At 39.7% G+C, this 221,799-nt stretch overlaps 6 protein-coding genes and 1 pseudogene across 13 annotated transcripts; 4 read left to right on the top strand and 3 right to left on the bottom strand.

The window, feature by feature from the left end:
* Positions 1 to 4,056: 4,056 nt before the first annotated feature.
* ABCB1 (ATP binding cassette subfamily B member 1) lies at positions 4,057 to 67,267 on the top strand. Of its 7 annotated transcripts, none has more exons than XM_063324769.1 (30): positions 4,057 to 4,154; positions 24,786 to 24,950; positions 25,112 to 25,333; positions 25,747 to 25,868; positions 26,655 to 26,709; positions 28,036 to 28,183; positions 29,511 to 29,556; positions 33,157 to 33,348; positions 34,091 to 34,262; positions 35,244 to 35,368; positions 36,150 to 36,321; positions 37,975 to 38,088; positions 39,084 to 39,194; positions 41,115 to 41,240; positions 41,428 to 41,631; positions 42,013 to 42,183; positions 44,602 to 44,763; positions 46,220 to 46,402; positions 47,210 to 47,356; positions 47,683 to 47,787; positions 49,720 to 49,797; positions 51,242 to 51,325; positions 53,975 to 54,178; positions 57,369 to 57,469; positions 59,293 to 59,433; positions 61,494 to 61,650; positions 62,088 to 62,285; positions 63,771 to 63,977; positions 65,499 to 65,645; positions 67,042 to 67,267. In XM_063324769.1, exons 4-30 carry the CDS (start codon positions 25,771 to 25,773, stop codon positions 67,246 to 67,248), a joined length of 3,855 nt encoding a protein of 1,284 aa, XP_063180839.1. In that variant the 5' UTR covers positions 4,057 to 4,154; positions 24,786 to 24,950; positions 25,112 to 25,333; positions 25,747 to 25,770; the 3' UTR covers positions 67,249 to 67,267. The 7 variants fall into 7 exon arrangements, with proteins under 7 accessions (XP_063180839.1, XP_063180840.1, XP_063180837.1 ...); XM_063324770.1 differs by lacking the exon at positions 4,057 to 4,154 and adding an exon at positions 11,480 to 11,646 and having other exon boundaries at positions 25,301 to 25,333; XM_063324767.1 differs by lacking the exon at positions 4,057 to 4,154 and adding an exon at positions 11,480 to 11,646.
* A 10,731-nt stretch (positions 67,268 to 77,998) lies between these two features.
* Positions 77,999 to 113,187, top strand: LOC134510541 (ATP-dependent translocase ABCB1-like; annotated as a pseudogene).
* CROT (carnitine O-octanoyltransferase) lies at positions 112,872 to 132,346 on the bottom strand. The gene is made up of 17 exons (XM_063324764.1): positions 132,205 to 132,346; positions 131,316 to 131,439; positions 126,836 to 126,960; positions 125,781 to 125,962; positions 125,472 to 125,596; positions 122,730 to 122,838; positions 121,390 to 121,483; positions 121,171 to 121,296; positions 120,641 to 120,742; positions 119,953 to 120,036; positions 119,747 to 119,854; positions 119,343 to 119,473; positions 118,039 to 118,162; positions 116,081 to 116,159; positions 115,167 to 115,260; positions 114,900 to 115,019; positions 112,872 to 113,825 (listed from the first exon to the last, which is right to left on the bottom strand). Exons 2-17 carry the CDS (start codon positions 131,428 to 131,430, stop codon positions 113,705 to 113,707), a joined length of 1,839 nt encoding a protein of 612 aa, XP_063180834.1. The 5' UTR covers positions 131,431 to 131,439; positions 132,205 to 132,346; the 3' UTR covers positions 112,872 to 113,704.
* Positions 132,296 to 164,890, top strand: OLAH (oleoyl-ACP hydrolase). The gene is made up of 9 exons (XM_063324766.1): positions 132,296 to 132,382; positions 147,122 to 150,545; positions 156,954 to 157,168; positions 159,213 to 159,344; positions 160,902 to 161,040; positions 161,662 to 161,761; positions 162,529 to 162,704; positions 164,092 to 164,177; positions 164,427 to 164,890. Exons 4-9 carry the CDS (start codon positions 159,215 to 159,217, stop codon positions 164,558 to 164,560), a joined length of 765 nt encoding a protein of 254 aa, XP_063180836.1. The 5' UTR covers positions 132,296 to 132,382; positions 147,122 to 150,545; positions 156,954 to 157,168; positions 159,213 to 159,214; the 3' UTR covers positions 164,561 to 164,890.
* Positions 164,891 to 164,925: 35 nt separating this feature from the next.
* On the bottom strand, positions 164,926 to 173,178 carry ACBD7 (acyl-CoA binding domain containing 7). Its single transcript, XM_063324763.1, has 5 exons — positions 173,024 to 173,178; positions 172,699 to 172,924; positions 165,475 to 165,592; positions 165,303 to 165,365; positions 164,926 to 165,215 (listed from the first exon to the last, which is right to left on the bottom strand). Exons 2-5 carry the CDS (start codon positions 172,708 to 172,710, stop codon positions 165,142 to 165,144), a joined length of 267 nt encoding a protein of 88 aa, XP_063180833.1. The 5' UTR covers positions 172,711 to 172,924; positions 173,024 to 173,178; the 3' UTR covers positions 164,926 to 165,141.
* A 1,098-nt stretch (positions 173,179 to 174,276) lies between these two features.
* Positions 174,277 to 181,468, top strand: RPP38 (ribonuclease P/MRP subunit p38). The gene is made up of 2 exons (XM_063324762.1): positions 174,277 to 174,401; positions 177,242 to 181,468. The coding sequence occupies exon 2, from the start codon at positions 177,273 to 177,275 to the stop codon at positions 178,122 to 178,124; it is 852 nt and encodes a 283-aa protein (XP_063180832.1). The 5' UTR covers positions 174,277 to 174,401; positions 177,242 to 177,272; the 3' UTR covers positions 178,125 to 181,468.
* A 1,120-nt stretch (positions 181,469 to 182,588) lies between these two features.
* Positions 182,589 to 214,172, bottom strand: NMT2 (N-myristoyltransferase 2). Of its 2 annotated transcripts, none has more exons than XM_063324760.1 (12): positions 213,811 to 214,172; positions 205,449 to 205,584; positions 199,826 to 199,970; positions 195,461 to 195,579; positions 195,274 to 195,365; positions 195,051 to 195,167; positions 194,196 to 194,366; positions 192,951 to 193,059; positions 189,216 to 189,386; positions 187,255 to 187,422; positions 183,043 to 183,180; positions 182,589 to 182,840 (listed from the first exon to the last, which is right to left on the bottom strand). In XM_063324760.1, exons 1-12 carry the CDS (start codon positions 213,918 to 213,920, stop codon positions 182,820 to 182,822), a joined length of 1,497 nt encoding a protein of 498 aa, XP_063180830.1. In that variant the 5' UTR covers positions 213,921 to 214,172; the 3' UTR covers positions 182,589 to 182,819. The 2 variants fall into 2 exon arrangements, with proteins under 2 accessions (XP_063180830.1, XP_063180831.1); XM_063324761.1 differs by lacking the exon at positions 213,811 to 214,172 and adding an exon at positions 207,676 to 207,838.
* Between the last annotated feature and the right edge of the window lie 7,627 nt (positions 214,173 to 221,799).

The raw sequence follows: 221,799 nt of genomic DNA, 5'->3' as shown, positions 1-221,799 counted from the left end.
CTTTTAATTGTTATCAGTTATCTCTCCTCTTAGCAAGTTGCTGGCTAGGATGTGAGAACTTACCTGGTTGTAGCCTGTGGTGGTGTTAGGCTTAGATTTAAAACTGCTCTGAAACACTAGACACTGCTTTATGGCATATGTAACCTTTTGAGGCCATACTTGTGGGAATATGTGAATCATGGAATTGTCTAGGTTGGAAGGGACCTTTAAGATCGAGTCCAATCGTTAACCGAGCACTGCCAAGTCCGCCACTGAACCACGTCCCTAAGTGCCACAATTGCACATCTTTTAAACACCTCCAGGGATGGCAATTCCACCACTTCCCTGGGCAGCCTGTTCCGATGCTTGATAGCTCTTTTGGTGATGAAATTTCTCCTAATCCTAATATCGAATCTAAACCTCCTCTGGCACAACTTGAGGCTGTTTCCTCTCATCCTGTCACCTGTTACTTGGGAAAAGAGACTGACCCCCACCTCACTACAACCTCCTTTCAGGTAGTTGTAGAGAGCCATAAGGTCTCCCCTCCGCCTCCTTTTCTCCAGGCTAAACAACCCCAGCTCCCCCAGCCGCTCCTCATAAGACTTGTGCTCCAGACCCCTCACCAGCCTTACTGCCCTTTTCTGGACTCACTCCAGAATCTCACTGTCTTTCTTGTAGCGAGGGGCCCAAAACTGAATGAAATGGAAATCCACCCTGCAAACAAAGTACAGGTGTCTGTCCTCTCTCTGAACAAAGACGTGATTTCTGGGTGTGCTTTGAACAGCTCTGCGTGTGGGGCTTTGCCTGGTGTCAAGTTGTGCAAGAGGCAGAATGAAATGAAGGACAAGTCACTGGAAGGTGGGATGATTCAGCACTTCTGAAGAAAACCTAGCAGTAAATTAATTGTGTTTTGTAGGGTCTGAAGGAGTAGATTTGTCCGGATAGTGGGGGAGATGTGAAGTTGTATGGATTGTTTTCCTGTCTGGGAGGAAGTTCCCTTTCTGCTTAAGAAAATAGCTATTTGTGTGCAACAAGGATGAATGGTGACATAAATTGTGGCATGACTCTTTATTCTACTGAGTTCTGCATATGATATTCCTAACGGTGTCTGTTAAAGTCTAAGCTATGCATTCCTATTCTCTAAGCTATGCATTCCTATTCATGAAATACAAAAATTTCTACTTATTGACATGCAAGTCCCCATTGGACTGTGGTTTCCTCAGCAAATATTACATGTAGATATGAAGCTATTTCTTAGAGACGCTATCAAACAGGAAACTATGTCCAGTTATTGACTGCCAATTACATTTCTCAAAGAGGAATTGTGTTGATGGAGGAGCTTTAAAAAGTAGTTTTCCATATAGATGGCCATGTTTTTATATGTAGTAACATACAAATGTCTCTCTTTTTTCATCACAAGATCTTTCATAAGTTGTTTGAAGTGTTGTTGCCACTTACCAAAACTGCCAAGATTATCATATATTACTTGATATGCTGTATTCTCACCCCACTCAGCATGTAGCTGAATAAGTTTGAATTAATCTTTATCTTCATTGAACTTTATATCAAATGGTAGGTAAAATGTTCTGCCTTCGCTAAGGTAAAGCTTCATCTTTCTTGGGTGGTTTTTTTCCCAAAGGCATTTTAATTCAAATTCACTATGAGGTAGTTCACCGTTCTGCCTCTTCCTCCCCTCTCCAGAAACAGCATAAAAGAAGTGGGGGCACAGGTAAACCTGGAGGAGGGTATACTTTCTACTCTGAAAGCAAGAGTAACAATTTTTTTTGGATGAAATGGCTCTACTAGAACAAGATTGAAACAAGCTAATGTTCTTTACTCATTCTTTCAGATGATCAAAGGAAAATGCTGACCGTGTTACTTGGTGACTTTCAGAAATGAAGAGCCTACCTTCAGGTTTCTTTCTGCTTCTCAGAGTCCTTGCTGAGACCCATTGTCTCTATGGCTTCTATTAAGAAATTCGTGCAGCTTGAGTAATCTTTCGATTAAATTCAAGCTGAGACTGAAGTAGATTTAATCTCTGCAGATGAGTGATTTCAGCTGCAAGGTCTATTGTTCTTGAACTTAGGATAAACGTACTGGATAATTAACAATACCTTACAAAAACCAATCAACCAACCAAAAAAAACCCAACCAAATAGGAGAACTTTTCTACGTATATCAAAAGCAAAACTATCTTCTCTGTTCATCTCCTCCGCCTTGTTTCCAGAAACTGCAACTTTTTATTTTTATACTTGAAAGAGATTTAAGATGAAATCAGACTTATCTGTTGGATGAAGCTTTAGGTTCAATATTGATAGGTTTTAGTCCTCAAGTAAATGAATTTCCTCAGAGATCGTTGCTTTCTTTTAGATATAATTTACTGTCTTATCAGAGAAAGAACTGTAAAATGTTCCAGAAGACTTCAAAAGATTTTAAAAAATCATAAATTTGAATATCATCAGCTGCCTGAGACTTAAGAAAGTTCAATAAATTTATCAGGAAATTTACTGTGGTAACTCTTGCATTTTTAATGCCTCTTTGTAAGAAAATAGGCTGAGCAAAAATCTTACTGTCTTCAACTATCTAATGGGAGGATTGAGGGAACAGTCAGCTCTTCTGAGGAACTGCATATCAAATGGACAAGGGGCAACTGTCATAAACTGCAACTAGGGATCAATATTAGGAAAAAATCTTGACAGCAAACACTGGAACAGATTGCTCAGAGCAGCTGTAGAATGTTTGTCCCAGAGACATTAAAAACTTAACTGGATGAAGAATCAGAATGCCCTGATCTAACTTCAAAGTTGGCCCTGCTTTGAGCAGGTAGAAAAATTACTTCTCTCTGTCACTTCCAGCCTAAACTGTTTTGATTCACAGCTGACAGTTGTATAATAGAATTATTCCCAGAATTAATTTAATAAGAAAAAGTACGTTCTGCTCTAAAGTTTCTGAATACAGAATGTATAATATAGGTGCACCGTATTAATGACAACACTGCATCTGTTTGAGTTGATGCATGGACTTCAAGTGGTTCCCTTCAACAATGTTGTTAGCTTTAAAACATTAATAAGATACCAACAGCTGTGTGTGTCAGAGTATATGGCTTCACTTAGAAGTCAGTATCTATAAAGCATGGGCATGAGTAATGAGCGATTCTAAAAAAAAGTATACAAAAAAACCCACCCAATCAAAACCAAACCTACTGGGAAGTCACTCCTGTTTGATTTCAACCATGTGAAGCTGGAATGCATTACGTACAGTATTCAGAAACAGTATTACTGAAGTAGGAATTTGAAGTGTCACTGTATGAATACGTACAGCAGCTATGACTGTTATAGCAGCAATGAGGAATATTAATTGGTTAAAATTAGTTTGGATTTATGGATAGCAATATATTTATGAAAATCACTACATCTCAAAGGAAAAAAGACTCAGAAGTGTTTCTCCAGATTCACTGGCTTTCAGTCAATAAGAACATGCCTTTTAAACAGATTGTTTGCCTAACTGAAGTGGCAAAAACTCCATTAAGGATATTCTTAATTAAAAAAGCTGTGACATGCTCCTCTTTCAAATTTGACCGAATTCATTCACTTGAATTATTTTCTGAAGGCATAAGCATATTGGAAAATAAATTCTAGAAGTCAGACCTTTTGTTCCGTTCTCAGTGAGTTTGTTTCTCAGCATAATTTGCAACTTTTAAACTTCGCTTCTGAACAATTTAAATATTTATAAGGTTTAGTTCCACTTGAAAAAACTTCCTATACAAGTTGTGTGCTGAATCTGGCACAGATGGAGTTAATTTTCTTCATAGCATCCAGTATGGTCCTGTGTTTCGGACTTCTTACTAAAACTGTGCTGGTAACACACCAATATTTTAACTATTGCTGAAAAGTGTTTATACAGTGTCAAAGCTTCTCTCTGTTTCTCATACCACCCTGCCAGCAAGTACGCTAAGGGTGTACGAGAAGTTGGGAGGGGTCAGAGCCGGGACATCTGATCTGAACTGACCAAAGGGATATTCCACACAATATGATGTCATGCTCAGTGGTAAAAGCTCAGGGAGAGGAGGAAGCAGAGACTTCTGAGGTTACAGCGTTTGTCTTCCAAAGTAACTGTTACGAATGATGAAGCTCTGCTTCCCTGGAACTGGCTAAACATCTGCCTGTCGATGTGAAGTAGTGATTCCTGATTCCTTATCTTGCTTTGTTTGCATGCGCTGCTTTGCTTCACTTATTAAACTGTCTTTAACTAAATCCACAATTGGTCTCACTTTTACCCTTCCAATTCTCTCTCCCATCCAATTGGAAGAAGTGAGTGAGTGGTAGTGTGGGGGTTAACCCAGAACAAGTTGACACTGTGTTGTGATTTGCAGTAGGAGAAAATGAACTTGATTTCAAGACTTCACATAAGAAGTGAAGTCAGGAGCAAACCACAGTCAGGAGCAAACCACAAAGCAGTTATGTCATGTTTGGTATTAGGTGTGATATATTTTACTATTGCACTTTTGGATAGTTTTTAGTGTATTAATAGTTTGGAGCACATCTCATGGATTTCAGTCAGCTGCTTAGCTTTGTGTTTATGTAGGAGGCATACATGCTTGCTGTTTTAAAAGTTTGTGGTTTTAAGCATTTTCATTTTGTTGTGCCTTTTGGGGTTTTCTGCATGTTGTTTTGGTTTGGTTTGGTTTTGTCAGCATTATCTGCATATCTGTGTATATTTGATTTACCAATATCTTTGTACTGTAACCTGCTAGGTACCGTTTGGAGTTCAAGTTGCACTTTTGCAAATCACTGCTTCCTACATGAATTCTCAGAATCAGTAAATTTTTCAGATTATTTGTAGATCTTGCACTTTGGTGTTATTGCTTATGCTTACATTTTACAAGAAATGTGTACAGAATCCTTTAAAATAAAGGTTTGGGGATGTTTGAGAAGGTGCAATTCCACCCACCTTCTTTTTTGGCATCCTGATTATACTTAATTCTGTGGAAGGAGTGAAAGGAATTGAGAAAAGCATAGTACCATATGCCTTTTTAGAGCATACTTGGGTGACAGTCATGAACAGAAGGAGAATAAGAACAAGACCTGAATTCTACAAAATGACATCATCATAGTAGAATTGTCCAAGAAGAAGTAGACACTGAAATATGAAGCATGTTTGTGATTTAGGACAGGAAGGATGTAAAATTCAGTCTATGAATTTTAAAACGTGTTGCAAGCCATTTTAAGGTTGCTTGCCTGAAATGAGTAGGAAAGTAATATTTGAAGGCATTGTGACTTAAACGCTGGAAGACAGCTTTTGAAAGATATGTTTGCGAACCATAAATGAGATTAGTGCTTTATGTCAAGGCGCATAAAATAAAGTTTAATCTGTGTTCGTTTCTCTTGATTATTCTTTTTGCATATTGTTACGTTATTAAAAGGTATTACACTTTTCCTTTGTGACTAAATATTTACATTGCCACTTGGTGGCCTCATTTGATCAAGTAATAGATGATAAAAATATAAGTTAAGATCATTTTTCTTTGCAGGTGTGCAATTCAAACCTTGATATATAATCTTCCCATACATTCAGGAACAATATATCCCGTTTTGCAATTGAGTTTGTGTATGCTGTGTTGATTGCTGTGGGCCTCAATTGCTGATGTTGAGATGGTCAGACTGGAGATCTCTTCAGTAAGGATAGAAATGAAATGGATGACTTTTCTCCCCATTCTTCCGTGCTCATCCTTGATGTTTTAATGTTCCTTGCCATTTCCCAATCAAAACAAGCAGAGAATCTCATCTGCTACCAACATAGTTTAACTTTTTTTTAGGACTAGAACTTGTTTTGATTTTACCAGGCTTCTTTCTTGCTTATTCTCCATATTTTATTACTTGCAGATGGTTTTCTGTATCCCTTTTGTGAAACTATATCCCATGTCTATTTCCCTTTGTGGTTCCATATTATTAGTATAATTAGCTGTGTTACAAAACACTTGTGTGTTATTGCTGGGTTTGCTGTTTTAGTGTGTTTATGTCTGGGTTCAAGGCAAGCAAATATTGATTATATCGTGCTTAGCATACTTCTACTTGTAAAAGTGTTTTGCCTTGGTATGCTTCCTGTCAATGGTGGAATGCAAACTCAGTTCCCTATGCCTTGATTCTGAACCCACAGTCTCAAGCTCTGCTGGCTCAAGGCTAGCTACTGCCTCAGAGCAAGAAGCTGGAGTGCCACCCTGCTCCAGTCTTGTCTCATGGTTTTCTTGCAAAATCCATGTAGGTCTTTTGCAGTCGTATAGCTCCAGATAGCTCCAGGATCTTCTGTCACACACTAGAAGACATACTGCAAGCTGTAACAAAGACCACTAGTTAATACACGGGTTATTGATGGTTAAAATAACACATAATTCTTGTACAGTACTTGACTGTCCTCTAAGAATATCATGGTAGAATCAGAGTTTCTGCATCCATTCCTGATCTTAGTGGCTGTTTATTTTCTAAAGTGATATGTCCTTTCGCTGGTGCCTATTCATTATTTTTTTAGCTACTTGCTCTATTTGCTGTCATTCCTTAACGTTTTTTTAATAAAGATTCCAAATTAGCCCTAGGTTGGTGATGTTCTGGGTACTGTAATTCTGGTGATGTGGGTGAACATTGCAAATAATTACCCTAAATTAGATAGATGAGAAAAGTTGCACACTTATTTCTCTACACAGAGCACAATTTTCTGGCAATTCCTACTGAAATAGATGCAGAGAAACAATAACATGTTTCCATGTCTGGTGTTGTAGATCCTAAAATCATTAACTGCTAATTAGCTCCACATGCAAGTAGTTACTGCTATTCTAGGAGAAATATTCTGTTTACATTGTGGGGCTTCTTCAGACTCCATTGCAGTAGGACAGGCCCCAGTGTCTATAACCTCATTTCTTAAAGTGCCTTTCCAAACCTGTTAATGCACCATCAGCAATGCTACTTAGCTTCTGTGCAGTGACTAATAGGCCTCTTCAGGAAATAGCAATGCAGGTTGTGCATGTGCCATTTTACAGTCATCTCCATGCCTCCTAGGTAATATCTTGGCCGTTATTTCTCCTAAAATCACAGTTCTGCCCCATTTCAATGGTTGGAACTTAGGCCATCCTAACAATGACTGATCACAGAATCTGCTATGCTATTAGTAGTTTAACAATGTTAATACCACTTTCCAGTTCCAGTACTTTTCTTTCTATAAAACTGATATTTTTGCTACTTCTATCCACATTTTGATTCCCATATGAAATTGTTAAATCTTAGGTAAATAACATTCAAAGGTGTATTTTATATATATTTACTTCATGGGTTTTGAATGTTACATATAATCTGCCCCAATTCTGATAATTTACTAGTCAAAGTTTCTACATCAGTGGCGTCCAAAATTCCAGTTGCAACTTCTGCTCCCTCTAAAATGGTATCCCCAAACTATCTTGGTATGTTGTACTCAATCATATAGAAACCATTTCTGGGTCAATGCTACAAATGTCTCTTTAGTAAAAGCAGTATATCTGTTCTGTCTTGGAAAAGCCAAAGTAAATACTTTGTTCACAGTAATATGCACTCTATTAATTTGCTGCCACTGAGCAGTATCTTATATTCCCAAAATTATGAATTATCTCTGAACTGGAATCTTTGGTTTAAAAAGCAGCAACAACAAAACTCTGTGAACTAAACATGTTTGACCTTTTATTTGTTTGTTTCAGTTTCTACTTCGCTTCTGGCTTTCATACTTGGTTTAACCACTTCTGGTGTTTTCCGCTCCTATCTCAGTTGGTGTGGTTATTCAGGTTCCATCACAATTGTAGGTTATTTCGATTTTTAGCCAAGTAAGTAGAAATAAAATATTGGCGTTAAATTCGTATGCTGCTTCAAGGCCCCATGATACATTCCCTTATAAATCAGAGACATTTGTTAAAATCATAAGATTATTTTTGACATCCTGGAACATAGATGTCAAAAATACACTTTACACTTGTCTCCCATAATTTTAAAGTAGTTGAGACATGTATCCAATGTTCTCATGATCTTTGGTACAAAAGAGCTTTCCATTGCCACTACAGGTAGGGTCTATTATCAACAAAAAGCAGGGAGTTTGCTAGTCCCTTTTAACATAAACAAATATTCACAATTTTGAACCTAACATAATTATTAATATACAATTATTAATAAAAATAAAAACATGTGAACTTCACACAGACAAAGCCTAACAATTCATGCTGCTTCTTTTTATAGCCTTCCCACTAGTGATGATTCTGGTGAGACTTCCCATATGCCTTACTGTTAAATTTTAATAGCAACATTAATAACATAACATCCTTGCTTTTTGCTAACTTATTTACCTTCCCATAATCAAAAATGAAACTGGAACTACTTGAGCATTTTTCCATTCTAGAGTTTTCCTTGATATGTGTAAGGTCATGCTTTGTTTATAATTGGAGCTAGTCCATCCCATTTACAGTTTAGACTGTATATTTGCATGGAAAATATGGAACGTTACTTTCCATCCTCTTTGCCATTCTGCAGAGTAGTGGTTTGTTTTCGTTTGTTTATCCTTACATTGAGCATTCCTTCCCAGTTGAATTGCTAAAACAACATTAATCTCTTTCCAGTGTTTAGATAGATTCTGTATCCATTCTTCAGTTAAAACATTAGTCAGAAAAAAGTCAGTCTTTTTTCTCCCAGGCATAGCTCTAAATCATGTGAACTTGTGAGAAGCTGTTGTGGCTCATAGGTCATTAAAATGATAAGATGATGCGATATCCCAAACTTCTTTGTAATTTTTCACTGTTTTGCCTAGTGTTATTTTTATAGCCCCATTGAACTAGTTCAGTTGACCTAGAACTAAGTGTGAGTTCCCAGCAATGTGGAACCTTTCTTTCCTTCCCAGGGCTCCACATAATTCCTTGATGATTTGCTCTGAAAATATGTTCCTTGCTCCAAATCCTTGACCTGCTACACTGCTTGGATGCACACAAGTCTATGGGACCGGATGGGTTACATCCAAGAGTGCTGAAAGAGTTGGCAGACATGCTCGCCAAGCCACTTTGTGTTATTTACCTGAAGTCATGGCTAACTGGGGAGGTTCCAATGGACTGGAAGGTAGCAAATGTAGCACCCATCTACAAGAAAGGCAGAAAGGAGGATCTGGGAAACTATAGACCTGTCAGTCTGACCTCAGTACCAGGGAAGGTCATGGAGCAGATCATCTTGAGTGCCATTACAGGTCATATAATGGACTACCAGGGGATCAGGCCTAGTCAGCATGGGTTTATGAAAGGCAGGTCCTGCCTGATGAACCTGATCCCCTTCTATGACAAGATGACCCAATTACCGGACGAGGGAAAGGCTGTGGGTATTATCTACCTAGACTTTCGAAAAGCATTTGACACTGTTGCCCACAGAATTCTCATGGAAAAACTGGCTGCTCATGGCCTGGATGAGCATACGATCTGCTGGATCAAGCACTGGCTGGCTGGATGGTCCCAAAGAGTGGTGGTCAACGGAGTTAAATCCAGCTGGCGGCCGGTCACAAGTGGTGTTCCTCAGGGCTCAGTGTTGTGTTGGGACCATTTCTGTTTAACATCTTTATTGATGATCTTGATAAGGACATAGAGTGTATCATCAGCAAGTTTGCAGCTGACACCAAGTTAAGCGGGAGTGTTGATGTGCATGAGGATAGGGACGCTCTACAGAGAGACTTGGATAGATTGGATCGATGGGCCAACGCTAATGGAATGAGCTTCAACAAGGCCAAGTGCCAGGTCGTCCTGCACTTGGGCCACAACAACCCCATGCATCGCTACAGGCTTGGGGAAGTGTGGCTGGAGAGCTGCCTGGCAGAAAAGGACCTGGGGGTTCTAATTGACAAGCGGCTGAACATGAGCCAGCAGTGTGCCCAGGTGGCCAAGAAAGCCAATGGCATCCTGGCTTGTATTAGAAATAGTGTGACCAGCAGAAGGAGGGAGGGGATTGTCCCCCTGTACTCAGCACTGGTGAGGCCACACCTTGAGTATTGTGTCCAGTTCTGGGCACCTCAATACGAGAGAGATATCGAGGTGCTGGAGCAAGTGCAGAGGAGGGCAACGAAGCTGGTGAAGGGCCTGGAGAATAAATCTGATGAGGAGAGATTGAAGGAGCTGGGACTGTTTAGTTTGAGGAAGAGAAGGCTGAGGGGAGACCTCATCACTCTCTACAGATACTTGAAAGGACATTGTAGAGAGGTTGGTGCTGGTCTCTTCTCACAGGTAATTAGCGATAGAACAAGAGGGAATGGGTTCAAGCTGCAGCAGGGTAGGTGTAGGCTGGACATTAGGGAAAAATTCTTCACAGAAAGAGTGGTCAGACACTGGAATGGGCTGCCCAGGGAGGTAGTGGAGTCACCATCCCTGGATGTGTTTGAGACTCATTTAGATGTGGTGTTAGGGGATATGGTGTAGGGGAGACCTTTGTAGAGTGGGGTTGATGGTTGGACTCGATGATCCCAAGGGTCTTTTCCAACCTAAATGATTCTGTTCTATTCTATTCTATTCTATTCTATTCTATTCTATTCTATTCTATTCTATTCTATTATATTCTATAAATCAATTTATTGGTTTAAATCCCATCTGGAAAACACAACATTAAATGCCTTCACTGTGGTAGACTTGGCTGTAGCTTTCTTTACTGTAATTACCTCAACCCATTTTGTCAGTGGGTCTAGTATTAGCAAACAATCCCACTTTGTATGGTAGGCGGGATTAAGGTGAAAGTACAGGTCACCTAGTGTAGTCTGTTTGTATCCTAGCCTGTGGTTTGTGAACTCTCTAATGTTTTGTTATTTCTCTCTTAGTGGGGATATTCACCACAGCATAAGTTAAGCAATTGTGTACCCATCTGTCTTCACATTTGGCCAACCAGCTATCTTCTAATACTCCCTTTTGCATTCAAGCAACCCCTACATGGTCTTGTTTGTGCAGCTATTGAAACAACTCTACTTGAAGGGTATATAGTACTCTCCATCTGCAAGTGTTTGTTATCTGGCCACATTACATTCTTTATGCTTCATCTGTCTACTATCTTCTATAGCAATCACCCCTCAATTTTCTCATTTCCATGTTGTAAAGTGGCTAGGTCTTTAATACCTTCTTTGTATGATTTTCTTTGTTTTGTTTTCAAAATGGGTGCTTCTTCAAATAAGTCTACTGAGACCACCGCAACCTTGGCAAGGGCATCTGCTTGACTATTCCGATACTGCTACTTCTGTATTTTTCCTTTTTGTATGCTTTTACATGACCTGCATATTTTTTCCCTCTCTGCTTTTTTTAAACTATGTTCAGGATTTCCTTTCTGTGATTGATAGGCTACCAGATTTCCATTCTGTGTTTTTAGGTCATCTTTATTCTGTGTTGGTTGCCAAATAGTTAAAAGCCGGATACATCCGGTCTGAAACTATGTACAAAGCCAGATCATTTCCTACAGGTTCCTCTTTTAACATTGTTAGCAGATCTTGTAGCTCTGCTGCTTGTGCAGAGTGAAAGCAGGCAGCTCTTTAATTTTCACAGGGGTTACAGCATATCTAATAGAGGACTTTCCATCCTTTTGGTGAAAAGTGGACCCATCTGTGAACCACACTGAAAATCCTGTGGCACAAAGTCAGCAACGGAGCTTTCATCTGGTAAGAGACACATAAACAGGTAAAGGGCACTTACGTTCTGTTCCAGTGGTTAAAAGCCATATAGGGCTGGTGATAAAATCTTGTCATCTTCTACAGAAAGCTCTTAGTTTATAAAAGCCAATGTCTGTCCAGCTAACCTAGGGTTTGATACGTATCCAGTTTGTACTTTTCGACTGATTAGGTACTTCAGTGGAGTACGTGTGGTATGTACTACTGCAAAACAGCCTCTAGTGATGTATTCCCAAAGCTCGTTGCCTATGTCAATGCTAAACCTGGTTTTTAATATGGAATAGAGTTCTTTCCCAATGATCTTAAGACTCTCAAAGCAAAGGCTGTAACTTGCATCTTGTTTCTGTGTTCTTGAAATAGCACAGTCCCAAGGTCTAGATTGGTTGTGGCCAGCTGAACATGAAACAGCTTACAAGAATCTAATCTAATGGCCAGGGTTTGAACTAGTGCAGTTTTGCTTCTTTCTGGGCTTTTTGTTCTTGTTTGTGAGATTTCTTCACTAATTTGATTAGAGGCTTACTGATTTCTGCAAAAAAGGATATTCTTAGAAAAAATATAAGCAATTCCAAAAGCAAATCTAATACAATTATTACTGTGAGGTCACAGGCTCTCATTGTCAGTTCTACCCTTTGATGATCCCAGCATCCCTCTCCCTTCCTGACCTCAAACTATTTCTGAATATTTAGCTTCAGATTGTACCAACTGAGTTTCATCATGATTAGCTTTAGAGCCTGTGTTTTGAGTAATGCTGATTATTTCTTGGGTATATTCCTGGACTTTCAGTTCCATTTTTCCATGTACCAACACATCATCCACATATGATATGACATAACCCATTTCATGTAATTTCATCCACATTTGATACATTTGATCTAAAAGTCTTGAGGTACATGGATAAAACTATTACTTTCCCTCACAGGTAAATGCTGTTTTTACCATCTTTGCTCTCCTAGGGGAATTTCAAAGAAAGCATTACCTAAGTCAATAACAAAAGATCAGTGAGATATTCTTAGTGCTAAAAGAATTTCAGGCATCCTTCCACCACAAACAACCTGAGACGTGGCTACCTTATTTAAGTGTAAAAAATCCACTTTTAGGCATCTTTCTTTGCTTTTAACCCTGGACAAAATGGGATGTTAAAATTATAGGTCTCTGTAGTAGGATCTTGCTTTCCAGTAAACTTGTTGATGGTGGGTTGACGTCCATCCTCTGCTTCTTGCGGGTGTTGATACTGTTTTTTTGGGAAGGAAGATCTGGACCTTCAATTAATACACAACTTCTATTTTTTCACATTGTAACTTACAGACACACAAAATTTGAGGAAATTCTGTTACCCAAATATCCACTGTTTTGCTTCCTCCGGATTCTTAGTAACAAAGCATCAATGACTTGCAGGAATCACTCCACCCTCACCTCCTACTGGTTAGCCCCAATTCCACAAACATCCGTAGCAAAATCTGCAGCTAATCCATTTTGTTTCAGCAAGGCTGTGCCAATAATTCCCTGGTGTTTATAAGAGGGATCCTCCCATTTCTACATTTAGAAGGAACTCCTGAACTTGGCAGCTATTAAACTGCAGGCAGAGATCTTAGTACAGGCGCTTGAACATCCTTTCATACATATAATACAAGTTTTATAATTTTTCCACTTTCTTGACTTCCAACTGTAGCAAATACTCATTGAAGAGTATTTATTGACACTGTGTTATCAATTAACATCATAGCACTCGTGGTAGTTAATGTTCTTTCCCTGACTACCCAGCAGTAATACTGTTACTGGCCATTTGCATTGGTTATATTGTAATTTTGCCACTAGATCAGGGGCAGGTAGACAGCAGAGTGTCCCTAGTCTTAGTTATTGAGAGGGAGGGATGATGCCTGAGGACTTCACTGAGAGGCACCTGGTAGGTTCTCTAGTTTTCGTTCCTCCTCATCATCTTTTTTCATTAACTTAACAAAAGAAGCCAGTAGGGAACGTATGGATTCTATTCTATTTTCTCATGTCTTTGCCTCTTTTTCTCAAATTTTACCATGTTGCTTTCCTGCAGTCCCATTGGTGTTCCCTAAAGGGAGTTTTTATCATGTTCTCCAAGGATCTTTTGCAGTTACTGTTACCACCTCTTTTTACACAATGAGATAAACCCACACTAGGGACTGTTTTCCTTTTTCTGTTCCTTTTGATCTTTATTTTTAAATGAAGACTGTGGGTCCTTTATGACCATATTTCTGAAAATTACAATATGTACAGACCTTCTCTCAGATCCACAGGACTGAAATTTCCCTGTGTTCCTTCTTACCATCATAACCTTGACCATTGGTTGAAGTTGAATTTGTAGCTCCTCACATTGTATTTCTGCTTGATTCATAGGTTCCAAAAATTACTCTTGCTAACTTAACCTTTGTACCACTGCTACTTTAAAGGCACTCTGGTCTATTAACTCAAGCAGATACTTCTTTGGATGTCAATCCCAACAATTTTTCCAAGATGCATATGATCTCACATTTTTCTCATAGAGTTCTTCTAGGTGGAGTAACCTGCTAGACAAATCTCCTTTCAGTGCTCAGATAACTGTTCTGAGACATCTATCTACTAAATTTCTAAGAGGACATTCTTTCTGCAATGTAGCTGATAGTCATACTCCACTCTAAAGCTGTGTTTAAGAGCTGTGCAGTCTTTACTGGTTGAGGAAAGCTAATCCTCAGTGCCTGCAAGCCCCATTTTACAAATTTCTGAATTCAGTGGCCTCAGGGTTTAAGGAATTATTCTTGCTTGCTCTGCAGTCAGGTCAGTTCCTTTTCTTATAATTTCCCAAGTTTTAGGAGCAACACAACAAAGCAGGAGTAGCCAGAGCTGTGAGTTCTGTTTTTACCACTGTTTTGGTTGTAACTGTGTAACTGGATCATAGAAGCCTATTTTGCTCTCACATTAACGTGATTTTCAGGATAATTGAGGACTGAGTTTCTCATATATCCCTGTTTTATTCTGGATAGAGAAATGTTAACAAATTCATTGTGTATAGTTGACAGTTGTGTCCTGGGTGACTACTATTGAAGTAAAAGGGCTCTATGAGTGTGCAGAAATCCATCTACAGAATAGTTTTCAGGATCAGCCTTCAAGTTAGTAAACAGTTCACTGCAAAAATTGTAAGGTAGACCTATCAACAAGAAAATGAGGACCTACTCTTAAACACCATTAGACTAGTATTGTATACCCAGATCAAGAGAGAGACAAAATTCTGACTTTGTATCATCATCTAGATCAAAGTTGATGCATAACAGAGGGTTTTGATAACATTTGCCATTATTTCTATTCATATTTTACTGGTATTGAAGATATATATATACACACATATATATATACCTATTTCTTTTTTCTGTTGTTCATCCCTTTCTTTTTCCAGATATATCCATATAAATACACATGAAAAAGAAAGGTGATTTTTATAGGTGAACAATGTCATTATTGTTTTCCTCTATCTCATATCATGGTTTAACACTAATATAAAACTCATCTGATATGGCATGACAATCAAATCCTTATCTGTATCCATGTGATCTGTTGGGAGGGGATCAGTTTACTCAGTTTACTATTAACAGAATAAGCCACTACTATGCCAAGATGAATAACCTAGGCAGATATGTTAGGCAGATATGTTAGGCAGATATGTATAAAAAACTGGCTGGATGGCCGTGCCCAGAGAGTGGTGGTAAATGGAGTTAAATCCAGTTGGTGTCCAGTCACAAGTGGTGTCCCCCAGGGTTCGGTGCTGGGGCCGGTTCTCTTTAATATCTTTATCAATGATCTGGATGAAGGGATCGAATGCACCCTCAGTAAGTTCGCAGATGACACTAAACTGGGCGGGCGTGTTGATCTGCTTGAGGGTAGGTTGGCTCTGCAGAGGGATCTGGACAGGCTGGACCGATGGGCTGAGACCAATGGTATGAGGTTCAACAAGGCCAAATGCCGGGTCCTGCACTTGGGTCACAACAACCCCATGCAGCGCTACAGGATTGGGGCAGAGTGGCTTGAAAGCAGCTCAACAGAAAAGGACTTGGGAGCGTTGGTTGACAGCCGGCTGAATATGAGCCAGCAGTGTGCCCAGGTGGCCAAGAAGGCCAACAGCATCCTAGCCTGTATCAGGAATAGTGTGGTGAGCCGGACTAGGGAAGTGATCATCCCCCTGTACTCGGCACTGGTGAGGCCCCACCTCGAGTACTGCGTTCAGTTTTGGGCCCCTCGCTACAAGAGGGACATTGAGGTGTTGGAGCGTGTCCAGAGAAGGGCTACAAAGCTGGTGAGGGGTCTGGAGGACAAACCTTATGAAGAACGACTGACGGAGCTGGGGTTGTTTAGCCTGGAGAAGAGGAGGCTGAGGGGAGACCTCATCACCCTCTACAACTACCTGAAAGGAGGTTGTAGAGAGATGGGGGCTGACCTCTTCTCCCTGGTGACAAGTGATAGGACGAGAGGAAACGGGTTCAAGTTACGTCAGGGGAGGTTTAGATTAGATATTAGGAGACATTTTTTCACTGAAAGGGTTATTAAACATTGGAATAGGCTGCCCAGGGAGGTGGTGGATTCACCATCCCTGGAGGTGTTTAAAAAAAGGGTAGATGGGGCACTTAGGGACATGGTTTAGAAGTGGCTCTTGTCAGGGTAGGCTAAAGGTTGGACTCGATGATCTTAAAGGTCCCTTCCAACCTCAGCAATTCTATGATTCTATGATTCTATGATTCTATGTTCTCTTCCCTCATGGGCGCTATACTGTGGAATCAGTTTTGGGTTTAGAACTTGGCCTTGTTCTGGTAACACCTGCTTGTAACTGCCGACTCAATGGACCTCTTCATGAACTGATTGCCAGCCATAAGTGATCACTGGAGAAATCATCTGTCTTCTTTAGGATGTAGGATAACCCAGCAATGTATCTGTCCCTGGTCATCATGGAAAATGCTATAATGTCTTCTGCAAATGGCCCATGACATGGAATCACTACCAGGTCATTTCCTCTAGTAGTTAGATAAAAAGCTTTTCTTGCATGCCACCAACTCCCAAGATACTCACCAGAGGTAGTTTAAAACAGATGCATTTTCTAAATTCAGGTCTGCATCGTAGTATTGACTACAGAAGGAACCACAGAGGTTGCTTTCATTGAGGAATCCCTGTAGTATTTAGTAAGCATACCTTGCCCACAGGGGCAGCCTGTGGATCCTTAGGATCTCTAGTTTCTACTGGAACAACATTCCTAGTGTGCCAGGTGCAGACACTGAATACAAGGGATAGAAGCCTTTTCTTACAGTAGTGGGTATCTCAGTTTGACTAAGTCCTCAAATGAGCTTATGGGAGTTGCGTCCTTGAACGTTGTTCCATGCTGACAAATTCACGTGCTGTCAGTGAACATGGACTGCTCTGAATACTTTGTTCAGTCAGGATGAGCTCTTAATCATTTATTATTTGTTGCTGACTGTAAGATGAAATCAAGGAACTACATTTAGTGTTGTGACCTTCACACAAGTTCATGTGTTGTGTGCAAGCAGAATGTAAACTGGGCAGAGGTAGTGACTCAGGGTTGAGTCAGAAAGGTGGAAATTCAGAGTGCAAAGGGTGAGGAAATTGGAATATAAGCAGAGATCACTGTGTTTCTTCAATTAGCTCTGATGGTGCTGGAACACTTGTGGTTCAGGGGTCCCTTTGAACATCAACTTTTTGTGGAGCCACCCCCTAGTCCTTCTGGCTCTGACTTACAGCTTTTAACTCCATTCTGTCTGGGAAGTAGACAAGAAATCATGTTGCGATTTCACAGTCCACACAGGGAAGGGGAGAAAGCATTGGGGAAGACCCCTGAGGCTTGGTGATTAGTTAAATACTTTGTATTGGTTCTTTCTGCTGTTTATTGGGCAGGAAGGGCTTTGTTTACTAACATTACTCTATGAGTTTGGCTGTTCTTAGCACTGCTTAAATTTCATTGATCATGTTGCTGTTTAATATGGTATGTCACTTTTATACGAAGTTTATGCTTAGAAATGAGTAAGAAATAATCAAGAAAAAAAAGGGCATTTGGATTTGCAAGGCAGAAGTCTAATAAGTTCAAGTTTCAGTGGGAAATGTATGGGAAAAGGTTGTTTTGCCCTTGATACAAATAATATGTGGAAGTACAGCAATTAACCTTGTTTGAATCAGAATACATTTTAATGATCTTATGATATGCTAGCCTGTCAGAACTGGAGTGAGTTTCGACTGAAAAGAAAGAGAAAAATGGTATTTTGAATACGTGAAAAATTATTTTTAGTCTAGAATACTGGTATAAGTTTAAGTAAAATAATAATATTATTTCAGTATACATATTAATGAAATTTTATCAAACACTATAATACAGTACCCTATAGTGGCTGCTTAATAAATATATGAGGTAGTTGCTGTGAAGATAAAACAGTTAAGAAATGTATTTTAGGAGTTTTTATATAACTGGCACTCATTTAGATTTTTACGTAGCAGAGTTGTGAATGAGAGAGAATGTTTCACTGACTTGGGAAGACAACTTTTCTATCCTTTAAAGAGCCTGAAACGTATAGGATAAAGCAGATCAGCTATCAAAAGTTGACGACTAAAGGCTATGCAGCTGTCCCCCTTTGAGTGATGTTTGGCCAATGATGAGGCAACTTGAGTTGTGCTCACTAGTGACTTGAGAGCCTGTGGCTTGTAGAAGACTCAATCTGTTTGGTAGTGTGAGAATAGATTTATGATAATTCCTGGAGACTAGAAACCAGAATAAGTTACGCGTCTTGGGCATTTCTGTGTCTCTGTAAAGAAAACTTTTTTCTGTATCAAATATAAGCCACACTTTTTTTTTTTCCCCTAAAAGAAATCAAACAAATTATTCTAACAGAGGGAAAATCTTGATATTGTAACTGGAATCTTCCTGGTGGATCTACCTGGATTGTTGTCAGTGATGCGTTGGCATTGTGGCATGTAAAGCAGACAGAGCTGTGGCACGTGGCAGTATGTTTGTGGAAGCAGAAGTGGTTGGTAAGAGGAAACATTATGTCTAGTGTCTATCGATATGGCTATTTAAAAGGTTTGGAGCCTCTGAACAAGTGTATCTGCACTGAATCAAATTGCCTGTGGAACCACATTTACCTTACAGTACACAAACATTTGTTTTACAGTAAACCTCAAAAAGAAACAAAGCAATGTGATGCTGGTCAAAGACTAACATGCAGAAGAACACGGTCATAGTGCCATAACCAATCTCTTATGAGATGAACTGAATGAAGTCATTATTTTTAGTCATTTCACTACAGTGACAAAATCCAATACACAAGATTAAGTAAAAAAATAACTATACTTCCATCCTGCTACAGCACAAAGAAGTCAAATTAGTTAAAGAAATTAAAAATATTTGCCCATTTTTGAAATAAACCCCAGTTTCGGGCTACTTTCCTCAAAAAAAACCCCAAAACAACAAAAAACCCCGTTGAAACAGTTTGAGCCCAGAGGACAGCAATGTCAAAGATCAGTAGCACAAACTCTGTCCAGAGGGGTTATAGGAAGTGGGGTTTTTTTGTTTAGAGAGGACAGACAACACTTGTGAAAGCAGTATTAAAATTTCAAAAGTACTGCAAAGGGGAATGGAAGAAGTCGTTCTTCATATTTGCTCTGTATAGGAAAGGGGTAACAGGTCTAACTTGTATCAAGGGCAATTCAGGTTAGACATCAGAAAAACTTCCTAACAGTTCAGATAATCTGAAAATCTCCATTTTTGATTTTGGAAACTACCCATGGAGTAACAGAACTCAAACATCTGTCAAGAACAGACAGATGGAATAGCCTATCTGATCTGGAGGAAGGAAAATGGATGGGATGATCTTCTGAGGTCTCTTCCACTCCTCATTTTTGTGATTTGTAAGGGATATGATGAACTGTAACTGTAGAATAGAGAAATAAATAAAACTTTGAAATTTAGTATTAGTAGGCAGAAGCTGAATAACATGTTTTTATTCTCAGAATTTCCTGGATAATCTAGACATTTCACAAATTGTATGGAACGGAATGCAAGTATTTATAAAATACATTTTTGAATAGTACTGTAGAAGGGAAAAAGTCTATATGAATAGCTTTGCTTTCTATGTAGGATATAATAGTAATACTTTTCTATATTTAATATGTAGTTACTTGAGTTTGTAAATTCTTTCCCTTCCTCCTCAGGAGTTCAGCTGCCTCTGATCTAAGGCACAACTGCATAACTCTCTCTGAGACTTGTGAGGAAATTGCTAAATTCTGAGCAAGAATTCCAAAAAAGTTGATAGAGTGGAGTTAAGAGAGTTAAAATTGGAAGGAAAGAGAGTTAAAATTGCAGACAGAGGTAAGGGCTTTGAGATGGAGCTAGGCAGCAATTCAAGGGTTCAAGAGGAAAAACTTCATCATGAAAAGGAATAAAATCCTAAGGAAAAAGCAGGGATTTGGAAGACAGCAATTCAGTCACACCGAGGATCCATTCCAGGGACATTACAAACCAGCCCTATCCCACCTCACTGAGAACTTCCTGGCCAGCAAAGACTTATTCTGTTTCTTATTTAGGGCACTGAGCGTACTCAAGCTCAGTTTAGTATTTCATTAATTCAAGTTATCTTTTTTCTGTAGTAACTAATCAGTAACTGCTGAATACTTTTAAGTTGTGTATATTCAGCCTACAAAGGCTCTTTGTGCATGGCAAAAGCTGTCCAATCAAAGTGAGGGAAGGATTAAAATTCATTTAAGTTCCTTGGTTACTTGTACTGTTGCAATGTTACAAGGTGTATCACTGGCTAAAAAAATTATCAGGGAAAAAAAATTGGATGTGTCTGGAATAATACATGCTTTATTCAACTTCAATAGAGAAAAATGTTTTCCACCTGCACAAAAAATTACTTGATTGTTTTTCCATCATTTTTCATATAGCATATTAAATGCAGTAAACTGTGAAGTAAAGTCCTGACCACTTTTAAATCCCTAATGTTCTATACTATATTTATTTGAATTAATATATCTTATTTTTCCAGATTCAAAAGGCATCTGTTTTTCTAGATATGCTGAGGGTGAAAACATCTGCTCATGCTCTAGAAAGATGGAACTTTTTAATCCTGCTTTAAATAGTTCAAGAAATCTTACTAAATCTAAGACAACTGTAAATACCACTCTGATTAAATACATTTTTCTGTTATAACTGTAGTAAGAATCCCATTTAAAATGCAACTATACTACAAGCAGTGATTATGAAAAATATTATCTCCCCACACATCATCAAGTCACTTCAGTGATAAATAAACACCAAGAAGGCCGTTTTCCATATAGAAGAAATATCTCCCAAAGTGAGCTGTAGGTTTGTCTGAATTTTCTGTTGTTGGTTAATTATAATCCAAAAAAAAATTGGAATCTTTCAGAAATGAGACTAAGTTTGTGAAGCTGAAAACTGACACTAATAGGAAGATAGTGACATTTCTTTAGTTTGTAGCGGTCCTCCTTACTAGAATAAATAAATTAACTCCAAATCAAATCACCAGACAATAAAAGTGGACCTTTGTAATATCATTAAAACATTCTTTTCAGAGTAGACTTTCTTTTTAAACACAAACAGAAGCTTGATGCTTGTAATAACTTGGCCTCGTGCTTAGTTCAGCTCAAATAAGTTGTCTAGCAATTCCTATAGATAGTATCTTGAGGCTGAGCATACAGCACAGTTCAAGGAACACAAAACTGTCATTTTCTGACTGTATGATAATTCTTTTCATATAGGACAATTCTTGTTGATAGAATGGTGGCCAAGTTGGCAAATTTCCTGCACAAAGTAGTATTCTTTTCCAGCACTGATTAACAGGAAAGAGGCTGCTAAAATGGAGCAGGAGTTCCCAGACTACCGCAAATCAGACCTTGTTCACAGTTGTTCTAACTTATGTTAGGGCTTAATGTAATTGAGGAATCACTACAGGGTTCCTGGGACCCTCTCCACCATTTTGCCTACCTGGAGTTTACTGGAAGATTCAACTGTCCATCTTCAAACTAAATAAAAGAAAAAAACAGTTTGTGTCCTTTTCTCTGGTTATAATATATAAAGTCTTTGAAGCATTTGCGTCAGTTTCTTGTCTTATTTGCTATTTTCATTGATAAGCTTAAAAAAAAAGGTTGTTTTTTATTGATATTGTTAAAAAATTTTTGAAGGTATCATGCCATCATTTCACAATGTTTTGAGTCTGATGTCAAAGTTAGATTAAACTTTCTGTGTAGCTGTTTATCCTCAAACCAGGACAGATATCATGTGTCAATTGGTCATCCGCTTTGCTGGCCTGTATCAGATAAAAAAAAATAATACATGGAACCAGCGTGTGATTTAGGGGTGAGATTGTCTCAACATGAGTTGGTTAAATCAGTATCTTACCCCCAGCTTTAACCAATCTTTATTTGATGTCATCATTTCTTTTTAATTCTGCAGGCTGAAGCCCTGAGGCATGAAGTTTCATCTAGACATTGTCTGTATCAAATGGACGTTGACTTAATGCAAAGTAAAGATATTCTGAACATCTTGAAAGTGGAGTGTCCTCTATGCTCAAAAGTCCAATAAGAAATAAAACCTTTCTTTTCCTCCTTCTACTTGTCACAAAATTTCCCACAGCAGATGGATTTATACAGAGATGACCAGTCTATGACCTTTGAGTTATTTAAGGCTCATAAACTATTCAAAATTCTCTCCCAAACCAGTTTGTTATCTTATGATCAGAAGCAGGAGGGATCTGCTGATACGGGAGCGGCTGGACAATTCAAATCCCTTGTTGTACAAGCAAGTAAAAAATGGCTGATAAGGTTCATAGGTTCATAGAATCATGGAATCATAGAATCATGTACCTGAATTGTCCAAAAATCTGCTGCACATCCACCTCAGCCCTATCCCACAGTGGATCTGGGGGACTCTATGAACACAATGATAAATAGCTACCTCTATTGAGTTGTATGTTTTAAGAGATTTTAGCCAGTTGAAAATTCTGGAAAGTGGCTCATAGGATCAGGAGAGTTGACCTTGTCTAAATTAAAGCCTATACATGAGGAAAACATCTAGTTTCACTTAAAAAATTGCAATTGCTCACAAGTTCATTGCACCTGTTGGCTATCTGCTTCTATGGTCCATTTCCCTTCATGGAAATTGTTTAATTCAAGACAGAAAATACCTCCTGGATATCATTACTTCTATGAGGACGTTTGTTGTCAGATATCTTTTCTATGTGAAAATATAAATATTCATAAGGCTTACTCGGCCCTCTCTTTATTAAGGTAGTAGCCAGTTGCCTTTTACCTGACATTGTTTCACAGCTACTGGATTATATTCACACATCTTTTTTTACAATTTTGAGCGTAAGAACTCCCTGCATTTTTGAAGGATGACCATTAGGTCCCTTGAAATATTCTGGAGAGACAGTAATGCTGTAGACTAAGGCACAATTAATTCCTTTCTCCTACTTGATGCATGGTCTGAATCCTCTGTCTCGGGCGCTCTGCTGCAATGAGAGATTGTACTGTAACAATCTATGACAAATCTTAAATTGTTCTCTAAGACATTGCTCTTAAAGACCATTCACTCATCAGTATAGCTCTGTTCTTCATAGAAGTGTTTAAGTTGTATTTTGCATGATTATAAAATAATTTTTGGACTGCAGTTAAGTTAGGTAACACAGATCATTCTGTATTGTAACTCACTGTTAATTATCCCAGACTGCTTCCATGCATTTATTTCTCTAAATTTACCCTCTCCTATATGTGCAAATATCTTAATATTTTATGAACTAACTGATCATAACTCAGCTTCTGGAATGGCAGAAAAAGGCATTTGAAAAATAGGGCGCTCATCTTTTGTGGTGAAGTTTCAACTAGTTATGCTTCTAAAGCTGGGGAGAAGCTGTTGATATAACCAAATAACTGATCTGAGGGAAGACAGAAAGTATTTTTTAAACCCTGAGTTTATGACTTTTGTAGGTTACTAAGTAGATGTAAAATTCTGTACTGTCTCAATTTTCCCACTTTTTTAATATCAGTTTAGTTGGTTCAGCTGTAGTATGATAAGACCGGCTATAAAACAGCCTCATTTTCTTTGCACTACTCTATGCAGGCAATAGAAACTCTAGTATAAATTGATATTCTGATTTATTTCTATTTCACTTTATTATCATGATTGTGCTGCAATAGCATTGAGACATTGCAGTGAACTAACAGAACATTGTGACAGATCTTGTAGTTTCATCCATTTTCCCTTTAAGGTGAAACAGTTACGAACAGTCTCATTCAGCTTTATTCATTTCCCACTGAAATAAATTGACGAACAGACTTTACCTGAAATTATAGCAGTCCATTAAGATCTAGTCCAGCAAAACACTTAGGCACACAAGTTAAAACCCAGAAGTATTCCTATTAACTGCTGTGAATGGAAGTCTCTACAAACATCTCAGGATGACTTCTCATAAACAGATAATACTTATACTACTAATCCTTCTTATTTTGCTTGACTGAAAATGGTAAACTACCCTTTCTAAAGTAATCCTCACTCTGATAAGACTTCTTGTATTCTGAAACATCATAAATGTACTCAGTTTTATCAAAATTTTGAGAATACAGGTAAGCATGACTAAAAGGAACAAAAATTCTCTCTTCTGGTTAATTATCAGATTAAGACATTTTTGTTTAAGTAAAGTGATAGAAGACCTACAGAGGAATTCATATAAATCTACTTATCTTCTAGGACAAGGATTTTTATTTAACTTTTCATAAATTTTACCTCTGTAAAGGTGTTGAACTTATCTAGTTTATACATTGAAATGATAGTTAAGAAGTACAAATAATTTATTTTAAATGGTTTAAATATTTGTTATTATTTTAATTGAAGTAATGCCTACAGATAATGATAAAACCAATACATTTCACAATAAAATAAATTCAAACAGTTTAGAATCTGAACATACATTGGAAAAATCAGAAGGATACTAACTGAGCAGATTTCTGCTGACTATAGCTATTTCCAAACCATTTCTGAAATGAGTCTGAAACTAATCTTGCTGTTCTGCAGTTACTCAAATGAGAAACGATATGCACTGTAGTAAAGTCCTGTTTTCTTTCAGGCTAGATGGGTCGTGTTTTTCTGGATTAGACTTAGAAGAAGGGAGAAGCAAAAGAGTAAAACACTCCTTTTGTGTTACTTGGTTTCATTCTCACTGTGTATTCAAGAATGGACTCATCCCTATGTGTAACAGTTACTGCGAGCATTCGGCACGAGCTCTAATAAGGTAAAGAGGAATTACAGGGAGTTTTAAGGGGTGTAATTAAGCCAACAGTAGATAAAGGCAACTTTTCCTGGTGGAAAAATAGTCTATTCAGGCTTGGTTTCCCAAGTGACAATGAAATAAACATTTATTTTAGGACTTTTTTTGGTATATATTCCCTTTAGGAAAAGGGAGGCAGAGTCCAAAGTGCACACGCTTTACTCTCCAAAGTAGGCGAGGCAACGGGAGTGGGAAAAAAAAAACAAAACAAAGAGAAAGCTGCTCATCATCTCTGTTTTACATAAGAACAAAGTCCAATCATGCTGCCTGTCCTTAACCATATTAATTCTGCTGATTTTTGAATAACCTTTCAGAGAACTAGACGTAAACCAAGAACAACCTTCACGGTAAGTCAATACATTTTTTTAAAAATAGATATTTTATAAAATTCACTGATAACTAAAATCAGGAAAATTCAAAATAACTTCTTTTAAATAAACATCTGCTTTCTCATTTATTTTGTATATCTGTGCTGAATTAGAGAAAACATAGTGCGTGTATCATTCAAATAAAATTAAATGAAGGACCCACACTTATCAAACAGGTACAAATACAAAATGTAGGTGTTTGTAAGCAAACATCTGGACTTGTTTTAACATGATTATACTTGCCCATTATGAGGATTCACTTGCAGTATATGACATTAATAATGTTATCTATTTTAATACGTATCTATATTTTTCTTTCAAACAAATGGTCATTGAGATTACTGTCCTTGGCTTAATGGTTGTATATTTCTCAGTCAAATATTATTTTACAGGGAGCTATCTTAAATAAATTTAAAATGCGTTCTGAGGATGAAAACAAGCAAAAGCATGCTGCAGATGGAAATAGTCATGAGATCACTGCATCCAGCCAGGGTCATGAATCCAAAGAAAATCAGTAAGTGTTCTTAAATGTTGTCAACATGTTCTGTATTGAAGCCTAGAAGATTACATTATCTTATTTTAGATGTAATTTTATATTTTGTTTAATTTCATTTTTTATTTTACTTTATTTTATCAGGAAAGCCTAATAACCAAAAGTGTTGTATCAACTTGAATGTAGCATTGATTGACACATTTGTTTGGTGCAGAAGGACCTTTTATCTTTTTCTTTTAAGGACTAAGTGTCTGCAGTATTGACTGCAGTTTATTGAAAAACAGTTCTAAAATATGATAGACGTGATGTTGGAATAGACATTTTGGATACAATTATGTCATCAGCTAAAAATTATCTTAAAATATTTAGTATGGCAAGGAATCAATATTTTACATACGTTGAACATTTTATTTATTCCCCATCCCCCATGTGCAAAAATTTGATTTTATAAGTTATCTTCCTCTTTGCCCTTTTGAAAGCTATATACTGCTTCAGTTCACAGCTTCCCTGATCAGATAGTGGAACCATCAGCCCTTGCTGGTGTTGTTGCACCCTTGAGGGGGATGAACTGGGAAGAGCTTGACTTAAATTTCTAGCAGTCAGGACCTGATGCTATTTATATACCTGAAGTTTTAAAGAAAAACATCCTAAGAAAGCTCAATAAATAATATTCATTTTACACAAAATTGTTTCCTGTAAAATTATTTCATAATTATATTATAATTGAACTTCATTAATACATTGCATTACTATTTCTGTGAAATGTTGTCACTTTTTAAATGCATTAAAACTATCATACCTTTTAAGCAAGGAAAAGAAGAAGAAAGCAGAAAAGGCTAAGATGGTCAGCCCATTTACACTGGTAAGATGTATTCTCTATATATGTGTAAATATATATTCAGACACGCACATTTCAAAACATATGCAAAAAATGGTTGAAATTATGTTACAGTACTGCATATATGGTCTTGTCTCTACCAAATAGTTTGATACTACAGAATATTGGATATAGTATAACAATCAAGCAGTTCTTTTTGTGGATGTACTTTTATTAAAGAAGCTGTCTTATTACTGGATTCTTAGAAGTCTTCCTTTAGTAAATTACCATGCTAAAAACACCTGTACTAGATTTTTGTTTGTGAAAGGTAGGGATTTCCATGTTCTGTCATTTCTTTTGTCACAATGAAAAGGGCGTCCATATATATCTAAGATTATATGTGGTCTTGTACTCTAATTTGCCTGAGTCAGGTACTAATCACACTAGTTAGCCCCATTAATCATTATTCAGTTACCTGAGTCAGCAGTACAGGGCAATGCCATGGCACTGATGAAACTTACAATTAAAAAACGTGTACTAAAACATGCTTTAAATTCCAGAAATTTTTAATTTACTGGGAATTTTAAAACAACACAATCTGTTAATATTTAATCAAAGTAAATCCTAGGTCCTCTTTTAGTAATACTGAAATGTTTTATATTTTGTAGGTTTAGTGTGCATAAAGTACAGCAATGATATGGCAAATAGCAGAAATAAAACTATACCCCATGATGCTGGCCAATGCCCAATTTTTCTGATTTGCTATATCAGCTTGCACTTTTATTGTTACCTCATACCACTACAATTTACAACAGTAAACTTAGTATTTTACAGTACAGAATAAAGCCAATGATTTTGTAACAGATGAGCTCAAACTTTATTAAGTTCAATGGCAAGAGGTATTTAGAATTTCAGTACGTTTTGATAATTTCTATGGTACATTAGGAACAGATTTCTGATTGCATAATAGTGAATTTACAGTAAAAGTAACTATTGCTCTATTTATCACAATGTCATTAAAATTTTTCATAATTTGAACTTTAAATAGAAAACTTTAAGAGGGAAAATTCCTTATGCCTTCTTTTCACATAGCCTGTCTTACACATGCGCAGATATTGATTCATTAAAATAGTACACTTCTCTGGTTTTGAGAGTTTATAGTATAGATGTGCTTATATTAGAATGATTTATTCATTATATGATTATACATTTAAATTGTTTCGTAAACTGAATTTCTAATCAAATAAAGTTGTAGTTTTGTGACACAAGTTGTACAGTTGATGATAGCTCTTTCTTGACTTTCTCTTTGTAGACATAGCGTGTTAGCATTCTAATATCACAGTTAGAATCAATTTCTCTTCTCACTCACAGTTTCGCTACTCCAATTGGTCGGATAAATTACTAATGATACTAGGCACTCTCCTGGCAATAGCCCATGGAAGCAGTCTACCAGTTGCGATGATAATTTTTGGTGATATGACTGATAGCTTTGTTAATTTTGGAGACAAAAATTATACAGGTAAGAATATATCTGCTATGAAGAGGACAATGGCTTGTATTTGGAAAACAGACAGAGAGATTCAAGAATCTTGACATGAGATATTGATGTCAGAAACCCCAACTACCTACTATACTGTTATGCAAATTAGCAGCTCTTGTGTTTGCTGTAATACAGATACACTATGGAATTTTTTTTGCTCCTAATTCTTAGTGTCTGCATGAGTAGACTTCTAATTTTTTCAAATTATCTACTACAATGCACGTTCAACAAGTCATGTTTAAATATGATAAATAGGAAAAAGCATCTCCCACCTCCTCAGCATGAGTTCCTGTTGATTCCCTTGCATCAAGTCTGGCAATTACAGTCCACAAGATGAATCAGATCAGTAGTAGATCAAACAGAAAATTTGCTACCGAAAATAAAAGTAATTATTTTCTCTTGGGTCAATTTGTTGAATAGCCTCATTTGCTAAATCAGAAGTATGAAATCAAACACAAAGGAGGGCAGGCATGCACTGCTGGATACAAGAGGGAGGAGTGATACTGTCACTTTGGTATCAACTCACAGTTAGACCATATTACGTTGTCCTCTGGATTCATACATTCGGTGTTAAACTTGTGAACAGGTTTTTTTGCCTGAAATATTATCTAATAAAATTTTATTAAACATTTTAATAAGTGTCTATAGTGATACAGAAAAAATAACAAATGTGACTGTGTTCTGTCCTGTATCCATTTTTTCTCTTATTATGCTGCTATAAGGCAGGATCATGGGCATGCCGCCTTTATGAGAACAAATAATTTATTATTTACTCCTTCCCAAGTACAATATATTGGTCAGATTTTTATGGTGCAAATGCAAAAAGCTGCAGCTGTAGTCTCAAAACATTTATCACTAAGTTCGCATGTGGGGGAATAAAGTTTTAAGTCTAATACCAACATTATAACCAATGTTTTCATAATGTATTAAACTATCTACAGTACTGATTTGATGTTAATGTCTAGGCCTGTACTATTTATAGGTTTTGACATTATACAAATGCCCTATGTTTTCAGAAAGAAAAGAACCCAACTGAGCATTTAATGAATGCTCAGGAAGACCTTTTAATCTCAAGTTACACTGATGTAGTTTTGTAGTTGGTGGAGTTATGACTACCCTTATATTAGTATAATAGTTGTTTTTGAATAGGTAGAAGCCTGAAATCATCACACTCCTCCTTTCATTAAAATCAACTTGATTCAAAAAGAGTTATAGCAACTCAAAATTTGCTTAACAGCATGCAGGAAAACAAATTTGTTAAAACTTGCTCTGTTAAAAGTATTTACTCTTTTGTTCCTTTGTGCAGGAAATTTCACTTTTGATCTTGTCAAGCTGGAAGAAGATATGACAAGGTAATTAGAAACTAATATTTCTTCTTCTTTTATAATGTAGACACACATTTCTAGTCAAGCCATTTTTCTCCCACAGGTGTTTTGCGTACTTTAAACAACGTAAAAGCAGTGGTTGTTTGAATAATGTATGTAACTAAAGATCTGCTTATGAGATTATTGGAGGCATTGGGAGGATTCTTGAACATCCCCAGCCATTCCCAACAATTTCCCTGTAATCTCTTGCTCTCACAGATCCCACTCCCTTTTCAGGGGTGCTCTGTATCCAAATGCCATCTGCACTTCCTTCCTTCTCCCTCCTCTTCCTCTGAGTTTATAGAAAGTAGTTGTTATGTAAAAAATTATGTTAATTATTATCCATTGATTCCTTGAGCTATGATGATTCACTGATAAAAAGCAGAATTAAAATTGACGGATAGTACCTACTTTCCTGCCAAAGCATCAAGTTCAATCATATTATCTGGACTACAGAAAATACAGAGATAGATTATATGCAACCTTAAATATAGCATTCTAGAGCTGGCAACAGCAGAAGATGATAGCCAGTAGGTGCTTCTGCTACAAAGCTTCATAAAGAAAAGGGCAAATTAGCTGTCAATAGATGTGTTTTGTTAAAGGGCTTTATTAACCACTGTCCATGGACTCGGCTTATGCAGGATTTCTAAAGTTCATGTGCATTTTCTTGTACCACTTCAGCTTCTTTTCTTCAGGTTGAAGTCTGTTCCCCGTTAGGTATTGAAAAACGTATGAAATCTCAGGAATGCCGATGTGGTCTTCAAGGCAATTGTCTTTTCTGAAGAGAAGGAGGAACTCATAGAATCATAGAATGGTTTGGGTTGGAAGGGACCTTAAAGATCACCTAGTTCCAACTCTCCTGCCATGGGCAGGGACACCTTCCACTAGACCAGGTTGCTCAAAGCCCCATCCAACTGCACAGGCCCATCTCTCAAGCCTGTCCAGGTCCCTCTGGATGGCATCCCTTCCCTCCAGAGATAAGGCATTTGCTGTAGTAACTCTTGCTGTTTTATGCTGAAGTGCATTATGATTTCTGGTAACAGTGGACTTCAAACTTATAGATCATTTAGATTAAGTAGTTAAGTTTCTAATTAAAAAAATATCTGTTTACACCCAAAAAAATTTCTTTACCCTAAAATAAATGAGCAAAGGTAGGTAGGAAAATGCCGTTACTTAGAAATTAAGAACTCATACGTAATGAGAATGAACTGGCAGGGAGTTGGCAATGATGTTTTGTAAGATATTATGGACGCACAGAGTGTCTTTCTTCTGCAGCGTTTCTGTCAGTTAGTCTCTGACACGAATGAAAGTAATGCATACACACCTTCAGTAGAATTTACTTGTGCCCAGTGATTTGAAAACAAAATTGAAGGCAAAATTGCAGAACAAAATAGTTTGTGCATGGGTGAAGTTACACAGCTTTTAAATCAACATATTTTCTTTTTTTTTCCCCTACTCAAGCATATCTAGCCTGTATTTTAAGAGCAGGACGTACTAGAATTACACAAGGTATTACTGACGCTTATAGCATGAGTAGTGTGTAAATCAGTGTGTCATTTATAAGTCTTTTAGAGCAACACCCAACCAGAACTACTTTTAATTAATGGTTTGGGATTCTTTTAATCTCTAAACTCATATCACATCATCTCAACTAAAAACAATAGGAATCCTCCCATTGTCCTCAGTGGGCTATTGTCTAGAAGTCACTGCTGCTTACAGTGTACAGGAAAACAGACAAACTGACACAAAGCAAGTGTAAATGTGAATATAGATCTACATCAACATCTAAATGTTGAGAACTGCCTGTTCTCCGGACCCTAAGAGACAGTCTGTTTGAGGGAGATCTTTTATTAACATCATGTATGCTACCTTGTCTTTTAGACATTAACTCTGAAAGTACGAGTATGAGTAAAAAGCAGCCTGAGTTTCTCTTCAGAAACAAATTGCTGAATGAGGAATATAGTACTTATTAGCAGCACAGGAATAGGTTCTCTTTTCCCACACCCTGTTTCTCTAAGAACATCTGCCAGCAGGTCACATAATAATAAAAACTGTTTACAAGGGCAAAGTTCTCACACAGGTATGTTCAAGTACTGAACTATACATGTGAACTTGGTTGTGTTTGTTACTCAGACAACAGTTTGCCTAAAAACCAACTGTTTCTCAAGACAAAAAGAGTCGTTATTTTGCAGTGCAATGAGCATTCACTCTGTTAAGTTTCGGCAGTGTATTTACAGAATATATTTCATCAGCATGGAATCGGGCAGAGAGACCAATCCCTTTTGATACAATTAGTCATGAAACAAAGTCTAAGCATAAAATATTCTTTGAAGTGATGTAACATCATAAAGTAAATGTCTAAAGTAATTACTGCTGAGTTTTGAAGCAGTGCCCTTGGTTTTAGTTTGGTAGTTTCTCTGTAGAGTTTTAATGGAGCTGAAGATGGTCAATGTCAATATTCAACTAACCAGCGTTCAGTTAGGCATTAACGCATTTTTATTAAACAGTTTAGATAAAGTTAATTTCATAACGAGTATAGTTCCAAAGTCTACCATACTAAACTGTATGGTATCTTAGCCACAAAAAAAGACTGGATTAAAATTTGAAAAGTTTCATCTATAAAGCCATTCTCTTCTTTTTTTGAGCGGAGCATTTGCACACAGATTTCTGCAATTTGCTCTTGACAAGTTTCATGCTACAGTTCTAAAGAGTCAGTATGTATAACTTACTGCATGTGAGTGAAAGTCCTAAGAGGTTTAAAGCTTTTTTCTAATTATTTACTTTTATATAGATGAAGTAGTCTTACAATTACATGAAATATACACCACAAATATTTAGCCACTATTTTTGGTCATGTTCATGGTCATGAATGGAATCAGTTCAGTAACATTTTTCTGGTTTAGTTCTGGTTTAAGCTCACCTGTAACTGGTTCTCATGTCAATTCTCAATCAAATCAAATCTGATTTGATTCTGTTTGAATAGTTTAAAACTGTGACTCTAATTCTGTTCCAGTTTGAGAAATATACTGGTTCACACACTTATTGGTTTTGATTTGACACCCTGCTTGTGGCACAAAGCTGAATTAATTTAAAAGTAAAATATCAGTTATGAATAAAATAGAGAGCAGAAGAATTTTTGATCTAATGGCATTTATATATTTATATATTTATATATTTATATAGACAAGCGTGTTGTGTGATGTGTTTGTGAATATAGGTGTATATGGTTAGGTCTGTCTATATGTGTTAAAACAACAATGGTGTAAAGTTTTTTGAAATTACACATTTAAGTGAAAATCTAAAATATAGTTCTAAAATATTCTTATGAGAAAATATATACTATATTGACAAAAAGAAAAAGTAATTCCTGTCTAACAATAGCTCTGTTTAATTTATCGCATATCTTAAAACTGATAATAAATAGTACTTACAGGAAACTTGGCAAGTTGTACAGAGAAGTATAAACTGTAGTATAAACATATAAACTCTGTTTTAGTTCTGAAACTGAAGAAGTAGACATCAAGCTAAATACAGGCTAGTGAGGCAATTAAAACTAATGTCAGAGATTCCTGCTTTTTTTTCTTTCAGATATGCATACTACTATTCTGGAATAGCAGCTGGTGTTCTTCTTGCTGCTTATATCCAAACTTCATTTTGGACCCTAGCAGCAGGCCGTCAAATAAAAAAAATTAGAGAAAAATTTTTTCATGCAATTATGAGACAGGAAATTGGATGGTTTGATGTAAATGATGTGGGAGAACTAAACACTCGTCTTCTAGAGTAAGTATACCATGCCTTTCCCAATGTTATTTTATCTTATTAAACAAGTATGACTTACAAATTTCTTTTTTTTATTTTTAAATATAATTATTTCATTGTGAAATGAAATTTCACTGTGAAATGAAATTGAATTATTTCATTGTGAAATGAAGTTTTCAGGTTTTCTAATGGAGAGTCTCAGAGACTGAACTTCTGATACTTCTGATACTGGACTGTCCCAAGGATATGAGAAAAGCATTTTGATAAGTTCCCTTGAACTCTGAAGATGACTAAAGCCCCGCCTATGAGATTACCCCCATGAAGAGAAAACAGTTCATTTCTGTGCACACTGGGGATTGAACAAAAGTGCCAACTGACCCTGGCGGTGTGAAGAACTTTAACTGCGTGACAAGCTATTCCTTTCGCTTTGCCTACATGAAAGGCTTTAGCTTTTCTTTCCAGATATCCCATAGTTTCCAAACAGATCAAAAATTTGGAATTAAGAAAATGAGAGTAACTTTGCACTGTAAGCAGAATTTCAACCTTTTCAGACAAAAACGGGTTTATAGCATTACATTTTCACAAGAAATACAAAAATTTCCTTGACCGCACTATATAGTACTCTATCTTGAAGCAAACTGTTGTTTGGAAGTAATTGAATAACAAAGATTGTCTTCTACACAGATGCACATGTAATGAACCTGAAAAGTTTTCTTGTGCTTTTTACATTTTCCTACCTGTCTGTATATAATTTGTTTTTCAGTGATGTCTCCAAGATTAATGAAGGAATAGGTGACAAAATTGGATTGCTTGTTCAAGCAGTAACAACATTCGTAACAGGATTTATTGTTGGTCTCATAAGAGGATGGAAATTAACCCTTGTAATACTAGCAGTCAGTCCTGTACTGGGACTTTCAGCAGCCATCTGGGCAAAGGTAGGTTAACATATAGTCAGTGTCAGATTTTATATTAATGAGAGATAATGAAATAAATCTATATATCTGAAATTCTTACTGTTAGAATGTATTGCTTAGAATTGCTTTAGACAACATCTATGTATATGAGCTCTTAGATGAACTGTAAGTATCCTCATGTAATTTGAATACTGTAATTCCCATAAATTGGACAGAATTGTTTGATGTGAAGCTATTTCTGCCAATATAACATATTTTTATATAGAAAAAGAAACAAGATATGTGAGTAGAATCCACGTCTGTAACTTTTAATCTTCATCCGAGTACTTGCTCTGTTGAAAGAAATGATAGCACCTCCTGAAAAACAAGTGAACAAATTAGACCAAGCCTTGGTCTCAAACACAGAGTTTCTTTTCGGAGTTGTTAACAGGTTTGGTAAGACATTTTAGACAGACATAGGTGAGAGAAGTACTCTATTACCATGGGACTGGAGTCACTCACATTTGTAGTTTGGAAGCCTTCAGACTTTTATAGTATTTTACCTCCCTTACATTTCAAATATTATGTAAGCCTTCTCTTTCTTCAATGAGTATGTTGCAGAAGAAGTAGTAGCAGAGAAGCATGTGCTACATATGTCTAGTGGTTAAGAGTCTTCATGGACTGTGGCCAGTTAATGTAAGCTATAGAGCCTTCTGGCTAAGGTAGCTAGAGATGAGAATAAGCTGAGGAGATCTGCCTGAGGAGAACCACACCAGCCCAGTATAAGTAGTCATCTCCTGCACTGGGTGAAAGCAGAGTGGAAAACCCAGCCCTTAGTTGTTGAGAATGGGTAATGTTGAATGATTTGATTGAATTGATGATGTACTTAAGGATTTTGATATTGAACATTCTGCACTCACACATAATATAATCAAAAGGAAGAAAGTAACTGATAAAAGCCATTATGTAGCGCTTGAGCTCATTCTGGTTTTTTTCAAGTCAAAATATTTAATCCTGTATTAGGTTCTCTCTGCTTTCACTGACAAAGAACAAGCTGCATATGCAAAAGCAGGTGCTGTTGCAGAGGAAGTTCTGGCAGCAGTCCGTACTGTAATAGCTTTTGGAGGACAGGAAAAAGAAATTAAAAGGTAAGAAAAATGTTTGCTTCCGTCAGCTGATTTTAAAGTACACGCTTCAGATGGCTTGAAATTTTCTTGCATCTTTGCTGTTGAAAGTCTGTCAAAACAAGTAAGTCTTGTGCTTCCTGTGTTTTTAGGTAATGGGAAATTGTCTGTTACAGGCTATTATGTTTCACTACATGTTGAAAAACAATTAGTTATTCTTCTAGAAAATGACAAAATAAGTTAATATATTATCAAGACAATATATCAACTCTAGAAAGTGTACAAACTACTTTAAACATCACATGGTGAGAGCTTCAGACAAAAAAAAGGCCCTAGCATGAGAAGAGATGATGGTATCCTTGGTAATCTGATTACTCAGTAGTTGTTGTGGAGGTACTAATAAACAATATCTCTATTTCCACTATACTGTACAACATCATTCTTGTGACATATTTTAACCTAACCTTTTATCTTAAGCTAACAATTATAATCTCAAAACTTGTCATGAAGTTCACGATCAAAGTTCACTGGCCTGTGGGTTATTTAAAGGACCTTGAATACCAGTCCCTGACCTGCAATGCCCTTTTTTTTCTATATACCGGGTTGACTAATGTTGACCTTTTTAGAGTTACCTTGAAATCTCCATGCGTGACTGCCAGGCTTACCTTTGTACAGTCTTAGGATTATATATTTTATATATCTTGTACTTTGTGAGTGTTCTTTTTCTGATTAATCCACTGAGGTTTTGGTGCTGTAGGCCATGGTACAAGTCTGAGTCTGCTTTAAACTTCTATCTTTCTTCCAGATACTATAAAAATTTAGAAGATGCTAAAAAGATTGGAATAAAAAAGGCTATTACATCTAATATTTCTATGGGTGCTGCTTTCTTACTGATCTATGCATCATATGCACTGGCCTTCTGGTATGGAACAACCTTGGTCATCGCTGATGATTACACTATTGGCAATGTTCTTACAGTAAGTATTAATGAGTAAATTCCCATCAATAGAGAGAAATACTAAAGGAAATACATCAAAGTGTATATTTGGAACTTATTTGAGTTTAGTAAGAATTATGTGCCAAAATTGGCAAAATAGCATCCCTTCTTCTTAACCAAAAGATTCTCACCACAAAAGTCTACACATTGTTTCTATATTATCTCAAAGTCTACATCAAGCCAAATAAAACATATATTATTTTCAACTGTTTCTACATCTTTTCTGACTTCCATAAGATCAGACTGACATAAAAACAGTTCAATCAAAAACTGAAGTACAGTATCCTTCCTAGTTGATATTTGTTTTCAGATTTGTGGGGCTGAATGTATTTTCAGGATGCGGAGGCAAATGCTTTTTTTTTAGCTGTTGTGTGGTCTAAGTAGATCATATTATCAATACTTTTCTTATATTTTGCTCCATGAGAGCTTGGAATCACTTCTCAGTATTTTTAGAAATCAAGTGGGAGAAAAATGTACTTGTGACTAGGAAATATGTCACCAACTAACCAAAGAAAGAAAACCATAACTCATAAATCATAATGTAAATACTTATCTCAATGTGGCAACCATTCTAGTTTCATATGAGATATCAAACCCATATGGTAAGAAGAATAACTTTGTTAACTGTGATGAAACCCAGACAGGAAACCCTATATATATATTTATATCTTTTTTAAACTATGTTTTATTTATGAATCACTGACGTTTGCGAAAAATGCCTCTGATGTGTGTTATTGGCTAGTTTGAACCTGCCTAATTTTTTTTAAAGGCAGGCTGGCAGATAGAACATCTCAGTGAGGTTCGTGCCCTTCTGTGTAATTTTTTCAGTTCAAAGTATTTGCAGTTTCTGTTGTCTATGTTGTAGTTCATTTGAATGGTCTTTTTGTAATATGAATGGGAGGGTGTTGCCTTATTAGGTATCATGTCTGTGAATAGCCACTGTTGGAGAAAAGGTGATGGACCTTTGCTCTGATGTACTATGGCTCTTATTATGATCTCTGTTTGAACAGTGTGTTTTTATTACTTTTGTTTTGATACTAGCTGAAAGAAACAAACTATGCTTCCCTGAGAAAATAATATATTTTGTCTTTTTCTGTTTTTTTCTTGCTTGCTTGCACTCACTCTCTTTCATTCCAGCAGAGGGACCCTTTATTACTTTGTGAGGGAGAAGTTGGATTTGTATACTTTTATTTCATTGTCACTTTGAAAGCAGAATGATAGTGCTTTGCGTATCTGTCTTCTACTGGAAGGCATGCAATATACTTTCTGGTCTTGGGAACATCTTTTGCCAAACAATGAATTAGTACAATAAATCCTCAGACATCAAGTCTAACTATATATTTTCTGGCATAGATTTCGCAGGTCTTGATCACTTTTTCACTTCTTAACAATATGTTTGCAACATTCACATTGTGCAGGAACTCAGTTCTCAGCTGAACCTTAAAAAGCCCTTTTCTTAATGTTATTCTCTGTTTAAGAGAGACTCTTTCATTTTTTCTTTAATTCCAGATTCCTTAAACGTCTGTTAACAGGCGTGGAGACTCCTGACCCAAAGATATCTAACGTAAACAAATAAATGTAATTCTCTGCTTATATAAGAATTTATGTAAGTCACCACAAACATTTCTTTCAGGTCTTTTTCTCTGTATTGATTGGAGCTTTCAGCATTGGACAGACTGCTCCAAGCATAGAGGCATTTGCTAGCGCAAGAGGAGCTGCCTACACAGTCTTTAATATCATAGACAACGTGAGTATCTTTGCCCTCACTCTCATTTCAAAATTGAGAGACCCTTCTTTTTAAAGTACAGGCACTATTTATGCATATGAAATTAGTAAGAGTAAATAATGGTGTAAAATAAGCAGAATTATAAACATAAAAGCTGGTAGAATGTGTAATTATTGGTCAGTTCCTCTTTGTCTTCTAGAGTTATCAGTTCTTTCTTCAAGGGTATAAGTACTGGATCTCTAAATCACTTGGTGTTGGAGGTATCCTCTAATGTTTGTATCATGAAGGGCACATCTATAGTGCTATATAGATATGTGATTACAGCCAATGTAGGTATATGAGCATAGGTTTCAAGGTATCAGTGGCACCCCCAGTAGCGTGAGTGTTGGCAAATCAATAAAACACAACCTGGTAATCTGGATATGTACTTCAATTGCCAAGAGAGTCTGAAATTAGGGAAGCTGGGATTTTACTCACTAATGAAGCTCTATGAAATACAATTTCATGGTTTGGATTATGGTTAAGACATGCTTCAAGTTCTTGACTGGATAGAAACAAAACCAGTGATAATTAAGAACTCTGTTTCTGCTTAATGGTCACTGGATTAGTTCTTTCTTACACAAATTGTTTCAGCAGAAAGGGCAAAGCTATAAATGAACAAAGTATGAACAGCTTATTGGAGATGATCTGCTCAGGTTAATCAGCAGGCAGTGAAATTGATCTTGAATTATGTCCAGCTGTGGGTACAGTTTTAAAGTCAATGTAATAAATTCACACAAAAGCTTAAATGGAGAAATTATTACAGTATTCTTGCATGAGCAGATCATCAGTGTAGTAATGAAACTGCAAAGCATCATGCAATTTACATGTTTCAGAAATCTCACCTAAATTACTTTAAAATTACATTTAATATCTCCGCAGAATAATGGTGTACTCTAGGGCTTCTTTGTGAAAAAAATAATTAGGAAATAAGTTGTGGGGGGTTATTTATTTATTTCTTTATTTTATTTGCACAGGAACCTCAAATTGATAGTTATTCAGATACAGGTTATAAACCAGACCACATTAAAGGGAACTTGGAATTCCAAAATGTTTACTTCAATTATCCATCCAGACCAGATGTTGAGGTACTGTAAATGAAGCTTTATGCATATTACAGTTAAACATGTGGATCATTTGTTAGGAAAAAAAAGTCAAAAGTTGAAAAGTGCGAATATAACAATTCTAAGTTGTTTGTCTAATTTATATGAATCTACCTTCCCATCATGGTGATTTTAGCTAGAATTATTTACACGTTAGCTAAGCATGTTAAATTTTCTGAATATTTTATGGTCTAAAGCTATAGTCAGTGTGGCTATGCAATAAAACTTAAAGATTTATTGCTATCAGAATCTTAATTTATGCATCTAACCCATGTTTGTGTATAGTAATAATAACTAGATAGTAGGTTTCAAAAGTACCTAATTTATTTGCTGTCCTTACTCTCTCTTCTCTGTTTGATTTAAGTTGTTAGAAGCAGCCTAAATGGATTTAATTACGGATTTTATTTTGGTATAGGAAAAAGGTTCTGATCAATAGTCCACTGAAATCAGTGGTAATCCACAAGTTTTCGATCAGCTTCCATTTTCTCCTTTATTTACATTAGATTTGTTTATTATATATAAGGTCGATAGACTAAATGATCTATATAGCATTATGACCAGAAGATTAAATAAGGCTGCTTCATAATTTTTCAATTGTTATTACTTACATTGGTCTTCTTGCTTTGATCTAAAAATATTATAGCAAAATAAGACATACTAAAAGTTATGATTTTTCTGTGCCTCTTGTTCCTAAACAGTTAGATATATTTCACTTGTAAAGCACACAAATACTGGTACTAAGGGTGAAGAGGCAGCAGTCGCGCTGAGGGTAGAAATTTAGGAAGAAAGAGACAGTGACAAGGACACAGGGCTACAAGGTATTGGGGAGTACATTGGGAGAGTATTGGAACGTACCGGTGCAACGCCGTACATTTAAAATGGAAAAATGCACTTAGCCATGATACAGGTGCTGGCATTCAGGTATGCATAGTTCATTGAAGTCTAGTCCTTCTAGAAGACTAATTAGCAAAAAATATACTTTTCTCATTTCAATATATGTTTCCAACCACAGAAGTTTTGCAGAGTAGCGAAAGCTGTACAGACTCCTGTACACCTTTTGTCAGTGTAAAGCAGAAACAAAACCACTTTATTCCTTTTTTCCTGTATCTTTTTACTAGGTGGGCTAAATTAAGTATACATGGCATGGACATGATAACTGTGTATCTGTTCTCAAGCCTTACTACACAGTCTAATATAGGTTATATTCTTAAAAATAAAATGAAAGAGCAATTACATGGCACCAAAGAGCTACATTTACCCTTTGTAAGAGTCACAAGAAAGGCAAAACTTTGTATCTTCAATGGCTATGAAATGCTGTATTTTATGGTAACTAGTACAAAAAGGTCATATATCGTGCAATGAAATGTCACTGTTGTAAAGAAGTCCCACCAGCAATTCCAATCAAAAGGGGAAAAATTAAGGGTACTTCAAGGTTACTGAAATGGCATTTCCTCCAAAACAATGTAGAGTATATTCTGTCACTTTTAACTGTGACTTTTACTGTACAATAGTTTTTCTGTAGTTAGCATGGTGCATTAAAGAAAAAAAGTGAGGCAACATAATACAGAAATATTGCATCATATTTTTTCTATACTGTATTTTTGTTATGGGTAGTAATCATGTTATTGTTATTTTGTCATATGAATTGGTTCATGATATGGGTAATTGTGAAGTATGTTGTATAGTACATTGATATTGGATCAATTGTGATGTAAATATTAAGAAAATTAAGGTGAAGTAATTAGTTAGCCAAAATTTAATCTCACATGTTTATAAATTTTATTTTTTACCAGATTCTGCTGTAAACACAAAGGACATTTTATTGTAGTCTTTAGGGTGTCTTCAAATCTACACTGACATTTTTACATACTGTTACGTTTTTCACCACCTTTCTTACATGCACAGATACTGAAGGGCTTGAATCTCAAGATTAGCTGTGGCCAGACAGTGGCCCTGGTTGGTGGCAGTGGCTGTGGGAAAAGTACGACTGTTCAGCTCATCCAGAGATTTTATGATCCCAAGGAAGGCACGGTAAGATACCTCAAGCGAGAGGACTGCTCAGTGCGTCACAGTTGTTGCAAGTCTAGTTCCGGTCTCACTGCCCTTGTTCCAATGACATGGGAAAGTCTCCTCTAAAAAGGCTTGGAGAAACCTGGGGAGAGAGGTTCCTTGACCAGAACACTTAACAAACAGTTTTTGTCTGCTTCCTTTTGTTTAGGTGACCATTGACGGGCAGGATATTAAGACCTTAAATGTAAGGTATCTGCGGGAGATTATTGGTGTGGTGAATCAGGAGCCTGTGCTCTTTGCTACTACCATTGCAGAAAACATTCGTTATGGCCGTGAGGATGTGACCATGGAAGAGATTGAAAAAGCTACCAAGGAAGCGAACGCTTATGACTTCATCATGAAGCTACCCAAAGTAAGCAAACCAGTCATCCTGCTGAAATAATTTCTCCTAAAGCTGCTTGTGCCAAATAGTTCCTTAAAAGGGATTCTTGTAAACAGAGGAAGCTGTTTTCCAGAGCTATGAATATGCAGAACTTCCTCATAACTTTTGAGAATAATGTTAATTTTAAGTCTTTAGTTCATGGCTTGATGAGCATTTGAAGAACTATTAGAATTCCAGGGCCACAAACAATTAGGTAGGTATATCCAAGTGGGTGTTTATCCTGTAGTGTTTTAGAAGAAGAAGATGCTGTCAGGGTTCCTAACATTGATGTGCATTTTCTTTACACTGCCTTTCTTTGGTGAAAGGACTGTGCCACAGAATGTTTTGGAAACATGTGTGTTTGTCTTGCAGAAGTTTGAAACCGTGGTTGGAGAAAGAGGGGCACAGCTGAGTGGAGGCCAGAAGCAAAGAATAGCAATTGCCCGAGCTCTGGTTCGCAATCCTAAAATTCTTCTTCTTGATGAGGCAACGTCAGCTTTGGATACTGAGAGTGAATCAGTTGTGCAGGCAGCACTGGACAAGGTCAGTAGTATTTTGAAATGCAGCAGGTAGGCAGGAGCCTAACATTTACCTTTTTTTCAGACATTTGTTGAAAGACCTCCAAGAAATAGACACCCTTAAAACACAAAAGGTAAACTTGGATTTGCCAAGTGTTCTCTGTGCAGAGAATTTTTGAGATCCTGCAGGAATCTTGTTTCAAGTGAGAAGATCAAATTATATTTTCTGCATTATTAAGCTTCAATCAACATTTTCTTGGTGTAAATACCATCCCCTGAAATTATCTGTCTTACAGACATGCATATTGTTGTCAGGCACCTACTTAGTTAACTTGTGTTGAAGCCTGACAGACAAGGTGAGTGCTATCAGCATGTCATAAGTGATTGTAGCAGTAATTTGGCAGGAAACGCTCCAAGGAAGCATTTGCTTCAGTTAACATGAATACCTCTAGGTGCTTGCTTTGTTCTTAGTGTAGAGCTGCATCACTAAGGGACAGCTGATCGCTGGTGCAACTCAGGAGTCTGTAAATTCGTGGTGGGGCTCTACTCACAAATGGTATTCTGAATTTACTCAGTTGGATTCTGCTGGAGTACTGTAATGCTGCCTGCTGCTGTTGGATAGAGAAAGACAGTTTGAGGACAATTATTAATGGAAACACATTTAATAGAGGAGTTGTTTGTCTACCTTTTCTTGGTCACGTTACCTTATAAATTTGGATCCCCATAAACTTTTGGAGAAGAACTAGGGAATCATAGTATCATAGAGTGGTTTGGGTTGGAAGAGATCTTTAAAGATCATCTGGCCAAACCCCTTTGCCACGGACACGGACATCTTTCACAAGATCAGGTTGCTCAAAGCCCTGTCCAACGTAATTTTCAACACTTCCTATGATGGAGACCCACAACTTCTCTGGGCAACCTGTTCCAATGTCTCACCACCTTCATTGTAAAAAATATCTTCCTTGTATCCAGTGGAAATCTTCTCTCTTTCAGTTTAAAACCATCATCCATTCTCCTGCCTCTACAGGCCCTGGTAAAAAGTCTCTCTCCACCCATCTTATAAGCCCCCTTCATATACTGAAAGGCCACAATAAGGTCTCCTCAGAGCTTTCACTATTCCAGACTGAACAACCCCAATTCTCTCAGCCTGTCTTCATAGGAGAGGTCTTTTAGCCCTCTGATCATTTTTGTGGCCCTCCTCTGGACCCACTCTAGCAAGTTCATGTCTTTCTTGTATTGGGGACTCCACAGCTGGACGCAGTACTCCAGGTGGGGTCTCACCAGAGCAAAGTAGAGGGGCAGAATCACCTCCCTCAACTTGCTAGCCATGCTTCTTTTGATGCAGCCCAGGATACGATTGGCTTTCTGAGCTGCAAGTGGAAATAGTTGGCTAATATCCAATTTTTCTTCCACCAGTATTCCCAAATCCTTCTCTGGAGGGCAGCTCTCAATCCCTTCATGCGTCAGTCTGTATTGATATTGAGGATTACCCTGGCTGAGAGGCACGGCCTTGCACTTGACCTTGTTGAACTTTGTGAGGCTCACATGTGCCCACTCCTCAAGTCTGTCAAGGTCCCTCTGGATGCCATCACTTCCCTCAAGCGAATCAACTGCACCACTCATCTTGGTGTCATCTGCAGACGTGCTGAGTGTGCACTCAATCCCATTTATCTATATCAATGATGAAGATATTAAATAGAATAGATCCCAGTATGGACCCTTGAAGCACATCACTGACGATGAAGTCCATCCAGGTTCCAACAAAATTCCAGTACTTGGGATCATTACTTTGATTACTTAAACTAAAAGTTGTTTGATCATTTTAATACAGCCTGGTAATTACAACAGCAAGCTGTGACATTTGATATATTATGTGCAATAGGCTTGTAAGAATCCAAAGATAGATAGTTAGTTGACATGTATTTCACATGAAATTATAGACAATTTTCTTTTCACTGAAGCTACTTGAGTCAGCAATGACTTAAAGCTTAAAACACTGAAATTTTTGAAACATCGGTGTGAAATATTTTCTTACAAATATAAGCTTCCAAATATAAGCTATCCTTCACAGATTTTAAGGCTTAAATGAACAAATATGGACTTAAATATAAAAACTTTTAGCATTGTTAAAATTTTAAGGTTTGTAATATCATTACATTCTAAAATTTTGAATATTGACAATTTTTTTAAATGTCTGTGATCAAAATTTGATGTTTTTATGTGCCACAGTAAAAGATTGTCTCTAATGTTAATTTTCATGCTAAAGATTATATTTCTGCTTTAAGGTACCCATTGAAATATCTTTTTTAATTTTTTTTTGGAAAGTTATATTTTTCTGTGAACAATGTTAATGTTTCCCTTAGGTCTTACTCAGCTCTAAGATGAAAATGAACAATTTTTGAATATACTTAGAAATACTCATATTAAATATTGTTTTTTCTAGGCAAGGGAAGGACGCACCACGGTTGTAGTAGCTCACCGACTGTCAACAGTCAGAAATGCAGACCATATAGCTGTATTTGAAGGTGGAGTGATAACAGAACAAGGGAATCATTTTAAATTGCTCGAGAGAAAGGGAATCTACTACAAACTCGTAAACATGCAGGTACTTTTTTCTTGCTAGCTTTTGCCTAGTTTTCTTTTTTGTATTCCATGTCCAAGGTTATTGTATACTCTCAGAAGTATGGGGAATTCTACAGCCTATTTTGTCAACACCAAAAAAACTGAAATGTATTTTGAAAGCAGAGCAGTAATTTGAGAGAGACCACTAGTTTTGACGCCAGACCTATTTAAACTCAGGATAGTACATTTTTAATCCTCTAGGGATTTAAGCTTAAAAGATTATTCTATATTTTCCTTTCATGCAGTTAATGTAGAGCAGCTGACTACAGTAGTTTGCTATTCCATTGCTTGTTCTTAGCCTATGATCAAAGGTAAAACACAGTAGCTGGTATAGGAGGAATACAGCATGCATATTTTAAACTGTTTAATTATAGTCCTTCATACTGAACTTCTTTCTAAATAAAAAAATATGGAAGAATAGGAGAAAAAGTAAAATACTCCAGCTATACTGAGTGCAAAAATATGTACACTTTTAAAGTTCTTCTACATCTACTAGTGTTCTACTGCATAACCACTACGCCCATTAAAGGAAGTGAAACTGCTATGTCAGTATGTCAGACTGAAAAGAGTAAACTAGGCTGATTAAAACATTTCTTCAGAAAATAACTATGAGGATTCGTTTGGTCACCTTAGATTCAAAGTAACTTTGTATTCAAGCAAACGTGATAATGGGAAAAATTAGGAAATGGAAAGAAAATTTAAAAAAATGGAAAATAACAAGAAAATGAAAAGAAAGCGAAAAGAAAGCAAAAAGAAGTTCTTTTTATTAGAGGTACAAAAAGCAGTAAGAAATAAAAACTTTCTGGGAAAATAAAAAGAAATACAAGTCGAAGGCAACTTGGAATCTGTTGGTATTAAATATCTTAGTGGTGGGTAGACATTTATTTATTCTGTCAAAGAGACTGGCAAAACTACCCCCAAAAGTAGGGCTCTTTTCCAGAGCATTCAAATTTTTCAGTTAAAATCTCTTTTTGACCTGTTCCATCCTGAACTTCCTTATTACTTTTTAAGTCGTTTTTAAACTGTTTTGCAGTAAGGAAGGGTAATTTTGTCTCACTTCATGAATAAACAGTGTATCCACTGAGAACTCATTCAAAAAGATCACAAGATGGTTGCAAATGGTTTACGTTCAATTTAAAAGTCTGTTAGGAGTTAATTCATAAAAAAAAGAGCAGCTACTTCCACTCCCCTGCCTGCCACTTTAAGTATTTTCTTGTGAGTGGGATGCTCTTATATATTAATCAAGCTGTGAAGATAGAGATCTACTCAAATATAATACAGATTTCATATCCGCTTTATAGCATTATATATTGTTTCCCCCATATCTCTTTCCACTGAAACAATACAAAGTTAGTTTTACTTTGATTACCTCACAGTTTTGAAAGTTCAAAGTAATATATGTGTAATTACTTTTAGCATCATGTTCTTTCCTCTATTAGGCAATAGAAGCTGAAGCTCCATCATCAGGAGTATATGAGAATGTACTTAGTGTCAAAAAAAGTGAATCTGAAACAGAATTTGAAGAATCCTTTACAAAGGGATTGAGAAGACGATCAACACGGAGAAGCATGAAAAAGCCAGGAGCAGAAAATGATGATTCTGATGAGAAAACTACTTCACCTGTAAGTGTCTTTGCAAAGGTGTTAGTGAACTTTTATTCCTTTCAATAAACTATGTTAAAATTAAATTCATTATCCTGCTCTACAAAGGTACAAGAAGAAGGAGGCATTTGGTAGGGGTGAATAAAATATGAGAATTTTCTAATTCTAAATAGCCTTTTACTGGTAATATTCATAACTTGGTTTGTTATTCTCACCATGAATGATTATACAAATAAAAGCTCTATAACAGGAAGGAGTTTATTCTTGAAAACCAATTTGCTATAAAAGAAATATACTTACATTTATTTGCATAATACAGACATAGTCTATACAGATTAAACATTCATTTTTGGATCAGAAACAGAACATTTGGCCCAACAAAAAACTCTTAGAGGGAACCTTACCAAAAAAATCATACAACGAATATAATTGCATTCAAATTTGCAGCAAATACTTTGCCATTATAAATTGCTTAACAAACAATTACTTTAATTAATCTAGTCATGGATTACACACATCAATATGCCCAGAATCAATAATTCGGTCACCATTGACCAATACCAAGAGTATTAATCAATGAAAATGATATAGATAAACTAAAATATGATTACAAGAGCTGTGGATATATTCTAACAGCTCTTTTTTCTTTGTATTAAAATAATAAAAAGACGTGTAGAATCAGTTAATTATTGGTGTTATTAAAAAGTATACATTTTTTAATTCCCCTGAGTAGATTCTGGGAGTAGGAAATTGACTATTAATCTCTCTTTTTCTCCGTATTTCTCCAAATACATGCATGTTTGTCCTAACAGAATTCTTATTTTTTAGGGTGAAGAATTACCTCCAGCTTCATTTCTGAAAATTATGAAGTTGAACAAAACTGAATGGCCATACTTTGTAGCTGGAACTTTGTGTGCAATTATCAATGGAGCTTTACAACCTGCATTTGCAATCATATTTTCAGAAATTATAGGGGTAAGTTTGAATAAAATATGCAAAAAACTATAAAGCCCACAAAATGCATCTTTAATTAAACCAATTCTTAAAAAATCACGGCATAATGAAGCTGAGGAGTGGATGAAGCACTATTACAAAAAATATGAAGAATTATATGAGATTTACAAAATCCTAAAAATCTTGGTACAACCTGAAATTTACTTGTTATACCTATAATCACATGTAACATATGCTCAATTTTATGTGAATGCAAATGACTACCAGACATAGTTATTGAGAAATAAGGGAGTATTTTAGATTATTAGTTGATTTTAAAAAATGTTGTTTTAAATATTACTTTATAGATTTTTTCAGAAACCGATGACAACATTTTAAGAGAAAAGAGCAACTTATATTCTCTGCTGTTTTTAGTACTTGGGATCATTTCCTTTTTTACTTTCTTTTTTCAGGTATGTTTTGTTATTTTAGCTTTATTATAATTGTTCATCATGTTTTACAAACCAGATCTGAAATTTACTAAAAATTTTTATCTTCTTAATACATTTCTCCAACTTAAACCAGAACCTGCATTTATGGTTCTAGATGTGCCTTGTGCTAAACTGAATCTTTTTTGACCTAGAGTTTCTCATGTCTTAGAGACCTTCCGACCTATTCTGACTTCTTAACTTCAGAATTTCCCTTCTTCTTCAGCAGTCAAACACATCTCAGCATGAAACTCTGGATTCTCTCACTCTTTTTTCTGTCGCCACCTAACAGCCAACCCCTCCAGCCTTTACATTATACCTTTTCACCCTCAAGCCCTCCTATTTAAATCTGTTAATAATGGCAAATTTACCAATCCCCTGCCTTTTCTCTCCAATTTCTCACTCCCCTAACCCCTTCCCATTCAAGTCTTATGTGAACCCCTCCAAAGATTCTCAGACCCCATTCCTCAAGTAACATCCGTCATGCTGATACTCAGCTCCTCCTGCTTAAATACTAATGGTTGAACAGTATACCCCATCCCCTGCTCTCACTGATCTCTATAGCCATCTCAACTTATACAAAAAAAGTATTTCAACTTTACCCTAATTCTTATATGTATCTGGCTGCTACAACAGTGCCACAGTAAAGAAAAAAGGTAGTAATCATACAGGTGCAAACTTTGGCATTTAAATATTTTCATGTGTAGACTGATTTATAATTTCTGGATATGTTTATATATTTTTATCCATTAAATGAGCCTGCACAGTGAAATAATAAAGTCCACTTGGGACAGCAGCGTAAACAATCTCAAACAAAAACTTTCTGGTTTATTTACGGATTTGTCTTGTTGCACATGCATGCAAGAAATCCTTGAGTATAGAAGACTGAGTTGTAGATGGCTATGACAGGTTTGCTCAATTTATCAATGTTTACATAACATTTTAAATATGAGTGGGAAGAGTTTGTTGAGATATAACACCACCAAATTCGTGAAAATGAAAAAAAATTAAAATATTCCTATAGTCTCTTTATATAGTGCCCATTCCCTGGTGTTCTTTTCTGATTTTTTCTGTCACATATTTGTGCAAATTTACTGACAGTATAGGAGTACAGCAAAGATAATGATCCAAGTTAACTGAGAAATATTTGCTGATTGGAATATGCCATAATAATTTTTCTTAGTATCACATAGTCCAGTTGCATCTGTGGCTTGTATTTTAAGAGTATTCAATTTCACAAATGTAAATTCCAAACAATTAATATTTTTAATTACATAAAGGTGGTAGTGAGCTAAACAAAGCTAATTATGAACACTGAAGTCATACTAAATTGTAGGAAGAGGGTATCTTCCCAAAATTTTAACCAGCTTTTTGTATCTTGTTAAATTGATTCATATATCTGGCTAAAAATATGTTCAATTCATTATAAAATGTCACTTATGTGTTACTGCTGATAGCTGTTTCAGTTCATGTTAGGATGCCAGGAAAGAAATCTTAATTCTGTTGAAGTCAATGGGGAATTAGCATTTGGCTTCCATGAACCCAGATTGCCTTATGAAGTCTTTAACCTAAAACAAGTGGCCTAAAACCCACTTGTTTAAATCTGACTTATGTCAACTCAGATAAAAATGAAGTCAAATGGTTGATTAGTGATCTTTTCCTTGAAGCATGCAAGTGAAACAATGTTAGGAAATATTTTATGCTCTACATAATTTTTTAAAGAAATAATATTTGAATGTCTGTACTGTGAACCTGCTATAATTTATGAATATTAAACCTGGTTTTATATTTGCTTTGTGCAATCAGGACTGCAATATTTTGTACTTTGACATTGTAGAGACAATGTATCTAAAATATTTATTGAATAACCACAAAAAATGTCATAGTATTCTAAGCATTGTACCTTTTCTCAAATAGGGTTTCACATTTGGCAAAGCTGGAGAAATTCTTACAATGAGGCTTCGATTCATGGCATTTAAAGCAATGCTTAGACAGGTAAAGATAACAAATATTTTGATTTCCAGGGTTTTAAAAATAATTAATTGTATAGATATCATAAAATAACTATATTCTACATTATATATTCTTATGACTTGTCTACAGAGGAGATTCTTTAAATCAGTCTAGAAACCAATTTGGTTAGTTACATGTGGTTAAGCAAAGTACCTTAGAGGGAGAGTCTTAAATCAATGCAAATACAATTGCTTTCTATGTACCCCTTGCAAGGACTCAGATTTACAGCCAAGTTACTATGGCCTGACAAGTTGATGTGCACCAGCAGAATCCTAATATTTGTTCATTTGTCTGCTTTGCTTTCTTAGTGCCCTTTCTCCTCTCAAGAAATGCAATGCAATTCAGCTTACATTGTAACTCTTACTTCACATACCTGATTTAAATTGTAATATGTACAGATACATTTTTATTTATTTATTGAAGGTCTCTTTCAAAGAGTTCCCAAATCTATAATTGTTGCCAGTTAATACAATGGTGAAATTGTATACTTAAATCTAAAGCTACTTTCAGCGAATTAAAATATGAATATTTCATAGTGTTTCTAAGTAATTCATGTAGTTTTCTAAATTGGCCTTAATCTTGCATGATTTCAGGATCAATATTTTAGATTTTCAAACATACAGTATAATATTTCTGGGGTTTTATGTCTTGCACATAAAGCTACAAGTAGACACAGAATTTGCTTCATGTGAACATGCCTATTTGTGATGCGGACAGAAAGCTGTTGTGGTCTGAAAAACTATGATTTATAGATCAGCCTCACTGAAAACCTAATGAAAGAGCAATCTTACAATCGAATCTTGAGGTCACAAATGCCTGTACTACATCACCAGTTCTTCATTCAATGCATGTTACACATGAAAGTTTAAATCACATATTTGGTCACATGGTGAATAAATTATAAACTATGTACCTGACCTCAACAATTGAATTTGATCAGGTAGACCAGTTTGTTTTGTTTTTTTTTTTGTCTCATAGCTTCCAAATAACCCTCTTCAATACGGGGAGAAACAAAGCAATGAATTGGAAGTATTTACCTTGAAAATGCTTTACACTTAATTCATCCCCAAACAGCTTCGCAATTGTGAGAGTGTGACTAAAGAGTCAACTTCTCCAAGGAGATGCAGATTCACCAGCAGTGGGGGAGGGGAGATTTTAGTTTTGGGAAGCCCCCAGGTTGCTCTCCTTCCTTCTCAGCAGTGACAGCGTACGCATCATATCATCCACAAGCATACGCTTTTTTTTCTAAAAATATTCCTTGTGCAATGAAGGAATTACACTTAATTAAATATGCAGAACTGATGCACTGCCACAAACACAGTCTTCTGACACTGAACTCAGTTATTTTAGGTAGACATCAGTTTTACTTTGTGATTTATATGAAATGTCCAAAAACTAGTCCTAAGAAAAATGTTTCCTATTGTAGGACATGGGCTGGTTTGATAATCCTAAAAATAGCACTGGAGCATTAACTACAAGACTTGCTAATGATGCCTCACAAGTGAAAGGAGTAAGTAAAATTTTGTTTTGGAATTTTTCATATTTGGTTTAGTACGTAATAAAGTTACAGCTTGGGTTTGACTGGTTGTATAAGTCTTGGCTTTGACAACTAATACTTACTATAAAATGATAGCTGGTATAGAATGGACTGATGTGTTTTATAACAATTATGGTAATATACGTTAACAAGATAATTTCCAAACAAACCTTTTTTTTTACATTTACTACTGTGCTGTATTGTGATCTTCATTATTATACAAATTCATTGGGAATTTCTTTATCTAAGTAGTCTGTTTAGAACTATCTTATTTACCTAAAAATATGCATCTAAATTTGTTCAGTTTATGACCTCTTATTTTGTTTTTGATTGTAGAGATTCCTTATATGAAAAAAAAAAGACATATAGCAATAGACTTCCTTTTCCTTGTTACTTTCAGGAGATTCTTTAGGAGTAATTTGTGGACTTTCAGGGGTCTAACATTAGGCTAAAGAGCACTTAATGTAATTATTTGTGTATGCTTAAGTAAATTTTTACTGCCACATAAAGTTATGTGCTTTTTTTCTGAAATGAGGAAATTCGTAGTATCGTTGGCTTTATAAGTTAAACATTTAATTTTCTTCTCATTGGGCTGCAAGTGACGACTTATAAAGCTAGCTGCATAGAATCATAGAATCATTTAGGTTGGAAAAGACCCTTGGGATCATCGAGTCCAACCATCAACCCCACTCTACAAAGGTCTCCCCTACACCATATCCCCTAACACCACATCTAAACGAGTCTTAAGCACATTCAGGGATGGTGACTCCACCACCTCCCTGGGCAGCCTATTCCAGTGTCTGACCACTCTTTCTGTGAAGAATTTTTCCCTAATGTCCAGCCTACACCTACCCTGCTGCAGCTTGAACCCATTCCCTCTTGTTCTATCGCTAATTACCTGTGAGAAGAGACCAGCACCAACCTCTCTACAATGTCCTTTCAAGTAGCTGTAGAGAGTGATGAGGTCTCCCCTCAGCCTCCTCTTCCTCAAACTAAACAGTCCCAGCTCCTTCAATCTCTCCTCATAAGATTTATTCTGCAGGCCCTTCACCAGCTTCGTTGCCCTCCTCTGCACTCGCTCCAGCACCTCGATATCTCTCTCGTATTGAGGTGCCCAGAACTGGACACAATACTCAAGGTGTGGCCTCACCAGTGCTGAGTACAGGGGGACAATCACCTCCCTCCTTCTGCTGGTCACACTATTTCTAATACAAGCCAGGATGCCATTGGCTTTCTTGGCCACCTGGGCACACTGCTGGCTCATGTTCAGCCGCTTGTCAATTAGAACCCCCAGGTCCTTTTCTGCCAGGCAGCTCTCCAGCCACACTTCCCCAAGCCTGTAGCGATGCATGGGGTTGTTGTGGCCTAAGTGCAGGACGACCTGGCACTTGGCCTTGTTGAAGCTCATTCCATTAGCGTTGGCCCATCGATCCAATCTATCCAAGTCTCTCTGTAGTGCCTCCCTATCCTCATGCACATCAACGCTCCCGCTTAACTTGGTGTCAGCTGCAAACTTGCTGATGATACACTCTATGTCCTTATCAAGATCATCAATAAAGACATTAAACAGAAATGGTCCCAACACTGAGCCCTGAGGAACACCACTTGTGACCGGCCGCCAGCTGGATTTAACTCCGTTGACCACCACTCTTCGGGACCATTCATCCAGCCAGTGCTTGATCCAGCAGATCGTATGCTCATCCAGGCCATGAGCAGCCAGTTTTTCCATGAGAATTCTGTGGGCAACAGTGTCAAATGCTTTTCGAAAGTCTAGGTAGATAATACCCACAGCCTTTCCCTCGTCCGGTAATTGGGTCATCTTGTCATAGAAGGGGATCAGGTTCATCAGGCAGGACCTGCCTTTCATAAACCCATGCTGACTAGGCCTGATCCCCTGGTAGTCCATTATATGACCTGTAATGGCACTCAAGATGATCTGCTCCATGACCTTCCCTGGTACTGAGGTCAGACTGACAGGTCGATAGTTTCCCAGATCCTCCTTTCTGCCTTTCTTGTAGATGGGTGCTACATTTGCTACCTTCCAGTCCATTGGGACCTCCCCAGTTAGCCATGACTTCAGGTAAATAACACAAAGTGGCTTGGCGAGCATGTCTGCCAACTCTTTCAGCACTCTTGGTCCCATCCGGTCCCATAGACCTGTGTGCATCCAAGCGGTGTACCAGGTCACTGATCACTTCCTCTTTAATTGTGATGACCTCGTCCAGCTTCCCCTCCCTGTCTCCTAGCTCATGAGGCTAGGTGCCCAGGGAACAGCTCGCTCCACTGTTAAAGACTGAGGCACGATCTACAAAATGTGACAGATGTTAATGTTTAGCTGTAAATGTAAATATGTGATATGCTTGAAGTCTGTTCATCTTCAAGAGCAGAATTTAGAAATTGCAGTGCAAATTTAAGGAATCAGAATATGGGGAGAGAAGAATTAAATGTGATCTAGATAATGTTTTACAAAATCGTTTAAGAAACTCACATTTTGAAAAATAGCAAAACTGAGTTTAGACTTTCTAAATAGCGCTTTGAGAATCAGGAATATTATAGGTGAAAATGCTTGCCATATTGAGGATGCAGTTACTTCAGCAAGAAATGTCTTTTTTCTTCCTCCAGGCAACTGGTGTCAGACTGGCATTAATTGCCCAAAATATAGCTAACCTGGGGACTGGAATTATTATATCATTAATTTATGGCTGGCAGCTGACCCTGCTACTTTTAGCTGTTGTGCCAATCATTGCAGTGGCAGGAATGATTGAAATGAAGATGTTGGCTGGGCATGCTAAAAAAGATAAAAAAGAGCTGGAAGCTGCAGGAAAGGTGAGTCTAGAGAAGTGTATCTATTTCTGTTTAATGCATGAAGTCACGTTTACCAACACATTGTTGATGGATGTATTACTTCCAAACACAGAACATATCATACTTAAGTTCCAGAGACAGCCAGACTCTATGTAGTTACACTAGTGGACCTGCAAAGCATAACTGAAGACTTACGTTATTCACCGATATTTTATAATCGATAAACCGCAGAATGTGCTAAGCACTATTCAGGCACATTCTTTTCTCCTTCCTGTTCTGATCTTCTCTGTTTTCCTTATTTTGCAGCCCTCTTCATTTTGACATTCTCCTTTTTCTTTTGTCATGCCTTTTTGGCATGTCATCTATCTTATATGTATTATACTGCTTTTTTTTTTCTCTCTTTCATCTTATTAATGTTTGCAGGGGTAATATGTATATATCTACTGGTTTCTGTTTGCCATTCCTTTATTTCTTGAGTGGAAGAGAAAGATGAGAACTGAAAAGCGAGAAGGCTAGACTCTTGTTTAAGAAATTAAATGAAGGCATTTAATGTCACTTCATTCCAAAAATCCTTTTGGAACAGAACAGCTATTCCATCACTTCCCAGATATTGCTTTCTTCAAGGGAAAACTTTTCTAAAATCCCTTCATATGTCCTACTGTTTTTAAAAGTTATTGAGAAGAGAATCGTTTACCTAAGGCCATGCATATAAGGAATGGTATTAATCTTCAGATCTGATGTTCAAATGTATGGGTCTGTGTATGTGCTAGCAGTCTAATGTCCCCTTATAGTTACTGGAGATGCCATAGTGTCTGGGTGGCCTCCAGCTGACATTTCAGAAGGGTATGGGTCTACTTTATGTTCTATGTTGTATCTGCCATGCCTTACCCAAATGTTTTGAGTATCCTAGAGCATCTCCAATGGCACAAGCCACCTGCATGTGGGCATCTGAGTTAGAGTCCTTCCCATGTCAGTTGACAATCATGGAGAAAGAGACTAGGTAGGCACATAGTGCCTAGGCAGCTGAATTGCTTTCTAAGTTCTGTTGAATAGGTATTCATTGACTACACTGGTAGCTGAGACACCTAAATTCGGGTGTCTTAGCCTGAATCTGAACCCCCAACCGGTAACTCCTATATACTAGATGGGTTTTATTTCCTTTATTTCCTTAAAGAACCTTTATTTCCTGGGTTCCTTATTTCCTTTATTTCCTTTCTTTCCTTTCCTTATTTCCTTTATTCCTTCCTTATTTCCTTCCTATTGTGGGTCTGTAGATAAAGTTGCTGAAAAATGTTTTTGTCCCTCCAAGTCCACAATGAATTCTGTGTAATGATCTTTCCATGAGTTTTTTCATAAAAGCCAAAGGATACATTTCCTTTCCTTTTAACTGACTACCTTTCTTCTGCTTCTTCTTTCTGATGGTTACACATTTATTTCATATTGTTTTGTTGTAAGATGTGACAGAAAAAAGTTGACAATTCTTGGAATAGGCACTAGAGACTTTCTTAATGCAGCAGATTGTGAAGAATTCCCAAAAGTGTTACAAAAATTCATCATTTTTTTGCAAAGCTTGAGAAAAACCTTTTCTTTTCTTAGCAATGTGTGAGTTTCCCCTGAGGCCACCTGAGCAAGCGCTACAGTACGGGCATTTTATTCAATTACCAAGTTTTTTAAAATCAATTTTCTTCAATGAAAAGGGGGTTCTACCTGGAAAATTTGCTTTCTGCAAAGGGTTGCTGAACTTACGTTACTAACGAAAAAGAAAGACTATTCCTTTGAGTATTGGTGAGATAATATAACTAACAATAAAATCTATTTAATTTCTTTGTTATCATTAACATTGTGTATTACATTCAAGTCAATAAGTTAGTCAATTATGTGCAAATTTTCAAACAGTGGCACGAGCATTACTGAGACTATGAGATAAATGTATCCCTATATTTTAGAACAAAGATAACAGTACCACAGTGGTACATTATGGACTTGTCTAGCTGTATGCTAGACATTTCGTCCAGAAAGATAGCGTGAGGGACAGTATCAAAAGCTTTGCTAAAATTAAAAAAACCCACATCTACTCACTTCCCTTGGTCAACTAGATGGGTTACCTTGTCATAAAAGGAAATTAAGTCAGTTGAACAGGACTTTCACCTTGTGAACCTATGTTAGCTATGACCAATGACCAGACTTATTACTGTACATTTGTACAGTATCTATGCTCATAAGTGAGCTTTCCTGCTAAATACCTATCCTTAGAAACGAGACTGGTTGGCAACTGAATAGAGCCTAGATATATGTGTTTAATCTATTTGAGATAGATACACTAGGAAATTGAAAACATCCATCCCTATGGGACTGTCAGGTATAATACAGTACATGTGGGAATCCCTGCCCTCCCAGCGGAGCAGCTGAGGCCAACTGGAATAGCCAATATATCACATATTGAACCAGAGGCGATTTGTAGGTCACAAACTCAAGCCCAGTGTTTCAGCCAGAGGTGAACAGAGGGATGTGGCACTAGTTCTGGTGTCTAAAGTGATGTGATTGTTCCAGGTGTTTTCTGTTGGCCATTTCTAAGCCTCATCCTCTTCTACATGCATATGGTCTGAATTGACCATACAGCCTCCTAGCCTCACTGTGTGGTCATTGAGGAAGACTTTATGAGCACTTACATAGACTTAACAGTCTATGTAAAAGCCTTGAATCAGTTGCTTTCACGTAGGAATGCATCTACTGCCTTCAAATGTTACTAGATACCTTCGTGCATGCAAATGACTCAAGTCTAAAGAATCTGCAAGCTTAAAGAAGGTATTATTGATCAGATCAAATATTTGCTGCTGAGATCTAAGTTAGGGTCTCGGCACAAAAGTAACCTGGACATACTGATTATAGTCCAAACTCAGTGGGCTGGAAGCTAAATTGCTCTTTTTCTTATAGAGTATCTTCTCCATAATTGTTATTGCTGTCTAATGTTTTTTCACTACTTATTTGGAGGACATTAAAGAGGCCTTATCAGAAAACTCTGAGCATCGTCAGAAAATCTCACTGTCATAAAAAGAAAAATGTAAAATGCTTCATTTTCATATCAATCAATATTAATAGCAATTATAAAAAATATAAAATTATATTCCAGCAGACTATTTTTATTAGTTTAGAATAAGAAATTGCAACATAACCTTAACTTTTGGTTAAAACATTTGTGTTTCTATTGCAGATTGCCACAGAAGCCATAGAAAATATTAGAACTGTTGTTGGTTTGACCCGAGAAGCAAAATTTGAGTCCATGTATGGAGAACATTTGCATGTACCATACAGGTATAATAAAAATAACTAAGCCAAAAAAAAATCTGTATTTAAACTATAGAATAAATTAAAAACATTTACTTGGACTAACATTGATTTTTTTTGGTGAGTGTGTATGATTTAACATATAATTTAATTACCTCAGAATTAATGTAAACATTTTGCATATTTTTTTATTAACAAATGCAACAACCAGCCAACATTTTTGTCCTTTGATTTAATTAATTTTCTGTGATAATATTGGTATCTTCTATTGCAATGTCACTTGATTTGGAAAAATGTTAGTTTTAAGTGAGCTTTGGAAGTCACCTAATCTAACCTCCCACCTGAAGTGTTTCAGATATTTAATTTAAAACTTTTTAATGTAAATTGAATATTGCATTAAGCCATTTTTGAAAGTATGAATAGGATTGAAAACATTTCAATAATTACTTATTGGCTTGTGACTGAAAAAAAAAAGGAACATAAATCTGCCTGGACTAAATCAAAATTAAAAAGTCTTAAAATAAAAACCTGAAAAGATACCGTCAATTAAAGTTTTATTTGTTCTAGAATGAAATGTTTAATTTTCAGACATCCATGAGAAAAGTAAAGGAAACGACAGCATACGTACAGAGATGATTGGAGGCAAGTAGGGGTGCTGCTAATACATCCACCATAATAATTGAGGGGTGAGAGCACAATGCAGGATGTAAAAGATACTACGTTAGCTTTTTTCTCAGGCTGTTACGTTTTGAGTGCATATCTAACTTGTAGAACAGTGCCTAACCATTCTCAGGATTGACACTGATGGGATTGCTCCAAGGCTTTAATCTGAATATTGTTCTAGTATAAATAAGAATTTATTGCCCTGCGGGTCAGTTTGTCTGGAAGAGAAAGGACATGCATTTTTCAGTTAATGTTTCAGTGCATGTTAAACCATTGATTAGACAAAGAGTTTCTATTTTATAAAAATTGAGTTTAGTCAGTCTGTTATACTGGATTATATATACTGGATATACTTCTTATACACTGGATTAGTACACAAATCAGCTATGTAAAAAAGAAGTCACAACAGCTTCTTAATCAAAAAAAAGCACACTTGTGAATCTGGCTCCCTTTGTTTTGGTTTGGGATTTCTTTCCAGAATGAACCATACAGTTGTGACTTAGTAATAGCATCGGTAACATTAAAATATTTTCTTTTTTTCTTGTAGAATTCATAGTTACAGAAATTTTTTTCTCGCCTTGCTTTTAGTTATAGGTATAGTTTTACCATCCAAAACGTAGTTTCTGCATCATACATGCGGCTTAATTTTATTTGAAAGAGGATTTTTCACTGATAAAATTGAAAAGAAACAGATCATTAAGTGTATAATATTGAACTGTTTAGTATCTTTGTTATTTGGTTAACACGAAATTGCAAGTAAAGAAAAAATGACAGAAAAAATTGGCTTTGGCTGAAGGTGAGCTAACAGTTCTGCTCTTTTTTTTTCTCCTCCTATGTGATGCAGTAGTAAAATTTACATCTTCAAAGTGGTACTCATGGACTGAACTGTAAAGCGTTTTAATGCTCAAACTATGAGATGGTAAGACAATAATTATATATAGCAGCTAAGGTGTCACCCATTTCTGCACCCATATTCCAAGCTGTTCCTGGAAGTAAATAAAATTCTGGAAACAAAACTAACTTTTCTCTTGGACACAGTCTAATAGGAGACAAGGGATTGTGTTGTTTAGGCATGAGTACACTTCCCATTCATAACAGTAACATCTGAAGTCAATTTATTGGTTTTTGCATACTAGGACTTAAGTATGATTGCATATTTTCATGAAAATGTGCATTCTTTCTTCCAGAAATTCTGTGAAGAAGGCACATATATTTGGATTTTGTTTTGCCCTTTCACAAGCAATGATGTTCTTTACCTATGCTGGCTGTTTCCGATTTGGTGCCTATCTAGTGGTAAATGGACACATGAAGTATAAAAGTGTGTTTTTGTAAGTATTTCTTTTGCAATCTTTTTATATGACTGTCCAGAGAAAGCTCTTTGTTTACTGCTAGAGATACCATGAATCCATTGGCTAAGCTATGAGAAAACAGGCAAGTCCTCCTGTACTTAAATATAATGAAAGCATATTACAAAGTGGATTCTCTAGGTGACTACAGAGTCTGAGCTGTTCAAGTAGGTCTGATTTTGGATTTCCTTTTCTCTATTTCTCTGTTTTCCAGAGGTTGACACAGTATCCCACTTACATCATTTTGTTTATTCTCACCAATCTTTTTGTTCGTGTAGCTGTGAGGTCCTCTGCACATTCTGCAAAAAACATAGTTGTACCTGTTTATTGACACATAATAATATTGTAAAAATCTTTTTAAGAATAGGTCATCGTTGTCTTTGTTTTTTCTGTGTCAGGTTTATTCATTGAAATTTGAAATCTTCTCTGAAATACACATTAATTAATTGGAGAACAGGATTCCATAGGGTAGATGCTGTTCACTCTAAGAGAAGGATGACTAAATTATTTCAGATTACATTATGATAAGAAGCTTGTTTACTTCAATGAACCAATTTTGTGTGTGAAATGAAAGCATGAACCCTGAATGTAAGAACAGTGTGTAGAGTACTGTACATACCCATAGTCAGGTGGAGCATTTTATTTTTGATTTAGACAGGTACTGCAAATAAAATATGATTCTAATTTGCAGTATTCTTAGAAGGTGTATCCATTGCAATCTGAAATTATACAAGGAATAGTACAATTATGTACTATTATGCCCTCTAAGGCCACTTTGTAGGCTTTTAAGGACAGAAACTCTACAAAATTTAAAGTAGCTTATGCTTAGCTTTTTACCCTTATATTTTGGGGTTATAATCACTGTTTATCCAATCATTTGCCATAATACCTAAGACCCCCTATCATAACCAAAGTCCTATTCTTCTAGGTCATATATAAACTCGGAAGAAACACAATTTCTAATTTAAGAGGCAATAGCCCAATACAGGTCTATGGAAACAAGTATGAAAAGAATGAGATTCTACCAGTATGGATATCAGTGACCTCAATGCCTCAATCATATCATTTTTTTGTTGGCAACCTGATTAAAGTTAGTTAACACAGCAACACAGCTCTTCTTGACTGGAAGATGTTGGAAAGTGTCTGCATCCCATCTGCTAGCTGAACATCTCTAGCCAGCTCGGGGAGTGAACTTTCAGTGGTTCAGTTAGATTTGGAAGGGTTTGTCTGACCTAAAACTGTGTCAGCCCTTCTAGGCTGTTCAAATGCAGAATAAAACAGATTAGTTTATATAGCTCTGAAGACAAAAGATAAAAAAATCATATAAATTAATTAATTTTACTTTGCCTTAAAACAGGCTAAGAGGTCTCATATGTCAATTACCAATTCTCAGTAAATAATAACTCTACATTGTGCGGCAGTAATTAATAGCTGAGGACAGCAGGCATTCTAATGTAGCCTGTAAAGATATATCTACATTCACCATAAAACAATAATAACACAGTTTTAAACCTTTTGTTGGTGTTGTGAACATTTCAAATTTTTCCAGCAGAATTGTGATACCAAATTAAATCTGTATTGTTACCTTGTTATAGGCTTGATTTCTTATTTTCATTGATGCCTTAAAACTGAATCACCAACTCCCAGAGGTCATTGAACCGTAGAGATGAAACCACAGCAACAGTAGAACAGGATTAGAGTAAGGATTTTACCATCCATTGACCACTTTCCTCCTAGCCCCAGTTGAGACTTCATCTAGTTAACCAGTATTAATAATTAAAGAAATTAGTGCTGATGATTAACAAAAACATTGTATTTGGGATAGAGGCTTGTTTATCTCACTTCATTAAAAGAAGATAAAAGCAAATTTCTGAAGTTAAATGAGTAATTAAAGCAATAATAGTTGGTTACTGCTTTATTCTTTTTAAATTGTCCCCTTTTTTCTCCAAGTAAAAGAAAAAGCTGACTGCAGCCCCATTTCCATTTTCCTTGTCTTCATTGTCTATTTATTGATCTATATTTTTTCGTGATTTCTTTTATAGGGTGTTTTCAGCTGTTGTATTTGGTGCAATGGCATTAGGACAAAGCAGTTCTTTTGCTCCAGACTATGCCAAAGCCAAGATATCAGCTGCCCACTTGTTCATGCTGTTTGAAAGAGTACCCTCCATAGATAGCTACAGCGAGGAAGGAGAGAAGCCTGTAAGTAAGCCATGTGTAATGGGTGGTATTATTGATTGACAATATGGGCAGTGTTCTTCTCACTTCCTTCAAACTGATTTTTCCTCTACTACTGATTACGTTCTTGTCTCAATGTATCCTTGAAACTTTATCCAAACACAACATGGATCAAGCTTTCGCCCACACTATCTAAAGGTTATTTGTTTTGAAAATCTGGTTAAGGTACAACTTGTGTAGAATTCAACCAGCAGAATTATGAGCATTTTCAAAACAGTTCGGTGCTGTACTTTGATTTTATAGCATCACAAAGATTCAGACCACAGAGTTAAAGTCAGCTTTCCAGCAAATGCAAAACTGTTGATTTCAGTGGGGAAGAAAAAGAAAGACTTCTGCAATTCTATTTGAATCATCTGTCAAATTGTCTTAAAGATGTAACAGTGATACTATTTCAATTACAGAAAACATTTGGGGGAAACGTAATGATCAAAGATGTGGCATTTAACTACCCAAACCGACCAGAGGTCAAAATCCTCCAAGGTTTGAATCTGAAAGTAGAAAAGGGACAAACTTTGGCACTTGTTGGTAGCAGTGGCTGTGGAAAGAGCACCGTTGTTCAGCTGCTTGAGAGATTTTATGATCCACTTGATGGAGAAATGGTAAGTATTTTCATAAAAACATGTCAACATGTTAAGTCAGATGGTGCTCATTTGGTTTTATGTGATGTGATAAAGTATAATATATATTTCTAGTTTAATTTTTTTAACATTTTTAATGTTAATGACAAGCAGTGTCTCATCAGAGTTCCTTATTTAAATGCAATTAAACAATATAATGGAAAAAGCCCTGGTTTCCCACATTATAATGAATTAGTGAAACAACATCTTTGTAGTAAAAATATACCTGATCTACAGCCTAGTGATGGCTTTGAATTCAGAGCAAATTTCCTGAGGTTTTTATGTTAAGAACACTTTAAAAGTCATTAAATATACGTATCTACCTCTGTAAAATGTAGTAAGAGAATTTGCCATCTATGTTCTTTCCTAGAACAGTGAACATTGACAAAAATAATTTTTATCATGATTTTTGCTTGTCAGAAACATTTTCCAGAGTATGCCCACTTACCAAGCGATAGATTGTAAATAATTTTACTATTTTACTAATTTTGGTTTAAAATACATCTAGGGTTTCCCACACTACTTATTCAGCAACTTTACATATTTTTTTTTCACATAATGATATCGTTTATTGCCATTTTCTCTTTGATGTGAATGTGCTCAGAGATTTGGTTTGGAAAGGAACCCACACGTTTTGCATTGGATGAGGTGAGAATAAGAAGGATTTCAGAACTTGTCTGTGCAGAGATACTCATAAAAGATGAAACAATACTTAAATAAGGCCTAGATGCAATGGGCAAGATTTTTTTGAAGTTGGAAATGCCCATACAGTGTAGCAAACTGATGTGTAGAAAGAAACAGCATAGGTTCCCCAAAAGTATGCGTAACCAAGTGCAACTTCATCACCCATGTTTTTGACCTTGTGTCCATAAATAACCAACAATGCTCTACTGAAGGGAAAAGCACAGACCTCTATGAAAAGACTTGGGGGAAAAGCACATAGAAACCACAAAAACAGTCGACTACTTTACAAGCTCCATTGCACTGTGAACTAAGTGAAAGGAGTGTATGCTTAAAAGCACTGTCAGAAGAACAGCTGTTCACAGCAGTGAGTCCTACGTTAGTCTGGTAAAGAGAGAAACTGTGCCTAAAAGTTGTGCTATTTGGTATGGTGGATCCAAAATGCGTAATGCTAGATTCTCTAGCTTCATGAGTGATTTTTCACATCAAATAAGGAACAGGAAGCAGACTTTAGCAGCCTGCAAATCCATTGGAATTCTAAGGAAAAAAGATGGCAAATACTTATGTAGTTGAAAGTAATTTCTCCTTTCATGCTTTTTTTTTTTTTTCCCTTTACACCTGCTGGAGGAGCATAGAAGAGAAGGAGGGGAAGGGATTATGTGAGCTTTCAATATGGTATCTCTAAGGAAAGAGCTGCAATTGCACAACTTCTGTCTATGTATTTACAGTAAGTCTCAAATACATATATAGCCATGTGACTGACATTTAAAATGTTTGGTTTCTCAGCTTTTTGATGGCAAAAGTTCAAAGACACTAAATATCCAGTGGCTGAGAGCTCAGATTGGTATTGTCTCACAAGAACCAATGCTGTTTGACTGCACTATTGCTGAAAACATCGCATATGGGGATAACACTCGGCAGGTGTCACATGAGGAAATTGTTAAGGCAGCAAAAGAAGCCAACATTCATTCCTTCATTGACTCTCTGCCAGATGTAAGTTATTTCTTTTTTCTCCTTCTCAGAACTGGAGATGACCTACTGTGGCAGGAGAAAATTGTGTCCATTTCTGATTCCCTGGGGTACAATAACTCCCTGAGATGGAAATAGATCTGAAACTGATTTTTAAATCTTATCCATTCTTAATAATGTTTACTATACTTATTTTCACTCTGGCAGACTCTATTGTCAGGTGGGGAGCTGAAAATTTAAGATACCAGGGAAGAAAATCCACAATTCTATCTAGAGAGCTGTAAGTGTGGGGTGTGTGTTTTTAAATGAGTTAAACACTTCTTTTTAAGGACCTGTTTATCTCAAGCATACATAAAAGACTCTGCTAGACTGACAAGTTTCTTCTTCGAGTTATACTTAATCAGAATTTAAATTTCTAGTATTCCTACAAATTGCTAAGAAAGTCTTTTGTGTATATATATATATGACCAACACATAATAATGTAAGAATTAACATCTTGAGTGAGATGAAAGCCCTGTGATGCATGAAATCATGCAAGACGTATTTACAATTAGGTATTCAAAAAGGCTAAACATCTAATCACATTTCCCTTGAATTCTTGTTTAACTTCAAGTAATTTGTGACTCGGGAACTTCCTAAGGTAGAAATCATGTTTTATTATTTAATAGTTCTGGATGGATTTTTCTTCTGTGGGTTTTACAAATCAAAACTTCCTGAAGCAAGGAGATTGCCAGCTTAGTTGTATGTTGTATATATTCAGCTTAATTTCAGGCTATTAAGCTGCCTTATGCAGTTCTTGAAAAAATACAAAGGCCAAAGCCCATGATTTTTGCAGATCGTGTTCGGTTTCTAATGACTTCTCGAGATCTGCTCTTTCCAAAACTCTGTAGAGAAATCCTGTGATATATAATGATGTCTCATAAAACTTTGGTACTTTTTGCAACCAAATATATAATAACTCAAAGACTATTGTGACCTACACATGAGTTTGTCCAGAGACCTGACCGGTCTGCCTTAACTGACGTATAACTAAATTAAAAGCAAAACTGTCCAAAACTGTAGTACAGCTATAGATAAATATATGTATATATGTCTATGTCTCTGTATAGATATAGTATACAATTTGGCCTGAAACTGATACATCTTATACACAGCTATTTTTTTCTTCAGGATGAATAAATGTGGGTTAGAATAACTGCTTGGTTAGAATGCTAGCTTGGAGTGCTTAAGGTCAGGGTTTGATCCCCAGTATTGTCATAGACACTCACTGAGCTTTGGTTTTCTGTCTCCTGATTAAGAATAATATTTCCTTCCAATCTTAGAGGGGTTGTTGCTTTGAATTTCTGAAATGCTTCGTGCTACAAAGAAGTCTCCTAGTTGAAATCTATAGATCTAAGGCAGATAGCAATTCTGGTCATCTGTTTTCAGAGAGCTATTGGCATGGAATGTGCAGTTTACGGATGGCTGGTGTCACGGTCAATATGCTTAAATATACTTCAGAATCGATTTGCATTCATAATCTGAACATAATATATTGTTTCTAGAAATACAATACCCGTGTAGGAGACAAGGGAACTCAGCTTTCTGGTGGTCAGAAACAACGTATTGCTATTGCCCGAGCTCTTGTACGTCAGCCCCAAATTCTGCTACTGGATGAAGCTACGTCTGCCTTAGATACAGAAAGTGAAAAGGTAACTTGATTGTGATCCAGAAGTCCAGAATCTATATCCATGTTTCTTTGTATAATGATTATTGTTTTCACTTCCACAGATTAAAGCACAAAGATGGAAATATGGTGTTTTATGCAAATTACATATTTGCAATAGTAATAAATACTAAGGTCTTACTCTTCCTTACCAAAAAAAAATAATTTTTTTGCACCTTTATGGCAGTAGGCAGATTGAAGTAGCAATGAAGAAGGCATTTTTTTGCCTGGAATTGTTTATGCTTCCATTGGAAAAGTGCTATCAAATTTGAATCATGAGGCACAAACTTCAGAACCTGAAAAGTTTGAGGATGCTGCCAGAGAACATTTTTTCTGGGACATGACCAAATCTTGTTTTCTTGCTTCTCCCATTGCTCTGCATTCCTTGATGTATGTTCATGGCTAATGTGCAAACTTCTGGTGAACAAATTGCTAGAACACTTACTTCTTTTTTAAGTCCAAAGCTGCAATCTTGGTATAACAGAAGTACAATCTAGCTGTAGAAAATCAACACAGATTCTACAAAAGTACTTAGTCAAATAGGCAAATACTATAAAAAAGTACTATAATCTGAAAAACTCAAACCCTATGGACCAAGTTTTGATCAATTCTAGGCATACATAAGGTTTGACAGGAAAATGCCATTAAATAATTCCAGGATTCTTTGTTTTCTTAATTACGTGCCAGTTAGGTACAGAAATTTAATCTCTTATTTTATTCTGTATTAATAAGAATACATCACAAAGAAAAGAAAGCAGAGATTCATATTAGTATTCTTCTGCCAGTGCTAGCTTTAAAAAAAACATGATTCATGAGACTTCCTGCGAAATCATGAGAACTAGTATGATAGTAGTTGACCCAAGATTACTGACTTAACTCCCGTATATAATTAATTACTCATGGAAGGGACCACTGGAGGTCTATAATGAAACCTCCTCTTCAAACAAGGGCCAATACTGAATTCAAACTAGGTTGCTTAGTGCTGTGTAGGGTCCTTGAAGTAGAGTCCTTGAAAATCTCCAAGGAGATTCAACAAGCTCTCTTTTGTCCCTATTCCAGTGCTTAATTACCTTTGCAGTAAATATTTCTTATATCCAGTCAGAACTCCCCTGTTACAATTTATGAACATTTTCTCTTGTTCTCCTGCCATGCGTCTCAGTAATGAGCCTGGTTCCATCTCATCCTTTTAGCTATCATGGCATCATCTGCTCTGACAGTTTTGACTCCTTGCCAACACAAGCTAATTCTAAAACAGGAAGCTAAAGCCACAGATACTCCCTTTCCCTCACTGTCATATTACAGTTTACCTCACAGATGGCAATTGAGGTATATCTCACAACAGCTGCCAGAATAGTTCACCTTTTGGTTTGTTCATTGCACAGATTGTCCAGGAAGCTCTGGATAAAGCCAGAGAAGGTCGCACCTGCATCGTGATAGCTCACCGCCTCTCCACCATCCAAAATGCTGACAAGATTGCCGTGATCCAGAATGGAAAGGTCGTAGAGCAAGGGACCCATCAGCAGCTCCTGGCTGAAAAAGGCATCTACTATTCTCTGGTCAATGTTCAAAGTGGGTCATGCAACATGTAAATTAAAGGCCATACTTATCTCTGAACTGTCACTGTAATTATTTCAATACTGCTATTTTTGTCACTGTAATTATTTCAATATCAATAGCCAGTTTTGTTACTTTTGGTTTTCCTCCTTCCTTTCATAAGTCCTACAAAATCAAAAAATACTAAGCAAATATGTACCGGTTTCTCACTACTAGTTTTCATTATTTGAACCACTCTACTATGTGGTCAAAGCACGTGCACTCATAAAAGTAGAAGCATACAAAGCCAAATGTAATTAATATTAGCTTGCTTTGAATTCTGTCAAAATCACACTCATCAAGCATGTTTGGTAAACAACCTGTGAACGTTTTCATGCTCAGTAAAAATATTTTTTATTTTGCTATTGCCAGAAACAAACTTCAAGCCTGATCCTTACCGTGCCTGTGTCAGGCACAGTCAGTCCTGGCCTATTAGGCTTGTTGTCAACTTGTTATGAAAACTTGCAGGCTATCTGGAGCTTGATGCTAGATGTCTCTTGTTATGGTGCGGAGTTTTAGCCTGGAATGACAGCAAAGGTCTTGGAAATATGGGCGCAGGCTGAAAATAAAGGTCCCAGAACTGTAAGTACCTCACTGGTGGTCAGTTACTGATCACTGAAGAGGTGCAACCTTGAGACCTGTGAAAAGATAGCTTTAAGTATAATGCAGAAAAGAAGCAGCAAATAAGAAAAACTCCACAACTGATGGGCAAGGCAAGGCAAGGCACCTGCTGCAGCCTGGGAAAGTAGTATCTGCGTGTCTCCCAAACTCCTAGGAGTCAGAGGCTAAGAACTCTCTAAAGACTGCAATATTTTATAAAAGGTGAAAATCTTGAATTTGGGCTTGGAGGAGGGGGAAGGAAGGACACCTTTTTTAGTGTTAGCTTCCTTCATTTAAGAGCTTTTGAACCTGGTCACCCTGATGACTGAGACTCTCAAGGACTGTAACCAACAGTGCTAATTATATGGCATTGGCTCTGTGATATTGTATATTAGTTGCTAATTTAGGGTGACTGTTAAGGACTAACTGCTGTAAGAGTGATTAATAATTATTAAGAACTAACCATTAGCAATGTATATTGTTGATGAATGCAGTAAAGTTTATTTTTAAGTTTAAAACTGGCCTCATTAATCAGTCTTCCACACTTCCATGACAGCAATTTCTGATTCCCTGAGATTTATACATATGATCTGTCATATCTACATCTAGATATTTATACACACACAACCTAACTGATAGGCAATTAGGCTCATCGATGTAATAATAACACTCTCCAGATTGTTGATTGATGCAGTCTTCCTTTTGAATCACTTACCTGTTTTCTTCTGTTCCTGTTTTCAATGGAAAACCAATTTGACTAGCAAATTTGTTTGTTTCTTATTTATGTATTACTTGATGCAATAAGGTTTTTGTCCATAAGTAAGGCTATTAGTCTGCATCATAATATAAATAAGTTCTACTTGCAGTTGCAAGAACTGAATTGATATTATTTCACATTATAGTCTGAAGATTCAAGTGAGAACCTATTTATGTTGATTTTTTAAGTAAATTCTGGATTTTAGTCTTTTATTTTTAAACCTAGGTTTTTTAATTTTTGATGATACAATTTCTAATGATTGGATTAGTAATGATTGGATTGTTTCCCCAGCTTTTATCATTTCAAAGATGCTTGATTTACCAGACAAATTTAGCTCTTTCTGAAAATCAGGCAAGCACTGTAAATGTTTTGCCAAAGACATCTGAAAATCAATTTTGAAATTTTTGACCAAGTAGCTTAAAATTTGTTTCAGAAGTTCATGTCAAATGTAGAAACTTTCCAAAACAATCTATTTTTCTCTATACTTTTCTTCCACATTTCTAAAGAAGTATTTCCCCTTTGTTGAGATTTATGCAAAATTTTGCATAATAATTGCTGAACACTTCACGTTTGGTTGAAAGGCCCTATAAGGAAAGTAAGGACTTTCCTTGAAGGATAGTGGATCTGTGTTTCAAAATCCACCATAAATGCTTAAATAACTGTACTGCTGCTCACAATTGCTTTCCTTTCAGAATTTCCTTTTGGAAGACCACAACAACCATATTACTGCTCTTGTGCTACCACCAGGTGCCTCATCATGTAATTTTTAGTCACAAAGACAAAAGGACAGACAGAGACACCTCCAAAAATGTGTACTTGTCCATATTCTATTCATACACTTTTACATTATAATGCTTGACCCAAAGGAAGGGTTGACTGACCTAGGACAATTCTGCTTTAAGGACTATTATTTTACTGCGTCTTTCTACAGCACATAAGAGATCTTACTTCCTAGCTCTGCCTTTTCAGTTAGGCTCTGAGACATTTTGGTTCACCTTGATATCATAAGATACTTATCTGAGCTCTGAGTCCTCCTTGTTGGAATAGTCAGCAATCATCTTTGACCACGAGCACTCTAAGCGCTTGATGATATCTAAGTGGTGTTATTCTGAAGTAATAGGCCTTTTTTTCTCTGTCTTGTTCTTGTTATGAGAATAGAATCATAGAATCATAGAATTGCTGAGGTTGGAAGGGACCTTTAAGATCATCAAGTCCAACCTTTAACCTACCCTGACAAAAGCCACTTCTAAACCATGTCCCTAAGTGCCCCATCTACCCTTTTTTTAAACACCTCCAGGGATGGTGAATCCACCACCTCCCTGGGCAGCCTATTCCAATGTTTAATAACCCTTTCAGTGAAAAAATGTTTCCTAATATCCAACCTAAACCTCCCCTGACGTAACTTGAACCCATTTCCTCTCGTCCTATCACTTGTCACCAGGGAGAAGAGGTCAGCCCCCATCTCTCTACAACCTCCTTTCAGGTAGTTGTAGAGGGTGATAAGGTCTCCCCTCAGCCTCCTCTTCTCCAGGCTAAACAACCCCAGCTCCGTCAGTCATTCTTCATAAGGTTTGTCCTCCAGGCCCCTCACCAGCTTTGTAGCCCTTCTCTGGACACGCTCCAACACCTCAATGTCCCTCTTGTAGTGAGGGGCCCAAAACTGAACGCAGTACTGCGAAAGCCTGCACCAGTTTCAAGCTGAGTTTACCGTTCTGGAAGAAGGTAATACAGCAGTGTTTTTCACACATTTCTTGTGCCTCTTGCTTCATTACCTTTGGAACAAGTCTTTAGAGGGATGTCAGCATCGACATGACCTTGTCAATCCGAACCACTTTCCAAGCATAGGCCACCAACTGTGGGAATAAGGAAACAAGAAGCACTTAAGCTCAACAGTCTGATAGCACTCCTGCTGAAACAACTAATCAAAACAGAAGTCTCAGAAGAAAATCAGGGTTTAAGTCTAGAAAGCCTTTCTTACTGCAGATTCTTTCCAGGGTGTTGAATACGACAGTGTCCTATAGCCCAACATTCTCCAACATACTTACCCCTACAAGGGCATTTTGCTGTTCCTTATGCAACAAATACCTCACTACTATGCCCTTCTATAATTTCTGACATAGAGGAAGAGCATAAATAAACTCCAGCATTCTCCCTCCCCTCAAAAGATTCTGAAGGACTATTTCTCACCAATACCATAGACCATGTGCCATCTCCAAATGAAGACTGTAAATCAGTTCTGGATCTCCACTAGTCTTTTCTTCAGGCATTCCCTCAAAGTTCTTCCAGAACTACCCCATATGTCTGGAGATGTTCAACAATATTCTACCCTGACATTGACTCCCCATCAATCTAGCTTTAATGGAACCAGTTCTCCTTCCTTATGAGTAAGTAAGTCCTTTGAACCTGCTTTCTTGCTGCTGTACTTGTCTAGGAAAATGACCTTCCTGGTAGCATTCATTTCTGCAATAGACTAAAGATCTCCTTGAAATATTTGTTAATGACTAATTCCTGTAATCATAGTACGAATAGAGATACAGTTAATCTCTTCCTCAAGATGTATTGTTTATTTGTACATTTATAACTCTTCCTCCTATTCGTCTCCCTCAAAATTCAATCTACTTTGTAGGCCTGGTCATTGAAAGGGAAGAAGATGACAACTTGGAGGAGAGGAAAAACATGGCACATGACCTATGAATACAGGGTAAAAACACTCAACTAGCAATTTTTATGCAGAAAATGCCACATTATAAATGTATCTATAAACAGTCTCAATAACTGTTACTGTCAAGTACCCAGTCTTGTAGATAGATTATTTCGAACAATGTAGTTTATCCATACATTCAGTCTGTATTTCTAAGACAGGATGGTATCTTTATTCTAGTTATTTTAATGCAGTAAACTGAAAACAGAAAGTAAGAAACAGGACCAGCGGCCACTTCAAATCCTTTACTGTGAATTGCATGGAGTGTAGAGATGTAGAGATTCTCAAAAGTAGAGAACAGGAAGGAAAAGAGCAGAACACACAAGGACAACTATCTTTAGCAATCCCTGTTATTGTGAGTACATTTCCTTTTGTCTTTGTATGCCTATTCCTGCGTACATTTCATTACAGCTGTACTCTGTTAACTAAGGAGATCAGTATACTAACGCTGTTGCTGTAGAGGTCTAGGACAGGACTGCAACTAACAGAAAGTGAACATTCATGCCTAAGCTCGTTTCCCTAAGCAAGCCCATCTCCTGCAGGGTTAACAAAGGTCTGGCCAATGAAGTCTAGGGCACAGTTCATCCCATTCTAGAGTTGCTGTCACTAGCTGACCCCATTAATAACAACCTCTTATTGTATCTCTTCACAAAAGTATATGAGCATGACTATCATAAATACCTACATTGTCAATGCCTTAGTGTAGTGAAAATGGGTCTTAGAACCAGTGCTACAAAATGTTTCAAAAAAGTAGATGTATAAACACTAGCTGCAGCTTTGTATTCACCAAGACAGAGACATTTTTTATGGAAATACTACAAATTGTATGGGGATGTTTTAAAATGCCCAAATATTTAAATTTATCGATATTCTAGATAACCTAAAAGACTGTGTCTGCATATATAATGTCTGTATAATCTGTGTTTTAATAGATTCACTTGAAGTGTCTGTGGGTAGAAATGATACCATTCATTTGCTTAGTAAAGTAGACAAACATGTTAACAATTTTTTTGAATACAACAGTTGTTCTAATATAAAATAGCATGGTCCTTACATCATCTACCAAACAGGAATAGTTTTATGTCCATGTTACTTCTGATTTGGTTCTCAAATCACATGAAAATAGAGTAAGTGAATAATGTGATTAATGTGGAATCTAAGAAAAAAATTAAGTTCAGGATATGTAAGATGTTAAAATGATGTTGAGGTAGAAGGAATGCATACCTATCTGACATAGTAACTCCTAGTTCCTACCTATTTTTCAAGTGTCCTTAATTAGGTCAGCTTTGTTTACAGCAATATATACAGAGTCAGGGCAGAATGCAGAAAGAATTAAGTTACTGTGGGTGTAAGGTGACTAGCAAGTCAGAATTATCTATTCTCCATTTACCACTGAGGCTCTGACAAGCTGTTTGGTTAACATTGGCCTCACACTTTTTTCTTCCTAGGCATTCTTGACTTTCCCCAATATTAATTTATTCTTACCTTCACTTGTATGTATACCACATTTTGTACAGCTTTTGTTTGGGATTAATCAATGTGTTTGTTGTACAAACTCTTCAGTCATTCCTTGACATGCACATAGTTCATAGTGATATAAAACAATATGGCATTTCCATGTTGTTCAAAAGATAAACAAACAAAATTTATGCACACATTCCAAGGGATGAGTTGAAGAAGTCACTATGGAATTATGATGTTTCCCATCCACAAAGTGAATTCAGCATAGAAACTCCTAATCTAATTTAAGGTTTCCTAAGATTTTCTGTTGGGTAGCTCTATAGAAGATTTATCTCCATGTACCTGTCTATTCTTCAGTGTAAAAGAAGATGAGAAATTAAAGATGGGAGTTATTTACATATCTGCTAAACCAGAAACAACTCAGACATTACTCTTCTTGCATGCTACAGTTGAGAATTACAGTTCAACATGCTAATGTTTCAAGGTTCAGCTCATTAACAGTACATTCAATGAAGCATACATCAATCTAGTTTTGCAGATCTTTATAATTTAATTTCCTGCAGTTTCCTGAGGAGCTCAATAAATCATCACAAACTTAGTTGCTCATTTGGCTCTCATTTGAAATTTTTCTTTTGAAGACGTGGTTATTCCTTCTAACTCCCATTCTCTCATTATTACCTATGAGACTTTAAAGATAGAAAACATGTATGTGCTTTCCACCTAAGAATCTTTCATTGATAAAGTATTTCTAAACCATCCTTCAGAATTTCTCTAGAATTCCTCATGAAAAAATGAAAAGCTAGGAGAAATTTCTGTGTCTGAACTTTCACACCGGTTTTCTCTGCGTTCATGATGGAAGGTGTATATTTTCTTCATTATCACCAAAAGCTATTAATGGATCATTTTTTTTTCTGTGGCCATGTCTTTAATTTGCCACATGATGGCCTCATTTGTTCAGACAATAGTAAAGTTAATGTGCATTTTCTTTGAGAAATTTCTTTTTCTTTTCTTCTTCATGTATATCTTGTTCAGCTCGATATATACAGTGTTCTGTCTAATCCAAAAAGCAATATTCTTATGAGCTTTTGGTCACTGTCCGGGGTCCCCACTCTCTTTTCTGCCCAAGGGAATAGTATTAATGCACAGTCCTGACAGCATTGCTACCATGTCTTCTGAAGTCCGAGGTCTTAAGACCTAGAAAAGGGCAGTAGACATTAACTGCTCTTCCCAGCTTGTACTACATTAAGCAGTCCTACTGGAGGCAATCAGTGATGGTAGATAATGTTTATCTTAGCATTTAAATCAAAGGCCTTTCATTTATTTCTTCCTAATTCAACCTTATTTGTCACAAAATATATTAAGATAAAGGCGAAAGTTAAAGAAAAGTCTTCCCATGTATTAAAAATATTTCTGTGTATTACAGGAGCGAAGAGGTTTTCATTTAGTCTGGATAATTTGATTCCAGATAGAGAGTTTGAAGGCCATTTTCCTGAGTGAATTACTTCTTTAAGAGATATTACATTCAACACCACTATCATTCTACATTGAATTTCAGCTGTCCTATAATTTTTAAAGAACACATATAGAAATTTACAAAATAGGGTATTAAAATGCTACAGTTACGTTAAAGTGAAACTTTTCACTTGCAAGTCGACAAGCGTTTTACCACCAACATCAGTATTTTTTACTAGGCGAATTTAGTATTTCCTGCTAATAGAAGATAAAAGCATTCCATAATTGCTTGATTTTGCAGCTGTGGACAGGAAATTCAATGTTTGGTTCAATTTAATACACCACAGACTTTAAAACAGATGTACAATGCACTTTTATGTCACCTAAATTAAAATATTAATCTTAAAATAAGTTAATTATATAATTGGAAAAACTGGCTGCCGTGGGGATACAGAGATGGTTTATCACTCTACACTGAGGAAAAATCTTTTTCTAGGATGAGATTGCTTCACAAGAAGAGATGTCTGGTGAGTATATTCACGATTATCATAAAGGAAAACTGTTCTGAGAATGTGATCTCTACACAGTTTAAAACTTTCAGCTCCCAGCTGTAGAGGGAACGTACATCCATCCAATCAGATGTTAAGAGTTCAGTGCTTGAGACACAAAACCAGTGTTGACATTTCTGAGAAGCCTCATGGAACGTTAACCCAACCTTCTCTGGCTGCTGCTGCTCATCCAGCTTTAGGAGTTTATGTGTGTGCAGCTGTTAGTGCAGTTGAGCAATGGCCAGGACTACAATTTTTGTGCTATCACCTCAAGTACTGCCGTGGTTGTCTCCTCTCCTGCCTCTCCTGATGAGGGAGGGGGCTGCAGCAGCTCTCCCCTTCCCCTCTGCCACCTCTGCCTGCCGCTGCATTGCTGTATGGCCCTCGAAGGCCACCCTGAGAACTCATAATGGAAGGAAAACACTTGAGTTCCTCTCACATCACCAAACCTCATTCTGACTGTCCAAACATTTTTTGATTTTATTTTGTTTTTTCAAGCTTTCCGTTCCTTCTCAACCAACACTACCAAGCTATCAAAAGACAGCACTGGTTTTCCAGATATAAACACAACTATCCATAAAACTTTGAGGTGAGTTAATTCAAGAGATAAAATATGGCATAGTTTAAATCCTATTATAAAACTTATGTGTGTTATCTGTTACGTATTATAAGAGCAGGGCTAAAGAATCTTTATGATCATTTGTCATTAAGGAAAGTATATGATTTTCTGCAAATGACCTCCATCTTCTGGGCACAAGATATACAAAAGGGACCACACTGACTCCCATTCAGCTTGATCATGGATGGCTGAACAGTGATAACAAGAGCACTTTCCCTTGAACAGTTTGTGGTGGGTTCACAGGCCAGTGTAAAGGTCTGCTCCAGGAAATGGTGCTTTTTCAGTCATCCTGATTACTTGTGAACCCGTTCACTGTTTTCCATATTATGCAGTAAAAGATACCTAATCCCCATGTACCTTTACGGGAGAGGGTTTAGGATGGTTTGAATGGGATTTCCAGGCACCAAAAACTGCCCCGTGTGCATAGTAGAAGTGGAAACAGTGACTCATCCCCGTTAGGATTAATTAAGAGTTTATGAAGCTGTTGACTGGCGCAGTGCTTTGTGTCCTTTAAAATGACTTGCGCTGGTGACAGCAGGAGAAATACTAGTATTTAATCTGACACTGAACTTCTTAGAGCTGAGAGAAGCTCCATTGCAAAACCATGGAAAGAGTTTGACATTTTACCTACATCTTTAAAATGTGCTAGATGTGTTTAATTTTAACTGGAGAGCACGGGCTGGTCAGAGGGAGAGCTCAGTTTATTCAGATAACAGCCTTCTCATGCCTCCTTTCTGATGGTTTATAGGTCAAGGGACCTTGTTAAAGCTCATGTTTCCTCCTTTTTCATGCCAAAAAGGAGATATTGAATTCTGATTTAGACAAAAAGTTTTAAAACATTAACAAATTATCCTGAATTTGTCCATGGAGGGAAGTATAGTAATTTATCGGTTTAGTGTTCGTCAACTTACAGTCTCTGGCATGTCAGAATAAAGCTTACTGTTACCACTGCTAATTATACCATACCAAAAAGCTGTGAAAATGTCAGGTAAAAATAAAATATCTCATGTTTTCTCTTTGAGTTCGTTAAAAAAAAAACACCTACAACCAAAACCTTTATTTCCCTCTGCAAACAAGACAGACTTTAACAACATTCTCAGAGCCTGGCATATTTCAGAAGAAGGCAAATGAATACAAAACTGTGTCATATTTTAGAGTGAACAGTGAAAGTCTGGTGCAGTACTAATTGAATAAGATGCCTATTTTCATTGAAGATTGCACTGCTCATTTTACTGAGCGTGTTGCCTTCCAGTCATTGCTGGGAGTGCCCAAGCTAGAGAAATACAGTTAAATCCCAAAGTGGCAACTATGAATAGAACAGTTTATTTTATCTCTGTGTAGGCAAAGACTGACTATTGTCACTTTTTAATCTAAACCCAGTACTGCTTATAATGGCAATGCGATGAATAGCACCAAAAAACCCCAATCCCCAAACCCCCAGGTTTTCCCTACAATAGAGTCAGATAAAGAGTAGTGGTTTAACTAACCTTTTTTCAAGAGGAAACCTTCAGTATGAACCTTCAAATTTCCCAAGCAGAAGCAAAACTCCTAAATCATTTTAGCACTGTCTGTTTGACATAGATCATCTTCCAGCCCCTTAAGCCACGTTAATAACTCACAGGGTATCGCGTGACAGGACAGGACACTGCCCTGCAAACTCACAGTAATTTTTCTGAAATTCCACCTGTTCATTTTTTCTTTCTAGTACAAGCCTTCTGACCATCACAAAGCATTGCATTCTTTCTGCCACCACATCCACCTTCTCCAAGTTTGTTTCATTTTCCCCTCTTTGCAGTCCACTTCTCATTTTAATAGCCTAGTTTCTTCCAAGTTCAGTTCTGTAGGTTGAATCTTATGATTAGAGGGACCAGCCTGCCCGACTGCGGTCTAATCATCCAAAATCAAAGTACTCAGCTATGAGAGGTCTTTGACAGACAATTGGCAGTAATGTCAGATTAGCCCACCCACCTAATTTTCCAAAGCTACGTATAAATTTGGTCAACAGCTACCACTAGGCAAAGTTTGCAAGAGGACTTCTGCTGCATTATTAAAATCCCACAGTAGATTTAGCTATAGCCATTCTTAATACTTTTTCATAGGAGCTGCAATTTTAAATAAGTCTTACATAGGTAGCTTGTAACCTACAGCAAGACTGTACGGTTGGTTTTTTTCTAAATAGGCTCTGAATTAACACAATACCAAACCAGAAGGCTTCTTGGAAGTATTTTTGACAGTGTTCAGAGAAATGCACTCAGATTACATTAAAAGTTCTTATTTTACATTCCTGTATCTCCTTCTTGCATTTGAACACAATTAAGAGACAGTAGGTGTATTCATAATGCATTAAGCTTGCTTTGATGTTTTAAGTGCTCTTCCTACTTTAAATAGAATCATAATTTTTTATCAGTAGGGACGAGAAGAAACCTGAGAAACTGAATATGCTCAGCCTGTTTACAGTGGTATGCTTCATGCTATTTGTGTGTTTAGCAATCACAGTCTATCATAATGTTTAAAATCTATTATTTTTATATATGTATCTCTACTCATGTTGCAAAGCTATACGAGAGGCACTTGGCTGTTTACGGTATAGAGTACTCAGAGATCTGCGATGGGAAGGGAAAATGGAGGGGAAAGGAAAGAAAAGGCAGACACAGGAGATAGAGTAAGGTAGCTTAAAACGTTGGAGGTTTTTACTGCGCCAACTATGTCCAACAGATGCTGACATAGATCTATTAACAGATGGGTGGAAAGGGGGATATAACATGGACCTGAAATGTATTTGCAGACACAGAAAGAAAGAAAAGGGAAAGAAAATCCCCAGCATAAGGGTAGCGTAGGGCAGAAAATTTATCTCCTACACTAGCTATACTTTCATAAGCACCTGGCATCACTGCCTAATGGAATACTCTTTAAAAGGCATTGTCAGAAACAAGGGAATCTTAGCTTCCATTTTCAAGTTATTCTTTTGCAATTGATTCTATCTTATCAGTACTATACTAATTGCTAACTAGTCTCTTCTCAGCCACTCTCCCACTCAAATCCATATCCAGGAAACAATAGGGAAGAATCACAACAGATTTTACAATACAATTGCATTCATTTTTCAACAGGTGATTTGGAAGCACGCAGTTTGAATTTTCTTCTTTCATGTGTAGGCCACAATATTTTTACCTTTTACATAGAGCAATCATCAATAAAGGGGACCTCAGGAGGTCATCTGGCCCAATGTCCTTCTCAAAGTCAGGCTGAACAACAAAGTTAGAGCAGGTTGCCCAGGCAAGTTTGGAAAATCTGCAGCAGCTGCAGTTCTACAGCCTCTCTAGGCACCTGCTTGACCACAACCATCTGAAGAAGTTTTCATAACATACCATAAGAATTTCTCTCTTTACATCTTTAGTTACCTGCCCCTCTTGAGGACTTCAAATGAAACTGCATATGAGATATTTGAGTTATCCTGGAAAGGAAATGACACGGCAACTTCTGTACTATTTCACTCCCATTGCTAAATGTATGACGATTTAACAGATTAATTCAATTTCATGCTCAACTAGTAGCAGACTTGGGATTTATTCAGGTTTAAGTCTTCATCTAACAGAATCTGAGGTAGCTTTAGGAAAAAAAGTTTTCTTTTGTAAATGAAAAGATTTTCCAAGTCTCCCAAATACCTACAGAAAACTAATGCCCATTTACCTCCTGACAGATAATTCCAGCATTTAAAACAAACCTTCTTCCTGCAGAAGATGGAAAAGAAAACCACTACTGCACAATATAGGAGTGATGACAGCAAACATCACACTCTCCACATTCCCAGTGCTTGCACTGCATTCAGCAGAGCTCCCATCTTTCTTCCCATTTTCTGAAAACCTGCAGGAAACTAGAGGCAAGAATTCACACATAGGAGAAAACAACAACGCACATAGGTCCTGGGCTGCATAGGGAAGAGTGTGGCCAGTAGGTCAAGGGAGGTCATTCTCCCCCTCTACTCTGCACTGGTGAGGCCACAACTGGAATACCGCGTCCAGTTTTGGGCTCCCCAATTCAAGAGGGACAGGGAACTACTGGAGCGGGTCCAGCGTACGACAACTAAGATGATTGAGGGACTGGAGCATCTCCATTATGAGGAAAGGCTGAGAGAGCTGGGACTCTTTAGCCTGGAGAAGAGAAGGCTGAGGGGAGACCTTATTATGGCATACAAGTATCTAAAGGGTGGGTTGAAGGAGGATGGTGCCAGGCTCTTTTCAATGGTTCCCAGTGACAGGACAAGGGGCAATGGGCACAAGTTAGAACATAGGAAGTTCCGTTCAAGTACACGGAAAAACTTCTTTACAGTGAGGGTGACAGAGCACTGGCACAGGCTGCCCAGGGAGGTTGTGGAGTCCCCTACTCTGGAGATTTTCAAGACCCACCTGGATGCAGTCCTGAGGGATGTACTCTAAGCAATCCTGCTTTAGCAGGGGAGTTGGACTAGATGATCTCTAGAGGTCCCTTCCAACTCAGAAGTTTCTGTGATTCTGTGATTCTGTAATTGCTGCTTCCCCGTACAGAGGACAAGAAACACTAACTGCTTTGATTCACCAGAAAGACCAGGGCAACTCCATTCAGTTAACAGCCACAGAAAGACCCAAAGGTGCCGAAGGTGTACCCTGTGGCCCCTACCTACGTGCCAAAAAAGCCAGCTTCCTTCACTGAAGGGATTATTTCACAGCCATGGGTTTCAGACCATCACTACGGACTAGGGGAGGAAAACCTGCTGATCTTTTATCCCTGGTTTGAGTGCCTCTGGAAATCACGTCCCCAGACTGGTTTGAGCACTCACACCTATTTTCTGGCAGCGGGGCCAGACATGTCACGCTCAGACTGGTGTCTCCAAGGAGTACCCCAGGCTGGCACAGTGACACGGGTGCCTTGTAAGAGCCAGAGGATGCTGAATGCAATCACTCCATTACACATCCACAGATACAATTTTAATCAAGGATTCATACTTGTTATTATGCAACAAGAAAGAGGTTTTTGCCCATTTTTCTCTTTCTGTTCTTCCTCATTTGGAGCATAGGTAGAGGGTCAACCTGCTCCGAGCTAACCGTTCCTCAGCACTACCCTTCCAGGGCCTGAGAGGTGATTTAGCACCCCCGTACAAGGAGGATAAGGTATCCCACAGTTAGTATGGACTGAGAGCCTGTTTAGAGGTCACTGTGGTGATGTGGCAGCACATGGCACCTGCCTCCATGCATGTCCAGTAACTGAATTTAAGAATTTTTTTGGCTTCAGCAAGATGATGAAACCCCAGGGTGATTATTTTCCCTGTATTTGTATACTTGTGTACAATAAAATGTATGACGAAACTCTTACTCCCCTTAGTACGTAATCATATTTCATTTCTTTATGACCATTGTTTCATGAGAAGTATTAATAAAGTAAAGCTAGAAAGAGTAGACATCATTTTTGTACAGCTTTAAATACATTGGTCTTGAAGCTGCTTACTGTGGTAAAGACCCACCAGCCCCAAGTGTAGACCTATCTAAGATACTGTAAAAGTAAAGGAATTGTTATAGATATTCTTAGAATTTATTTTTTAAATTTCAGTTATAAATTTAAATTCCAATTGCACACAGTTAAATTCAATGCAAAATTTGTTTTAAAATATTTTTTTAACATTTAATATTTCTTCATATTTTATGAAAACCATTATTTTATTCTTAAAACAATTATTAAGAAGTTACTGGTTTATGTTGCGATTTTACAATTTTATGTATTAAAATTGTCTTGATTTACTTTTTACTGCCTCCTCCTGCACTGTTAACACTATGTTGCCACTCAGATGCATTTGCTGTAATTAGAGGAGTTTTCAGCACAGTTCTGTTTCCACTTTCAGTTTCGAGACTCCAACTGGCAGGATAAAATTCTGATGGTGGTGGGCACTGCCATGGCAATACTCCACGGAGCCCGTCTCCCCCTTGTGATGATCATCTTTGGTGTCATGACAGATAGCTTTATTACTTCAGAAAGCATGACTTACCCAGGTAAGAACTGTTGTAGCTCCTAGTTGATGTCACTGAAATATGGCTTTCATGCAATAAAAAATTATTATTATTTGGAAAAAATAAAGAGCAAAATAGCAGCTCACTTCAAGCTATTTATTCCCAGGGAAGTAGTTTGCTCCTGTGCTGTGGGCCAGATGTGTCACTGGTCCACTCACTACCATAAGAAGCGACAGGGTTTTAATTTGACCATTTCTGTATTTACTCCAACCAGTCTCCTGTGCTGTTACAAGTAGTTCACTAATTAACTGAAATGCTAGTCTTGAAGGAAACTCTTTAAGGAATTATAAGTGGGATTAAGGAATTAGATAAACGGATGAATGAGAAATGGTAGAAGAAACAAAGGTAAAATGTGTCATGCTATGCCTTGAAATCGGAAGCTGTTTTTAAACAAAACTATATAGGTAATAAAGTTCGAGTTATAAAAAAAACAAAGTAAAAAATCAGGTGCAATAAATATATAACCCAGCACAAAAGTTATTAGATATTTCAATATATCAATATCTAGATTTCAATAATAAAGAGGCTCCTAGTACAAACCTACTTCTGCCATTTGAACAACAAATCTTATCATTTAAACATGAGTTTTCTCTCCTTAAACAAAGCTTTCTCTTCTTCCCCCTAGATTTGAGAAAGTTCTTCCAAGTTTATTCCACTTGTGCGACTTAAATGTAAAATTCTAACCTCAAATTATAAAAAAAGAGTTGGTTTTAGAGTTCAGGGTTTCTACAGAGATTCCCCGTTTCCTGCTCTTTGGCTTTCTCATTTTCATCGAAATCAGAAACATTTTGACTGATGCCTAACAAATTTCCTAAAGTGTTAGAACTGATCACACGCAAAGCCCCAAAACTACTTTTTGTTCTCCATAATTAAATGGCACCAAATCATTTAGCAAAGTCAACTAATTACTTACAATCTCTGAACCACATTTTTTTCTATTAGTTTACAAACTTTTTAACAGACAGTACCTAGGAGACCCTAGTAGCTGTATGAAAACTATGGAAACAGATTTTACATAACTCCATCCGCTAGTGAAGTTTGGATCCAGTGTTATGAACGTGAAATGAAGTTTCTTGTAACTCAGACCATCTACTGCCTTTCTTCCTCCCCTATGCAAAACCCTCAACATCAAAAGCTCATGATAACTTCTTAGGCAAGCCATTTATTCACTCCATGTTCTTACTGCACAGGATCACACGTTAAAAATTTGTGGATAATAAGTGAAATTCTGAAAGACATCCCTTAAAGACAAACACCTTGTACTCTACCAGAAATAAAAGAAAATGAGATGATTATTAAGTCATGCATGATGGAGTTTCCATTAGATTTCCAGGTTTTCAGTTTTCATTTAGTCTTTGCCACTACAAACACAGAAGATCAACCACCTAAAGGTCGCCCAATTAGTAATTGCCTTTGGGAAGGTAAATCAAGTACACTTTAGTACCCTTCTCTTCTATAAGAACAGACAGTGAAGCTGAGAGACACCAAATTTAAAGCTAATAAAAGAAATACTTCTTGTATGCCCAACAAATCTGCAGGGGTCATAATTAAAAATATATAAATTAGGCCAAGAACTTACTATGGTCGTATATTTTTAACATTTTCTGACTGGACAAAATCGAAATAGGGACTGAGATGCAATGATTGGTCTGATTACACTGTATCTCTGATAAGCTGTTTCACATTCGTTTAATAATGTTTTTTCACAGACTTCTAAAGTGTTAAGCACCAGTAATTTCCAGAGACAGGCTGTGGGGACATGTGGTGTCATTGTCTGAGCAGTTTGCAGGTTTACGGCTGGAGGGGGGTTGTTCCTTTTTCTCTCTCTGTCTGCCTATACCCTACCTCTTCTTTTGTCATCCTTTGCCTTTGTCAGGTTTTCTTTCTGTTTCCACTTTTTTTTTTTTTAAGTCCGAGCTCCTCTTTCTTCATGCCCCTTTCTAAAATGGAAAGAAAACCCTAGTCTTTTTGTTCAACCTCAGAGAAGGGCATTTGTTTTGTAAGCAAGCAGGGATGGCCTGCTCCTTGGAGGGAGTATGAAATCACAGATGGCAAATTCTACACTTGTTGCACAAAACCCACGGCATAAGATAAAAATTAAGAATTATTGATATACAAATTATATGTCTCAATTTTGGAACTGGAATCTAAACATAAACTTTGGGTATATTTTTCATGCAAAAAAGCTGGCAAAATCAGAGCTATACTTTTCTTAACAGTTGTCATCGAACAAATATTCACTTTGTCATATATTTTTATTTTCCAATTAATTTTTACTAATCATATTATAAAATAGCTATAACTAGTAGGGATTTTGAACCAAAATTAAATTTGTTCCATTGTATTTTAGCATAAACTATATGTTTGTAAAATGCATAAATTCTGTTTTTTCCCAGGTTTTGGTGCTTTTTATAGATTTTCTATTATGCAGACAATGATTAAGAACACATTCAGCTACTCATTTAATTTTAAATTATTCATTAATGTACTAATATTTTTTTCAATTTAAATATGATATATTTTGTTTATGACATGAGTAAGACATCTTTTGGCATTCATTTGTAACAAAAGTACTTAGAATAACTTTCCTTATCGCTTTTTCTTTTTTTTGTATGTGTTGAGCTTTGTTTTGTTGCAATTATATGAACAGTACCTAAACATTATTTTTTTTATTTTTCCCTAGGAAAATTTTTAAAAATAAAACTAACATTTCTCAAAGACAGCTATACAAAACAATTAGTATGATAGCATGAGAACAACTAAAATTCAATGTCTCTATTAAACTAAAGTGAATATCCTGAAATATAACTTAGTTTTGTTTTTACATCATTTAGGTATTTTTAAAATTCCTGTCTTAAATTTTGTTCACCGTATAAAGTATTTCTAAGAGTAAATGTGTCATTATAAGCCTGTCTTTTTTAATCTCTGTCTTCATGGATTTTGAGCCATTACTTTCTAAATTAAAAATGTTGTATTACTTTGTGGAACTTTTATAGTAAATTAGCAAAAGACAACAACTGAAATTTGACTCTGGAAGAACTTTAAAAATATTCATTGGACACTGAAGAAAGAGAAATGGCAGCTAGCCCTGTTTGGAGTAGAATTAATTCAGTTTCCAATCGTTTTGTTTCCTTCAAGAATATATTATTACACTGGAATAGGAGCTGGTGTTCTTTTTGCTGCCTACATTCAAGTTTCATTTTGAACACTGGCTTCTTGCTGGCAACTAAAAAGAATCAGACAATAATTTTTTTCATGCCGTAATGAGACAGGAGATTAGGCGATTTGATGTAAATGCTGTGGGCAAAGTCCACACTAGGCTGGTGGAGTAAGCATTAAATATTAGTTAATTGCCAACTGAGTATTAATTCTAATGATTGAAAATAAGTTGTAATACTTCCCTCAGAGCAATGTTATTTTATGTTATTAAACCCCTCTGTAAGTTATGCTGTTGTTTATCCGGATCCTGAGATGTGTGCGCATCACTGAAATGGAGCCTGAGGAACAGAGATGTGGGGGAATGTAGCCCCCACATGGCTGCAAACTTGTAGCTGTGTTGAATTGCAGGTGTTAGAAACATGATGGAGCACTGACAAAGTGTACTGTATCCAAAGAGTTAATTTCTGTCTTTTCCATACTTTCTTATTTGTTTGGATACAACTTGGGTTTTTTTTTCAGCGATATCTCCAAGATTAATGAAGGAATAGGTGAAAAAATGGCAATGTTCTTTCAGGCAGTGGCTGCCTTTTTCGCTGGATTTATAGTTGATTTTACAAAAGGTTGGAACTTAACACTTGCAATCCTGGCACTCAATCCTGTTCTGGGATTCTCATCAGCTCTCCAGGCAAAGGTAGGCAAAAAGCACGAGTTTTCAGTATCCTGGTAATCCATATCTTCTTATAATCCCGTTTACTGTTTGTAAAACGAAAATTCAACCTGGCTATTAGTGAATTTAGACCTCGCTCGCTTGCAGACAGGTGAGAATAGGTGCATGACAACGCTGGTACAGCTGACGAAGTGCAGTGCCCCCCCTCCATACCCAGCTATCCTGCTGCAAAGTTTATGTAAGTAGAACACGCCGTCAAACGAAAGGGTAAATAAGTGGTACCTTTGTCTTCTTTGCTGGACTCCATGACAAATACACCAAAATTAGGGAGTACTGTCAATAAAAATAAATAAATACAGAAATGAAGTAAAATGGCACAGCTGAGCTCATGGCAGTAGCTGGCAGTAAGTTCTGGCATGAACCTGCAGTGAATCTGGTTTCCTGTGATAAGGCCCGTCTGTGTGCCCTGACCCCAAGGGCAGGGGGCCATTACCCCCGGGGACAGCACAAGGACACGGACAGCCGCAGCCAGCACACCATGAACTCTGCTCCAGATCCTCCCTTTGCCATTTGATCAGCTCCCAATAACTTACTGAAAACAGCACGTGAGAAGTGGATTGCAGACCTCTCTGAGAGAGAAGAAGACTTCATCTGTAGAAATATAATCTCTTTTGTCTAGGACTTGCAAAGGGGCATCAGGGTGTCAAGTACCAACTGGCTACTGAATTTCAGAGACACCGGCCAGCCTTGCCCTTTTGGCAAAGATGAAAATCCCAACCCTATTTAACACATGCAGTCCCTAATACTTCACAGCACGAGTGCTCTGCTATAGCTTCATCTGCAGTGTGTCGGGAGCATGAACGTTCCCGTGCTTCTTGGGCAATGGATTGTCCTGACACAAACCAGAACTGTCTGACGGTGGTGGTACAAGTATTTCTAAGTGTAAGGGATCTTAGTCAGCTCCTCCAACTTTCTGTAATGATGAAAGTACAGAAGAACTGAAAATCCGACCTCATTTTTTGGCAGCAGATAACATGCATGTTTCTAGTTTTATCATTTTACGTGATCCAGGCATTGTCATGATGCCCTTCATCAAATTTCTGCCTTGTCAGTTAAATGTGGAGTCTTTTATAAGACTTTTTAAATAAAACAAAGCAGATAGATGGGAAATTCAGTACAATAAATTAAGAATTCGTAGGCATCAGAACAAAGCTCATTCAGGTATTGATTGAATGGTAGTGTTAAAATATTTTTCTTCTACACAGATAATTTCTGCATTCACTAACAAAGAGTTACTGCATATCCAAGAGCAGGAGCTGTTGCAGAGGAAGTTCCGGCAGCAGTTTGAACTGTGGTAGCATTTGGAGGACAGAGAAATGGAAAGGTGAGAATAAAGCTTCCATATGCTGGCTGTTTTTATAGTAGTGACTAAAGAGGTTTTAAGTTTTTTTATGTCTTTGCTACTGATTTTTTTCTTTTTCTCTTCTTTTTTATTCATGTCAAAAAGCATCACAAAACATGCAGCGATGCAGCCCCTTTTGAAAAGAGTATATGGTTTTACAGGCCTCGTAAATCCAGTGAGAGCTGTAAGCAAAAAAAGCAGGCACATGAAAAAAAAGACAAGTATAGCATTAAGGTCACAAACCAAGGTCATGCACATGTATTTATTTGTATTCTGCTATGGAACATCATTCTTGCTATCTTTTTGATCTTTTGTCTGAAGATAACCAGCATGACACAGTTTATTTACCTATAGTCTTTATCTACGCTGATAGCAGGTTGAACATTTTGTTGGAGAGCTTGGAGTATGACAGTGTGATTGAAGGTTTGATTCCCTTGTTAGCCTGTCTGCTAATGAGTTCACACCTGTGATAGGTCAGCAGCTCCTGAAGCCATCCCCTCCGTTACTCTCAGGTGCCGGGGTCTCAAGCTAACACCTAAGGGTCTTTGAGGAGCAGGCCATTCAATCGGTCCCACTTGTGACGAAGTGTGTAAATCCATTTTATCCGCTCCAGGGCAAAGCCAAGCAGGTGAGTTTATATTACCAACACACTGCAGAAAGCAGCTGAGAAGGAGCTTTGCTCTCATCTGCTCAGTGAAAGCGACTGGTGGAGCAGGGACAGCAGGAGCACCTGCAGCCAGGCTTCTGCAGCACATAAGTGCAGAGCAAGGGTTATCGCTGGTCCCTGCAGCAGTCCGCATTCACTGTCACAGCCTCTGGGACACTAGCAATTTACACTGTACTGTAAGCTTGGTTTAATACTTAAGTATGATTAGGATAAAATGCAAACAAGCCTTCATTTCCAACACCTGAAATGAGTGGCAGAGTTGCATATGTTCAGAAAAAACACCCCCACACACAAATAGTCAGACCCAAGGCTGAAAAAATTAATCAGGAATTAGAGTCTTCTTCTGGTGTGACAAATTTAGTTTCACACAAAAAAATTTCCTGTTTCCTTAAACATTTCGTTCTGTTCTACTATCCAATCTAAACCTCCCCTGGTGCAACTTGAGGCCATTTTCTCTTGTCCTAAAGGAAGGGGCGTAATCATGAACACAAATTTCTGTTAGTATGCAGTGGCTGGATGTGAATGTGTAGGTTACCCCTTCCTTTTGCAGATGTTTTAGATTATTTCCTCTATTCCTTAATGTATGCCAGTGAAGACTTAAGGCCCTGAGCATTTGCATTGGTTACCCACCCCTAACAGCAGGTCTCCCACTGGCCTGGACTGGCATCTTCATGCATCTATGAGTAGTTGCAGCTACTTTGCAATGAGACCTGTTAATGCCTCTTTATATGGTAACATTAATGTCTAAGATTTCTTAGCCCTGTATCATGTTAAAATTTCATTAGAAATCTAAACAATGCGATTTTTCTCCTTTTCTTGACATGTTGTTCTGCACAGGAACCTCAAATTGACAGTGCGTCCAATGCTGGCTATAAACCAAACCATGTTAAGGGTAATTTGGAATTGCAAAATGTTTAATTCAGTAATACTGCTAGGCCAGATATTAAGGTATTATGCATGGAGGTGATACAAATTCCTTTTAAGATAACTTGATTGCCTTAGAGAAAATCAGTTGCTATAATTAAAAAAAAAAAAAGTAGTCCTAGAAATAATGGAAACCTTTGCTTTTATCTAGAACTGATAACATGTTTTAGCCAGAACTGGTTATTTAACTAAATTAAGAGTCTGCCTTCGAAAATAAAATGTAACTATAAGAAATCTTCACTGAAAGCTAAAAGATTGGAGGTCCTTATAAGTCAATCTCTAATTGTTGTAATATTCATTTTAACCCAGTAAAATGTTATAGCAGTATACTGAGCTCCCAAACTGTCCACACTGTAAATCTGGTAAAGTATTTCTCTGAGAAACTGGCAGCAGATCCAACATCTACTTTATTGCATTTACAATGGAAAACTTGCCCTTCGAAGGAAGAGATTGTTTTGTTGGAGGGCTCTCACTAAGGTAAGTCTAACTGGGGAAGAAGTCTCAATGCTTTCTGAAAAGGCGTTTATTAAGAATGTCTTGCAAAATCTTCTTTTCCAGTGTGAAGGAAGTCTGCTTTCACTTATCTATAAAAGGGGATCGGGATCTGTTCCCATTTTGTTCAGGTAGAATATGAAGACAGAGAAGGGCAGGGCTTTCTTAAGCAACTTTTAAAGAAATAGACAAAGAACATATTCCAGTTTACCAGTTTCTAAAGAGATCAGTTGAAATCATTTGGCACTTATTATCAGTAGCCACTGGAATCAATACAAAGACTACGAAGACTACTATTCTCAGTGAATTCAGCATCAGGTTTCTAAAATGTTTATCAGATTATCTAGTATTAGAGAAGAGTTTTGGTTTTTACGTCTTCCTCTAGCTATTACAGGAGTTGCCTTTTGGCACTTAATCCAGTTGAGTGGAGGCCAGAAGCAAAGAATAGCAATTGCCCAAGCTCTGGTTTGCAATCCTAAAATTCTTCTGCTTGATGAGGCAACGTCAGCTTTGGATACTGAGAGTGAATCAGTTGTGCAGGCAGCACTGGACAAAGTCAGTATTGATCAATGGTGAAGCGTTTTTGTAAGTGCCTATGAAATTAATTTAGTGGCATTATGGATAGGACTGAATTGTAGCAGGCTTTCCTAAACCAGTTTTAGTCCTCAGAGCAGTGGAGAGCTCAACATGGGCTAAGAGCTAAATATTCCCAAGCAGTTTTGGGATATGTTCTTATTAACACCCAGCAAAGTAATTCAAAACCAAGTTGTGGGTGTCTTCAAGAGCAGCTGCTACATGTTGACTGCTGCCTAGACCTAACTTATAAACCACATAGACAATTGAAAAAAAAACAGCCAATCCTGTATTTCTTGTTGTGTGCCCTAAGCAAGTGTACGAACCTTTCACAAAATAGTTACACCTGTTCCTCAGGCTGAATCAATCACATTCGTTGGTTATTTCCCTCCCTCTGTTTCTCTCTCCCACTGTGCATTATGCTTATGCTCTGGGCGAACACAAATTCCCACCATTGCATAAACATTTTCAGCAATGATCACAGTTTATCTATGGACAATATCTTTAGAAAACATTTTTCCACCATACACTGTTCTGCCTCAGGAGAAGTACCTTACTCTACCCACTGTGCTGCAAGACTCAGACAACAGAATCTATTTTCTCATCCTCAAAGATATTTTAGTCCCTAATGCTTAATTGGACACCTAATTGCTGCTAATTTCAGCAAGAGTTAGACTCTTAATTCCTGATAATTTACACTACTCTCTGAAACTACTGAGCCGGCACTCAGGGATCTTTCTCCCAACCCATGCCCTGTAAAGTGAATCCCAGGGACAGGAGGGCAGGGAACTGCTGACTGAGACGTATTTGGTGAGATTCCAACTCACTGCTGCAATATAAAACTTATACAGCTAGTTTAAACAAGTTACTTAGCCTCTCACCTCCCCCACCTATCTTTGAAATATGTCGTACGGTGAGATGAATCTCCCTGTTGATGTTTCTGGCAGAGCGCGCCAGAACGACTTGCTCAGACTGGACTAGCTCTGTTGATCTTAAGCAAGACAAAGCTAAGCTGCTGTGTGCCAGGCATTCATTTGTCCTCCTCTTGCCTACTTTTTCTCTTCCTCACTGTGCTGAGCGTGTACCTCTATAGAAGGTTTACATCAGATCTAGAGTAGACCCCTTTTCCCTGCAGGCTTTACCAAACCTCTGCTGAATCTCTGTTCGCTCTTTCTGTGGATGGGGTGTTAAGAAAATGGCTTGAATGGCTGTTATTTCCAGTTCTTAAAATCACGTGACAATATTAGGCTATCAGATTTAGCTGGAAATTCATTGAGAATATCCCACACGTTACAGCTTTGTCTTTTATTTTTTAATTGTAAAACACTTATTAAGCCATTATTCTAGCAGTTCAAAATGTTAAGATTTTTAAACTGAATTATATAAAGCTTGGATTCACTCTTTGGGTCATTGGATATTAATACCGATTTATCCCAGTGCACACTCACAACGTGCCTGTAAAAATAACTTTGTCATGTCAGAGTACATACTTCTAGGATTTATTTTATTATTCACAAGTAATTAAAAAGATGGAAAAACACTGTAACAGAAGTATGACATTAAATACAATTTCAGATAAATATTTTCAGCTAAGTTAAATGAGTTATAGCAAGTAAAATTGCTAAGTGATTAATTTTTAATATTTGTGAAATGCTCTGAAATAGAATTGTCACTGACATGCTTAATGGTAGATAGTATTTTTTCAGTGGAAACTGGATACATAAACTGGGAAGATATTGAAGGGGCATTTTCAAAAAAAGAACCTTTAGATTTTTGTGTTTAGAAAGTACTAGTCTGACATGAAAAAAACAGAGTACCTTAATTTATATTTTCAAATAAAGTATGTTTTGCAGTATTAGATTTAAGCTACATTTTTGCTTTAGTTTACCTCGGAGGAACTGAGAAATATTGTCAAATTCAAAATTTCTTGGTTGAGAATTCTGATCTTTACTAGAACATCATTTACAAAGAAAATTTTTCAGTTAAAATATTTTGTTCAACTCTAATATGAAGACGGGAAATATTATCTCTACCTGACAATACTAATATGAAGTCATTGTTACTCTGTTTCCAGGTCAGGAAAGGCTGCACTACACTTGTTATTGCTCACCGTTTCTCAATGGTTCAAAATGCGGATCTTATAGCTGCACTTGAAAATGGTGTTATCACATATCGAGGGACTCATAATGAATTAATAGAACAGAATGGAATTTACTACAAGTTTGTTAATATGTAGGTAGCTTTTTCACAAAAAGTTTTTCATAACTTTTATCATATTGTGTGCTATTGACCTAACTGGATTGAGTTGCTCCCAAAGGTACCTCCAGTTCTGCAGTGTATTCTCAGTAGAGAAACTCTGGGGGAAAAAAAATCTTCCCTGAAGAGTGCTAAACTTCATATTAAGAAAACTTCAAATTAAGTAAAATATGCAAGTTTAATTTAAAGTTGTGAATTACAGGAATTCTAAGCAAGAAAGTTTCTTTATAAGTACGACATTAAAAACAAAGTGTGTGAGAAGGTAAAAATTAAGATTGTGGGGAAAAAATCAAGTTCTGGAGCTGATCGCTTCTCAGACTACTTTTCCAAATCATAGAATTATAAAACAGCTGAGGTTGGAGGGGGCCTCGGTGGCTCATCTAGTCCAACCCCCGCTGAACATGGGGCAGACTCTGAGGTCCGAGTGGGTTGCTTAAGGCCATGTCCTGTTAGGTTTGGAATACCTCCAAGGATGGAGACTCCACACCCTCCTCAAGTCATCTGCTTCAGTGCCTCCCACCTCATTGTGAAAACTCAAACTCTTTTATGCAAGTACTTTTGCAAATCCCCAGCACCTTATTGACTCAGGCTCCTGAAGTTTTGTCATTCAGACATAGTCTATCTTGAATATTTTTATTATCTCTTGAGCTGTCTCCTGAACTTCTCAAGCAGTTTCTCTCAGGCCTTAACTTTGAAGCGACTGGAAGTCTTGTTTCTATTCTTCAAGGCTCCCTCATGTTGAAAGTCCCTTTTACTGACTTTCTGATTCATTTTACAGAGGGTTTCTGGTGGATCTCTTCAGTTACCTTAGTTAACTCCCCTGTATGTTTTCAGAACAGTTTAATGTGACAAAAAATTAGAAAAAAAATCTCTGTGTCTAAAAGTGTGTAATCCCCTCCCTTCTAAGTATTACGTATTGGCAAGTTTTTCACTGAGTATAGAGTGGACTTAATGAAACTTCAATACTTGATCGGGCTTTGTAAAATTACTCAATATTTATCAATCTTTCATTTACTTAACAAGAATTGTTGTTGTTTTTCTTTTTAAGTCATCATCATTTGAAAATACAGGACAATATGGAATCGTAGAATTGCTTGGGTTGGAAGGGACCTTAAAGATCATCTAGTTCCAACCCCCCTGCCATGGACAGGGACACCTCCCACTAGACCACGTTGCTCAAAGCCCCATCCAGCCTGGCCTTGAACACTTCCAGGGATGGGGCATCCACAACGTCCCTGGGCAACCTGTTCCAGTGCCTCACCACCCTCACAGTAAAGAATTTCTTCCTAATATCTCATCTAAATTCACCCTCTTTCAGTTTAAAACCGTTACCCCTCGTCCCATCACTGCAGTCCCTGATAAAGAGTCCCTCCCAATCTCTCCACTAGGCCCCCTTTAGGTACTGGAAGGCCGCAATAAGGTCTCCCTGGAAACTTCTCTTCTCCAGGCTGAACAACCCCAGCTCTCTCGGCCTGTCGTCACAGGGGATGTGCTCCAGCCCCCTGATCATCCTCGTGGCCCTCCTTTGGTCCTGCTCAAGCAGGTCCATGTCTTTCTTGTGCTGGGGGCCCCAGAGCTGGACACAGTACTCCAGGTGGGGTCTCATGAGGGTGGAGTAGAGGGGCAGAATCACCTTCCTTGATCTGCTGGCCATGCTTCTTTTGATGCAGCCCAGGATCCAATGTCTCCCTCATGTCATTCCTGTGTAGTCTGACCCTACATGGCCCTGGCCCAGGACTAACAGATTCACTAGTACATCTTTGTGCACGCTGAATTGTGTTGTAGTCAGTGAGTATCTGTGCAGGTTCAGAGGCCTCCTCTAGAAAATAACCATTAGCACTGCAGCTTTTTGATTGAAAGCTCTTAGAGAAAGAGGGAAATCCCCGGTATTTCTACAATGCCTAAAACGAGCATAGGATCTTACTTGTGAGTACTTGAGGCACCCAGCATCTTACTTTGAAGTGACTGGTTTCTGTTTGAGATCAGATGTGATTAAAAAAATAAAAATCCCACAATTAAAATGTTGTTTGGTGGACCCTAAAGACTATTACATGGTATACACTTGTTTCTTAAAAAACAATGTCTCATTCTTTGCTCTACCCTTACACGTGCTGAATTTAGCTTTTAAAAACTTATATTACCTCGGTTACAGCTAGAATATTTTTTATTTAGTAATTTGCTTTTTAATATTATATGCAGACAGTCACTCAAGTATTTATCTGAAAAAGACAAAAACTGTGATTAGGTAATAAAAAAGATATTTATTTTTTTTTCTCAAACAGGGTTTCACATTTGTCAAAGCTGGAGAAATCCTTACAATGAGGCTTCAATCCATGGATTTTAGAGCAATTCTGAGTCAGGTAAAAGCATTATATATTTAGCTTTCTGGAGCTTTAGAAATGCTTGCTTGTTTACATGCCATAAATTGTCTTTGTATTTATTTAAGTGCTCATGCTGGGATCATATCCATAAAGATACCATACTGATTTCATTAGCTCAGTTTAGAAACTGACTGGACTAAATCTTTATAACAGGTTCAGATAGATATTTTAAATGGTTTTAAAACCTTTTTATTGATATAACTGTAGGTCGAGTGTAAGAAAGCTCAAAGGTAATGGTAGTGTTTATTTAGCTTATTTAATAAAATCAAAGCACCTTTGGACTGAGGACCAGAGAAAGTAGGCTGTACTCTAAGAGACAATATCTGAAATTCAGGTCTGCCTTCATGGTCAGGTAACTCCATGTACAGGCAATGATCCACAAATATTTACTGATGAAGGTTATAGGACCTGGCTATCTGACCAGCTGCACTCACTGAACAGGAGGCTGCTCTTACATAGCAGGCACAGAGCCAAAGACAGCCACAGGAGGGGCCAGCGGTAGGAGAGCATTGAGCAGCAGAGTGAAAACCTGCTGAAATAATCAGTCTGGAATCCAAGCACAGCAGTCTCCAGTTGCTAAGCAGTGAGTAGGACGGCAAGGATCCTAGCTGCATGTGTAACCAGCCTTATCGCCATCGTTTGATGGTTGGCATTAGCTGCTTCCTGGAGCTGGGGCAGTGGCGAGCTGCTCAGCATCCCTACTCCGCTGCACTGTGTGTAATGTACCAGTGCAAACTGGTAAGCCCTACCTGGGTGGCACAGCCTGTGCTGGTACCTGCCCTGCAGGCTTGCCAGCACTTCCAGTTCATATTTCAGCACAGCTAGAACTAAGGTATTTTTGCCCCTCTTTTGCTGCCATTCCTACCAGTTGATTTCCTACCCAGTATTTTTTTTTTCAATTCATCAAGTATTTCAAGGAAGTGTTGGTATTCAGCATTTTATTATTGATCCACAGCCTAAATGCATTCCTTCCCTGAATTTCTATCAAATTTTACTCCCAGCTGACCCAGCTGTAGCTATGTGCATGATCCCTGAGGTAGTAGAAAGCAGCGCGGTGTGAGACTAGACACATCGCTCCCTTGCCTTTCACTCACTACAGACGGTGGTCAATCCCAACCATTCTAGTCTGATACATCAGCAAGTCTGGGACCAAAGAGGAGGTTTCCAAGCAGGCAGAAGCCCACCACTTCTTCAGCCCATACAACTGAGTGAAGTTTACCCGGTGTCCACAGAGGGGTCTTCCATCCTAGACAAGTTCCCAAAACCAACCTGACTTGCATCAGCTTCCCTTCTGCTAACCCCTTTCACTGGGCACCCAGATGCCCCTTCTTTCTGGTTTATTATGGGGATGGATTATAGGTCGCCTCCTTGGAAGTTATGTCCCATGAGACTTTTTTGACTAGCCCAGGAGGAAAGTGAAGTCTCTGGCGTGAAAAGAGTGCCCACCTGGCATCATGTTCAAGTATCAGGCACTACAGCAGTGGGACTTGGGAGGGTTTTGTGTATTAGCACTGACACATGTAGTGTGTTCTCCATATCATGGAAGGCCAAAGCAGCCATCTGGCTATGTAAGCCTACAGTCAGATTGAAACTCTTTGTTTTCCATCTTTTTTTCTTACTGTATTTATAAATACAATACTTTACTGCACTTTAAAATAATCCCTCACCCTCAGTAAACTCCCAAGAAATCAAACTATAACATGTTCGTTGATTTATACACTAATGGTAGGAAATATAAAAGCTCTTACAGTAATCTTATGAACAGTTATTACACAAAAATACCATACTGCTGCTAATAATTATGTATTCATAAAGTAATACAAATACTTAGATTGTTTCATGGTAATGACCTTTTGGGTTTGATATTTGGCAAATCTGGAAGAAAGATAGAGTGAAAAATTTATTTTTATTTCCTGGGTTTGAATAATACAAATATTTTGCGTTGAATTTGGATGGTTTTTTTTTTCAAATAAGTGCTTCAGAGTCACTGATCCCTCTGACCAATTTATCTGAATTGATAATGAGATACAAAAGTATATGACTGACAAGATTTTCTTCCCTGATAATAGTGTCTTCCAGATGAGGAAGAGGTAGTCTTGAGTAACGTCCCAGCACTGCATATCATTTTACATATGTCTTCTCAGAAATTTTGCAGCAACACTCAGACTTTTGGAACACTTCACAGCAGACTTACAGATTTCACAGTACTTGTAACTGACAGAGAACGAAGATGTATTTTTAGCTTTATAACAGGAGAAAGTATATTGTTTAGTTAGTAGTCTTTGCAGATGCATGTTATACGTCCAAGTAATTGTCCCTAAATGGGAGATTTCTTGGTGTTGTTATTTAGTGAGTGTCCGATCATCAAAACCACATCAAATTCACAAGCAAAATTTATTGTAAAGCTACACATGATAAGAAATAATGTGGTGGTGTCTGTGCTTTTGCGAAAAGGATATACAGATTGTTAACACAACTTAGGTTTGAGGTTTGTTTTCCCATATCTTCATTAAACTTCTAGGTCTATTGTATTTATGGTTACATGTAAAGATCACCATATCGTGTGTGTCATCCCATTGTGATCTGAAGTGATTAAGTTCTCTTATGTACGTAGCCTAACTAGGTGAAGTGCAAATTAAAGTTTTTAAGATTGCAATAACTCTATTTCATGTTGTAGGAGATCAGCTGGTTTGATGATCCTAAAATTAGCACTGGAGCATTAATTACAAGATTTGCTAATGATGCCTCACAAGTGAAAGGAGTGAGTAATAAGCACTGGCATTTTTCACATCTGGTTTAGCATGGAGTAAGTTACAGACTGGATTTAATAGGTAGAAATCCTGTACACACAGTCATCTGGAAGCTGTTATTTATTGAATACTATAATATAAAATTATTTATTAAATAACTATTTATTAAGTAATATTTATTTTTGTGTCACACAAAATTTTAATGCCATAATAGTAGGTAAGATATGTATTTACATATATATATATATGTTTGCTTTTAGTTCATTCTAATATTCAGTCCTCTTACACTAGTATAAATGAGTCATCCAAGGAGTCCATTTATTTATTTATCCAACTTGCTTAGATGTCTAAACAGCATTGTGTTTCTATGCTAAACATTACAAATATTAACAAACTGAGAGGCGTGTGCCTCACAGTGAGGATTGCTTTCATTGCAGCACTGTGTTTGTTCACATTCTTAAAGTTAAAAGTGGTCAGAGAGAAAAAATAGTTATCTCAGATTCCAAGTTAGGAAATGCCATGTTTCAGGAGACCTGGCAAGTTTGAAGTCACAGTTCTATGTATAAAAAATACGAGATTTATGAAATGTCATTGTGTTTTCTTGTGCAAAACCTGAAAACAAGGACTGTAAGTCCTTGGACTTACACAGAATCACAAAATTACAGTTCAGGTTGGAAGGGACCATAAAGGTCATCTAGTTCCAAGTCCCCTGCCCTGGGCAGGGACACCTCCCACTAGACCAGGCTGCTCAAAGCCTCACTTTTAAGGACTATTAGCACTTTCAGATATCCTCTGCTGAATAAATCTCAATTGTCTAGGTAACAAGTATTTCCCGTCTACTTGTGAAATAAAACAGTCATTTGCGTTAGTTTCATTCTTTTCCAGGCTGCAGGTTCCAGACTGGCACTAATCGCCCAAAATGTAGCTAATCTTGGGACTGTGATTGTTTTGTCATTGCTCTGTGGCTGGCAGCTGACTCCTCTGTTTTTAACTGTTGTGACAATTATTGCTGCAATGGGAATGATTCTAATGAAGATACTCGCTGACATGCAAAAACAAGATAAGAAGGAACTGGAAATCGCAGGAAAGGTGGGTTCAGTGACATTTTTGTTGTACTACATCTAATGTTGTACTACACAGAGTTGCTTAATAGACAGGGACATTGGTGATGTATAAATAATATACTCCTCAAAGAAGTAAAAGTCTGCCTTACTGTATTGTTCTGGCAAAATGATGATATAGTAAATATGAAGCTGAAAATTAAAAAGGTGAGTTGTTAATTTATATTCTCAAATAGTTTGTAGCATTCAGAGCATACGCCTGTTCTGAGTCTGCATTTGTGGTCCCTATCCTTTCCCAGCACTCTGCCTTTTTGCCTTTTCTTCATTTCTTTCCAGCTCTTTCCTTTCAGAGCCCCTCTCTTCTACCTCTCACCTACCGTCTCTTTCTCTCACTTTGCAGTTTTCTGAGGGTTTAGTATAAAAAGGCACAGTCTAGAAACCAGCAGTAACAAAGATGCATGAAAAAATCACGGTGACAGTGTGGCTGACCATGCCCTGCAATCTCTTGCTCTGATTTTCATTCCCTCCCCTCTCAGCATGGAAGGAAAGCAGGAGCCTGGGAATCTGCGTCAAAGGAAAATGTGAGTGTGGGAGCAAAGAGGGAGGGTGTTACTTCGTTTCATAACTTTGAGAACTGTTTCCCCACTTGCCAAGACGTCCTGTCTCAGGACAGACTGACGTTTGTGGGGACTGGGTTTTGACACACTCCGAGCAACACAGCACCTGTGTGATCTTCTCTTCTGCCCTTTCCTTCCCTCCCATTGCACCGCAGTCAGTTGTGCAGAGGAGTCTGGGCACAGCAAATCTTATACTCTCTTTCCATGATCTGTATTAGGAAAGTTTGTCGGAGGCATTTCTATACCTCCAGACTGATTAGAAAATAGTTTGGAGTGTTTGCTCCTAGTCCTTTTCATACTAAAACAAAACTTCACTTATTGTGTAGAAGTAATGATGTAGAAGGAAAGGTCTGCTAAGTACATGCATACAGTTAAGTTTTTGGAGGTTAGCTCTCATGTTCCGAGCTGCTAGGCTTTTCCTTTTTCTTACTGACTTGAAGGCTGAAAGTGAAGTTTGCTTCCAAGTACCATTCCAGTACAGGCTGATGTTTCACAAGCTTAGAGGTGTTTTGTTATACCTTAATACACATTAATATAAGAACCTAAAAGAGGTTTGTTTTTAAATAAAGAGCTAAAGCTAAAAGAGGTTTATTTTTAAAAGAATATATGCATTGAGAAAAAGAAACCTGTTTGTCTTTACATAGAATCATAGAATCATTTAGGTTGGAAAAGACCCTTGGGATCATCGAGTCCAACCATCAACCCCACTCTACAAAGGTCTCCCCTACACCATATCCCCTAACACCACATCTAAACGAGTCTCAAACACATCCAGGGATGGTGACTCCACCACCTCCCTGGGCAGCCACTCTTTCTGTGAAGAATTTTTTCCTAATGTCCAGCCTAAACCTACCCTGCTGCAGCTTGAACCCATTCCCTCTTGTTCTATCGCTAATTACCTGTGAGAAGAGACCAGCACCAACCTCTCTACAATGTCCTTTCAAGTAGCTGTAGAGAGTGATGAGGTCTCCCCTCAGCCTCCTCTTCCTCAAACTAAACAGTCCCAGCTCCTTCAATCTCTCCTCATCAGATTTATTCTCCAGGCCCTTCACCAGCTTCGTGGCCCTCCTCTGCACTCGCTCCAGCACCTCGATATCTCTCTCGTATTGAGGTGCCCAGAACTGGACACAATACTCAAGGTGTGGCCTCACCAGTGCTGAGTACAGGGGGACAATCACCTCCCTCCTTCTGCTGGTCACACTATTTCTAATACAAGCCAGGATGCCATTGGCTTTCTTGGCCACCTGGGCACACTGCTGGCTCATGTTCAGCCGCTTGTCAATTAGAACCCCCAGTAAGCAAGAAAAAATTCAAAATACTGTCACTGATTATTCATAAAGTTTTGCCAAAAAAGTAACCTTGTTGAGTGCATTCTTATGCACTGAACTAGTTTAAAGTTATCTCATAGTTAAGTTGTTTACAGCTGATTATCATTATCTCATGCCAACTTCCTTGGAGACTATTTGTAAGAACAGTTACGTGACTGTTAGGCGATGACCTGAATATCTGTTTTTGGCAGACTATATTAATCAAAACAATTTTTTGCAGATCCCCCAGTTTTTGGCAAAATTTAAAACATATTTATTTCCATAGCAATTCAGCAAAATGTTTCATTATCAACATATAAAGTAAACCTGAAGGAAAACAAGTCCCAACCATCTGTTTTTAGCTCTATGTAAAATATCTACAGTTCTCTTTAAAAGAGGGGTTCTTCCTGGAAAACCACCTATGGAGAAATGCCATCTTCACACACCAAAGATAAAAATAAACTATTCTCAGTGAAAGGCAGTACAGAAACAACATAGCTAAAAGAGAGTAAGTGTATTTCACGCCTTCCTTACGAGCAGCAGAATCGGTCATACGCTTATCTAATGGAGTCAATTGGCTCCTGGTACAATCTACAAGCATATGATTTGGAGTGGTACAGACACTACGGGGGGCTTCAGGGAAAGTAGTGGGATTCCACTGTGTATGCATCTTACATGAGTGACAATATGTGGGAAAGAATTGAGCTTCAGTCTCAGGTCCTAGGTGACTTTCTAGACAGTGGATAATTTTTAGTTATCTTTTCACATAAAATCATAGAATTATAGACTTGCCTAGCTTGGACAGGACCTTTCAGAGCATCTAGTCCAACCATCAACTGAGAAAAAAAACATCACTAAACCGTATCTTTAAGCACTATGTCTACCTGTCTTTTAAATACGTCCAGGGATGGTGCCTCAATCACTTCCCTGGGCAGCCAGTTCCAATGCTTAATAACCCTTTCAGTGTAAAATTTTTTCCTAATATCCAATCATTCCCTGGCACATCTTGAGGCTGTTTCCTCTTGTCCTATCACTTGTTACTTGGGAGAAGAGACCAACCCCCACCTTGCTACAACCTCCTTTCAGGTAGTTGTAGAGAGCGATAAGGTCTCCCCTCATCCTCCTTTTCTCCAGGCTAAACAATCCCAGCTCCCTCAGCCGCTCCTCATAAGACTTGTGCTCCAGACCCCTCACCAGCTTTGTTGCCCTTCTCTGGACCCACTCCAGCACCCCAGTGTCTTTCTTGTAGTGAGGGGCCCAAAACTGGACACAGTACTCAAGGTGGGGCCTTACCAGTGTTGAGTACAGCTCTCCAGCCACTCTTCCCCAAGCCTGTAGCTGCATGGGGTTGTTGTGACCCAAGTGCAGGACCCGGCACTTGGCCTTGTTGAACCTCATGCTGTTGGCCTTGACCCATTGATGCAGCCTGTCCAGATCCCTCTGTAGAGCCTTCCTACCCTCAGGCAGATCAACACTCCTGCCCAACTTGGTGTCATCTGCAAACTTACTGAGGGTGCTCTCAATCCCCTCGTCCAGATCAATGAGTACATTGAACTAAATTATGAGCTAGAATGAGTATAGTGCTCCATGAATATAATTTACAAAATCACTTTCCAAGATGCTTTACAGTTTGAGTTTTGATTTGCTGCATTCTTGACCAAGGCGAAGTCAATTGTTGTTATTAGAAGATTTGCTGATTATATTAATTAACTACAAACAAATCCCCTTAATATTTGGGGAGCATTAAGAAAATTAAGGCGTGAGCTTCGATCACTAATCATTTTTGGAAACTACTTCCTGCTGTTTCTTCTGTGGCAAAACAGGAAGATTTTCAAAGGCATAAAATTAATAGGAATTAGATGAGAAGCTGCCATATGGGCCAGGAAAACCTGTCTCCACATTTTTAAGAATGGCCAGTAGTTTCGAGTTTCTCCTTGAGTTTCTCTGGACTTCCGAAAGACTCCTGATTTTCCAAAAATGCTGAGAATGCACCCTGGGAAAGATCGTTCCTTTAAGGGTGAGCTCAAAATCACTAGTTGCTTTTGAAAATGTGGACATATGTTTACCCTGCAGTCCCAAATGCGTTTGCAGGTGATGTAGTCTTGTTCAGTTTATCCTGACTGGGCTCCCGCAGCGATGACAGCTGCATGGCATCATCCTTGTGACAGGTTTCACAAGCCCGCTGGAAAATAAACTCCTATTGCTAGCCTGTGCTAAAATGTATGCTGCCTCAACTTCACTGCTATAATCCACGCTAATTGGATAAATTTAACAGCAGCATAACTACAAATGTTGCAATCACTCTTTCAACACTATTGTAGGTACACTTCTATTGCAGTTATTCTATTTATCGGATTATGTTAAAAAATGTCCATATAATCTTGTTCTTCTGCTGATGACTATCTGTTCTCTAATACCGATTGCTTCTAAAGCCATAGAAAATACTCAAACTGTTGTTACTTTGACTCAGGAAAGAAATTTTGAGCTTATGTATGGACAAAGTTTGCAATCATCAAACAGGTAAAAAAATGCTTCTCAAAAAAACCTTATTGAAATATTCCTTTTTAAAATGAACATAAATTAACACCAATAAGCTGAATCAAAATTTATCTGTCAGTGAATAATAAAATCTTTCATTCCAAACTCAGCTTTGATATAAAAAATATAGATTATCTTTTCCTTCAAGCTGATGTTCTTGACATTTTAGGTAATGTTCTAAATGTAGTGTTCTAAAAGACTTTTTTTTTCCAAAGTGTCCATGATATTGTTATTGGCTGTTGTAATTCTGCAAATGGAAGCCTTTATTAATCCTTAAATCATGAGTCCTTTCTTCTGAGGGAACCTACTGTTTAACAAACCAAAAGTCAGTCTTTACCTGTATGTTTAGGTAAGATTCCTATCAAAATCAGTGGGATTTTCCTGAGGAAGGAACCAGAAGGGTGGACCTGCACAGCAGCTTCTTTATTTGTTGACTCTGCTATTCCATCAAAGTGCTATTGCAGGTCATGTGAAACTTCATGAATTGTCACTTGCTTTGGTTTAATGTAAGACAAAGCACAAAGATTTGTTCCGTTGAAGTTATTTCTGCTTTATACAAATTCTGAAGTTCTCGATGATTTTCCTCATGTGTCAGTTGAAACTTTGAATTGCAAGCGTGTTATAATTTTTAAAATAGTTTTAATGAATGTATGAGGTAAAGACAGTGCAAATTGTATGTGCTTAAAATATTTAGCGTTAGAGCAATTTCTTCTTCTGTCCCAACGGTTTCATCAGTTTTTGCAGACAGAGGAACCTGAAGCATACAGGAATGATGATATCTTAGGTTAGGATCTTACAAAGAGCTTTAAAATACTAAGGACTTGTGGATTCTTTTGAATTACAGGATACTTTTCACATTCTTGATTGCTACAGGTGAATGTACAATATGATTGTGATTATATGTTTTTTCTGTTACAGAAATTCTGTAAAGAAGCCACATATCTTTGGATTTACTTTTGCCTTTACACAAGCTATTATGTACTTACGCTGGCTGTTTAAGGTTTGGTGCCTATCTAGTGAGAAAAGGACATGGTTTTGTAAGTATCTCTTAGGTTCTTCTTTGTTTATGTTGCAGAGTATGTTTGATATTTCTATAGGTATTATGAAATCGTGGCATATAGAACTGAAAAAAATCAATAAATACTTCTGTCTTCCACTCTTCACCCTTATATTCCCCTTCCTTCCACTATTACAAATCCAAAATAAATGATGTTTTTAGCTACCTGCATACAATTTCCCTTGTTATCAGGTTGCCCAGGGTAAAAGGAAGGCAACGTGAAAACAGGCAAAGCCAAGCCATTCCTTGCTTTCATGGCCTACAAGGTTTCTTTAACAACAGCAGAATCACATGGCTTAGCTGTAGGGAGCGTAGGTGGACAGGATTAAAAGGTAGGCAGAGCAAGTAACAAGTGAAACTGAGGTGAGGAAATTATAAACCCTGGGACAAGAGAGGTGGAGAGCAGGAGAAAGGCTCAGCAAACACCCGATCTGGAAAATGCCCAGCCAGAGCTGAAAAAGCTTCTCCGAGTGTTTCCAGTGAGTTGTTGCCATTGTTCCCACCAACTGGCACCTTTTCAACCTTCTCTTTCCTCCCTCCCTGTCTCTAGCATCTAACCAAGTCTTCTGCGTGTCTCCCTGCAGCTGGAATCCCTGTCCATATTTGTCGATAGACACCTTGTTTCCCATGCACATCCCATGCTTGCTTTCAGCACTTGCCTCACTCTTGTCTGGCAAAAAAAATGATGCTGAAGCTATAATGGCTTCTTATCCTGATTACACCAACCCCATCTCAAAAAAATAACATTACTCTCCCTTTCCCTATGCATTCAGGTGAATCCCTTCTCCTCGTATGTCTCCTCTCCTACTGCCCCCGGATTTCATGACTCTCTCTCATCTCCTATTTGTCTTTTGCCTTTTTCTCCTTAAATCCAGCATCTGATTGTGCCTGGAAGACTGGGCCGTTCAAAGGGAATGTGGAATGGCAAATTTCTCCATAATCTTCAGGCTGCTCTGCAGCTAATACCATCAATTTTATAGATGAAGAAACTGAGCTGCAAGGAACGACACATCCTACCACATCTCATGCATTGAGAACAGAAACAGAAATCAACACATCCATTTCTAATGAATCCGGAGAGGTGGGCAGGGAAGGGAAGCTTAGAGTGCTGTGCTCCTCCCTACAAATTATGGATTTTCTCAGCAAGGAAAAAAGTCACAGAGTTTGCAGTAGACAGCTCTTACCCTACCTCATCTCTGTTAATGAGTATTTATCTGAAGTCCCTAATCTACCCATAAAAGATTTTCTTGCCTTTGCCAGATCAATGTCAGTATATTTTTCTCCTTTTAATCTTTACAGAGTTTTTTCAGCTGTTGTATTTGGTGCAATGGCACTAGGACAAAGCGCTTCTTTCACTCCAGACTATGCCAAAGCCAAGATATCCACTGCCCACTTGTTCATGCTGTTTGAAAGAGTACCACCTGCAGAAAGATACAGCAAGGAAGGAGAGAAGCCTGTAAGTAAGCACGGTGTTATACACAGCATAGCACAGTCCTCTAATTTATTCCAAGCCTGGTTTTCTTTTTTTTTTTCCTCCCACCCACATGACAGCTACTGAGAACAAGTGCTGTGCAAACCCATTCACATCTGACTCATCCAACTAAATTGGGGTTAAGCTATGCTTTGTGTCTTCTCTTGCCAAAACCTCACCTGTCTCTTGGCGAAAGATCTTTAAAGAGCCAGTGGAAAGAGGGTTAATGCAGCAGAGACCATTTTTCAAGACTTTCTTGCATGAAGCTACCTTAGCATAGATCTTGAACATATAAGTAGGTCTCTAGTATTTAACCAGAAATTTTTGAGGGATAACTTATGTGCAAGTTGTCCACAATAGATGGTCAAATACTTTAGTAACCAACAACGTATATGAACATATGGGTGCACGTGGCCTCTCTTATAACAAAGAGCACAGAACATTCCAGACAGCTGTCACGTATATATTATAAACCTGGTGTTTATTATGTGTACATACACATATGTATACACACACACATAATAATAAAGGAAAATACCTGTGAAGTCATCTGAAGTATCACATATTTGAGCTGTTCTGTTGACTGGTCATTTGCATATGTCTATATTTAAATTTTATATGAACTCATTCATATGAACTATACTTCTTCTGTAGGCATATATCCCTATTACATATATCATATTACATTTAATAGAAATTAATTAGAAAAGATCTTTAAGGAAAAGGATTGATTCTGTCCGCAGATCAAAAATGGTAGATTATTTTCAGTATCTTTAAGGACAAAAATTTAAAAAATCAGCAAAGAACATGCCAAGAATCTGAACAAGGTCCTCACAAAGCAGACAGAAGTCAGCCACCTAGAGTTATTATTACTTTTGAAAATGTAATTTTGTTTAACAGATGGTGTAAGAGAAGCTGTCAGAATTTGTGTTTATGGAACAGAATTTTAATTAAAATATGCCTGCAGAGTTGAATATTTAGGAGCAAGTTTGTGTTTTCACAATAGCTTCTCACTACCTACTAATTCCTGGGAAAAAAAGAAGTCTAATCCTTTGGAAAAACTCCCACTGATCTCTATCATCAATGCTCTTCATAGTCTTTTATGATCTATTACATTAGCCTAAAAACTTGACCTAACTCGGCTGTTTCAATCAGCAAATATTTGGTGGAAACATAACATTCAACGATGCGGTGTTTAACTACCCAACCTGACCAGAGGCCAAAGTGCTCTGAGGTTTGAACATGAAAGTAGAAAAAGGACAAATTCTGGCTCTTGTTGGTAGCAGTGGCTGTGGAAAAAGCACTGTTGTTCAGCCGCTTGAGAGATTTTACGACCCATTTTATGTAGAAATGGTAAGTGTTCCACATCAAAGTGTAAGTTGCAGGTACGTGACATATGCTTACTCTATTTTATTAATATAATTTATTTTCTTTTTTTTTTTTCCTTTTAAATAATCTCACTACATGTTTGCTAGTGTAACTACTCGCTTTTTTCAATGTTTCTAGTATAATTTTTTTGGTAATATTTTTGAAAATTAAGGCCAGGAACATGTGGATTTTCAATATTCTCTACGTAATCATGGGGAAAGTAGAAGGAAAGTAAAATTTCTGAATTTCCCATGCCATTTCAAGTTACTAGAACAAGATCTAATGGAGAGAAGTTGTTACATTGGCCTGACCGGAGCCTACTGCTATCACTGAGGTTTAGTTTAACTACAGTAAGGACGAACTGTTGGAAATTTATCAGCAGCACTGCTTAGGGTAGCCACTGAACTTCATCGCATCACCACCTAGTATGTACAAACTGAGTAAAGGGAAGATCAAAAAAACCTGACAAGCTCTTCTTGTATCTTGAAGCATCTGGAAGCTGCAGATAGGTGTCTCTGCATTCACAGGAAATTTTGTACTTGCCAAATAAAGTGATCTCATATTTCATCTGTTTCTTCACTTACATCCGTATTTCATCCATAGTCAGCGCTTCAGTTCAGAGGATTTTTCTTCCTCTAAAAGTCAGAGGAACATGTGACCACTGGACTTCCCAAACCCTCCCCACCACTGGACGTCTGCCTCCCACAGTAGTCCTGACTCTCTGTGAAAGGAAAAACTGTCATCTGTAGCTCAAACCAAACTGCAGCCTGAAGTACAGGTACCCTCCTTGACAGAGGGAGATGCTGGAGTGACCTTTTGGCTTCTCCCTGGAGTTTGTATTTAGTTCCTGATGCTTCTCAATGAAAGAGTGGCCTTGAACTGAGAGATATCTTTTTCTGAAACAGCAAAAAAAAAAATACTTGTTCAGTGCTTAATCATTTAAATGCTTCTAGTACATTCTGAGAATAAGAAGATAGATTCATCTCATCAACCCGCCCAGAAAACAGCTGTCAAGTCAAATTACTCCTTACAAAGGTGTACCTAGTCTCATGTGTACACAAATACAGTTTTTCTGGTAAAGACAGAAACATTTAGCCTATTATATTTTAGTTGATCATTGTCCTGAGGAATCCAAGCCTTGGGGTCGGGCTCTCTGCCATGCCAGGCTGTGTATAAACAGAACAAAATGATCTGCTCTCCGAGAGTCCAATGTCCAGGTGCACCCACAGGCACAGGATGATGATGTAGTCCACAGCGCATTAGTTCTGCTTTAGATAGGAGTCATCAGGATAAAGCAGAAATATGGACTGATGTTTTATTTTAGACAAAATAAGTCTCTGCATAACAGAGACAGTTAAACTTCTAATTGTGGATGCTAATGTCCAGATAAGGTACAGCGGGAGGAGTTCAAGTGCCAATATATAGAGTTTTACACACAAATCTCATCTTATATGAGCAACTGGTAGTAGATTAATTTTTCTCACTGATGTACAAGGATGATACTCAGTTATGGGATTAGGGACTACTGTCCATTACTGTCGCCCTTTACTGTCATTTGAGAGGCGAGGACATCCGACTCCCAGATCAGCATAATGGAGATGGGATATAGCCGCTAATAAAGGAAGTAGCTGTGGAAACACTTTGTCGTGTAGGTTTTCCACCGGTTTCTGAAATAGATCTTAGTGTCATCAGCATAGTGCCAGATGTCTCTAGGACTGACAGCAAGATGGCAGAGAAAGTAGATCTGTACTGGCTCTTGTAGTTAGGGTGATAAACAAGAGGGGTGCAACACAGTGGCTGCATATAGCTGGAGTATTCAAAGGTTCATAAAGATGTCTGATATTGTATTGATTGCAAATATAACTAGGCTTTCACACTCATCTCCCTACCTCTGCTGCCATGCACAAGTGCCTAAGATAACAGACTTCAGGGCATGAAATGACCTGTGTGCCCCATTTGCTAAAGGCCTTAATTTCACTAAATTTAAGAAAAAAAAAAAAACAACCAAAAAACAACACAAACAAAATCCAGCCATCTATAAAGTACCGTATATTATTCCTCACTTTTTAGCTCCTGGATCGCCAAAATGCAAAGACACTAAATATCCAGTGGCTGAGAGCTCAGATTGGTATTGTCTCACAAGAACCAATGCTGTTTGACTGCACTATTGCTGAAAACATCGCATATGGGGATAACGCTCGGCAGTGTCACATGAGGAAATTGTTAAGGCAGCAAAAGAAGCCAATATTCTTTACTTCATTGAATCACTACAAAAGGTAATTAAGCCCTCATTTCCAACTTGCAGCTAGGGGAAAAAAACCATAGTGCCTATTCACGCTTTCCTAAGTAAGTACAGGTTAAAAGCATTGCTGTGACTTACTGAATTGGACATTGAAATGTGGTTTTGGTTTTTTATTCCCCCAGAAGACCCGAAGGACAAGCAGAGCACTAGGTGGTGACAGTGCCTGTTGCTGCAGATGCCTGAATGGGAGGGGTCTTCATCCCTGCGGGAGAAGTCTCTGCTAATAAAATAACCTGGGTGATATTGGTACAAGGGCAAGTCATTCTAGATGCAAGAGCATGGAGCAAGAGATATGCAGAAAGTACTGAAAAAAGGTACTTTCCTTCAGTTAAGTGAAAGCGACAGGAAGGTGCTAAGGCAGCCTGAGGAGCGCTGGTCTCACCCTCCTTTTTTCAACATTTCATTAGCCAGGTGAGTAAAAGTAAAGTCACACACAGAGTTGGCTTGAAAAAACAGGCAGAAACCCACCACCTTGTTCCCGCTTTCTTCTCTCCCTTTCCCTATTTATACCTGTCGTTACCTCCTGGTTCCACCTGATGTGACAAGCTGAATCTCCGGTATGGTGGATCTTTTTGCTGCAAAATAAAAAGCACCTTGGAGGGAAAAGCAGATTCAGGATTTCTACACTGGTTGTGAATGATTATGCTAGGGAAAAAAAAAATAAATCCCAGAAGTTGATCTGCTCGTGTCCCGCTGAGCAGCCGCTGGCAGGTGAATGCAAACAAGGGCTCGTCCTACCTGCTGTCTGAACTGATGGGCCGAAGAGAACACCTGCCTGTCAGCTCGCTCTTGGGGAGAATATGGGCGAGGACGAATATTTCTCAGTCAATAAATTCCCACATGCTTAGGAGATTGGCGGGGTTTCCCTGCAAAGCCTCATCCCTTTGATGAGAAATGTACGTTCCTTCACGTAGCAGGTAACAAAGGGGGGAAGCACAGAGCTGGAATCAAATTCCTTCAGCAAAATTGTGTCAGCTTTAAAATATGGTGTGAGGCAGATGAGATTTCTATTTGACTGGCTTCTCATTCATCCTAAATCACTCACGATGTCTCTCAGGCTGAGTTTTCTTTCAGAGAACCAGGGTGGTGAAAGAAGAACTGAATGCTCGGGCTGCTTGCTGCTAGGCTGAGCCTTGGGTTTGCTCCCGGCACTGTCACAGCCTTCCTCTCGCTCCCTGCTCTCACCTTCTCTGCACCTTGGTCCCCTGCTCGAAAACAAATGACGCTGCTCTTGCTCAGCATCACGGGGTTTGCTCTGCAGTGAAATACACTCAGAAACGTGTTTCTCAGCTCGGCCACTGTGCGCGGGCTCCTCACCCACACTTGCCCCTGTGACTCGGAAAGGGGCTGCCCCAGACTGGTCACTCGGCGGAAACGCAGCTCAAATGTCACGCTCTGCAGAAGTAGGTACAAATGTAGGTTTACACTTCTGCTTATTTCCCATATCTAGAAATCCAGTACACACGGGAGACAGAGGAAACCATCTCTCTGGTGGCCAGAAGCAACACGTTGCTACTGCCCCAGCTCTTGTACAGCAGCCCAAATTCCTCCCAGTATCTCGGCACTGGATACAGAAAGTGAAACGAGACCTTGGCTTTGCAAACGGGAACAGGGATTTGCAAGTTGGCTGCTCATGCCAACAGGAGGCTCTTTGTAAAAAACAAACAAACAAATTTACCCACCCTCAATCCCCAAACCAATTCGGTATTATCAATTTTCAAAATAATTTTATTGCAATATTTGGCATCATTGTGGCCACAGAGCCCAGAACATGAGGTGACATTAAAGAATTCATAACCTTCACAGACTTCAAAAAAAAAAAAAAAAGGGGGTGGGGGGATTAAAAATGTGTGTACTAACTACACCATACTTAATGTTTACAAACTAGAATACAAAATTATCCGTGAATTTATAATGGAACTATTTGGGGGATCAAGTTGTAATTACTTAATGAGTGGGACTGAAACTCGGAGCAGTTTTCCTCGTTGCTGAGAGTGTGAAAGTGCCTGGCTTGTCAGAGGAGCCAGACCAATTTGTTGGGGACAGTTTCTAAAACTGACCAACTAAGAGCTGCCTGTGGCAGTAGGGAAGGGCCAGGCTGTGACCCTGGAGAAGTCTGCTTGTCCTGACTTGTGGGGCAAATGAAAATAGGAACGCGTGCACACCAGCGAGCACTGTCTGTCCCCTGTCCCCGACCCAAGGTGCACAGACAGGGATCTGAACTAGTCATCAGAAGTAACAGCTTCTCACCTCTGAGGCCACAGAAACATCACCTCTGTCATTGCTCTATCACAGATAACAGACTAGGGCACCACAGGTGGAAACAGCTGCTGTACTTGGTTTTAATTCACCCTTTGGTTTGTTCATTGCACAGATTGTCCAGAAGCTCTGGATAAAGCCAGAGAAGGTCGCACCTGCATCGTGATACCTCACCGCCCTTCCACCATCCAAAACGCTGACAAGGTTGCCACGATCCTGAACAGCAAGGTCATAAAGCACATGATCCATCAGCAGCTCCTGCCTGAAAAAGGCATCTGCTATTCTCTGGTCAATGGTCAATGTGGGTCACACAACATGCGATAGTGGGTGGTACCTGTTGCTGAAGTGCAACTGTAGAGCTGGTTCTGTTTTGTATGAAACTAAGGATGTTTCAATACTTCTGGTTCTGGTAAAATTCTGTAAGTAGTTTCCTTAAACCCCATAGCTAATAAATATCTGACATACATTTGCTTTAAGAACACAACCCTCTTCCACCAGCACAAAAATTCATAGATGCTAAAATTAAAGATTACACAGAAAAAGCCCTGCTGACTTGCCAAACTGCAAAGCACAGGACTCCAGGCGCAGAGGACCCCTTCTGTCCTCCAGGTGCTGAGAAGATCAGCTCTGGAGCACCTAGAATGGGTGCTGCCAGCAAACAGATGCATGTACAAGAACAGGGAGCGGGTTTGAGGGCAGAAGCACTGGAGTTAGAATGGGCTGGTCTTTCCACGGTAAGGAAAAGCAGTGCCCAGCCTAGGGCCAGCAGCCAGCTGTTGCATAGAGCCTTAGTGAAAAAGGGATGAGAGCTCGTTCATCTCTTCAGGTTTTGGGGGTTGTGTTTTTACAGGTTGGTTGTAACTACAAGTTCTAACTTCGCATCTCTCTGAACTCCAGTGAGCGATGAGAATCATGGCAGCGACATGTGCACCAGCAAGAGACCAAAAAGGTTTTCAGGAAAGAAGTTTCTGGAAAGAGAGTGGCTATTGCTTACGCACAAACAGGCCAGCATTCAAAGCCCAAAGGAGGGCAGCAATGTGCTCCTCAACACCGATGGGCCCGAAGCACCATTCCAGGTATGACCGTTTCTAAACAGATGCACGTGCAACCTGGAGCAGGGGTAAAAGGAAACCTGTTGGGTTCGGCAACTGGCTCAGCCCCACTGATGCAGAAACCGGGCTCCTGTTCTCAGCTTGCCAATGCAATAATGGGGGCAGGCAATTTCTGCAACCCCCTGCGTTAAGCCTCAGTGTCTTCAAAGCAAACGGTGCTTGTCCGATGAGGATGGGACTCCACAGCCTGACCTGAAGTGAGAGCCCCCGCTGCACTACGCTCCTTCTTCATTGATTACATGTTTTTCCAAACCCACACGCAGATAAAAAAGAAAAAAATTTTAAAAATTTAACACTTTATGCTTTAGTTGCAGGTGGTCCATAGAGCATAAACTTAGTAGAATAACTTTGAATCAAAAATGCTTTACTCCTAACAAGGAAATTAACACCACGTTTACGAATTCATGCATCCACAGCACTTAACACGTAGCTCTAACAGCTCACAGAATTTAATTTTGTTTTCTCATTTCTCTGGATTTTCTCATTTCCTCTAGGCAAGGCACAGACTGTCCCATCTGAACAGGACATTCTGCTTATGCTGGTGACTGAATCACATTTTCTCAACGACACACTTGCTGAAATAAGTTCTCCTTTTCCCATATTTCTGCCAGGATTTCTATGCTCCCAGAAATCCCCAGAGGCAGGGGTAGGTGTGTGAAAAATAAATGCAAATAAATGCAAAATTACACCCTTCATCAGATTTCAGGCTGTTTCAAATTAGTGTCCTTGTCAGTGTTGCAACAAGGTTTACTAACCCAATTGAAGGGTGAAAGGTTGTGACTATCAGACAGAATTTATATTTTAAAGAAATAAGAATAAAAATCATGAGGCACAGCTTGATCCAAAATCCTAATCTGTCTCACAGCATGATAAGGACACGTGCTTCACTAACTGACATATTTCAGAAAGCCATTTACCTCTGAGAAAGAAAGGGGGTTCTTATCTCTCTCAAAACTCCAAAGAATAAAGATACTTTAGAATCTCTATTTCAAGTTCATCTGCCGCCAACATCATCTCTCTTCCACAAACTTTACTTGCTACACCTTAAACAGTCCACCCGTAAATCAATCAATACAAAGATGATTTTTAGAAGAATTTTATTTCTATGACAGGAAAATACAAAGCTGCTCAAACAGAAGAATCAAGTCTTAAAATCCTGAGAATTGTATCAAACTGCATTCAGTGCTTACTTTTATAGTGTGATTATTGGTGTAAAGCAGCAGATATTCACAGTTCACTAGAAGATGAAAACTCTGAGGAATCTGGAACTCATATACTGCTTTCTGTCTTTATTTTTGAGAGCTCCTTTACGAAAGTACTTCAGATTGTAGTGCTCTCATACAACAAGCGCAGTGGAAACATCCCCATTCACGGATACAACATTTATTTGGTATAATCCCAATGCCAAAAGTGAAAGATAACTTACAAAATAACATACAGCCTGATGGAGGCAGCCCTTCTACTTCATAAACCACTATGGATAGGAAGCATAATCACCTAAGAGGATAGTGTGGTTACTCTTAAGTATGCAGTTAAGTGCTCCGCTGGCATAAACAGTATCAGTAAACTACAAAGTATTCTACATATTACCACTAAGATCATAAATACAAATCTCCCATAAATTCTCCACTTCTAACACCCCATCTCTCACGTACGTTTGCATTGTTGAGGCATATTTTAATATTGCATAGTTCTACACAGATAAGGTACTACTGCTTGCATTGTTGTTGCAAATGGCTACATTACTCTTAAATGGGTACCGTTACCACAGTAAATCCCATAGAAACAGGCAGACTTCACATAGATCACTAAATGTCGTAACTTGAAGATAAGAGTACTCTTGAGTAGCATTTCATTTATAAGTACTACATAGAACTTGTGAACTTCCAACGGCTTTGACGTCATTATCAACCCTACAGCTGAGCTGCAACTGTTAACTGTAGCATGTCCTGGAAACACTGGAACACAGTTCTACACAGCACTTCTGCGTCCGTCTCTGGACACGATTTCCAAGAAGAACAGGCAACAAGGATCCTATCAATACAGAAAACAATGAAGTTACCACTCTTAATTGTAAAAGTCTAGGATAAAAGTCACAGAAATTGCCCTGAAATATGAAATTATTGACATAAATTCTGAAGCAAAAAGTTGCCACATGCTGTCTCAACGTTCAAAAAGGACTCAGATCCCTAGCGCCTCCAGTAAGCAATAATATTAACACATCTTGAAACTAGATATTTTATTTAAATACCCATTTCTACATGCACAGTGACATAACTTTTCACTTGTATTTGAAAATCCTGTGAATTGTATGTCTTCTCTGCAACTAAAGTTTAAAGTACTTTTTTTATTATTTACCTAATAAATCTTTACCTAGTTCTATTTATCTTAACAGAGACACAGATCGAAGTATAAATGGTTTGTATTCTCAAATTGGAACAAACATGCACACAATCCATATTTAGCTTTAGAAAGAAGTCATCCAAATTACACCTAAATCATAAACCAGGAAGTTATCTCAACACATTATAATCAAAGTAGTTGATTAAATTTGATAAAGAAGGCGTAATTTTTGTCCATAAGACCAATAAGCCAAAACTGGATAGTTTCAAATCCTACCATCTCATGAGGAGTGAAGCCAAATGTTTTAGCTTCTCCTCGTTACTCAAGGAGGTCTGGCTCGAGTCAAGATGTGCGTGTCACTGCCAAAAATGATGGATGGTGTGTGCTCCTGTACCCTATCCAGTCTCAGTCAATCGCTACTTTTTAAAAAACATCTTTCCAAACTACATTTAATGATCTCTAAAACAAAAGCTTATTTTAAAGTAAGTTACCCTCTTTTATTCCTCCTGACCCACTCTTTTCTTTCTGCTTATCGTCAGTATCGTGGTGCCCATTTCACCTCCACTGTTCATCCTTCCTTCCACACACGCTTTCCCAGAATGCCAATGCCTCTATTCTCATGTACCTCACTACTTAACCTTTTCTGTCACGTTCAGCCATGTTTCTTGTCTTTTCCTTTCTGCATTCTAGTTGTTAACCACCTTTCCCCCTTCGTGACAGAGACAGAGCCATGCCCAAAATCCCAAAATGAAATTATATCCTTACCTGTCATCTCTGATTGAATAAAAAAAGCCATAGCCATGTTGTACCATAGGGAGTGCAGATCCAGTAAGTCTGGTATAGCCAGTCAGACTAGTTGAAAGAACAAAATTCCCACCTCCTCCACTGTAAAACAACACAAAACTAACCCAGTGAGTTTCACAAAAGTGATTTTATCCTAGAGATCAAGAAATCAGCATGCATAAGGCCAATGTAACAAAGTCCTCGGTATCAAGGGATACAATCTCCCCACAGGACAAGAATACGAAATACCTAGCTGTGAAGGCATTATCCACATAAAGTTCTGGCACTGGCAGTCCTTGCTCCTGTGCTATGAGTAGGAGACCCAGAAGATGACGATCAAATCCTGTCAAACAAATGCAAATACTGCATCATTAACAGCAGCATTTCCTGTTTTTCTGCTTCTTCTGGTCTGGATAGCTTGAAGCTCTAATAGCAGCCGAAGGACAGATAAATAACAGTCTACTAAAAACCAAGATTCATATTGTAGCATACAAAAGCATTTCCCAAATATTTGATCTAAGAGTCCTTCATCACTTTCATCTTGCGACAGTGAGTCCAAATGCAAAAGAACTAAGTAATAGAAACCCAGCACAATTCCTGTGGAAAACAAAAGCCAAGAAAACTTTCATTTCAGCCAAGGAGGATAAGTTCCACAGAGTGAAACTGGCCCACTTGGCATTCGGTAGACAAGGTGAAGAGGCCTTCAGGGCCACAACTGCCTAGATACTCTCTCCATCCTACTTGGTGACTTACAAAGGTTCATCAGGTGATTATTTCCCAGCTACTCTCTCTCATTCACAGAATAGTTTAGCATGCTAACACAGGTGGGTGAGGATTTCACCCAAATCTCTCTTCTGCCTTAAAAGACTGCATTTCCCACTTTCCAGACAAGCATGTATTTGATCAGAAGGTATTCTGAAATAACGTTTAGCTGGGCAGAAAAAGTGAATTAATATTCAAAGTGCACGTGTCTTCAGGGCACAAGGAAGGGTGCAAGAACTAGGTTTTAGTTCCTCTCCCCAAAATTTAAGTATAAGATGTTAAGGGGTAGTTTTTACTCAGGTTGAAAACAAGGAGACAGAGAAAATGTATTAGCAAACAGCAATATTCCCTTTTTACCCATAGGAAAAAGCTAAACAAGAAAACTTTTGATTTCAGAGTACCTTTGCCATTCTCACAGTCTTTCCTCATTTTATTGTGCTTTGCAAATGCCTTATGCATCAGCTGTAGTCGTTCATAAGTCTGTGTAAAGTAGAGGACACAGGATTAAAAAAACCAACAGAAATGAAAAAACAGTGCAGATGAGCGACACATCAGAAACCCCAGATCAACAAGTTTTTCCCTTTCACAGTCTCTAGCAATTTTAGATAGAAGAAAGTGGAGGAACTTGAAAGGTACATTAGAACCTTCCTCAAAGTTTCTCCCAAATCCAAATTCCTTTTTCTGCAGAACTTGCTCATTTGTTTGCTTTATTTCGGGTTCTGTTACTTCGATCACTTTTGCACTGAACAATATTCTAAACCTCACGCTCTTTCTCAAACAAGCGGAAACAACGGAAAGCAGGCACTGTGAAACAGAGTAATCAAAACCAAAAACTTCCCACAGTACCACTTATTTAGAAACACGCTGCCTTTTAGCAGGTGCAGCTGCATTTACATGATCACCATGCCCTGAATTGGTCAGGCAGCTGGACTAGATGATCACTGTAGATCCCTCCAGCTGAAGTATTCTATTCTATCATTTTCCATGGGTGAAAAAAGAAAAAAAAAGAGAAAAAAGTCTGTGAAGCAAAAGCAGAAAATGAAATAAAAAAAGACCCTTATTAAAACATACACAGTGACAACTGCATTCTCAAATTTTCCTGCTGATTGAAATACTACTTCCATGACAGTACTTTTTTTCAATTTTACATTGAAACTTAAATATTAAAACCAGAGAGAACAGAATACAAATACACGTTTTGGTAAAGGAAGCCTAGAGAAAGAGCTCTAGACACCCAACATCTTGGCTTCTAAGATCTTAGATCTTACTATCTCTTTAGTTATAACTACTTAAGAAGCACCCTTTATCCTTTTTATTCATTACACAAGAGGCTGCAGCAAAGAACGTGAAACAAGGGCAGCAGCCACTCAATTTGGATAAAAATCAAGCTAAAAAATAGCAATAGGAAGATAGTTGGAGATGCTATTTAAAATTAGAAAGAGAAGAAGGCTACAGTTAGTGTTAGAAGTAATGAATCTCTGTGTGTACTACCTATAGAAGCCTGCTAATGGTTAGAAGATAACTGAAGAGCAGAGAAATAGCAGGAATCCATATTTGCTATAGGAAAGCAGACTTGAATAACAGCCGGGAAATTGAGTTTTAAAGCCGCAGCACATGCCAAGAGAAGCCAGTGACACATACTTCCTGATAGCCATATATATTCCTGTACGTTTCTCAGATGCGCTAATAATATAGAACCTTTGAATTTCCTAAAGATATGGAGCCTTTTGTCTCAGAAACCTTCTCCTTGCTTCGTGTCTCAGGCTCTGAGAAACCCACAGTGAAGACGACAAAAAGAGCTTTAGTACAGCTCACGCTTGGCAAGAGAGGCATGAAATGCTCCACCAGCCAAGCACCAGAGGGTAGCTGCTGGGAAAAGAAAAAGGTCACCAGTTCAGCTATTCAGAGGCAAACTCTGGAATACATCCCTGCTGCCACTAGGACGCAAACAGATTTCAATCTTGCTCTCAGACTCAGTGATAATCGATTAACATTTCCTGATTTCACTTAAAAATTAGAACAACAGAACCACGCCACAGCAGAATACATTGGTTCCAACCCAGTTATTTTTGGAGGTGTGAAAAAAACCAAATAAAAATCAGCGTGAATGTAACCCAAGACACTTACATTCTTGAAACCAAAAGGTAAATAGGGTAGAAAACCAAAACAAGCCCACACATGACAGCTCACCTCAGTCACAATGACCAGAGCCAGACTTCAAGCAACCCAACATGTGAAATTTGTCTCACTGGAAACAGGCCAATTCCCATTAATGACACAATAGAAAAATGAGTTTTAAGCGGTTCAAGTGACAGGCCTTCTAAATACATTATGATTAAAGCAGGATTTCAGTATTTACACTGCTAGAAGGATCCAGCATGGACTTGCACCACTCCACTGCTTCCATAGTACACGATCTTACGGTCTCTGTGCGGCCATGATAGAAACGCCTCGTCATGGCAGTTTCGTAACAGCAGCCTGGGCTAAGAAAAATTATGGAAGAGTATCTCATTAACTTCATAAAACTATATGCTACCTCAAGGAAAAAACAAAACAAAACAAAACAGAGTCCTGCCAAGTATCTCATACATCTAGTTCAGTAAGTCACTAATTTTCTTGAAATTTTGTGTCTGAAAAAGAGCCACAAAGGAACTCCACAAGCTTTTATGAGACAGATGGCTGAAAAAGTACTAGTACTATAATCATACCTTGAAAAGACTGGGGTGTCATGGCTATTTTCTGCAGACTACAGATCTATCTCTAATATAATTAAGCTGAAAATATGCAAGCTTCAGTTTCACTATATATTTCCATTAAAGAAACTATCTACACCATCCAAAACCTCAAAAATTAAGAGACGCACTTGAAACAAGCAGCGTGTCCCACTGCATTTATAAATAAAAGGCTCAAACCCTTCTCTATTGCATACTAACCCATCCAGCTTTTACCTGGAGCATCCCCAGCCCTACAACAGCCTACCATTTAACACACAATTTACATGAAACATACTCGTGTGTTTAGAACAGACTTAACAGGCTATTTTAATCAGACAATTAATGTATTCCAGTGTTCAGCAAACTGAGATCTACCAACCTTTCTTATGACAAGACAGGCATCTCCAGTGACTAAGCATCATGCTTATATGATGAAACCCTTGTTTTTCTGAAGCAAGCAATACTCGCCAGCTCAGTAATGACTTAAACAAGCCATGATCAGTGCTAGTTAGCAAACAGAAGTTTGAGAAGACCAATACCAGGAAGGATGCTGCCTTTTACCAATAATACAAAATAAAGTTACACAACCAAAAACGCCGAGTCAGACATTTGGAGGGTCACCATCTATATCTCTATTATTCTGTCCAAACCTTCACATCTAATGTTGCTAAAGGAAGTGAGACACTGAGGTTTGTGAGGCTTTTTACAGGCTTGGAAGACTTAACTATTTTACTGATGGCTGTTGCTTGCTACAGATAAAACTTTCTTCTCCATATGAGCAACTATTTGACATTAAAGAATCACGCATTCAGTGTTTGCTCGAATATTTACTTTGTACAGCCCAAATTCATGTTTTCATGGATTGTCTTGTGCATTATATCTCCTGATCCACGACTTTACTCAAGAAACTAGTTTTTAATCCCTAAACTGGGTAATGAGATTTTCTTACCGTCCATGGCATTTGTAATAACCCAGCTGAAGGGCAAGCTGCACAAATGTATCAGGATGAAGTTTCTTCTTTCTAATCAATGCTTTGCCGAAGGATGTGAAGGCATAATTCACTAGCTGCAAGTCAGATACCTGTCAAACCACAGAAGGAAAAAAAACCAAACACGTCATCAAGAAACTGCAAATATCACAACTTGGTTCACTTCAAATAAAACACATTCAACATAAACCAACAATGTAACAAATTAAACCATGGTGTTGAGTCCCTCGATACACCAATTCATCAATAACACACATCCCTGTTCTCCAGCATGGAGAAAGGCCTGCTAAAAACACGCAAATAGAATGGGCCGGGGGTGGGGTGGGTGGGGAGTGACAACTAAGAGAAGCAGAAAGAAATTCCACCTTTTCGTAATATAGTTCTTTAGTACGTCCAATTTCACTTATAATTTTTTGATCCACTGTGAATACAAGTTCCTCTGGCCAAGGAATATCCCTCACTTTATCTGATCCCTGGGAGGATGCAGACAGAAAGAAAGAGAAAAAACAGAGAACGTTATCCATAAGAAAAGACACTAACTAATATATTTGAAAATTTAAAGGATAGATACCTTCCATTTTCCTTCATTTTCAAGAATCTTCTTTTCGGCATAAGCTAACATGCTAATTAAAGCCATGGCATCAAAAGGAGAATGCTAGAATCATAAGACAAGATATCACATTATTTGCATAACTGCAAGAGGATCAAATTGCTTTTTCCATACTCCACTTTTTCCTGCAGACCAACAGCTTTTCTGTTGGACTTGTTTTTCTAGTTCTATAATACACAGAAGTCCACCCACTGTTTTGAATGCTCTGAAGCCAGATAGGGAGGCACAATATACCACTGCTGTGGAAAAGCAGATTTCAGGCAAGATGTAGGCCCTTCTGGCCATTCAATAACAAGTTTAAAAAAAAAAATCTGAGTTTAAAAAACACAGCTGTTCAAATAGCTACGTAATATAAAAAGTTAATTTTAAGCCTTCTTGTGCAATGTATTTTTTGTCTTTGGAACTCCCTCTTTAAATACTTTTAGAAGTAAGATTATGATTTCAGATTTCGTGTTCCTAATTCAAGTATGGTGTAATATCAAACACTGTGAAAGCAGACTGCTTTTGGAAGCTTGCCAGACAAGGTGCCTGGTAAACAAGGCTACACTAAAGAGGGACGCATGAAACACTTAAAATAATACCCTAAAAGGGAAAACTTAGTAAATAAATACTTGAAATGTTTATAAGGGGGAAAAAATTTTCAACTTACATCACAGAACGCGCTACAGGTTCCATTGGAAAAGAATATGCTATTGTAGGATTTATCTCCCCAGCGTACAGTCGGATCACCTGTTAGCCCCAGCCTTGTAACCTAAAGCAAAATTTACACACTGTGGGTTTTAAAAAACAGCGAGCACACTGACAACCTCTGCCAGCTAAATCAAGCCTACATTAAGATGGTGAGACCTCCCCAAGAGATAAGATGTTTTCATCCAGTTGAAGATGAAACATGATTATAAGCCTAAGTTTTTAATTTAAAGAGTGATAAGTTCATTACTGTATTTTTGAGGACCCTAAAGGAAAGCGCCAAAATATTAGGAAGGTAGATTTCAGCAATTCCCATTTCCAATGTTCTAACAATTCAAATATTTAAGTATTCCTATGGATCAAGAAGAAGCATTATCTGCATATTTATCTGCTCTGTTCTGAAAGAGCAAGAAGGTGCTACTCCTGCATATACGCAGCAGAAATTTTTATACGAAGACGACCAGATATGAATCATCAGAAATCCTTAGCTACCTCAGTGTAGTCCTCAGGAGTCGCATGGGGACTCGAATCATCAAGGCAGACCACAAACAAACTTCTCTGAATTTTTTCCAGGAGAGTTAAGTTCTTTGGATCGAGATCAATCAAGTATTCACGTAACTAGAAAGCATGAAAAGACAAAGCTAAGCGAAATGATGTATTTCCAGTGATCACAGTGCTTTTCTCAGGAATCAGCTGTTGAAGTATTCCCACCTCGGCCCATTTTGTCCTTTCGTTGCTTGTTAAGGCTGCCAGTCCTGGTCCATCTGGTTCACTATGGCATCTTTTCTGTATATAAGTAAGTTGCCTTTAAGAAGATTTCAAAAACTGAGGTTAACAAAGAACATACGGAGAGAAGGTAAAAGTCACCCTTTTTATCTCTCTCTCTTTTGCCAAGCTGAAATTTTGGTTCCCCATTCACAAGCTAATGTGAATATTCAGGAAGCACGGATCAGCTCCCTCAGACTCTAAGGGCAACTGAAGACCTGCTCTGTTTTCTGTCACTAACGGTCAATTCAGAATGCGGCTGCATGTACAAACTGACATGTAAACAACCATGATCCCAAAGTGTTATTATACACTTAATTTACAAATAGATTTAAGACTTCAGCAGTGCAGATCAAACTTCCCCACGCAGCAGACATCTACAATACTGCAGCTTTTATAGCAACTAATGAGATACAAGGGCAAAACTTCCACTCAAGATAAACCACGAAATTTAAAGCAGAACAGTAGCTACAGTACATCCTAAACGTAGAGGCTGAACTACACAAGAATACTTTTCTTCCTGTCTTCTCCTTGCATTTCCCCTTTCCTTTTCCCTTCATTAACAGAGAGCTAATTTTTAGTTTGCGAGTTCAGTTTTTCACATGCTGTTCTACATGTTAAAGAAACTCCACAAATTACAGGCATTTAATCTGGCTCGTCCTTTGTTCCAGCACTCTTGCCCATTAAACTGCACTACTGATCTTTAGTTACACAGTTAGCAAAAGCGTAAGAAACCCATGACGAAGGTACAAAAAAAAAACACCAAAACAAAACCAAACAAACATACAAACAAAAAAAAACGACCCCAAACCATCACCAAACCAGACCCAACCTGTCCTTTCTATAGACAAGAGGAAGCTTTAGGGTTTTTTGTCTGTATTCCAGGCATTCATTTCTTTGTTACTTGCTTGATCTAATAGGTACAACTACAGAAATAAGAAATACACGTGTTGAAGTATCATCAGTATGAAAGTATCAGATTGTCAAGAAAAAGTGATTTTTGAGCTTCTCTAACTATATTTTGTCTTGCCTAAGGCATTTCCTACTGAAACATCTTCATTCAACCCTTTCGTGTTATGTTCTATAGGTGTATTACAACAGTATGTGATCATCATGCTTCATGGCAAGAAGATGTCATCCACTAAACAAGAATTTAATCTGAACCCTCAGCTAGAGGAGAAGCTGTAGCCTCTCTAACACCTAATTCTTTGGGGTAAAGGGGACAGAAAGACTCTGGTGTGTAGCTTAAATAGGACAGCTCGTTTGAAACAAGGCAGTACGAAAACCTGAAAATCTCTGGAGGAGTCACCATATTGCCTTCATGTATAGTATCAAACGCAAACACTCGACCTCGACACAGGACTATTAGGTGAGATGGGCATTCACCTTCAGTCTCTGAAATGAAACAAAAAACAAAACATGAAAAATCCAACCATGGGGATAAAGTAACAGATACAGAAAAAACACTCAGGAAGTCCTGCAGACCTATTTTTTGGTTCCAAATGAGGCAGACTTTATACAGTTAAAAACAGGAAAAAAGAAAAAACAGTAACTTTTGAAATCCAATTGCATGATCTTATTGCAAATTTGAAGGCATTTTTAAAACTCAGAGAAAACAGAGAGGTACGTAACTTTCACTGTTATTAACTACTTCAAGTCATTGTCATTACCAAGTAGCAAATGTTATTTATTTGTGTATCTTGTAGGCACAAACACCCTCTGCCAAAAGGAGTGTTGCTTGCTGAAAGCTGATCTACCAACTTTTGCTCTTGCTTGTTTGGTTTGTGCGGCTTTTTTTTTTTGTTTTTTTAAAGGGATGAATATAACACCGCACGCCTGCTGCTAAGACACTTTGCAAATGATTGAGCCCTTCAGTTGTCAGAGCGTTTATGTGACCAGTTTCAGTTATGCACTCAAGATCCTAGCTCCACTACCATGTCAATCAGACCTGATCTGTAATCTGCAAATCTGTAAAAAGGGAGCACTGACACACCACTTTGGCCACTATACCAAAACATGGATGGTACTGGGCCACACTAGGCCAGGTACGCTTGCATAGCATTGCCTTATTGAATCCATCTATCTGGAAAGAAGAGTAAATAAAGTCGGAAAAGATTCTGACAAATAAACAGATGTTAAAACCCCAAGAAATGTGGCCACTGTGCTAAATCTCTTCCAGTCCAGTACTGGAAGAAATGTATACTACTTTACCCACAAGTATTTAACTGAGTGGGTATCCACACAAGCCTTAATTTTAAGTATAAACCTTTTACACTTATCTTTATGGTCCTACTTTCTAAATTAGATAATACAATTCAACATATACCTGATTGAAGACATTCTAGAGTGAGGAATTTGTCATTTTACATAAACCTCACCTTCATAGATCACAAAATTAATTTCTAACATAAGAAAAATCAGAAGGGATGACATCAAATTCAATTACTATAGACAGCATCCTCCTAACCTTAGCTGTCTAAAACAAGGGCTAGAATTAAGTTTGGAAGTTAACATACCCAGCATTAAGCATCTGAGATCTCACTACAGTTGGCAGAGATCTACCCAATACACTTAATGACATCTAATAAGCTTTTCACCTGTTCTCATTAAGGTGTCTGCTGCAGGCTGAAACAAATAGCTCTCCAGGTTCCACTGATCAGGCTCTTAGCTTTTACTGTGGTCTTTGATTCCAAGCTGACATTACCTGTCAAATTTTAGGTGCCCTACTCTGCAATCTGAATACTACTTCCAAGTGTTCAGACCACATCAGTTCCCTCTACAGCCAAAGGAGAAAAACAGATCCCTCTCCAGATGGGAATTCCTTCTACCTACCTTAGATACCTGCATATTTTGGCAGCCCAAATGCTTCTCTAGAGGTATTCATATTGCTCCATGAATCACAGAGAGCCAAGACAACTAACTGAACTAAATATTTCATCTGGAGGTAGACAAGCTACATGGAAGTGGATATCACCTGCTGTGTATGACATTAAAAATGATATAAACAAGATTATTAAAGTTCTTACAATATTTCAGGGCAGAAAAGAGATATGAGTGACATAAATTGCATCTCCACAGGATAATAGCTTTGTTTATTAAGAATGATCAAAACAGAACACTGACTTTCCACCATTTGAATGCTTCTTCTACATTTTGGTATTTAAACTGACTCTTCAACTGTCATGTTAAAATCAAACCCTTGAAACTTGCCTTCAACTTCGCATTTTCTTGTCATATCCTGTGGTATGGAGATTTCCCTATATATTTTCTACGGAGCAAGACAATACCTCCTTTTTCTTGAATTCCCAAGTCTTACAGGAATTCACATCTAGACTATCTAGAGTGACACTGCTGAACAACTCTGCATGCATCAGAATGTGTGTGGGAGAGGTGTTATGATTTCAGTTAGCTGATTACTAATACTACAGTATTTGTTAGTGGAGGATGAGTAAGAACATTATACTTCTACCCTAGCTCTTTATCCTGTACCTTAGAAAACTGTTGGGAGTTTAAGAGAATGGCTTCAAGAAGCACTATGGAGTAATTTCAAGACTGAATATACAAAAAGCTGACCAAGCCAAGAAACAGCACAATGATAGAAAATAAGTATGAATTATCTCAACCGAATGTATGGGAGCAGACTCGAGAAACACATTCCATGGAAAAAGAAGCAATTAGTAATGATGCTGAAATTCTGTCCCTGTAACAAATGCGGATGGATTCCATGTATAACACATGGATTTTGTCTTTTTTTTTTCTTCAATTCTTAACACTGGCACACTTCTAGGCATCAGGCTGGTAACATACAATTTAAAGCAGAGCTTTCTTTCAATCTTATTTAGAAAGGACTAAATATTGGAGCAAAAAGGGCATCTGTAGATTAGAAATCTTCTTTGCCTCGTTATATAAGCACTCAACAACCAGCATGTGATCTAGCACTTGAGGAAGCAAGTATTTTATGGTTAAAACGACCCTCCACTAGTACAAAGTCATTTGCTTTTGTTAACCCACGATTTAGGTTTGTTTACCGGTTTTAAAATAACTGCTGATCGAGTCTCTGGTAACTCCAGGAATTTTGCAAGTGCAGAAGAGCATTCGAAATTGGTTCATGTCCAGAACATCATCCCTAGATCTCTCTATAGCCACCTTCTCTCTGTAGTAAACCAATACACCAAAATTAAACAAGAGAGATGATAATTATGCAAGCAGATCAAGGTAAAACAAACACATCTTTTACTGCAAAGAATGCATACCAATGAACATAAGTATATCTTTGTGACTAAAGTACACATAGATCATTAATATTTAGAATCAACTATTTTTTCTTGAAGTCTTACGCTCGTAATAGATCCCAGAATTTCAGGGTGTGCCATAAATTTATAGATGCTCTTTCTATCTGAGTCCCCTCTTTTGCTGGCCAGCAGTGTTCAATAAAGGGACCAGGGCCTCCCATATTGCAGTGTATTTGCGTTGCTATGCGAAGATCAAGATAAGCCACATTCAGCCACCAGTCCTCCAGCTGAAAGTGAAAAGTGTTTAGCGTCAGAATTCAGTTCCAGTCATTAATTCTTTAAGAATCACCTGATTGTTCAACCGCCTGCTTTTTTAGCTTTTTTTTTTTTTTTTTTTTTTTTAAATATTTTGAGTAGTAGTTCCTATATAACAGAAGGCAGGACAGTGATTCAAAACTAACTGCTGAGGATAATGACACATCTAGCTCTTCTATTTTCAAGCTTGAAATAAAACTGAGTACTGCTTAAGACTATTAAACTGTAAATTATGATGAAGATTTCTTCCCCAATATTCATCATCTTAAACTCTTGCAGATGTCACCTGTGGCTGCTGCAAATATCAGATTAATCCATGAAGAATGGAAGGAAAGGAGATTTGTGAGAGAGGATCTGTGTCCTGTTAAGATTTGCAAAGTTCTCATGAATTCCACTTGGTAACAACCTCCCTTGTATCCCTTTCTCCATTGAAAGGCAACTTTAAAATGCTACCTCATAGCTTTCTTCAGGAAGAAAAAGAGATAGAGACCAAGTTCTAAATTCCATTTTATCTATTTTTTTTTTTTGGGGGGGGGGGGGGGTGGGTTGCGCGGTCGGGGTGGGGAGAGAGGAGACGGAAGTGATAGAAGACTGACAGAAAAAGCATTCAAAAGCTGGTTGGTAACATTTCAGTTAGTGAACTCTCTTAGCCACCCAACTTTGAAAAAAACAAATCACACATATATAAGTGAATGTGATCATATCCATAGGCCAAGCGGCAGATATAAAAAGAGATCCTAAGATAGTAAAAAAAAAACCAACACTAAATGATTCTCTAAATTATATTCTGAGCAACCAACTTTCCATAAGTTGAATTACGATTTCTTACATGTCTAAAAACATACCCAGTTCCTTCTCGTCTTAGCTCTTTCCAGTAATTTCTGATGCAACTCTTTCCCAATCCCATTTTCAAATTTTTTAACTATATCTTCAGTTCTTTGATACTCTTCTTGATTTAGAAATGGCTTCACTGTAAAAAGGAAATGTTTTTATTTTAAAAACAACTGCATACTGAGATTTATTCCAAGACTTATATTTATAGGCAAGTGAGTGGATGAAAATACTCAAAATCTGTTTTTCTAAAACAAATATTTGAAGGGAAAACACCTTTTAAATATCTGTAAATAAATGACAGTATGTTCTAATAAAACATAAATACATACTTTTAAATAAATACAGACATTGGCAGATGAAAGCAATTGCTGAAAACGTGAAATACCTAACAGACAACTAAATCCAATATATTTAAAACTCTGTAGCTGGAATACTATGGAGTTCTGTAACTCCATCAGCTGCCACACAATTCACTGAATAATTAATTTCACAGGAACTTCATTTGTAAATTAATGCATTGAGCGGTACTTGTCTGCCACCCTACCATGTCTGCACCAACCATAAGCTACTTGCCTTTATTTTCAGAATTGGCCTACAAGCACCTTGCCCATCAATTCTCATTCACTGTCCCCACGTTACACACACCTTTGAATGAAACTGATGGCAGTTACTACTACCCAATTTTTATATTTTAAAAAGTTTCTGGATTCCTCTCCATCAATTATTTACACGCATTGCAAAGACCCCCCCTAGAGTCTTTTCTTCCCCAGGCTGAACAGTCCCAGCTCTCTCAGTCTCCTCTCGCATGTCAGATAATCCATGCCCTTATTCGCCCCCATGGGCCTTCGTTGGGCTCATGCCAGTATGTCCAGGTCTTGCTTGTACTGAAGCCCAGAAATGAACACAGCACTTCAGATGTGGCCACCCAGTGCTGAACAGAGGGGAAGGATCACCTGTCTCTACCTGCTGGCAACACTCCTTCTAATGGAGCCCTGAAGGCTGCTGGCCTGCCAGCCTGCCTTGCTTTAAAGGCACCTTGCTGGCTCACGTTCAACTTCATGTCCACCAGGACCCCAACGGCTTTTCTGCAAAGCTGCTTTCCAGCCAGTTGTCCCCAGCTTGTGCTGGTGTGGTGGGTTATTCCTCCCTGGCTGCATGACTTGGCACTTCTCTTTTCTTGACGAACTTCATGAGGCTCCTGTCAGCCTGTTGCTCCAGCCTGTCAAGCTCCCTCTGATGATAGTACAACCATCTGGAACATCAGCCACTCCTTCCAGCTTTGTATTGTTTTCAAACTCAGACTGCACTCTGTCCCATCATCCAGGTCATTAATGAAGATGTTCAACAACACTGGACGCCTGGGGTACACCATCAGACAATGGCCTACATCTGGAATTCGTGCTGCTGACCATAAACCTTTGAGCCCCGCAGCCGAGACAGTTTTCAGTCCACCTGACTGTCCACTACCTAGTCCACACTTCATCAGTTTGTCTATAAGGAAGTTTATTTACAAAAAAAAAAAAAAAGCACTTTTGATGTGACAAAAAGCCTTGGTAAAGTCAACATAAACAACATCTAGACACAGCTTGAATCGCACCACCATCAGTTGTAAACACAGATGAAAGAAAGAATAAGAGACAGAGCCATCCACCTATACTATTTATCAATCTACAGTATTCACCCAGGAAAGCTGGAGTTGAAAGTCTCCTCAGACCGACAGTAGTCCAACACTCAGGTTTCACAGAGAGTGACCTTATTACCACACGATATTGTAAAAGACAGCGATTACTCTCTGTTACTCAGGTTACAAAGTCGTTACAGAGCATTATGTGCGTATACACAAGAAAGAAAATAAGCAAAATTACCAGCTTCTGGTCCCTATTTGAGGGGTGACCAAGATTGCTAGGGGACTGGAGCACATGATGACGAGACAAGGCTGAGAATTGAGTTTGTTCAGCTAAGCAGAGAATACCTTGCTGCACTCTGTAATAACTGCATGGAACGGCATAGTGAAGGTAAAGCACAGCTCCTCTCAGAGATGCACAAGAATAGTACAAGAGAAAGTGGACTCAAGTTGGAACACAGGAAATTTCTGGCAAGGAAAACGTGAGTTGTTTTTTGGGTGGGTTGTTTTTTTTTTTTGTTATTGATAGTTTGTTTTTTGGTTCCCCCTCCCGCAACCATGAGGGTGACCAAACACCAGAACAGGTCGCCCAGAGAGGCTGTGGAATCTCCATCCTTGCAGACATACAAAACCCAGCTAAGCAACCCTGAGCAACCTGCTGTGGTTGGATCAGCCTTGACGGGGGCTCTGTTCTAGATGAACCCTTCCCAACCTGCACAGGCCCTGATGACAGGGCCTCTTTCCATTTAAAAACTATTTGATCAGATGTAGAAGCAGCACTATGAGGAAGGAGCAGAACTCATCCCCTTTCTCACTAGAGCAGTGAATCTTCTCTCTTGCCGCTTTCTCCAGGCCCACAGATCTTGTCTTTCTTTCTGCGTAGATCAGCTCCACCCATGAAAGACATCTTCAGTTGCATAGTTAAGGAACCTTCTGGAAAGCTGGAACTTCGGGTTTTCACATTCCCAGGCTGAGTCCAAGCTTCTGAGTCTCAACCTCTGGGGTGAGCTGAAAGGCTAAATAAATAACATGGCTACAACGACCTTCTCTGCTCAAGGCCTACCTTTAAAACAAGGTTAGTCATCCTGAATCCAAAGCAGAGGCAGCTACTATAAAGTCCAAAACAAGGCACCTTCTGAGACATACTCTGCCCAGCTTTTCTAGTTGACTGGCTTTAAACAGACAAGTGCTTCATTAACAGGTGCAGTAACTAATGCTAAGTGCCTGGGGTCCCCCTACAACCAAAAAAAGACAGGAGTTTCCAAGGAATGATTCACAGCATCTATGAAGGGTCATCTGGAGCTTCTGAACTGTTCTTCAGAAGCACCTCCCTTCCTTCACTCACATTCACAGTCTAAACAAATGAAGAACTTACGCAATGAGAATCACCGAGCTAGCGTCTGGAGTTGTGCACTGCACGTTCTGCCTTTAAGTGATTTGAACAAGGGAAGACACTGGCAGAACAAAAAAATACTGGACTAACTTTCCTCCAACCTCCAGTGAGACTAAAGAAGACCAACAACGACCATCAAAGTTATAGAATGACTTATGTACACGGAACAGTACGTAGGAAGTAACTTTAGCATGAAAAAAGGGGACATGTGATAAGGTATTTATGAAAACACAGATCAGAATCAGAAAACAAGAGCAAACAAATTCACTGTCAGATTTTATCACTCCATGACAGAGTTATTTATTAGCTTGGAAATCCAGCTGGGTGTACAAAACTAGGTTCCAAAGGGCAATTCTGTTATTGCACGTGCATTACTATTGCAGCACATTCTGCATTACAACAAAAAGAAAACATTTTTTTGACACACGTACACACAGGGCATTTTTTCCTTAAAACCACCATTTCAGCGTTCTGTATCAAAACGTGGTGATGTAAGGAACAATAAAGAAAACCTATTGCCATCTACTGGGCCATTTCCACTATACTCAGAATAAAAGGGAACTCAGAGTGAACTTCAGGATTTCTATTTTGGGAAAGGGAGGTTTTTGTGTAATATGGTTCTGTGAAGGACAGAACTCTAGGTCTTACTCTGTTAGCATTCCTGTATTACAGGTAAGATGGCGAGACACAAAGCAGATGTTCCAGAAAAAAAGCTCAATGTCTCCGAGTTCTGAAAATTATTAAAGAAACATAGGAAAGTAGCCTCAAGATACCAGGTAATGTATCTTTGTCATCCCTGATGTATCAAAGCCTGATATGATAATAAAGAACTAATCAGTCATCTCTGCTTTATAAACAAAGCTAGACACCTGTACACTGATTTTGTTTTCAAAACTTTTCTCGTATGGGGATCTTCTTTGAGAGCAACCACTTCAGGACAAAAATTGTCCAAAAATGCCCACTATTGCCTTTTCCTACTACTGTATAGTTAACAGTATTAGTGAGAAAGACGAACATTTAAGTATGAAAAAGTTTGAATTAACCTTTTTTTTTTAAACAAAGATACCGAGCAAACATAGTCATAAACTAAAAAAGTAGGCATTATGCAAAACAAAGTTTGTAGATAGAGAAATATCTTTCATCAGACCAGGTGACACAGCTGAAAAACAAAAACCAAAACCTTAGGAGTAAAAAACCTCAAAGCAAAGAGTTAACCTTCCTACATGTCCAATTCCCTTCCATGCTGAAGAAAGGTAAACAGGGATAAAATGAGAAGTTTTACTCAGGTTGCTCTGGGCACTTAGTTTCCCACTTCGAACCTGAAAAACGCCTTTCACACTCTAAACTTGTCTCAATCCCCCAACCCAATTGTATCAGATGATACAACCTGTCTACAATCACTCCGCAAACATCTTCTGACTAGCCTGGTTACAACAGCACACACCACGCTACTATTACAATATTAAGCCATTACCTGCATCAAGGTATTTACTTAAAGATTCCTCAAGGGGAGGCACGGGCAGGGAAGGCAGAGAATCCTGGTACTGAAACGTTCGCTCCTCAGAGGATTCGAGCACTTGCTTTTCCATGATGCAGATCTGCAGCACAACATCGACAACCCGTTAACGAGGGAGAAGTTTCAGTGAGGTGCTGTATCTCCCCACACTCTTTTCTCTTCCTCCCCAGCCGTCTACTCGGTGGAAGACACCTATGGTGGAAGCGCCCGCTGACAAAGCCGGGACCGAGGGTTTCTCTCCGGCCTGCAGCCGCAGGAGGCACACGCACAACAGGGGGAAGCCAGGACCAGGCGGCTGCTGGTGCTGTCCCCGCACATCCCCACACTAACAGGCCCGAGGCCTGCTGATTTTCTGTCCCGAGGCACAGCCCGGGGACACCCCCCAAACTGACACCGGAGAATTGGGAAAGGGGGGGGGGGGGGGGGGAATCACACACACAACTCCCGGCGGCCCCCGCCCGGCCCGGCTGGCGGCCGCCATCACGCAGCCCCTCGCCCGGGCCCCCGCAGCCGCAGGAACGCCGAAGAGGAGCCGCCCCTGACCGAGCCCCGGCCGTGCCCCGCTACCCCAGCGCTCCCCGCCCGAGCCCCGGCCGTGCCCCTCTACCCCAGCGCTCCCCGCCCGGCAGAACAGCGGCCCGGGGCGGGACGGGGCCCAGCAGGCGGGGGCACCACGGCAGCGCTTACGGCAGCTCCAGGCCCGCAGCGGGGCACTGCCCCGGAGAGGCGTGGGTGAACGGGGCTGGGGAGTGAGGAGACAGCCGAGTTGAGCCGTCCGCACGACCCTCTGCCCCGCCGCCGCCCACAACCCGGCCGAGGAAAGAGGCGGGCGCGGGGCGCCGCTTACCCTGGTCGGGACGGGCCCGCCGCCGCCTCAGCCGGCTCGCTGCCTGCCTTCACCTCTGCCCCACTTCTAGGCGAGCCCCGGAAGCCGGGCGGGGCGGCGGCGGCCGTGTCTTTGCGGGGCTTCGGGGGCGGGAGCAGAGAGAGGCCTCGCACGGCCTGGGCGGGCCCCGGAGGGAGGTGTGAGTAAACGGTCATGGGGCGGGGGGAAGCGCAGCCGGGGCGGTGCGGAGGGCTGTCCCGGTGTGTGCCCTACCACGGTAGGGCCTCTCGCCAGCTGATGTCCCCCGCGGGCTGTGCTTGTAGCCCCGGCGGCATCCGCAGTGAGCCTGAGCCCATCTACGAGCCCTGGGGGGCTCCTGGCCCGGGGGTAAGTGGCCCTCCTGCTTTGCAGGTGGGGAGGAGCTCAGGGGTCTGCAAGGACGTTTCCGTGGCCAGACCGGTAGGTTTCTGTGTGTGGCAGGGAGGCTTGTGGAGTGTGCTTGCAGCCCCACACGAGTCGGGGAAGCACAACCCACCCACAATCCAGTGAGACCAGGGCTTGGAGCAGTCCTCACCTCCTGGAGCAAACGCTTCACCACATGGGGAAACACCACTTGCAGTGGGAAAGACACCTGAGGCCGACCCAGCCCCACCTGCCATGGTTAATGAGGTCTCTGCTGACAGAGACACCTGCCAGTACTGCCCTTGTGCACGCCGAAGGGGTCTCTGCCACCTGCCTGTATACCTGGGTGATGTGTGATGGAGAGCTATGGCTCAGCCCAGAGATTTCCCCCTCTACCACTGTCGCTGGGGGATCTGGCTGCACTGAAGAGCTCCCAAGCCCTGAGGAGTTCCTGACGAAAGTCTGGCAGCTCAGGTAGGCCTTGAAGTAGTACTACGAGCAGTTTGATGTGACGTAAGTCTAGCTTTGAATGAGTGTAGTATCAGGGCAGGAGAATGAGGTGCGTGTCAGGCTGTCTGCATTATGCAAGAGTCTACATGAGGTAGAAGGTTTGGATCAGGCTAAGGATGTAGCTCGATGCCTGCCATCACTGCCTCCAGGCAGAGACTCTGGACCTCTACAGAAACCCTGTATAACCCTGACCAAATTCCAGACCCTACTACTCGCTTCCATCCCTATGGGGATCCAGTTGTCTTTGCTACTATAGGCTGTATGAGGACCACAGCCTCCTGTGGCTCCCTCTTCCCTTGTGGGGACTGTAGACTTCAGCTCCCTGTGGCCCTCGCTTTCATCCAAGGTTCCCGTCACATGGTTTTTAATACTAAACATTTGCTTGATCCTTCTCGCTGTTCCCAGGTAGGTCCAAAGGTAGCTCAGAGATTAAAATCAAGGGCAATCACGTCTTCATCCAAAAATCTAATTAGTAGCCTGTGCAAAGGAACAAAGTTATAATATGATTCTTCAAAAAAAAAATAATGCAGTTTAACAAGGGCTTTGTAGTAATAGTTGCTACTTCTAAGTGATTTTAAGGTTTTGTTCAGCTTTCAGTTCAGAGCTGTAAGTCTAGCTTTGAATGAGTGTAGCAAATTCAGCATGTGGTAGAAAACACTATCAAACTTGCAATCCTACAATCTTTCTATTATTCTTGCTGCTGAAACCTTGATAACTGGGAAATCAGAAACACTACTATTTCATATTCTGTATCACAAATGGCATTTTTTTTAAATGTTGCTTCAAAGTCTTTAGTTGTAGCTATGGGAATTGCTCTGGCTAAGTTGGGGCTTAGCCAAAAATTTTCTATCCACACATTTTAGATAACACCAAGATATTCTAATGCCCTGTTCAGACTGTAGAGATGGAACTAGGAAGTTTTGGGGGGTTTTTTTGCATTGTTCTTCACCATTGTACTTGCACAGGAGCACACCTAGCATAGGCACTGTGAAAGCAAAGTAGATAAAATAAACTGTTCACCTGATGAATTAATCCTACTCTTCTGCTGTTCCAAAAAAGAAAGATTATTATCTACCTCTGTACATTATTAGAGCAGGAAGATTAAGGACGGAAGATGGCATAATAGGGATCCCCTCGTCTCCTTTCTTCACTTTCTTCCTGGCCTTGGCATCAATTTTAAAATATTTTCTGTGACGTGCTCGGAGCAAAATGTCAGCATCGCTATACTGCATTATCACTCCCGGTTTATGTGTACAGGGTTTTGTTCCTTGACTTATTTGCTCTTTCCACCGGCAGCAGTGGCGCCTTCTCGTTGCTTCCCTGATGCTACATACCTTTGCTGCTGAAATGGCTTCTCGTTACCTATCTCACTATCTCTCCTTCTCTGGGCCACTTTGTTTAGCCAGTTTTTGCTATACGCAGTTATATGTAAAGCAGTTACTTTTTGGTTAACATGCACAAAAGATAGCCGGGATTAATGACCTACTAATTAGTATTAGTATGTTAACCACCTATAGAGGCTTTGCTAGTCAGATGGAAAAGGTTCAGTTTTCACTCATCCCTGTAGCAGGTGCTTGATGATGCAATCTTCCTCCTCATTGTTGCCCTTGAGATGTTATCATCTTTCCAGTTTGATGCCCTTCCTCTTGATCCTTGAGCTGCTGCCTGGCCCCATCTCAGCAGTCTTTACCTTTATCTTTGATTTTACCCTTCTTACATTTCACGGCTCTGTGCTATGCGGACTTCCTCATAGCTCTTTCTCTCAGCTTACCAATTTCCTCAAAAATCTGAGCAAAGGTTATGCATCTGTGCCATAGCAGAACTAGGCCGACAGCAGAAACAGTAGGAAAGGAAGAGAGGTTATCTTGCTCCTTGTCATGTTCACCTTTGAAGCATCCACGTGGCCTTTATATTTGCAGTTTCAACACCCTGGAAGGTCCAGGTAGTAAAACTGGGAATGTGTGTTGTGTGACTTTAATATTTATTTCAGTAATTTTGCATTACTGATGCTGTGAGCACATCAGCTGCAAGTCTTCCACAAATAAGTTTCTCTGTAATTTCCTACATTTTTTTTTCAAGTCCACCCCAAGCAAAGGGATGGGTAGACAGCCTTCTGGAGAACAGAATTTTACTTGGTAAAGACACACACACACACATATATATATTTTCAATTTTTTTTTTCAGCAGCAGCTTTTAGATGTTAGCAGTGATATTAACCTATTTGGAGCATAGTCTGCTAACAATGTAGCCATGAGTGATACATTGCTGGGAAAAATATGACCAATGGAGGAAAAAGTTGAGTAGACTCCATATTTTCTCCATTACTTTATAGTGTCCAGGTATAATGACCTTTGTCATTATACCTTAGTCTTTATTTTTCAAGAAGCAAAGACCAGTATTTTCCTGAACTCGGGAGCTACTGAGACATGGTTTCCTGCAGAGTTTTTTCCTGTGGTTTATTCATTTTGCTGTCTCCTAAATGCAAGATCACATCATTGCTTTTCCCTGAGTAGGAAAACTTTCAGGGATATGAGTCCATAGTCCTAAAAAAACTGTAATGAATATTATGATGCATGTTACAGATGTGCTTTCTCTCTAACTGGACACCTCTTTATGACCCTATTATTTTCCAAAAAGCCTAAGTACCCATCCTTGAAAATATACTTTTTTGCATTTATGAATGATGATGTGAATGGTGAATGTGAACAATTGTGTGTGATGCAGTGTGATGCAGTAATGTGTAAGGTACTGATACAGCTGCAGAAAGACAAAATTCCAAGTGGATCACAATGTTGAGGTTGCTGAGACGTGCTGGTGTCCATAGGCTGCACAAACTGCATTTTTGTTGTGAAGATAAAATTGGTAGAGAATGACATTGCCTGTCTTACAGCCTGCCAGCTCTGTTATTGCAGGTTTGCAGATATCAAGTTGTCGATACCCTGACTTGTTAAGGCTTCCATGTTCCCAGACAGGTGTCTCATATGCCTGCCTGGCTGCAAGCAATCCAGCGGCTTTAATAGCAGACTCCATACCTACCCGAGAAGTGGATCGTTTGACTCCCAGGCTCCCTAGTTCACTTCTGCGCATATTGGGCTGGTGAGTGGACTACCTTAAACCTAAATTCAGTGAGTAGACAGCTGTCTAGGGATAGGGTTGCTTTTTGCCTGGCTTCCAGAACCTGTAGGCAAGTTAAGCCACGGAAGCGTGAATGGGATGTGTCTAGTATGTTAGATTTACAAGTGCCCAGATATCTGAGAAGCCTCTCTGGTCCTGGACTGCCCAGCTGGCAAAGACCACACTCCTGCAGTTCACAAAGACTCATTGCTCTATAGAATATATGTTCATTTGGGAAATATCAAAACAGCTGCAAGCACTCAGTGTTTCTTTACACAAAACTCAATGAGGCAGGGCTTTGACTATATGATCTCTAGAGGTCCCTTTCAACCTAAATTACTCTGTCATTTATCTGATTGTCCTTTTAATGTTTTATACAGCTCTTTATAAAACTAGCATTTTATTTTCAGCTTATTCTAAATGTGAAGAGAGTAAAAGAATGTGCTCTCCCCCAGGGAATATTTCAGTGGTTGTTTTTTTCTCACACAGAGCCATATCTTTGCCAACAGTTCAACAAAGAAACATTCTTTTTGACTCTGAACACTCTCAAGCAGATTTTCTCTGCCATTAATTAATCAGATCACATATCTAATTTAAAATTTATAGGTAATAAAATAAAAACTTGTTTCTCCTGAAAACTTTACAAAAATCTTAATTATGCGGAGGAATTCTTATATATCCTTACTTCATTTTGATAGGGTCTAAGTCAGATATTAGGTATAAGGCAAATAGATGGAAGTAGTGGAAAGATAAAGGCACTTAAGAAATAATCTATTTTTTTTTAACTGCTGTCTTGTAAAAAAGAAAAGACAAAGAAAAAAAATGACATTTCTCTAACCAGATATGCTTAGATTTGAAATAAATCCAGATTCTGCTGAATGTATGCAGACGATTATTTATGCAATAATTATTTCTTGTGTGTGGCTTATATTTTTTTTTCCTGTATGAAAATTAGATCAGCTGAATCATAGAATCATAGAATGGTTTGCGTTGGAAGGGACCTTAAAGGTAATCTAGTTCCAACCCCCCTGCCATGGGCAGGGACACCTCCCACTAGACCAGGCTGCTCAAAGCCCCATCCAGCCTGGCCTTGAACACTTCCAGGGATGGGGCATCCACAGCTTCTCTGGGCAACCTGTTCCAGTGCCTCACCACCCTCAGAGTAAATTTCTTCCTAATATCTAATCTAAATCTACCCTCTTTCAGTTTAAACCTGTTACCCCTCATCCTATCACTCCACTCCCTGATACAGAGTCCCTCTCCATCCTTCCTGTAGGCCCCATTTAGGTACTGGAAGGCTGCTATAAGGTGTCCCCAGAACCTTCTCTTCTCCAGGCTGAACAATCCCAACTCTCAGTCTGTTTTCATAGGAGAGGTGCTCCAGCCCTGTGATCATCTTCATGGCCCTCCTCTGGACCCACTCCAACAGGTCCATGTCCTTCTTATGTTGGGACCCCCAGAGCTGGACGCAGTTGTCTTTCAATGTGTCTTTCAAACCAGTAAGACAGACTCTACAGGTTTTTTGTTTAAGTAAGATTTGTAAAATAATTCTTAAGGGCAAATTACTTCATTATGTTAGCACAGATGAGTCCCCATAAACAGCACAGAGAAAGAGGGGAGAGTCCCCACATAAACAACCCCAAGGTTTGAATGTAAATCTCAGCATGCACCTTTCCAACTGGTTTAAGTGGGTCAAAGCTTGCAAAAAGGTAATGAAAGGACCCTTTCGTTATCAACAGGATGATGGTGAGACTGTATGGGATCAGCTGACTGATGTAGGTGAAAACTAGCCTTCAGCATAAGTATTAGTTTTCAGCTTAATAAACAATGTGCTCCTACCACATAGCTATGTAGTTGCTAGTGTTGACAAAAAGACTGGGATAGAATTTTATGCTCCAAGAAGCTGGGAAGGGCAGGATTGTCTCTTTCATCATCAGCAAGATCAAACAAAGCTGACAACAAATATGCATCTCAATTACAGCTTTGTCCTAGGTTACTCTCTGAACCTTGCAGTTAATCTGCTCCCCATACTTGCCTTCCCCACACATTTTGCAACAGAGTTAGATTAGATTTGTGACAACTATTGCAGCAATATCTGCCTTACTACTTCTATTAGCTTTGGACTTCATAAGCATCCTACCCACTGTGATTGCCAGCTGGAAGTCCCTCTGGACACTGTGTGCTGAGCCTTGATACCCTTTCCTGTTCCTTTTTCTGTAAATTATCCTCTATTCAGCAAAATAAAGTTGTATCAGACTCCCTATCTCTGTAGGAGGAAATACAGACTTCTTTACCTTTATTCATACAAATCATAGAACCATAGAATAGTTTGAGTTGGAAGGGACCTTTAAAGGTCATCTAGTCCACCCCCATCCTGCAATGAGCAGGGACATCTTCAACTAGACCAGATTGCTCAGAGCCCCGTCCAACCTGACCTTGAATGTTTCCAGGGATGGGGCATCTACCGCCTCTCTGGGCAACCTGTTCCAGTGTTTCACCACCCTCATTGCAAAAAGTTTCTTCCTTCTATCTAATCTAAATCCTCCCCTCTTTTAGTTTAAAACTACTACCCCTTATTCTTTCACAACAGTACATTGATAATTTATGCGCTTACAGTTCCACAGTGAGTAGATAGTGAGGTGTTGCTATTTGCGATGTATTAGCTTGTATGTTTTGGATGGTTGGAGTTGGGTTATTTGTTTTATTATGTATCAAACCTTTATATATAATATGATTATAAACAATAGACACATTAATGTTAGAGTTAGTAAAATCACAATTGGGTGAAGCATGAGATTAAAAATTCCTGGTGCTGTCAGTGACCATCCAAGAAGAGTTTCCCACCAATGGTGTTCTCCATCTTTCTTCACTCTTTCCAAGGCACAGTGTATCTCTTCTGTATCATGCTGAATGGTGATTAGAGTTTTGTGTCCATTGTTTTGGACTCATTCTAGCAGCTGATACAGGTTATTGTGTTGTAGTAGTTTCTTCACCAATGTAAGATTCGTGCCGATGGGGATAGACAATAAATCTTGACTCAGTGTATAATTAGATTGTAGCAATTGGTAAGACGTACTAGGCGCTGAATAATGGAAGTCACATCCCATAACTTTACTGAAGTTACAAACACAAATATTTGAGTGATTACTTGTATCTCCAGTAATGTTATCTATGAATGCAAAATCACAAAGTGTTCTCATACAAACATGTCCCTTTCCAATATATACAAGTACAGTTTCAGGGGTTTCATTGGGATGTATTTCAAAATGAGAAACATTTTGTTCAGTGTCAAGGCAAACGTCTTGGACTTTGATGGTGTTACTCTCACAAATAAATCCTTGTTGTTCCTGTACAACGCATACATTAGCATAACTATTCTGCCATTTGTTTCTGTTTCGTTGGGCCCACACTATGTGTTCTAACAGATACAGTATAAGTCCATTGTGATTTAACCCTAGCGCAATGATTGGGTACATGGCGTATACTGAAGCATTGTGTATTGTTAGCACAAAAGCTGTAGCCTTATTGTTGATGAGGTCATAAGTAAAATTTCCTAAATACCACAGGATTGGAATTCCCTTTCAAATTCAGTTACATTATCCTAAATTACATTTCAGATTTCAGTGGGTAAGGTGCCCTCTTCACTTTCTCGTATAATTGCCACTACTGTATATTGCATCCACAGCTGAGCTTGGATACAACTAAGAGCTAGAGAAACATTATTTTGGGCTGCACCAAGTGCATCCACAATCAACTGGTGGTCCCTTTCATTAATTCTTTCCCACTAAGGCAGGGTATCTGATAAGAGCCATTGGTTAGTTCCCAATGCTAATAGAGAAGACCGCAGTGGGTGTAAGCAGCATTGTTAGGGCTTGGGAGAGTAACGTGAACACATTTCTGTTTGCCATCCTGCGGGATGCTGCAAGAGAAAATAGAGACTTGTTTCAGCAGGGAAAATTTGAACAGCTTACCCTGTTACAAAGAAAGAAAAATCCATTGTACACTTATTTCTATTACTTGTTTGCTGGTGGTAATATCTAATGCAATGGCCTTATATTGCCATTTACTGTTTATCATTTTTGCTGATGCATACATAAACTAAATGTTTTCTGTTGGTCCACCCTCAGTGAGGGGCAGTGCATCCAGAATGGGTGAAGGTTGAAGGTTGTTGTAATGCTAAAGGGTCTGTGTTTATGGGCATCTGCAATTTGGAGACCTTACTGTGTCCTTCAGTTAATTGCATATTTTCTGCAACTCCTGTTAGGTAGGCATACCCTTTTCTGATAGTGGGGTTTTGTGCAACTCCTTGTAGGGAAGCAGTCCCCTTAAGGATTGCTTCTAGTAAATTAAATGGTCCTCTAGTTTGTACAGGTTGTCCCTGATGTATTTTCTCTACATTTTTTAACTGCTCGAACTAAAGATAAATGTCCCTTTTCCCATTCACAGTGTCGTTGTTCTGTTTCTTTAAATGCAGTTGACCTAAGCAGTAAAGGGCTTTTTGGCCTCATCTGAGCCAGTTTGGAACAGGTTACAGTAAGCAGCATGTTCTGCTAAACCCCATTTGGCTATAATTGGGTTGTGGGGATGCACTGGTCCCATGACTGATACGTTTTTAGTTCTTCTATTAGAGTTTTTACTGTCTTGTTAGGTTCTAATTTCCACTCACAGGATTTGCCTTTTCTGCAAGACTGAGTATAATGGACGGGAAATGATAGAAAATCCAGGCATGTGCTTCTTCCAATATACTAAAGTTCCCATTAGTTTCTTCCTTGATTGGGGCATTCACAGCTCTTGCATTTTTCTTAAGGTATCTGGAGGAATCACAGCACTGCCCACTATCCAACAAGTACCTAAACATTTTACTTCTCTACGTGGTCCCTGATATTTTCCATGTGGAATTTCAATTTCTGCTTTATTTAGTGTTTGCCACGCTGCTGCTGCCACTTGCCCCACTATCTCAGGTGAAGTTCCTCCAATCAGAGTATCATCTATATATTGGTACAGTTGCACATTTTGGGGGATTGAGACTGTCTGTAAAAGTTCAGCAAGTGCGGCATGAGCAATAGTGGGTAAATGTTTGTATCCCTGTGGGAGTCTGTTAAAGGTACATTGTATTCCCTCCCAAGTGAAAGCAAACTTCTCTTTATCCTCCTCCTTCAAGGGAACCATAAAGAACCTACATCTAGCGCCACCATCCATATATTAGCATTTAGGTGCCAATCATCAACTGTTAAATGCCACCTTCCACCTGGTTTCTGAATGGCACAGACAGATGAGTTATATGGGAAGTGGGTTCTGGAGATAATTTGTCATTTCTCCAAATCAGCTATGACTTCAGAAATTCCATTTCGTGATGCAGCAGAAATCGGACATTGCAGTACGTTGATGGTCTTTGAATCAGGGAGTGTGGGGCTGCGTGGAACACCCGCACTGCAGCCACCCGCTGTCTGTTGGGGTTGGGGTCAATGTTTGAGCTGAAGGAACACACACTGCCATTCGGCAGGCACCAGGTTCAGCTGTTTAAAACATCAAAACCTAAAATATTTTCATGATGATCTTTAATTGCAAAGCAAGTAGGTGATAAGCGTTTCTTGCCCAGGAGCCATAAATTGACCTTGGCAGTCCCGCACACAACAGTCGCTCTGTTCACACTGGTAGTTTTAACTCTTTGCTGTCTGGACCACATGCTCAGCTTCTTGGCATCTTATTGAAATTTGCGCTCCCGTATCTCTTAAAAACCTCACCAATTATTCCCGAGGACAAACTGGAATCAAAACGCATGAGCCATTATCACTTATCTACCAATAAGCCTTTACTTTCTGGACAGGCAGGCCCAAATGCCCCATCCTTGGAAACATTCAAGGTCAGGTTGGACGGGGCTCTGAGCAACATGATCTAGTTGAAGATGTCCCTGCTCATTGCAGGGGTGCTGGACTAGATGACCTTTAAAGGTCCCTTCCAACCTAAACTGTTCTATGATTCTATGATCCCCCACCCCCTTCAAGTCTAGTTTCAAGCCCTGTCAATGAGCCCCACTAGCTCGTGAGCAGACCCTTTTCTCCTTTTGAGAAAGGTGAATCCCATCAGGTGCCAGCAAGCCTGTTGGCATCTAGGCCATCCCATTATCGAAAAATCCAAAATTGTGGTGGTGACACCACCCATGGAGACATGTATTAATAGACTGTGTCCGTCTGTTTCGTCCATTGTTGCTGCCTTCAACTGGAAGGAGAGAGGAAAAAATAACCTTTGCTCCAGATTCCCTTATCAACCATCTTCCAATGCCCTGAAGTTCTCTTTTGGTCACCCTTGGACTATGTGTTGAGGCTTCATCACCGCCCATAGGGAAGAACATTAATGGGTAATAGTCCGAGGGCCATACTAGGCTAGGAAGTGATGTCATTAATGTGGGCCCCAGCAGACTTCCCTAAGAGGAGAGTCTGTTCAGAGTACTGGACCCTCTGTTCCCCTTAGAAGGGAGTCACCTAGAACTATAACCTGTCTTTTCTTCCTCATGGAGGTGGTCATGATATGGTGTGTAGGACTTTCTAACCCTGGCAACACCTCTGGTGTAGATGTACCATCATCCACATCATCCATTGACTGGCATTCCACATCCAGAGCCTCATACATGTTGTACAGAGGGACCTGGGAAGGTGAGGTGGGCAAAGAGGGGGTTCGCCTACACCCCTGAGCGTGGACTTGCCTCCATTCACTCCTTTCCTTTAAGCCACTGCCTTCAGCCTGGTGGCAGGAGGGTACAGGATCCATTTGATCTTGGTTTGTTTCTGGTGGCTGTTCCCGTTTCTGTCTCAGGGAGGGCAGAGCATGGTTCCACCAGTCTATCTCTTTCTCAGACTCCCCAGTGCTCCTTAACCTTTCTACGTCTTCTCATAGATGTGCCACCAGGCTGAGCAGATCGTCCACCTGGTCACACCTCACACTGCTGTTCTCACTACTGCCATCTGGTACCAGCAAAAGACTCTGGCACTCCCTGGAGGCTGAGACCCGGAGAGCTGCATGTTTTCATGGGAGCACTGTCTGGGTTGCCACATCCATTCTGGCAAGGATTTGATAGGTGGACTGTTTGGTGGATAAGGAGCTGGCTGGATGGTCGCATCCAGAGGGTAGTGGTCAATGGCTTGATGTCCAGATGGAGAGGGGTGACAAGTGGTGTACCTCAGGGATCTGTACTGGGACCGGTGCTGTTCAATATCTTCATCAATGATACAGAGAGTGGGATCGGGAGCACCCTCAGCAAGTTTGCCGATGACACCAAGCTGAGTGGTGCGGTCGATGTGCCAGAGGGACAGGATATCATCCAGAGGGACCTGGACGAGCTAGACAGGTGGGCCCATGCAAACCTCATGAAGTTCAACAAGGCCAAGTGGAAGGTCTTGAACTTGGGTCGGGACAATCCTCATTATCAATACAGGCTGGGGGGTGACGTGACAGAGAGCAGCCCTGCGGAAAAGGACTTGGGGCTACTGGTGGATGAAAAGCTGGACATGAGCCAGCAATGTGCACTCACAGCCCAGAAGGCCAATTGCATCCTGGGCTGCATCAAAAGAACCGTGGCCAGCAGATCCAGAGAGGTGATTCTCCCCCTCTACTCTGCTCTTGTGAGACCCCACCTGGAGTACTGTGTCCAGCTCTAGAGTCCTCAGCACAAGAAAGACATGGACCTGTTGGAGCGAGTCCAGAGGAGGGCCATGAAGATGATCCGAGTGCTGGAGCACCTCTCCTATGAGGACGGGCTGAGAGAGTTGGGGTTGTTCAGCCTGGAGAAGAGAAGTCTCCAGGAAGACCTTATTGCAGCCTTCCGGTACCTGAAGGGGGCCTCTAAGAAAGCTGGGGAGGGGCTGTTTGCAAGGGCATGTAGCGATAGGACGAGGGGCAGTGGTTTTAAACTAGAGCAGGGTAAGTTTAGATTAGACATTAGGAAGAAGTTCTTTACAATGAGGGTGATGAGACACTGGAACAGGTTGCCCAGAGAAGTGGTGGATGCCCCATCCCTGGAGACGTTCAAGGCCAGGCTTGATGAGGCTCTGAGCAATCTGATCTAGTTGAAGATGTCCCTGCTTACTGCAGGGGGGTTAGACTAGATAACCTTTAAAGGTCCCTTCCAACCCAACACATTCTGTGATTCTATGATTCTAAGTGCAGAGGACATGGATTTCCACCAGGTGGATACCAACGCTAAGCTCCTTCTGAGATGGTGATAACCACCAGTTGAACTCACCCCTTGAGCTGGTAGGGTGATGACACCCTTCCTGCATGTTCTTCCACGTGAACTGACGTGCAAACTGCTGCTCCACGCCCTGGCTATGTGCCATGCTCTGGTTGCTCGTGCTTCTGGTCTCTTGCGCTCCCCAGGCTGCTTTTTATAGGTATGTGGATAGTCACTGTTGCTCTTACAACACCCTGGCCTCCTCAGCATCTCCCGTGGGAGCTGCTGGCTCCTGGTGGGTCTCTCCACTGCCCTGGCGTTTCCCTGCCTCAGGAACCCCTCCTGTGTGTCAAGACCTCCTGTTCTGCTGAGGATCATGCTGGCTCTGGAGCAGCTCCCCTCGGTGAGTGCATTAAACATTTTGACGAGAACTTCACAGCAAAGACAACATCGATTTTGAATACTGTTACACTACTGTTGTCATCAAATACTACTTAGGTCATCCTTTGACTGACAAATCTGGCCCCGTTGTATTTGTTTCCATACCTCATTAGCATATTTCTGCTTGTGTGAGTGACCAGTGTTGGTCACAGTTTGAGGCCTGCTTTAGCAAATGCTTGAGCAAAGGGCCTGTATGAACAATTTATGGACCTATCAATACATCGGCAAAGTTTACAGTCACTCCATTTTTGCTTTTTTAAGCAGGGGCTGTCTAGCCATCGTTCCAAGACAGTATCAAGTATGGGCCAAAGATGAAGGATCAGACTCTGCTGTATGGCTGTCTTGTTACATCCATCCATCAGGGAGTACATGTCTATAGCATGAGCTACTCGTTAACTTGTGTAAATATGTGTTACCAGATGCTCCTTTGGTGCCATGGGTTTGCTCTAGGAGTGTGAGAGCTGGAAGGCAAGTGGGAAGATGAGGCCTGTTAGTGATGCTGGGAAAGCTGTAGGTGGTGCCATGGAGCAATAACTACTAACGACAACTGTTAATGATGGTAACACCTGAATGAACTCAAACCTTTTACAAAGAGAAATGTATTGGATACCAAAGAAAAATATCCAGAGGTCTTAGCACAAGGCCCCTCAGCGTATTTGCTCTCACGTCATCTAGTCACAGGTGACAACCAACTCGATCCTCCTGATTACAGCCTCACAAGGAAAAGCCTCTGTGTTAAGGATGCTGGTACTAAACTACATCCACACTGAATTATCTCATCAGTACATTGTCAAGACTGTTCCTAGCATTTCTTTCTGTTTTGCAAAATGACTGTTCTAGAGAATAAACTTTGTTCCTCATTTCGTCATATACCTATCAAAATTTCAGTGCTGTGACCTGATTGTCCAATATGTAATAAACAGCAGTGTATAATCAGTTAATACTTATGCAAGTGCGCTCATTTAGCTGTTTGCATAATTGTTTGTGCCTTGCTTGGTCAGAGACCTAGTAGAGGTGAGACACGTTGTCTGCTTCCTGGCAACAGCAGGGACTAAAGGTTCACACATCCTCATTAACATCATTGCCTATAAACCAAAAATATTTTCTCTTCAAATATTCTATATACTTACACGTATACGTGTTACCTAATACGCTAGAGATTTAAACTCTTGCTGGGGAAGTAAAGCAGCATCCACAGTTACAGGCTCTTTTTCCTATTCTGTTTTTCTTGGGTTCCTGCTATTTCCACACGTAAGCCCCTGCACTACTTCTGTCCCACGTTTCACTTCACTTCTGTTTTGGTGGGCTCTTGTTACTAGTCTGCCATTCCTTCCTTGAGCTCTTCTTTCCCATTATAAACCTTGACGTCTATCGCGCTGGGCCCTTTGTTGTCCATACAATGTTCCTAGCTTACTGAGAAGAGTTTCTTCATGCTTTTCAGTAGCTATTTCTATCTTTCCTGTGATTCAGTCTCTGGCAATTTTTTACTTGTCTCACATCAAATAGTCATGATTTCTGAAAGATTAACCAGAAGCTGATAATGCAGGTTTTTTTCAGCAATTTCTGGTCAATATCATTTGTTTCAACTGTTGCACAGAAATCACGCACTTTTCAGCCAACAGTGCTAGGAGTTTCTCCCTAGAAGGTCTAGCAATTGTCCATAGGGTACTTGCGTGTGATGATGGCATAAAATATTCTGGGATACCCACTTAATCACTTGTGAAACACTGTCATCAAATCCCATGGGCATGGGTCTATTCAGAAGAGTGATTGCTTCTCAGCAGTAATACTCGCTGCTTTCAGCAGGCATGCATGGTTTTATATCCAGGCCAAAAAAACCCATTAAAGTTATTTAGTGTTTCACTTGATAAATTTTGGTACATCAAGGCTGGGTGCAAGGGAGCTCAATGTATCCTTGTGAGATTTTTTCCTGTTCCTCAGAACGGTTGTGAACTAATGAAGATGGATATATATATATATTTTCATAATTAATATATGCTCATATTCATTTCAGCTTATGCATCTGAGTATCTGGATCACCTGTTTCTCTGAGGCATCTCACTGTATCATATATGTTGTATCTACATTGACAAATACTTTTGCAAAGTAAGAACAGGTTAGTTTGTTGAAGGAGCATGTTCTGAGGCTACTTACATCTCCAGTATATCCAAGTGAGATTTTTATTTTGGGGGTTTTTTTGACTAGTTTAGTCTGGCTTCCTGGGTTGGACACCCCCTCTATACATGTAGTTCAAAGTTGTGCAAAAGAAGGCCATCTCACAAATCTTTCCTTCTTTGACTGCAGGTCAAGCGTGGCACTGTCTTACATATTTTTATCCCATCCCACACTATCCGCTCCAAGAGGCTGTAATGGTGGGAATAGTAGACTTAAGCTTGCACCTGCAACTGGAGAGACTATTCTCGAAGAGAGACTATCCTTCCATGAAGAGATGCCCACCTTCCTGATCCAACTGTTTTGGGAGAAAAAAAGCACTCGGAATGTTTTTTCTACTGAATCTGCTCTTTCCATGAGAAGCCAATAGTTATGGACGCAGGAGTTGAGGTCAAACTGATGGGACAGCATCACCTGTAAGATGCTGGATGGCCAGTAACGAATGCAGAACTTTCAGATTGAAAGAGACAGAGTTGAGGCTCTTGGTTGTGAGCAGGCATGGGGATTTCTATATCATCACACAAAAATACTCATGTTTAAAAGAGTGGACACAGCCTTGTGAAGTCTTGCACCTACTGCTTCTCACTGGGTAATCAGTTTGGAATGGACAAGTCCACTGAGGGAGAGCAGTGACTGAGGTCTGCAAGACCATCTTCCAAACCATCTTTCTTTGAATAACTCAGATTGGAGTTATTGGCAGAATCTTCCAGGCCTTTGCTCTCTATGAGATTCTGAGCTGTCCCAAGACTTCTAATGGGATCCACATTCCAATCCAGTGACAAATACAGCTATTATAAACTGCAAGGACTATGAGGCCCTTTGTATGGAGGTCTTGAGGAACAATAAGGTAGAATTTTTAACAACTTGGTAGACTTCAATGTATGGTCATGAAAGATGCCTGTGTCTTCTACAAGCTTTAGAAAGAGGAAGGTGATTTTTTTTTTCCTTACAGGGAGAAGCTCATTCATGGCATTTGGGTAACTCTCTGCTTTGTGGAGTATACCGAATACTTTCTGTACCACCAAGGCCAAACCTTGACAGTGGTAAACCCCATGCCTATTTTAACCACGTCCTTATTTCTTGTAGGGTGGAAGTGGAGTGTGCAAGTGGTCATCCCACTGCAAGATCTGGATTGCCTCATGATCTGGTTTCCTCATGATGTTTACTGATGATTTGTCATCAGATTGCATGTTTGCTCCCCGCACTGATGGAATTAACCTTCTGGGGAGTAAAGTCAGATCCTTTTCTGTATGAGCTCAGCTTTTTATGTCTAGAAGGGCTGTCTTAGCCAAGGCTTTGTATGGTGCTGCTCCTGGGCATCTTTTGAATCTCTCTCTGTAACCTTAGTTGCTTCATGTGTTTATTGTATGTTACACCTAATGCTTTGTTCAGATCAGGTCTGCATTCTTTTTCTCTGGCAGGCACTGTACTTCATTCATATGCTCTGTTCTTTGTTTTTCAGGGTCAAGTTGTAATTCCTCGGTGCTCAGTACATGCCTGGCATAGATGTTGATAGGCTGCTTCTGCTTTATCTTCATTATGTCCATCCTGAAATTTTGTCTTTGACGCTTTTTAGGAGTTTCTGAATTGCTGGATTCATGGTTGTTGATTGCCTTTATCTGTCACTCTCCTTCTGCTGCTGTAAACTTCGACTTTAAGCCTGAAAGTCTCTCTAAAATGTGATTCAGTTTACTGTGGAGCACTTCAGTCCCCAAAATGATGTGCAGATCATTCAAACCCAGTGGTATCTACTGAAGGATTTCAAAGAGATTTTCAGGAGTGTCACAGGTTGTATCTAAAGAAAATACGAAAGATGTATTCATTTCTGAGTTCAGGTTGGTGTCTGATTCTTGAAATATGTCCTCATCTTCTCTTAGGAGCTGGATGGGGTCCACAGTGTCAATTCTGCCTCTCTTTTGTGCTGAGAATACCTGTGGTGGTTGTTGAACTGAAAAAATCTCTATGGTTTCCTTTTACTTATGGGGAGAAGAGCACCTAAGGACCAACAAGTTCATTTTCTTATGCTGTAGCTTTCTTACTGACAGTTTGCATCGTCTCACTAGCTTATTATAGCACCTGATAACTTCTCTCTCATCTAGTATTGGTACCTCAAAGTGTTGCAGTCTGGTGTTGCCTCTTGTTCTTCAGTAGTAGGTATTGACGTTCGGAGCCCTGCCTCGAACCTTTTAGGTGTCTTTGCTGATTGAAAGCATTTCTGTAGAGTGAGCTATGTCCCAAAGATGTTAATGAGTCTCCAGAATTAGAGACCAAAATTGGGTTTCTAAGCTATGTGATGTATTGGAAACAATAGCATATGCGATTTTTTTGTTGTTTATCATTTCATATGCCTCACTGTTCCTGTAGGAGGTTGTCGTTGGCCAGCAGTTTGCACTGCTAAGGCTGCTGCACTCTAGACCATATAGAGGCTCCTGTAGAGTGCCACAAGGCTGTGCCGAGGCAGGCAGCATCCAAGCAGCTGTGACTGCAATGCGGGCTAAGAGGGTGAGAGCATGAGAGAGTTTGTTTTCTTCCCAGATTTCCTTATTTGAAGGTTCATTGTTCTAATTCTGGTTCTTATAAAACCTGGCGTTTGGAACTCAGACACCATTGCCCTGGTTTCGGTGTTTGCTGCAAGGAGAAAGTGCAGGCAGGTCTCCTCTAGGCAGCCGGCATCCTGCCATGGTACATTTCTGTGTCTGCAGCTGACCACAGGGCAGGGACAAGGGGAAAATGGTATTGGTGAAGTTCTGTCCTTTCTCAGAAGCACTTTTTTTGGTTGTACCAGTGAAGCAGTTGTATCAGTTATTATGATGCTTCAGATAATGATAGGTCAACACATGTTCAGCTCCTCCTGAGATACCCTCCATTTCATTTTCTTTTATTTCCCGTGGCCAGCCCTGTATACAGCCTGACCATTTTTATGTAACTTCCATGTTTTATTTCTCTTTGCAAGACCGGAAAGTCAGCTTTTATACTAGATCCTAGTCCCTCCAGGCTTCCTGCTTTCTCTGAGTACTTTTTAATTTTGTTTTCTTTCTTGCTCAGCAGACTTTAGCAGACTGACCTCAGTGCATGTACTATGTATTAAGTACAACAATAAAAAGGATTCTGTATTTGTTAAGCCAAACTGGGTCCCTGTGAGCAGAACTATCTTACAGCATTGCAACTAGCCAGCTTTCTTCACACACGTATGGATTCATTCCTGCATCAAGCTAATAGGAGTGTGGTGCTGAAAGTGTTCACGAAGCCATCATCACATGCATGCTCTGTAACCGCTTTAATAACCTGAATTTCCATCTTAAAGCAGGTAGGTTTTCTGGAAAGTTTTCCCAGAATCTGGTTGGTCCAGTGGTTAAAAATCTTATTTCTAGCCGTGGACAATCTGTAACCATTATTTGGAATGTCCTCGCTTCCCTCACCCTCGTCTTCCAGTGTATTTGTAGAAAGTAATGTGTTCCCTTTCATAAGCTCTCCTTTGTAGCCGTGCCCTGCATCAGATCCAGTTTGAACTCACCTTTCTTGAAGAGGCTGACCAGCGCTATAGGCAGAATTCCAGGTGAGATCTCTTCAATATTCGGTCTGGTGTCGCTTGTCTTTCCAAATCTCTCCAGGAGATCCTGCTAAGGCATCTCTGAAGCCTTCCCTTCTGCAAATTCTGCTTTTCTCTCCCATGTTTCATCTACATGACTCCTATTTTATTACTTGTGTATAATTCTCTGAGGCCATACTTCAGAGCAGTAACAAGTTGGAATGCATGCTGGGTTTGATTGATTTAAGACTGTCTCTGTCCTAGAGAGGTGGCTTACTACTGCTTTCCTTTGGGTGTCATGATATCTGCTTAATTGCATGCCTTCCCATATAAGCAGATAACCATGATTTTTAAGAGAAAGATTTAAGTGTTTCCTTACTTTTATCCTTTGAAGTTGAGTGACTAGGAAATGAAGTATAGTTGCAGTACAGTTGCTAAGAATGGTGCAGATTTGTTAAAATAATAAATAGACAATAAATAATGACTGACAGAGGAGAAATCAAATTAAACTGCTCACAGTACATATAATCCAATGTATTTCACAACTGTCAATATTAAAAGTCAACCTTTATTAAGCAACAGACACAACTTAGTCTTTAAATCTTATGTGTGCAACTGAGAAACACATGCTGTTTTGTTCCATTACTTCAGGGACCTGTATGTGCTCATTTTACTGCTCAAAATGAGTCACTTTAAATTACTACTAGTGAATTGCAACTGTCCCAGCAATGTTTCTTGTCTTAAACAAGAATTACATTGGTGGGGTTCCAGTGTTAATAACTACCGGAATAAAAAATTACTCTTGCACTATTTCATTATAATTTCTGAAAGAATGATACTTACTAGTCATCCTGTAAGTGTTTCGCCCACTTTTGATTTTGCAAATCACTAGAAGTCAGAGTTTACTTCATGCATTTCAGTTGCTATGATCTGCAGAGCGCTCACTGCTTATATAGTGTAGCAGATGTCATTTACCACCAATAGATAGTAAATAAGTTTCAGTTTTTAGAGAATGAGGACATTTCCTGATTTACTATTAGGTCCATTTGTATCAGTGTTGTGGTCCAAAAGAGACAGAAAGTTGCCATAAAGCAGCAGATAAGAAATCTTTAAGGATGAGTAACTTATGAAGAGTATTCAAGAGTCCGAGGGAGAGAGAGATCAGTGAAGCCATATTCTGCCATCTGTGATGCATGGAGGCCAACTCAGCATGGCCACTATGGAGGCAGGTCTAGGATCTGTTTTGTGACAGGATCACAAGGGATAAGGAGGGATGGAAGAGGGTTACAGCACAGAGCAGTAAGAGAAGCCCCTCCTTACCCTCTAGGGTGCCCTCTAGGATACCCTTACAGAACAGGTACGAGGCCGTGGGTCCGGTAGGTGAAGCGCATAATGAGATAGAGGAGGAACCTGTGCCGGCAGTCTTGCCAAGGTCAGAGGGACCAACCCCTTGCAAAAAAACCTGCATTAGGACCAGTGCCGAGAAGAAACAACCACGAATTATGGTCATTGGTGATTCCTTCCTGTGCGGAACAGAAGCACCCATTTGCAGACCAGACCCTCTTTTTGGGGAAGTTTGCTGCTTCCCTGGGGCCCAAATTAGAGATGTCACCACAAGACTGAAGAGCCTAGTACAATCTTCAGCCTACTATCCATTCCTGCTCTTTCACATGGGTACGTATGATGTCACAACAAAAAGTCTCAAGTCAATCAAAAGATATTTCAGAGCCCTGGGAAGAATGCTAAAAAGTTTGGGAGCACAGGTACTGTTTTCTTCCATCTTCCCAATAATGGGGGGAGACTTTGGAAGAAACAGGTGAGCCCAGGATATCAACACCTGGCTTCGGGACTGGTGCCTCCACCAAAACTTTGGGTTTTTAAACTATGGAAGAACCTTTTAGAGACAAGGTGTGCTGGGGCCTGATGGGATCCACTTGTCCCAGCGGGGAAACCCATCTTCGTGTGTAAGCTGGCAGGACTGATCAAGAGAGCTTTAAGCTAGAATTGATGGGGGGGAAGTGGATACCAGCAGGATTGCAGCAGGTAAGCCAAGGGTTGGTATGGCATCGCCTGAGGGTGGCAATGCTAGTGGGAATGGAGGGCTCAGGAGCATATCTGAAATGCTTGTGCACCAATGTACGCAGTAGGAAAAACAAACAGGATGAAGCGGAAGTGTTGGTTGGTTCCCAGAGCTATGGTGTCATTGGTATTAGTGAGACTTGGTGGAAGGAGTCCCATGATTGGAGTGCTGGCATGAGGCCTACAGGCTGTTCAGAAGGGATAGGCAGGGCAGGTGTTGCTCTATACATAAGGGAGAGGTTTGATTGTACATCCCTTACAGGTAGTGATGTTGTGGTTGAGAGTCTCTGGGTGAGGATTAGGGCGATGGAAAACAAAGGAGATGTTGTAGTGGGTGTCTACTACCAGTCACCCAGACAGGATGTAAGCACTGATGGGTTATTCTATAGGCAATTAGGAGAACTTTCAGGATCGGTAGCCCTTGTCCTTATGGGACATTTCAACTTCCCAGACATCAACTAGGAAAGATGCCCTCCTAGACTTGCTATTTGTGAATAGAGGGGGATGTGATGATAGGTGGCTGTCTTAGCCACAGTGATCACGAAATGGTTGAGTTTAAAATTTTCAGTGTAATGAGAAAGAAGGACAGCAGACTTGCTACCCTGGGCTTCAGGAGAGCAAACTCTAAGTTATCCAGGGAGCTATTTAGCAGAGTACCCTGGTAATGTGCTGCTGAGGGTTTAGGAGTCCACGAATGATAGTCAGTCTTTAAGAACCACCTTTTAGAAGCATAGGAGCAGGCAGTTCCACTGTGTCATAAGTCAAGCCAGTAGGGCAGAAGATCACCTTGGCTGAACAGGGAACTCCTCGGGGAGCTCAAGAGGAAAAGAAATTGTATGATCTTTGGAAGTGAGATCAGGCTTTGCAGGAAGATTACAGGGCTGTGGTTCATACGTGCAGGGGGAAGACATGAAAGGCCAAAGCTCAATTAGAGTTGAAACTGGCCTGTGTTATTTCAGATGACAAGAAGGGCTTTTTTCAGTACATTAATAGCAAGAGGAGGTCTACAGAAAACATTGGACTGGTATTTTTTGAATATGGTCATCTGACTGATAGGAATAAAGAAAAAGTGGAGGCATTCGATGTGTTTTTTGCCTCAGTCTTTAATAATACTGGTAGGCCTTGGGCTGCCCGGTCCCCTGAGTTGGAGGACCACAAATGTGGGAACAGTGACTTTCCATTTGTGGACACTGAAATTGTAAGGGACCAGCCGTATCAGCTGAATGTTCACAAGTCCATGGGGCCTGAAGGATTCATCCCAGAGTACTGAAGGAGCTAGCAGATTTTATGGCAGGACCCCTCTCAATCATTTACCAAAGGTGTTGGGAGTCTGAGGAGGTCCCTGCTGACTGGAAGCTATCCAATGTTATTCCAATCTACAAAGGCATGAAGGAAGACCCAGGGACTACAGACTTGTTAGTCTAACTTCAGTTCCTGGAATAAATATGGAGAAGATTGTATTGAGTACTATTGAAAGGCATTTAAAGAATAATGCAATCATCAGGCACAGTCAACATGGGTTCACAAAGGGAAAGTCCCATTTAACTAATTTGATATCCTTCTGTGATAAGGTCACCAACCTAGTGGACAAAGGGAAGGTGGTGGATATAGTTTTTCTGGATTTGTAAGGCTTTTGATACTGTCTCTGACAGCATCCTTCTGGACAAGTTGTCCAACTGTGGGTTGAGCGGGTTCACGGTGTGCTGGGTGAAGAACTGGCTGAAGGGCAGAGCTCAAAGGGTTGTGGTGAATGGGGCTACATCTGGCTATTGACTGGTCACCAGCAGTGTTCCTCAGGGCCCAATTTTAGGGCCAGTTCTGTTCAATATATTTATCGATGATCTGGATGCAGGAGTTGAATGCATCATTAGCAAGTTTGCTGATTATATCAAACTGGGAGGTGCTGTTGACTCTCTTGAGGGACAAGAGGCCTTGCAGAGGCCTCTTGGAGCATTGGGCTACAATTAATGGCATGAAATTGAACAAGAACAAATGCCAGATTGCTTCTGGGTTGGAGTAACACTAGGCACAAGTATAAACAGGGAGAGAAGTGGCTGGAGAGCAAAGGATCTGGGGGTGCTGGTTGGCAGCAGGCTCAATATTGCCAGCAGTGTGTCCTGGCAGCCAACAGGGCAAACCACATCCTGGGGTGCATCAAACACAGTAGAACCAGCTGGTCAAGAGAGGTGATTGTCCCCCTGTATTCAGGAGTGATGTGGCCTCACCTTGAGTTCTGTGTGCAGTTCTGGGCCCCGCCATTTAAGAAGGTTGTGAAGGTCCTTGAATGTGTCCAGAGGAGGGCAACAAAGCTACTGGGTGAAAGGGCTGGAAGGAATGTCCTGAGGACTGGCTAAGGACTTTGGGCTTATGTAGTTTGGAGAAAAGGAGGCTGAGGGGCAATCTCATTGCTCTCTACAGCTTCCTGAGGAGGGGAAGCAGAGAGGGAGGTGCTGAGCTCTTCTCCCTGGTATCCAGTGACAGGATGCATGGGAATGGTTGAAGGCTGCACCAGAGGAGATTTACACTGGACATTAGGAAGCATTTCTTTACTAAGAGCGTGGTCAAACACTGGAACGGGCTTCCTAGAGAGGTGGACAATGCCCTGAGCCTGTCAGTGTTTAAGAGGCATTTGGACAATGTCCTTAATAACATGCTTTAAGTTTTGGTCAGCCCTGAACTGGTCAGGCAGTTGGACTAGATGATCGTTGTAGGTCCCTTCCAACTGAAATAGTCTAGTCTATTCTGTACTAGTACTGAGTTGGCAGTTATTTCTGTAAAGCCCTCTTTTACCTTCAGCTCTGGAAATGGCAAACAATTTTGGTTGACAGTGGCATCTCCTGGAACTTCTTAACTTGTGAAAATATAATTTTTCATATGAAAAGCAATAAATTTCAAGTCCTTTGATACTGAGAAAAAAATTAGAAGGCAAACAAAATACCCAACATACACAATTTATAATTTCATTATTTTTAAGGGAATGTCGTGCTATTTAACTAATGCTGTACTTTCAAAATCTTATTCTTAACCTATTTTATTTTCAGCCTTAGTTAGGAAATACTTAGTTTTGGTAGTATTTTGTTACTTTTAGGAATATTATTAGAGGGCCTGATGTTAATAACAGCTGCCTTTCATAACATTAACACTGGGTGTCAGATTTTACAGTTGGCAAAATTTGAGGTAAGAATAAGTAAAGCATATTAGGTGCTTTAATATAAATTGTACCTTATAGTCAAATATCTCTGGTAGCAGATCCATCGCGTGGAGAAGCAGCATTGGGCATAACAGTACAGGTCAGGACTAGCCAATATAAGCTGCTTTAAATTGTGTACCTTCCAAACATAGGTGTGCCTCATCTTACTTCATAGCAATTACAACATAAATGTACTGTGAAAGAAGCCTTAGCAACAGTTTCCACTTTTGCTGCCATTTGGAAGTGGCAGCTGCCTCCATCCCGGCGCCCGCGCCTTCCCATGGAAGCCGCTGCAAGCAGAAGCCCTGATTTTGGGTTCTCCAGGAAAGTGAGCGCTCCGAAGTGAGTAGAAGACTGCAGTGCTTGCTGACTGGCTGGGTCAACAGGCAGGCTTTTCTCTTAACACCCCAGATTTTTCAGTTTCCTAGAAATGATGAAGAGAGAAATGTAGAAGAAAGAAGAGTAATGTGAAAACCACGAAGTTGGCCAGCTTATGTGCCTCAAGTTAAGCATCAGAACCCATTTTGGCACTTGGGTTCCTTAGTTTTGGTCACTGCTTTTGAATATTTTTACTTTATTATTATTGTTACAATTTACAATTGTAACAATTGTACAATTGTTACAATTTACAATTACAATTTTCCTGGTACTACAAATGCAGTTACAAAATACACTGGTGATTTTAGGTTGCCGATAGCTTCTCGTCCCCAGGAGCACAACACAGGAGATAATAAAAAATCATCGTATGTAACCACAGTGTGTTGTTCATGCACTGCTATATCTTCCAGCTTGTAAAAATTATAACTGTCCTAATATACAACCAAATGCAGTGTTTTATTCAAATCAAGTGATGGTCTTCTACGTGAACATTTTCAGGTCCCTGCAAAACTGTCTAGCAGAGGTGTGAGCACTGTACTTTTGAATATATTTCTTACAAAAGGCTGTCTTTTCTTGGTTGCTTTATACAGGCTTTTTCTTCATGTATTAAAACTGCTACAACTTCTATACTGTCACAGGCATGTTAACCCGTGCTTTTTAAATCGCTGGGATTGATGCTGGCACGTCTTCCTTAGGTTGCTGCCAAATGCCGTGTGTCACGCCTAACACATGATGCTTCAGTCTCCCCTTTGGGATGCTCTGTGCCTCAGTCCCTGCCTTTTTTCCAGGATGTGGGCTCCTCCCCTTAAACTCAGAAAAGACTTAAAGCAGGCAGCTGTGCCACCTGGATGACCATCCCCTCCTCTCCTGCAAGGCTGGCTTTGCGCCCCTATCTGCCGATACGTACAAATTCTGATTCCTGCTTCTTGCTGTGCCGTGCGGAGAAGTGGATCCACCCTCGGGCTGTCATTTCCTGGCACTGGTGGTCTTCCCGACTGCTCAGGTATTTGCATCTAAAGTAAACTGGATGGTGACGGAATAAACCTGTATGAGTTGAAAGCGTGAAAGATTCTCAGTGACTGGTAATGTATCTGTAAATAGTTTAAGGACTTTGACTAAATCTGTTTCTTCACCATGCTTGAAATGCTTTTATCACCTTTGGAATCAGTTTGAGAAGAGATTTTTCTTTTCTTACTTGACTGTTAAGTTAAAACACTGGCTTCGGAAATGTTTATTTTGTGTCCTTTCATAGAAGAAGTGACTGTGTAAATGGGACGAATGGTACTGATGCTAAATGAATCTACCAGAGGAATTACGTCTTCTGCAACACTTCTTCCACTATCCTCAGCTATTTTTAAGCTCACATCCTCTGCCCACTGATTTTTGATATGAATTTGTTTGGCTTGCTGTTCTTACAGTTTCTTTGAACTGATTCTTAACAAATGTTGACAAACTTTCTAGTTTAAACATACATAAAAATCAAGACAATTTTAGCCGCAGCAACATTTAGGTAGATTATCTTCTGTCTTGCTTGCACTACATAGTTTTAAAATAGGTATGAATTGCTGCCTGTTCTGATCTGGCTGCATTTCTCAAGCTTTTTGTGCAGATAAAAAAGACTGCATGTAGGCATAAAGGTATATTTTATGATGAATCAGCCCTTGCATAGACTGAGCTATATTCACACCGAGAAATAATACCTGCAACAATTTTCAGCATTTTGGAAATGGAATTTTGCTGCTTTTTATCTCTTAATTACTAGTTTTTCAGTCTTTTTAACAAGAACATGTGGGCTTATTCTGATGGTTGCAGAAAACATTTTTAAAAATTCTGTATCACTATTGCTTTTAATTAATTTCACCCAATATTTGTGTGTTCTCAGGTTCTTTTGACAGAAGAGCGCCTGGTATACTATAAGTCATAGGATGTCACTTCAGTGTTTATATCTAAACAGCAAGAATAAAGGACAAGAAAACTGGGAAAGAATAAAAATGGTTAAGAATTGCTTTTTTCTTCAGAAAGTAAAGACAGTATCTGGTGCTAGAGACAATGCAGTTGGCATTTTTGATGCTGTATTTCCTTCTCAGCAAGAAGGAAGGAGTAGTTCTAAATCTTGCTTCAACTGTTACTTCTCTTAATCAGTAAACAAAAATAATAAAGCTCCTGTGGTAAAGCTGAATGTGGCTCTGGTTACTCCACCATCTCAAAAAGTATATAACAAAATTAGAAGAAAATCCAGAGATGGGCAAGGATGGTGGTCACGACTATGGAAACACTGCCATATGGGGGATACCTAAGCAAACCAGGCCTTTTTGTTCAGGAAAAAGAGCTGGCCGAGGGCAGAGAGAATATGAGAGAAGATCTCAGAAATGCCCAATGGCAAATCTGAGAGACGCACCATTCACTTTCGTTACCCTGTGGCCATCAAATGATGATGTAGGAGTTGGATTAAAAACAAAAAAGGAGAGCATTCTTTATGCAACAGGTAGTAGAGCTGCACAACTCACTGCAAGAGGCTGTCGTAGATGCTGACTGTTATAAGGGAATTTAAGGGGACACTAGATAAATACATGAAAGAGAAATTCATAGATGTTTCCTATATATAAAGAAACTGCATCCCTAGACATGCATTTTTCCACTGTAGTAGAGAGATTATTGAAGCAGGTGATCCTTATGTTTTCTAGGTCTTTAGATGGACCTTATATTGTGTATGTTCTAAAAGCCTGTGGTTTTAAATGGTCACGCTGAAATCCCATATCAATTTATTTTGCTGCTTGTTATGTTCTTTGTGATCAGTGATTCAATTAGGAGAATATATTAACCAAGGGTGTTGCCCAATACTATTCCATCACCATTTATAAAAGCGGGTTTGCACTGTTGCATGAAGATTATATCATATCTAACAGATTGTTGTCGTAGCATAAGCTGTTCTGATGACAGAAAATATTGCGTCCCATTGTTTCAGATTAGACTTAACTCACTAATTTTCCTATACCTGAAGAGTCTCGTTCTAGAATAATGTGTTGTTTTCTTGTGGTTTTTCTTAGGAATGGAGAAGGTGGTTGTTTGTCCATACAAAAGGCCCAATGCTCTCTATAGGCTGATTTGCTTTCCGTGGGCTGGAGGTGGAACTTCTCAACTTGCTCAATGGGGCAAACTCTTCAGCAGCTCAGTTGAAGGTTAGTCATTTGTGTAGTTAAAATAGAAGTTAAGCAAGTCTGAAAGGCATGGTGGCCAAGTTTTTTGAATGGCATAGGATGTTCTTGAAAGCACTGCAGTCTTACTCCAATGAGTCTAATCCAGAAAGGAATTCCATTAGGAATTAGCATTTCCATTAGGGTGCTGAGCTTACCAAGTTTCTGTACCACCTTGGATCAAATTATGTTGAAACTATTGGTATGACGCAGAAACAGCAATACACTGACATACTGTTAATATGTTAAAAAAAGGCATCAGCAAGCTTAACAGTGAAGATCTGAGAACTACTTTTGATGTTGAGAGTCTGCACTGAATGAATTCCCATTATCCAGAGTGTTTGCATGGGTTTGCACTCCTTGTATCAAAACTGAAGTTTAAACTATGGATTTATAACAGTGAAATTACATTTAGTTACAGTGTGAAATAAGTCTCATTGCTATCAAGCTAGATCAGCACTAAAAAGATCCATTGCTCAACTATTTGAAAAGGAACAAATGCTGTTTTCCAGACATTCCACGAAGAAAAAAAAATATTTAGCATTTACTGAGAGCATTGCCATTGCAATTGTACCAGGCCTCTAAATGCTTGAATGCTTTCTGTAAACAGTTGCACGAGTCACATCAAATTTTCCTTGAAATTTATAAAAGAATTTTAAAAAAAGCTTGGAATGACTTCCGACAAAGCTACTAAGGAGATGGCCTAGGAGCAACTGCAGACACGGATGGATAAAATCGGGCTCTTTCAGAGAGGTTTTGTGCACAAAGGAAGTACAGAAGATGCAGACTTTTCTGTACTGCTCTCTTTGGCATTAGGTAGTGGTTTATTCTATCATCTCTTCTAAAAGACTTTGCATCTGACCCATTACTTCCATATGGGTTTGGCAGTATGCATGATGTCAAGGAGATTTTTCGAAAATCAACATTTTTTTCTGATCGATTCATTCCTTACTTTCTCTGAACAGTGAGAGGAAAATCCCCAACTTTGAAAGGAATATAATAAAAGCCTGTAATATGCCCTTCCATACAAATAGAAATTGTCATCAATTTATACTGTGATTCCACATTTTACTCCGTGCCGTGCTGAAGAGCCTGCAAAGAAGAAAACAGGGTCTTTATGATTCTAATATAGTTTAACTTTCTAATGCTGCCCTTGAAGGGATATATTTTACACAACCCTCAGATTTACTATTACTGAAATTAATTTTCTTATTATTAAATAGTAATAGTAATAAAGTTGCTTTGAAACCTCTGCCGAGATCAGGACCTTGAGGATTCCTGACACAAATCTGATTTATCAATCAGATCAATTGGAGAGGCAACATTTGTGAGTAAAGGAAAGGATGGAAACCTAATCTCTCACAGGATTAAAAGACAGTAGTAGCAATAGCAAATACACTGTATCAACTGGAAGAAGGATTAATTTAAAAAAATCTCTATATTCTGCAGAATAGATTTTAAAAACCTAAGTAAAATTATTTTACTGTTTCTATTTGGAATAACTGTTATTCTTTTCCCTCCCTTGCTCCACCTCTTCTGCAGTGTCCTCTGTAAGGCTTCCTGGAAGAGAATCTCGTCATAAGGAGCCTTTTGCGAAAGACATGGCAACCGTAGTTAATGAAATTACAAGTGCTTTGTTAAAAGAACTGCAAGAAAAACCATTTGCGTTTTTTGGTCACAGGTAAAAATATATACATTTTATATACCCTGGTGAAGGAGCTTTATCTTTGAACTCTCGGAGTAGATAGTTTCTTCCCTTTATTTGCAAAAACTTTAGGAAAATACACTTCTGTGAAGTTCTTTTGCCAAGTCATCCTAAACCACGCTGTTGATCTCAAAGACTCTGGTTATTTACTTACTGCTTCAGGCACAATGTCTTCTAAAATGGCAGTGTTGTGTTTCTTTTCTTTTTTTACACTGAAAAATTATAATTGTGTTTACTGTTAATAATTGTGTCCGTGCTTGCTCTATATGAATGCAGGGGGTGAACCCTTCATAAAACACATACATAGATTTTGAAGGTCTCTTACTCCGGAGTATTCAAAATAACTGTTCTTACTGCAAATTAAGGAGACTACTAAAAGAGAGAGATATTAAAAAAAGGTCTGATTTGTAAAACTAGGCTGTATAGGAATACACTTCATGTCAGTTAGCCAATATCACTATAATTTACATGTCATATATGGTTTTGGTTACTGTCAAGATGATTGCCAGTTAGCATGGAAATTCACATTATGTTTAAATTTTCCAATTTTTACATCTGTTTTTGCTTACTTTGCTTTAATTTCTCTTTTTGCTGCAGTTTTGGATCTTACATTAGTTTTGCAGTTGCACTGCACTTGAAAGAGAAGTATGGACTAGAGCCGTTCCATCTTTTTCTGTCAGGGGCACATGCCCCACACGTAAGTTACAGAATCATTAATAGTATGAAACAGAACAGTATATAAGCTAGCAAGAGTAAAAAATAGCATTTTTACAGTATGGCATGCAGAGTGGCTTTAATACAAAACAAGCACCTCATCTTTCATAAACCTCTTGCACCAGCCCTCAGTACATTTGTCTGGTTCTTTCTTTCCCTCTTCATTCTTTGTTGGCTTTTTAATCTATACTCAGCTCTTTCTGAGGTTCTGGTGGTTCTGCTAATCTTCCTCAGGAGAACAACACTGAAGTGGCTTTTTCCCAGCCCTCCGGTCCTCAGTCCTCGTTTGCTGTTTCCGTTCTTCTGTTTCTGGAGCTTCTTAGAAATCCCAAGTACAAGCTAGTACTTCATGGAAGCAGTTATTATTCCTGCAAATTTCCATAATCAGTTGGTCTATCCAATCCTACATTAGTCAGATTTGTGTCCACTGCTAGGCTTTTCTTTCTCTTAAACAGATTATTTAATTAGTTGTATTTCAATAGTGAGAGTCAAACTTCGAACAAAATTAAACAAATGGTTATTTGTCTGTGGAAGTTGCAGACCTTGAGGGTACTTGGCTTACTCATAATCTGTGTTTTCAGCAAACAGAGTCTACTAACCCTTTCCAAGAAGTAGGATGTTAAACTAATTGGCCATTGTATTTTGGAGACAGAGGATCATTGTACTTTTTTACCGCAACGATTCTTAATGAAAATACTATTTAAAGTGTATTACATACAACACCTGATCTTTTTTTGTCTGGTGTGACAGTCTGAAGCATTTCTTCCCATCAAAACGGTATCCATCTCTGATACAAAAGATGAGGATGTTCTTAAGTATATAGAAATTTTAGGAGGAACTCCTTCAGAGCTTCTGCAAAATGAAGACGTTAAGGAACATCTGATACTTACTTTCAGAGAAGACCTTAGAGTTCTTCAGACATTGTCGTAAGTTTTATAATTTATTACATTTATATTTGTATTTTACAGTTTTACTTCTGTCCGATCGTTTCAGGTTTTCTTATTTCTTTCTCTGTGATTTGTTCTCATTTCTGTTATAAAAAGAATATGAAACAGTAATCACCATTTTCTCCTTATATTGTGGGATTTAAGCCCTAGATGAAAACACTGCTTACTGTAGCAACCACTACAGTTATTACAGTAGTGAACATGTCGGGGTAGAATGACAGTTCTACTTAGGATCCAAAGTTTAGCAGCTGCTAGAAGGAATATTCTCGCATCTTTTATTGTTTTCTGAGGCTAATACATTCAACGGTCATGCTTCAGGATCACTGCATTCAGCCTCCTGATCCAGGGCCCCGTAGCCTAACCGGCAGCAAAGAATCCCAGTGTTCTAGGCATCTGGAGAGCAACCGTCTTCTTCTGTCCTAACTGCTGTCCCCAGCGGATGTTACACATCATCTCATGTAGCCAAGTGCTTCAAGTTTCATACCCTGGCAAAGACAAGGACACTCTTGGATGTGGGACCCATTTTGGCCATAGGAACTTGACGCTGATAAGGCCCTGAAACATTAGAACTTGAATAGAAGCAGACAACATAATCGTTTATTATCACGGAATCACGGAATCTTCAGAGTTGGAAGGGACCTCTAGAGATCATCTAGTCCAACTCCCCTGCTAGAGCAGGATTGCCTAAAGCACATCCCTCAGGGCTGCATCCAGGCGGGTCTTGAAAATCTCCAGAGTAGGGGACTCCACAACCTCCCTGGGCAGCCTGTGCCAGTGCTCTGTCACCCTCACCGTAAAGAAGTTTTTCCGTGTATTTGAATGGAACTTCCTATGTTCTAACTTGTGCCCATTGCCCCTTGTCCTGTCGCTGGGAACCATTGAAAAGAGCCTGGCTCCACCCTCCTTAAACCCACCCTTTAGATACTTGTAAACATTAATCAGGTCCCCCCTCAACCTTCTCTTCTCCAGGCTAAAGAGTCCCAGCTCTTTCAGCCTTTCCTCATAAGGGAGGTGCTCCAGTCCCATAATCATCTTGGTTGCCCTACGCTGGACTCGCTCCAGTAGTTCCCTGTCCCTCTTGAACTGGGGAGCCCAAAACTGTCGGTGAAAATTTTCATTGCAGGTTGAAGGTCTTTTTTTTCCTAATTATTGGGTCATTCTTTCTTTAAAATTTTAGACCTAATTGCAGTAGGGTAAGGAGCTAAGAATCTTACATCCACAGTAATTCCTCCTCCTGATGTTCTGCACAACCTAATTCCTGAAGTTATGTTTTGGAGGAGAAAGAAAAAGCTATTTTGTATGTGGAAGCAAACCCCAAATATAGGCACCGTACGGAAAGGCTTATTACTACTTCTTATGTTCACAGTTTTGAGAAGGCAGAAAGGAATATCCCCTTCTCTTGCGATATCACCTGCTTTAATGGGTCTGAAGATAAATCACATGATGTAGAAGGTACTTTGCTTAAATGGTTTTCCTCTTATACTTACGCATTTTCCTGTTGTATCAAATCAACTAATGAAGAGCTTTCTAGAGTCTTTTATCTCCTTCTTAAATGAAACAAATCAACAGAGCAGACTCAGTGTATGAGCCAAACCAGTTGATATGGGATTTAAAATAATTATTTAGTAATAACTTTGAAATAGTTACGTAAAATGACCACAATAGTCGACATTTCTCTGACACTTTAAATATCTTTTTCAGCCTGGCACGATCTAACAAGTGGAGATATTTCCTTTTACGAGCTTCCTGGAGGTCACTTTTATCTGCTGGAACCCTCTAATGAAATTTTCTTGACAAAGCACATAACAAAATGTATAGAAAATGCTGGTCTATGAGTATTTCCCTCTATTTTAATGGCAGAAGGTGTAAGATTAGTCCAAAGCACTTCATAGTAAGTCATTCTTTCTGTACAACTGCAGGTAGTCATGCCTAAGAGTTGCTCTGTTCCTCCAGATCTTTGTAATCATTTAAAAGGGAGAGTTTTTCTGATTATTTTTTTTTAAATAAACATTGGCTTCGGTTCTTAAAAAAGTTTTTGTCTTTTCCCTCTTCTCATCTTGGATGTGCACAAACTACATTCCATAACCTCATTTGCAAAACATGACAGGTATATTATTTTACTTTTTAGAGTTTCTCTGTTTATGTGCTCCTGTAAAAATGCTAAATACAATTTAATACCCACAGAAATCCACAGTTCTTAGAGAAAGCTTAATTTATTAGGTTCAAATTTATTTAGAATAAGATACAATCTAAAAATAGAGTATATATGTAAATACCCTTTACAGTCAAACAGCTTATGCTTAAAAGATTTTACTGTCAGACTACACAATAAGAAGTTAGTATTGCATTTTTCTCCACAGAGTTAGTGCATTAGCTACTGAAGAGTTAGTTGTTAGTGGGAATTATTTTGAATATTCTAGATCCCATATTTTTCTACCATTGCTTTTGCTTTAGAGATATAGGCATTCATGGCGTCCTCCTTCGATAAACCTGCAAAGGAAAGTAGGAGTCATTATCTTTCCTCATTTGTCGTCCTATAAACATGACTACATCATGTAAATTTAATTGGTGTAACACCTTTTTTCAGGTTCCAAGCTTCCCATTTGGCTTTGCCTTTCAAATCTAGCATTCCTGGACATTCTGCAAAAATAAATGCATACCTTTGATTATCATGCAGATTTACATAACATTTACTTAATTTCATCAAGACAGGGGAGTAAATGCAAAGTATATATAGGAATAGGAATACCTATATTAATATCTCCAACAGTAGCCTGTTTGTAGAATCCGTATAGTTCCTTCAGTTCTTCATCAGTTGGTCTTGTTTTTAATTTTTTTACATCTTCTGCAGCACCGTCAAAGTCATCCTGATGAAAGAACAGAAAGCGTTACTTTTCCTCTCAAGGGGTAGGCTTAAAATATTAAGTGTAGCACACACTAGTATCATTAGATACTCTCAGTTACTACTCATTTGGGTTTATGGTAAGCCTAGGCATATTCCCATGAAAGAAGCTTAATAAAACCCTAAGTTATTAGAAAAGGAACTAGGCCTACTTAGCTGATAGGTCAGTACTGCTAAAATAAGTAAACCTCTTTTTTTTCCAACAATTTTACATCTAAACACATGGAACCATTACAGTCTGTCTAGTGTCAGGATATTTACAGATATATCCGTGCAAGCAGCCTATACAATAAATGTAATGTATATGTCTTTCAGTCGCACTGGGGGTACAAGGGCGTTCATTGAAGTTTACACCCCAGCAGTAATCTCCGAAACCTTTTGGCCCTGACTGCACGGCAGAGCTCGAACACCCTCTGGGGGGTGCTGCCCACTTCCCCCCTCATTTCCACTTCTCTGCTGACAGTGCAGTAGGTGACCAAGAATTGGCACGGAGGTACCTCACAGAGATGAGCAGTGCTACTGCCAGGACCACCTTCAACACCCAACTCTCAAACACAGTGGAGCACAAAAGTGAAATATAAATTTACTCCTTTCATCATTATGCATCCCGCAATCACATCAACCCAAGGCTACAGCTGTTGTTAGCCGCAATCACTGCTCAGGTTGGGCTGGGCAACCAATTCACTGGGCTCAGGTTGGGCTGGGCAACCAATTCACTGGGTGGGGTGGTGAGAGTGACTTGTGTTATATTACTTTACCTTGTACATTCTTTTACCATTATTATGGTAAATACCATTATTATGGTAAAAGGGATGGTATTAAGGTAAAAGGGAAGGGATGCCATCCAGAGGCACCTTGACAGGCTTGAGAAGTGGGCCTGTGCGAACCTCATGAAGTTCAACAACAAGACCAAGTGCAAGGTCCTGCACCTGGCTTGGGGCAATCCCAAACACAAGTACAGGCTGGGCGGAGAATGGGTTGAGAGCAGCCCTGCCGAGAAGGACTTGGGGGTGCTGGTGGATGAGATGCTGGACATGAGCTGGCAATGTGTGCTCACAGCCCCAGAAAGCCAACCACATCCTGGGCTGCATCAAAAGAAGCATGGCCAGCCAGTCGAGGGAGGTGATTCTATCCCTCTGCTCTGCTCTCGTGAGACCTCACCTGGAGTACTGCATCCAGCTCTGGAGCACTGCATCCAGCTCTGGAGCCCCCAACATAAGAAAGACATGGACCTGTTGGAGCAGTTTCAGAGGAGGGCCACGAAGATAATGATCAGAGGGACAGAACACCTTCTCTATGAATAAAGGCCGAGAGAGTCGTAGCTGTTCATTCTGGAGAATAGAAGGCTCTGGGGAGACCTTATTGTGGCCTTACAGTACCTAAAGGGGGCCTACAAGAAAGCTGGGGAGGGACTCCTTATCAGGGAGCGTAGTGATGGGACGAGGAGTAATGGTTTTTAACTGAAAGAGGGTAGATTTAGATTAAATATTAGGAAGAAATTCTTTACTGTGAGGGTGGTGAGACACTGGAACAGGTTGCCCAGGGAAGCTGTGGATGCCCCATCCCTGAAAGTGTTCAAGACCCAGTTGGGTGGGGATTTCAGCAATGTGGTCTAGTGGGAGGTGTCCCTGCCCACGGCCAGGGGGCTTGGAACTAGATGATCTTTAAGGTCCCTTCCAACCCAAACCATTCGATGATGATGATAATGATGATGATGATTGTTATTTTCCTTTTTCTGTTATTGTTCTATTAAACTGTCTTTACCTCAACCCAGGTTTTTTCCTTTTCTGTTCCCTCTCCTCTCCTCTCTCCTCTCTTTTCTCCTCTTCTTTCCCCTTTTCTTTCCTCTCCTCTCCAAAACTCAAAACGCCCAGAATATGTTGTACATAATTTAGATAAACCAAAGTATGTGCTCCAGACTACATATAAAAGCTGAATCAATAATGTTGAAATGACTTTACAGCATCTCTTCTCAGCTTTTTTTTTTTTGTTTCCATGTGCTCTATTGTTTACTTTAAAAAAATAATCAGCATTCTAGCAGGAATTAAACTGATCATGAAAACTATTTTAATTGAAGTAACTGGATTTACTTAGCTTGGAATAGAATTAAAAATGGATTGTATGTCAACAAAAGCTCTTTTGTTTCTTTGTTCTGGATAATGAAAATACAAATATTTTCTTCTACAAATTTCAATATCAGAAATATTAAATCTGTTTATTTGTTTTCCTGAAAGGCTAGAAAACTGGAGTACAAGCTTTCTCACCTCAGTTAAAGAGTAAATTGTTAAACATTTCATAAAGTGTCTTCTGTCATCAATTCATCGAAGAGTTTAAGTAACATCTGAATGGGCTGATTGGCTCTGTTTGAAACACAAACTAAAATCTTCACTCTGACTTGCAGCTAAACTGTTCCCCTTAGAAGCCTGACAAAATACAAATTTCACAGATGGTACCCTACAAATAGTGACACTGCTTTAAGTAAATCTTGGAAAGTACATGGAGGGTCCCATTTAAAAAGTAGCCATATTAGCAGTTTAAGGATTTAAACTGAATAATAAAAGCAAAAATTTCCCCAAACCCACTTCAAGCATCATTAAAGCATCTAGCTGTTACCAACTAACTAAGCCTAAGGATTTCCTCTGTTCTTTCCATAACTCTACCTTACGTCTGATCATCTTTTGCTTATTAATGGGAGGGGTCCCACCACAGGAAAGAAACTCAAGAACAGAACACGACACTTAATAGCAAACACTTTTCAGGACTGTATGAGGGTTAAGGGGTATTCAATAGCATGCACGGGGTCCTCAACCTTCACAATATATAGTGACCTTTTCATAAAGTTATGTCAATATTGTGAGGCCTTTTCTAACCTGTACAGGGTGGCGTTTTGTAGTCTGAAAGCAAGGGTGTATCTTCTCACAGCCATAAAACAAACATTTTGAAATTATCTTAAAGTAATAAGCTCTGTGGAGCAGGAGCTTATGCAATTTAAAAAAGAGGAAAGTGCTCTGGCAAGTTAGCAAAACAAAATAATATCAGTTTGATTTAATGTTCTAGATTAGCAATAGTGACATTAATAACGACGTAGATTCTGTACTTATTCATAAGAACTCCAGATATGTATCTTCATGAATGGATGGTTTTGCTGTCTTGACGGTGCTAAAGTATCTGCAGGTACAGGTCAGGACACACAGTTCTAGTATTTGCCACAAAGTTCAAGTCAATTAGTTTTTGTTCTTCTAAAACCCCTTTAAATTGCAGGTGTTAACAGGAAATAATTAAATATAGAAACACGTTGTGAATGTAATTTTACAAGAATGAAAATCCTTATATTTCAGGTCAAATCAGTAAATGATAAAACTTCAGAAATCTGTCAGCTGGCCAGTTTTCATGATGCACGCAGTACTACAATCTGATCCCTAAGGAATTCCTGCTGTGAAATCCTTGTACCAAGGCTGAACTGCCACGGTTGCAATAGCTGTGGCTACAAACAGGTATTTCAGATATTTTAATTTTTTATTTAAATACTAAATCTGCTGAACAGCAGTTAAGTAAAGAACAGGACGAGGAAACTCTGCTAATTACTCTGTAAGCTTTGACATTAGAACTTCACTGGACTTATGAAATTTACAGCTCAAGTTGTAACAGTATTTCCCTTAGGATCAGTTGTTAGGCTACTGTGAAAACACTGTATTCTCTACATCTACTTGTTCTGGATGCCATAGAAGAAAAATCCATCCAAAAAAGAAAATCCTAATCTCAGATTTGATTGGAGAAATCAATTCTTTCTCCAGAAATGATGGCTTTGGTACCTTCTAGCTTAGGTGCAAACAAAAACATTTTGCATCATGCATCATTCAATCTTTGGTTTATCCGAGATGTTCAAAAGAGAAGTATCTTTGGCCATAACAGAAAAGAACAGTGCTTTAGTTACTAATCACAGTCCATGGTTCATATGTGCTTCTTGCAAGCAATACAATAAAGTCCTCACTATGAGGTATTCCTAATAGTTGTAATATTAATATTTGCTTTCATGAAAGACTTGCAATTTTTATTTTTCTTATTATGCAGTACTTTCTTTTCTTCTCCTTCTGTAGTATAACTGTACTTAATTTCCTCCAACCACCTGAAATGCTTCAGCAACTTCAGATGTTAAACTCATTTTTAATTTTTCACCAAAAATTGCCAAGGGCCATAGAAAGTAAGTAAATATCACTTTGCTTTCAGAAGCAAAACCAGAAAGGTGAACACAGACATTTGAGGCCAGCAAGCCGCCAACAGCGCAGGGAGAGAACTGAGGGCTCTGGGGCACGAGTGCGCTGCCCTGTGCCTTAGGCACAGCGTGGGCACCGTCTGCCTGGGAGCACGGGCACAGACAGACACCTTGCTATAAGCTAAACAGGACTCTGAACTCACAGCACTTGTGAGACTGTTCATATGACTTTTTATCTCACTATATACCTTGACAGATAGGCGGCTTACCCCTCCATGAAAGTACACCTGGTCCACTTCGTGCTTACCTCAGGGCAGGAGCAAGGACATCGGCACGTACTGCAGAGGAATTCACATGCTCTGAATTTCCGTCCCGTCTTACCCCAGAATCACTCCAGACATGCCATGCTGCTGCGCAGTGCTTCAGGCACCGCAGCATTAGGACACGAAGGAGTTTTGTACTCGGGTACCAAAACTATAGTCTAATTCCGCAAAACCACATGTCCACATATGCACTAAGAACAGTATTTTTAATAGATGTGTAGCATTTATTGTGGAGAAGCGCTCAATGAGGGGAAACAAAATCAGCAATGCAACTAACTTATCACTGAATTAAAAATAGTGTGCAAAAGAAACTGGAATTGTACGTCTTTGACACTCCTAAAAGCAATGTGACATTCTTGACTACACCTAGCACTGACTCACAGACATCTCTCAGTATTATCTATACACATAAAAACAAAAGCAGCATTCATGCTCTGTTAACAGTAAGATTAAGAAGTGGTATCAATAATAAAACAAAACTGAGTTGTCACAATCAGTTAAAAGTTTAAATAAGTTTTATCTTCATCTTTATACTGTGGCCACTACTGCATGTGAGCCTCTGCCAGCATTGATGTACAAGGACCATTCAAGTCAGTGGAAATCTTCCACATGCCTTAAATTGTATTCTGATCTAAACTTCACAGTAAGAATGAATTAGAAGCATTGTTAGGCTTGTACAAGACAAAAGATAACTCAAAAAAATAAATTAAGAAAGGAAACCATTAAGTTAATAAGCTGCTTATCTTCATATACTTTTATTCTATTTGGTTCTATAGGCAAGTATCACAAGATAACTGTTTTAAAAATATGCAAATGCATATCTTACACAGCAAGAAATACACAGAAATGAAATTTAAATACTAAACATTTCTTTCCTCATCTCCCTCTTGCCAACCATTGTGCACAGACTGTTGCTTAGGATTTGCTTGCTTACACAACATGCTTAGGAGTGGCCTATAAAAATATTATTTCCTTTTAATCATATGCCAATAAAATTCCCTTTAACTCCTCAAATTAGAAGCATAAGTATATATACAGACATTAACATACACATATACACATGCATTAAAGATAAATACACAAATCATCAGACTATTATCATATACTCCCTTTTTTGAAAGAAAAAAGCTTGAATTAATTCGTCATTTACAGCAGAATATTCTACCAGTTTGCAAAACTTATACATCTTTTCCAGCCTCCCTGATGAAAACATTATTGTATTCATTTTGTTCTCATTCCCATACAGCTTGATTCAATGAATTTTTATGGGTATGGATGGTAGCTGTCAACCAAAGCGACAGTGGATAGAAAACCTATGTAGTGTCTAATGCAGAATGTGTAGGATATTGTCATATTTCAACCACTGATTTTTGTGTGAAAGTATAACTGTGTACAGCAATGGCATATCATGCTGCACTCACCTCTTTCTGCTTAATCATCAGGCTAATAAACTTATTTTCTAGAGTGAATTCAAGGCAGAATAAAACAAACTATAATTTCAGTGATCACTAATTAAACAAAGGTGGTGTTATGTTTGGGATTTGGCAATTCTGACCCACTGAAGAAATAGGATTCTTCCTCTTAGCTGTAAAACACCACAATGAAACCCCTGTGCCATTGGACATAATTGCAGCTCAGAAGAAAATTGCTGAGCTACTGGCAATACACTCCCTGCATCTAGGTCAGAGCATTATGTTGCTCACTCTTTGCAAAACACGCACACTAACCAAGCTGCAACAGACATTATAATGAGACCAGGATAAAAGGGCTTGCAAATCTTGAAGTGAAACGGATAATAGAAAGCCTAATGAAGAAAAACAGCCTAATCCATCAGGGCATGGGAAAGACAAGGGACATATTCATAGTTTGCTACAAAGGTAGGAGGCTAAAAGCCAGCAATGAAGATAATTTCCTCAGTAACTATTTAAATCTATAGTCAGAGAGAAGGTAGAAGGAAGCCCTCTCTAGCCAGAAGGTAGAAAGTATAAACTTTCCTACCAAAACACTAGTCCACCAAAATGTACCACTCCAAAGACGCACGCACCTTAAAAAAATACGCACAACTCCCTTAAAAATTACTCATGCTTCCCAAACACACATATACCACTGCGTCAGTGTTAGAAGATTCCCTTGTCCTTTTATAGCTCCAAGTAACTAGCTAGATCATAAAAAAATAAATATGTGTCTACCTTTCAATACATAATCCAGTCCTAGCAAACTCAGATGCACACATAAAAAAATAATAATTCAGGCATGCTGAAACATGTAAGGCTCCAAAAAATTACATGACCCATGAATAGTTCAAAATAAGCAGCATGTCTCTCTCCACTTGCAAGAAGTAATGCATTATTTAACCTCCAGAGGCTTAGGGAAATTTCCCGTGCCGCAAGGTAACCTTGATTTTGCAGTAATAATCCTTATGCTGAAGAAATACTGCTGTCTCCGACACGGCATTGCGCAGACGGACAGTGCATCAGTGCATCCCTCCCTCTCTTCTCCTCGCCTCTCTGTCTCACCAGACGCAGAACCGCTTACCTGGAGAGTCATGATGCTGCGAGGATGCCCAGGGAACGGTCTCGCTCCTTCTCTGGCGGGGAAAGCGGCTCTTCTGCCTCTCGGCTCCTGTGGCGCGAGCGCGGCGGCGGGGGACGTGCTCCACGGAGGGCGATGGGCTGGCTACGAGTGACCTCAGCTCGCCCGCCGCAGCAAAGCCACGCCGTGGCAGGACGCGGGGGCTCACTCCCCCTGCACCTCTCAGGACCTGCGGGGACAAACGAGCCACTGTGAATGGTGGGGAAGGGATGGAGGGGCCATTAAGCCCACACTAGTTTCTTCAGGAAGCCTGAGCTCATTTCCATACCCTTGAGGATTAGGCCGCCAGCCTGAGAGCAGAAATACAACAAGATTTCCAAGCCGTTTGTTTGAAAAAGGAATTTCTGCAGTGATCTGAACCGCAGTCAGCCCACTTACTGCTACTGTTCCTTCCGCTACAGCCCCTGCCCCTGCCCAGCCCTGCCCGGGACCTCGCACCCTCCAGCTGCAGCTCTGAAAAACATGCGAGTCACCCCGAGGAGACCACACACAAGCAGTTACATACACAAAATACCTTGAGAATGCTGATTTTTAATTTGGTCTACTAAATACAGAATAAAAAACCCCAGTATTAAATGAATGGATAAACTAACCTAAAACTGTAACCATTAAAGGAAAAAAAAAATATCCTTACTTATCTATCAATTCATAAATTATTTATACTCATGCCTCCATACATTTATATTCATCATTCCTTGAGCGTGATTTAATGACAATACTATATGCTTCAGCATTTTTAAATCCACTAACATCCATAAACCCACGGAAAAAGAGTGTTTCCCCTCAGCTTAAATCCAGGTTAAATTAAGCCAGGAGTTAACGAGAAAACACACCAAGTAAATTTCGGTAAATAAAAGGATATTTTTTAAAAAAGTGAAACCAAGTCCATCAGGTTGTCTCCAAAACCACGAAGCGTCGATGCAGAGTTTTTGGCGGGGGAAGTCCTGCTCTGTCAGGGTACAGGAGGCCATGCGTGACCACATTGTGCACTAAGGTGAACATAGAAACTGAGCGTGTTTGTGAAGATTTGTTAATGGTTCACGGCAGACTGTGGGAAACACTGGCCATAACCAGTTCTCACCTGTCATCTTGTCAGCCATGGAATACGATGTATGTGCCCAGTATGTCACCTATAAAACAGCAGTGAGAGACGCCCCTATTGCTGGGAAGTCCCTATAGAGCACCCGTTGACCTGACTTGGCCATGATTTCATCAGTACAACGAAGTGGATCTGCTACCACCTACAGAACAACTTATGGCACCATTCAAAGTGAGGAAACGCCAGCCCTAAATCTGCGGCGGGACCCGCCAGCTACGGGCTTCTACCGTCGGCGTTTCACGCCGCCTCCCACCAGAGGCCATCGCGCCCTTTCTCCGCCCGCAGACAGGGACACGGGTGTTGCTGGCTCCGCTCCACACCGTGACCGGACGGGCACTCCTCTGGCTGCCCTCCCTCCCTCGCCGCCCTCCGCCGGGCCAGCTCCGTAGCGGGAGGACCGGCTGAGGGCGGCCGGAGGGGGGCGGCCGTGCCGGCGCAGAGGCGGGCCCCGGGCAGCGCTGAGGGGCGGAGCGGGGCCGGGCCACGCTGGGCGCTGACGCGCTGCGGCCGACTGCGTGCCCGGGGTCCGGCGGAGGCCTTGGCGGAGGTAGGGCTCGCCGACGGCGGGAGCGGGGCGGTTGTGGCCAGGGCTCTGCAGTCGGGCGGGGGAGACCGGTCCGCTCCCGCGGCGGCGGCAGCCTGGGCCCGGCCCGGCCCGCAGCGGCTCCGCGGGCGCGTAGGGGCCCGGCGGCCGCGGGAGGCGGCGGGGCCCTGGCCCTCAGCGACCCGCCGGTGCCTTTTCCGCGCGTTCTGCTGGAGCCGCCGTTCATCGGGCCGTTCACCCCGCGGCCCTTCGCCGCTTCCCGGAGCCGGCGGGGGGCGGGCGCGGAGGGAAGCGCTTGGCGGGACTCCCGAGGGGGGGGCGGCGTCTCCCGCTTTTCCTTCCGCAGGAAGCGGCTTGGGGAGGGGGGGGGTCGTGACGGTGGTGCCAGGTGGAAGAGTCGAGTCCGTCCTTTTTTTTGTCCTCGTTGCTGTATTTCCTCCTATTCCTGCGTGCTCGTTCTCCTCAGTAGTGCCCATTTTAAAAAGAGAAATTCAGTCTTTCAACTGTGAAATCTCTCTTGTTTTGTCTCCTTTTTTCATACACAAGTCCGTTGCTTACTTTGCTCGATGCCCACTGTAAAAGGTCATCAGAGCATCCCTAATTGAAAGCTTTTAAAAATTATAGCCAAAAAATTTTATTTTTTTTTTTAGCCTGTCATAAGCTTCCATTTCTAACTCAGTCACACATAAGATTTCATAGAATCATAGAATCTTCATGGTTGGAAAGGACCTTTGAGATCAAGTCCAACCATACACACACCAAAAAAAAACCAACAACCCCCCCCCAAACAACCAACCTACAATCTGCCCTTCAGAGCATGCCCTGAAGTGCCACATCTAGACGTTTCTTAAACACCTCTAGGGATGGTGACTCAACCACCTCCCTGGGCAGGCTGTTCCAGGGCCTGACCACTCTTTCAGTAAAGTAATTCTTCCTAATATCTAATCTAAACCTCCCCTGCCGCAACTTCAGACCATTTCCTCTGGTCCTGTCCTTATTCACCTGGGAGAAGAGGCCAACACCCACCTCTCTCCAACCTCCTTTCAGGTAGTCGTAGAGGGCAATGTGGTCTCCCCTCATTCTCCTCCAAGCTAAACATGCCCAGCTCCCTCAGCCTCTCCTCATATGACCGGGTCTCCAGAGCCCTCACCAGCCTGGTAGCTCTCCTCTGGACACGCTCCAGCACCTCAATGTCCCTCCTGTACAGAGGGGCCCAGAATTTCTAGCGGTCGTTTCCATTCTTTGCTTGTTTCCACTTTTTTGGTTGTTGCCAGTGTGCTGGTAAGCCAAAGGGATTGGATACCTGCGTGGACGATAGCTCCATAAAGGGCTAATCAAACCAGTCGGCAGATCTCGGTCCATCTCGCATCCCTGAAGCACCCGCTCCGGGTGTTGGGAGCAGAGGGGAACAGGGGACCCTGCCCTCCCCAAACCGCTTCTCTGCTTCCCTGGCCTGGGTGGACCATCGCTTGGGTGGACCATCGCCTGGGTGGCCCTGCAGGGCATTTCACAGGTTCTTCTGGGAGAAGGACACAGTGCTTTTTTGTTGTATTTTGAAATTTAGTCAGTTTTACTGCCCTCTGGAAACTACTTCCATGGTTTTGACTCTCATTGTGGATGACAGGTTCACAGTTCGCGTTGCATTGATACAGCTCCCTTCAATGGGTTTCTCTTGCTGGCTCCCAGATGAGGGTTTAACTGAGGGAAAATCCCTCTGGATCGATGTTGCTTTATGGCAGTACATATTCTTGGGGGAATTTCAGTGAAGATGGAGTTTGTCTTCTTTTTTTCTTTTTATATCAAGGTAGCTTGCTGCCAGTACACAGAGATCTGACTGGACTAGCAAAATGTTATTTTGTGAATGTCTAAAGGCTACTGCTCCAGCGACGTACATAAACGCTATCCATATGCCTGCTTGGGCAACTAGGAAACAGGAGGGAGTCATGTCATATATTTCTCCTGATTTGAGCTCCTCTTAATCTGTAAGGTTGGCTGTGCAGCAATGAAGGTATTACTAGCTGGGCAAGGAGATGGTGAATAGTGACCCAAGCCAGGACTAGGGGGAGTGACTGGGTTACCAGGACTCGTAATCGGGCCTGCCGTCATGTCTTCACTGTTCCTCTGGACTAGATCAGTCAGAGATAGAACAATTATCCTTTCTCTGCTCCTGTTTCATTTTTCTCATCCCTAAAGGCATGGTCTAGGTACCACATGAGTAAAAGACCCCTTCTGGACTTCCTGGAGGCCTGTAGAGGATTGCCTTCCTTCACTGAAAGCATGCATTATAGAGTCTGTGGATTTCTATCATACCTTCTAAATGCAGACAAACACAAGACATGGATTAAAGAAGTAAAAGGCAAACTTAAAGTTTAAAAAATGCTAAATAAATTCAGGAACTTGGAGCTTGTTTCAAGTTGTGATTCTGGGGCGGGTGGGGGTGTCACACTTAGGAATACTGCTACAATGCAGCTGCACAACAGTTAAAATTGAGTGGTCGTACAAGTTGTGGTTCTTTTTTGTTTTTAAATCTGTAATACCACCAGCTGCTTTTGTTCAGTTTTAGAAGGGTCTCTGGTCAGTGGTGTTACCTTGCTGTCCAGTCTGCTGGGTTTTTTTTTATTTATTTAGGAAGAAAAAAAAAAGGCAGCACAGCCTGTGGCTTGTGGGAGATTTGTTAAGGATTAGCACTGAGCAAATGGGAGGAGGGTGATAGTTGCCAGTATCCTTTTGAGATGTGATGTTTCTCTTCTGCATTCCCAAGAGAAGCTTCTGGTAATGATGTCCACAGCAAACAGTACAGTATTTCAACCAATGTTTACTTCACCTCTTTCTTCTCTTCACAGCTAGGGTGGCAAAACGCAAAGGAACCTCAGGATGTCTGTAATTCCACAAGGGACAGCAACACTTCGTAAAGCAAAGAAAATCACTGTAAAAACGAGTCTTGATAACCCCTTTGTTTTTCAGTGGAAAACTATAGATGGAGAAGATATGCATTTTATACTACAGACTTTAGAAGAAAGGATTAAGCATATTGGACTTAAAAAGATTGAGACTCCAAGAAAGAAAAAACATTCCCTTACAAAAAACCAAATGGAAATAAAGTGTGATGCTAGCACCAATGAACTCCCGAAAGAAGAGGAAACAGAAGGCCATCGACAAAAAACAGGATGGACTGACATAAGTATCAGAAGACAGCTTGCTATTGGAGTTAATGAAGTTACAAAAGCATTGGAAAAAAATGAACTACTTCTCTTGCTGGTGTGCAAGTCTGCGAAACCTGCCATGATCACATCGCATCTTATTCAGCTGAGCGCAAGTCGAGCCACACCGGCAGGCCAAGTTCCCCGTCTCAGTGAAACAGTTGCGCCACTTCTTGGCTTAACATCTGCTTTAGCGCTAGGCTTTAAAAAGCAGTCTGACAAATTCACTGAAGCAGTAGAAGCAATAATTCCGAAGATACCAGCCTTGGAAGTGCCATGGTTTCAGTATAGACCTGAAGAATCTGTGGCTCATGCACATGCAGATTCTTCAGAAAGTCAGGAACCTGAGCAGCTCGCAGAGGCGCTGGGGGATGAGCTCACAAGCCAGAAGCGGAAGCGTAGGGAAAGCAGTCAGTTCGATCTTTCAAATGTAATTTTGCAGCCTTTGAAAATCAAGAAACTTGTTCCAAATCCAAATAAGATAAAGAAACCACCTCGCAAAAAGAAAAAAGCTTTTTCTGCATAACTGATTTTAGTTTGGTTTTTCATGCTAAACTGACTTTTTAAATGCAGTATGGAGTATAGCTCGAACTGAGCTATTTTGTTAGGCTTTACAGTGTACAAGGTGAACTTTATGTTGCATTCAGTTGAGGTACTTTCTCCTTTAATAAAAGAATATTGCTCAAACTTGGATGTGAGTCTTTACCTGGGATAGAAATTTCATTTGCAGTTGGAGATCACAGTTATAGTTGGTAACGAATATGCTGAAATCATTTAAGACACAGTAAGTACATCTTGGGAATTAACACAAAGCATTAAACAAACTTTGTATTTCTATACAGATGAACATGCTTCAAGCAAAATAGCTTTGAATTAAGTATAATTATTCAAACAAATCAATAGCAAAAGTGAAAGTTTATTTAAACAAAGGTCCATGCCAGCATAACTCTCTTTAAAGCTGGTTCAAGGCTTCTTTCAAGTAAACAGTGGTAACAGCACAGGCGCTTCCCTTTTAAACTTTCATGGTTTGCTTTGCTGAACAATAAACTTGTTTTGGTCAAGAATGTACGCAGACTTGGGTTCCACCTAATACCTTGACGGCTGCTATGCTGAAGGAAAAACTATTTAGATACAAAACAAACCAAATTTCTACTGCTACATTTTGGAAAAAAGACTTCTGTGTGGAAACTATTAATGCGCATCCCATGAGAAGACGTAACCGAACCTAAACTCAATTTGATTTCTAAATGGGGTCTGAAATTATTTCCTAGGTAACTGAGATAAGCCATGTACTGTAGTATATAAAGTAGATGACAGTAGATGACCATTACAAGACTGAAAACATACCATGTAACTTTTGAGTTTCTTTTAGTTTTACTGAGGACTACAAGTAGTTTCCTAATGAGAGAGTTGCGTTGTAGGAAGGAAAGGGAATAGTGCTGCAATTCAGACAACCAAATCCAACAGCCTAGGAATTTACTTCGTGCTCTATATTTTAAGCAAAAGTCAGTACAGTACTGTAGAAGAAAGCGTAAAATACTTTAAGGAACAACAGAGTAACTCAGTTAAAGATGGAATTTACACATTGTAGTTTTTAGAAATTTGCTAATCCAGACTTCCAGTGCCATGAGATGGCTAATCTGTATTTTCAGTTTATTTAGAAGTGACCTTAGTTCATGATACCAACTATGAAGCGAGGCAGTAGCAATGATTCTGTAGTTATGATGCTCCCTGAAGTTTAAAAAACACTTAAGACATTTAATGCCAAAAATTCTGCCCTCCCTGACTGAGGGTGGCAAGAAGAGGTGAGGGTTTTTTTGCCTTGCTTTGTAGTCCTTCATGCATATCCTTTGCTTTGGCTTTTTGGATGCATAAAGCTTTGAAGGCATGCTAGAACTAGTGTATTTAATTCCCATGCTGGCTATCTGTAACATTTAAATCTTAGCCTTTAAACAGAGCATGAGGATTAGCTTTCGGTAAAGAACACAAGCACAGCAATCACCTTTCAAGCACCTTCCTGCCTGCCCAGGTCTATAGCTGTCTTCGGGGATTTGTGTCCCCTCCACAGATAAGCAGTTACTCTGGGAAAGAATTTACAGCAGATGTTTCAAAAGACTGGTGGGAAAGGTGGTGGCGTAAGCCTGAAGTTTGCCGATCTTCGTGAAACCATTTATTAGGTTTATGAGGAGTCTTACCTGGTAGCTGCTCATAGCTCAAACCACAACAAAGCCTATTGCACAGACAGGTTCAACTCAGGAAACAACAGAGGAGCCTCTCCTGTTAAGCTGCTGACAGTGGCACACACAGAGATAATACCCTTTTGTTAAGTACCTGTTTAGGAAGCGACAAACTGTCCTATTGCATGGGTGGAGGCTGGGACACCTTCGAGATTCACATCTTCTTGAAGCTGTAATACTTCAGCGAAGTACTTGAGGTGAAGAGCACAGCTAGCCAGAAGGTTTCAGCACTCAAGAGAAGAGACTGTGTTGGATTACACGGCTGTTAGGCAACACACATGGGCTCAAGAACAGAACTTTCCAGGAACTGCCCCAACACTCGGGCTCAGATGCCCGCTTCCCTCATGCTCTCTGTCCTGGTAAGTTTTCTGTCTCAGGTACAGTGTGCACAGCTTCTACAGGAAGCCACTCTGCCCTTTTTCCCCTCAGTTAACATGCAGCATGATCCAGAAAACAAGACAGAGATGTTTACCCCTCAGATTCAGAAGCAAATGGCACTGTTTCCCCAGTACGAGAGTGGCCACACTTGTCCCTTCATGCGCAATTACCCCAAGATTAGAGCAGAAAGCCAGGCTGCAGGAAATCCATGTTCAAGTCTGTCTTCTGCCTAGTCTATTTGGTCCCATTGTGGCCTCAACGCTTTTCCAAACAATAGTACTGGAGGATTTGCCTTCTGATTTTGGAGAAGGGAGGAGAAAAGAAAATGCCTGCCCACCATTTCTTCCACTTGCATTTTTGTGAGGGGAGGGAAGGCAGAGAACATGAGCCCATCATTCACCTAGCATTCAAGGCCACCCATCTGGATTACGGAGAGCTGGGCCGTGATCATTTCTTAGCAAAGAGGTACCTTAGCCATGAGGACAGAGCTAGGTCCTGCTGTCCCACCTCATGTTAGGCAGCAGCTGGGTAAGGACTGATGACGCTCTGCCTTTAGAGCCAAAGCAGAACACAATGAGCCCCTTGGTCAACTTCCTCATCCCAGGGGGCTCCAACACAAATGCCCAACCATGAAGGCAGCTTTCTGCCTTTTGGGAGTTAAGAATTTAAGTCTTTGATGGAATTGAAATTAAATCCTTCTTGTTATCTCAGGTTATCACTACCATCGATTACATTTTCAGGCCTCGCACGGGGAGTGAAAGGTCCCTTGGCACCATCTCCTATGACCGCAATGAGCAGACAGGTCTCAGAGTGGCCAAAGTTGTAAAGCCCAACTCCACCATTAGATGTCTGCAAGATCTCCTTTGAAGCCTTTTTAAATTCATGAGGTCCCAAGCTGGTGCAGACCCAAGGGTCAGACAAACCACATTCAATCCCTTCCTTTGTCTGAAGGAGGTCGATCGAATGCTTTAATCACAGAGCTATAAGGCAATAAAGGAAAGTATTTACCACTGTCTCTTGGGCAGAATCCCCTCACCACAATTCAAAGGAAAAAGAAACCAAACCACAAACCCTTCACACACTGGAGGAGGAGTGGGAAGAAAGAAAAACCCCGCTGCTATAAGGAGGTGGGTAGGGCTATCAGTTATGAAGAACAGACAAATTTATCTTCATCTAAATTGATGTTTTCAGGTACAGAATTCAACTTTCAGCAAAATCTGCTGTCAAAATTACAGGCATGTTTAGAAGGAAAGTTTAGACATTTGCATTTCATGAGATATTCAAGTCACATTCAAAAGATGCTCACAGCACAGAGGCTTCACTACCACAATTTGGCACTTTCAGCTGTAACAGTTTCTTACTGCAGATTTTCTCGGTGCTCACGTTACTGCAGCATCCGTGAGCTGAAAGAACTGCTATCACATCTAGCTACAACGCTATGCTGGAATGCATATAAAGTGCTTCAGAAGCCGCTCTGGTTGCCGAGCATTCAGGAGGGAATTAAAACAGCTCCCCCCAATAACAAAGATCAGCCCTCTTACATTTCAGGAAGCGCAGTACAGAGACTTCCAAGGACTGAGGGTAGAGCATTTCTCTTTTGCTTACCAGCCACATATATAGCAAAACCTCTTGTTCCAAAGTCAGGATAAAAACACTACCAGGAACAATTTATGAATACGTATTTACACAAGATACTTTTCATTAGAATTACAGACTTCATAGGAAATCAAAGTAGACAAAGGAATATGTGCAATTTCGCAGAAGCGTTGAAAACATTCAAACTATAAATATCCTGATAGCACTACTAAAATTCTTAGTTTTACACACAGGCTGATGTTATTCTACTGAGGAAAAACTAAGGTTTTGTGCCACAACTGTAAATTAAGTACAGTAATGTATTATCATTCCGGCAACATAGATAACACCTGCACTGAACAGTGCGATACTGTTAAATCAATCCACTGATCTATTGAAGATCAAAGTACAAATCCGTATTTTTATTGATTTGGCAGCGTTGCTTATGGAGAAACAAATGCACTAGTTAAACCAGTACATTGTCATACTGCTCCAGTTACAAAAACATCCAGGACTTTCATAGAGCTACAAAGGTATCATACTTCATGATTTTCCCCCAAATGATGATATCCATGTGAAGTAAATAAGCAAAGATACTCAAGTTTGTATCCTTCATTCTGTTACACTGACAAACATACACCACCACTTAATAAATAGAAATGCAGCAGTTCATCCACATAATAGCAAATATTTTTGTACCCTAATCCACCACTGAAGTTCAGTTTGTACAAAACAGTCTTTTCTACAGAGTGGAAAAAAAATACCTTCTTCTCATCAAGGTGCAAGCTAAGCTTTGAAACTTAAATGAATGTGCTTTTATTCTTTTCATGGACAATAAAAGAGTTTCACGGACCTTCTGAGCTATCTGAAAATTTGGTCACGTATGGATGTCTTCATTGTTCAGGTTTAATGGACTATTTCAGTATCACTGACGTTGTGCTTTTACTCCTCTTGAACAATACCGTTCCAAGAGTTATGGAGATCAAATTAACTCAAACGATGACTTCAGAGTTCTAGAAACATAAATGTCCTCATTGTAATACAAGACCAACCTAAAGGAAGGATAAAAACATAATATTTTAGTTCAAGTATGGCAATAAATCTTGGCATCATTAGTTTTCTGCACCTCAATTATGGATCTTAAATATGACTAATTAAAAAAGGTATTCTAAAAGTTCTGCCCATTTTGGCCAGTGTAGATTAATGAAGCATTACAGCTAACAGAATTCAGAAGATCTTTTTTTTCTCCCTTACCTTTTCGGATTCCATGCCAGGACACCTCCAGTTGTACAAATAATACTGCAAATTTCCATCTCCAATCCCAAACTTGAGTTTTTCCAGGAATGTTTTGTTTTCCATTAAGTCTAGTGCATTGAACACATCAAATCCTTTCTGGCAACAGCAAAACATTTTTTTAAATTTTACTTTTTAAAGTTTCAAATGACGCACAAATGATACTTTACACAGTGGCATACAATATCCAAGAGTCCAGGCTAATTAAGAGGAAAAAAAGACAAGGGAATAAATCTTGCCTTTTAATTAGGTACACACACAAAGAAATTTTCCCAATACAAAGTGAAGTATAAAGCACAACTTTGCTTGAAGATTACCTCTAAAAATGTAGGAATTTCAAAGCCACTTTCAGGGCTAAAGGTCTGAGGAGTCCCTAAAGCATTATCCATTATTTTATCCTTATAGAGATGCGTTTTTTACAGTCACATACAGTGTTTTGACACACATCACCTATTCCAGCTAAAGCTGCATAAATACAGCTTATGGTGTTTTTCAGCTCGTTATCATTCTGTTAATGATAAACACTGTATTTTTGTGATTTAGTCCTTTTCTGAAATGCCATTGTCTATAGAACTCCACACTCTCACGTGTTACCTTCCCTCCCATGTTCACGCGCCCTCTACCAACTCCATCAGCCTCCCAAATTCACCACTCAAAGAGCCATTCTGCTCTCAGAAGAGCCACACAGCTGAATTAGCCTCAGGGTTTTGTGCAGCAACACAAACATACTCATCAAATCCCAACTCACTTAACAAGCAACATAAAACCAAGGTCAGTTAAGTCGGCGCAGTGACAATCGTCATGTATGAATAGCTGACTTTGCTTGGGGGTCTGGATATAGAAGTCCATTTATTTGCAATTAACCGCAAAGGCAGTCTTGACCTAAGATCTTGAAGTCTTAACAGCACAAAGGCAGTGTGCTAGCAGGACTTTCTAGACTCTAAGATAAAAATAAGTTACAAAACAATAATGTTGTCACTTAAGCTCAAGAAGATGGTAAGGAACGTTCTTTACTCAGTATAAAAACTGGATGTATTTTTTTTTTCTTTTAAATAAGCATGCCATATTAGGCAAAAAGGGGGCTGAAGAAAAAGAGCTTTTTAAGGTCTCCATCAGTTTAGGACTACTTAAAAGAAAGTGAAAAAGCACAGACAGCGAGTTTCATAAGGTTCCCCACTATCTTACACAAAGATCATTCTGTGTGCAGATGAAGCTATGCTAAGTTAAATTTGCTGTGAAAAACACACAGAAACAAGACAAATAAGGTGGCAATGATTTGGCACCTGGCATCTAAAGAAGTACATTTTTAAATACTCCAAGTTAGTAATAGACAATAACAGAAGTTTCAGAAGGCAGGAAGGGAAGCAGGGGAGAATAGAGACACACACTGTAGGTACAGACACACTAATGAAGTCCTGTAATTAAGCACTCAAAATTCAAGTAAATGATAAAGTCTACAGATGTAGTTTTAATTCAGAATCTAAACGTCAGCAGATTAGGTTCAGGTTAATATCTTCTGAGAGGTAAAAAAAAGTTCCTCGTCAAAGATAGCTGCTCCACAGCTCTGCCAGACCATTAGAGCAGACTCAGAAGTGAGCTTCTTCCCTGTTCATAAGCTCTCTCCTGTTCTAGATCTAGAAACTTAGTGTCAGCTCCAACAATAAAATACGCAGCGTTTGGGGGAGATTGTCCTGCTGCAAAATCTCACTCTCTCCATGCAGAATGTATGGAACCTAAGTGTGTAACTCCAAATTTTGGGTTTTGCTTTCAAGGTCAGCCATTTTGTCCTATAATTGCCAAGATTTTACTAGACTTAGTTCTACCCTAATTTTATATACTGTGGTATGAAGATAAAACTTAAACTGACAACATTAAACTGACATGCAAACCCTGAAAGCAATTGGCTGAGTTGAAGTCGTACCTCCAAAACGCATTTTTTGGGAGTAAAAGTACAGAAGGGACTGTGGTGGGTTGTACCCAGCCAAGAGCCAAACACCCGCCCAGCCTTTTGCTCACTCCTCTCCCATGGGATGGGGAGAAAATAGAAAGAAGGCAAGATGACTTGTGAATTGAAATAATGACCGTTTAATAGAGAGAGGAATAGCTGCATGCACAAGCAAATTGCAGAGCACGTCATCATATGGTATGGAATGTCCCTTTGGTCAGATGGGGTCAGCTGTCCTGGCTGTGTCCCCTCCCAACTTCTTGCTCGCCCTCAGCCTACTCACTGGGACTGAGAGAGAAAGCCCTGAGGCTGTGCAAGCACCTTTCAGCAACTGCAAAAGCACTGGTGTGTTTTCATCCCTGGTTTAGTCACAAATACAAAGCACAGCACCATATGGGCTGCTAGGAAGAAAGTTAACTCCATCCCAGCCAGATCCAGTACGTTTGTAAACAAAAAGCGGTGAACAGGAGTGCACTTATCATTACTCCTCCCTTGACTCACCTCTCCCCATCTACAAGGCCAAGTGCCAGATCTGCAAATGTAATTAGGCATCTAATGATGCAGACAGGCCCATCAGTTACTTTAGAAATCCACAAACATGTAAAACCCAGTATTCTAATTATATGATGATCCATTTAAAATAAAAGAATCGCATGTCACATTCAGAGAGAAATGCAGACAGGGGAAGGTGCAAAGCCTTGCAGTTAGACACGTAACTGCTTTCTTTCCTGCTCCATCCATGGCCTGGTGAATGGCCAGCCACTCAGCTCCCTATGCCACCCTTCAAACAGAGGCCGATGTTTATTCCTTTTTCCACTTTGACTTTTAAGAATAAGTAGTACCACTTCTGAGGGTCGTAACCACTTCTGAAAATTATACTAGCTACCTTCCTGTATCTTCATTTATCTTAATACCTTTCAAAGGCTGTCTCTGAACTTCCTTTGGTATTATTTTGGAGCCTGAATAATGGGGTTCTATATTCCCCATCACTATCCGGGAGTTTTCCTTGCCAAATAGTTCTTCAACTCAATACTGCTCATAGCTCAAGAAGCCTCAGCAAGCAGTTCCAGTCACAGGTATCAGCCCAGCTGCAGTGCTGCAGGAACACGGCTGAGACACGCAAGTTGAAGACTACGTGGCTGCTTTCATGTAGCCTGAAGTCTCAACAGATACAGCCTTTGCAGACCATCACTGGCTTCATACAGGATCAACATAGAAATCCCTGTGCCACATGCAGCGTAGATGGCTCCGAACACGGTGGCTGGAGCACAGCTAACATTTGCTTGCACTGAGCACTCATCTAGTAGGTGTAATACCACAAGCAGTGCGGCAGCAACAGTTCTGCTGGGAAGGGCAAGCTTCAAGCATAAGCAGCAGAAAACATGCCTGTGCTCTGCAGTGTGTTGGGAATGGTTGCTAGAATGGATACCATGGACTGGATGACCCTGAAGGGCTAAACAGGTCTCTGAGAATTCATTCAGAGTGGTGGGATGTGCATCACCTGCACATCTCCGTACCACAAACTACACTGCCATGGGTGTTTGCACTGCACTCCCACAAAACCCTGATGATTAAGGGCTGAGCATTGGTTTTTCATCAGAGAGCACTAAACTCTTACAATTCTTATGTTTAAAAACTTCATTTATAGTCTCTTCCCTTCCATTCACCTAAACCATCTATCAGTGTAATTCCATGCGTGAAGGTGCTTAAAAGCTACAACAGGACAACATCTACAGAGCTTTACAGGCAGCAATTAGTAACAAGATAAAACGATAAAGCTTCCACAAATAAACTTCCACATTTTATAGAAATCAAAAATAGTTTAAACAAACAAACAAAATGTATTTAATAGAACTTATTCACTCATCCCCAAGGGAAACTATTTTAGTGATACTTTCCATCCTGCTAGTACTTAGTGAATATGGTCATCGGTCTGCTCTTGGATGTTTACACAGCTCAAGCTATTGCAAACACTTGATCTTCATGAATTTGTAATTCCCTAGCATCACTCCAAGTAAAAAAGGAAAAACAAGCATAGTGTTTTACATTTATAGATAGATAGACAGATAGATAGATAGTATATATCATCAACTGTACTCTGTGCTCTAGACAGTAAAAGAAAACAGAATGCAACAGCATGGATAGATTGCTGCCAGTTCTTACCTTGTCACCACTCCAAGAATCCTTTTTTGAAAGAAGCAGAAAAAAAACCAACCCACACAACTTACCAATTTAGCTATAATGAGCGCATCATTCATTAAGTCCAAGAGGGGGGTCTCTGTATGAATATTGTAAAAGGAATAGGCAGCTTTGAGACTTTTATGAACAGGATGGTGCATCACTGTTGAAGGTAATGTGTAGAAACTCAGGAAGTCTGTTAAAATACCATTTGAGCCCTAAAAAAAAAAAGTCAATTAATTAAGAAGTGACTGCTCAGTTATTATTTAGGCTAACATGGCAGTTCTATAGAGACTAAATAATAAATGCAGCACTGTTTTGCACACCGCAAGTATTGCAGTATAACAGGTAACCTTGGCTAAGATTTCAAGAAACTGAATTCTTGCCAAGGATGTATCTATACATCAAAGCGACACTGAAGCCCAAAATGGTCACTTCAGAAAAGGAAACAAACATTTAGGTTTTTTTAGTCTATTACACCAATAACATTTTGACAATCAATTGCCAAAGCATTTCAATTTGTTTCTTAAACTTAGCCTGCTATAAACAAAGCTAACAGAGTACACTTCCAAAAAAAGCATAGAAGTTTTTTCCCAATTGAACGTTTTTTTAAAAGAGTATTTTTAAATCTGACAAAGCTCACATTGAGGAATAATTTTTTCAACTTTCTAAAACCAGAAAAAACCACAAAACTGCTGGTACACAAAGCATATTCAAATCAGCTATAGTGATTATTAAGCAAGAAGCACAATCCATTTGCTACACAACAGTGCTAAATCACATTTAAGTTCTGCTAAGACCAGTAGTCATCAAAAAAGGTACTTGTAAAGAAATCTAAAGTATCCTACATAAACTTTCTCAGTATTTCACGCACCTAATGAAGTTTAACCATCTTCAAGAGTGTAGATCAGTAGGAAATGGGAAATAATTATTACATGGGTTATGACTGACATGCTGAGCACAAAAAACTACCCAGATTTTCACTCCTCCTATTCCGATTGGGTCTCCTGATATCCCAAAGAAGATAAGGCAAAGGAGACACATAAAGGCTTCTTGCTTGTTTGCTTTAATTTTGAATGACTGGTGCCCACTATTTTGAGCTCAATGAAAGACATCACAATGATCCTTAAATTGATAGTACTTCTACAGTAAAAAGTAAAAGAGTTGAACCCATCACATGTAAAAAAGCTATTGTCTTAGAGCAGGTACAGATTCTGTAGTAAACTAACAACAAATAACAGAAAAGCTATCAAGTCACTCACTACATTCAGTAAGGCTGATGAAAATATTAATTCAGGAATTATGCAGAGTATTTTAAGGTTTTAGCTCTGCACATTACAAAGATGACTTAAAAATCTGACACTAACTTCTCCAGGTCACACAGGTCTTAAAAGATTTTAAGCACTAACAAACCTGCGTTTTGTATAGTGAAAAACTAGTTCAAGAGACAGTGTAAGACAAGCTAGTAAAGACCGCGCTGTTCAGGTAAAATGGCACTGTCGGTGGCACTCTCATGCTGATCCTGGTGCTTCTGGACTCTTGTGTAGGCTTCAACTCACCAGCAAAGCTAAAAACCAATGCAGGGGGGAGAAAGAAGGAGGGACAATAAACCACAGAAGAGCCCAATGAGCATTAGACCCACTGCAAAGTAAGTAGGAAGCTAAGCTTGGACAATGACAACCGATGAGCCAGACCTCTCATCTCCAGCTGCACTAATTCAGCTGAGACTCCTGCACACATTCAGGTTGCAGTGTGGGAACACTGTGATATTTTGATATTTCAAAATTCTTCTTTAAAATATCCTGTTATAAGAGCACTGCAGTTTATCACAACCAAACATTTTCTTACTAACACAATGCTATACCAAGAACAAAGCTTGGAATCATGATGTCAAATTCCACCTATAGCACACATTTTCATACTATCCGCATTTCAAAAATTTGAAGCTGATGTGATCTTTTGTAAGTAGCATTCACATAGACATTCATGAAGTAATTAGGACATGTTTTACCTCTACTACGTAAGTGTCAATAATGTGATCCCGAGGCAGGAACCAGTGGGCTACCTCTTCTTCGTCCATCACAGGAGCAAGATTAAACTGTTTCAAGTAAGTGTTGATTAATTCTTGTACTGCTTTAGTATCCTTTTGTTCCATTGGTCTCAAACCTGAAGTCTTTGTGGCCTTATTGTAACAAAAGAAAAATAAATGTTAAGATATGAAAGGAAAACTGCATACGCAGCAAAGGCTGAAAGTAGGTTGCAGAGTCACTCCACTTGCTATAAAGCATTCATTATTAGCCTACTTTACCCAGCCACCTAATTCATTATGCTATTTCACAAACGGCTCTCAATCAGAATTCCCTCTCTTCTAATTACTGAGACTGTCTGGGGCACTTCAATCTTTATATTTCATTATTGAAACAACTTCATTTCTCCAGAGAAAGAGATACCATTGCCAACAGCCTAGACTTTACGCATTTTGTATTATTGTTTGGGGTTTTTTTAGGTCAGTATTTCTGATCTTCTTTGAAACTACCTAGGGCCCAGACACAGAAACAAAAAATAAAGCAACTTGCATATCAGAAGTTAATCTGAACACAAGAACACTTGCAATTCAAACTTAAGAAAATTACAGTCAAGTTATAAACCAAAGTCAGCTGATAAAGTTTAATTAGAAATATTTAAAAAATAAATTCCACCTGTTCTTAACACTTGCAGACTCCCTTGCTAACTCAACTTTCTATACAGGCACAACTGTTGTTCTGTTAACAAGAAAGCTTCTCATAACTTACAGCTGCCTGAAATTAAACCACTACAGTACTATAACAAAAAGTTAGTTATTTGACTTTAAACATCAGAAGAGGAAAAAATTGCTTTCTAGTACTATGCAACTAATGTTTAAACAAGTAAAGGTGATTAAAGTTTTCTCTCCAGCTTTTGTTAGCTTTCCTGAGTATTTCCTTTTAAGAAGGCTAAGGCTTGTTCTCTTCAGAGCTCATTTATCCCGCTTCATCTGTCTGAGATACATATTTGGGCACATATCACATTAATCATAGCAAAGTCAATTGCAAGAGCAGCCAGGTAGAGACTTGATTACTGGAAGCCTGAAATTAGTGTAGCTGATTATGCTCTGCTCAAAAGGAGTTATTCTGGGGGAGGTATTTATTCCCATACTCTAGGAGTCAGCAGGCAGATGAAAAATGGAGGCACGTTTTGCCACGGCTGTGGCGTGTGTATTACATTTCAGTCTTCCTGCTTTCCTGAGCAGCCTGGGACTACGGTTTGCCTACACAACAGCACGTCATCTAGATTTTTAAATGCCCTGGATTCACAGGGGTATTCACCTGACTCATCAACACGATGCTTCCTATGCCGTATTTCATTCATAACCTCCTTATGAAGTACAACACGAAAAGTTAATTTCAGCTCCCTCCAAACCTTCGGTCCCTCTTCGAAAGCCATACACTGGAGCAGGATGGGAGGAAAAGCAGCTGGGCTGGAACATCTTTATCCCCCAGCAGCGCTCAGAATGGCCACCGGTAAATTATTATTTGCATCCCCAGAAGTAAGGGAAAGTGTACAGAATGGGGCTAAAATTTGTTTCTCTGTTCCATACATCAAGCTGCAATGGGCATATATTCATGTGAGTATCCTGGCTCAGAATCTCAACCAGTCAGGGAAAAACATACAGAGATACAAGTGTTCTGTCCTTATTCTAAACACAGCAAAAATTTACCTCTTTCAGAAAACTCCTTGCTCAAGAGATTGAACACTTAGGAAAAAAAAAAAAAACAACCGCCCTCTATTTTTTATATCTACAGGTACATGCACAAGCACAGCCTTCAGTGAGGGTGGTATTTATTAATTACAGTATTTATTATTTCTGAAAACCTTTTTAATTCAGACTGTTCAAGTGATTAAGAATGATTAATACCTCTTAAAGGGAGATGAGCTCCCAGTGGCAATGTCATTCCAAGGACTCTAAGAAAAGAGGTTAGAATGCAAGAAACAATGTTTGGTGCTGAGCGACAGGACGGTGTGGCTTGAATGAACCAATCTGTGTGACAGTACTGTTTGTGATAACAACCTGAAACTGAGGATCCTCAACAGCATTTAAACCCTTTATTAGGAAAAAAAAAACCTCCAATAAAACCCAAAGCACAATATCTAAAGAGAAAACATTAGCATAAAGATTGAATCTTAATTTTCCATAGGAGAAGCTCCCAAGTCTAATCTAAAAATAAACCAACAGCTGAGGCATATGGACTTCTACATCACTTAGTTTTAAAAGCCCCTATTTTCTGTCTGCACACCTCTGTACAGTATGTTTGCCTTAGCTATATTTTATGAGCGAGATATGATGTATGCTCTGTTTTCTATAATTTATTTTTCTGTTGAAACTCGGGTTTTACAACAAAGGAAGATGATCAAGGTACAACTGCTGTTGTTTCTAATGATTCTCTGTACTGTACTGTAAGTAAGATCCTTATTCTTTAAACTACTCTTTTCCTGTGTTGTTTCCATGAGAAACAGCACTAGAGTTGCCACCAAAACCTATATTTGAAATTGTCTACTGCACTTTTTTAGACTATAAAAAAATATCTTCAAGATTTGATGAAAGCTATATTTAGCTCATCAAGATTAAAACCTAATTAATTTGGTTATTAATTCTTAAGCTCTGAAAACTGCTGCCCTGCACGCAAGGGAGAACCTGCATGTGCAGGCACGGGTAGCATGCAGGCAGCACAGGAAACGAGTCTCTCCGACAGCAGCAGGAGTTCGGATCACGCCATGGCACGTGCTTTATACTAAGGAGTGCTTAGTGTTCACTCAAATATATAAGTAGCAAGAGAGCCCACAGCATCAAGCTAAATAAAACCAACAGACACAATTCTCTCAAGTCAGATAAATCATTACGAAGTACTACGGGTAAGGTAAAAAAAGGATTTTTTTTAACCAAAAGGGAGGGTTTGTGTAAATAAAAAAAGGTTTACTGATACGGTACAGGTAAAGGATATTCTGCAGTCCCTCCAAATTGAAAGGTAGCTTTTACAAGCAAAGAAATTGTTTTAAATCATAAAGCTTAGACTGGCTTCTATAGGCTGTTAATTACAGCAATGAGATTTTTTTAATAGTACATCTCAGATAGTAGTAGACTTGCCCTGTCACGAAAATGCATCTTAAGGCTTTTTACCAGCCTATTAGCTGCAAATGTGAGAAAAAATATTTTTAACTAACCGAGCTATTCAACAACATTCTCTGACAGAACAGAAAAAGCTGTGAATTAGAGTGGGATCAACAATCCCACTGTGATCAAACAACTCTCTGATGGACGTCCCTGAGAATTTTAAGACATGAACAGTTAATTTTCTGTTCCAGTAATCCTTTATCAGATTAATCACACCAAGAATATATCATACCTTATGCATCTTCAACTCAATCCCCCATGTTTATGAAGTCAACATTTCTGTTTTGGTTTTGTTTGTTGATGTTGTTGGGTTTTTTGTTTTGTTTAAGGCTTTTAGGTCAAAATTTATATTTTCTCCATATACAGATCTACATTTCAACAAATAGTCTCTTCTGTTTAGTATAGCCCTTAAGGTCTTTTTCATCAACCAGATTTTTTTTTTTAATGTCCTGCACGCACTGCCTTTCCAAACAAAAGCCTGTGTTGTCAGAGACAGATGGAAGGTTATTTTGGGCCTCACAGTAACTGTGGGGATTCTCTAGAAGTCATATTGCTTACATCAGGAAGTCTGTAGAGCTTCATTGTTCTTTGTAGAGTCATGTTTCTACTCAAATGTGAAAATTTCACCTCCACCAATTTTCTGGGATTCAGTGATCGATGCCAATACCTGGAAACAGAATTAATAATGACGACTAATAGTATTTTAAATGTCAGCTTTACTTGCATCCATTTCCCTATTTTCTCACATTGCTCATTCTCCTCTCCAAATTTGTTTCTAAGTAAGCCCATACTATGTCTGCAAGAAGCCTGAGCAACAAACGATAAGGAAAAGCTAGATCCAAGCAATAGCTTTTAAACAGGCCTGCTATCACCACATTTTGAATCTAAGCAAATGCTTTTTATTAGAGAATGAGTAATAACAAGGGTTAAACATTTTAATCCTTGCCACAGCCCTGACAATCTCGCCATATTTACATGGTAACGCTTATTTTCTTGTCTAAGCAGTGTGTTGAAGGAGATCTCCTCTTCCTAGGACATCATTGTGCAACAGAACCGGTTACTCTAACAAAGCATGGATTATTTTTTTTCCCCCCCCATCCCTCCTTACAGAAATTTACAGGATCTTTGGTGTTGATGCATACAGACACAATTTCAAATCAAGAAGTGCCCTGTCCTCCAGAAGGATAGACAACTGAACTAATACTGCTGGAACTGAACTTTTCCCAGTAGAAATAAAATCCATTCCAATCAAATGAAATTACACTTGATTACATACAACTCCTCACATGATAGTTTTCCTCATTTTTATCAAATGGCAATCGAGACCTTTCTCCAGGAAAGATGAAAGTATTTCAAAAAAGCAAATCATACAATTCCCAGAAATGTTCTGCCATTTTTGGCAAATGGCCAGGTCAACAGGGAAGCGTCCCAGCAAGGGAACAGGCCACTTGAAAAACACAGGTATACAATGTCGTCATTGCTAGTATGGCTTCCACCAGAAGGTCAACAGAAACACCTATTAGTCTATTTGGGGTACAATAAACAAACCCAAACTTAGATCTTAGTCTGAGAAGCTGTTTTATCCAAGGCACTGGCAGGGAAGGAGGAAAAAAAAATAAAAATAAAGAAAATAGAACCAAAAAAACCCACCCTGACAAACCCTCAGGCCTTCAGGTTAGTCAAGGCCACAACATTTAGTTTCTTTGAATATTATGCTTTTGTTGTTTCTCGGAAATTACATAAAATGTTCTTTAAAGTGACTGCTATAGGAACCGATATTATTATGAACATCACCTAGGTTACCTGCAAGTGGCCACAGGTTTGGGGAGTACCACTCCAGCAGTGTAAACAGCCTGAAAAATTCCTTCCAGGTTTACTCTTCTGGTTATTTCCCGAATCAGTACAGGTGCTACCCGTTTAGATCTCAGTTTCTTATGAACACACAAAAAATTGATTTCTACCATTTTCTTCACACTAAAAGGACATTAAATAGTGGAAAATTAAAAAGAATTGCACATTGCATATTTTCATTTGCATTACAGTAGTTTTCCACGTTGTGACAGAAGAATTTGAGAAAAAAATAAATTCGCCTGTGACAAGTACATCTGCAACAAATACTCATCTATCATATTGCGACTGCAATGGCAAATTGTGCAATACGCAAGCTTTGTCTAAGGTGCTTGCAACACTCCTTTGTCAGAACTCTATCGAGACTTAACCAATTGCCTTACTGGAAGATGCAGAATGGCACCCAAGCGCATGCCACACGCTATCGTAAAACTTCATGATTGACAGCGTATGAAGACGTGGCCGAGAAAGTCCATCTGACCGACTATCCTTTAAATACTTTCCAGTAGGGGCAGAAAATGCTATGTCATTGTATGTATCGTCCATCAGTAAGAAAATTCCTTAAATATGTATTACTGGTCTTCATTGTAAGGAGCCCACAAGCTTTTTTTTTTTTGGGGGGGGGGAGGGGGAGAGGGAAAGGAGTGAAAAAAAAAAAAGTCTCTGCTACATACACAGGATTCTTCTGACTCTTTATGGTCAGTAAGCCTCCTTCTCTCTTTTTAAGTTCTCTACAGCAATGGATACCAGTTTACGATTTGTTTTACGGTGTTATTCTTTTACAAATACAAAAGTAATGGTGCATTTTACCTGTCATAAATACGAATATTTGCAGGAATGGCACTTATGAATCCTACCAGTTTTTTGTTTGAAGACACTCTAACCCCACAGTGCCATTGGGGTAACCAGCCCGGAGGACGTAGTGCCCTAGAATTGATGACAGAAATAATTACAAATTACTGCCTAAGAAGATGTAATAAAAACACCCTTCTTTGCACTCCAGCCAGAGCAGAATGTGGAACTTGCTACTCACCACAGAAGAAATTCAGGTGAATAATCAAACCTAAACATATTATCATCATCTTCTACGTAATTCTCATTTAACAGCGTGTATAACTCCTTCAGCTGAAAACACACAAAAAAATCCACAATTTATCCACACATATCAATCGGAATAAACTTCAATGATTTTAGGTACATATAAAAATCGTTTTACTTACAACTTCAGCATTGCTAAGATCCAATGTGTCCCACATAAAACCCTGTGGCAAAGAATATGGCTCTAAGCGGACATTGTCCTTATCTGGTTCAATTGCACCATGTGAAGTTATAACTTCATCTTTTAAAGGAAGGGGAAAAAAAAAAAAAGAACAGTTACATTGCTAGCTTCCTGATAGTTCTCAAAACTGCATCATAATTATGTGATAGGAATGTGAAGCTTTTAAAAAATGCTGAAAAAAAATAATATTATTAGCTTATACTACTTCTCATTCTCACAGATTGCATTCAGACTAACAACTACCTCATCAGAATATCTAAAGATATGCACAGAACTCTCTATCTTGACTGATATCCACAGAACAGCAATTTATCAGCACATGCACAGCATTTAGCCAGCCATGAGATCAACGGTCTCATCATGAGAAACACGTTGTACTCACAGCTAACAAGCTATGGCTCGGATCCTGTTCACCGCTGACTTGAACAGACCTGAACTCAACAGGATTACTCAGGAGCAGTGCCATGGCAAAGCTACCGCATTTAAGGCATACTGGTGAAATGTGAAACTTGTTCCCAAAATCCTACATGAAAGCGGGCTTTATTCTACTCCCTTACTTTACAACTCTGGTCACTCAGTATATAGCTATAAACAGAAGCTGTTGCTCTTCTATGGAGCAGCATCTGCCAAATCATAGAATCATTTAGGTTGGAAAAGACCATTAAGATCATCAAGTCCAACCATTAACCTAGCACTGCCAAGTCCACCACTAAAACACATCCCTAAGTGCCACATCTGCACGTCTTCTAAATACCTCCAGGGATGGTGCCTCAACCACTTCCCTGGGCAGCCTGTTCCAATGCTTGATAACCCTTTCAGTGAAGAAATTTTTCCTAATAGCCAATCTAACTCTCCCCTGATCCAACTTGAGGCCATTTTGTCTCATCCTATCATTTGTTACTTGGGAGAAGAGACCAACCCGCACCTCGCTACAACCTCCTTTCAGGTAGTTGTAGAGGGCAATAAGGCCTCCCCTCAGCCTCCTTTTCTCCAGACTGAATAACCCCAGCTCCCTCAGCCACTCCTCTTAAGACTCGTTCTCCAGATCCCTCACCAGCTTCTTGCTCTTCTCTGGACCTGCTCCAGCACCTCAGTGTCTTTCTTGTAGTGAGGGGCCCAAAACTGAACAGAGTATTCAAGGTGCAGTCTCACCAGTTCCGAGTACAGAGGGACAACCACCTCCCTAGTCCTGCTGGCCACACTGTTTCTGATACAAGCCAGGATGCTGTTGGCCGCCTTGGCCACCTGCGCACACTGTTGGCTCATATTCAGCCAGTTGTTGACCAACACCCCCAGGTCCTTTTCCACCAGACAGCTCTCCAGCCACTCTTCCCCAAGCCTGTAGCACTGCACGGGGTTGTTGTGACCCAAATGCAGGACCCGGCACTTGGCCTTGTTGAACCTCAAACCACCGGCCTCAGCCCATCAATGCAGCCTGTCCAGATCCCTCTGTAGAGCCTTCCTACCCTCAGGCAGATCAACACTCCTGCCCAACTTGGTGTCATCTGCAAATTTACTGAGGGTGCTCTTGATCCCCTCGTCCAGATCATTGATAAAGAACCGTCCCCAGTACTGAGCCCTGGGGAACACCACCTGTGACCAGCCACCAACTGGATTTAACTTCATTCGCCACCACTCTTTGGGCCCAGCCATCCAGCCAGTTTTTCACCCAGTGAAGAGTACATCCATCCAAGCCATGAGCAGCCAGTTTCTCCAGGAAAATGCTGGAGAAAGTGGTGTCAAAGGGTTTAGTAAAAGTCTAGGCAGACAACATCCACAGCCTTTCCATCATTCATTATGCTGGTCACCTTGTCACAGAAGGAGATCAGGTTAGTTAAGCAGGACCTCAAGATGATCTGCTCTATAACCTTCCCCAGCACCAAGGCCAGATTGACAGGCCTGCAGTTCCCTGGATCCTCCTTCCAGCCCTTCTTGTAGATGGGCATCACATTCGCTAGCCTGTGATCAACTGGGACCTCCCTGGTTTGCCAGAACTGCTGACAAATGATGGGAAGTGGATTGGTGAGCACTTCCACCAGCTCCCTCAGTACCTTTGGGTGTATCCCATCTGGCCCCATAGACTTGTGTGTGTCTAAGTGGTGTAGCAGGTCGCTAACCATTTTCTCTTGCATTATGTGGGCTTCATTCTGCTCCCCATTCCCTGTCTTCCAGCTCAGGGGACTGGGTAGCTGGAGAACAACTGGTCCTAATGCCAAAGAAGGCATTAAGTACTTCAGCCTTTTCCTCATCCTTGGTCAGTATGTTTCCCCCTGCATCAAATAAAGGATGGAGATTCTCCTTAGCCCTCTTTTTGTTGCTAATGTATTTAAAGAAACATTTTTTTATTGTCTTTTACGGCTATAGCTCGCTTAAGTTCTGATTGGGCTTTGGCCCTTCTAATTTTCTCCGATAACCTCATGTCATTCTTGTAGTTGCCTGCCCCTTCTTCCAAAGTCCATAAACTCTCTTTTTTTTCTGAGTTCTAGACAAAGCTCTCCGTTCAACCAGGCTGGTCTTCCCCCCCGCCAGCTCATCTTTTGGCACATGAGGTGGCCAGCCTGCTCCTGAGCCTTTAAGACTTCCTTCTTGAAGAACGTCCAGCCTTCCTGGACTCCTCTGGCCTTCAGAACTGCCTCCCAAGGGACTCTGTCAAACAGCTCCTAAACAGGGAAAGTCTGTCCTCCAGAAGTCCAAGGTAGCAGGTCTGCCAACCCTGCTATGTAGTTCTCTGAGAATCGAAAACTCTATCATTTCATGATCACTATGCCCAAGACGGCCTCCAGCCATCACATCACCCATGAGTCCTTCTCTGTTCACAAACAACCGGTCTAGCAGGGCACCCTCCCTAGTTGTCTCACTCACCAGGTGTGTCAGGAAGTTATCTTCCACACACTCCAGCAATCTCCTGGACTGTTTCCTCTCTGCTGTATTGTATTTCCAGCAGGCTCTCATGTCTATAGAAGTGCTGTAACCTGACTAACCTGAGCTGAACTCCCAGAATGAACTGCTGCACAGACACCTGAATTAGCCTGTAAAAGCTTCGTTATGACCAGAGTATTTTTTTAATTTACACAACTTTTTTCAGCTAGGCTCTTCCTCCACCTAGGCAGGATTACTGTGACAATTACTACCATTAGTTTACAGAGGTATCTGGATAGAGTTTGTATGGAGAGGAGCCAGGGCAGGTCAATTCAATCCAGTGAAAACTATCGCACACCGGGACTTTCTCTGGACTTCTCTATGCAGGGAAGTCAGGGAGAAATGAGATCACTGTGGGTTAAGCTGTAGAAATGGATCAATGTGAAACACTGCCCTGTGGAGAGAGAGGAGAGTGCTCCTGTGCTTTAGACTCTACCTTATTTCTGCTTATTCTACACCTGTCTCCAATGCCATGGAGAGAAACCTGCAGAACAGAACAATGACAGCTATTGCACTGAGACTGCTTTACTTGTGGACTCCCCAAGTTTCACTGGCACTGAAAAGCCACAACTGCTTAACTTGAAGATAACGAAGGGGGAAGAAGGAGGTTCAGAAAGCAATTCAGAGAAAGCAAGAGAGCCAGCAACTACCTTCTCTGACAAAGACTAAGATTTACCAACTGTGTTATCAGGGATCAGATCAGTATAAAAACTAATCTGACGAATTCCTTACAAAATTAAAGGCAAGGTGAAGTCACCTCACCATCTCACTTGGTACCAAGAACAGAGAACGGTCTCTGAGAAAGCACGTCTTCTAAGTAGTGTACTTTGTGGAGGATGAACATGAACAGCAGTACAAGTTTTCATGCATGAGAGAAGCACCATTATCCACTTAAAGCTGCATGAAAACAGTGTAAGCTACAGCAGAAAAGTCATTATCTCTGAGATACCAAATCTATTATTGAAAAAAAAATATTAAGGGAAAATAAATAAATTTTAAAATAAATAATCAAAGTTTACTCTTTGTCACCACTTCAGAGTTCTTATTTTCTCTGAAGTGGAAAAGACTTCTACATTCTGTTGTTCAAGAGTTCAGACCTAAAATATACAAGGGAATGCTATTTCAGTAGCATTTCCCATTTTTATAGAGAATATCAGAATGAGATTTATTAATACCATGTTTTGTTGCATATCATGGAGGGGGGGGGAAGGCCAGCAACTTTCTTAGAAAACATCAAGAATTCCCCATAAACTACACAAAAGATTAAGGATCTCTACCACACACAGTCCAACTTCATACCCACGTCAGAAAACATGCCAGACAGCTGGCACACTTTCTTTTACTGGTCAGTTACACAGATTTTACGATGAGGTACAGTTAAACTTACTAAGTTTAGGTACAGGTTGCGTATCCCAAAACTGGTATTTACGTTTGGTAGCCTCATCAATATTCTTTGCTGGGCCTTGGCATGCAGAGAGCAGCTCCATCGCTCTCTGGATGTCTTGAAGCTTCTGCATTGGAATGGCTGGATTCTGCACACAAACAAACAGAAGAGGAAGCTTGTTGAGTATGTTTACTTTCAACTAGTTGTACAAACATGTTCATTTATTTTACTGTTATGTATTCTTTCATATACTCTTCTCATCATGGTTACTTTAGGTATAACCTTCAGAGGCAGGAGCGTGGAAAGTCAGGTGGGCAACAGACAAGCAGCTTCACAAAATACTTGGTAGTTTTGACTTAGTGCTTGCATTTAACCATGAAACTTCAGAGTTTTTAACCCAAATACTGCAGCATTAAGGCAGGGTACCAGTAGCACAATAAAAAGTTTTGTGTATTGTCTGCCCCACACACCTGGTAAAATACAATAAAACAGCAAAAAACAGATCAGCTTAGATATCTAACAATCTAAAGATAACCACTGGTACGCACGGAGATGTTTGAAGTTGTACTTAACACATACAGTATAAAATAATATTTAAATTCAGGATGGTTCAGTATTTCAGGTACACTGTATTGCTACAAATATCCACTTTTCAACCTTAGTTATATTGTGTCTGCCTTGTAGCAGATTAGCTTGCAACCATTATAGTAGGTACCTTTCTGCATTGCATCGTGTGTTAACCATCTTGCCACTAATGCCAACTGTGCCAACACTCACAGCTAAGGATAATTTTAACTGATAAAAGCAGACAGACATAAAAAACCCAAACTTTCCACTAAAAAGCTGAAAAATCTTTATAGAAAATTTATTTGAAAAGCATAAAACCTAAGGCTAAGTTTCTAAACTGAGCTCTTAAAACGCTCACCTTTGATCTTTCTGAGTAAGTGTAACTGGAATAAGATTTTTTTACTTGCATAGCAAAGTGCAGAGGAATAATGGTAACAGACTTCTAAATCCAGAGGGATTTTTCGCTCTCTCTTTTTAAATCTATTTACTTGGGTTTTTTATCTCCCAAGTGGTAAGTCCTGTTCTGAGCATTACTAAAAGCATGCTTGTGCTCAGGTATTTATTGCACTGCAGTCCTGGAAAACATTTGAAGGAATAGTCTCAAATGGATGGGAAAATTTTAAGCAATTCTGCATAGAGATTTCAAGCCAGACGTTTGTTTTGCTGTTTGTTTTTGTTTTTTTTTACTGACTATCAATGGATCACTATTTCTATATTTCATTTTCTTTCTAGGATTCATGTGTTGAAAAACCACCATACATGTAATAATGATGTAAAGCTTCATTTGGATGGGCACCTGCCTCTAGTATCCCCAGTCACAAAAGGAATAAAACTCCTTGCCTGTAGCTTAAGCAGGCTATAATTTTCTATTTATAATAAAAACTTGTACTCTCCAAACATTATGCAATTTCTTTCATTATTTTAAGTATTGCAAAATTTTACCTGTGAGCATGCTTTAAACACATGTCATCTGAGTAGTTGTGAATTAACATATTTACACATTTTAGAGCAACACTATTGTGGCATAAAGAAACTGCCCTATTTCTAGATCCATGATTAGTGACATAACTTACTTTTCTCAACTAAAAAAATCAATTTGTCTATTACACACTGGCCTGATACAAATACTTCTAATGCCACTAGATAAATTCTGAAATCTTATCAGTAGATTATGAAATCATACATAAATATTGACATACTGTACTTTACTTTGTATGTTTATTTTAAGTCTCTAATGTTTTTTCTACATTAAGAAGAAGAGAATAGAAAATCTAAAAGAAGATACTAGGTTCTAAAAAGATCTTACTAGCATATGTAAAGTAAAAAGTTCATGTTCTGATAATAAACACAACATGGCTAGTGACATCAGGAGGAATCTTCTCTCCTTTCAGCACGTTCAGAGATCAGCCTGGCTAAGAAGTTTACTTGCAACCCCTTTTGTTTTCCTGTAATGGAAAGCAAGAAAAACCTACACAGAATTTCACATGAATTAGAAAGAGTGATTTTGTTTCATTACAGTTTAGGGGAAATATCTCCCCACAGCAAAAGACAGCACTGTTGTGCAACAGGGCTGAGGCAAACAATGCTTTTTTTGCCTCGGTTTTGGTGACAAGATGTGACCTCAGACCTTTGATGTCCCTCAGCCTTGCAGCCAAGTCTCTGGGACTCCCAGTACCCACAGCGGGAGAGAAAGTTAGGGACCACTTAGCAAACTAATCATGCACATGTCCGTAAGAACAGACTGGATGCACCTGAGGGTGCTGAGGGAGCTGGCTAATGTTACTGCAACTAGCATCTATCAAGTCTAAAAGGTTATGGCAATTGGTGGAGGTTTCTTATGACTAGAAAAAGGGAAATGTCACACCCATCTTCAAGAAGGCAAGGGGGAGGATTTTGAGAACTTGGGAATCGATATTGTTTAAGGATCTGGACGTGACAAGAGTGCTTTCTCTGTAAGTTCATAGATGATGCCTAGTTGCGAAGAATGGTTGATACACTGGATCAGAGTTGCCATTCAAAGCTACTTTGACAGGTTGCAAAGAGAAACTTTAAGACTTTTGACAAAGGCAAATGTCAAGTCCTGCATCTGGGATAGAAAAAGCCCATGCAATGGCAGAGGCCAGCATCAAGTGGCTAGAAAGCAGCTTTGCAGAAAAGAACTTGGAGCTCATGGTGGGCAGAGAGCTGAACATGAGCCAACAGTTCACTGGCCAGCAAAGGACAGCTGCATACTGGGTTGTACCGGTAGGACTGGCCAGCAAGCCTTCCCCTTTATATGGCACCCCTGAGATCACATGTCACAGTTTTGGGTTCCCTGTTACAGGGAAAACATTGACATAGTGGAGTGAGTCCGATGACGGGGGGGCTGAAACACGTGACGTACAACGAGAAGATGAGAGACCTTTGTTTGTTCACCCTTAAGAAGAGAAGTTTAAGGGAGCAGGAAATATCTTATTGCTGCCTAATGGGAGGATGTAACAAAAACTGAGCCAAGTCTTTTCAGAGGAACGCAATGATAGGACAAGAAACAATGCACACAAGTTGCAAACCAGCAAAATCCATCTAGATATACGGAATTACTATTTTTTTAACCACAAGTGTAGTCAACCACTGGAATAGGTTGCCCACAGAGGTTGTGAAGTCTCCATCCTTGGAGACCGAACCACCTGATCTAGCTGGATATGCTCTAAGCAGGAGGTCGGTCAAAAGACCTCCAGAGGTCCCTTCCAATCAAAGTTATTCTATGAATATGTTGTGTAGACCATTGGTGATTACAATAATGACTGGTAATATTGCAAATCTGGCAAGCTTCATTTGTGTCAATGTGGCCAGTCTACATCAGCGGGACTTTTAATGGGGAGAGACCAAAATCTGGTGAGATGGGCAGTGAAGTGCCCTAAAGATCATTGTAAGCATACAATGCTAACAGGCATTTATTGCTGTGGCTACACTCATGCCAGTGTTCAAAAAGACCAGTATCACAAATAAGGGAGGGAGAAGCCAAGGAGACTCACTGTTCTGCTTCTCTCATCTTCAGATCTTTTTTCAAAACCATTTTCAATGAGTTCAGAAGCCCCACTGAGTATTATCTGATGATCTTGCATATATTCTCTTAAAGGTAAGCTGCACAATGTCACTTTCCTCTAAAATATTTTTTAAACCCCTTTTCAACCAAGAGCAAGAAAATGCTAAAAGTCTTTTTTCTCTCATGTACCTCACATAGCCCAAGGAATACAAAAATCTAAGTATCAATTGAGGAACAGAGAAAATAAATATATCGCTCCACACTGAGCCAGATCAGTCTAAGATGCTTTCAAAAAAATCTAGAACAGGAAAGTTGTCCAAGACAGAGAAACTTGCCTAGTTATCAGTGTGTACACCTGGAAACAGCAGAGAAAGTGAAAAAGAATGAGCCCACACTGATGCGTTTGCAACTAGAGAAAAGTGGAAGCCATATAAGAACAGTAAAATGGTTTAGCTGCCTAGAGCTCAAGAGAAAGACTTAAATAAGAGCTTTTCCTTCATGCCAATAAAAGAGAAAATTTTGTAACCTTACTAACAAACTGGCTAGACTTCTTATGACAGTAAAATAATCACGAAGAGTGCCACTCCAAGTGCACAGCTTAGACCAAGGACAGGCTTCCACATTTGCAAAACGCATCATGCCAGAGAGATGGTGCGCAAGGTTGCAAGGTGCTGAGGACTAGAATCTTGCATGCGAAAACAAAAAAAAGTGAAGTAGCTTCCTTTTAATGCAAATAGAGGCAAGATATGGAACAATAAGTTTAGTCACCAGAGAACCGAGGAAGTCCCAGGATACCGCAGCAGTGAACTATGTCTTTATGTTAACATTAAAATTGACCTCACTCCAATTGTAAAGAGTTTGAGGTTACTTGGTTATCACTTGCAAATAGTCGTCTTGTATTAGCAATTCATGCCATGTGCTTTATAGAAACACAGTATCAAAACACATGGTGAGATGAGAAAGTACTTATGATCTCTTTACATATTGTAAAGTGTCCCCTGTGCCAAATGTGCCCATTCAAAGCAACAGGGGTGACACAGAGAAGATCTAAAGGGACAACACAAAATCTATCAGTATGTTAACGTGCCAAAACACAACTTTTTTTCCCTAATATTAGTTGGTAGCCCCAATGTACTTGACAAATCTTACAGGATGAATAGTACTACTGGTACAACGGTGTAACAGTCTCCATGTTAATCTGATAAAGCAAATATACCTACTTCAACATGCTCAATGGCCCATAAATTTTCTTATCATCATGTTATAAACTTCAGTTCTCAGGCTCGGATTCCTCTTAAGATAAAAGCTGTATGTTAGAAAAGCCACCATGTCATACTATTCACTGTTCATTCAGAACACAGTAATCAAAAAAAAAGCACATAGACAATGCTATTTTATCACAAAGACCACAAAGATTGTACATCCTCTCAAATAATTTTGCATTCTTATTTACAGCGGAGACCTTTCAGATGGCAAAAAGTTTCTTCAGTCTGTTATCTCCATGTTAGAGATCACCACATTTTACGTAAGACAACATGCTGCTCGTTTGCCCAAATGAGACACTGGTTAGCACTGCAGTTACACCTTCCCCCTACTGCTGATGCTCACTATCAGATAACATTAAACTGTACAAGTTACTGAAACTGCACTAAGCCAAGTTAGACAGTGACTAAACTAAAGGCAATTCATCAAATACAAAATCTATTTAAAAGCCTTATCACTGCAGATTCAGATTCTCTGCAACTAAGCTGTCACTAGCCTGATTTCTAACTGCTGGAAAAGAAAGACAAAACACCTCCTCCTCTGCTTTTCTCACAGTACATCACTGGGGTGGTGACGACGACTCTCCAGCTAACTTCACACAGTCTGCAAACACCAGGTCTTACCTTGCTTCTGTCTCTATTCAGGACAGTAACCATTTACTTAATTCCGATGTGTTAAGGCAAAACTACCAACACACTTTTACAAAAAGCAACACACAAATTAAATTAAATTAGAAGGCAAGCACAAATTAAAACAGAACCAGGCTCTCACTTTTGAAGGCTGTTGAATTTTAATCTCCTGGGAGTCAGACGCAGAGTCTGATTTGGTGCCTCCAGAATTTGGTTTCTCCTTTTTTCTCTTCTGCTTCTTTTTCTTTTTCTTCGCTCCCAAATCTCCTCCAGGACTTCTGCCAGAGATTCAGAGAACGTGCAATGAGAAAAATCAATACCACTGAGCTTAAAATTCAGAAAAAGTTAAATATGGAAAAAACAGCATTTTAATATGAAAAACAGCAGTTTGAATGTGAAGAAAAGGCAAGGCAAAGGAAGGAAGAGGGGAACTGACAGCACTGGTGAAAAACTTCCTGCAAGTGCTTTCTAATTTGTGTTACACTCACACCCCAGCACAACCAGGCATTTTGACACACTAGTGTCAAATTGTGACACTATATAACAGCCAGTGCTCTTGCTCTTCTCCAGGCCATTATCCAGCACAAACATGAAACAACCAAATTCAACAGAGTTTGGAGGAACTCAGGAAAGTGCAGGAACTGAGGAAAGTAACCTCACTGGAAATTCAGTAACTATTAGTGGCCCAATATTTTTTCCCCTTCATGTTCATGTTCAACCATCAGGCACATCTGAATTTGATAAGAATCCAAACAAAATCTTGAACACAGGAAGTTCCACCTAAACATGAGGAGGAACTTCTTTCCTTTGAGGGTGGCAGAGCACTGGAACAGGCTGCCCAGAGAGGTGGTGGTGTCTCCGTCTCTGGAGACATTCAAACCCGCCTGGACGCGTTCCTGTGCAACCTGCTCTGGGTGACCCTGCTCTGGCAGGGGGGTTGGACTAGATGATCTCCAGAGGTCCCTTCCAACCCCGACCATTCTGTGATTCTGTGAAAAACATTCTGTTTTCAGGAGTTTTGTTTCTAACTTAAGTAGTGATTAAAGTCTTGCTGAAAACTCAGTAAGGAACAACACCAAATATTTGTGCTCTAAAGCAATAAGTACAATGGGGTCAACTTTAATTAAAAAAAAAAAAACACAAACAAAACCCCCATCATATTATATATTGCACTTGCAGATTCTGACATATTTTGATTATTTATAATACGTCTTTCTTCTTTAAGGAGATTCTAATTTGACCAATAATCGAGACACAGAATTAAGATTAGAATAAAATTTGCGAAGTGTGGGAGGTGTTGGCAACTCCCAGACGGAAGGCAAATAAGCAGGCAATGAGTCAGTTAACACTGAATCCTCTTCAACAGGTTAATCTCCCAGCAAAACCATACATACATAATGGAGCTCAAGACAGATACTGGGGTTTGGGGGGCTTGGGTATTTTTCACTGGAAAAAAGTTAATGCAACAAACAATTGTTTAATTCTGGAAGGAAAAAAAAAATCAAATATGATACTGTCAAACCAAAAGAAAAAAAAAACCAGACGAACAATACTAAAGTTATTAAGATCAATATATTTGCAAGGGCCATGTTATTCACTGTAACATGCTCACTTTCAAGATTATGATGCCCAGTCTTAGCATCTACACTCTGTCCGAGCTGAAGTCGGCAAGAAAACACCCAAATGTCTGACTGGGAGGCCAAAAGCCTGCAATTAATCAAACATGCAACTAAACAGAGACTCGTTTTTGTGAGATCGTTACTGTTCTCTAGAACAGCCTGTAGTGAAAGATCAACCCCAAGAAGTCCTTAACTTTCCACAGTTACATCGGGTTAAGTTATGCTCCCAGAAAGAGGGGAGAGAGTTACAAAAGCAGCACCCTCTGGGCTACTCAAAGGACAACAGTGTAGCAGACCAACCACTCACACAGCACAGAGACGAGAATTTGTAGGACTTACTAGAAGTCTGCAGCAACAAAAGGCAGAGTTGTGTTAAGCAAGGCAGGGAAAAAACTTTCTGCTGCAGAATGAAGATACTGCCTGATCACCTAGGTGATTCTGTTAACAATTTCTATATTCTCAGTTTAATATAATCAAATTTAAATCTATTCAAAGGCCTGTATACCAAGCTGACACTCTGTACAGAATTTAAGCACAGAACGGACCCAGAGGCCTGGTGAGAAGTTATAAATACAAGAGAGTAAAAAAAAAAAAAAAAAAAAAAAAAAAAACCAAAACAAACAAACCAAAAACCAAACAGGTACAACCCTAGGACTTCATCACCAAAACAGATACAAATACTAGGGAAAGCGATTTCACCTTTGATGAGATTCATTTAATGAGGTGAACGCCACAAGCTTTCACCTTTACCTCTAACATCTCACATACAGCAAACAAATGATGCCACCGTGTCCTTGAGCCGACTCCCAAAGGCTTTTCTGTTAACATTAAGTCTACGAGGAGTTTCAGCAAATGCCGATCTCGACAGGCACCTTCAGCAGGCACCGAGCCCCGAGTCGCACTGGTGCAGCTCGCTCCTCTTCTTGCCTTTCAACAGTAGCTGGCCCCAGTTACACCACAGAGAAATTCTGCTCACTGGGATTACCTGAGGGTCAATGTTTTATTTAGTTTGGTGAAATAATGAACAACTGTACTCCAAAAAAAAAAAAAAAAAAAAAAAGTTTGGCAGCTATGGAGAAAAAGTAGTTTTGCCAAGCTTTACTAATGTTATCCCCAGTTAAACTGTACTTTTAGCAGGATAATCTTAGTTTGTTCTTTGACCAGCTCAAGGTCTTTTTCATATATAAATGCTTATTTTTTTAGCTGTGAAAGAGGAAAGATGGGACTAAATTCCTGTAAAAGATAGATGGTGTTTAAAACTACTTCTTTTTTAAAATCTTCCAAAATCTCAGTCCCTGGTTTATGACCTTCAGGTTTAGAGTTTTCACACTGCCTCTTGAAAAAGAAATACTGGTATCTTTGTCTGACAAGTTATCCAGGGACCGTTCCAGAGCAGTTATAAATGTACATTCTCCTGCCTGGGTCAGTCTTTTTTTACTGTTACAGTCCACAGAATGTAAAAAGAGGATTTAAAGAGAGATCTACTTGTCCTTCAACTCTTTAGGCATGCCTGCAACCCAGAGATTTGGCAGCATGCAGAAATTTCTACTGAGTAAACAGGTTTGTCCAACACAAGTTACAACCAGAGATACCACGCAAATTAGGGCAAAAGCTAAACCAAAACATCTCAGGATTTCTTCTCCTTCCCATACTCTGCTTTGAAAAGAACCGAAAGGTTCTAGAAGTGGGATTGAGAATGACTAGGAAGGGAGGAACTCTGTTGTTCAACTTGTAGTAATTATGCTGGACACGACAGCACAAAGGATTTGCAAAAGTAATGAGATTAAAAGCAAAAACTCCCATTAAAAGCTTTTCTCTTAATTAAACAGTCTTGTGTGCTGACTAAGATCTAAGTTCTCCTTTGTCTGGTCAGATACATTGTGTGCTGTCATCATACAGGTGCATCTCAGTCTTAGAAGTTTGGAGGAAGAAAAAAAGTTTCCCACTTCTGTGAAAGCTGACCTTTAAGTGTGAAATCTCTTTTGCTGAACTACCCTGCTACCATTGAAGCGATACAACTTGGAGTGCAGGTCCCACACGGAAAGCAGGAAAAGGATATGCAACTCAGATTGATGCTACGTCTAGCTGTCAGGTCAGGAAACATAACTTTTTCACACATCAGATAAACGCATCTGCCCCAGTCCAGCCCACCGCACAGACCACAGATGGTTATACTAAGAAAAATATTCAACGTTAGACTCGTGGAAGATTTTGACTGTGTCAGTCTAGTAGAGACAGGCTTATACCAGGAGCACTTCACCGACAGGAGGGCAAGCCTACACACTGAGGCTGAGGTATACCTAAGTGCAGGCATGGTCCAAGATATTTTTAACTGCATCCACAATGATGGTTTTGTCAGTCTGATAAGTAAGAAAGGAGTGAGGCCAGCACAAAAGTGACACGCAAATCAAAATTCAGCTGAGACAAAAGAAGAGTCAAAAGACCTTGTTCTGCCCCTGAAAAGACAACCTTGCCACAGAAACAAGCTATGGCTATGACTCTGAGACAGTCACTTAGGCCCACAGTTTTATGATTTTGTCTGCAAGATACAAATGTGAGCCCATGATCCCACCCACATACCTTTCCACTTATGTACACACATCTGGTGTTTTGCATAAATGTGAAAAAAGACTTTTGCTTCTCCCTGCATGTGTTGCCTTTTTTTTTTCTTTTTAACTGAAAAATGGGGATACTTACTGCATTTGGGGAGGAGTGTGGCAAAGGCAGAGAAACTTACTTTGTGGAGCTCTGAGCAAACCATGAAAAGCTGAGATGGAATAATCAGGAGGAGCATGACAGTTACCCTACCCAGGTGGTCAAACTGTTTTGGCTCTCTTGATTTTGATTTCTCTTTCCCACTGAATATTCGTGTTATTTTAATTGCCTTTTTGGACCCTAAATTCTGCTTTAGCAGAAACAGCTTTTTGTAATATCAACATCTGTTTCAAATTACATGGAATGGTAATTTTAAGTTAGCAATTTCTCAAATTTAAAACCAAACATGTACTTCAGATGTTTATTTTTAAGCTGCAAAGGCCCAGGCCTATGGGGAGGTTTTGCCTTCACAGTATTTTTTCTCTCTCTGCGAGTAAGTGAAGTTGCAAAACTACATTTCTGAAGATGTTATATAGATCTTTTTGATCACAAAAATCAGATCTCATGTATATGGGCAAGACTCCAAAAAAAATTTCAAGGTAGTATTATTTATACTAGGACTGTCCTTGGTTCATAAAGAAAATGGAGGCTTAGATGCAAAGGGCCTCCCCTTGCTGTAACAGACCACCACCACTTCAAGAGAATAAGAAGGTCCTGACCAGAAGGGCTTATGTCCTTCAAATTCCACTTACTAAGAAACTACCATTACTAACAGCCTCTCTGGACGAAGATTTCATTTGCATACATTTCAGTACTTGGAAATGCAAGTTTTTTGAGCATGAATACCTAATAGCAACGCCTGAAAACCTAACCCAACAGATATTCCTAAACGCTCTGTGCATTTCCTCTGCCTCCCCCTTCAAGTCCATAAGGCTGTACTTCAAGATGTAAATCTCACCTGCTAAAACTAAACACTGCCTCCTGTACCTTAAAAATATTTATATTTTTTTTTAATCTAAAAGTAGTGCTGGTTATAAAGTTGCCATTTAACAGTAATCAAAGAGGTATACTACTAAAACACGCAAAGTAAATAATTTGTGAGGGTTGGGGGGAGTTGTTTAAAGGTCATACTTTTTCCTCATCTGTTTACTAAACGTTCTGTGGCCAAAGCCTTTCTGCCATTGAGCATAAGGAGCTATTTAGGATGAACTGAGACCTTACAAAGCTAGGCTCATCAGGGTAGATTCAGGTGCAATAAATACATTTTTTCTACATACACACTAACAAAGCTGTTTTGTAAACAACACTTTATTATGAAACAGAACAAGTACAAGCATAATGCATCTAGCAGGAGCAAGCTGCAGACAGAATAGAACAGCAATGAGTCACACAACATACATAATCCTGCATCTAAAAAACAGGAGCAGAAACAGAGGACAAAGACATTTGCACAGTTGAGAGCTATAAAATGGTATTTTCTGCTGCAGTCATTCAGTGCTCAAGCACATAAAAAATAGCAAATTTAAAATAAATAAATAAATTCAAATTCATACATGTATATACAAACCATGGGGTTTTGTGGTCAGTATTACAAGGACCTATTTTCAAATGCCTAGAAACAGCTTGAAAGTAACTCCATTTACAGAGCAATCCTACTAGACACTGACACACAACACATATTCTACCTCCCTATAAAAAACTTAAGGTTAAAATAGCATGAGATTAAATACGGATCGGCAGCAATGGAGTCCATTCAGAATTTAGCAAGTCAGTTGACACAGTCATAGTCTCAGTAACACTGCTCATAAATTGCTTAGGTATAGAAAACCTAACCTAAAAGCTCAAAGCAAACTTTAAAGCTACCTCAAAAATTAAAATACTATGATAGGGAGAAAACAGGGAATAATTAGGGTCCTATTACCAGGGGTTAATCTCCCAGATCAAGAGTAGACCTTTGTGTTTGCTGTAATGTAAGATTTTTCTTTTCATTTGATGGAATTTGTTTGAATACTTCAGCCTGCAGACAAATAGTAGCAAACAAGATTCTCAAAGATTACAGGAAAATAATTCAAAGTCAATATTAGATTTCATGCATCAGAAACATGACACAAAACTGACACTAATATTTAGAGGCTTTTTTTACTGGAATGATCTACCACTAATTTAATTAAACTTCATATTACTTGGAAGCATTCGCTTTCTTATTCAAAGATGAATGAAGCAGCTTCTTTGAAATACTCATTAAAATACATTTGGGATAGTCAACAAAAACAAGCTTTGGGGAGAATAGCATACAGCTCACAGCTGCAGTAGTTGTCCCTCAGAGCTCAGCAAGATCCAAGTCGGAGCAGAGCAGCAAGCCGCGATTCAGAACACACCGAAATGCAATTCTTTGTTCCCCGGCTGCTTCTTACACACTGCTTCTGCACTCGCTGTCACAGCAGCCCGAGCACATAGCCACAAGCCCAGCTACACCGCAGAGGGCAGCTACAGCTCGGTCGCGCACACAAACAGAAGAGGAAACTGAAGTAGAAATAAGGTACAAATGAATTCTAGACAGGCATCACCCAGCTATCAAACAATCTGGCCTGGCACGTCAGGTTGGCTCGTACGAAGAACAATAAATAATAATTTGCTGCTCTTAGTAGTGTTACTTTTACATATTTGGGAATCTTCGACTGTGGCATATCCATGCAAACATAACAAAACATCCATGATAATTAAAAGCTATTTCATTCCTTTATAATATCCCAGGTTTATATTACTACAATTATTTTTGACACAACTATTTTAGCATGCATGCCATGAATTCACTGACAGAGCAGCAAGCATCGAAGTTTTCCCCCTTTCCTGCCTTTTAGACAAGTCAGTCACCTAAGTCTCTCAGATTTCTCTTGCCACATTTAAGATGCAGAGCTGCTTGTTGCCAAGCAAATCCTAGGGGCAGGAGATGACAAACAGCATACATCCTCAAACATCAATCACCTACAGAAACGCTCTCAACCAGATGAATCAGAAATTCATGAGGAAGGTATTTGTGTAGCAGTGTATAGATTAACCTATTTCTATTTTAGGTTACTCCAGCCACTCCTAGTTGCGACAACAAAGCATTTTCTCCACAATCACATTTTCTAACCACGCCGAAAAAAGCCAAAAAAGTAAATTTAAACGAAGTTGTTTTTTAAAACGTGTTCCTCCCACTTCCCTACCCTCAAAGCCTCTAACTGCAGAGCAAGCCAGACCCTTGGCACCTTGTGCCTGGCCGGAGCCACACTGCACGCCGCGCAACGCCGGACGGGTGCGAGGGGCCGCGTCCACCCGGCTGTCTCTCCTGTCACCTCCCCGAGCTACTGGGGACTGATCCGCAGCGTGGCAAGATTTAAGACACAAGATTAGCGGAGAAGGAACTACAACCAGAACCACAGCGTCTGCTCCGGCCGATGCTTTTTGGTAAAACACGCGCTCCACTCTCCACGGCGCGGCGCGTGGATCGAGCGTTAATGTTTCTTTTTGGACAATAGGTGACGTTGGGAGGAGTGTCCGCAGGACAGAGGGACACCAGCGATGCCGGAGCGGTCCCCGGGCCAGGGAGGGGGCGCAGGGGTGGGGGGCGCCCGCCGCGGGGGGTGACCCCGGGGACCCGCCGGGCTGCAACCAACCGAAACAAGTACGGGAGCAGCGGGGCATTTCCCCAGAGCGCCGGGACCCAGCACGGGAGGCTTCCCAACGGCCAGAAGAAACAAGAAAAGGCCTCAAATCCTGGGAAAGCACAGACAACGAACCTCCCTTAAGGCCCGCTTTTAAGACCGGTGTCCGGCGGGGAAGCGCCGGCCCGGCCGCCCCCCTCACCTCAGGCCGGGGGCCCGGCCCGCCGCCTCTCCCTCCCGCGGAGGCCGCCCCCGGAGTGGCGAGGGGAGCCGAGCCGTGCGGCGGGGCGGCAGGGTCCTCCCCCGCCCGCACGCTGCCGACTGCGGCGGGAAGGCGGCCCGGGAGGAGGGCGCGGGGTTCCGCCGGCGGGGCCCCCTCGGCTGCGGGAGGCGCAGGCGCCGTGGAGGAGCGCCGGGCCGGGCCGGGCCGTGCAGGCCGCCCACGGGCTGACAGGAGCGCCCCTCGCACGCCCCCGCTCCGCTACCCACCCTGCCGCGGGGGCGAGAGGAGCCCGGCGCGGCGCGGCCCGGCCCGCAAGGCGGCCTCCGCAGCACCTCCAGCCCCACTGCTGCCGCGGCGGGAGAGGCGGGGGCTGCCTTCCCGGGGCTGTGCCCGCCCGCCCGGCTCGCAGCGCGCCCCTACCCCTTGGCGTGCTCGGCTTCCTCCTCATTGTCGCCGTCTATGCCGCAGGTATCCTGGTCATCCAGCTCCAAGCTCTGCTGGCTGGCCGCAGACTCGCTGTCCTCCGCCATCACGGGGGAAGGAGGGAGGGGAGGGGGCGGGGGCGCCTATGAAAGGAACCGGGGCGCACGGGCAGATGCAGTCCGGAGGAGCTCCCTCTAGCTGCTGTCCTCCCCCGTGCTGGCAGCGGCAGAAGAAGAGGCCGCCGGGGCTCTTCGGCCGCTCCCCGCCGCCCCGCGGGGGACCGAACCGGACCGGGCCGCGGGGATCTCGGCGCCATGCCCCGCCCCGCCCCTCACACCCGGGCGGTGCCGCCCCCGCGCCCGGCCGCCGCCTGACCCCTGGTAGGCGACAACCAAGCCGCCTCCCCTGTCTTACTTGGGCTTCAGGGCCCCGCACCGGGCCGGCGAGGCCCCGCCGCCCAGGGGGCTGCCTCCCGCCGCCGGGGGAGGCCCGAGGCCAGGCCCGGCGGGGGCTTCCCCGGGCCGCGGAGTCGGGGCCTGCAGGGCCGCCGAAGGCCCGGTCGGTGGGGCGGCGGCTGCCGGGCCTCAGCAGCCTGGGAGCCCGTTTTGCCATCTCCCTCTGTGCCCTTCTCGCACCAGAAATACTTCGACACCCAAGTTGCCGCTGGCAGACGCTGCCGAGCCCGCCGTGGCCATCCCTCCCCACGCAGGGCAATGGCCACCGGCTCTGGCAGCCCTTGGTGTTTTCCAGAAGCCTTTTTTGTTTCTACAAGGTCTAGATCTAGAAAAACGGGAGTGGAAATCATAATGATTCAAAACCAGTAAAAAAAAAAAAATTAGTAAAGAGAAACTCGCATTAAATGTTTGAACTCTTGTGATTTCCAGGGTTGTATCAAGATTTCTGGATGAGATTCAGAATTTCTGAGTGCTTGCTTTAGCAGTGCTGCCAAACATCACATTAAGATGTAAGAATAGCATGCATCAGTTGTAATTTCTTTTTATGCCCACCACCCTCTTGAAAGTAATTTAATCTGAGGAAGATCTTGCTTCCTCCCATTTCAATTTAAGGTGGTGATTTGGATCACTTTTTCCTATTTTTGATTTAAGGTGGTGTGATGTTTATCAGGTAGTGCAGGTCACATGTCAAGTAAAAGATCTCACTGGCCAAGGAGAAGACAGCTAGATGTTCCTCCAGCCGTGCCCTCAGTCAAACTCTGAACCTCTGTGTATTGAGCACCAGCTCTGGGCCACTCTGTCCCACTGTGCTTGGTCCTTTACAACATGCAACTTGCCACAGGAACTTGTAATTCAAGTGCATCAGATTCTCAACAAGTCCACGGCACTCAATGTAATGGTAAAAAAATCAAAGACCCAGGTCACCCTGTCAGCTGTACTTCATCCTATAATGGTTCTCCTAAACTGCCTCTCAGCTTCTTTTGTTTGAACCAAGTTGGCAGTTGTATCACGCAGGAAGTGCCACCCTCATGCTACCAAATAATCACTGAGTATTTGTTTTCTGCCGCAGGTGGGCTTGTGGGAGCTCCTCTTGCTTTGTTGTGAAAGGACAGAGGCAAAGACGACTCTGAATGGGTAATGGAGGATGGGTTTATCAGATGTATGGTCTACCATGGTACACACTCATGTCTCACGACTACATTTAAATCTTCAGTGGCTGCACTCTGTGCTGGACTTCCATCGTCCGACAGGTATTTTCTCCCTGCACAGTTTTGAAATACTAGCTGCAGTGACTGGAAAATTCAAGGGTATTAAATCAATAAAGCTAGAAAATATTTCAATAAAAATATTCCAAATAAAACACACTGTGACATAGCATATGTATCTTTAAAAACAGGAGTTGTTCCTGAATATGGCTAAATTATTAAGGTGGTGTTGATCTTCCAAAAATGAGCAAAGGGAGACAAAATAAAATCTAGACAGGTGGCGTACCTGCCCTCAACTATTGCAAAACTGACGGAGTCTGTAATTAACACTTGACCAAGTCTGACCTCCCAATGTCAAGCTGTTGCTGTAGTTCAGAGGTGAAATGTGCCTGCCATGTTACCACAGTCTGAAATGACCTTTAGAAGCAAAGCTTCCATCAGCTGTACTATATATGTGCATGTATATGTACATGTGTATGTATAATCTGCAGTCAGTTGTGCTGTATATGAGAGAAGGGAAATCTCAAAACAAAGGCACAATACCCAATAGTTTTCAATAACAAAAACCAATTGTTGTGAACAGCTGCCCCTACAGCCTGGAGAGCAGTTAATCCAGTGATTACTAATGATTTTTTTTCCCCTCATAATAATGTGTAGGAGAAAGTGAAGAACAGTATATCAATGACTAAACAGCTATATTGAATCATTGTGTTGGAGAAAATGGGTTTAATCATCTTCTGTTCTTTACCACAATTTTCCTCACTTCATTCAGAGGAATGGAGTATAAGAAGCCTGGATCCTAACTCTTCTTGCAGTTCACAGTGACGGTAAAAGGGGCGATATGAATCTTTCCCAGCAAGCTCCCACTTGCTCTCCCCTGCTAGAAGGTCTCCCTGGAATGGGGATCAGGAGGAGTATAGCTGCAGAACAGCAGCTATCCTAGACTTCACAGCATGCGTGAAGAATATCCTTATAGATACGTTTATCTCCTGAGAGGCACAACTGAGATTATACTCCCAAGATCTGACTATTACATGGCCAAATGACAACACTGAATTGTGCTTTGCGTTTTATGAATGTGCGACTTTTGCTTATACCACAAGCAGAGAAGTTGACCAGAAGCGAGAGAGTATGCATCTGTCCTGCCCTGAGGATTCCTGATGTAGCTTCTCATTTCTCAAGTTACCAGACAGGTTCCCGGAGTGTTTAAATTCACTCTACAGACCCTGCTCAGCAGGGTTTACTTGATAGGTGTTGGCTATCACATGTATAAGTATCTTCCCAAAACAGAGCAGCAAGGTGAAAAAGCACCCCACATATCAGGACCAATATCGGGATCCAATATCAGGACCCCACATGCTCGAGCGCAGTGAGTTAATGGAGTGTGTGCCATTAGGACACGAAGCAGCATGGATGGCACCTGATGTGCCCGAACAGCCTGCCTGGGGCATCTGTACTTCCAAGACCTCTGTTGTTGCAGGGGGGTAAGTCTGGGAACTGCCCAAACTGCTGCATTTGAGTGATGCAGATACAACCCCCACACTCGCGCCAGTCTAAACAGACCGTCAAAAGCTACCAGAAATGTTTCATTTTAAACCTAACCAGGTAAAGAGCCTGTGTTTGTGAAGGTGTGAATTTACTGTTTTTAACTGATTAAAAAGACCTTTTCCTAGCTGTAGTGGGAAGATAAAAGCCTTCTATTTTATGAAGATTAAAAAGAAGAAAGCACAGTCATTTTACACAAAAGCTAAAAAATGAATAATGAAGGAAAATAGACTTCCTAATCAGGAGATACACTTCACTTAATACTAAACAGCATATCATGAAATTAATTAAAATAATTCCAGCATTTGCTGAATTACTCATTTGTTGGTTGCTTATTTTCACAGGTCTCCTTAGAGCTTTAGTAGTGCGTCTAGGTTTGCTGCTGGATGTACTGCTGCTGGCAGCCACCAAGGAACAGACCAGCGTGTAGCGGACCCTCTACACCACCACAAATCCCAGCTTTCTGTATCTTTCCCCATCCCACTTCTTTTTCCAGGTTTTGTCTCTCTGCTTTCCATAACAGATGTAGTCATGGGCCTGTGGTGGCTACACAAAATGAACCTATGCCTACAACTCTGAGAGGCTTTGAGCCAGCTTGAATACAAACGTGAGTATAGGCCCAGATCCACAAATACACTTTGCTGTTGCCACATTTAACTTTTTCCTAGTTAACTCCCACAGCAAAATCCAGGACTCAAAACGAAGCCTACAAACACTCAAATACTTTGGGCATTTCAGTGGCTGATATGAGTTCAGAAGAAGCCTAGGCTACTTCTGAAGAGGGAGGAGCCGTCTAGCCTTGGTGGTAAGAAATACTGAGGACTGGGAAGGACGGGATCTTTGGATTTTTGGAGATCTTTTGTCAGATCTCGCCTGTTGGATTAACCATCAAGTGAAACTGTCTAGTACGTGGTCGGGGTCGTAACCTTCTCTTTGCTCTTCTGCGACTGAATAAAGCCAGCCAGTCACAGATACAATTGCCCTCAAGTAGCCAGCCATAATCCAGACTTGTTTACCTGCCTAGTGATATGTATTAATTACATTCCGCTGAGCTAGTGGTATATAATACAGCATTCATGCTATTGGCATCATCTGATTAGTCTGTGTGTTCTGAGTATTAAACACTGCAGAAGAAAAGTGCCTGCAATATTCATGCAGTCGTAGGACTGCTCCTACCTTTACACATCACATCATTGAAATATTCATGGCATTTGTAATTTAAAATGGATTTGATATTGCAAGTAATAAACAACTTGCTGTGAGCTTTTTGTAACCTTGTAAATTGGAAGCCAAACCGATCCAATTTCAAAATTAGCTAATTGTTTAGTGTTTTCTCCATTTTCCTAATAAATATTAAAAAAAAACCGTTATGGAGCAAATGAACATGTTTAGACTTTGTTTCATACAAGTGCCTACTAGTACTAACTCACAATGATTTTTTTTTTTTACTGACTGCTCTTTATGCTGAGAACTTGCATACTGCCTTCTTCAGTCCCGAATGAGATACAACGGTAAGAGAACACAGATTCAAAATACTCTGAAATGCCCCAAAACACATCTATGTAGTTGTCACAGCAAACACCAGAAGAGGGAGAAATGGTGAGGGAATGAAATGAGCTTGTGATCCCGTACGTTGCACATTTGTGTCCGTGTGAGATCCCGTCCCTGATCTTTACTGTTTGTCTCACCCACTTTCCAGCCTTTCAGCCTCCCGCTGCACAGCGCGCGTGGTGAGCCGCAGCCTTGCGCGTCTCCCACAGCCCAGGCGCTGCCGGCCTGTGCTGGCTGCAGCATGCAAACTGCGGGACACGCACTCTCAAAACAGCCCACTCTTTTCTGCTGACCTCTGACATTCAACTTGGGTTTTTTTTGTTGAATTCTGTTTTAAAATGCACCTCACACCATACCTCTTCTATTTTACATCTTACCTTTTGCACTGAAGCATCTCCTTCTCCATGCTGGTGCCTGCATTGGCAAGGGCCCTGGGCTAAACAGCATTAAAAAGGGGTTAGACATTTACATGCATAGTGAAAACATTTTGTAGCCTTAAAAAATGTGTATGATAAATACAAACACTCATGCTTAAGGGTATAAGTGATACGAATAAGAAGACTTTTCTCCTGTAGGGTTATTATCACTCATAGAGATTTCTTCCCCATTTTTCCGAAGCATCTGTTCCTGATGATTGTTGGAAGCAGGATACAGGACTTAGATCAAACAGAGGTTCAAACTGGTTCCATCATTGCAATTCCTCTGTTCCTAGGGTCCCTAGCCCCAAAAGGTAAACAATAAATAAATGATGTTTTACATTAAAAGGTATTTAATAATCAGGACTCTTAAATAATGATTATTACAAATACATACATATTTTGCATTTCTATGTCTATTTTTTCCTAACTCTTTCAGACCCCTTCTCAAACTATATATGTGAATGAGAATTAGTGGTGACATTTATTGACAAAGATGGTGTTGACAATGGTGCTGCAGAAGCTTTGACCAATACTCAGGAATTACTTCTGCACATCCAATCTTCAAATCAATCCAGTTTACTCCTGTCAGCTCCTAAATCAGTTCTCCCATCAGCCTTCTACAGTCCCAGGGAGGCTGCAGGTACAGCCAAGATGTTTTCTTTCCCTGATTCTGGACTGAGGGAGTGGTAGATACATGAATTGGTCTTAAACTCTTGACCATTTCAATATTTTTCTAAAAATGAAACCTTTTGGATTTTTCTTTTTGTCTGTTTCTGATAGTACTTTATCCCCAAACAGAAAGGGACTCTTTCCTGGGATAGATGTAGGTCTTTTCCTGCTAGAGTGAAGAGGCTACAGCCTGACCGTAAGTCTCAGCTCAGAGCATTTGTAACTCCTACATCTCTGGTTTGCCCTGAGGTATTTAACACCATTAGGCACCCTGAAATGGAGACCAGAGCCTGGAAACCTTGAGAAAATTGACTAGGATAGTTCTCAAAGTTCAGGTCCAGAGAAGGAAACCTGAAACCGTGGCTATCCCCAACCCCCAAACAAATGGTGTGTCTGTCAAATACTTTGGTATTCAGTTACCTATTTCCATTAGCATAAACCAGTTTTATTTGGCAAGGTGCTCCTCCATTCTTGGGAGACTGCAGGCTGAAGACAAGCAGACCTTGGATGAGAATAGTATTTTATGACAAACAGTGGTGACAACCACTGCCACCACTCCTTGTGGTGACAACCTGCTCAGGGACAGTCTGTTGTTACTTCTGGGTAGATGCCCTATTTCCCACATTTCCATGACAGCTGACAGAAAAGAAGTTCCAATGTTCTTGAGGTTACTCCAACTATAAGTATCCAATTAACATACAAATCAGATAAATGGATGCTAATAAAGGTTCTGCAGACCTTCTGGGTGGTTAGAAGCAGTGTTGTTCAGGAGGCTCACCTGCACGGAGAATTACTTTGAATTAAGAAGTGTCTCATGGATGCAATGTCTTCCCTATGAAGAAAATGGGAAATCGGATTCTTATTATAACTTCTCCATTTCTATACAAATTTTTTGAGATTTTACCCGTCAGAATTTTACAACTTTCTGCAAAAGAAAAGCCTCTGTCAAATATTACAACACTTACAGAATAAATTACTTAAAATGTAGACATCATAAAAGCTTTAATCACAGAATTTAGACATCAGGTCTAGGCTAGTAGAGTGTGAATAAATCTCATGGAAGTCAGGGTACAGGCACAGCAGAAACTCAGCATCAAACATGGCTTTGACCCTGCAATGCCAGACCACAAGGACAATTAAGTTAATTAATACAAGCCTTTTATGAGCTCTTATGCCGGTTCTTCCAGTCAGCCTAGGTGAGTGACCTTTACTTTGGCATTGTTTGATGTTGAAATGCTTAAATTGGTGTTTAAGCCAGCTTTTATGTTAAATGCATTTATATACATACATGTGGATGTGCATGCATGCACACATACGCATACAAACACATCCATTTATGTAGGTATACTTTGCTGATTTCAGGGAATAAAAGACCCATACAACTCTCAAAAGAAAAACACTCCTCGTATGGGGGAACATGGCTGTCTCATTCTGCTTCCTTCATTGTTATTGTGTATTTGATATAGGATTACAAGGTGTTAAATTCAAGGTAGAGCTAATGGCATAGGCACAAAGAGGCAGATAGCTTGAAAAAGATCACCCTCACCAACACCTAAAAATAGCTTTACTGAAATGTCATTGGCGTGTCACCTTGTATGTCCCATTGATGTTGGCCTCACAGCATGGCACAAAACTGAAGATGGGATCAGGGGGTCGGGTTTATAGAAGGGACACTCCCTGAAGACAGGGGAGAGGGAAGCCAGGACCCATAGCCTCTCTCATCCTCATCTCCAGGGACAGAGGACACTGGGAGAAAGGCCCAGCCCTTAGCGTGCAGGTAAGGGTAAGATGTGGGCAAGTCTTCTGCTGTGTTACTTTCTTTTCATAAACATTTTCCAGAGTTTGAGATGGGGTTCCAGACTCTTACTCTATTGATGGAAGACTTCCAGAAGAAATGTGCAGGGAACAGAACCTCCCTGCACTGCATTGTGGTGCCTCTGCCCCAGCCAGCGCTGCAAGCTCCAGCGTAAGAGTAGGACAATAATGGGTTTCTACCCAGGGAGAGGAGAAGCTCAGGGGCCAGCACTGCTGGGAGTCTGCTCGTGAATATCTGGTGAGGGCTGGGGAGAAGACAGTCCTAAGGCAGCAACACTAAGGCTTTTTAAAACTCCCTACAACCACTAAATCACCAAAACCCTTTCA

Source organism: Chroicocephalus ridibundus, chromosome 2 (assembly GCF_963924245.1).
Source record: "Chroicocephalus ridibundus chromosome 2, bChrRid1.1, whole genome shotgun sequence".
Taxonomy (NCBI): domain Eukaryota; kingdom Metazoa; phylum Chordata; class Aves; order Charadriiformes; family Laridae; genus Chroicocephalus; species Chroicocephalus ridibundus.
The sequence above is the reverse complement of the archived record's forward strand: the minus strand, read 5'-3'. Positions and strand labels throughout refer to the sequence as shown.

Bases quoted from the DNA above. Each gene is read 5' to 3' on its own strand.
- CROT (XM_063324764.1), bottom strand. From the start codon at position 131,430: ATGGAAAAGCAAGTGCTCGAATCCTCTGAGGAGCGAACGTTTCAGTAC. The intron at 122,839-125,471 runs GTAAACAAACCT...GTTTCATTTCAG, and splicing joins CAGCAGTTATTTTAAAACCG to AGACTGAAGGTGAATGCCCA. The intron at 119,855-119,952 runs GTATCTATCCTT...GCATCCTCCCAG, and splicing joins AAAATGAAGGAAAATGGAAG to GGATCAGATAAAGTGAGGGA.
- ACBD7 (XM_063324763.1), bottom strand. The intron at 165,366-165,474 runs GTATTCCTATTC...TTATTTTTGCAG, and splicing joins TGTTGGAGATATTAATATAG to AATGTCCAGGAATGCTAGAT. The intron at 165,216-165,302 runs GTGTTACACCAA...TTTCCTTTGCAG, and splicing joins AGCTTGGAACCTGAAAAAAG to GTTTATCGAAGGAGGACGCC.
- NMT2 (XM_063324760.1), bottom strand. From the start codon at position 213,920: ATGGCGGAGGACAGCGAGTCTGCGGCCAGCCAGCAGAGCTTGGAGCTG. The intron at 199,971-205,448 runs GTGAGAGCCTGG...GTTTGTGTGCAG, and splicing joins AAATTCAACAGCCTTCAAAA to AATCCAGCCATTCCAATGCA. The intron at 183,181-187,254 runs GTAAGTTGTGTG...TGCTGTTGCCAG, and splicing joins CGCTCATTATAGCTAAATTG to AAAGGATTTGATGTGTTCAA.
- RPP38 (XM_063324762.1), top strand. From the start codon at position 177,273: ATGTCTGTAATTCCACAAGGGACAGCAACACTTCGTAAAGCAAAGAAA.
- ABCB1 (XM_063324769.1), top strand. From the start codon at position 25,771: ATGCGTTCTGAGGATGAAAACAAGCAAAAGCATGCTGCAGATGGAAAT. The intron at 39,195-41,114 runs GTACTGTAAATG...TTACATGCACAG, and splicing joins CATCCAGACCAGATGTTGAG to ATACTGAAGGGCTTGAATCT. The intron at 47,788-49,719 runs GTATGTTTTGTT...TTTCTCAAATAG, and splicing joins TTTTTACTTTCTTTTTTCAG to GGTTTCACATTTGGCAAAGC.
- OLAH (XM_063324766.1), top strand. From the start codon at position 159,215: ATGGAGAAGGTGGTTGTTTGTCCATACAAAAGGCCCAATGCTCTCTAT. The intron at 161,762-162,528 runs GTAAGTTACAGA...CTGGTGTGACAG, and splicing joins CAGGGGCACATGCCCCACAC to TCTGAAGCATTTCTTCCCAT. The intron at 164,178-164,426 runs GTACTTTGCTTA...TATCTTTTTCAG, and splicing joins TAAATCACATGATGTAGAAG to CCTGGCACGATCTAACAAGT.